Genomic DNA, 219,089 nt, shown 5'->3' on the forward strand with positions numbered 1-219,089 from the left:
AAACAGGACTTCACGACGCAGCCTGTCTTTCACATTTCACGTTTGCAGAAGTCAACATATTCCCTACATGTGAACATCACAGAACGGCCGTGAAAAAGTCAACACATGTTATTTTGACAGGGTGTAGAGGAGGCACACCAGCTGCACCAGACAAGTTGTAGAGTCCTTTCTTAGAAAAAAAGAAAATGCGTACAAAAGTCTGTTTAAAAAAGATGAAGTGTTTAATATCAAGTATCAAACATGTGTGGGATAAACACAAAGGAATCCTGTTTAGAAGGAATGGATCCACAGAAGCTTAGTAGAAATTGGGTGGCAACACCGGTAATTGAGAAGCAAAACCAGTGTTGGACAGACTTCTACGGTCTACTCCTTGATCGTGACTGATAGGGATGGGCTGGAGTGTAAAATTTAAGGGGTTTTGACGTTAGCTTCAGAATTTAGTACAAGAACAGTGTTGGGCAGACTTTTACGGTCTGAGAAAGGCAGGGACAAATCAAACTCGGGTATACATATAAAGTATCACATACCATGTAAAATGAGTTTATCTTGTTTGGCAGACTGGATGGACCATACAAGTCTTTATCTGCCATCATTTACTATGTTACTCTTTGGGGTTCTACATAGAATGTTGCTACTAATTGAGATTCCGGAATCTTGTAACTCTTTAGGATTCCAGAATCTTCAGAACTTTTAGTACAAGAACATTGCTGGGCAGACTTCTATGGTCTGTGCCCTGAGAAAGGCAAGGACAAATCAAACTCGGGTATAAAGTATCACATACCATGTAAATGAGTTTATCTTGTTGGGCAGACTGGATAGACTGTACAGGGCTTTATCTGCCATCATTTACTATGTTACTATGTTAAGTAAATGTCTAGTGTAACCCAATACATGACCTACGCATATGATATGACATTCACTGCAAATTTTTCCAATGCACCATTTCTCTCAAACCTGTATAAGCAGAGAACCTACAACATATAATGTACATAAGGCCAACCTTGTCATTGTTGAATAGGGTTATAAATAACTAAACAGGAGTTATTTTATTAAGTGGAAAGCAAGCTAGGTCAAAAGGACTCAATGTAAAGCTTAGGAACTTCCCATCAGAACTTCAAGGGGCAGGAGAACTAGGGCATCCAGTTCAACTTCTTATTGCCCAGACATTTCAGGTGAATTCAGGGTTATCTGTGGCAATGTGCACAAGTCCTTTATTCTAACCACTAACATATAAAAATGAATAAAACGTGCAAAAAAAAAAAAAAAAAGAGGAAAAGCCTTTAGCAACGTCTGTGGACTTACCTCAACCTACATTACCCCGATTGCAAAGGACTCAAGTACAAAACCTATTATGGATCCAACTTCTCATTCTTGGGCTGCCAGCTCTGGAATGCCCTCCCCAGACCTATCCGATCAATCAGTGACTATCTACCCTTCCGGAAATCACTAAAAACCTATCTGTTCAAGCAAGCTTACCCAAATGACCCAAACTAATCCTATGAACTCATCTACACAACACGCATCCAGGAGACGATAATAAATAAGACTACATCTTCCACCAAATCTCCTTATAATTATCCCGTGTCCCATCCCCCCTCCCACCTCCTCTACCCCTCCTCCAATGCTCACCTACCCCTTGCTCATACCTCTCCGCTTCCTTCACCCTTGTCCATCTCCACCTACCTATCTCTTTCATTATTCTGCCATACTTAACTTATATTTTCCCTATCTATACTCTGTATTCCCTATTACTATGTAAGCCGCATTGAACCTGCTTGAATGGGAAAGCGCGGGGTACAAATGTAATAATAACAATAAACATTGTATAATCGTCTCAACAGACTTTCAATCATTGGCCAAAAACCTCCAGCAGCTTTGTGCAAACTTACTTAGGCAAAATATAATAATTGTACAATGATTTTCTTTGAAACACATCTCCACTTTATCCAAAAATATAAATGATGTGTGCAATGACTGAATTAAAAAAAATCAATAAATGAAATGTTCAAAAGCACTACTTATCTTCACAACGTAAGTTGCTGAGGTCTTTGCCTCCTTTTTCGCACTCTTTAGTCATTCATTTTTAAAGGTTAGTGTGTTAATATCGATGTATTGAATGAAACCTTGAATCTGACTTCAGTTTAACCAACCATAAAATACACACTGGGGAGGAATAAGACTCCCCCTGAGCTTCCACCATCACTGTGCCTCGCCCCAATTTTGTGGGTTCAGAGACTTACACAATAAGGGCCCAGTTTACTAAGGCATGTTAGTGTTTTTAACATGCCTGCAGTTAGTATTGTAGGGGTATTGTACGCATCTACACAGTTAACGAGCATACCAGGGGCGTAGGCAGACCTGCCATTTTGGGTAGGCCCTTCCCACCCCCACCCCTACACCTGTACATACATACAATATAGTGGGTTTATCTAATGACCTGACATCTGCCCATTTCTCTCTGAACCCCCTCCCCCAGTCCTACCTCAGAGCCGTTGCCCATCACAATTCCTATAGGCAGCTTGCACCGGCCCTGCAGGTTTCTCTCTACCACATTCCCGCCAAAGAAACAAGAAGTGACATCATTCGTCAAACACAAGGTCTGGAGGTCCGGTGGACCTCCAGGCCCCCTATCCCCCAAACACTAAAAAGACCTAGCACTCTCTCCCTTCTCAAAATGGTAGCACCTTGCCCGGTGTATCCTGGGATGCACTGGGAAGGAGTCCGGGTGCCATTTTGAACAGGCGCTCGCAGGAAGGAGTGCTAGTCCCTCCCTCTTCCAACTTCAAGGTAGACTGCTGTGGGGGGGGGGGGGGGTGCCAGAGCAGGTGTGGAGGGCTAGCTGTTCCACCGGACCATCAGGGTCTTCTTAGTGTTCGGAGTGGGGGCTAGTGGTCCCACTGGACCACCAGGTCTTTTTAGTGTTTGTGGGATGGGGGGCGGGGACTAAGTTTGACAGGTCCGGGAAAAAATCCTGGACCTGTCAAATCTCTTCTGTGGGTCTCCCCCATTCCTCTCTTGCTGACAAACCCTAACGCCTGCTCCGAGCTGCTGTAGGGTTTGCAGCGGGAGCACTGCCCTTGTTTGGCCCACTGCCTATAAGGGAGGAATGCAGGAGACCCTCGTTTTCATGCAATTAGTGGTCAGAGCCGGTAAGCGTGTTGTTTTACGTGCTTGCTGATCAGAGCCAGCGAGTGCGTTGTTTTATGTGCTCACTGGCTCTGATCCTGGGCGCAGTCAAACACGGGTGTTAGTCCGGCACTAATGGCCTCCAGTGCCCACGTTTGCTTTTGGTCATCTGGACCTGATTGCATAACGTTTACACTGCATTTACTCTTTCAGTGAGGTTGGTGCAAACCTTATGAAAATTATCCCTGTAATGTCCATAGTATCTTAGTAAGACTAGTGGGGAGACTGTATGTGCCTGAGCCTTCTGCCTCCACGCTCCAAGTCTTTTAAGAGCTTGAGGGCTCTTAGCACAAGTAGCATGCAAATGCTTGCTAATCAGCGCTTAACACATTCATCCCCAATGATAAGCGACCAGCGCGCCAAAGATTGGGTCACTGGCCACAACAAACCCTAGGCCAGCTCTGAGCTGGCGTTAGGGTTTGCAGATCATTGGGAAGGAATGGTGAGCCCTGTCCAGCAGGCCCCCATTCCCCCCTACAGCAAACCTGCCAGCGAGGGCAGCTGAGGACGTTCAAAATTTGGACGATGGGGCAGTTGAGGACGTCCAAAATTGGATGTTTCTATGAGAAAGACGTCTTTCTCATAGAAACATCCAATTTTGGATGTCCTCAACTGCCCCGTCACTATACCTCTGACACCCCCTTGAAATTTGGCTGTCCCTGCAACAGGGCAGTTGAGGACGTCCATCTTCTGATTTCAAGATGGGCGTCCTTCTCTTTTCATTGGTCTCCAGCCCAGACCTGTCTAACAAGTGCAGGAGGATTGTGCTGAGCACATGCTCAGGCACAATTCTCCCGTACTTCTACCCCATGAGTGGAGATAATTGCACTGCTTAAATTTGCATGCATTATCTCTGATCATAGGTCTAATAGCGCCCCGCGCTGTTCCAGCGCTATTTTAGAGCATAGTTTGGAACAGCGCGGGGCTTTTGATCATCTGCCTGTGGTGGAGGATGGGAGTCCTAACAGTAAAATCTTAATTTCGCAAGATCTTGGTAGCTTGCGAACCAGGTGGGAAACAGCTAGTGGGGGAAATAAGTATTTCACTGATGTTCAGTTCTTTGGCAGGCTTGAAACATTTGAGGAACTGCAAAAAGTCTTTGAGGAACTGTCTTGTGCACCATGCCAGGAGGGTGTTGGGGACTGCACTACTCTTTTGAGTCAGACAAAGACTGGGAATGCTGAAAGCAAACCGCTTTGCTGGATCCCCTTTACATGTAAGTCACTGGGATATTTTGGGATTGATTCATGAATCATTCATTTCACTAGAAAGCTGAGATTTATTGCTTTGCAGTGCTGTGAAGTGTAAGATACCTACATCTGTGTGACCCATGAGCTGAGATCATGATGCAATCAGAAATCTGAGCTCATGAAACAAACAGCACGGAAACTTGCAGTCCTTTCCTTATGAAGTGCCAGCCCTCTGCGATAGCCAGTTCCTCCTGTGGAGGGCACTAGACTACCTCATCTTCAGATTTCACACACAAAAATATGTTTAACACTGTGAAAAATTACACTTGTAATTTTATTTTTGTTACATTTGTACCCCGCGCTTTCCCACTCATGGCAGGCTCAATGTGGCTTACATATTGTATACAGGTACTTATTTGTACCTGGGGCAATGGAGGTTTAAGTGACTTGCCCAGAGTCACAAGGAGCTGCCTGTGCCTGAAGTGGGAATCAAACTCAGTTCCTCAGTTCCCCAGGACCAAAGTCCACCACCCTAACCACTAGGCCACTCCTCCACTGTTGCTACTATTTGAGATTCTACATGGAATGTTGCTATTCCACTAGCAACATTCCATGTAGAAGTTGGCCCTTGCAGATCACCAATGTGGCCACGCAGGCTTCTGCTTCTGTGAGTCTGACGTCCTGTACGTACATGCAGGATGTCAGACTCACAGAAGCAGAAGCCTGCGCAGCCTTCTACATGGAATAGCAACATTCCATGTAGAATCTCCAATAGTATCTATTTTTTTTTGTTACATTTGTACCCTGCGCTTTCCCACTCATGGCAGGCTCAATGCGGCTTACATGGGGCAATGGAGGGTTAAGTGACTTGCCCAGAGTCACAAGGAGCTGCCTGTGCCTGAAGTGGGAATCGAACTCAATTCCTCAGGACCAGAGTCTACCACCCTAACCACTAGGCCACTCCTCCACTATGCCTATGCCTATGAAATTCCCTCCAACGCTCAAAAATGGTACCTATCAAATCTCCATGGACACCATCATATTTGACAAGCCAAAGATGGATTCAGCTACAGGAAAACTCTAAAACAAAGATTAGTGTTTAAAGCAAAAGGAACAATGGGCTCAGTATTTAAAATGATTTAACTGGTCGGCAACAGCCGCCGACCAATTGCACATAACCGGCTATCTGTGAATGTTCCGTGGGAGATAACCGGTTATCTCAGCTGAATATTGGCGGTTAGCGCAAAACCTGGAGCCGGCTATCTCAGGGGGTGGCTCACACTTAGGACTCGACATTCAGTGCTAACTGGGCAAGGTTAGCGCATAGATAGAACAGCATAAATAGCCAGTGCGTTTTTTTTTCTAGCGAAAAAGGTGCTGGGACTCAAATGCCAGGCCACCTTTCAGGGCTGGGGTGATCTCTGAGGGATCCACCTCACAATAGCCAGGCCCCCTGCAAGCAGTCACAGAATCTATGACAAGGCAGAATCGGTGTGTACAGTCTGAGCTCCTTCATTAAAACTTGGGGACCATGGGTTAATTTTAGCAGACAATGGAAAAGGTGCCGGTACTCAGTACCCCCTCAAAAAAAAGCCCTGTAAATAGCTGTCCTGTTTTGGGGGTCTTTTACAAAGGTGAGCTAATGATTAGTGTGAGCTAAATGCTAGAGACGCCCATAGGAATATATGGGCGTCTCTAGCGTTTAGCGAAAGCTAAAAATGCCAGCGTGCTTTAGAAAAAGGTCTCCTGCATGCAATAGCTCTGAAAATTGGCTTAATCGGTTATCGGCTGGAGCCCCAAAATAAAAAACGGATATTCAATGCTGGTCGCCGGAAATGGCCCGGAACTGGTTATCAGGGTTCAGCGCTGGCCGTGGGCTTTAAGCACGCTGCCTGCCACCAGCTGAAACTCAGGGGGAGTGTTTTTAGGACAAGAAGTCATGGTCTGACACTGAAATTGGGTAGACTCAGGAATAAAGTGGCAGCCAAATCCTCCCAATAGGGATAATGGAGACAAAGGCAGGAACAGAATTCAAAGAAAGCCTGGGTTAAGCAGGTATCTTGCTGCTTTAACTTTACAGCTATTACTTGGTTTTTGTTAATACGTCTTGTTAATCTGTCTTGACTAGACTGTACGCTCCAAGAAGCCCGGACTCTCTGTTATGTTACATCATGGCGTATCTGGACTTCGGCGGGAGGGGGGGCCAGAGGGCACATTTTAGCCCCCCCGGCGCTGCCGCCCCCCCCCACCATTGCCGCCCCCGCCACCAACCCTCTCCACCCCCTCCCGCCGCCAACCCTCCCCCGCCACCTACCTTTGCTGGTGGGGGACCCCAATCCCCGCCAGCCGAGGTCCTCTCTTCCGTTGCAGCAAAGCTTCCTTCAGTTTCAAATTCTGAGTCTGACGTCCTGCAAGTTGTACATGCAGGACGTCAGACTCAGAACAGGAAGCTTTGCTGCAACAGAAGAGAGGACCTCGGCTGACGGGGGTTGGGGTCCCCCACCAGCAAAGACAGGCGACGGCGACGGGTTGGCGGCATGAGGGGGGTGGAGAGGGTCGTCGGCAGGGGGGGTCCAGGGCCAAATCTACGGGGGCCCAGGCCCCCGTGGCCCCACGCAGATACGCCCCTGGTTACATGTGTTTGTAAAGCACTGTGTACTCCTGGCAGAGCAATAAAATGATAATAATAAGAACAACATAAGACTAGCCAAACTGGGTCAGACCAATGGTCCATCTAGCCCAGTATCCTGTTTCCAGCAGTGGCCAATCCAGGTCACAAGTACCTGGCAGAATCCCAACGAGTAGCAACATTCCATTTAGGACCCCACAGAGTAGCAAGATTCCATTCAGAATCCCAAATAGTAGCAACATTCCAGAATCTCAAAGATTAACAAGATTCCGCAATCCCAAAATAGCAGCAACATTCCATACTACCAATCCCAGGGCAAGTTGTGGCTTCCCTATGTCTGCCTCAATACCTGACTATGGACTTTCCTCCAGAAACTCATCCAAAACTTTTTAAAGCCCAGATATGTTAACCGCCGTACACTACATCCTCCAGAAATGAGTTCCAGAGCTTAACCATTCTTTGAGTGAAAAAATATTTCTTCCTATGTGTTTTAAAAGTATTTCCATGCTCCTGGTTGGAACCCCTACCTCCCCACCCCTTTTTTTCTTTTCTTTTTCCTGGAGGGTTGAAGGGGGGTTTGGGGGGGGGCTTGAATTGTTCATTTAAAAATTGATGACGGTTTTCAGTCGATAATAAATGTTGAAGTTTCTCAAATTGACTGGATGTAATCAGATGTTACGCTATTAAGCGTATGGTTTGTATTGAATGTGTCATCAATAAAAATTGTTGAATATTAAAAGTCCCTTGGACTTTGTACTTTTTTAAATGAGTGAAAAATCAATTCACCTCCACCCGTTCCACACCACTCAGGATTTTGTAGACCTCAATCATATCCCCCCCCCCCCCCCCCCAGCCATCTCCTTTCCTAGCTGAAGAGCTCTAACTTCTTTAGTCTTTCCTCATATGCGAGGAATTCCATCCCCTTTATCATTCTGATCGCTCTTCTTTGAACCTTTTCTCATTCTCCTATATCTATTTTTGAGAGTCACGGTAAAGCAGGGATAAAGCCAAAATTCAAAAGGAAAATGAGGCAAACAAGAGAGGGGTCTGAAGTATTTATCTCTAGTTATCATATATGCTCATGGCAGATATATACACAGTGTCTGAAAATGGGACTCCTTACGTAGCTGCAAATATTTTGCCCTTTGAAAATACATTAGCCCAAATTTTATTGCCTTTTGTCGCAAAAATGTAATCACAACTTTATCCTTTTCGCCAAATGCCATTTTGCTAAAACAAATCTTAATGTCGTCATTTTGAAAACAGGGATCATCCAGTTTTTACAGCATCTTGCAGTAACACCTTCCAAAAATAGTAATAATTTTTAAATAGTACATTTGTTTTGGGTTATTTGAAACATGTTGGGGGCCTTGTTTTTTTTTGGTTTTTTTTTTTGTGGAGATCATGTAGTAGAAATACAGAAAAGGGATGGGGACATCAACACCAGGATCCTTGAAACAGAAGTGGAACATAATTCTAACAGTGTTATTTTTAATAAAAGCGGCATTGTTTCTTTTTTAATAAAAACACAGCACACTGGTCCCTGACAGAGAGCTGTGACACCACCTCCCCCCTTCTCCCCCTTGGAGAGGAATTTAAACAGAAACAACTCCACTAAGTGTTTGAATGAGCGATGTAATGAAATCTCTGCTGTGCTGGCTGTCTCTAGATCGAGCTGTAATTACACCACAGAAGGGCGAAAAAGGTAGCTGAGTCTCAATTTGGATCACTCGTGTAAACTCAGTCTTCTAGGGTTGCACGCAGGCAAACCGCAGAAACCTTCTCCAGTGAGCAGAGCAGAGACAGTGTCAGATGGAAGTGCCCCGAGGATGCCTACGACTCGGGATGTATATATCCTCACAAACTGACAGGCAGATGATCAAAAGCCCCGCGCTGTTCCAAACAGCGCTCTAAAATAGCGCTGGAACAGCGCGGGGCGCTATTAGACCTATGATCAGAGATAATGCACGCTAATTTAAGCAGCGCAATTATCTCTGCTCATGGGGTAGAAGTGCGGGAGAATTGTGCCTGAGCATGCGTTCAGCACAATCCTCCCGCACTTGTTTGACAGGTCTGGGCTGCAGACCAGTGAAAAGAGAAGAAATCTGAAGATGGACGTCCTCAACTGCCCTGTTGCAGGGACGGCCAAATTTCAAGGGGGTGTCAGAGGTATAGCGACGGGGCAGTTGAGGACGTCCAAAATTTGGACGTTTCTGCGATCGGCAGTTAAGGACGTCCAAAATTGAATGTTTCTATGAGAAACACATCTTTCTCATAGAGACATCCAATTTTTAACGTCCTTAACTGCCCATTGCCGAAACGTCCAAAATTTGGACGTCCTCAACTGCCATCACTGGCAGGTTTGCTGTAGGGGGGAATGGGGGCCTGCCAGCATGCAAATGCATGGACAGAGCTCACCATTCCTCCCCAAGGATCTGCAAACCCTAACGCCAGCCTGGCGTAGGGTTTGTCGCGGCCAGCGACCCAATCTTTGGCGTGCTGGACGCTGATCATTGGAGATGAATGCGTTAAGCGCTGCTTAGCATGCATTTGCATGCTACTTGCACTAAGAGCCCTCGAGCGCGTTGTTTCACATGCTTGAGGGCTCTGATCATGGGGCGGTTGCAAACGCCGGCGCTAGTATGGCGCTAACAGCTTCTAGCGCCGGCATTTGCTTTTGATCATCTGCCTGTAAGGGCCTCTTTTACTAAACCGCGCTAGTGATTCCTGGCCCCGCAATGCCGGCAAAGCCCATTCGTCGGCATTGCCGCGCGGTTTGGCAAAAGAGCACCTAAAGTTAGAAACGTCTTGTGTTTGAGAGCTCTTGGGCCGTCACCCTGCTCCCCAGCAGGCGGAGGACATTCTGTCCCAAGTTTCAATTGGCGCAGAAACCCAGCAAAAAAAATGGGTAAAAGCACTGGATTTCAACATGGAAAACAACGTGCTTGCCCTGTTAGTCTGTTGCATATATAGAAAGAGAGGTCAACCAACAAGTTGCAGGTAAGGCTTTTTCAAAACGGGACTAAATCAATAAATCTCTATCGACTTTTTGAGAGTTATGCCCCCCCTTCACGGTCAAACCCAGCGTAACTCAGGGGTCGATAAGGCTGGAAGACTTGCCACAGATGTAAGACTTAATTTGTAGATAAGAAACAAAGGTACCTGTGTGAGGGGAAGAGCCGGCTGTGAGCTGTCTCGCGGTCTCTCTCACGCGCACTTTTGTAAGGCACACCAGGGTCGCTGCAAGGGTATAAGATGCCCTAGCTCAGTTCTTCTCAGTCCATCCTCGGGGCACACCCAGCCAGTCCGTCTTTCAAGATATCCACGATATGCATACGCCCGAGAGAGATTTGCATACCAAGGAGGAAGTATGCAAATCTCCGTCATGATTATTCATTGTGGATATCCTGAAAACCTACCTGACTGGTTGGATGTGCCTGAGCACTGACCTAAGTGAACTTTCATCTTTGTGCCAACCCCCCTCCTCCACCTTGGTTAACTTTAAGGCCCTTAGTAACTCTCCCATCCCCCACAATATTTTGATAATTTAATTCAACAACCATGATCACCTGACTACTACCTCTCCCACAGCAAACATTAATTATATATAAACTAGTAAAAAAAGGCTCATTTCTGTCAGAAATGAAACGGGCGCTAGCAAGGTTTTCCTCGGAGTGTGTATGTTTGAGAGAGTGTGTGTGAGAGTGACTGTGAGAGAGAGTGAATGTGAGAGTGTGTGTGTGTGACAGAGAGAGATTGAGACTGGCTGCGAGTGTGTGTGTGAGAATGCGAATGCGTGCCGGGGTACCCCCCTCCCTCCCTCCGAGTTTCAGGGTCTCCCTCCCCCTCCGAGTTTCAGTACCCCCCTCCCACCCTCCTCTCCCCCTGCCCCCCCCCTGCAGCCACCCATGTCCAGCGACCCTACTCTCCCCCTGCCCCCCCTCCAGCCACTGATGTCCAATGACCCTCCTGTCCCCCTTGCAGCCACCTATGTCCAACAACCCTGCTCTCTCACTTGCCCCTCCTTCATCCACCCAGGTTGTGTAACCAGTTCTTCGGGGCAGGCAGGAAAGATCCCCGGTCCTGCCTGCCTGCTGCTGGATTGCTGTTCAAAATGGCCGCCGAGACTTCCAATGGCAGCCTCCAAGACTTCAGCATAAGTCTTGCGAGTCCGCCCTTGTAAGTATCAGCGGCCATTTTGAATAACGATCTGGCAGCGGGGAAGCCTCTCAGCATCAGCAGCGGGCAGGCAGGACCGTGGATCTTTGCTGCCTGCCCCGAAGAACTGGTTACACAAACTGGGTGGATGAAGGAGGGGCAGGTGAGAGAGCAGGGTCGTTGGACATGGGTGGCTGGAGGGGAGGCAGGGGGAGGGTAGGGTCGCTGGACATGGGTGGCTGCATGGGGGCAGGGGGACAGGAGGGTCGCAGGACATGAGTTGCTGCAGGGGGGCAGGGAGAGGAGGGTCGTTGTTTGATGCGCTGCCGCCACTCCCTGCCACTTGCTCCGCCTGTTTCCCTACTCCTCCCCCTGCCTAGGAATCAGCTGTGAGTGACGTCAGCCTGGCTACGGAGCCTAGCTCAGCAACTCCGAAGGCGCCACGGACACAGGCAGGCACATTGGAACGTTGGTGGTGGGAATTATTATATAGGAAGTATCTAATGAAGGCTATTTTAAAGTGCCGGCTGATGCTTCTTTTGAGTTTGTGTTTTGCTTTGCTCTTTGCCACCCCCTGGTGGCTGCCTAGTCTTGCCTAATAGTTCAGCTGGCCCCTGATACACGCACACTGTGGGGGGTAATTTTACAGCAGACAGTTACACGTGGAACAACGGCTTCCCATAACTCACCGAATAACCTTGTTCACAAATCCTGTTATTCAGGTCCACCATTTTTCTCTCTCTTCAGCCAGGGGGTTGAGGTTACCAATACCTTCCATCGAGATACTATCTGTGATTTAAGTCTGTAGCGTCATTGGCCCCATTCTCTGGAATTTGTTACCTTCTCAACCAGGGGAATAGCCAGACTTCGGCGGGAGGGGGGTCCAGAGCCCGAGGTGAGGGGGCACATTTTAGCCCCCCCCCTCCCGGTGCCGCCGCCGCCCCTCCCCATCCGTTTCGACCCCCCACCCCGCCAACCCTGCCCCACCACCGCCGGGTACCTTTACTGGCAGGGGGTCCTCAACCCCCACCAGCCGAAGTTCCCTTCAGCGCCGGTCTCAGAGTCCGGCGTGTTCGCTGATCTGGATTCTGTTTCTGTGAGTCCTGACGTCCTGCACGTAGGAACGTGCAGGACGTCAGGACTCACAGAAACAGAATCCAGATCAGAACGCGCCGGAGACCAGAACTGAAGAGGACTTTGGCTGGCGGGGGTTAAGGACCCCCAACAGCAAAGGTATCAATTATAATTAAAACGTGAAAATAAATCAAATAAACATGTTCTCCAGTGGGCTCAGGTAGGGTTACCATATTTGGTCCCCCTAAAAAGAGGACACATGCCCCCCCCCCACACCCCTAAACGTGTCCTATCCCTTCCCCTCCCCTTACTCTACTGCCCTGGTGGTCTAGTGACCTCTTCGGGGCAGGAAAGAGCCCCCCTCTATCCTGCCCGGAGCACTGCTCTGCATTCTCTCTCTTCCCCTTGCAATGCTGATAGACGGTCCCGGCGCCGATTCAAAATGGCCGCCAAGAGTTGACGTGGCCTCTCTCGACGGCCATTTTGAATCGGTGCCGGAAGTCCGGGACATCATTATAAGGGGAAGAGATAGAATGCAGAGCAGTGCTCCGGGCAGGATAGAGGGGGCTCTTCCCTGCCCCGAAGAGGTTATTAGACCACCAGGGCAGTAGAGTAAGGTAAGGGGAGGGGATAGGACACCATTAAGCCCGCCTGCTAGTTTGTCTGGAAATCCGGACAAATGGGCAGGCTGGAAAAACCCACCTGGTTGCCCGGCCATGTCCTCAAAAAGAGGACATGTCCGGTATGGTAACCCTAGACTCAGGTGCACAGAAATACAAGGCCTATGTTTCGCTGATATACCCACATGAACACGGAAGTGCAGGGCAGGGGTGGGACAGGCACTTACAGCTGTCTTTCATACAGGTGCCTATTTTTTATGCCACATTTACACACACGATTATACCCGCCTTGGAGCAGGCATAAACACATGCACCTACCTTCCTTGGGCTAATTTTATAAAGATAAATAAGCGCATATATTGTCTTCCTAAAGCAGGCCCAATGTGTGCACCTTGTGTCTTGACAGCCTCCAGTCCCGATTTAAAATGACCCTGTGTTTGTGCAGGATTTCACATGTCTCACCATCGGACTTGTGAAATTCCTCACTATGACTGTGGGAATCCCCAGGAGCCTGTATCAGATTGAGGCAGTGGGGGCGGCCCGGCTGGCTCAATCCGTCCTCCTTTTCCTGGAGCCATATGGTAACCCTAGATGAAAAGGGCATCTCCTGGCATTGAAGGTGCAGGGCTCAGGGAGAGGCTGGAGCTAAGATCACGGAGATAAAGAAATAACTTGGCCCTTCAGGTCCCCCCCCCCCCCACCTTAACCCCCCTTAACTGATCTCTTCAGAACAGTAGTGAAAGCAGCGAGACCAGGGGCGTAGCCACGGGTGGGCCCGGGCCCACCCACTTTGGGCTCGGGCCCACCCAGCAACGGTGCAACTCAGCCAATGAAAAAGCGCGAGTTCAGCTCCCTCCTCTCAGCCACCCGCCAGCGCGCCGCGCAGGTTTTCTTCCCTCCCAGCCTGCTCCCTCCCCCTTCCACCCCGCCGGACGTTTGCAGCGGAGCCGCACGCTGCTGCTGCCGCCGCTACACAACTGCTTTCTTCGGCGTCGACACGTGGCGGGGTAACAGATCGGTAGATCGGAGGTGGGAGGTCTGCTTCTGCGCTGTGTTGCTGAGCCACTGCTGCTCCACCCCTCGCACATGCGCAGAGCCTGGCCAGGGTGTAAGTGTTCTTTCTGCCGGGAGGAGATCTTCTTCTGCTGGTGGGGCTTGCAGATCCCCCACCTGCTCTGGTATTTCTTTTAGTTTTATTGGGAAGAGGAGAGCAGGGAGAGCACCGGAGGAGGCGGAGGAAGGCAGGGGGAGCAGTGGAGGGGGGCTGAGAAGGGCGGGGAAGAGATGAGTTTTCAGGCCCACCTTCTTTGGGCTCAGGCCCACCCTAACTTTGCCAGCTGGCTACACTCCTGAGCGAGACAGACTGCGAGCTCTGCACACACTCTCACAAACCCATTTCCACATCTCTTTCACAAGCAGTGCCTGTGCTGAGCTCACATCTCGAAGGCCACTATGGTGTTGCTTATGCACCAGAACTGAGGAGGAAAGGGGGGGGGGGGGGGGGGGGGGACAGAGCAGAGTCTGCAGAGGTACATTTGGGGAAATATGGGAGTTTAAAAGTGCTCTCAGCTGCTGGCCTCCCTTAAGAGATAATCGCAGAACCGATACTACCGGCTCTGCTCCGCTTCCTTGCGGTGCCGGAAGGCTGTTCTGCTTAGGGTTACCATACGTCCGGATTTCCCCGGACATGCCCTCAAAAAGAGGACATGTCCGGGGCGTCCGGCGGATTTTGCCCGCGCCCACGTTTGTCCGGATTTCTGGACAAACGTGGGCGCGGGTGCGGGCAGGCGCGTGCGTGCGGTGGGCGCGCGATCGGCGCCGTGGGTCGTGACCTGGTCTCCCATCCCCTCCCCTTCCTTACCATGTTCCCTGGTGGTCTAGTGACGTCTTCGGGGCAGGAAAGAGCCCCCTCTTTCCTGCCCGGAGCGCTGCCTCCCCTGTCTATCATCCTTCTCGGTCTGGCTGGGGATTCAAAATGGCCGCCGAGATTTGAACTCTCGCGAGGCCGCTTCAACTCTCGGTGGCCATTTTGAATCCCCAGCCAGACCGAGGAGGATGCAGCAGGCAAGGGCAGGCAGCGCTCCGGGCAGGAAACAGGGGGCTCTTTCCTGCCCCGAAGAGAAGACGCTACTAGACCACCAGGGCTAGATAGTAAGTGAGGGGGGGAGGGGACTATGTGACGGGGGGGGGGCGTGGCGGAACCCGACCTGAAGGGGGCGTGGCATGAGGCGGGGCGGGGGTAGGGGGCGTGACATGTGTCCTCTTTTTCAGAGGACACAAAATGGTAACCCTAGTTCTGCTAGAAATTAAGCCCCGCACAGAGATATTAAATTAGTCCAGTAAAAAGGTCTTGCCACTTGTTTGTTGGCCTTTACTTCTACAAGACAGAAAACAAAACTCTCCTAACCACGACAGCATCCAAAGCCTATTTAGCCATGAAGGGCCTAATTTTCCAAACCTTTTGCTCCCGGCTTTGTTTCTGTAAGAAGCTGAAAAAGGCTTTGTGTATCAGGACCTTAGCAGTCACGCTGTGCAGACACACCCGGGCAGTCATTTCTCCATGTCTCCTGCTGGCACGTGTCAGAAGGACAGGATGGGAGAGATGGAGACCTAGGGCACATGATTTCTTCTCAATAAAAGCAGTGTGAGGAAACAGACCTGGACGCTTTCCCCTACTACACCTGATACATATATTTTTTTAAATGTTGTGCCCTTCATCTTGCTGGTGAAGTCTCAAGGCAGAGCGCTGGACAGCCCTGTGGATGGATCTCCCCCCCCCCCCCCCCCCCCTCAATGACTACTGCTGCAGCTCCCCTCCGTGCCCTCCACAGCAGGAAAACCACAGGCAACCATGCTGGCGCCATCCCGGGCTATGTCCAATCAATAAGGACTTATTTCCTGTCCATTTGTTCAGGTCACAGCAGTGAGACTCATTAATTATTTCTCCTGCTCCAGCCTCAAGTGTGTTTCTGGCATGACAAGGGAAAAGTGTTTGACCTTTTCAAACCTCCTCCCCCCCCCCCCCCCCCCCAAATTGTGTGTGTGCAGTCAATGCAAAGACTTTTGTTTTGTGGCTTCCCGTTTAGGCGTGCTAATGATGAGCAGTTTTGCGGTGGGTAGTGGAAGCTGGGCTCTCTTCAGATCTGCAGAGGAGCGGCATCAGGGAAACCTGGTCACAGCACGGACGATGTTCTCTAAGGCTGACCTGGCCTCCGAGGAAGAGAAGCACTGCAGGGCCTCCAGCGCCTTGTTTCCATGGTAACGGCACAGGTCTATCGCCGCGCTGACACCTTGGCCCGTCTTGATTGCTTCTTGCAGCTGTGAGGAAAAAGCACGACACAATCCACATTAAGGAGACTCTACATCTACTTACTGCAGAGAAAAAATATATATATAGATTAATTCTATGACCCATTTCCTGCCTGCGTGTTTTTACCTGCAGAAAATAAACAAGAGTGTATGTATTTAGATTCACACTGTGGACACGAGTGCTCCTTGGAGCGTTGATGGGATATAGCAAGGATGAAGTTGTGAGGCATGTTTGTATTTTATGAAATGCACAAGTACGTGTACCCACATTCACACCTTCCCTAGAACAGCTGTAAGAACGTGTGCACTACAGCGGGTCACTGGATCAGACTCAGTACCGTATCACGGGTGGGGCAGTGGGGGGCGGTCCACCCCGGGTGTAGGCTGCAAGAGGGTGCACGGAGCACTCATGTAGCTGTCGGCTCCGCCGGTTCCCTGCCCCCTCTAATGTTACTTCCTGTTCCGGGGCAGGGGACCTGCGGAGCCGACAGCTGCACGACAGCTCCGTGCCCCCCCCCCCCCCCCAGGTGGTGAGGATGATGCGCTTCGGGCAGGGGGAGGGGGCCTAGCGCCGACACGCCCTGGGTGGCAGCCAACCTAGGTATGCCACTAACCAGACTATTTTATGAAGGCACCTTTTTGGACTTTTCACAGAGGAATGGGTAGACGTGAATCGTTTTGTTTACTCTTTCCAAAAATACTAGTACTAGGGGGCATGTGATGAAGCTACAAAGTAGTAAATTTAATACGAATCGGAGAAAAGTTTTCTTCACTCAACGTGTAATTAAAATCTGGAATTCGTTGCCAGAGAATGTGGTAAAGGCGGTTAGCTTAGCGGGGTGTAAAAAGGGTCTAGACGGCTTCCTAAAGGAAAAGTCCATAGACCATTATTAAATTGACTTGGGGAAAATCCACTGCTTATTTCTGGGATAAGCAGCATAAAATGTATTGAACTATTTTGGGATCTTGCCAGGTATTTGTGACCTGGATTGGCCACTGTTGGAAACAGGATGCTTGGCTTGATGGACCTTTAGTCTGTCTCAGTGTGGCAATACTTATATGTACGTGTGTGTCCACGATGTATGTGTGTGTGTGCATACATACACGCATTTGGACTTTTATGGCACCGTTCCCTCAAACCTGGAATCCGACGGGCTTTGAAGAAGCAAGCGGCCATCTCTGGAGTGGAGGGGTAGAGTACAAACAGTCAGAGTACTAAGCAATTTCTGATGGGTAAACGAGCACACTGAGAGCTAAATTCACTTGCCCAAGGCCACAGAGGGAACACTAATAACTTGGTTAGAGCAGCAGGCAGAGAACTAGGGAAACTTGATTCACATCTCACTACAGCTCATCCTGATGTTGGGCAAGTCACACAACCCTCCGTTATTTCAGGTACAGACTGGTTATCAATAGAAATCAAACAAAATAAAACATGGAAAAGAAAATAAGATGATACCTTTTTTATTGGACATAACTTAATACATTTCTTGATTAGCTTTCGAAGGTTGCCCTTCTTCCTCAGATCTGACGAAGAAGGGCAACCTTCGAAAGCTAATCAAGAAATGTATTAAGTTATGTCCAATAAAAAAGGTATCATCTTATTTTCTTTTCCATGTTTTATTTGGTTTGATGTCTATAGATTCTACATGGAATGTTGCTATTCCACTAGCAACATTCCATGTAGAAGTTGGCTCTTGTAGATCACCAATGTGGCCGCGCAGGCTTCTGCTTCTGTGAGTCTGACGTCCTGCACGTACGTGCAGGACGTCAGACTCACAGAAACAGAAGCCTGCGCAGCCTTCTACATGGAATGTTGCTAGTGGAATAGCAACATTCCATGTAGAATCTCCAATAGTAGCAACATTCCATGTAGAATCTCCAATGGTATCTATTTTACTGTCATAGTAATGCTTGAATGTTTTCACTTATATACACTGTCAGCTAGCACATTTGCTTATTTCCGATCTGAGGAAGAAGGGCAACCTTCGAAAGCTAATCAAGAAATGTATTAAGTTATGTCCAATAAAAAAGGTATCATCTTATTTTCTTTTCCATGTTTTATTTTGTTTGATTTCTATAGATTCTACATAGAATGTTGCTATTCCACTAGCAACATTCCATGTAGAAGTCGGCCCTTGCGGATCACCAACGTGGCCGCGCAGGCTTCTGCTTCTGTGAGTCTGACGTCCTGCACGTACGTGCAGGACGTCAGACTCACAGAAACAGAAGCCTGCGCAGCCTTCTACATGGAATGTTGCTAGTGGAATAGCAACATTCCATGTAGAATCTCAAAGAGTAGCAACATTCCATGTAGAATCTCCAATAGTAGCAACATTCCATGTAGAATCTCCAATGGTATCTATTTTACTGTCATAGTAATGCTTGAATGTTTTCACTTATATACACTGTCAGCTAGCACATTTGCTTATTTCCGATCTGAGGAAGAAGGGCAACCTTCGAAAGCTAATCAAGAAATGTATTAAGTTATGTCCAATAAAAAAGGTGTCATCTTATTTTCTTTTCCATGTTTTATTTTGTTTGATTTCTATAGATTCTACATAGAATGTTGCTATTCCACTAGCAACATTCCATGTAGAAGTCGGCCCTTGCGGATCACCAACGTGGCCGCGCAGGCTTCTGCTTCTGTGAGTCTGACGTCCTGCACGTACGTGCAGGACGTCAGACTCACAGAAACAGAAGCCTGCGCAGCCTTCTACATGGAATGTTGCTAGTGGAATAGCAACATTCCATGTAGAATCTCCAATAGTAGCAACATTCCATGTAGAATCTCCAATAGTAGCAACATTCCATGTAGAATCTCCAATGGTATCTATTTTACTGTCATAGTAATGCTTGAATGTTTTCACTTATATACACTGTCAGCTAGCACATTTGCTTATTTCCGATCTGAGGAAGAAGGGCAACCTTCGAAAGCTAATCAAGAAATGTATTAAGTTATGTCCAATAAAAAAGGTATCATCTTATTTTCTTTTCCATGTTTTATTTTGTTTGATTTCTATAGATTCTACATAGAATGTTGCTATTCCACTAGCAACATTCCATGTAGAAGTCGGCCCTTGCGGATCACCAACGTGGCCGCGCAGGCTTCTGCTTCTGTGAGTCTGACGTCCTGCACGTACGTGCAGGACGTCAGACTCACAGAAACAGAAGCCTGCGCAGCCTTCTACATGGAATGTTGCTAGTGGAATAGCAACATTCCATGTAGAATCTCCAATAGTAGCAACATTCCATGTAGAATCTCCAATAGTAGCAACATTCCATGTAGAATCTCCAATGGTATCTATTTTACTGTCATAGTAATGCTTGAATGTTTTCACTTATATACACTGTCAGCTAGCACATTTGCTTATTTCCGATCTGAGGAAGAAGGGCAACCTTCGAAAGCTAATCAAGAAATGTATTAAGTTATGTCCAATAAAAAAGGTATCATCTTACTTTCTTTTCCATGTTTTATTTTGTTTGATTTCTATTGATAACCTTAAGAGTGGACTAACACGGCTACCACACTCCTCTACTTAAGGTACAGACTGTAAACCCTCTGGGGACAGGGAAATACCTAACTGTACCTGAATGGACAGAGCTTTCACAACATTTGGGCTTGCAGACGCTATATAAAGAAATAAGAATTTCTCCTGTATTTTATCAGCTTCGGCACTTCAGAAACAATGTCGCCGCCTCTGAGGTGGAGCACGCGACAGCACCACAATGAAGGATGCTGTTCAAATCTCCCCTCTTGACAAGAGGTGGTCGGTTGGGGAGGGTAGTAGAACCGTACTGTAAAGCAGTGCCCCCCCCCCCGTGGTCCTGTATTCCAATTGGCCAGAGCACCTCTCCGTGAAGGCCATTACCGGTCGTCATGGCAACCTGCTCATCAGGCAATACACAGAGCAGCCTCTCTAACCCCTGCCCAAATTCTTCTATTGTTCCGTAGCTGGGCTTTGCAGTCCAGCATTTGGCAGTTCAGAGCACAGGGGGCTACACTGAACAGGCTTTTACTGGATCCAGATGAAGGAGCGCAGGGCTCACACCACACGCTAGAAAAAAAAAATCTGGTTTAAGCACCAGAGCAGGGGCACAGTATGAAAGAAAAGCATAACAGCACCTTACAAACCACTGCATCGCTTCCCACTATGCGGCTATTTGATTTTATTAATTGTAGTGCACGCTGCAAGGCTCTGTGATAAGTCCTGAATTTAAATATCAGATTAAAATACAGGATTTTCATGTGGTGAGTGAGTACGGAGGGGGGGGGGGGGGGGGGGGGGGGGGGGAATTCCTTTTAAGTACGCAACTAAAGTTTGAATATTTATGAAAATGCAGCAATGGAGAGGAGCCAGGAATGGAACCCCAATGATCAGTGTTACTGATCACCGATTTCACTCTTGCGTTCGTTCATTTCCTTCTGTCTGTCCCCCTGTGCTCAGTTCATACTTGTACAATCAATGGTACTACGCCATGCAGACTACTGTAACGGAATCTATGCGGGATGCAAAGAACAAATCATAAAGAAACTTCAAACCGCCCAAAACACAGCAGCACGGCTTCTGAGGAATGGATCCTCAGAAGCTTAGCCGAAATTGGGTGGCGGAGCAGGTGGGGGGAAGGTTGGTGGTTGGGAGGATAGTGGAGGGCAGACTTATACGGTCTGTGCCAGAGCCGGTGGTGGGAGGAGGGGCTGGTGGTTGGGAGGAGGGGATAGTGCTGGGCAGACTTATACGGTCTGTGCCAGAGCCGGTGGTGGGAGGAGGGGCTGGTGGTTGGGAGGAGGGGCTGGTGGTTGGGAGACTTATACGGTCTGTGCCCTGAAAAGACAGGTACAAATCAAGGTAAGGTATACACATATGAATTTATCTTGTTGGGCAGACTGGATGGACCATGCAGGTCTTTTTCTGCCGTCATCTACTCTGTTACTATGTATATATGGAAAAACACGTTTTGACAGCGCCAAACCACTCCGAGAAAAACTGCACTGGCTTCCAATTAAGGAACGTATTGCATTCAAAATCTGTACAACAGTTCACAAAATCATCTACGGCGAGGCACCGGGATACATGACAGACCTCATCGACCTACCACCCAGAAACAGCATAAAATCAGCAAGATCATACCTAAACCTCCATTACCCAAGCAGCAAAGGACTCAAATACAAATCCACCTATGCATCCAGCTTTTCCTACCTGAGCGCACAATTGTGGAACGCATTGCCAAAAGCAGTAAAAACCACACTCAACCACATAAATACTAAATAACAACGCTATACACGATCTATACATAACCGATCTTTTACCTCATGACTGATTAACCTCTTTGATACTCATGATCAAGTATTACTTACCACTTCAACCTCATGTTGAATAGAGACTCTCTATAATCGATGACCTAATGTATGTTACAATCCAATTTATTCTCAGAAACTTTCATGCAATATCATAATTTATTTTTCTTTACCATGTATCTATGCACATGGTATATACATGTACCATGATCTGTTCCATATATGCCATGTTCCATGTATGTTACCCATGTATGCATGCACCTTAACGCAATACCATTTGTAATTCTGTTACCCGGAAATGGCAACCGCCATTACGGCAAATGTAAGTCATATTGAGCCTGCAAATTGGTGGGAAAATGTGGGATACAAATGCTACAAATAAAATAATAATAAAAATGAATTTCTGGAAAGCACTAAAAACAGAACTGTTCAGAAGGACAAACCCCACCGACCCAACATAAAAAACCTGGACATCTGCGACACAACTTAACCAAAGATCGTAACGGACATATCCTAACTCTTCCTTTCCCTCACTAAGTTCTCCCCAATTGTCTTTTACCATACATGTATCTCACTCTACCATACTATCACCTTGATACTACTCACACCTTGTATTTGTTCACACCGGAATCGGTTAACGTCGATTGCGGTACCATGTAAGCCACATTGAGCCTGCAAAAAGGTGGGAAAATGTGGGATTCAAATGCAACAAACAATAATACCTAAGAACATTCTGCAGTGTTAAAACACAAATAACCCCGATACCTGCACTTTGGAAAGCCCTGTGCCACTGTGGTAACTTTGCTCTGATACTATGTATTTCTCTGCATGAGGGTTCGTGGACCAGGAAAATACGAGTTGCTGTACTGGGTCATTCTAGTCCAGTATCCTGCTTCCAACAGTGATCAGTCCAGGTCACAATACTCGGTAGAGTCCCAAAAAGTAGTAAGATTTCATGCTACCCATCCCCCAGGGATAAGCAGTGACTTTCCCCAGCTCTACCTTAATATCAGTCTATGGACTTTTCCTCCAGAAATTTCTTCAAACCTCTGTTAAAACCAGCTGCATAAACTGACTTTATCACATCCTTTGGCAGCAAGTTCCAGAATTTAACTATATGGGGAATGAAAAATATTTTCTCTTATTTATTTTAAATGTGCTACTATGTAACTTCCCGGAGTACATAAGTACTAGAGAGCTGCACGGGGACGGGGTTTGCGGGAATCCTGCGGAATTCCCGCAGGGACGGAAGCAGTTCTGCGGGGTTCCCGTGGGGACGGAAGCAGTTCTGAGGGGTTCCTGTGGAATAACATATATAGAATGTTTGTACGTTTGGGAAGCTTGCCAGGTGCCCTTGGCCTGGATTGGCCGCTGTCGTGGACAGGATGCTGGGCTCGATGGACCCTTGGTCTTTTCCCAGTGTGGCATTACTTATGTACTTATGTACTTAAGTGTAAGCTGCACTGCATCAGACTCTCATGTACCGAGTACCTTGAGTGCTGTCTCCTGCTCCTCCTCTTCCTCCTTGCTTTAACAGCACAAATGTGGAAAGTCTTCCGTTAAGGAGGTGGTAGAGACACAAATGATGATGGAATTCAAAAAGGCGTAGGATGAACACAGAGGATCTCTAATTAGAAAATGGAAGTTATAAAAATCCTAACCTTAAATGGCTACATGTGTGTGGATGTGTCAAGTGACGCTTAGATGGCGACTCTGGCTGTGATTAATTAGGGCCGATGGGTGGGGATGGGTTAAATTCTGGTGGGGATGGGTTGTGATGGGTTAAATTTTTGCGGGGATGGGTGAGATTCTAGCAGGGACGGGCGGGGATGGGTAAGATTTCTGTCCCCGTGCAACTCTCTAATTTGTACATAGGCATTACCATACTGGGAAAAAACCAAAGGTTCATCAAGCCCAGCATTCTGTTTCCAACAGTGGCCAATCCAGGTCACAAGTACCTGGCAGAAACCCAAACAATAGCAACATTCCATGTAGAACCCCAAAGAACAGCAAGATTCTAGAATCCTAAAGAGTAACAAGATTCCATGGAGAGCTCCAAAGAGTAGCAACATTCCATTCAGAATCCCAAGTACGTAAGTACATAAGTATTGCCATACTGGGACAGACCAAAGGTCCATCTAGCCCAGCATCCTGTTGCCAACAGTGGCCAATCCAGGTCACAAATACCTGGCAAGACCCGAAAAAGTTCAATATATTTTATGCTGCTTATCTCAGAAAATAAGCAGTGGATTTTCCCTAAGTCATTTTAATAATGGTCTATGGACTTTTCCTTTAGGAAGCCGTCCAAACCTTTTTTAAACTCTGCTAAGCTAACCGCCTTTACCACATTCTCTGAAATCATAAACAATCATTTCTTGTTTACCTGTTCCACTCCATTATGGATTTTCTAGACCTCAATGGCAGCAGCCTGGCAGACCCTGGATTTTAACCTGAGCACCAAACGCCAGTGCAGTACACCTATCATCTAAGCCAGACATGTCAAATGTGTGGCCCACGTCATACTACTACTACTACTTATCATTTCTATAGTATCTAATGCGCATTTCTACATTGAACATCATCGTTCCTTCCTTTTCTCCATCACTTATGGTTGCTGCTTCCCTCTGTCAGGCTGTTGTCCCTCCTCTCTGGAAATGAGCTTATATTATCCCCAGGATTAAGGATCGGAAGGAGGATGTGTTGACATAAGACATAAGCATCGCCACACTGGGACAGACCAAAGGTCCATCTAGCCCAGCACCCTGTCTCCGGGTCACAATCACCCGACAAGATCCACGTTGCAAAGCATTTTGTACTGCTTGTCCCAGAAATAGTGGATTTTTCCCTACATTCCTTTAATAACATTCAATGGCCTTTTCCTTCAGGAAGCCGTCCAAACCTTTCTTAAACTCTGCTAAGCTAACCGCCTTAACCACATTCTCTAGCAACGAATTCCAGAGTTTAATTACACGTTGAGTGAAGAAACATTTTCTCTTATTTGTTTTAAACTTACTGCACTCCAGCTTCATCGCATGCCCCCTTGTCCTAGTATTGTTGGAAAGCGTGAACAGACGCTTCCTATCTACCCGTTCAACTCCACTCGTTATTTTATAGACCTCTATCATATCTCCCCTCAGCCGCCTTTTCTCCAAGCTGAAGAGCCCTAGCCGCTTTAGCCTTTCCTCATAGGGAAGTCGTCCCATCTCCTTAATCATCTTTGTCGCCCTTCTCTGCACCTTTTCCAATTCCACTATATCTTTTTTGAAGTGCGGCGACCAGAATTGAACACAATACTCTAGGCGCAGTTGCACCATGGACCGATACAGCGGCATTATAACATCCTCATTTTTGTTTTCCATCCCTTGCCTAATAATACCTAACATTCTATTTGCTTTCTTAGCCGCAGCAGCACATTGAGCAGAAGGTTTCATCGTATCATCAATGATGACTCCCAGGTCCCTTTCTCGTTCCGTGACTCCTAACGCTGAACCTATCGCCCAACAGCTCATTTGCCTTTTGTCTCAAAGATAACCAGATTGTGTGTCATCAGTTGGAGGATTATTGAGATCGTAGAGGAGTTACTTCACCCACATATAGACACTTTCAAGCTGGTATGAAATTACGCTCACCTTAGCAAAGTCCAGTAAACGTCCTTTCAGTTGTGTCTTGGGAGGGAAAAGAACAAAGATGTCAGAAAATAACTGAAAATACACCTTTAAAACTGCAAAACAGGATAGGCAGAGAGAAGGACGTGCTTTTTCACATCAAAGGCACTATCTATTCATCATAGAACAAGGGAAATTTTAAAACATTCACGGGGCAATAATCAACGTGATTTAAGGGGAAAGGGAAATGGAATAGCAACATTCCATGTAGAATCTCAAATAGGGAATGGGAAGTGGGACTTGACATATCGCCTTCCTGAGGTTTTTGCAACTACATTCAAAGTGGTTTACATATATTCAGGTACTTATTTTGTAGCAGGGGCAACAGAGGGTTAAGTGACTTGCCCAGAGTCACAAGGAGCTGCAGTGGGAATCGAACTCAGTTCCCCAGGATCAAAGTCCACTGCACTAACCACTAGGCTACTCCTCCACTAGCAACATTCCATGTAGAAGCCTGCCCTTGCAGATCAGCAATGCAGCCGCGCAGGATGTCAGACTCACAGAAACAGAAGCCTGCGCAGCCGCATTGCTGATCTGCAAGGGCAGGCTTCTACATGGAATGCTGCCAGTGGAGGAGTAGCCTAGTGATCAGTGCAGCAGACTCTGATTCTGGGGAACTGGGTTCAATTCCCACTGCAGCTCCTTATGACTCTGGGCAAGTCACTTAATCCTCCATTGCCCCTGGTACAAAATAAGTACTTGAATATATGTAAACCGCTTTGAATGTAGTTGCAAAATCCTCAGAAAGGCAGTATATCAAGTCCCCTTTCCCTATTTCCCTTATGACATCACAATATCAGAAGTGAGCCAAGTATTGGGCAATCAAGCCATTGTGACATCACTGATGAGGTTGGCTCTTATTGGTGGAATGAGTTGAGGAGTAGCCTAGTGGTTAGTGCAGTGGACTTTGATCCTGGGGAACTGAGTTCGATTCCCACTGCAGCTCCTTGTGACTCTAGGCAAGTCACTTAACCCTCCATTACCCCTGGTACAAAATAAGTACCTGAATATATGTAAACCGCTTTGAATGTAGTTGCAAAATACCACAGAAAGGCGGTATTTCGTTTTGTTTTTGTTACATTTGTACCCTGCGCTTTCCCACTCATGGCAGGCTCAATGCGGCTTACATGGGGCAATGGAGGGTTAAGTGACTTGCCCAGAGTCACAAGGAGCTGCCTGTGCCTGCAGTGGGAATCGAACCCAGTTCCCCAGGACCAAAGTCCACCACCCTAACCACTAGGCCACTCCTCCACTCAAGTCCCATTTCCCTTTAAAACAGTGTGCTTGAGGTACAGTGATTGGGAGGTACACTAACTCAGGTCTTACCTCTCTTATCTGTTGAATCCATGCCTCTCTTCCAAGGAATTCCTGATGTAGAACCACGGGAGCAGAATTGAGGCTGAAAGCTGAAGTGTTGCCGGCATTTTCCTTAACGAAAGGCTGGAGGTCAGAGTTCAGCTGCAAAGAGTTAAGCAATTCATTAAAAGGAAGAATTTAAACTACCCTAGACTGCTTGAAGTCCAGTTCAAACCTCACATGTTTGTCTGTCGTAATGAATTCAGGTCTGTTTGATGTCAAAAGTTGTATCCTGAAATTGATACAGGTTATGGATTCAGCGGTAGAAAAATCAACCAGCACTAGCCCTCAGCAGCTTAGTTTTCAGAGAAGAACAAAATTTGGACTAAAATAAAATATATATAGTTATTAATAGGAAAGTGTTTTCCATTAAGGGATAATTTTATAAGTGTTATTTGGAGGTAAGAGTACTTTACAATCAGAATAGACGCTTATAAAATTGTCTGGGGGTGGGGGGAGGGAGACAAAAACCACTAGGGAATTAAGGGATCAACCCCCCCCCATCCCTTCAGTGGAGTGCTGCTCAACAGCAGCTGTATACCAAATCCTACGCATGATTGGTAGTAGATGCAACTCCCGACATCGATATTTTGGGACCTAGACGCAAACTCTATGAACTTGCCACACCCATGTCCCACCCAATACATGCCTGGACCACACCCACTTGCTATTTGCATCCACTTGGGTTTGATACTTGCATAGCCCAGCTTTGTAAAATGGGGACTTAGACGTTTATGCAAGATAAACATTTAAGTACCGGTTTGTGCGTGTACCAAATGCTGAACAGGGTTTGTAAAATGAGGGTCACAGCATGCTTTTTTATGCAGTAAATGCAGAGGCCTTCCCAGGAGCAGACACTGGGGTGGATTTCTGAGATACCGGCATAGGTTACAAAAATACAGTTGTGCCTACCTTGGAATAGGTGTAACTACAATTTTATAAAGTACATAAATATTGCCATACTGGAAAAGACCAAAGGTCCATCAAGCCCAGCATCCTGTTTCCAAAAGTGGCCAATCTAGGTCACAAATACCTGGCAAGATCCCAAAAATGTACAAAACATTTTATACTGCTTGTCCCAGAAATAGTGGATTTTCCCCAAGTCCATTTAATAAAGGTCTATGGACTTTTCCTTTAGGAAGCCGTCCAAACCTTTTTTAAACTCCGCTAAGCTAACCGCCTTTACCACATTCTCTGGCAACGAATTCCAGAGTTTAATTACACGTTGAGTGAAGAAACATTTTCTCCAATTCGTTTTAAGTTTACTACATTGTAGCTTTATCGAATGCCCCCTAGTCCTAGTATTTTTGGAAAGTGTAAACAGACTCTACACATCTACTCGTTCAACTCCACTCATTATTTTATAGATCTCTATCATATCTCCCCTCAGCCGCCTTTTCTCCAAGCTGAAGAGCCCTAGCTGCTTTAGCCTTTCCTCATAGGGAAGTTGTCCCATCCTCTTTATCATTTTCGTCGCCCTTCTCTGCACCTTTTCTAATTCCACTATATCTTTTTTGAGATGTGGTGACCAGAATTGAACACAATATTCGAGGTGCGGTCACACCATGGAGCGATACAAAGGCATTTTAACATCCTCATTCTTGTTTTCCATTCCTTTCCTAATAATACCTAACATTCTATTTGCTTTCTTTGCCGCAGCAGCACACTGAGCAGAAGGTTTCAACGTATCATCAACGATGACACCTAGATCCCTTTCTTGGTCTGTGACTCCTAACGTGGAACCTTGCATGACATAGCTATATAATTCGGGTTCCTCTTTCCCACATGCATCACTTTGCACTTGCTCACATTAAACGTCATCTGCCATTTAGACACCCAGTCTCCCAGTCTCGTAAGGTCCTCTTGTAATTTTTCACAATCCTCTTGCGATTTAACAACTTTGAATACCTTTGTGTCATCAGCAAATTTAATTACCTCCCTAGTTACTCTCATCTCTAGATCATTTATAAATATGTTAAAAAGCAGTGGTCCCAGCACAGACCCCTGGGGAACCCCACAATCTACTCTTCTCCATTGAGAATACTGACCATTTAACCTTACTCTCTGTTTTCTATCGTTTAACCAGATTTTAATCCACAATTGAACACTACCTCCTATCCCATGACTCTCCAATTTCCTTTGGAGTCTTTCATGAGGTACTTTGTCAAAGCTTGATCTCAAGTACACGTATTGAATGCAGGAAAGACAAAGCTGATACATTAATTACTGCACCCTAGCTCATTTTGAGACAGAAATAAGGAAATTAGGTACCTTGTGGCTCATGGACATGTGTTTTCCATACTCAAATGCCATAGCTTGCATGTTGGTATCGTGCTGTGCCAATTCCATGGCAGCCTGGCAGCTCTTGGCTAGTAAAGCACCATGGGAAAGGAAAACCTGCTCCTTCCAACTCGCTATGCCGATGTCATCAGTAAGACTGCTTTCCTGAAAATAAAAGCAAAGCTGAAAAGACCAGGTTTTACTCATCAGAACCTTCCTACCTGACCCACCTTTCATTCCAGCTGTGGTAGAGGAGTGTGGTAGCCGTGTTAGTCCACTCTTAAGGTTATCAATAGAAATCAAACAAAATAAAACATGGAAAAGAAAATAAGATGATACCTTTTTTATTGGACATAACTTAATACATTTCTTGTGGTAGCTGACAGTGTATATAAGTGAAAACATCTCCAATGGTATCTATTTTACTGTCATAGTAATGCTTGAATGTTTTCACTTATATACACTGTCAGCTAGCACATTTGCTTATTTCCGATCTGAGGAAGAAGGGCAACCTTCGAAAGCTAATCAAGAAATGTATTAAGTTATGTCCAATAAAAAAGGTATCATCTTATTTTCTTTTCCATGTTTTATTTTGTTTGATTTCTATAGATTCTACATGGAATGTTGCTATTCCACTAGCAACATTCCATGTAGAAGTCGGCCCTTGTAGATCACCAATGTGGCCGCGCAGGCTTCTGCTTCTGTGAGTCTGACGTCCTGCACGTACGTGCAGGACGTCAGACTCACAGAAACAGAAGCCTGCGCAGCCTTCTACATGGAATGTTGCTAGTGGAATAGCAACATTCCATGTAGAATCTCCAATAGTAGCAACATTCCATGTAGAATCTCAAAGAGTAGCAACATTCCATGTAGAATCTCCAATGGTATCTATTTTACTGTCATAGTAATGCTTGAATGTTTTCACTTATATACACTGTCAGCTAGCACATTTGCTTATTTCCGATCTGAGGAAGAAGGGCAACCTTCGAAAGCTAATCAAGAAATGTATTAACTTATGTCCAATAAAAAAGGTATCATCTTATTTTCTTTTCCATGTTTTATTTTGTTTGATTTCTATAGATTCTACATGGAATGTTGCTATTCCACTAGCAACATTCCATGTAGAAGTCGGCCCTTGTAGATCACCAATGTGGCCGCGCAGGCTTCTGCTTCTGTGAGTCTGACGTCCTGCACGTACGTGCAGGACGTCAGACTCACAGAAACAGAAGCCTGCGCAGCCTTCTACATGGAATGTTGCTAGTGGAATAGCAACATTCCATGTAGAATCTCAAAGAGTAGCAACATTCCATGTAGAATCTCCAATGGTATCTATTTTACTGTCATAGTAATGCTTGAATGTTTTCACTTATATACACTGTCAGCTAGCACATTTGCTTATTTCCGATCTGAGGAAGAAGGGCAACCTTCGAAAGCTAATCAAGAAATGTATTAAGTTATGTCCAATAAAAAAGGTATCATCTTATTTTCTTTTCCATTCCAGCTGTGGGAAACCAACAGGAACACAATTATGCAAACTAACTGAGGAGAAGCTCTGACCTTTGAAGCTTTTATGTAATGCTGATATGCCGCCTGTTGACACTCTGGGCAAAGTCTATACGGTGATTAAACTCTGGAATTCGTTGGCAGAGAATGTGGTAAAAAGCAGTTAGCTTAGCAGGGTTTAAAAAAAGGTTTGGCTAATTTCCTCAAAGAAAAGTCCATAAGTCATTATTAAGATGGAACTGGGAAAATTTGCTGGTTATTTCTAGAATAAGCAGCATAAAATCTGGGATCTTGCCAGATACTTGTGACCTGGATTGGCCACTGTTGGAAACAGGATACTGGGCTTGATGGACCTTTGGTCTGTCCCAGTATGGCAACGCTTATGTTCTTAGGACTGATATAACTGCTCACGCCTAAATGATGGAGATACATGCGTAAGTGTAGGTTCCGTCCAAACTCCATCCATTCATGCATGAGAAATTAATTTCATTTTTATTTACACAACACAAAGTCTATTTTATTGAAATGTTTATAACTACTACTGCTGTAACAAGATGATGTATTGCACATCAGTTTTACAATATACTGTATTCCTAACTCTCTGAAAGTCAATGAAATCATGTTTCTAGCACTTAACAATTCCTCAGAGCAAGCTCAACAAAAGACATTTCATGTAGTCCTGCAGGAGACATCAGTCCGCTGATAAAATATATAAACAGAGAGAAAATAAATCCCAATGTATATCTTAGCAAAAAAGTCTCCCCTCTCCAGTCGGTTCAAAACTCTGCTGCCCATCTCGTCTTCCGCCAGGGTCGCTTTACTCATACTACCCCTCTCCTCAAGACCCTTCACTGGCTCCCTATCCGTTTTCGCATCCTGTTCAAACTCCTTCTACTAACCTATAAATGTACTCACTCTGCTGCTCCCCAGTATCTCTCCACACTTGTCCTTCCCTACACCCCTTCCCGTGCACTCCGCTCCATGGATAAATCCTTCTTATCTGTTCCCTTCTCCACTACTGCCAACTCCAGACTTCGCGCCTTCTGTCTCGCTGCACCCTACGCCTGGAATAAACTTCCTGAGCCCCTACGTCTTGCCCCATCCTTGGCCACCTTTAAATCTAGACTGAAAGCCCACCTCTTTAACATTGCTTTTGACTCGTAACCACTTGTAGCCACTGGTCTCCACCTACCCTCCTCTCCTCCTTCCTGTCCACATTAATTGATTTGATTTGCTTACTTTATTTTTTGTCTATTAGATTGTAAGCTCTTTGAGCAGGGACTGTCTTTCTTCTATGTTTGTGCAGCGCTGCGTATGCCTTGTAGTGCTATAGAAGTGATAAATAGTAGTAGTAGTAGTAGTAGTCTCTTGTAACCAGAGCTAATATTGTGATGTCATAATGCCTCAGGCCACCAATAAGAGCCAACCTCATCAGTGATGTCACAATGGCTTGATTGTCCTATACTTGGCTCACTTTTATTACATAGCTCTTTGAGCAGGGACTGTCTTTCTTCTATGTTTGTACAGCGCTGCGTACGCCTTGTAGCGCTATAGAAATGCTAAATAGTAGTAGTAGTAGTAGTAGATAAAGGTACACATAAAACATTAGTATTTCTATTCAAAATCCACTCCCCCACCTAGAAAAAAATCTGTCAGATCTCATCTCACTATTCTACAGATATGAAATGAAAGAAACAAGCAGACCTTGAATTGAAGGGTTAACCTAATTGGATTTCAATAATTATAGACCTATTTCGCTGCTGCCTGTGATTTCAAGTCTTCAGAGAGTTTAAATTAGTCATCAACTTAATAACTATTTCAATCAAAACAATCTATTTTATTCATTTCAGGCATAACTTTCTTCTTTCAGTTGTGTTAACATGGCAGGCACTCTGGGGGTGACATTTCAAAGCATGCAGAAAAGGAGGTGACAGATGTTATGGAACTGGATGGGTTTTATAAAACTCTTCAGTATAAATGGACAGAGAATTGTTATGAAATAGTTGGTGAGAGATTTTGTCCTCCCTTCCCTTTCAGCTCACCATGCAATGCTACATAGGGTTACCATATTTTGTCCCCCGAAAAGGAGGACACATGCCCCGCCCCCACCACACGCCCCGCCCCGTCACACCCTCACTCCGCCCCCTATCACATTTTCCCCTCCCCCCTGTCACATACCCCGTCGCCACCCTCCCCTTACCTTACTACTGCCCTGGTGGTCTAGTGACCTCTTCGGGGCAGGAAAGAGCCCCCTCTTTCCTGCCCGGAGCGCTGCCCTGCATGCGTCCTTTTTGTTGCTGATCCTCAGCGCAGAGTCAAAATGGCCGCTGAGAGTTGAAGTCTCACGAGGTCACTTCAACACTTGGTGGCCATTTTGAATCGGCTTCGAGGATCAGCAACAGGAAGGAAGCATGCAGGGCAGCGCTCCGGGCAGGAAAGAGGGGGCTCTTTCCTGTCCCGAAGGCGGAAGAGGTCACTAGACCACCAGGGCACTAGTAAGTAAGGGGAGGCTTGCAATCTGCCCGACTGTCCGGATTTCTGGACAAACGGGCAGGCTGGTGGGCGGGCCGTCCCCCACCAGCCTGCCTGTTTGTCCAGAAATCCGGACAAACGGGCAGATTGGCAAAACCCGTCCGGTTGCCCGGACATGCCCTCAAAAAGAGGACATGTCCGGGTAAATCCAGACATATGGTAACCCTAATGCTACAAGCTCCACAAAGTCCTTTGGTTCTCTGTCCATCACACCTCACAGTAACTGAAACAATCTGTGAAGTGCATTTAAAAAGTTTTGCAAATACAGTTTGCTGAGTAGGTGGGTGAAGCATGTATATCGGGAACTGGGGCTGGGGGGAGCCAGCAAGGCACAGAATCAAAAAGGAGAAGAAAGGCTAAATTACAGAACAGCTGGACTAGTATAGAAAGCAGTGCATAGTTAACAAAAGGTGTAGCAAATACTGGCAAACGATGCAGAAACTGGTTTGGCGAGGAAGTCAGCTCAGACACTGGTGGACATCTGGCCTAGCGGTTAGAGCACCGGTCTTGAAATCCAGAGGTGGCCGGTTCAAATCCTGCTGCTGCTCCTTGTGATCTTGGGCAAGTCACTTAACCCTCCATTGCCTCAGGTACAAACTTAGATTATGAGCCCTCCTGGGACAGAGAAATATCCAGTGTACCTGAATGTAACTCACCTTGAGCTACTACTGAAAAAGGTGTCAGCAAAATCTAAATAAATAAATATATGGAATGTTGCTACTAGTGAAGATTCTACATGGATTGTTGCCACTTTTTGAGATTCTGGAATGTTGCTACTATTTCAGATTCTAGATGGAATGTTGCTAATGGAGGAGTGGCCTAGTGGTTAGAGCACTGGTGACCAGTTGAAATCCCACTGCTGCTCCTTGTGATCTTGGGCAAGTCACTTAACCCTCCATTGCCTCAGGTACAAACTTAGATTGTGAGCCCTCTTGGGATAGAGAAATATCCAGAGTACCTGAATGTAACTCACCTTGAGCTACTAATGAAAAAGGTGTGAGCAAATCCAAATAAATAAATAAAGATTCTAGAATTCTAAAGAATAACAAGATTCCATGCAGAATTTCAAAGTGTAGCAACATTCCATTTAGAACCCCAAAGAGTAACAAGGTTCTTAGGGTTAGAGGAGTGGAGTGGCCTAGTCGTTAGAGCACCGGTCTTGCAATCCAGAGGTGGCCGCTTCAAATCCCCCTGCTGCTCCTTGTGATCTTGGGCAAGTCACTTAACCCTCTATTGCCTCAGGTACAAACTTAGATTGTGAGCCCTCCTGGGACAGAGAAATATCCAGAGTACCTGAATGTAACTCATCTTGAGCTACTACTGAAAAAGGTGTGAGCAAAATCTAAATAATAAATAAATATTAAAATACACAAGTAGGTTATTAACATTCTGAGATGCACTGAATGGGTGTTGGTCTACCAAATCAAGGAATATTCCCCTTATTTGGTAGTCTCCGCCCAGACTACCAAATTAGGGAAAATTGGCAGACTGACCCTGCTCGGTGCATCCCAGGATGCACTGTGCAGGGGTCAGGAGCTACCCTTTTCCAAAATGGCAGTGTAGAGGCAGGAGCAAGTGGCCATCAGTCACGTATCTTCAGAGTACATCCTGTTGAGGGGGGGGGGGGGGTTCCCACATCTGGGAAATTTTTTTGTCGGGGGGAGGAAGGGGTGCCACTAGACATCTGAGAAACTTTTTAAGTCAGGGGGAGGGTGCCCCTAGCCACCAGGAATTTCTCTTTGTCAGGGGCAAGGGATGTGGGAAGGGTCTGCTAGACTACCAGGGATGTTGGGGTCAATGCAGACCGCTGGCAACTTTAAAAAAAAATGCCCCTCTTCCTACAGGTATGTGAGACAATCAACACTCACAAATTGACAGGAAGAGTGACATTTTGTCATCAGCTATGGATTACTGCTGAGATTTTAACATGGCATTAATCTGCACGTTCAATGAATACTTAATAACATAGTAACATAGTAGATGACAGCAGAGAAAGACTTGCACGGTCCATCCAGTCTGCCCAACAAGATAAACTCATATGTGCTACTTTATGTGTATACCTGACCTTGATTTGTATCTGCCATTTTCAGGACACAGACCGTAGAAGTCTGCCCAGCACTAGCCCCGCCTCCCAACCACTAGCCCCGCCTCCCACCACCGGCTCTGCCACCCAATCTCGGCTAAGCTTCTGAGGATCCATTCCTTCCGAACAGGATTCCTTTATGTTTATCCCATGCTTGCTTTTTTTTTTTTCATCTCCACCACCTCCCGAGGGAGGGCATTCCAAGTATCCACAACTCTCTCTGTGAAAAAATACTTCCTGACATTTTTCTTGAGTCTGCCCCCCTTCAATCTCATTTCATGTCCTCTAGTTCTACCACCTTCCCATCTACGGAAAAGGTTCGTTTGTGGATTAATACCTTTCAAATATTTGAACATCTGTATCATATCGCCCCTGTTTCTCCTTTCCTCCAGGGTATACATGTTCAGGTCAGCAAGTCTCTCCTCATACGTCTTGTAATGCAAATCCCATACCATTCTCGTAGCTTTTCTTTGCACCGCTTCAATTCTTTTTACATACTTAGCAAGATACGGCCTCCTGAACTGAACACAATACTCCAGGTGGGGCCTCACCAACGACTTATACAGGGGCATTAAAACCTCTTTTCTTCTGCTGGTCACACCTCTCTCTATACAGCCTAGCAACCTTCTAGCTACGGCCACCGCTTTGTCACACTGTTTCGTCGCCTTCAGATCCTGGAAGTAATTTTCTGCGGCCGTTTCCTCAGCAATTAAGTTCTGTGTGTCCATGTGAGTGTGGAATTACATAGATAGCAAAATGGTGGGGAGGGGTCCTGCACAGGTATGTGTGACTAAACTACCAAATGGTCCCCAACACTCCTTTCCAGGCAAAACGTACAGACAACTAGACTGCATGGTGTGAGAAAAAATCCAAATAAAAAATAACTCAACGGTTGACTAAATGAAAGTAATTGGCTAGACCCATGTCAACCTGGCTTCAGACCTGGGTACAAGAGATAGTTTGTGTGTCCCTTCTCAACTATCTATACAGAAACCGTGACAGGGTATCTGCCTCGATATGAAAGCTGCTGGATTTCTCAGCAGCCTTCGACACTGTGGATCATATCATGTTTACAAAGCTGGCAGAAACAGGTATTAGTGGTATGGTATTTACATGGTTCAAACCTATTTGTCAGACAGACAACAATCAATTCTCTTCAAAAACCTCACATCATTACCTTGGGCACTGAACTGTGGGGAGCCACAGGGATATCCATACTGTCTCTCACTTTATTTAATATCTACGTCAAGCCTCTGGCTGAGCTGCTTTGGGTCGATGGACACAACATTCTGTATCTATGCTGATGATTTGCAATTGCTCATGCCCACTGAACCAGATCTATTCCCAGTTTTGAATAAACCTACCACCTGTCTAACTGCAGCTCAGGAATGGGCAAAAACCCAACAAACTCTGCCTGAACCCAAGAAAAACAGAGACTGTTTGTGTGCCTAACACAAGTGGACAGGTACCTGATTTCAAAATACCTTTTGGGAAGTATGAACTCCCCCTAAAATCACAGGTCAGGAATCTCAGGATACTGCTAGACCTCACCTTGATCCTGCAAATTGAAACAACCTTTAAAAATTGTCTCTATCAACGTTAAATCTCTCTCTACATGTTGCACCTCGATTCACAGGATCATTTATAGGGAAGTTCCCGAATACATTCTTGAACTGGTTGACTTACCACCCAGAAACAGATCCAGTCTCTCCCGATCTTATTTAAATTTACACTACCCAGATTGTAGTGGCCTTAAGTGCAAATCTACCTATGCCTCCAACTTCTCCTTCATAGGCACACAACTGTGGAATGTTCTACCCAAATCAGTAAAATCAACTCAAAACTACCTAAATTTTAGAAAATTATTGAAGTCCGTCCTGTTCAAGAAGGCTTATTCTCCAGGTTCAACATAATCTGATTAACTCCTGGTTTCAACAAGATTCATGGACACTAATCCTATATAATAAATCGCACCTCCAACATTCTGAAGCTGACTGCATGGCTGAGGCATTCCTGCTCTCTGTATCCATCTCCTGAATTGACATCACGTACTTCCGGGTTCGTCACAAGCAGAAGTGACCAACCACACGGAATCCCAAAGAGTAGCAAGATTCCGGAATCCCAAAGACTACTACTACTACTTATCATTTCTAAAGTGCTACTAGATGTACGCAGCGCTGTACACTTGAACATGAAGAGACAGTCCCTGCTCGACAGAGCTTACAATCTAATTAGGCCAGACAAACAGGACAAATAAGGGATAAGGACAAAGAGATTCAAGATTCTATGCAGAATCCCAAAGAGTAGCAAGATTCCGGAATCCCAAAGACTACTACTACTACTTATCATTTCTATAGTGCTACTAGACGTACGCAGCGCTGTACACTTGAACATGAAGAGACAGTCCCTGCTCGACAGAGCTTACAATCTAATTAGGACAGACAAACAGGACAAACAAGAGATAAGGACAAAGGGTATCAAGATTCCAGAATCCCAAAGAGTAGCAAGATTCTGGAATCCCAAAGACTACTACTACTTATCATTTCTATAGCGCTACTAGAAGTACGCAGCACTGTACACTTGAACGTGAAGAGACAGAATGCTGCATCCCAAATGATAGAAGGCTGCAAGCAGCTTGTCCGCATCACACCTTTCCTGCAAAAACTACACTGGCTACCAGTACTTTACAGGGAGAAATTTAAAACTCTGTGTTTGATTTTCAAGAAAACGGTAACGGAGTTCAAACATGCGTGGGATATGCATAGAGGAATCCTGTGCAGAAGGAATGGATCCTCAGAAGCTTAGCTGAAATTGGGTGGCGGAGCAGTTGGGGGGAAGAGGGGGTGGAGGTTGGGAGGCGAGGATAGGGGAGGGCAGACTTATACGGTCTGTACCAGAGCCGGTGATGGGAGGCGGGACTGGTGGTTGGGAGGCGGGAAATACTGCTGGGCAGACTTATATGGTCTGTGCCCTGAAAAGGACAGGTACAAATTCAAGGTAAGGTATACACATATGAGTTTGTCTTGGGCAGACTGGATGGACCATGCAGGTCTTTTTCTGCCGTCATCTACTATGTTACTATGTTACTATGTTACAAGGTCCTTAGGTCCTCAGACAAAATGGGCCAGAATACTCAAACAATGTTAGTGCTCTACACACCTCTGAGATCTCTCAAGGAGCATCGCTATCTGTACCCTCATGAAAAGAAATTGAATGATGTGATACCCGTCAGCAAGCTTTCTCAGGAGTAGCCCCCACACTCTGGAACTTACTCCCAGAGGGGCTACAGCTAACTTGAGACGACCTCTACTTCAGGAAGCAGGTGAAAGCCTGGCTCTTCTCCCAAGCCTTTAATACAAGCGGTGACTGACTATACACTCACTCCGTACCTGGACTATCTTGCTGCACACCCTTCGTATCTTGAGTTTAGCTACCCATCTACTTATCCCAATCTCCAAAGAAATTGCTTTTCTCCAGGACCAAGAGTGCTACTGTTTTAAACCCAATCCTTTAAAGATTTATTTTTATTAACTTATTATTTGTTTCTTTCTTTTACGTTTGGCGGGTCTGGGCCTCATGAATGTTGCGATACCACATGGTGGCACCAGGATGCTCACAGACTGTGTGAAACCAAACAAATGTATGTAAAACAGATGTACACATATTCTAAGAAAACGTTCACTTGACTCATGCTGGCAGTTTTTAGGCTGGCAGAATATTTTATACTTTGATGATAATATGATCTTAAAACCCTTACCTCTGGTAAATTAGAATTTTCATAGTATATACCCTGTACCAAGTCACCTATTGCACTCGACACCAGTTCTACAACCTGAAAAAAAGGAGAAAAACCATATTTCATAACTGGACTAGTGCATCAATAATAAATTATATTTAAAATAATGGTCTGACGCAAAGCATTTCAATGTGGAAGCATCACTAATTCAGAGGAACTTTAACTACTGTAAAAGACTTAAGCCTGATGGGCAAAGATGCCAGTATAAAAGGTTAACTGGAAAGCATCAAACAAGGTTTACATGAATTTCACAAGCAAGCATGGGCTAGGGTTACCATTTTGTGTCCTCTGAAAAAGAGGACACATGTCACGCCCCCCTACCCCGCCCCGCCTCATGCCCCGCCTCTGCCACGCCCCCTTCAGGTCCGGGTTCCGCCCCTATTCCCCCCCCCCCGTCACATGGTCCCCTCCCCCCCATCACATACCCCCCCCTCACTTACTGTCTAGCCCTGGTGGTCTAGTAGCGTCTTCTCTTCGGGGCAGGAAAGAGCCCCCTCTTTCCTGCCCGGAGCGCTGCCTGCCCTTGCCTGCTGCATCCTCCTCGGTATGGCTGGGGATTCAAAATGGCCACCGAGAGTTGAAGCGGCCTCGCGAGAGTTCAACTCTCGGCGGCCATTTTGAATCCCCAGCCAGACCGAGAAGGATGATAGACAGGGGAGGCAGCGCTCCGGGCAGGAAAGAGGGGGCTCTTTCCTGCCCCGAAGACGTCACTAGACCACCAGGGAACATGGTAAGGAAGGGGAGGGGACGGGAGACCACGCGCCGATCGCCCGCCCACACGCCCACCGCACGCACGCGCCTGCCCGCACCCGCGCCCACGTTTGTCCAGAAATCCGGACAAACGTGGGCGGGGGCAAAATCCGCCGGACGCCCCGGACATGCCCTCAAAAAGAGGACATGTCCGGGGAAATCCGGACGTATGGTAACCCTAGCATGGGCTACCAAGGGCTCACTGAAATCGCCACCATAAAGGCAAAATCAAACAGATCAGTATAAAGTTTTATCTTCCTGCTTAAGAATCTCCCTAGGACGAAGATAACATAGAGCGGCATAATCGAAATGGGGTGCCCAAGTTTTCCTGAGGACGTCCTGTTTCTATGTCACACATGCTTAGAAAATCCTCCTCAGTTTTTCTGAACTCTGAGGGTCCTGTTTACAAAGGCCTGCTAGCATTTTTAATGCACCTACAATTAGCGCACGTGCTGTGTAGGTGCCTATAGAGATATTGTAGCCAAATACAGCCACATACATCATCTTCAAAATCTGCACTTTAGTCCATAAAATTATATACGGCGTAGTCCCAGGATACATGACAGACCTTATAGATCTACCAACAAGAAACAGAGCCGGATCGTCAAGATCTTACCTAAACCTACACTACCCAAATTGCAAAGGATTGAAATACAAAACAACTCATTAATCCGCCTTCTCCTACATAAGCGCACAACTATGGAATGGCCCTGAAAACAATCCACGACCACCAGAACTTCAGGAAATCACTAAAAACCAACCGCTTCAAAAAGGCCTACCCCAACGACCCCACGTAAACCTCTTCACCCCGCAACATAGCATGACTAATGATCGCACTGTCAATTCTAATTCTTGCCTCAGTAGTGCCAGATTGTCCAACGATAACTATTGGCAATTCAAACGTTTGAATTGCCAATAGTTATCGTTGGACAATCTGGCACTACTGAGGCAAGAATTAGAATTGCTTGTGAAAATTGTGAGATATATATAAAAATTGCGTTAAGTGGTGGAGAAAAAATAATAATTGGGACTGACGAAGTTGATGTGAATTTAGACGAGTGGTCCCTAGCAAGTGATTTATATTTGTTACTGCCCATATATAATGATCGTACTGGACATCACGCAATCTTCATCCCTTCCGATCCTCCACATATACCTCATCCGATCACTATACAACCTGTATTTGTTATCAACCGACTGGGCAATCGCCTTTGATGGTACTATGTAAGCCACATTGAGCCTGCAAATAGGTGGGAAAATGAGGGGTACAAATGCAATAAATACATAAAATAAATAAATAATGCGTGTACATGGTTAACGTGTGTTAAAAATGCTAACACGCCTATAACACGGCCTAGTAAACAGGTTTCTGAATGCACTAAGTCCATCTTGGGCCCTCAGTAGATGTCACCCGCTCATGTGGCTGATTTCATTCTGCTGGTTGACGGAGAAAGAAACACTACAGATGGCAACTTTCCTCTAACGTACCATGACCAAACGCTAGACTTGGAGCACACGAACAGACACATGTATTTAGCTCCCGGCCTGTGGCTTCAGTTACACATTCCATCTGCATAACTGCTGCCTATGATATGAGACTGGGCTCAGTTACACTTATCAATTTGTAACTGTGATCTTCGTACTCTTCAGAGCTTTTTATTCCCTTAATGCAAGTGTGAACTGAACTTGATTCTGAACATAAACAGTTTTACTGGAACTACTGTACATTAGATTTGTGGGCAACAAATAATTTAATAAAGAAAAAAAAAAAGCCTTCCTGCGCTGCAGCTTTCTCAAATGAGCACACGTACCCTCGGGCTATGCCTCCAGCTGCTTATCACGTTTTTTTTTTTCTATATGTTTAATTTCTTTTGCATGCAGTTTGGAAAGCATCAGAGCTATGGTCTTCTTGGCTTCCTATAATTCTACCAAGTTCAGGCTGAATTAAAGGATTTGGTTTCAGTCCTTATGATTCTTTGTAATTGAAGACATTAAGCTGAAGGATCCAGTCTTAAATAACACGATCTTTCTCCATGTCCCCAGACATTCTTCTGCTGATAATACAGACAGCTTAACCCCTACTGATTCAAGCAGGCTTTTGACAGTAGACACTATATTTTATCAAGTATGAAATGAGTGTTAATTTTATTTATTTGTTGCATTGTATCCCACATTTTCCCACCTTTTTGCAGGCTCAATGTGGCTTACATGGTACCGTAATCGGCGTTAACCGATTTCGTTATGAACAAATACAAGGTGTGAGTAGTATCAAGGTGATAGTATGGTAGAGTGAGATACATGTATGGTAAAGACAATTGGGGAGAACTTAGTGAGGGAAAGGAAGAGTTAGGATATGTCTGTTACGATCTTTGGTTAAGTTGTGTCGCAGATGCCCAGGTTTTTTATGTTGGGTCGGTGGGGTTTGCCCTTCTGAACAGTTCTGTTTTTAGTGCGTTCCGGAAATTCATGTTGGTTGAGTGTGGTTTTTACTGCTTTTGGTAGTGCGTTCCACAATTGTGCGCTCAGGTAGGAAAAGCTGGAAGCATAGGTGGATTTGTATTTGAGTCCTTTGCTGCTTGGGTAGTGGAGGTTTAGGTATGATCTTGCTGATTTTATGGTGTTTCTGGGTGGTAGGTCGATGAAGTCTGTCATGTATCCCGGTGCCTCACCGTAGATGATTTTGGAAGCCAGTGCAGTTTTTCTCGGAGTGGTTTGGAGCTGTCAAAACATGTTTTTCCATATATAAGCCGTGGTGCTGTGTTTTGGGCAGTTTGAAGCAGGGGCGTAGCTACGTGGGGCCACGGGGGGCATAGGCCCCCACAGATTACGCCCTGGCCCCTTCTACATTTGACCCCCGCCGCCGCATCAGGTACCTTGTTTGCTGGCCGGGGTCCCCAAACCCCGCCAGCCGAAGAGTCTTTTTCAGCGCCGGTCAACTCCGGCGCCTTCGTTGTTCATCTGTTTCTGACGCCTTACGTCCTGCACCGTGCATGTAGCCCTGTGCAAGACGTAAGGCGTCAGAAACAGATGATCACACAACGAAGGCGCCAGAGTCGACTGGCGCTGAAGAAGGTACTTGATGCGGTGGCGGGGCAGGAGGTGGGTGGGCAGCGGTGGCGGGGATTGCGATGGTGGTGGCAGCGGGGGTGGGGGGGTCCAAAGTGGCGGGAGGCAGCTAAACAGTGCCCCCCCCCCCCACCTCGGGCTCTGGCCACGCCCTTGGTTTGAAGTTAACATGGTTCAAGCATAGAACCACTTCCCTTCCCATTTATGAAATTTCCATATTTTATATATTACCTCCATCTGAAAACCCACCTTTTCACTGCTGCTTTTGGCTCCTAGCCACAATTGCCCTCCCCTTGTCCCTTCCTCCCTTCTCACCCATTACTTCCCTCACCCGTAACTGTCTTGTCTGTCTGTATTATTTAGATTGTAAGCTCTTTTGAGCAGGGACTGTCTCTTTGTATCAGGTGTCCAGCGCTGCGTGCGTCTGGTAGCGCTATACAAATGCTAATAATAATACTAATACAGAGCTCTACAAGTAAAACCTCTTGAGTGCACATGAGTGTGTACGGACATGCACACATACTGCACAATTACAGAAAGATTGCAGATAAAACCACTTATTTCCTTGTACCTCACAAGGGTTAAGGTTTTAAGAACCACAGAACTCTTTTTTTTTTCTTTTTTTAATCACGTTACCCTCTAGGTAACCAGACACCCAAGCAATATCGTGGCAACAGGAACCAGATAGGAAGTAAAAGGACAATGCTCCTACAGTGTTACCAGATGTGTCGAGTTATTTAACTGGAGAACACAGAAAATGAGGGGGCTTTTGGTTTTTTTTTTTCTGGTAAGTATCAGATAAGTCCCATTCCCAAATCCAAGAGGATTGAGTATCGCCAACAGGTCTAAGACAGATGAAACCAAACACCGAGCACTGGATTGTATTACGGTTTATACAAGCAACATCCCAGGATTCCTCTGATGGCTCAGACACATAATACAGATCAATCACTCGCTAAAAAATGTTATGGTTTGTGAAACAGTCTGAGCCCAGAGACCAGCACCGGTAATATGAAGAGAAATTTACAAAGACACCGAGTCCTACTCTAAATGTCAAAGTGATAGTATGAACTTTTAACAATGCATCTGGCTGTGGATAACCACCCCTTTCCCCTCCCTCTGCCGAAACTCTAGACGGCACAGGACAGACTGAAGGATCCTGTTCCTTCTTTAAAGAACTCTCCACTTCAGAAAGGTTATTTGCCCGACTTTGGAAGGGGGTGGGGGGGAATAAAGCACTCCATTAAAATATCTTTATAAAAAAATAAAAGAAATCAAAGCAAAAGCACCCCACAAAGACAGCAATTTCTATAATTCATTTTTATGTAACCCCTTCCTGCCTGGATCAGTTTTAAGCAGGAGAGTTCACATTTGTTTTATTGGTGGGTCCAAATTGGGACTGGTAATCACTGGCAAACAATAACTCAGCCCAAGCCAGAACGGAGGTTCTTAATCAATGGGGATGCCCAGGTAAGGGGAAATTCCCCCACTCGACTCCCTGATAATAGGCAATTCAAGTATTTTAATAAATGGAAAGCATATAATTGTACAGATGTGATAAGAGAAGAATACTTGATTTGCCTCTGAAAAGGGTTCAGGAAAATCAGTTTGCTGTTCTACTAATGTACGGTGATGGTATACCCAAATGACCCAGACTAATCCTGTGTACCCATCTACCCAACACATATCCGGGAAACGACGACAATGACCTGGAGGAAAGGAGGAACAGGGGTGATATGATACAGACGTTCAAATATTTGAAAGGTATTAATCCGCAAACGAATCTTTTCCGGAGACGGGAAGGCGGTAGAACGAGAGGACATGAAATGAGATTGAAGGGGGGCAGACTCAAAAAAGATGTCAGGAAGTATTTTTTCACGGAAAGGGTGGTGGATGCTTGGAATGTCCTCCCGCGGGAGGTGGTGGCGATGAAAACAGTAACGGAATTCAAACATGCATGGGATGTGCATAAAGGAATCCTGTGCAGAAGGAATGGATCCTCAGAAGCTTAGCTACAATTGGGTGGCAGAGCAGGTGGGGGGAAGAGGGGTTGGTGGTTGGGAGGCGAGGATAGGGGAGGGCAGACTTTTATACGGTCTGTGCCAGAGCCGGTGATGGAAGGCGGGACAGGTGGTTGGGAGGCAGGAAAAACTGCTGGGCAGACTTATACGGTCTGTGCCCTGAGAAAGACAGGTACAAATCAAGGTAAGGTATACACATGAGTTTATCTTGGGCAGACTGGATGGACCGTGCAGGTCTTTTTCTGCCGTCATCTACTATGTTACTATGACCTAGACCACATCTCCCACCAAATTTCCATTTGCTTATCCCGTGTCCCATCCCCCTCCCGCCTCCTCTACCCCTCCTCCAATGCTCACCTACCCTTGCTCATACCTCTCCTACTCCCTTCACCCTTGCCCATCTCTAAATTATTAGACCTTTATGTTCCCTTGATACTGTTTCATCGCCCTCTCAACTCCCCACTGTTATATTCCATTGTTCTATTCCCAAATGATATCCTGACTTTACTCTACCTTTCCACAACTCCTCACAATGTAACCCATAAGCGTGTTGCAACAAATTGTATTTCCATCATTCACAATGTATTGTAAGCCACACTGAGCCCGCAAATAGGTGGGAAAATGTGGGATACAAATGCAAATCAAACATATAAACGGCAAGTGACCGACTCACCTGCAAATGCGCAGTACAGACTTCCCTCTCTGTCCCGCCCTCGCGTCATGACGTCAGAGGGCGGAACAGAGAGGGAAACGGAGTCGGACTGTCAGATGCCGCCTGGAAACGAACATTGCGCGAACCAACCTCCACCCTCCCCCCCCATCCCTGCCGCCGCTCCTGCCCCCCTCCATATCGGCCCCCCTGCACTGACCTGACAGCGCCTCTCACCTCCGTGTGGAAGCGCTGCAAGCAGCAGCAGAGCGATCTGTTGCTGCCTATAGCGCTTTCACACGGAGGTGAGAGGCGCTGTCAGTGCAGGGGGCCCGGCACGGAGGGGGGAGGGAGCGGCGGCGAGGAGGGTAGCTGGACATGGGGGGAGGGCAGGGGGGAGAGGGCATGATTGCTGGACATGGGGTGAGAGCAGGGCAGAGAGGAGGGTTGCTGGACATGGGGGGAGGAGGGGAGGCCAAGGGAAAGAGGAGGGTTGCTGGATATGGGGGGGAGGATCAGTGGACGGGGTGAGGCCAGGGGAGAGAGGAGGGCTGCAATACTCGCCCGTTTTTACGGGCTTAACGGCTAGTAAATAAATAAAATAAATAAATACCTATCACTTTTATTATTCTGCTATACTTACTTATACTTTCTCTATCAATACTTTGTAATCCCTATTACTATGTAAGCCGCATTGAACCTGCTTTAAGTGGGAAAGCGCGGGGTACAAATATAACAATAAATAAATAACATGTAGAGCTAGTGAGCCTAGATTTTAAGGGTAAGCACAGAACTCGAACTATTTAGGACACCACTCCACACTCTGCTGCAATAGCTGTCTCATGGTTTGCTAATCACCATCTGGCCTTTGGGAGGATCTCCACGATTATTTTGGCTGATACACCATGCACAGGAGACAATTTGTTTGCTGACAAGGTCAAAGATACAGTTACTCAGATACTCAGAAGTGGAGGAGTGGCCTAGTGGTTAGGGTGGTGGACTTTGGTCCTGGGGAACTGAGGAACTGAGTTCGATTCCCACTTCAGGCACAGGCAGCTCCTTGTGACTCTGGGCAAGTCACTTAACCCTCCATTGCCCCATGTAAGCCGCATTGAGCCTGCCATGAGTGGGAAAGCGCAGGGTACAAATGTAACAAAAATAAAATAGATACTATTGGAGATTCTAGATGGAATGTTGCTACTATTGGAGATTCTACATGGAATGTTGCTACTATTGAGATTCTACATGGAATGTTGCTACTATTGGAGATTCTACATGGAACATTGCTACTATTGGAGATTCTACATGGAATGTTGGTATTCCACTAGCAACATTCCATGTAGAAGGCTGCGCAGGCTTCTGTTTCTGTGAGTCTGACGTCCTGCACGTCAGACTCACAGAAGCAGAAGCCTGCGCAGCCACATTGGTGATCTGCAAGGGCCGAGTTCTACATGGAATGTTCCTAGTGGAATAGCAACATTCCATGTAGAATCTCAAATAGTAGCAACAGTGGAGGAGTGGCCTAGTGGTTAGGGTGGTGGACTTTGGTCCTGGGGAACTGAGTTTGATTCCCACTTCAGGCACAGGCAGTTCCTTGTGACTCTGGACAAGTCACTTAACCCTCCATTGCCCCATGTAAGCCGCATTGAGCCTGCTATGAGTGGGAAAGCGCAGGGTACAAATGTAACAAAAATAACAAAAAATAAATAAAAGACAACTTTGATTACAGAGTGATAGAGAGCTCTTTTGCTGTGGATAACACCCTCATATCACAGGTCATTTCCCAATCAGGATATCAAAAACAATATCCTCAACAACATTTTCAGCAATTCTATCAATGAAGGAGGTATCAACCATATAGTAGAATACCTCCTCAGTGTCAGACATCATTTATACCCGGAGACAAAGAAAGAGACAGAAAGCATCCCTCTAACCTAATCAGTCTGGTTAGGAGGCAGAATCCAGTTTTTGTGAAGCCTAGCAAACAATCACCATTGAGAGGTGGGTATATCACATCCTTGACCAGAACTGCAAGACATCATTTCTTCAGCTCCCCTATGGTTCAAGGTCACCCAATCCTTCCAAACTTCCAGACCATCAGGCATAAATTCTTGCTGCAGAATTGCATAGCTTTCTACAAATCAATGCTGTAAAGGAGGCCCCCCTGCACCAGATGTTAAGAGTTTTACTCAAACATTTTCCTCATCCCCAAAAAGAAGGGAGCTCTCAGACCAATCCTCACCTAAGAAGGCTAAATATGTTTGTAAAAACAGAAAATTTTAAGACAATCTCACTCCCCACGATTCTTCCCTTCCTACATCAAAACAACGGGTTAGCCTCCATAGATCTCAGATACATTCATATTCCCATTCACCTATAGAACTGGCAATTCCTTCACTTTGCCTTCCTTAGTCAGTGCTATCAATACCATTTGGCCTGTGCTTAGCCCTGAGGGTCTTCGCGAAGTGCTTGGTGGTAGCTGCAGCTTTCATCTTCCCTTCCATTGATAACCGGCTCATTTTAGATCCATCCAAGATCTCACCCCTTAATGAATACCATACACAGGTTGCAAAATCTAGGATTCTTACTCAACATGGAGAAGGCCATTCTAACTCCAAACCAATGCCTCACTTTACAGGCGCAGGATCCAACACCACAGAAGCCACAGCCTACCTTTCTCGGGACCAAGGCTTGAAACTCTCATTCCTTGCTCAAAGAGCCTCTTGACTTTGTTGCACAACCATTCATGTCTACAGCTCCTAGAGCATATGGCTACCTTGTTCATCTAGCTTTTCAGCAACATCTAAAATTTCATTGGAATCAATGCTTCCATCCACTCTCCAAATGAACCCCTCTTCCACAGAATATTTCACATTCCCTTCATTTGTGGTAGATGGACACAATTTAAATGAAAGGCTGTGCATTCCAAGTTCAACAACCTGAGGCCTCTCACACTACAGATGCATCACTACGGACATGGGCTGCACATTTAGAACATCTACAAACTCAAGGTTCACAGTCCTCACAAGAAGGGAAACTTCACATCAATCTTCTTGAGCTCAGAGCTATATTCAAGGTTCTTCGAGCATTTAGGAGGAAAGTCAGTCCTTGTTCGACTGGACAATCAGGTGACCATGTTCTACATGAACAAGTGAGAAGGTTGAAGTTCCTATCGTCTTTCACAGAATGCTTTTTCTACCTACAAAATTTAAGCTCTCGAGGTCGAAGGCTTGTCCTTAACCTGATCCAGTCCTAGTGGGAATTAGTAAATGTAATTCAGTTTTCTTAACTCATTGGGGGTGGGGGAGGGAGGGGAACTCAGGCCATTAGATAATTTGTTGGGGTTCTTGGGGTGGTATAAAGGGTGGAGGGTGGGGTTTGGAATGGGGGATGAGGGGGGAGATTGAACGTGTGATATGATTAGTGGGCAGGTATAGTTCTCTGGTCACCCAGCCAAAGAAAATCAATCAGATTTATTTGAGACAATTTTCCTTTGGTAAGTAGAATGGAATCTTGCTGCTTTTAGGAGCTCTGCATGGCAACTCGTATTTTCTTATGGGAGTGGAAGGGATAGTAGATGGCTTGAGCAGACTGGATAGGCCATAAAGAATTCATCTCTTGTCATTTTCTGTGTTTCTTTATAGCAGCATACTAAATTGTGGGGCATAAGCGGCTGCCCCATTATTTGAGAACCAAACTTTGCTAGCCAAGATGGATTTCTGCTTGTGTGGATCACTGTTGTGGTCTTGAGGGCCAAAGGCTGATGGAGACACTGTGCTCCTGTTTACCCCTTATCCTGGACTGGTTCAATAAATCTTGAGACTTGGTAACTTCAGACAGCCATTATCTGAGCAGAACTATCAACTAAACCAAAACATGAGATTCCAGGATGACGTTTGTTATGAGGGCATCAGATACACTGTCCCTTGATGACTCACGTGAGGAGGAGTTACTCTCGTTGGCTGTATCAACATTGACGCAATCACATGCCACCAATCACAGAGACTGTTTACGGAGGCCATGCAAACAGCCATGGGACTGAAAACATCATAATGGCTGGTCAGAGATGAAAGACACACATGCTCCCTCTTCTAGATACTTGTTTAAAAATGTTTGTCAAAAACTGTCTGGAGAAACTCAATCTTTTGCTTTCACCCTTTTAGCTCACCACTTCTGGTAGGCTTGAGCTGGAAGAACAACATCGACATATTAGGGATCGCACCTGCATCTGGAACAAGATTGCCTTTGGCAAAAGCTGCCTGATGCACAAGATTGTAATACACAAAAATATTTCCTCCCAAAATTATAGAATGATGGTCATAAAAAAATGTGCCACTGGGAAGTATCAGTTAAAAAACCAGTGCCATGCTGATTATACATGGTTCAAGGAGCTACACGTGCAGATTCACATTTTGGTGCTCGTTATCGTCATTAACGTTCCAGGGAACACTATGGTGCACCAGTGATTAATGTGCCCAAAATAATAAACAATGAAAACCTCCTCAGTTCATATACATAATCCAATATGCAATCCCCTATTCTTACAGTCAATAGTAAGGCAGAAAACTCAAACAGTATGCAGTTCAACGTAATGGTGAAATGTAATCAATGACCTATCTCTGCATGACAGGATCTTCAGTTTGTCAGAACACCCTGTTCGACTGGTACTTCAGGAACCACTATTTCCACAACAAAATATCTGTCTGTTGTTGTAGGAGGTGGAAGGCCTCCAAATATTTAATATACAGAATTAATTTTCTCATATTGGACAGAGAGGAATGAAGGCTTCTCTCCTTCCAAATCATGAGAAACAGAGCTTGCTGGAATAGCAATTACACTTTACCTCCCCCCTCTTGCCAAGCCAGGTGAATTGTAAAGCTGAATTGCCCCCAATCTCACCCATTAAGTGTGACTGGTCTCAGGGAAATTCAGGTGACAGAATTCTTTTCCCATGCCCCTTGGAAGTAAGGCTTCTTCAATCCAGGAGAGAATTACCTTCTTTTCAACTATGTGGAGACATAGCAGGTAAACACCTTGCAGAAGAGATCAAACACTGTGTCTCTCTCTGAGAAACAAACACTGTGGAACCAAGTGGTGGTGGTTTTATGACCGGGAGCAACATGACATAAACTGGCAAGAAAGAAATCTAACACCTACCTCTATAAGGAAGCAGTAGTTAGATCATAGGTTCTGAGAAATATATCCTTGTTTGAGAAAAGTTGTAAAGATGGACAAACAGACCACTTGTTTTCCTCAAAACAGATGCTATGTATTTCTTTATTGCCGGGAGATCCTGACTGATTGTGGGATACTAATTGAGTAGGTGAGGGAAGCCCCTCCCCTCTCTCTTGCTCTTTTGTACTGTAAGGGAAAGAAAGTTCTATATATTATATCTTTGCCAGATAAGAAGTTGGTCAGTGTCTAGTGCACTCTGCCCCATGCCAGGGGATGGAGAGCCTGACCTGATCATTTCCATTGTCCTTTCATGTTTTCTCTCCTCTTTTCTATACTAGACTATACTTGAATATTTTCTTATTTTTTTTATCCTAATCTCTGGATAATTAAATAAACCTGTGTTAACCCCAGGAAGCGCTTCCTTGGTCTCTTTTTGTCTTTGTTGCAGTCTAAATAGTGCTACCAGTTGTCTGGTTCTTTTAAAGGTACCGAGGTCGAGGGGATTGCATTTTGTGTAAGTAGTGCTGACCGTGATTAGAGGCTCTGCAGGCAGCACGAAAAAGCACAAACACTTCCCATCTGAACATGCAAAGCAGCTATGCTATATGGCGGACATCTTGGAACACCCAACACTGTTCCTCTTCAAAGTTACTTAGACAACAGCTGGAGTGCAGCAATGTCTATATGCTGCCTGTTACCTGCTCTGGAGGCTCTTGTGAGCCACAGTCTGAGAACCCTATAACATAGGCAGTCCACTTGCCCTGGCGACCGGAAGAGGTCGTCCCGGCCCTATTCACGGGCTTTTAAGCCCCTCCGTGGCTCCTCCTGTTGCCCAGCGGGGAGCCTTTGGCGGGGTCCTGCCCCTTCCCTCGCCTCGCTCGCTCCCCGCTGGCCTGGCGCGCATGCCCGTCGGGGCACGGTGCCATGTTATTTTTGGCTCCGTGCACCCGCCGGGGCACTGCGCCTTGCATTTTACCCTATTAATTCCCCGCTGTCTCTTTCCATTGTTCCATTGTTCTTTTCCTTGTCCTATTCCCTAACGATACCTTGACTCTGCCTTCGCTTAAATTCTCACAATGTAATCCATAACTGAATTGTAACAAATCGTATTTCCATTATTTATAATGTATTGTAAGCCACACTGAGCCCGCAAATAGGTGGGAAAATGTGGGATACAAATGCAATAAAATAAAATAAATAAATAAAATAAATTTTGCCCTACAGAAAAAGGCGCCATCAACTTAATTAAAACTTCACACTACGTTTCAAATGGACACTATCCAACCTGATTTAATAGGAAACCATTTGTGCAAAAAAGGATCATACTTTTTGGGTCACTGTAGCAATACCTTGAATTCTTTGGTTTCACATTTTACACTTTTCATTGTTTCTGGCATTCATTTGAAGCACAACAACGGGATAGACATTTGTTTATGGTGTTAGAGTATTCGTGGACCTCAGCTGCATCCATTTGCTGAAGCCACAATGCATGCAGTCAATGTACAGGGCTTTGAATTACACATTAAACAAACATTCCAGGGATGTGAGAAAACAGGGATTTGATGCCTCTTAGTTTTTGCTCTCTCTCTCCTGCTGTTTTTGAGATCCTAATGGGCTATGGTGCTATTATCTGTTTTTCCTTCTTTATCTCTCTCATAGCCTTAGGCCACACACTCAGACTCCTTCTAAAACCTGGTATGCACATGTAGGAGTCTTCTTGTTATGCAATGCTGTTGTGTAATGACCACGATCTGTCCCCCCCCCCCCCCCCCATTTAAAGCATCCATATTTCTGGCCAATCTGGGAAACAGACACCTAATTTGGGCATCAAACCCAGGTATTCTGCAGGATAGCACAATGCTGTCACTCAGTTACCGGTTTCTGATGTTTACTGTCCTCTGGGATGCAATTTGTATATCTTTGCAACAGGGTTTATGTCACGCTACTATAGGACTTCTAGGTAGTGAGCCCTTGGACCACTGCCGAGGAGCGGCAGCGGCAGGAGAATCACCCAAACACAGGACCGGCAGAACAGACTTCCCGGGACCCCGGGCCGGAACTCTCGAAGGCTGCCACCGAGGCAGCGCAGGCTGGCACCAACTGGACCAGAAATAGCCCAAACTTCACCTGCACCTAACCACCGTTCCTCAGGGGTTGAGCCCCAGAGTGCAGTCGGTCGGCAGGACTTACCCGACAGGGCAGGAAAGCAGAACTGCAGTGATCAGCAGGATAAAGCAACCAGGAACCCAGCTGGCACAGAGCAGGGCAGGCAGCTGGCAGCAGAGTAAGCCAGGAGACAAGCCGGGTCTGGGCAGGCAGCAGACAGCAGAGTAAGCCAGGAACCAAGCCGGGACGGGGCAGGCAGCAGATAGTAGAGTAAGTCAGTAAACAAGCAGGGTCAAAACCTAAACCAGGAAAAACTCAGCAGCACTGCAAACGACTTCCACCAAAGGAAACTCCTCTGAGGACCTCTGTTGCAAGGCAACTAGGGACCTTCCCAGGTGGTTAATAAAGGCAGCCCACAAGGGAGTTCACCAGATACGGGTACTGCTTAGTTCCAAAAAACTCCCAAAACAATCTGCAGGGCTGGAACATCCGGACCGGACCACCATATCTTCTGGAACATGGGAAACGGTAAACCATCAATTCGCAGCATTCCCCGGGTCTAATCCCCAGGGACCGGGGTGAGTGCAAGCCAGGAACCTGGACACAACTGTGACAGTTTATCCCAGTGCATGCTGAGCTTGTAGTCTTGCTTTTCTTAGGGAATGCAACTACAAGCCCCTACATGCAAAGGGGTAAACCCAGGACCGGATCAATCTGGATCCGACTGACAGCCCTTTCCATTTTGATTTCATTCTTTTAATGAATCTGCACTGGCTCCCAATCAAAGAACGCATTGCCTTCAAAATCTGTACCCTGGTCCACAAGATTATCTACGGTGAAGCCCCTGGATACATGACAGACTTGATCGACTTACCAACTAGAAACACATCAGAATCAACACGAACATATCTAAATCTGCACTACCCAAGCTGCAAAGGACTTAAATACAAATCAACTTACGCATCCAGCTTCTCCTCTGTAAGCACACAACAATGGAACGTACTGCCAAAAGCCTTGAAATCGACGTACAACCACCTAAACTTCCAGAAATCACTAAAAACTAACCTGTTCAAAAAGGTATACCCCACCGATCCAAGTTAAATGCCTGATCCCTGCAACGCAACAAAACTAAAGTATGTAATGGACATAACTCAACTCTTCCGCTTTACGATTCCCTAATGTAACTGTTCCACGTGAACTTTATCTTACCACAACATCACTTTGTATTTGTTCACACCGGAGTCTGCGAATGCCTCTCCGGTACTATGTAAGCCACATTGAGCCTACAAATAGGTGGGAAAATGTGGGATACAAATGTAACAAATAAATAAATAAATAAATAAATGTTAGGATATAAACAGTTGAATTATCAGGTTTTTAATGATCTTGATATAGTTTAACTTTCACTCATTGTGAACAGAATGAGAGGGTACAAGCAGTGGCGTTCCTAGGGAGGGGCAGTGGGGGCGGTCCATCCCAGGTGCACGCCGCTGGAGGGGTGCAGCGCGCCTGTCCTCCGTTCGTTCCATGCTTCTTCTCTGCCCTGGAACAGGTTACTTCCTGTTCCGGGGCAGAGAAGAAGCATGGAACAGAGGACAGGCGCGCGCGCGCGGCACCTCCCATCCCCCCCCCCAGCGGCGTGCACCCAGGGGGGGGCTTTCGTGGGGGGGGTGTCCTTTTGCCGGGGGGGGGGGGTGCTGCACCCGGGGGGGGGCGGGGCGCATCGGCGATCCGCCCCGGGTGTCAGCCCCCCTAGGAACGCCACTGGGTAGAAGTTCTAAAGCAAACAAAAAATAAAGGATCTGTAGGCATTTTCTTGAGTAGGGTATTTAAGAAAGAAAACCTCACTTCCAGAGAGCCTAACAGCTGTACCTCAGCAGACCACAGAATGTAGAAAGCCTCCAATTTTATTGTCATGTCATCTGTACAAGAGCAGTGGGAGAGTCACTGCAAAAAAACACTGCAGCAAAAGACCTGATGGGGGAAAATAAGAGAGCAGAATACCTTTAAGTGGATTTTGCCAATTTCCTGGGTATTAAATACAGCTGTCAACCCCTCCTCCCAGCAAACCAGTACAGCACAATCTATTTGCAGGTCTGGCACAGCAGGGTCTCTTGCTGTGGATCTCTCTGCCTGCTGACAGACATTGAGGAGGAGACAGCCATCAACTACTCCTGGCAAATCAGTCTTGAGACAGTTGCATTTCAAGGCTTATTTAGGCTAAGAAAAATGCTGAATTGAAAATTTCCTTTCTGCTCCCCAGGAAAAATGTAACCACAGTTACAAAACTTTGATCTTCTTAACCACAGGGAATTATTTCATTAAACTGCATTAAAAAAAACACACACACGCACACACACACACAAAATAAATAAATCACATCTGTTTAGGCAGATAAATGGACACCAATCGAAGAGTCTGGTCATACACTAACTTGCATGAAATTGATTTGTGGATGAAATCAATCAAGGCAGGCCCATGCTGAACTGACAGATGATTAGCTGCGAGTGGTGTTAACTATTCTGTATTGGCGGTTTATGCCTTCGTCAATAAGGATGATGCTGGAATGCTGTCATTTTATATCTGACAGATATAATTGACATCTGTTAATCCATCAAAAGCATTACCCTGCACCAATGTACCATAAGCAAAGCCATGGAATCCCCTCCTGCCATCCGAAACTGATGCTAAAATTTCAAAATTGAATAGTAACAACAACACAGTAGATGACAGCAGATATGGACCTGCTGGTCCATCCAGCCTGCCCAACAAGAAAAACTCGTAGCATATGATGAGATGCAACATAGGTATGCTTGATCTTGATTTCTCCTTGCCATTTGCATGGCACAGACCGTAGAAGTCTGCCCAGCACTGGACTCGATCCCCAACTACTGGAGTAGCCATCCAAGCCCCACACCAGCCTATCCAGAGCTGTCCAGCCATGATCAAGGCACTGACTGTAGAAGTCTGCCCAGCACTGGCTCTATTTCTCAATAACCGGAGTTGTCATACAAACAACACTAAATTTGTTTCCATCCATTCTTTCCATACAGGATTCTACTACTACTATTTAGCATTTCTATAGCGCTAGAAGGCGTACGCAGCGCAGCACAAACATAGAAGAAAGACAGTCCCTGCTCAAAGAGCTTACAATCTAATAGACAAAAAATAAAGTAATCAAATCAATTAATGTGTACAGGAAGGAGGAGAGGAGGGTAGGAGAGGAGTGGTTACGAGTCAAAAGCAATGTTAAAGAGGTGGGCTTTCAGTCTAGATTTAAAGGTGGCCAAGGATGGGGCAAGACGTAGGGGCTCAGGAAGTTTATTCCAGGCGTAGGGTGCAGCGAGACAGAAGGCGCGAAGTCTGGAGTTGGCAGTACTGGAGAAGGGAACAGATAAGAAGGATTCCTTTATTTATTTATAACATTTGTATCCCACATTTTCCCACCTATTTGCAGGCTCAATGTGGCTTACATAATTCCATAAGTGGTGATTACCAGTTCCGGATAGGAGAAATGCATAGTTGGGGCAAAGGGACAGATTAGGTTAGGTTACAAGAGGAAAGTTCGTCCTATGATAACAGCTAAAGGTAATAGGTTAAACTTCATTCATGACAAAAATATAGCTTGAACAATTAGGATCATTAAACTGGAAATCAAGATAATTAGCAAAACAGTTTATATGTTTATCCCACACATTTTTTAATGTCAGTGTACAGCTGCGTACATCTAGTAGCGCTTTAGAAATGATAAGTAGTAGTAGTATTACTGTTTTCAACTCCCCCCCCCCCCCCCACGGGAGTGCATTCCAGGTAATTACTATCCACTCCATGAAAAAGTATTTCTTGACGTTATTCCTGAGTCAGCCCCCCTGCAGCATCAATTCATGTTCCCTAGGTCTACCACCTTCCTGTCTTTGGAAAAGGTTTGTTTGTAGATTAATATCTTACAAATATTTGAATGACTGTATCATATCGACACTTCTTTCCTCTACTACTACTTATTTCTTTATCACTACTAGACGTAAGTAGCGCTGTACACGAAACATGTAAGAGACAGTCCCTGCTCGACAGAGCTTACAATGTAATCAAGACAGAAACAGGACAAATAAGGGATAAGGAAATTACTTAAGGTGGGCAAGATAAAACAGACATGGGTACGGAACAACTAAAAAGAGTAAGACCTTTCTTCCCAAGAACCGTCTTCCGTAACCTGGTACAATCAATGGTACTCAGCCATCTAGACTATTGCAACGAACTCTATGCTTGCTGCAAAGAGCAAATAATCAAGAAACTTCAGACAGCCCAGAACACTGCAGCTAGACTCATATGAAAGTGTCAAACCCCTACGAGAAAAGCGACACTGGCTCCCAGTTAAGGAACGCATCACGTTCAAAATATGTACCCTAGTTCATAAGATCATTCACTGAGATGCCCCTGCCTACATGTCAGACCTGATAGACTTACCACCCAGGAACGCTAATAAATCATCCCGCACATTCCTTAATCTTTTTTTTGTTACATTTGTACCCCGCGTTTTCCCCACTCATGGCAGGCTCAATGCGGCTTACATGGGGCAATGGAGGGTTAAGTGACTTGCCCAGAGTCACAAGGAGCTGCCTGTGCCTGAAGTGGGAATCAAACTCAGTTCCTCAGTTCCCCAGGGCCAAAGTCCACCACCCTAACCACTAGGCCACTCCTCCACTTCATTTCCCCAACTGTAAAGGTCTAAAATACAAACTAACCCATGCGTCAACCTTTTCCTACTTGAGCACACAATTCTGGAACGCACTGCCTCGCAACTTAAAAACGATCTATGAACTAACTAACTTCCGCAAACTACTGAAGACCCATCTCTTTAACAAGGCATACCACAAAGATCAACAAATGTGAACTCCTACACATATATCCAGAATTGCCTTACGATATTTGCTTGTTATACTACTATACTGCTTTATCACTATCATGTTAACCAAGATCCTTATGCAATACTAAATGTATATTTTCTTACATATTTCCACTATTCATAATGTAATGTAAGCCACATTGAGCCTGCAAAGAGGTGGGAAAATGTGGGATACAAATGCAATAAATAAATAAATAAACAAGTGAATAGGAGTTAAAAGCGCTGAAAAGGAAAGCAAAGAGGGACTTTGAAAAAAAGATTGTTTTGGAGACAAAAACAAATTGTAAAAAAGTTTTTTAGGTATATTAAAAGCAAGAAGCTGGTTTTTAAAATTTACCCCGGAAACTATTCCCCCGACAAATCGGATTTATTATATACCTAACGAGAGAACCTCAGAGAATTCTTTGGAAATGATTTGTCAAGAAAAGAAAGATTCATTAAATATATCTGAACTATTAGAAACATCATTATCAGAAGATTCAGAAAGGATGACTTTATTGGTTTCATTCGTATTAGAGCAAGATTTGGAAGCGGTGAAAAGGTTATCCCTCCGTAATCTGCAAACTTTGTTTTATGGCAAAAAAGTTTGGATATTTCCAGATGATACAAAGCAAACACAAGAAAGGAGGAAAGCGTTTCTGGCTTTAAGAATGGACACTTTGGCATTGGGGGCTTCTTTTTATCTTAATTATCCATGCAAATGTGTTGTTAAGTATCTATATATATAAAACTCACCCTCAACGTTCTATTGTCTGATGACGTCACTGAAGCCAAGGTTCGTAAGTTCGAAGCTCTGAAGCCAACAAAATCACAGTCTCGGGGCCCCGCCCTCGCGTCAAACATTATGACGTTGAGGGCGGAGGCAAAGCAATTCACTCACATCAACGACGGCCAGGGCGTCGCAATGGCCCAACCACTGACGACGAAGGTGCGTTGGGTGGGGGGGCCACAGTCACACATTGACGGCGGCCACGGTGGCGCAATGCCCTCACTAACAACCAAGGTGCGTTCGGTGGGAGGGGGGGGCCACGGGAAAGCCTTGCTAGCACCCGTTTCATTGGCTCCAGAAACGGGCCTTTTTTTTACTAGTACTGGGATAAAATATGCTTTTTTTCTTCCAGAACAATTATGTGCCTTTATACAGTTAAAAATGGCTCACACTAGTATTACCCACAGTTGAGAATAAATGAAAAGGGTGGGGTTATATCGGTTTTTTTTTGTGTGTGTGAAATGATTTCTTGAAGCTTATCTCCTGAGTTATATATTGTACAGGCCCCCTGGATTGTGGTCTAAAGAGGATTAACACATTTTCTTATTTACTGAATTTGATGTAAATTTTACTTTTCTGATTTTCTTATCAAGTATTATGACTTGTAAACTGATTATATACCAATAAAGTTAGTGGGGTTCCTCAGGGGTCCGTGCTAGGACCACTGCTTTTTATATTTAAATCTGTTTATTAATTTTACAAAGTGAACATAGAAGTGAACATTTTGCAATACATAAAGAATCAGCAGCAAACTCTTCAATGCAAATCAAAACAATACAGTGCAAGGGCACAGGGCCTTGTCTCTGATAGCCCCGTACCTATATCCCCGCCTTCTATAAAGGCCCACTATATGAGCACTCCATGCTGCTGATCTTTACTGCTACATTCAAGCGACTGGTGAAATAGCTGGATGCCATTCTTAAGAAGAGCTGTCATACAGAATTAGGTGCCTGTTAGCAGCTATAGCGCACCAGGCTACAATGCAGAGACTTAGAACCGATCGAGTTTACCGCGCTTTCTCAGAGCAGTGGAAACATTATCTATCACCCAGCTTACACTGCGGTTCTGCACTCCATGGGTTACAAACTTTGAGCTTAATATACCCCAAATCCCCCCCTCCCTCCCTCCCCTTCCCACCCCCCACCCTCTCCACCCATTCCTAGGGACCACTGCTTTTTAATATATTTACAAAACTGATTTAGAGATGGGAGTAACTAGCGAGGTAATTAAATTTGCTGATGACACAAAGTTATTCAAAGTCGTTAAATCGCGACAGGATTGTGAAAAATTACAAGAGGACCTTACGAGACTGGGAGACTGGGCATCTAAATGGCAGATGACGTTTAATGTGAGCAAGTGCAAGGTGATGCATGTGGGAAAAAAGAACCCGAATTATAGCTACGTCATGCAAGGTTCCACGTTAGGAGTTACGGACCAAGAAAGGGATCTGGGTGTCGTCGTCGATAACACACTGAAACCTTCTGCTCAGTGTGCTGCTGCGGCTAAGAAAGCGAATAGAATGTTGGGTATTATTAGGAAAGGTATGGAAAACAGGTGTGAGGATGTTATAATGCCGTTGTATCGCTCCATGGTGCGACCGCACCTTGAGTATTGTGTTCAATTCTGGTCGCCGCATCTCAAGAAAGATATAGTAGAATTGGAAAAGGTGCAGCGAAGGGTGACTAAAATGATAGCGGGGATGGGACGACTTCCCTATGAAGAAAGACTAAGGAGGCTAGGGCTATACAGCTTGGAGAAGAGACGGCTGAGGGGAGACATGATAGAGGTATATAAAATAATGAGTGGAGTGGAACAGGTGGATGTGAAGCGTCTGTTCACGCTTTCCAAAAATACTAGGACTAGGGGGCATGCGATGAAACTACAGTGTAGTAAATTTAAAACAAATCGGAGAAAATGTTTCTTCACCCAACGTGTAATTAAACTCTGGAATTCGTTGCCGGAGAACGTGGTAAAGGCGGTTAGCTTAGCAGAGTTTAAAAAGGGGTTAGACGGTTTCCTAAAGGACAAGTCCGTAAACCGCTACTGAATGGACTTGGGAAAAATCCACAATTCCGGGAATAACGTGTATAGAATGTTTGTACGTTTGGGAAGCTTGCCAGGTGCCCTTGGCCTGGATTGGCCGCTGTCGTGGACAGGATGCTGGGCTCGATGGACCCTTGGTCTTTTCCCAGTATGGCATTACTTATGTACTTATGTAAATAAAATAATTACAAAAAAAAAAAAGCAAAAAGCTGGCAAAAGAAACAGACCGCTAGAAGACCGAGGGGATAAAAGGGGCACTCAGGGAAGGCAAAGCCATAGCAGAGAGATTAAATGAATTCTTTGATTCGGTCTTCACTGAGGAAGATTTGGGAGAGATATCGGTACCAGAAATAGCATTCAAAGCTGACAAGTGAGAGAAACTGAATGAAATCTCTATAAACCTGGAAGATGTAATGGCGCAATCTGACAAACTGAAGAGAAGAAAATCTCCTGGATCAGATGGTATTCATCCCAGAGTACTGATAGAAGTGAAAAATTAAAGGTGTAAAAAGACTGGAAGCTGTGCAAAGAAAAGCTACAAAAATGGTATGGGATTTGCATTGGAAACCGTACGAGGAGAGACTTGCTGACCTGAACATGTATACCCTGGAGAAAAGGAGAAACAAGGGTGACATGATACAGACGTTCAAATATTTGAAAAGTATTAATCCGCAAACGAACCTTTTCTGGAGATGGGAAGATGGTAGAACGAGAGGACATGAATAGAGGTTGAAGGGGGACAGACTCAGGACTAATGTCAGGAAGTATTTTTTCACAGAGAGGGTGGTGGATATGTGGAATGCCCTCCCGTGGGAGATGGTGGAGATGAAAACAGTAATGGAATTCAAACATGCGTGGGATAAACACAAAGGAATCTTGTTTAAAAGGAATGGTTCCGTGGAATCTTAGCGGAGATTGGGTGGCAACGCAGGTAACTGGAAAAACGGGAGGTGGGCAGACTTCTATGGTCTACGCCCTGATCGTGACTGAATAGATATGGATGGGCTGGTGTGTAAATTTTAAGCGGCTTCCACGTTAGCTTCAGAACTTAGTACAAGAACAGTACTGGGCAGACTTCTACGGTTTGTGCCCTGAGAAAGGCAAGGACAAATCAAACTCGGGTATAAAGTATCACATACCATGTAAAATGAGTTTATCTTGTTGGGCAGACTGGATGGACCGTACAGGTCTTTATCTGCCGTCATTTACTATGTTACTATATGCTACTATCTTTAAAATCAAGAATGGTACGGGAAGAATGGAGAGTGGTTAATGTAACGCCGATTTCTTAAAACGTTCCAGAGGTGATCTGGGAAATTACAGACCGGTGAGCCTGACATCGGTGCCGGGCAAAATGGTAGAGACTATTATAAAGAACAAAATTACTGAGCATATTCAAAAGCATGGATTAATGAGACAAAAGCCAACATGGAGTTAGTGAAGGGAAATCTTGCCTCATTGATCTATTACATTTCTTTGAAAGGATGAACAAATATGTGAATAAAAGTGAGCTGGTCAATATTGTGTATCTGGATTTTCAAAAGGTGTTTGACAAAGTACCTCATGAAAGACTCCAGAGAAAATTGGAGAGTCATGGGAAAGGAGGTAGTGTCCTATTGTGGATTAAAAACTGGTTAAAAGACAGAAAACAGAGAGGAGGGTTAAATGGTGAGTATTCTCAATGGAGAAGGGTAGTTAGTGGGGTTCCCCAGGGGTCTGTGCTGGGACCGCTGCTTTTTAACATATTTATAAATGACCTAGAGATGGGAGTAACTAGTGAGGTAATTACATTTGTTGATGACACAAAGTTATTCAAATTTTTTAAATCACAAGAGGACTGTGAAAAATTACAAAGAGGACCTTATGAGACTGGGCATCCAAAGGGCAGATGACGTTTAATGTGAGAAACTGCAAAGTGATGCATGTGGGAAGGAGGAATCCAAACTATAGCTATGAAATGCAAGGTTCCATATTAAGAGTCACCAGTGCGTTTTTACTAGCAAAAAAGGTGCTGGTACTCAAATGCTAGGCCACCTGTCAGGGGTGAGGTGATCACTGAGAGACCCACCCCACAATAGCCAGGCCCCCTGCAAGCAGTCACAGAATCTATGACAAGGCAGAATTGGTGTGTAGAACCTGAGCTCTTTCATTAAAACTTGGGGTCCATGAGTCAATTTTAGCAGACAATGGAAAAGGTACCGGTACTCAGTACCCCCAAGTACCCCCTCAAAAAAAGCCCTGAGAGTCACTGACTAGGAAAGGGATCTAGGTGTCATCGCTGAATTAGGAAATGATTGGAAAACAAAAATGAGGACGTTATAATACCTTTGTATCGCTCCGTGGTGCGACCGCACCTTGAATATTGTGCAAAATTCTGGTCACCGCATCTCAAAAAAGATATAGTGGAATTAAAAGACACAGAGAAGTGTGACGAAAATGATAAAGGGGATGGGATGACCTCTCTATGAGGAAAGGCTAAAGTGGCTAGGGCTCTTTAGCTTGGAGAAAAGATGACGGAGGGGAGATATGATAGAGGTCTATAAAATAATGAGTGGAGTGTAACAGGTAGACGTGAATCACCTGTTGACTCTTTCAAAAAATACTAGGACTAGGGGGCATGCAATGAAACTACAAAGTAGTAAATTTAAAACGAATCAGAGAAAATAATCTTCACTTAACATGTAATTAAACTCTGGAATTCATTGCCAGAGAATGCAGTAAAAGCAGTTGGCTTATTGAGAGAGGAGTCAATGACAACCCCAAGATTACAAGCTGATGAGACAGAGAGGATGAGTGTGTAATTCACAGAGACAGAGAAAGGGGGAAGAAGAGAAGTGGGTTTAGGGGGAAAGAAGCTCAGTCTTTGCCATGTTCAGTTTTAGATGGTGGTGAGACATCCAGGCAGCAATGTAAGACAGGCAGGCTGAGACTTGGGCCTGGATTCCTGCTGAAAATTCTGGTGTGGAGAGGTAGATCTGGGAGTCATTAGAATAAAGGTGATACTGAAAACCATGAGATGAGATCAGAGCACCAAGGGAAGAAGTTTAGATGGAGAAAATTAGAGGTTCCAAGACACAGCCCTGAGGTACATCAACTGATAGTGAGATAGAAGTGGAGGAAGATCCACCAGAGCATACACTAAAAGTGTGATGGGAGAGAGAAGAAGAAAACCAACAAAGAACAGAGACCTGAAATCCAAGTGAAGACAGCGTATTAAGGAGTAGGTGGTGATCAACAGTATCAAAATCAGCAGATAGATCAAGAAGGATGAAGACAGAATAGAGACCTCTGCATCTGGCCAGGAACAGGTCATTGGAAACTTTAGCAAGGGCTGTTTCAGTTGAATGAAGAGGGCAAAAGCCAGACTGAAGTGGATCAAGAATAGCTTGAGATGAAAGAAAGCCAAGACAACAGCGGTGAACAGCACATTTAAGAAGCTTGGATAAGAAAGCTATATACCTGAAGATGTATACCCTCGGTATACACTTTCAGGTCCTTAAGTCTCTTCTCATACTTCCTGTGGGGCAAACCCCATACCATTTTAATCGTTTTTCTCTGAATTGGTTCAAGTCTTAGCATCCTTAGCGAGATATGGCCTCCACAAGTAACAAAATACAAGTGGAGCCTCAAAAACTTGTACAAGGGAATCAACACCTCCTTTCTTCTGTGGTTAAACCCCCTCTATGCAGCCTAGCATCTTTCTGGTCATGGCCACCGCCTTATCACATTGTTTTGCCACCTTGAGATCCTTAAACACCATCACCCCAGGGTCTAAAAACACAATAGGATCTGAGATCAAGTCAAGGATGGCGGGAAGAAATAACAAACAATCAGTATGAGAATTATTTGGCTCTGTGCTTGAAGAAAAAAAAGGATTATCATAGGTCGGGTTTTCATGCTGTTGCAGTACAGTTTCCAAGAAATGTAGGATAATTTGAAGGCTGATTTTTTTTGTCTCTTCCCTCTAAGCATATAAGGAGGAGTTCCGGGATCACAGCAGCAACCTCCTGGTCACAGCCTACCACAGAGGATCCTCCGAGGGTGGCAGCAATTCCCATAACATAGGCACCCTAGAATTTCCCTAAATTTCATCTAAAATCAGTTTACCATTTTTTAACTGGAGAAACCAAGTTTTAACAGAAATACCTTTTCCTTTTTTTTTAATCTTAAATCCATAGCAGTATGATCTGGTAAACACAGAAGACAGTATGATGTACATGTAAGTTGCACCCCCCCCCCCCACCCCTTTCTACTACACACCTTGCAACCTCTGGCAGGCTGCTTTTAGTTTAAGCATTTTTAAAAATTATTATTATTATGAAAATTCAGTAGATAGAAACTAAACCCTCAGATCCAGTTCTCCCTTCCGATTTAAAAGCTCATTCCCATCTTTAAAGGTCTTGAAAGAATGTTTCATCATTATCATAAGAATATAAGAATAGCCTTACTGGGTCAGACCAATGGTCCATCTAGCCCAGTATCCTGTTTCCAACAGTGGCCAATCCAGGTCAGAAGTACCTGGCAGAAACCCAAAGAGTAGCAACATTCCATGTAGAACCCCAAAGAATAGCAAGGTTCTGGAATCCTAAAGAGTGACAAGATTCCATTCAGAATCTCAGAATAGCAACATTCCATACTACATATCCCAGGGCAAGCAGTTGCTTCCCATGTCTGCCTCAATAGCAGAACATAAGAGTAGCCATACTGGGTCAGACCAATGGTCCATCTAGCCCAGTATCCTGTTTTCAACAGTGACCAATCCAGGTCACAAGTAGCTGACAGAAACCCAAATAGTAGCTACACTTCATACTACCAATCCCAGGGCAAGCAGTGCCTTGTCTGTCTCAGTAGCAGACTATGACTTTTTACACCAGGAACTTGTCCAATCCAGACCTTTGTTAAACCATCAAATCATTATCAAAATTGTTGTCTCAGATCTTAAGTATAAAACTACACGTTCTGATTCAGATGGACAGGGTTACACAACCTGTTTTAGGGGCCCTTTTACTAAGCTACGTAAGCGTCTAAGCACACCCAACCTATGCCAATTTGGAACTACTGTCCGGCTACCAAGTGGCCTGGGCGGGAATGTCATTTTGTATGCGCATCCAGTAGGCGCACGGCACTAACCAGACAGTAATTGGCATTGTTTGCGCGCTGATGATTACCACCCGGTTAATGCGTGAGACCTTACCGCTATGTCAATGGGTGGCGGTAAGGTCTGAGGCCCAAAATGGACGCGCGCCAATTTTCATTTTGCCGCACGTCCATTTTCAGCTAAAAAAAAAAAAGGCCTTTATTGCAGGTGCGATGAAAAATGAACCTGCGCCCGTCCAATACACCAGCACAGGCCACTTTTCGGATCACCTTAGTAAAAGGACCCTTTAGTTCTTATCAGACCCTTTATTTAACTTTTCCATGCTTAACAAATTAGAACGTTTAAGACTGGCATGTCCCGTTAACTTCATCCTCCCTTCCCAAGAATCTCTAGATCACGTCCAATCTGCCTCCACATACTCTATTTTTCTTCAGTACAGCCCAGAATGAACTAACTAACTTCCGCAAACTACTGAAGACCCATCTATTCAACAAAGCATACCACAAAGATCAATAAATGTGCACTCCTATACATATATCCAGAAATGTCTTACAACTTTTACTTGTTAAACTAATATTATGTTTTATTATCATGTTCCCACGATCCTTCTGTAACACTAAATGTATTTTCTCATGTTCTCACCATTCATGATATACTGTAAGCCACATTGAGCCTGCAAAGAGGTGGGGAAATGTGGGATACAAATGCAATAAATAAATAAATAAAAAAATATATCCGTCTAAAAGTTTTGCATCTTCCTCCATGTTTCTGTAAGCCTTTTTATTATCCTGCTGGCAGGTGTTACTGCTTCCACTACTGAAATCCATATCGTTTATTAAAATTTACTATACCACTTGTGAACAAATCAAAACAGTTTACAGATAAAATATTATTTAAAAAAAAACATAAAATTGAAAAGGAACGCCAATTAAGATAGGAAAGACCTAACTACTTAAGTCAGTCAGACAGAGCAAAGTCATACAGTATAGAAAAATTACAAACAAGCATATGCCAACAGATGGAGTCATTCTCTGCTTCCACCCCCTAGGTCTAGGAAATGCATATCATTTATTTTTGCCTGACGTACGCAAACTATTTTTGCAGGTCTTTTGTGGTATATATCATTCAGTGTAAAAAATGTAACGAAGGATGCTATATTGGAGAAACAGGCCAGATGCTTAAGACAAGATTCAATTTACATAGACATCACATGAACAATACTGGTGCCAGTAGGGTTCCCACGCCTGTTGGTCAACATTTTACAGGACCAGGACACTGTACCAGTGACTTCACAGTGAGAATCCTGAAAGGTAACTTAAAACCATACAAGAACGTAAGACCTTTGAAGTCAGAATGATTAAATATTTTAACACCCAACAGAAAGGACTTAACAAGGATCTGGGGTTCCTAACCCATTATAAACCATAAAAGCTGTATTTCTCTGTTGATCACCCTCCCATCACCTATCCACACCCATCCTGTTAGAATATCAATGATATGCTTTGATGTCCCCATGCATACTTCCTACCCCCCCCCCCCTCCTCCCACCCTGTCAGACTGTCATAGTAATGCTTGAATGTTTTCACTTATATACACTGTCAGCTAGCACATTTGCTTATTTCCGATCTGAGGAAGAAGGGCAACCTTCGAAAGCTAATCAAGAAATGTATTAAGTTATGTCCAATAAAAAAGGTATCATCTTATTTTCTTTTCCATGTTTTATTTTGTTTGATTTCTATTGATAACCTGCAGGTCTTTTAAAAGATGCCTTGAAGGCACTGCAGCCGGAGGAAAACTCAGTTGCAAAGGCTCTTATTTATTTATTGGGATTTATTAACCGCCTTTATAAGAGATTCACCGAAGGCAGTGTACACCAGGTACAGTTTAACATAAAACTTACAATTTTGTTAACATACCAATAATAAAATAACCAAGAATGAACATAAATACAATAAATGAGATAAACTTGAAAACAGTAAATCGAAACCTAATAATAGAACTGCCATAAAACAGTATCTAAAAAAATATACACATTCAACAGGCACTGGATTTCAAATACCAACTGGCAAGAATATACTACTTCTGCAATTCGACATGTCTAGCGCCTTTGACATGGTTGATCACGGCATACTACTATATATCCTCGAGTACTTCGGAATTGGAGGCAACGTTCTCAACTGGTTTAAGGGGTTCCTAACCACACGATCATACCAAGTGACATCTAATTCGACTACATCAGCCACATGGATACCTGAATGCCGAGTTCCACAGGGATCCCCCCTCTCACCGACCTTATTCAACATAATGATGATACCCTTGGCCACTACTATCAAATCAAAACCTCAACCCATACATATACGCAGACAACGTAACGATCTACATCCCATTTAAACAAGATTCAAAGGAAATTTCCAATGACATCAACCAAAGTCTACATTTCATGCACTCATGGGCAGATGCTTTCCAACTGAAACTCAATGCAGAAAAAACCCAATGCCTAATCCTCACCTCTCAACATAACACGAACAAATTTACCACCATCAACACACCAAAATTGAACCTTCCAATTTCGAATACCTTAAAAATTTTTGGAGTTACCATTGATCGACATCTAACTCTTGAGAGTCACGCGAAAAACACAACCAAGAAGATGTTCCACTCAATGTGGAAACTAAAAAGAATAAGACCTTTCTTCCCAAGGTCCGTCTTCTGCAACTTGGTACAATCAATGGTACTCAGTCATCTAGACTACTGCAATGCACTATACGCTGGATGCAAAGAACAAATAATCAAGAAACTTCAGACAGCCCAGAACACCGCAGCTAGACTCATATTCGGAAAAACAAAATATGAAAGTGCAAAACCCCTATGAGAAAAGCTACACTGGCTCCCACTTAAAGAACACATCGCGTTCAAAATATGTACCTTGGTTCACAAAATCATTCATGGAGATGCCCCAGCCTACATGTCAGACCTGATAGACCTACCACCCAGGAATGCTAAAAAATCATCCCACATATTCCTCAATCTTCACTTCCCCAACTGTAAAGGTCTAAAATACAAACTAACGCATGCATCAACCTTTTCCTATGTGAGCACACAATTCTGGAACGCACTGCCGTGCAGCCTGAAAACGATCTATGAATTAACTAAGTTCCGCAAACTACTGAAGACCCATCTTTTCGTATACCACAAAGATCAACAAATCTGAACTCTTACACATATATCCAGAACTGTCTTATAATTTTGCTTGCAACATTACTATCATGCTACCCAATATCCTTATGTAATACTAAATGTATATTCTCTTATATACATTCCACTTTTCATGATGTATTGTAAGCCACATTGAGCCTGCAAAGAGGTGGGAAAATATGGGATACAAATGCAATAAATAAATAAATAAGTAAATAAATACCAGAGCTATAATACTAATGATCCACCTAATAAGCAACATTAGAACATTCAACTAAAATAGATACAGTGGGGGAAATAAGTATTTGATCCCTTGCTGATTTTGTAAGTTTGCCCACTGACAAAGACATGAGCAGCCCATAATTGAAGGGTAGGTTATTGGTAACAGTGAGAGATAGCACATCACAAATTAAATCCGGAAAATCACATTGTGGAAAGTATATGAATTTATTTGCATTCTGCAGAGGGAAATAAGTATTTGATCCCCCACCAACCAGTAAGAGATCTGGCCCCTACAGACCAGGTAGATGCTCCAAATCAACTCGTTACCTGCATGACAGACAGCTGTCGGCAATGGTCACCTGTATGAAAGACACCTGTCCACAGACTCAGTGAATCAGTCAGACTCTAACCTCTACAAAATGGCCAAGAGCAAGGAGCTGTCTAAGGATGTCAGGGACAAGATCATACACCTGCACAAGGCTGGAATGGGCTACAAAACCATCAGTTAGACGCTGGGCGAGAAGGAGACAACTGTTGGTGCCATAGTAAGAAAATGGAAGAAGTACAAAATGACTGTCAATCGACAAAGATCTGGGGCTCCACGCAAAATCTCACCTCGTGGGGTATCCTTGATCATGAGGAAGGTTAGAAATCAGCCTACAACTTCAAGGGGGGAACTTGTCAATAATCTCAAGGCAGCTGGGACCACTGTCACCACGAAAACCATTGGTAACACATTATGACATAACGGATTGCAATCCTGCAGTGCCCGCAAGGTCCCCCTGCTCCGGAAGGCACATGTGACGGCCCGTCTGAAGTTTGCCAGTGAACACCTGGATGATGCCGAGAGTGATTGGGAGAAGGTGCTGTGGTCAGATGAGACAAAAATTGAGCTCTTTGGCATGAACTCAACTCGCCGTGTTTGGAGGAAGAGAAATGCTGCCTATGACCCAAAGAACATCGTCCCCACTGTCAAGCATGGAGGTGGAAATGTTATGTTTTGGGGGTGTTTCTCTGCTAAGGGCACAGGACTACTTCACCGCATCAATGGGAGAATGGATGGGGCCATGTACCGTACAATTCTGAGTGACAACCTCCTTCCCTCCGCCAGGGCCTTAAAAATGGGTCGTGGCTGGGTCTTCCAGCACGACAATGACCCAAACATACAGCCAAGGCAACAAAGGAGTGGCTCAGGAAGAAGCACATTAGGGTCATGGAGTGGCCTAGCCAGTCACCAGACCTTAATCCCATTGAAAACTTATGGAGGGAGCTGAAGCTGCGAGTTGCCAAGCGACAGCCCAGAACTCTTAATGATTTAGAGATGATCTGCAAAGAGGAGTGGACCAAAATTCCTCCTGACATGTGTGCAAACCTCATCATCAACTACAGAAGATGTCTGACCGCTGTGCTTGCCAACAAGGGTTTTGCCACCAAGTATTAGGTCTTGTTTGCCAGAGGGATTAAATACTTATTTCCCTCTGCAGAATGCAAATAATTCATATACTTTCCACAATGTGATTTTCCGGATTTAATTTGTGATGTGCTATCTCTCACTGTTACCAATAACCTACCCTTCAATTATGGGCTGCTCATGTCTTTGTCAGTGGGCAAACTTACAAAATCAGCAAGGGATCAAATACTTATTTCCCCCACTGTATGTTGCTAAAAATGCTCTACGATACGGCTTACCATATAGCTGAGGGACCAAGAGCAGATATATGATGGGAACAAGATGCATGGTATTAGGTATATCTTGATATAATGCCTGGTCTTACTGAGGTGCATTGGAAGGATTCCGTATAACTTATTCGTGTTGATTTCTAAAGCTCTTCATGAAATTGAAGGTGGTAGTATCTTTGCTTTGTTAAGAGTATATGAGTTATGCGATTATGTGTGGTAGAGTGTTTTCTGTAGTTCCGCTGTCTTTATGGAATTAACTTCCGGTGGAAAACTGGAGAAGTTACTGACCTTCCCACTTTTTGACAAAATAAAGTGATAATGTTTTTATTTTCCCACGCTTATGATCTGGTGCAGGCGTTGGATTTTGTTTCTTGCTTTATACTGTATATTAGAGGGTTTAAAAAAATGTTGTATCATATGTTTTTGTTGTTTTTCAATTTTGTTTTTATTTGATTGTTTTTGTTTTATGACGTATTTGAATTTGTTGCAACCTGCTGAGATTATTTTTTCTTTATTTACACATCTTTAACATATACAAAGAAAAATCTTTGCATAGAAAAATAGAGCGAAATATCATGCAAATTATAAAATATATGATATCGCTAACCCAATCTCCTGTACTACAGAAGAGATCCCAGAAATCTGTAAGGAGATGATGACAATAATACACAAATTTAGGGAAAAAAAACAGACCCAAAGAAAAAATGATGTAGGCAGAATTATTAATAATTACTAGCCGGGCATGTTCAAATTTAACTAAGGAGCTAAACATTGGATTGTCCTGGAAATTAAGCAAACTTTTTCTTCATATCTAGAAAAGATTTTAACTGTTTTGGGCCCCAAAACACATAAGTATCAAATTTATTCGAACATTTAACCGGAAATCACAAGAAGAATTGTCCATCAATGGAGAAAACTTCAGATCTCAAAGCAAGAAACTATTTGCGTTTAGCCCAAGTCTGCTTAGAGACAACAGAATAAATCTAAAGACACTGTCCCCAAAACTCCACCACTGACAAAAGTATTAACATAGAATCTTTATCTGATTCAAACACAAAAGTCACCCAGCAAAGTTGAATGATCATGAATATCCGGTGATATTTCTAAAAAAAAACCAAAACAGTCAAAATCTAGAGTACTGGAGGATTTGCCCTCCCAGGCCTCTCCTGCTCCCAGTTCTTTCTTCCTCAATGGAAGAAAAAAAAAAAAAACACTTCCTGGAACGGAGGAATAGTTTCCTCAGGTAGCCCAAGATTTTCCTCCAATGACTACTACTGCTACTACTTAACATTTCTAAAGCGCTACTAGGGTTACGCAACGCTGTACAATTTAACATGGAAGGACAGTCCCTGCTCAAGGAGCTTACAATCTAAAAACAAGTGTACAATCTAAAAGACAGGTGTAAATCTAGAGACAAGTATACAATCTAAAAGACAAGTGTAGAGTCGATCTGATAGGGCATACTATATTTCTCGAAAGGTTAGGTGCCGAAAGCAGCATTGAAGAGGTGAGTTCTAAGCAGAGATTTGAAGATGGGTAGGGAGGGGGCTTGGCGTAGGGGTTGAGGAAGATTGATCCAGGCATAGGGTGAGGCAAGGCAGAATGAGCGGAGCCTGGAGTTGGCAGTGGTGGAGAAGGGTACTGAAAGGAGGGATTTGTCCTCTCTTTGAAGAGTTCTTTTGGAGATACAGAAGGGATCCGAGGGAAATTCAAATTGTTGGTCCTGTTCTCCAAAGTCTTTAGTCTGTTTCTCCGAGATCTTCTATATATCTGTAATGATGGCCAGCTTGGACTGTTCCAATTGTTTTCTATGATTTCTCTGTTCTGCATTCCCCTCCAAGGTGTTAAAACAATCTTCCAAACACCCCCTTCATATTGCAAATTTTACCACTCATTGTTTTCTGAAGAGTCACCAGGGCAGTCCAGATAGCTTTCAAAGTGATGACCGCAGGTTTCACCAGCTCGCCTATGGGCTGGGCAGGAGCAGAACTAATAGGGCTAGAATGAAAAATACCAAGCCCTTCTCCTCCTGCCACCTGCCGAATGCTTGCTTCCTCCTCCCACTGATGCTGACCTGAAGGGAAAGTGGTAGCAGATCTGGGTTCACATGTCAATCCCCACCCTGACAGGCTTGCCTCTGGCCACTGACTAATCCCTGGCTGAGGAGGCGGCTCCCGGCGCTCAATGTTGTCTCAAGTCGGATCTCTTCTCCTTACGAGACCACTCAGCAAGAACCCCTCCCGATGATGGTGCCACCAGCACTTGCCCCACTAGCTGTGGAACTGTGGGCTGAGACATAGAAGAGAGGAGCTTAGGTACAACCTTTACCTTTCCTCTTCTCTTAACCATGTTGGTAATGCAGAAGAAACAGCAGGTCTTCCCCAACTCAAGTGCTTCAACAGCTCAATGCGGCAGCGCGTCTCACTCTGCCTGTGCCATCATGGATCTCCCCCGATTATTATGGATTCTGCAGGATTTACATGTTTTATATAAATACATACATAAATGAAATAAATGCCTTTTTTTTTTACCATTGTTAATAAGTTAGAAGAGAGGCAGGTAACACCAGGAAACAAATCCAACCAAAAAGAGAAGATAGCACCAGTATGGCAGAATGCTTTCTTAGAAGGATCATCTCACTGAGCAGGTCATGACGCTGATTCTGACATACAGGTGCTTTTTTCTATTTTTGGTATTGTAGACAATATGCTGAAATCTTCTGCCCAGTGTATGGCGGCGGTGGATGGGAAGGGAAAGGGAAATGGGACTTGATACACCGCTTTTCTGAGGTTTTTGCAACTACATTCGAAGCGGTTTACATATATTTATTTATTTATTACATTTGTACCCCGCGCTTTCCCACATACAGCAGGTCCAATGCGGCTTACATAGTAAATAGAATTACAGAGTTTTGTAAGTAGAAAATTTCAAATTGTAATAAACATAGCAATAGTAATGTTTAAGAATATGCGAAATTGAACATAGAAGGGTAAACAAAGATGGATGAGCAAAAGGAGATTGGGAGGGGTAAGGTGTGGGGAAGATGGAGAAGAAAAGACTGGGGGATGAGTAAAGGAGATTGGGAGATATGGTCTAAGGTAGAATCAGCAACAAAGCAGGAGTGTAGTGGGTGGGCTTATAAATTTAAGTTGGGCCATTAGGGTAAGCTTGCTTGAAGAGATGTGTCTAACACTTTTCTGAAGGGTAGAATGTCATTAATTGTTCAGAGAGATCTTGGTAGAGCATTCCAAAGCTGGCTGCCCAAAAAGGAGAAACTGGTAGCATAGGAGTTTTTTATTTAATTCCTTTGCAATTGGAAAGGTGTAAATTGAGGTAAGTGCGTGAGGACATTGATTTATTTCTGATTGGGAGGTCGATCAGGTCATTCATGTAGCTAGGGGATTCTCCGTATATGATCTTATGAATCATTGTAAGGACCTTGAAGTTTGATGGGGAGCCAATGAAGCTTCTCTCGAAGAGGTGATGCGCTTTCACATTTTGATTTGCCAAAAATAAGTCTGGCTGCCTTGTTCTGGGTAATCTGAAGTTTTTTCAGGATTTGGGTCTTACGTCCTAAGAAAACACTATTGCAGTAGTCTGAGTGGGTAATAACTGTGGATTGTACCAGGTTCCGGAAAGTGTCCAAGGGAAGATATGATTTCACTCGTTTCAATATCCACATCATATTGAACATTTTTTCGTGATGGACTTAGCGAGGGTATCGAAAGATAAATAATGGCTATCTATTGTTACTCCAAGGATTTTTAGGTTGTTGGATATGGAGAGTTTAATGTCTGGAGTGCTGAGAGTAGTCGGGAGGAGTGGAGAGTAATGAGATGAAAGGACAAGGCACTGTGTTTTTTCTTTGTTTAATTTCATCTTAGCCCAGGAGGTTAGGGTGGTCATACCAGTAGTTATTCTGTCGGAGATGTCTGATAAATTGGATTTAAAGGGGATAAATATGGTGACGTCGTAGGCATAGATGAAGGGATTAAGACCATTTTTGGTCAGTAACCTGGCCAAGGGAATCATCATAAGGTTGAAGAGTATAGGGGAAAGCGGAGACCCCTGTGGAACTCCACATTCTGATGACCATGGAGATGATATATTTGTGGTCCCTTTGACTTGGTAGGATCTAGTGGTAATGAAGTCTTTTATCCAGTTGATGATGTTACCGCCAATCCCAAGAATCACCATATTCAGGTACTTATTTTGTACCAGGGGCAATGGAGGGTTAAGTGACTTACCCAGAGTCACAAGGAGCTGCAGTGGGAATCGAACTCAGTTCCCCAGGATCAAAGTCCAGTGCACTAACCACTAGGCTACTCCTCAACTCATTCCACCAATAAGAGACAACCTCATCAGTGATGTCACAATGGCTTGATTGCCTGATACTTGGCTGACTTCTGATATTGTGATGTCATAAGGGAAAGGGAAATGGGACTTGATATACCGCCTTTCTGAGGTTTTTGCAACTACATTCAAAGCGGTTTACATATATTCAGGTACTTATTTTGTACCAGGGGCAATGGAGGGTTAAAGTGACTTGCCCAGAGTCACAAGGAGCTGCAGTGGGAAGCGAACTCAGTTCCCCAGGATCAAAGTCCACTGCACTAACCACTAGGCTACTCCTCCACTCATTCCACCAATAAGCGCCAACCTCATCAGTGATGTCACAATGGCTTGATTGCCCGATACTTGGCTCACTTCTGATATTGTGATGTCATAAGGGAAAGAGGGAAAGGGAAATGGGACTTGATATACTGCCTTTCTGAGGTATTTTGCAACTAGATTCAAAGCGGTTTACATATATTCAGGTACTTATTTTGTACCAGGGGCAATGGAGGGTTAAAGTGACTTGCCCAGAGTCACAAGGAGCTGCAGTGGGAAGCGAACTCAGTTCCCCAGGATCAAAGTCCACTGCACTAACCACTAGGCTACTCCTCCACTCATTCCACCAATAAGCGCCAACCTCATCAGTGATGTCACAATGGCTTGATTGCCCGATACTTGGCTCACTTCTGATATTGTGATGTCATAAGGGAAAGAGGGAAAGGGAAATGGGACTTGATATACTGCCTTTCTGAGGTATTTTGCAACTAGATTCAAAGCGGTTTACATATATTCAGGTACTTATTTTGTACCAGGGGCAATGGAGGGTTAAGTGACTTGCCCAGAGTCACAAGGAGCTGCAGTGGGAATCGAACTCAGTTCCCCAGGATCAAAGTCCACTGCACTAACCACTAGGCTACTCTTTCACTGGGCAAACAGGATGCTAGGAATTATTAGAAAAAGGGATGGGAAATAAGACCAAGAATATTATAATGCCTCTATATCGCTCCATGGTGCAACCTCACCTTCAGTTTTGAGATCAATTCTGGTCACTATATCTAAAAAGATATAGCAGAACCAGAAAAGGTTCAAAGAAGCGTGACCAAAACAATAAAAGGGATGGAACTCCTCTCATATGAGGAAAGGCTTAAGAGGTTAGGGCTCTTCAGCTTAGAAAAGAGGCAGCTGAGAGGGGATATGAATAAAGTCTACAAAATCCTGAGTGGTGTAGAACGGGTAAACGTGAACCAATTTTTTCACTCTTTCAAAAAGTACAAAGACCAGGGGACACTCAATGAAATTTCATGGAAATACTTTTATGTTTCAACTGTTTTACTGACACCACAAACTTTAGTACAACTCGTTAGATGCAATGTTACATATCATAAAACACCAACAGTTTCTGAACATCAAAGCACTGGAGCGATGCCAAACTTTTATTGATAGTCACCTCACTCAACCCCTCCAGCCCCCCTCCCAGCGCCTCCCTCCCCCAGACTTCTATGCATTTACGGAGGCGTGTTGGTGGTTCACATATCAGGCGGATTCATTTGTCCAGTCTCTTGCCTCTACGTCTGGAGTACCACCCTTCTCCACATCGTCCATTCTCCAGCAAATAGAATGGTCCCTTGAACTAAGGGTACCAAGATCTATGTAAAGCTTCATTGCAGCAATGATTTTGTACAGAATCCTATTTCTCACTATTACTCAATAACCTCCATTCCCTCCACCCGCCTCCCTAGTCCTACCCCCCTCCCCCTCTTCCCGCCTTCTCCCCTCTTCCTCATGGAAATACTTTTAAAACAAATAGGAGGAACTATTTTTTAACGCAAATAATAATTAAGCTCTGGAACTCGTTGCAAGAAGATGCGGTAACAGTGGTTAGCATATCTGAGTTTAACAGAGGTTCCTGGAGGAAAAGTCCATAGTCTGTTATTGAGATGGACAAAGGGGAAGCCACTGCTTGCCCTGGGATTGGTAGCGTGGAATGGTGCTACTATTTGGGTTTCTGCCAGGTACTCGTGACCTGGATTGGCCACTGTTGGAAGCAGGATACTGGGTTAGGTGGACCATTGGTATGGCTGTTCTTATGTACTTATGTTAATTGTTGTTAGCTCATTCTGCTTCTTGCTTTTGTTTATTTTTAATGCCTCCACCAGATGTTAACGGATATTCCCCGTAATGTAGGCTAGATTTCTAATCAAATATTGTTAACCTTTTTTGTGATTATTTCTTATTTTTCTTCATACATTTTTTTTTCTATGAATGTATCATAGTAACATAGTAGATGACGGTAGAAAAAGACCTGCACAGTCCATCCAGTCTGCACAACAAGATAAACTCATATGTGCTACTTCTTGTGTATACCTTACCTTGATTTGTATCTGCCATTTTCAGGGCACAGACCGTAGAAGTCTTGCCCAGCACTAGCCCCGCCTCCCAAACACCGGCTCCACTACTTATTCACACCTACTTATTCTTTCAATAATTTCTACATTTGGCTGCTATATGCTACAACAGTATGCTGCTACTACTACTACTACTATTTAGCATTTCTATAGTGCTAGAAGGCTTACGCAGCGCTGCACAAACATAGAAGAAAGACAGTCCCTGCTCAAAGAGCTTACAATCTAATAGACAAAAAATAAAGTAAGCAAATCAAATCAATTAATGTGTACAGGAAGGAGGAGAGGAGGGTAGGTGGAGGCGAGTGGTTACAAGTGGTTACGAGTCAAAAGCAATGTTAAAGAGGTGGGCTTTCAGTCTAGATTTAAAGGTGGCCAAGGATGGGGCAAGACGTAGGGGCTCATGTCCAGCGACCCTTCTCTCCCCCTGCCCTCCATCCACCATTGTCCAGCGACCCTTCTACTACTACTATTTAGCATTTCTATAGCGCTACAAGGCATACGCAGCGCTGCACAAACATAGAAGGAAGACAGTCCCTGCTCAAAGAGCTTACAATCTAATAGACAAAAAATAAATAAAGTAAGCAAATCAAATCAATTAATGTGTACAGGAAGGAGGAGAGGAGGGTAGGTGGAGGCGAGTGGTTACGAGTCAAAAGCAATGTTAAAGAGGTGGGCTTTCAGTCTAGATTTAAAGGTGGCCAAGGATGGGGCAAGACGTAGGGGCTCAGGAAGTTTATTCCAGGCGCGAAGTCTGGAGTTGGCAGTAGTGGAGAAGGGAACAGATAAGAAGGATTTATCCATGGAGCGGAGTGCACGGGAAGGGGTGTAGGGAAGGACGAGTGTGGAGAGATACTGGGGAGCAGCAGAGTGAGTACATTTATAGGTTAGTAGAAGAAGTTTGAACAGGATGCGAAAATGGATAGGGAGCCAGTGAAGCGACTTGAGGAGAGGGGTAGTATGAGTAAAGCAACCCTGGCGGAAGACGAGACGGGCAGCAGAGTTTTGAACCGATTGAAGAGGGGAGAGGTGACTAAATGGGAGGCCAGCAAGAAGCAGATTGCAGTAGTCTAAACGAGAGGTGACAAGGGTGTGGATGAGGGTTTTGGTAGAGTGCTCGGAAAGAAAGGGGCGGATTTTACGGATGTTGTAAAGAAAGAAACGACAGGTCTTGGCGATCTGCTGGGTATGAGCAGAGAAGGAGAGAGAAGAGTCAAAGATGATCCCAAGGTTTCGAGCTGAGGAGACAGGGAGAATGAGAGAGCCATCAACAGAAATAGAAAACGGGGGGAGTGGGGAGTCCTAAGGAGCTATGTATGAACTATGTTTTCCAAATGTATAGTCAGGCTGTATATTTTTAAATTGCAAATAATAAAAAAACAAGTAGTGCAATCTTACAGTACACCTACTAGACCCACACACAACACTATCTGTACGCAAGAAATGGACTACTTGCAAAAATATATTTTATAACTCTACCCCCCCTTTAGAAAATCTCTTTAGTGCTTTTGATCCTTAAGATCTACATCTCCTTAGATACTGGATTTTCAGTAGGATTCTTCCTCTGAGAACTGTCAGAGTTATGATGCTCTTTGCCTTAGAAAAGTGACCTGAAAGTTATTTTTAAGATTGGTCTTTACTAGAGAGCAGACGACAGGATAATATGCGACCTGTCACTCTACTGGGGGAGGCAGTGTCAAAAGCTTTTCACAAGGACTGACTCATCTGCACGAATAGCAACATTAATTATACATTTAGCACGTCTCTTTCCCCAGGGCAGGAACAGCCCTGAGGGGCTCCGGTCTCCAGACTTCTCTGGGGTCCAGGGCTACGTTGCAGCGTGCGTCTGCGTTCTTGGATGGATATCGGGGCCTGATGCAGAAAGCTTGCATTAGAGTCATGCGCTTTCACTTAACACGCAGCTTCCTAATGCAAGCCTAATACAAACTTTTAGCTCCCCAATGCACTGAGTACGCAGCGTGCACAACTGCGGTAACATGTAGCCGTTTGACGTACTAAACAATAATGCTGTGCGTGGATGTCTAACCCAAGATTTTGCACAGGGTTAGCTTGTGTGCAAAACTCCTTTTTGCGTCTCTGCATCCACAAAATTGTGTTAAGGCTGTGTTAACCCTACGCAAAGCCTAGTGCACTGATTGTACGGTCATTTAGCAACGTACCAGTAGCACAGCCGTAGGTGGACACCGGTATGCAGGGGTCCCCTCGCTTTGGGTTCGGACCCATCTAGCAGCAGTGCGCCCTTGTGGAAGCTGGCAGGAGATCCATAAACCCTGCTGGCTGAAGACCTCCACAGAAGATGCCTACAACGCCCTACTGCTAAACTTGGCGGTTGGTGGCGGCATTCCCGCACTGATGTCCCATACATGAGTGAAAAGTGAGATCTCTGTGGCATTAACGTACAAGAGGCGAGTCTGAAAGAAACTCCGGAATGAGAGGGCATAGGATAAAGTTAAAACGTTGTAGGGTAGGGTTAAATGATCATTTCCCTCAATGGAGGAGGGTGAACAGTGGAGCGCCGCAGGGATCTGTACTGGGACCGGTGCTATTTTAAATATTTATAAAAGATATGGAAATTGGAACGACGAGTGAGGTGATCAAATCTGTAGATGATACAAAACTATTCAAGGTTGTTAAAACACATGCGGAAACTGGAAAACTGGGCATCTAAATGGCAAATGAAATTTAATGTGGACAAATGCAAGGTGATGCACGCTGGAAAGAATAATCCAAACCATAGTTACCCGATGCTAGGGTCCACCTTGGGGGTCAGTACCCAAGAAAAAGATCTGGGTGTCGTTGTAGATAATATGCTGAAATTTTCTGCTCAATGTGCGATGGCGGCCAAAAAAGCAAACGGGATGCTAGGAATTATTAGGAAAGGGATGTTGAATAAGGCCAAAAATACTATAATGCCTTTGTATCGCTCCATGGTGAATCCGCACTTCGAGTATTGCGTTCAATTCTGGTCGCCATATCTCAAAAAAGATACAGCGGAATTAGAAAAGGTTCAAAGAAGAGCAACCAAAATGATAAAGGGGATGGAACTCCTCTTGTATGAGGAAAGGCTAAAGAAGTTAGGGCTCTTGCCCTGGGATTTGTAGTATGGAGTTTTGCCATGATTTGGGTTTCTGCCAGGGTTCTTGTGACCTGGCTTGGCTACTGTTTGGAAAACAGAATACTGGGCTAGATGGACCATTGGTCTCACCCAGCATGGCTACTCTTATGTTATGTAATCTAAGGAAATACTATTATACCCAAAGGGTGGTGGATATGTGGAATGGCCTCCCAGTGGAGGCGGTAGAGACAAAAACTGTATCTGAATTCAAGAAAGCCTGGGACACGTACATGGGATCTCTTATGGAGAGGAGGAGACAGTGGATGGGCCATTTGGCCTTTATCTGCTGTCATACTTCTATGTTGCAGGGCGTTATGGGCACCTTTAGAGGAGGTCTTCAGTTTGCAAGGCTTGGAGATCCCCGCCAGCTCAGGTATTGAGTTGGCTGGCACCCGGGGCGGGTCGCCGCCACGCACCCCCCCAGGTGCAGCACGGCGCCCCCCCCTCCGGCATGCCCCCTCCCCCCCCCGGAACTCATTGTAGCTTACTTTGGCAGCGAGGGGCGAGCGGGAGGGCCGATAGCCTACGTCGCTGGGAGCTGTGTCGGCTCCATTGGTTCCTTGCTCTCTCTGCCCCGGAACAGGAAGTAACCTGTTCCGGGGCAGAGGGAGCAAGGACCCAACGGAGACGACACCCCCCCAGCGGCGTGCACCCGGGGCGGACCGCCCCCCCCTTCCTACGCCACTGGTTGGCAGGATGTGTCCGGGAGGAGGGGGGCAGTGAGAATGCAGACAGTATTTTGTACCCACCTATTTTTCCCGTAGGCCTACCCTAAATTTGCTTTCTGGCTGTGTTGCTGCAACACAGAGAGCTGTTTTCCCATTCTATAAATGTTATACTCTACATACCCTGTAACTCTACATACCCTGTAACATTACTTTATGACCTATGCTGTAGATGAGCTATGCTCTGTTTAACACATTAAGTCATTAGTGAGTATTTTTATGGTTTGATTAGTCTATCTGCCACAGATTAATCTTTGATTTAGATAGCAAAGGCATTTTAGTCACTTTCCAATGGACTCCTTGAATGCGGTGACAGCATTTTCTGGGCAATGCAAAGGAAATGGATAAGTTCAGTGTGCATCAGTGCTACAGAGGTCCTACATGGTAACTTACCGTGTCTGGACGGACGACACCGACTGAGATATTATCTACATAGAGAAGGTAATGACGAAACACTGACCTATCTTGGAAGCTTCTTCTCAGTACTTTCTGCTGATTGAAGCTGGGTTATTAACCGACTCTCTTGGAATATGGGAGGTATCTACAGAAGATGTTTGCCCAACTTGTATGAATAAACTTATTGAAACAGCGTGGATTCATTCACTCAGCAAAGTGCAGCGATGTTGACATGTTTTTCCCCGAGGTTCAGATACTTCCTCTAAGGGGAGTTCTAGAGGACTTACTGAAGAACAGACAGGAAGTGATGTTATATTTGGAAAGAAGCCTGCTGGGATTTGTATTCTTGGGACATTCTGAGTGAAGAAACCAGCTGAGGACAACTAAGGACACTGCAGCTAAACTAGAAAAAAAACTAGACTGCCAGAGGTGACATTAAGGAGTGGGAACCTCAGGAAGTCAGTGCCTAGGAATGCAAAAGTTAAAGACACATCTATTTTAAGAAGTCATGAGGCAATCAGCGGCTGGGAAGCTGGTATTGGGCAGGATAGGTTCTTCAAGACACTGTGTGTGTTGGGGGGGGGGGGGGGGGATCAGAAGGAGGCCAGGTTAGCCTTTAAAATGGCATCTGTCTGTCTGTCTGAAATGCCCTGCTGATTTAAGCCACAGAACATGATTAGAGATGGCTCAGTTACAGAAGTAATAAAAATCTTTGGTATTGAAATTTTGATGCATGTTGCGTAAAATTGTTTCTTTTTTTATTAAACACGCTTTCCTGATATTTTGGGGTTAATTTTCAAGGCCATCTGCGAGCATATAACAGTGGCTTGTGTATATTGTTGATATTGTGTATCTGAATTTTCAATAGACATTTGACAAAGTACCTCATGAAAGACTCCAGAGGAAACTGGAGAGTCATGGGATAGGAGGTAGTGTTCTATTGTGGATTAAAAAGTGGTTAAAACATAGGAAACAGAGAGTAGGGTTAAATGGTCAGTATTCTCAATGGAGAAGGGTAGTTAGTGGGGTTCCCCAGGGATCTGTGCTGGGACCGCTGATTTTTAACATATTTATAAATGACCTAGACATGGGAGTAACTAGTGAAGTAATTAAATTTGCTGACGACACAAAGTTATTGAAAGTTGTTAAATCGCAAGAGAGAGGACTGTGAAAAATTACAAGAGGACCTTATGAGACTGGGAAACCGGGCATCTAAATAGCAGATGACGTTTAATGTAAGCAAGTGCAAAGTGATGCATGTGGGAAAGAGGAATCCGAATTATAGCTATGTCATGCAAGGTTCCATGTTAGGAGTCACGGACCAAGAAAGGGATCTAGGTGTCGTTGATGATACGTTGAAACCTTCTGCTCAGTGTGCTGCTGCGGCTAAGAAAGCAAATAGAATGTTAGGTATTATTAGGAAAGGAATGGAAAACAAAAATGAGGACGTTATAATGCCTTTGTATCGCTTCATGGTGTGACTGCACCTCGGATATTGTATTCAATTCTGGTCACCATATCTGAAAAAAGATATAGTGGAATTAGAAAAGGTGCAGAGAAGGGCTACGAAAATGATAAAGGGAATGGGACGACTATGAGGAAAGGCTATGCGGAAATGCTAAAGCGGCTAGGGCTCTTCAGCTTGGAGAAAAGCCAGCTGAGGGGAGATATGATAGAAGTCTATAAAATAATGAGTGGAGTGGAAAGGGTAGACGTGAAGCATCTGTTTACTCTTTCCAAAAATACCAGGTCTAGGGGGAATTCAATGAAGCTACAAAGTAGTAAATTTAAAACGAATTGGAGAAAATTTTTCTTCACTCAACGTGTAATTAAACTCTGGAATTCATTGCCAGAGAATGTGGTAAAGGCAGTGAGCTTAGCGGGGTTTAAAAAAGGTTTGGCCGGCTTCCTAAAGGAAAAGTCCATAGACCGTTAGTTAAAATGGACTTGGGAAAAATCCACTGCTTATTTCTGGGATAAGCAGCATAAAATGTATTTAACTTTTTTGGGATCTTGCCAGGTATTTGTGACCTGGATTGGCCACTGTTGCAAACAGGATGCTGGGCTTGATGGACCTTTGGTCTGTCCCAGTACGGCAATACTTATGTAACATATAGAAACAGCTTTTTTTTTTTTTGTTACATTTGTACCCCACGCTTTCCCACTCATGGCAGGCTCAATGCGGTGGGCAATGGAGGGTTAAGTGACTTGCCCAGAGTCACAAGGAGCTGCCTGTGCTGGGAATCGAACTCAGTTCCTCAGGTCCAAAGTCCACCACCCTAACCACTAGGCCACTCCTCCCCCATTTTTATAAAATTGCCTGAACTTTCTGCAGGTAGAAGCATGCACGTAGTCATTGCACATATACACTTACCCCCAGCGAGTAGAGGAATTCCTGCAAGTTGAACTGAGCTGAGGGTTTAGATTTTCAGAAGCATGCACATACATTGTTTCAAATGGTGCTGGGGAGGTTTTGCTGCCCATCTGAATATCCCTCACAGCATCCTCTAAGATGAGTCCTGTAGGGGTATTTCCCTGTGATCTAGCCTATGCTGGTCTTGGCCTATACAAGCCTATGACATCTTGGTATAATAAGATGGCTGCTGCAACCTCTCTGTGTCAGCAAGATCCAGCTTCAACTTGTGGAAAATCACTGACAGGCTTGCTAAAGCCAAGGACAGTCTGTGTTCTAAACACCCCCTTCTATCACCCTGAGAACGGAGTAGGGAGGCAGACATGGCTCCAGAAGTTACCATTCTCCAAGGTCACAAAACAAAGAACTCTTCTTGCCCATGTACTGAACTGGACATGATCATGATTGGTTCCTACCGTCACCTGACCGAGAGGGACGGGGAAAGCGGGAACAGAAGTGAGTCGGAGACCCTTGGAAGAGGGGCAACTGGTAAGAGGACCTGAGAGATCCAGCAAGGCTCGGGGGGGAGCCAGAGACTTTGTATGATACCAACATCGTGATCTGCATCCTGGTGCAAATACCTGTGGCAGAGATATTGGCTCTGATAACCAAAGGAGTGACGGGAACCTACGTGGGCTAATAAAGACCTGCACTACCTAAGACACCGACAGCTAAAATAGCATCTGGGGAGATTCTGCTCCGGTCTTATCTGAAGCCGTCATCACGACAGCGTGGTAAGATCACAGTGATATATTTCCTGGTCTGGGGTTAGGCAGTGGTTTTATCTAAGTACGACTGGTTTATGTCAGCTCTTGGTCAGGGAAAGCAGCTAATGTGTATTTTGCATAAGATGTGATAAGTTTCATAAGGATTATTAGGTTATCATTTGTACTGTTCTAATCATTACTGTACTTAGTCTCAGGATAATCAGAGTGTAGTTTAGACAATATATTTTCGGTAGTGCTCATATCAGTAAGGGATATTTTTATTGCATAAGCTAGCGCAGAGTATTTCTATTTTCTTATCCATAATAAAGCTAATATATATATCTATCAGCTGTGTCTTTCTTTTTCACTCTACACACCAAAACACCTGGAGAGGTGCCAGAAGCAAGATTCCTGTATCTCACCCTAGACAGAGCAAGTGAGTCTGTTAGGCAGACTTATGCATCAGGGAATCTTGGTATAAGTAATCTGTGGGTACTTGTTGCCCTAGGTATTATTTATCTCACCCTACAAATGGGGGCTCGTGGCGGGATCTCAAAGAGCTGAGGAAAGAATCCGTTTGTTTTTTTTCTGTAGAAAGAAAGAAATCCTAGCTGTATAGTTCTGAACTTTAAATTTCTCTCTCTGTGTGTGCACTGGAAAGTGTCTGTGAAGCGTGCTATAGACACTGGTAGTCGTAAATCTGCTGCTTCTGCCAGCTTTACGACCTAGCAGTGAGATAAGGTTTTTTTTTCAGTACTAGTTGTGTTACTTGCTAGCAGCTTTCAGTTCTTCAGTATGACGTCACCTAGCAATATGCTCTCCGCGCTAGAAGTCACTGTTTTTGAAGTTTTAATTAGTGCAAGACAGTCTAATAAGGCAGTACCGGAGTATTCTATAAACTCTCTGTTGAAATTGTTTAGGAAAAACTCGCCTGAAAGTCACAAGGCATATGATTTTATATTGCATGCAGTGTTGAAGGTTAAAAATAGATTGACTGTGGCAGCACTAGTGGAGCTCGGCTGTACCCTACTAGCTAAGAACGAAAGTGCAGCTTGTAGTACCTTTGACCTCCAAACTTAACTCCAACAACTGCGTGATGAAGTTAATGCTCTGAAAACAGAACGATTGGATTTACAATTGAGGTTAGAGAGCATTACTTCTCAGGCAACGGCTGGAGGAGGGGAGGGTGCTGCAGGTCCGCAGGGAAATGTTCCATGTTCCGCTTGTGCAGTGTTGAAAGAAAAGTGTGCAGCCCTAGAGAAAGATAAAGAGCATTGGGAACTGACTGCCCAGTCCTTGGAGAAGGATATGAGGCAGAAAAACGATTCCCTTGCTTCTAAATCTTATCAATTGGAGGAGATGATGCAGACTTTAAGTTTGCGAAAGAAAGAAGCTGATCATTTTCACTCCCGGCAAGAGCAAGTGAGAGAAACATATGAGGATAGGATTACGGCCTTGAGTAGGGAGTTGAAACAGGAAAAAGGGAGTGTCAGCTCTGCCCGGCAGGCTTGGCACAAGGCAGAAGAAGGACGGGTGGAGTTATGGGAGAAGAATAATATGCTTTCACTACAGTTGTCACAGGCTCAGCAGGACAGAGAGATGTGTGTAAAGGCATTAACTCAGTATAGGACAGAACTAGATACGGTCCAGCAGGAGGTATATGACTCTATGGAAGAGGCTACTGCTACACCCATGGAATCACAGAATAGGGCTGACTCTAGGTCGCCCAGTCCTATGCTAGAACAGTTCAAACTGCCTGAATGGTCCCCGAGAAATGAAGTAGAGCTGGAGCCTAACCCTTGTCAGTTGACAGCCCCACCCCGGTACAGTAGCCTAGTTCCTGAGACCTTAGACAGCATGCAGGAGCCTAGGCTCCGCCCAGTGAGGCCACAGAACACTGTGCAAATTGATGATGTTAACAGGACAGTTGCACCTAGGCCCCACCCAGGAAGGTCACAGCTTATTGTGACACCTGAGGAGGGCACCGGTACAATTGGGCCTATGCTCCGCCCAGGAAGGGCGCAGCTCACGGCACCTCTTGATGACATCAGCAGCACCACAGCACCACTGTTTCAGTCCCCTACTGGAGAGCAGCGGAACTCCACTCAGACACACAAAGTCATTCCTTTATCTAGGGACCAGTATTCACAAGTAATGAAAACACTTCGGGCGATGATTACACCTTTTAAAGAGTCTTCTGAGGTGACAATCTACGCACATCTGGATAGCGTGCATGACCTTTTCAATTTCTTACAGGTTCAGGCCGACTCAGATAAAAGAGCTTTGCTGCAGTGGACGTTTGCGACTGAGTGCCAAACGTATTTAAAGGCAATTTTGGCTGAGAGTAATGATTTCTCCACCGTGGAACAAGCGTTGAAAAAGCGGTATGGACTGTTTGCGGACCCCACCGAGGCCAAAAGGGCAGCATATAATATGCGCTGCGGGCCGAATGAGAGTCCACATGAATGGTCCTATCGCCTGAGGCGCACATTTTTCGATGGGGGGGGCGGACCCAGAGGCCAAAGAGCTTGAGTTTGGGGAATTTAGGAATCTTTTTGTGAAAGGTCTGCCCAATCAAGTGAAAATGTCTCTAGCAGGAAAGAAAAGTGAACCTTTTTCCCTTCTGCTAAAGCGGGCGGAGGAGCTTTTTGATATGTGTCGCGAGCAGCCTGATGCGGCGACCACCCAAGTAGTTCCTAAGAATCGCAGCAAAGTGGCTCCACCTAGTGTTTGTGCTGTTACATCCACGCTTTCTCTGGAAAACAAGATGTCAAGTCCTTCTACACCCGCCCGGGTTGGCAATACCCAATCTTACCAGCAAAAGGGCACCACGCCTCCGACTGCGCCGGAGGGCCAACAACAGGACCCGAAAAGGAAGCGTTTTAACAAGAGACAGTGGGCAGCGGAAAAGATCCGGACCCAACAAGCACAGATTGAGCAACTGATGGCGCAACTTCAACGAACAAATCCTGCAGCCGCACCCCACCCATCCTCGTCACCGAACAAAGGAGGCAACTTTCAGAAGCCCAAAGAGAAATCTTCCGGGCCAATTACAGGGCCTAGGCCGAGTGTCAAGTCCGTTGAATTACTGGAAGATCCAGTTTCTTGCGAGGAAGACCTGGCATGACTAGACTCGGACCCTCCTTCACCAACCATCATGTCCACAGTTCAGGTGAATGCTTTGTCGTCCAACAGTGAGGAGTCCTCCGTGACCGATGCTGATGCCCAGCCCTCTAACCCGAAAGGGCCTCTCTTACAGGACTCGAATGAGGAAAACAGGTATTTTCTTGGTAAACTTATTCCTAAAGGGTACAGATATACCTTAGCTCTGTTGATTCAACAGAAATTTTCCTGTCAGGGTCTACTGGATACCGCCTCAGAGGTGACGTTGATCACCCAGGGCATGTTTCAGAAACTTGAGGCTTTTCTGGGGGGAGGTGGGGAGGCGCTGCGTGTCACCCCGTGTGACTTGTCACTGGTGGCCTATGGCAATCAAAGCATCGGTACTGTGGGACGGGTTTGGCTTTCCTTGCAGTTCGGCGAGTTGTTTGTCAAACACCCTGCTATCATTACTACTGGTGCTGGTGAAGAATTCTTAATTGGGAACGATCTTCTGAAGAGATTGCAGACTGATCTGGATTATCGCCATGAAGTCATCTGGGCCCAAGTCGCAAGTCCCCTCCCATATGGGAAAGTAAAGCATATGAGCAGAGTCAGTGGTTCCAGCTCCGTGGGGCTTAGGGATTCCCCAATTCTAATGAATTTCCGGAAGTCAGAAGACCCTCACACCTGGGAGCTCCAGTTGTGTGGTGCACCAGGGGGGGATGAACAGCGTGGTGAAGTTATCCGCGTCCAAACGGACCGGATAGCTGACATTGTTCTCCAGGATGACAATTTGGAAATTGTTTTGACTGACTCGACTCATACCGGTGACTCCCCAGATGCTGCTGCCGAGATAGCCCACGAGGCCTCTGTTTCCACTTCCAGTCCAGACTCACCGCATCCTCGCAAGTTGATGGACATTCAACAGAAGGATGATGCTTACACCATTCCTGTCCAGATAGCTGACATCCAAACACTCCAGTCCACGTTGCTGTTGCCTAGTGACGTTTCCTTCATCAGTGACACTCTGTTTTATTGTCTTCGCAAGTCTGTGCAACTTCACTTCAGTAAGTGTTCGCCCACTTCTGTGCAGGTACCTGGACAAGGTGCCAAGACACTCGTGGGACTGTGTAGCCTTCCTTTGACTGTGGGACAGAAGTCGTTCACCCACCACTTCTCTGTTGTGAGAGGCCTACCACAGCCCTTATATCTGGGCTCCGATTGCCTTGTGCGACTGGGAGTTTATGTGGATCTGGTGAACCTGGTCTTGTGGAGTAGACTTGATGGCAGCCCAGTGGAATCTGAAGTAACGCCTGTTAGCTTGAAGTCTGGACAGACCATACCCCAGGTCTGTGAAGTAGTCTGTGATACAAATGTGACCATTCCAGCTAGAGTGAGGGACTTTTCCATCAAGCTCCGTCTTGCCGAGGGACAGCGTCTGTTGGACAAAGTGGTGTTCTTCAACCCTCATGCTCATTTTCGTGACCTAGGGCTGTCCACCGGTGTTCTGCCATGGTTAGAGGTAATTGGTGAGACTTTTCACCTGTTAGTCACCAATCCACAGTTTGATGAAGTGGAAGTGTCTGCAGGAGACCCTTTTGGATTTCTAGTGGGAGACTCTTTTCCTGATGTCGAGGTAAGTTGCCCATTGTTGGCAGGCTGCCTTCCTCTTGGAACACCTGCCAGGGGGGGGAGACACCTGAATGTCTGTTCACCTCTCCCAGAGGCCTCATCTCGCTGGAGTTTGTTTGGCCATATGATGCAACGGGTTCGCAAGTGCAGATGGAAGACGACTACTTGATTTTGTCCAGAAAGATGTCTTTACCCCAGAAGTCTAGAGTGGTGAATGCGGTTGAAACTTCATCTCTGCAGGAGGACATTGAAGAGCAGGTGGAAATTCCAACCAACCAGCCTTTCTCAGAGTTTGACGCGATGGTGAAAGACCAAGTGGAACAGGCTGATGCTTGTGCTACTGACACAGAGAAGATGCAGTTGACTGAGTTGCTGTACAAATACAAGGAACTTTTTGCTGTGGACTCATATGACTGTGGCCTTACAGACCTACACGTCACCAGAGTGCCTACGGAACCAAGTAGTAAGCCTGTTTTTGTGCGCCAGTATAAGATCCCATTAGCTTCCTATGAGTCCGTGCAAGAGATTCTCAATACCTTGGAGGCCAGGGGCATCATTAGGCAATGCAACAGCACATACAACTCCCCTCTGTGGCCCATCTTGAAAAAGAACAACAGCTGGAGAATTGCCCTGGACTACCGTCAGCTGAATAAGCGAGTACCGCTGTCCAGGTGGCCAATGGCTCCACTGGATCAGAGTCTTGCTACCATCAAAGGGGCTAAGTATTTCACCAGCCTAGACTTAGCATCAGGGTTTTGGACCGTACCGGTACATCCACATGACCAATATAAACTGGCCTTCACGTTTGGGAAGAAACAGTATACGTGGAACAGAACTCCCTTTGGTTTTCTCAACTCCCCGGCTGAATTCAACATCTTCCTACACAAAGCACTTCCAGATGCTGAAGCTCGAGGGACTGTGGTCTATGTGGATGATATTCTGATCAAAAGCCCTACTTTTCAAGATCACTTGGCAGAGATTGAGCATGTCTTCACACAGTTGACAGATGCTGGAGCTAAATTGACCCTAGCCAAAGGACAATGGTGCAAGAAATCTCTGAATTACCTAGGGTATGAAATTTCTGCTGATGGTCTGCGACCTCAGAAGAAGCGAGTTCAGGCCTTACAACAGCTGAAACATCCCACCAATCTCACAGAACTTCGTTCCTTTCTGGGAATATGCAATTATTCCAGACAGTTCATAGACGAGTATGCGGAGATCACCCGACCCTTGGTCAAGCTATTGAAGAAAGATACACCCTGGACGTGGGGTCCACAGCAGGAATCTGCTATGCAGGAGCTGAAGGATCAGCTTAGCCGCTTTCCATGCCTCGCGTACCCTGAGGGGGGTCGCGAATTCTACGTTGACCTGGGATACTCCAATCATTCCATGAGTGCTGTCCTGTATCAGAAATATGACTCTGATAAGCGGGTTGTGGCCTATGCTAGCAAAGGCCTATCGGATGTGGAAAAGAAGTATTCTGACTGTGAGAAATCCTTGTGGACCACGGTATGGGCTCTGCAACATTTCCGGAGTTACATCCAAGGGGAGAAGCTAATCGTAGAAACTTGTCATCAAATCGTTAGTTTCCTGGGTAGCGACCGAATCAAATCCGGTCGAGTGTCCAACAGTAGGATAGTCTCCTGGACATTGGCTCTTCAAGGATGGCCTTTAGAGGTAAGGTATGCCCAGAAACATCGTAATGTAGTAGCCCAAGGTATGGCTGAGCTGCATGACTGTGCAGGACATGATGCCCTTGCAGGTATTCCTGAAACAGAGGTTCCCGAGCAGGAGAAAGAACCTCATCGGCACCATCTGTATGATGAGAAGATCTGTGAAACCTTGCCTAAGGTCTATGTGGATGGATGCGCCTACCACCACGACACAGACCATGAGTTGGTCGCAGGTGTGGGAGTGGTATGGAACCCAAACCTTCCTGAAGAGACTTTGAAGCACAGCTTGGGTTCACAAACAAACCAGTATGCTGAGATAGTGGCAGCCGTGGTGGCGGTACAGTCTGCAGTTCAGAAAGGAATTAGGGAATTGGTCATATGCACTGACTCAGATTATGTGAGGCAGAATTTTGTCTCTCATCTACCCAACTGGAAACAGAACAACATGCTAAACTCGAAAGGAAAACCGGTACATCATGGAAATTTGATTCTGGCCCTGGATCAACTGGTACAGGACCATGACATGACCATCTATTGGAAGAAGGTAAAGGGTCATGCAAAGGTTGACAGTCCTGACAAGATAGGGAACGATCTGGCAGATCTACTCGCGAAGGAAGGTGCGCTCACAGGAGAACTATGGCGGTTCTCAGAACCTGATACCTTGGCAGTTCATGCTGTCACCCGACGGCAAACAAAACAGCTCTGTGAGACTCCAGTGTTACAGTGGAGCAGTGAAGTCCCATCCTTTGATCTTGTCACGGCTCAGAAATCAGATCCGGTGGTTGGAAGATTTTATGAGTACATCCAGAATCCCCAAGAACATCCATTGACAGAAGAGGAGTGTCAAGCTGAGGAACTGAGGGTACTCTACACCTCCAGAGAGAAGTTCCAGATCCGCCAGGACCTGCTTATTCGGACGAGTAAGCATGGCATTGAGCAATGGGTTGTGCCTCAGACGTATCGTGGCATCATGTTGCAACATGCTCATGATGAACCATGTGCAGGACATAGAGGAGAAGGCATCACCTATGAGACCTTGAAGCAAGTGGCTTATTGGCCCCATATGCGTCAGGATGTGAAGCTGTATACTCGAGGTTGTCTGACCTGTTGTCGTTTCCAGCCATCTTCACCATCCCATCGGGCACCCCTCAGGAAGAAGGGTATTGCTATGCCCTGGTCAGATATTCAGATTGATTGGGTTGGACCTGTGGTTCGATCCACCCGAGGCAACAAGTACATGCTTACTGTCACCTGCATGTTCACCAAGTGGGTGGAGTGCCTACCTGCACCCAATTGCACCGCCGAGACTACGGCTACCTTACTACTGAATCATGTGTTCAGCCGGTGGGGTTTGCCCATGCGAGTGGACTCAGACCAAGGATCTCAGTTTACCGCAGAGGTGATCCAACACATGTGGAAGATGCTAGGCGTGAAGAGTAAACTGCACATTGCCTACCGACCTCAGTCCTCAGGACAAGTGGAAAGAGCTAATCGGACCATCATCACCATTCTGAAGAAGTACGTGTCATCCTCAGGTAAGGATTGGGACATGAAGTTACCATTGGTCCTCATGGCCATACGTGCCACACCCCATCGGTCTACAGGAGTGTCGCCTTTTGAGATGATGACAGGTAGGGAAATGATGTTACCAATTCATTTGCTTTACAGGACTAATGATGTGAACTTGTCCAGTGCTACTTCCTCTCATGAGTATGTCACCCATTTGCGTCAACATTTGCAAAGTGCCTTTGCCTTTGCCCAGAAGAACTTGGAAAGTAGCGCTAGAGGTAGAAAAGCCTACTATGATCAAGGGACTACCTCCAAAGAGTACCAAATTGGCGACAAGGTATTCTATTTCAATTTTGCCAGAAACAAGGTTAAAGAAAAGAAGTTTCTACCCAGTTGGCATGGTCCTTTCCCTATAGTGGAAAAAGCTTCACCTGTGGCTTACCAAATTCGTCTCAGGAAAAATTCTCAAGGTGAAGATAACCTTAAGTGGGTCCACATCAATCAGTTGAGACCATGTCATCCCAGTCACTTGGTTCCAGATACATGCATTGTTGAAATGACACAAACTAACCATGAAGCAGAATAGCTTCGTCTTCTTTTGTTTTTCAGCTACAAAGAAAAAAAACAAAACCTTGAAGATCCGGTGCAGTTGCCTAACAGATTGATCCTGTTTCCGTTCCTGATGTCGTTCTTCACGATGTTCCTGACGCCCTGCTTCCTAATCCATTGGTGGTTTTCAACATCCCTTCCCCTTGTTCCTCATGATTTCCATTGTTTAGTCATGACTGTTGGAGTTTTTCTTTTCCCAAGAATCATTCTTCTTGTTGGGGGGGAATTTGTTTGGTTTTATTTTTATTTCAACCGATCCAGTGTTCCTGACAGTGAAGTTTTGGATGTGTGTTTGTTTGTTTTTGGGACATTTCATTGACTTTCTTTTTGAACTGTGTCCAATGCTTATGTTTGAAGACTTTCTTCATCATCACCATTACGTGGACCATTTTGTTCCTGTTTGATGTCTTCTTGATGTGAGAAGTTGTCCATTCACACCTCATCATTCATCACGGTCCACCCTATTGACTATGGTTTGGACATTATGTCGTTTTACAGTCTAAAGACTCTCATATCATTGACTTTGTTAGACTTTGTGGAGGTCACCCATGAGTAATTCTCCACGATGCAACAGTTTTAGTCTACTATCATATTAAGGACTGATTTGCTTATGCTTTGCCATGCATTTTATAATAGTATGATAATTGATTTTTGATTATGTTTTCATGTGGTAGGACATAACTGTTAACACCCTATGTTTGTTCTAGTATCAGTGATTTGCTATTTAGTTTTGCTATACTTTTGAACATTGCTATGATTTCATAAAGTATTTGAATTATTTGCTTCCAGTTATCATTACCAGAGTGTTAGTTTTGAGTTACTGACATTTACAGTTCTTAATTTTTGGTCCTGACCATGAGTCTTGATGTCAACCCGTCTAGCTGTATTATTAGTTAGGTTGGAGAAGGCTTTTACTCCTTTGTAGTAAATTCCATCTCCAAGGGGGGGAATCTGTAGGGGTATTTCCCTGTGATCTAGCCTATGCTGGTCTTGGCCTATACAAGCCTATGACATCTTGGTATAATAAGATGGCTGCTGCAACCTCTCTGTGTCAGCAAGATCCAGCTTCAACTTGTGGAAAATCACTGACAGGCTTGCTAAAGCCAAGGACAGTCTGTGTTCTAAACACCCCCTTCTATCACCCTGAGAACGGAGTAGGGAGGCAGACATGGCTCCAGAAGTTACCATTCTCCAAGGTCACAAAACAAAGAACTCTTCTTGCCCATGTACTGAACTGGACATGATCATGATTGGTTCCTACCGTCACCTGACCGAGAGGGACGGGGAAAGCGGGAACAGAAGTGAGTCGGAGACCCTTGGAAGAGGGGCAACTGGTAAGAGGACCTGAGAGATCCAGCAAGGCTCGGGGGGGAGCCAGAGACTTTGTATGATACCAACATCGTGATCTGCATCCTGGTGCAAATACCTGTGGCAGAGATATTGGCTCTGATAACCAAAGGAGTGACGGGAACCTACGTGGGCTAATAAAGACCTGCACTACCTAAGACACCGACAGCTAAAATAGCATCTGGGGAGATTCTGCTCCGGTCTTATCTGAAGCCGTCATCACGACAGCGTGGTAAGATCACAGTGATATATTTCCTGGTCTGGGGTTAGGCAGTGGTTTTATCTAAGTACGACTGGTTTATGTCAGCTCTTGGTCAGGGAAAGCAGCTAATGTGTATTTTGCATAAGATGTGATAAGTTTCATAAGGATTATTAGGTTATCATTTGTACTGTTCTAATCATTACTGTACTTAGTCTCAGGATAATCAGAGTGTAGTTTAGACAATATATTTTCGGTAGTGCTCATATCAGTAAGGGATATTTTTATTGCATAAGCTAGCGCAGAGTATTTCTATTTTCTTATCCATAATAAAGCTAATATATATATCTATCAGCTGTGTCTTTCTTTTTCACTCTACACACCAAAACACCTGGAGAGGTGCCAGAAGCAAGATTCCTGTATCTCACCCTAGACAGAGCTAGTGAGTCTGTTAGGCAGACTTATGCATCAGGGAATCTTGGTATAAGTAATCTGTGGGTACTTGTTGCCCTAGGTATTATTTATCTCACCCTACAGTCCCACGTCTGCCTTCAACCATTTGTGCCTCTGCTCTTGCACTCCTTCTGGTGCCTGCCCGTACACATCCTATTTTAATCTTCACAGCTTGTATTTTCCCTTCTCCTATTTCCAATGGATTTCACTAGACTTTTTGTCCCTGATGCTAACTCTTCCCAATCTTTTTCACCACCTCAAACCACCACATACCTCAAGACCCCACGGCCCCTTTTCTGTTTTCTTCTTTTATTCAGCAATTTCCATTCTGTCTGAGCATATCTCATCTTCATCACTGTCATCATGCTTCTCTCACTCCTCTGGTCACCACATCTCAAAAAATGATATAGTGGAATTAGAAAAGATACAGAAAAGGGCAATGATAATGATAAAGGGGATAGAATGACTTCCCTATGAGGAAAGGCTAAAGCGTCTAGGGCTGTTCAGCTTGGAGAAAAGACGGCTGAGGGGAGATATTACAGAGGTCTATAAAATAATGAGTGGAGTGGAACGGGTAGACATAAATCGTTTGTTTACTCTTTCCAAAAATACTAGGACTAGGGGGCATGCGATGAAGCTACAAAGTAGCAAATTTAATACGAATCAGAGAAAATGTTTCTTCACTCAACGTGTAATTAAACTCTAGAATTCGTTGCCAGAGATTGTGGTAAAGGCGGTTAGCTTAGCGGGGTTTAAAAAAGATTTGGATGGTTTCCTATGCAAGAAGCATTGGCCAGGATTGGAGACAAGCTGATGTGGTCCCTTCTCCACAAAAGTGGAGGCTGGTAAGCCTCATGTCGGTGGTAGGAAAAATAATGGAGTCGCTGCTGAAGGAGAGGACAGTTAACTTTCTAGAAGCCAACGAGTTACAGGATCCAAGGCAACATGGCTTTTACCAAAGGAAAATTCTGCCAGACGAATCTTTGACTTCTTTGACAGAGTGACCAAAGAACAGGATGAAGGATATGCGCTAGATGTAATCTACCTGGATTTCAGCAAAGCCTTTGATACGGTCCCTCACAGAAGACTCAAATAAGCTGAACTTAGAACCCAAAGTGGTGAATCGGATTGGAAACTGGTTGATCGACAGGCGGACAGAGAGTGATGGTAAATGGAATAAATAAATAAATCCTTAAGAGGTCCTGCCGGGACTTCTCTGAGCTCCCTCAGTATCCTGAGATGTATCCTATCCGGCTCCATAGCTTTGTCCACTTTCAGATTCTCAAGCTGTTTATAAACACTTACTTCTACGAACGGCGCAATATCCAATCCGTTTCCAGATATTCCCTCGGCAGCCGACTGCAGTCCTTCTCCAGGATCTTCGTCCGTGAACACCGAAGAAAATTATTTCTTTAGCACGTTCGATTTATCCTCATCACTCTCCACATAGCTACTCGGCATCCTTCAGTCTTACAATTCCATTCCTATCTTTTCTTCTTTCCCTAATATACATGAAAAAGATCTCATCACCTCTCTACATCTTTAGCAATTTTTTCTTCCACCTGTGCTTTCGCTAACCTCTTCGCTTCTTTGAGTTTAATTCAGTAATCTTTTCCGTGATCCTCTTGTTAAATGGGAGAGTGGCCTTCAAGACCTCTCTTTCCCTCAAGACACCTAAACAAGACAGTCATGGAGAGATCGCTTCCTACACCCATTATCTGTAGGTCGCTGGACTGCAACACACGCTATTGGGTTGACTTTTGTTAAAGCCATGGCCTGCGCTCTCCTCCCTTCCATCCATCCATCCATCCATCCATCCATCCATCCATACGTGGAATGCCCTCCCGCGCGAGGTGGTGGAGATGAAAATGGTAATGGAATTCAAACATGCGTGGGATAAACACAAAAGAATCCTGTTTAAAGGAACGGATCTACTGTTTAAAGGAACGGATAGACTTACCACCCAGGAATGCAAAAAAATCATCCCGTACATTCCTTAATCTTCACTTCCCCAACTCTAAAGGTCTAAAATACAAACTAGCGCATGTGTCTACCTTTTCCTACCTGAGCACACAATTCTGGAACGCGCTGCCACGCAACTTTAAAACGCTCTATGAACTAACTAACTTCTGCAAACTACTGAAGACCCATCTCTTTAACAAGGCATACCACAAAGATCAACAAATGTGAACCCCTACACATATATCCAGAATTGCCTTAAGATATTTGCTTGTTAAACTACTAATATGTCTTATCATTATCATGTTATCAAGATCCTTCTGTATGCTAAACATTTATTTTCTTAAATGTTTCCACTATTCATGATGTATTGTAAGCCACATTGAGCCTGCAAAGAGGTGGGAAAATGTGGGATACAAATGCAATAAATAAATAAATAAATAAATCTTAGCAGAGATTGGGTGGCAACACAGGTAATTGGGAAGCGAAACCAGTGCTGGGCAGACTTCTGCGGTCTGTGCCCTGAGAATGGCAAGGACAAATCAAACACGGGTATACATAGGAGTGGCCTAGTGGTTAGGGTGGTGGACTTTGGTCCTGGTGAACTGAGGAACTGAGTTGGATTCCCACTTCAGGCACAGGCAGCTCCTTGTGACTCTGGGCAAGTCACTTAACCCTCCATTGCCCCATGTAAGCCGCATTGAGCCTGCCATGAGTGGGAAATAAAATAGATACTATTGGAGATTCTACATGGAATGTTGCTACTATTGGAGATTCTACATGGAATGTTGCTACTCTTTGAGATTCTACATAGAATGTTGCTATTCCACTAGCAACATTCCATGTAGAAGGCTGCGCAGGCTTCTGTTTCTGTGAGGCTGACGTCCTGCACGTCAGACTCACAGAAGCAGAAGCCTACGCGGCCACATTGGTGATCTGCAAGGGCCGACTTCTACATGGAATGTTGCTAGTGGAATAGCAACATTCCATGTAGAACCTCAAATAGTAGCAATAGTGAAGGAGTGACCTAGTGGTTAGGGTGGTGGACTTTGGTCCTGGGGAACTGAGGAACTGAGTTGGATTCCCACTTCAGGCACAGGGAGCTCCTTGTGACTCTGGGCAAGTCACTTAACCCTCCATTGCCCCATGTAAGCCGCATTGAACCTGCCATGACTGGGAAAGCGCAGGGTACAAATGTAACAAAAAAAAAAAAGTATCACATACCATATAAAATGAGTTTATCTTGTTGTGCAGACTAGATGGACTGTTCAGGTCTTTATCTGCCGTCATTTACTATGTTACTATGTACATTTGTTACATTTAAAAGAATGGATTATTTGTTATATGTTAATAGTGGGGCAAATGCAATGGTGTATATGTGACTTGGTAGATCTTTAGACTATTATGAACTGACCTAGCACTGTGATGACCAGACAGGCTTTAGAATTGACACAATCAACCTACCAATAGTGATATATAATGCTGCCCACATTCTGCCCAAACTCTGCCCCTGGAAACACCTACCATCAAAGTACACACCATGTTCTGGCAGGCACTTTTACACCAGAACTATTTCCACCTGTAAATCAGTGATTTTCCTGCAACATGGTTTTTTAAATTACCCTCCAAATGACAGAATTGTATATTATTTGCCCTTAATGTGCGTTTTTGAGCCCCTAAGTCTTGCCCCATCCTTGGCCACCTTTAAATCTAGACTGAAAGCCCACCTCTTTAACATTGCTTTTGACTCGTAACCACTTGTAACCACTCGCCTCCACCTACCCTCCTCTCTTCCTTCCCGTTCACATTAATTGATTTGATTTGCTTACTTTATTTATTTTGTGTCTATTAGATTGTAAGCTCTTTGAGCAGGGACTGTCTTTCTTCTATGTTTGTGCAGCGCTGCTTACGCCTTGTAGCGCTATAGAAATGCTAAATAGTAGTAGTCTCTTGTAACCAGAGCTAATATTGTGATGTCATAATGCCTCAGGCCACCAATAAGAGCCAACCTCATCAGTGATGTCACAATGGCTTGATTGTCCTATACTTGGCTCACTTTTATTACATAGCTCTTTGAGCAGGGACTGTCTTTCTTCTATGTTTGTACAGCGCTGCGTACGCCTTGTAGCGCTATAGAAATGCTAAATAGTAGTAGTAGTAGTATATCCCTTTAGTATGTGCTGCATGTATTCTTAAATAACTTGAGTATGTCTATGCAACTTGTGAAAATGTAGGGAAATAATGCACTGTACAGCTGTTACAATTTGCCATGACTTTACAATTTCTTTAAGCCGCTGAGTCACATTATCTCTTGGCTCCACAGCTATCACCAAATGTGCTGAGAATAAAAATAAATAAAAAAAAAAAAGTTACAAGTGGAATTAATTGTAACAGTTCCTTTATTTAATGTCATTTAAAAATCAAAGTGTTACCTATGGCAATTATCTAGTAGGTCTTTCATATCTAGAGGGTAAAGCCAAAGAGGAAATAATTGACTTTGTTAATTTTACTCTTGGCAATTATAAAATCACTCTGTATTTCATTATGATTGCAGAATCCACATCTAATTGTCAGCCCCATGAGGAACAGGGAGATAAATGTATCATCCAGTAGCTCAGACAAAGAAGTCTGGTTCAATAAATTGCTTCCCAGGAATAGCCCAGGCTCTGCTACGGAACTGAAGGTTTATCTACAATTAGATGAGAGGTTTGAATTGCTGATTGACATTGGTTTCTAGGTACAGCCTGCTCTTCACTGCCGTCTCAACTATTTCGCGTGCAAGATTGTGCATTTGGGTTTCATTTCTTATCAGCTAGCAGAAGCCAGCCACATTTCCCTCATCCATTAGGCCTGCAACAACATAGGGAGCAGCGTTTTAGAAAGGGCATCCAAGTGAGTGGAGGAGTAGCCTAATGGTTAGTGCAGCAGACCTTGATCCTGGCGAACTGGGTTTGATTCCCACTGTAGCTCCTTGTGACTCTGGGCAAGTTACTACTACTACTTATCATTTCTATAGCGCTACTAGGCGTACGCAACGCTGTACACTTGGGTTACTTAACCCTTCATTGCCCTGGTACAAACACTGCTTTGAATGTAGTTGCAAAAACCACAGAAAGGCAGTAATTCAAGCCCCATTTCCCTACTGGAGATTCTACATGGAATATTGCAGTATATAAGGTGGTATATGAAGTCTCATTAACAAGACTCCATGCACAATCTCAAAGAGTAGTAACATTCCATGTAGAACCCCAAAGAATAACAAGATTCTGGAATCCCAAAGAGTAAGGAGTGGAGGAGTAGCCTTGGATCCTGGGGAACTGGGTTTGATTCCCACTGCAGCTCCTTGTGACTCTGGGCAAGTCACTTAACCCTCCATTGCCCCTGGTACAAAATAAGTACCTGAATATATGTAAACTGCTTTGAATGTAGTTGCAAAAACCTCAGAAAGGCGGTATATCAAGTCCCATTTCCCTTTCCCTTATGACATCACAATATCAGAAGTGAGGCAAGTGTCAGGCAATCAAGCCATTGTGACATCACTGATGAGGTTGGCTCTTATTGGTGGAATGAGTGGAGGAGTAGCCTAGTGGTTAGTGCAGTGAACTTTGATCCTGGGGAACTGAGTTCGATTCCCACTGCAGCTCTTTGTGACTCTGGGCAAATCACTTAACCCTCCATTGCCCCTGGTACAAAATAAGTACCTGAATATACTATGGAAACCCACAGAAAGGCAATATATCAAGTCTCATTTCCTTTTCCCTATTTGAGATTCTACATGATTTGATATTCTAGGAGTAGCCTAGTGGTTACTGCAGTGGACTTTGATTCCGGGGAAGTAGGTTTGATTCCCACTGCAGCTCCTTGTGATTCTGGGCAAGTAATTTAATCCTCCATTGCCTCTGTATATACCAAGTAAACTGCTTTAAATGTAGTTGCAATCAATAGAAATAAAACCAAATAAAACATGGAAAAGAGATTACGATGATACCATTTTTATTGGACATAACAATACATTTCTTGATTAGTTTTTGAAGGTTGCCCTTCTTCGTCAGATTGGAAATAAGCAAATGTAATGGGCTAGAAAACCCAGATCTTTGTTAAGTCCTGTCTGGTGGGTGTCAAAATATTTAATCATTCTGACTTCAAAGGTCTTACGTTCCGTATTGTTTTAAAGTTCCCTTTTAGGATTCTTACCATGAAGTCACTGGTACAGTGTTCTGGTTTTGTAAAGTGCTGCCCAGGGGTGTGCTGGTAAATTTTTAACAACAGGCTCTTTTGCTGGACGTAGCCAGCTCTGCAGTTTGAAGGGCCAGGGATGGCGGGGGGGGGGGGGGGGGGGGAAGCAACACTTGCCTCTCTCTCCTTGCTCCCTTCCTGCGGGCACGCTAGGCATACCTTTGCTGGCAGCCAATAAATGGACTGCCACCACTCCCGTCTTGCTCTGAGCAACATGCTCGAACTTCTCTCACATGCTCGAGAAGTCCCAGCCTGCTGCTCAGAGCTGGAAACCAGGAGTGGGGAGCAGCAGCAGTCTATTTACTTGGCTGGCAGGGCTCAGCATCCCCACCAGCAAAGTAAAAGATAATTCAGCAGGGGGCCCAAGCCCACATTTTGGGAGCCAAAGTAGCCATGGAGGGCCCTACTTTAACAACCGGCTCCCAAAATTCTTTAAAAATTAACAACCGGCTCTTGCGAGCCTGTGAGAGCCTGCTCCAGCACACCACTGGTGCTGCCCCACAGGTGTGACATCTTTATTGGTACTGGCATCTTTCATATGGTGTCTATGTAAATGAAATCTCTTCTTTAGCCTCCGACTGGTTTCTCCAATGTAGCAGCCCTCGTTGCATTTTTTACACTGAATGATATATACCACACTGGAAGATGAGCACGTGAAAGATTCCTTAATGTTGAATATTTTTTCTTTATGAATGACTGTGGGGTCCTGCGAAATGTTTTGGCATAGCTTGCAATTGGATATATTGCAAGTATGTGTGCCATTCTTTTCTTTTTGAGTCTGTGTTGGGAGCTTATATGGAGTTATTATTTATACTGTGTGGTATTATTACTTTTGAATGTAGGTATTGTGATTTGCCAATAGTTACTTGGCCCCCTGAGGAAGCTTAAATTTCATAGCGAAACGGAGAGCCCCGTTGGGCAAGATTAAAAGCTAAGTAACATTATTATTAATATTATTGTTGGAAGAACAAAATATCACGATTTAGTAATTCACATATATTTTATGATATATCAGTGGAGTTTTTTCTGAGACCAATGATTACAACAGAGTCCAAGGAATGCTGGCGTTTGAGCACACTGAGCACAGTATCGCCACGCAGAGACTGCTGAGGTCTTTTTCTCCACTTTGATTTGGAAATAAGAAAAAAGAAAAAAAGAACTGATACCATACTGCACGTTTATTAAGTTAGTGTGTTTTGTTCAGCTCATTATTGACGTTATTCGTTGTAAAAACAGGTCTTGCTCAAAACGTCTTAATTTTAGTCCTGGACATGTTTGTTTTGTTCCATTATAACTGAAAAACGCCCAGGTCTTAGGAACGCCCAATCCCACCCTTAACACGCCTCTGACATGCCCCTCTTGAGATTTGGATGTACTGCAGGCAAACAGCATAGAAAAATATATGAAAAATGGATTAAAAAAATATCAATTTGGACATTTTTGTAAGAAAACCAAAGTCCAAATGCTGCTTTGATGCCACTTCTTAGACGGTTTTTTTTTTTGTCTTTTGAAAATGAGCCCCTAAGTTAAATTTCTTAACTGTAAAAGTAGCCTTCCATAGATTCTCAGAGCACAAGTTTTGTCCAGGAACAAACCAGGACAACCAAGAGGCCGTGTAAGATGGTGCTAATTCATGAAGGATCTTGAAAACAATTAAAGAAATTTAAATGTTATTCTTGCTTGCACAGGCAACCAATGTAACACAATTAAGAATGGTATTCAGCTGTCCCACCTACAGCCACCAAGGATCATAATTAGCTGCCACATTTTGTGAGACCTGTAGTTGAAAATCAGGTAGTCCAAGGAGAATGCTATTACAGTAATCCAGAGTAGATGATCTTCACCAAGAAATTTAGATGGGCATTCATGGTCAAATGATTTCCAGTATCATCTCTATGCTGATGACACCCAGCTTTACCTCTCCACTCCCGACATCACAGTCGAAACCCAGGCCAAAGTTTCGGCCTGCCTTTCAGACATCGCTGCCTGGATGTCCAACCGGCATCTGAAACTGAACATGGCAAAGACTGAGCTCCTTGTCTTTCCACCCAAACCCTCTTCCCCCACTTTCCGTCTCTGTTGACAACGCCCTCATCCTCCCCGTCTCTTCAGCCCGCAATCTCGGAGTCATTTTCGACTCCTCCCTCTCCTTCTCTGCCCATATCCAGCAGACAGCTAAGACCTGTCGCTTCTTCCTCTATAATATTAGCAAAATTCGCCCCTTCCTCTCTGAACAGACCACCCGAACCCTCGTCTTGACTATTGCAACCTTCTCCTCACTGGCCTCCCGCTTAGCCACCTATCCCCCCTTCAATCTGTCCAAAATTCCGCCACACGTCTTATCTACCGCGTGAACTGATACTCTCATATCACCCCTCTCCTCAAGTCGCTTCACTGGCTCCCGATCCGCTACCGTATACAGTTCAAGCTTCTCCTATTGACCTTCAAGTGCACTCAATCTGCAGCCCCCCATTACCTCTCTACCCTCCTCTCCCCGTATGTTCCCACCCGTAACCTCCGCTCTCAGGACAAATCACTCCTATCTGTACCCTTCTCCACCACCGCTAACTCCGCCCCTTCTGCCTCGCCTCACCTTATGCCTGGAACAGACTTCCTGAGCCCATACGCCATGTGCCCTCCCTGCCCACTTTCAAGTCCTTACTCAAAGCCCATCTCTTCTCCCTTGCTTTTGGCGCCTAACCACCTTCCCCATTCATGATACCTACACTGACTACATAGTTTGTTTCCTTTAGATTGTAAGCTCTCTTGAGCAGGGACTGTCCTTCCCCATGTTTAAACTTGTACAGCGCTGCGTAACCCTGGCAGCGCTATAGAAATGCTGAGTAGTAGTAGTAGTAGTAATCTAAATAGACTCCTATCAACTTAATCTCCTCATACAAAGTAATTTGAACACCAGGAATAGTTGGTATAGTTTGATTTTGAGTTCCCATCCACAAAATTTTTGTTTTTCCCCAGATTTAACTTCAGACTTTTACTGCTCATCCATAAAGAGACCAGTTGGAAGACCTCATCCACCTCCCTATAAGAAGTCCTACAAGGAAAGAATACAATGTTGTCCGCGTAAGGATAATATGAGATTCTATAGCCTGGAAAAGTTTGACCTAACAATCGAAGACATACATTAAATGAGATTGGTGAAAGTGGGGAGCCTTGTGGCAACCCCACAAAATAGGTGCCGGGAGGATGATAAATCTCCACGCCATGTTCCTTCATCTCCCGATGCCGAGAAGACACAGCAAAAGAGAAACTGCTGCACCAATCCATCTGCTGGAGACAGAGAAATACTGGATTGCTTCTGGCTCTACCAGCTGTTATACTGATATTGTTGGAATCTTTAAGTTTCTGCCTCCATCTGCTGACAGGGAACATAATCTGTCATGTTAGACCTGGAACTGGGGTAAGGAAAGGCATATAAAAAAAATGCTCTCCTGCCAGGTTGCTGACCCCTTAAATGATGCTACCTTGTGCAGGTGCCTATACCTAGTGGCAAGGCCAGCTCTGTTTGGCCTCAATATAGCACTTGCATAGTAGCACTGTGAGTAATAACTGCTCATGGTCTTCTTCCTTAGAAACTATTTCCTTTAAGTAGATGATAGCGTCTCTGCATCAATATATACATTGTTTAGATTCATTTTGAGATGCTTTTTTTTTTGAGGGGGAGTGTAATAACAATAAATGAATCACATATTGCTGGCAATGCTTTTTTCCCTACAGAACTTGGCAGCTGTCGAAACCCCTATTGGGAGCCAGTTTTAGACAAATACAGATTCAATTCCTTCTTTATTTCATTGGGAGCAGAGGCAGAAGGTTACCTTGGTGTTCTGCAAGTGAGCCAGGCCCGTGCAAGCGTTGGCCAGAAGGAAGTCTCCACCCAGGATGGCCATCTTATTTCCAAACTGCATGTCCTTCATGGGGCCATCACAGGACTCGAGCTCTCCGATGTTCACGATGCCACGGTGTACCAGAAAAGCAGTGTGGATCAGCTCAGTGATTTCAGCAAGACTTCTCTGGCTGCAGGCAAAAAAAAATAAGAAGGGGGGGGGGATAGAGAGGTTACACCTGGCAGATTGGAACTGCACTAGAATAGATTCTGCTGCACTGCATCCTGCAATCCACGGAGCTGATCATAGTAACATAGTAGATGACGGCAGAAAAAGACCTGCATGGTCCATCCAGTCTGCCCAACGAAAAACCTATAAGTGTATACCTTACCTTGAATTTGTACCTGTCCTTTTCAGGGCACAGACCATATAAGTCTGCCCAGCAGTATTTCCCGCCTCCCAACCACCAGTCCCTCCTCCCATCACCGGCTCTGGTACAGACCGTATAAGTCTGCCCTCCCCTATCCTCGCCTCCCAACCACCACCCCCTCTTCCCCCCAACTGCTCCGCCACCCAATTTCAGCTAAGTTTCTGAGGATCCATTCCTTCTGCACAGGATTCCTCTATGCATATCCCACGCATGTTTGAACTCCGTTACCGTTTTCATCTCCACCACCTCCCGCAGGAGGGCATTCCAAGCGTCTACCACCCTCTCCATGAAAAAATACTTCCTGACATCTTTCCTGAGTCTGCCCCCCTTCAATCTCATTTCATGTCCTCTCGTTCTACCGCCTTCCCATCTCCGGAAAAGATTCGTTTGCGGATTAATACCTTTCAAATATTTGAACATCTGTATCATATCACCCCTGTTCCTCCTTTCCTCCAGGGTGTACATGTTCAGGTCAGCAAGCCTCTCTTCATACGTCTTGGAACGTAAATCCCATACCATCCTCGTAGCTTTTCTTTGCACCGCTTCCATTTTTTTAACATCCTTCGCAAGATACGGCCTCCAAAACTGAACACAATACTCCAGGTGGGGCCTCACCAACGTCTTATACAGGGGCATTAAAACCTCCTTTCTTCTGCTGGTCACTCCTCTCTCTATACAGCCTAGCAATCTTCTAGCTACTGCCACCGCCTTGTCGCACTGTTTCGTCGCCTTCAGGTCCTCAGATACTATCACCCCAAGATCCCTCTCCCCGTCCGTAACTATCAGACTCTCACCTCCTAACACATACATCTCCCATGGATTTCTATTCCCTAAATGCATCACTTTGCATTTCTTCGCATTGAATTTTAATTGCCAAACGTTAGACCATTCTTCTAGCTTCTTCAGATCTTTTTTCATGTTTTCCACACCCTCCGGGGTGTCCACTCTGTTGGAAATCTTGGTGTCATCGGCGGACTCTTTCAGTGTTTACTTCTGAAGACCCTTGCAACTGGAGCCCACATAGGACAACAAGCTGTCACGAATAAACTGAGGAAGAAGTGAGGACAATTTCTGTGTACAGCATCGTCAAAAGCAGGGTTTCCATCCAACTCAAGAGACAACTATGAGACAGTCCTAACACTTCATTTACTGTCTTTTCCGTATCCTGGGATCTTTCTCTCTCTCTCGTTTCTAGGCAATACATACTTAGCAAAAAGAGATTTGAAAATCCCAGGGCCAGTCAAGTTGGTAGCTCTGCTAGAACCCCTTGTCACAAACTGGCAAAATGAAAACCCCGCTCTCTCCTGCAACAGTGAATTTGGCCACCATTTTAAAAAACCCTAAGAACAGGGGAGGGGGGGGGGGGGGAGGCGGAATACTGAAGCCTCCAGACTACAACTTCTGGATTTCATTTGTGTAATAAGTTCTGTATACAAACAGCACAGATTGTGGGTTGTTTTTTTTTTTTTTTGCTTTATAAAGGGGCTTTAAACGCTGCGTTTTACAGCTAACTCTTAATGAGATACGGGCTGCCTCCTCGGCTTAGCGTTATTCCCAAGTTTGAAATCTTTCAAGCCATTCCGAGGGTGAATGAACGGCTGCTCACATCTTTTGAAAACTGTAATGGAAAACGTCTTGACAAGCTGCAGGTGGTCAGCTAGTCTATTAATTTGGTAAACACAAAAAGGTGCATTGTTAAGGATCGTGCCTGCATTCAGAAATATATCTCCCATGGAAAGGAGCAATTTGCTACCTAATTTGATCATTCTTAACCCTTCCAGGACTACCAAGACCCTTAATTGGTAAAATATCTAGAAAATGAAATGTTACTGCAGCCACCCAGGAGGTAATAAAACTTCGCTTACCAAGAACTGCGGTTTTATTAGATAACAGAAATGAAATGAAAACGGTAACGGAATTCAAACATGCGTGGGATAAGCATAAAGGAATCCTGTGCTGAAGGAATGGATCCTCAGGAGCTTAGTCAAGATCGGGAGGCGGGGATAGGGCTGGGCAAACTTGTACGGTCTGTGCCAGAGCCGGTGGTTGGGAGGCAGGGCTGGTGGTTGGGAGGCGGGGATAGTGCTGGACAGACTTGTACGGTCTGTGCCAGAGCCGGGGACGGGAGGCAGGGCTGGGGAGGTGAGGATAGTGCTGGGCAGACTTATACGGTCTGTGCCTGTGCCAGAGCCGGTGGTTGGGAGGTGGGGCTGGTGGTTGGGAGGCGGGGATAGTGCGGGGCAGACTTATACGGTCTGTGCCCTGAAGAGCACAGGTACAAATCAAAGTAGGGTATGCACAAAAAGCAGCAAATATGAGTTATCTTGTTGGGCAGACTGGATGGACCGTGCAGGTCTTTTTCTGCCGTCATCTACTATGTTACTATGTTACTATGTTACACGTGAAATTAGCAAGGGAAGTAGAAAATTCTTGGTTACTATAATTTTATTATATTGCTAAGAACAAACTAAAATGTTGCTCTAAAAATACTGATGACCTAAGGAACCCACACACCACCCTAAAGGCCCATTCAAGCAATTCCACATTTGTATCTACCAGACACTACAGGCTTGGATTCAGGAAATGGCGCCCAAAGTTAGGCGCTGAAAAGGTGCCTGCTAAACTAGTATTCTGTAAAGGGTGAGCATCCTTTGCAGAATACGCAATCAGCGCGGATCTCGCCGCTAATGGCTGTTGGATTTATGTCCTGCTGAAACCACTTATGATATTACTCTATAACACGACGTCTTAACTTCTGGGATCACTTCCGATCCGTCTACATTCCTCCCATGGCCACGCCCCTTTTCAGTAGAACGCTATGAAATTTAGGGGTCCTTTTACTAAGGTGCGCCGAAAAATGGCCTGCGGTAGTGTAGGCGCGTGTTTTGGACGCGTGCAGAATTGTTTTTTAGCGCACCTACAAAAAGTGCATTTTTTCGGGCAAAATGAAAATTGTTGCGCGTTCATTTTGGGTCCGAGACCTTACCGCAAGCCATTGACCTAGCAGTAAGGTCTCAGGTGGTAATGGTCTATGCACGTCAAAGTCTAACTGACGCGCGTAGCTGCTGCTTGTCAGAAAATAAAAAATATTTTTCCGACGCACGTAGCGGAAGTGCGCCAAAATTGAAATTACCGCAAGGGCCACGTGGTAACTGGGCAGTAACGGCGCTCATAGGCACCTACGCGGCATAGTGAAAGGGCCCCTAAGGACGTTACAGAATAGAGACTAGGGCAGATGTGCTCAAATATCCAAACTGTTGCCAACTAACTCCAACTACTGATTGTTGACGCCTCATTAACTAATTAATTTGTGTGCGAATCTGCCCTGGGCACCCAAGTTTGCGCGACCTATATAGAATCCAGGGGAATGTGTGCTGTTGTCCGCAGGACTATAGAAAAATGTCCAATAAATAGAACACCATCTGTAGACAAGATGCAGGAAGCCCAAGAAATCTCCAGTTAATAAGAGTAAAAAAAAAAAACCCACAAAACCACCAAGCAAGCAGTAGAAATAAAAGACAGAGACTAAGAAGCCAGCCCGGTACCCTAGCTGTCATTGTCAAGCAGCCCTGGGAGGAGGAGGAGGTCCGTATCTATTGAGTTCATCAGATGGACAAGCTGATTGACATTAGAGAGATTTGCTCTGGGCGAATTGAAGGCAACTAGCTGTCATGAATACAGATGAGAGTCATCTGCTTCCTACAGCTGAGCTCTGGCACCCGGCAGCTGCTCCTGGGACAGATGGGGATCCCGAAAGCCACAGCCATCTCAAGGAGACGGCTCATTTCCCCAGCTGAAGGCAGATATTAATATCCTTAGATCAGCTCCACCTCCCCGACCCCTGCGTATTCAGACAGAACCAAGATTCTCCTATTCCTCCATTTAACAAGGCTTTAATGAAGCAAACCTAAAACTCCATGTCTGCCTTCCGTATGCTGGCAGAAGAATAAAAGCTGGACACAGCACGTGATCACCTGGCTTTCGAGATGCATCCTGGCTGTGTGCTCCACATGAACTGAACTACATTCACCAAATATTTTTAAACGATGCCTATCTCCGGTAGCCTGATTTGAGTACGTCTTTCTTTTTTTTTCTTTATTTAAAGAAGTCTGCGAGCTGGTAGAATGCCTACACCTTCTGTTAAGAAGGAACAGGGGTGTAGCCAGGATTCAAATTTTGGGGATGCCCAAGGGTGGAGTGGGAGGGGGGGCAATGCATTTTATCTCTACAACCCCCTCCCGCCGCTGCATTACTACTACTACTACTTATCACTTCTATAGCGCTACAAGGCATACGCAGCGCTGTATACCATATATGAAAAAGACAGTCCCTGCTCAAAGAGCTTACAATCTAAATAAGATAGGCAGACAGACAGAACAATTAAGAGGTAAGGGAATTAAAGAGGTAGGGTACAGGGCAAGTGAGTAGTGGCTGGGAGTCAAAAGCAGTGTCAAAGAGGTGGGCTTTTAGCCTGGACTTAAAGGCGGCCAAAGACGGGGCTAGACGTACAGCCTCGGGAAGTCTATTCCAGGCGTGAGGTGCAGTGAGATAAAAGGAACGGAGTCTGGAATTAGCAGTAGAGGAGAAGGGGTCAGACAAGAGAGATCTATCTGCAGAGTAAGTTTAACTTTGCTTGCAGAGATATCCAATCCCCCCGCCAGCTGATGAGATCCGCTGCCCCAGCACCGCCGATACCTCTCACGCAAGCTCAGTTCGCACATGAACTAAGCGTTACGTGAGGAGTGTCAGCATTGGTGGTTGGAAAGGGAGGCTGAAGACTTCACTGCTGAGGAAGCCATGGGACAGTTCCAGGCAGCAGATCTCATCAGGGATTGAGCACCCCTGTCAGCCATTCAACAGGTACTTTGGGTTGTGGCGGGGGCAACAGCTCAAACTGGGAGGAGGGGGGGGGGGGGGTAACGCCACTGAGAAGGAATAAGGCTCCCTCATATCTACTCCAGACTACTGCTTTCCAGTGGCGTAGGAGGAGGGGGGGGCGGTGGGGCGGTCTGCCCCGGGTGCACGCCGCTGGGGGGGGGGGGGGGTTGGCTCCGCTGGTTCCCTGCCCTCTTCCCCGGAACAGGTTACTTCCTGTTCCGGGGCAGAGAGAGCAGGGAACCAGCAGAGCCGACGCAACTCCCAGCGACGTGCACGCGGGAGCAGGTCGGCCCTCTCGCCCGCCCCTCGCTTCCTAATTCAATGTAAGAATGCGCTCCGGGGGGGGGGGAGGGTGCGCTCCAGAGGGGGAGGCTGCGCGCCAAGGGGGGGGGGGCGCCGTGGTGCACCCGGAGGGGGGGTGCGCAGTGGTGACCCGCCCTGGGTGTCAGCCACCCTCGCTACGGCACTGCTGCTTTCATTCTTTGAAAGGGAGTTGCATCCGTCACAGCAAAGCAACAGCACTCAAAAGTAGAAATGCAGGGGATTGTTCTTTCATTGTTATTTTTACCACATGTGGGGATCCTGGGGCATTCATATTTCACGCTGCTGTTTAAGCTTGAAGCTGTTGGGGGTTGCAGCAGTTTACTCGGTTTGAGTTTGATTACTTCACTGTTTTGGGGGGGGGGGACTGAAAAATAAACTCAAGAAAATCAGTGCAGCCAGCTTCCTTTCTGCATTTTTTGACACGTTGCACTACAGATACGTTTAACAGGCTGGGTTCTATGGAGATTTACACTCCTGTCTCTACTTTTCACACACCTCTGAAAAATGATAAAGGGTATAAGAGGCCCAATCAGTACAGCAGTCATAGGGCAGCATGATGCAGGCAAATCTCAAAGGGGCCAACTTCAAATCCCCAGATTAAATTCCAGGCTCAGGCCTTTCGCCCCCATGGGCCATCAGGAAATGAATGTCCACCATCGCACAACGGCAACATCCAACAGTCGCATGGGTTCCATTAAGGAGCTGAACACTGTCACTGTAATGACTGGGATAGGTGAACTGGGAGGTCAAATTGCAGGTCTAGTTTCCTTTGAATTAAAAATGATTAACCCCCCCCCCCCCCCCCACCATTTCTTTCCAGACTCCGACTCTAGATCTGACTCCCACTGACATTAGGCTTTAAATTTTGTGTTCTGGGTCTAAAGTACTGGTAAATATCACTTATAACAAACATATAAAAATGATAAATTTACCATACATAACGCTGTAAGTTTTTATTTTGCAGCCGGAGCCGAGGTCGCTACATTTTTACCAACTCTGACTCCATACAAAATTACTTCACACTCTGACTCCACAACTCTGCCTTTGTGGACAATTTCAAGCCACTACACAGATAAAGGGTTTACTCCTCTGAGAGAATTTTGCACAACTGTGCAATGCAGAATTTGCACAGGATTCTGCACTTGCAGACATGGTGGCTCTCTTGGACCCCTTTCCCACCACTTATTGCTGGAGCCCCCATTGCATGGAAGAGAAAGAGGAGGAGGAGGCGGAAGCAAAAGGCTGCACACTGGGTTGTGTCCTCCTCTGCCATTCTAGGCCTGAATGCTCATTTGAGCTGTGGCTGAACAGAGACCCCCATGACTCAAAGAGAAGTCAAACCTGCCCTTTCTTTCTCTATAATATCACCAAAATTTGCCCTCATCCACACTCTTATCACCTCTCGCTTAGACTATTGCAACTTGCCTCTCACAGGTCTCCAACTTAGCCATCTCTCTCCTCTTCAATCTGTTCAAAATTCTGCTGCACGACTAATATTCCGCCAGTGTCGTTATGCTCATATTAGCCCTCTCCTCAAGTCACTTCACTGGCTCCCTATCCGTTTCCGCATACAGTTCAAACTCCTCTTATTGACCTATAAGTGCATTCACTCTGCAGCTCCTCAGTACCTCTCCACTCTCATCTCTCCCTACATTCCTCCCCGGGAACTCCGTTCACTGGGTAAATCTCTCTTATCTGCACCCTTCTCCTCTACCGCTAACTCCAGACTCCGTTCCTTTTATCTTGCTGCACCATATGCCTGGAATAGACTTCCTGAGCTGGTACGTCAAGCTCCATCTCTGGCCGTCTTCAAATGTAGGCTAAAAGCCCACCTTTTTGATGCTGCTTTTAACTCCTAACCCTTATTCACTTGTTCAGAACCCTTATTTTATCATCCTCACTTTAATATTCCCTTATCTCTTGTTTGTCCTGTTTGTCTGTCCTAATTAGTTTGTAAGCTCTGTCGAGCAGGGACTGTCTCTTCATGTTCAAGTGTACAGCGCTGCGTACATCTAGTAGCGCTATAGAATTGATAAGTAGTAGTAGTAGTGGTAGTCTTTGGGATTCCGGAATCTTGCTACTCTTTGGGATTCCGGAATCTTACTACCCTTTGTCCTTATCCCTTATTTGTCCTGTCTGTCCTAATTAGATTGTAAGCTCTGTCGAGCAGGGACTGTCTCTTCATGTTCAAGTGTACAGCGCTGCGTACATCTAGTAGCGCTATAGAATTGATAAGTAGTAGTAGTAGTGGTAGTCTTTGGGATTCCGGAATCTTGCTACTCTTTGGGATTCCGGAATCTGGCTACCCTTTGTCCTTATCCCTTATTTGTCCTGTTTCTCTGTCCTAATTAGATTGTAAGCTCTGTCGAGCAGGGACTGTCTCTTCATGTTCAAGTGTACAGCGCTGCGTACCTCTAGTAGCGCTATAGAAATGATAAGTAGTAGTAGTCTTTGGGATTCCGGAATCTTGCTACTCTTTGGGATTCTGCACGGAATCTTGCTTCCCTTTGTCCTTATCCCTTATTTATCCTGTTTGTCCTAATTAGATTGTAAGCTCTGTCAAGCAGGGACTGTCTCTTCATGTTCAAGTGTACAGCGCTGCGTACCTCTAGTAGCGCTATAGAAATGATAAGTAGTAGTAGTCTTTGGGATTCTGGAATCTTGCTACTCTTTGGGATTCTGCACGGAATCTTGCTTCTCTTTGTCCTTATCCTTTATTTGTCCTGTTTCTCTGTCCTAATTAGATTGTAAGCTCTGTCAAGCAGGGACTGTCTCTTCATGTTCAAGTGTACAGCGCTGCGTACCTCTAGTAGCGCTATAGAAATGATAAGTAGTAGTAGTCTTTGGGATTCCGGAATCTTGCTACTCTTTGGGATTCTGCACGGAATCTTGCTTCCCTTTGTCCTTATCCCTTATTTATCCTGTTTGTCCTAATTAGATTGTAAGCTCTGTCAAGCAGGGACTGTCTCTTCATGTTCAAGTGTACAGCGCTGCGTACGTCTAGTAGCGCTATAGAAATGATAAGCAGTAGTAGTAGTAGTAGGATGGCACAGCAGGAAGACATGGCCTGATGTGCAGCCATTCAATGCCATCTTCTCTTGCCATGCAATGGAAGGTTAGAGGGGAGCTAGGTAAGCTGATAGGGTACCTCTTCCCCAAATTTACCTCTTCTTTTCCTGTTTTTCAAAAAAGGAAGTGGCAGCAGTAATTCCCATAGGCTGCCCTGCAGCCGCTCCTAGCCCCTTCTCTTTACTGCGGGCGACCTCTGGCATAATTTCCTGTTTCCTCGGAGGCGGTCTGCAGTAGAGAGAAGGAGCTGGGATGGTAGCAAGGCAGCCTATGGGAATCATTACTGTCACCACTGCCTTTTAAAAAAACAAGGAAAGAAAAGGAGTAGCAGCCTAGTGGTTAGTGCAGCGGATTTCGACCCTGGGGTTCGATTCCCACTGCAGCTTCTTGTGACTCTGGGCAAGTCACTTAACCCTCCATTGCCCCTGGTACAAAATAAGTACCTGAATATATGTAAAACGCTTTGAATGTAGTTGCAAAAGCCTCAGAAAGGCGGTATATCAAGTCCCAGTTCTCCTTCCCTATTTCAGATTCTAGATGGAATGTTGCTACTATTGGAGATTCTACATGGAATGTTGCTATTCCACTAGCAACATTCCATGTAGAAGCCTGCCCTTGCAGATCAGCAATGCGGCCGCGCAGGCTTCTGTTTCTGTGAGTCTGACATCCTGCGCAGCCGCATTGCTGATCTGCAAGGGCAGGCTTATACATGGAATGTTGCTAGTGGAGGAGTAGCCTAGTGGTTAGTGCAGTGGACTTTGATCCTGGGGAACTGAGTTCGATTCCCACTGCAGCTCCTTGTGACTCTGGGCAAGTCACTTAACCCTCCGTTGCCCCTGGTACAAAATAAGTACCTGAATATATGTAAACCGTTTTGAATGTAGTTGCAAAAACCACAGAAAGGCTGTATATCAAGTCCCAATCCCTTTCCCTTTCCTGGGGAACACTGGGAAGGTGTGAAACAGGAAGGCAGGAGAAGAGGGGGTATATGCTTGGAGGGAACTGAGAAACAGAAAGAACTGGAGGTCTTGTTGCGAATTAGAGAGAGAATGAGGGTGGGTTGGGCAAAGGCAGTTGAGGGGTGTGGAGGGCAGACTAAACAGAATTTTTTAGGACTCAAATAATTGGTTTGGTTCATTAAAATCTCTCCAGGAACATTTCAGGTACTGGTACAGCTATTAATCTTTCCCAACTCAATTACTGCAATTCCCTTTATCTGGGTCTGCATTAAAATTGTTGAACAGATTGCAGTTGACTCAAAATACGGCCACTAGACTGATATTTAGAAAACAATTTGATTCCATGTTGCCCCTTTTACCTGAGCTCACTGCTGACCTGTAAGAGCTTGTGTATTACTTAAAATTTGCTGTTTAGTTTTTAAAAGTTTAGCGGGCTGTGTAAATGAAAGTTTACCGTTATCATCTTTTTTGGATTCTAACAACTCCAGCTGCAATGTGGATCGATTGATACTGACATTTCCATCTGTTAAGGGGTTCAAACAGAAAGCACTTTATGATAATTGTTTTGCTTATCAATGTTACGATTTGTAATTCTTTACTATCAGACATTCATCTTAGATCTAATTTTAAATTTTGGAAACAAAGGGCCCTGTTTACTATATAGTTTTTGTTTATTTATTTATTTCTTCCCAACTCGGAGGAATACTCCACGCACTCCAGTAGTTAGGGAGAAACAAAGTGCACACCACAAAGATATGAGAAAATACTAAGTTTTATTCACTTACCAAGTTAGAAAAACAGACAGCCAAAAACAGTAACGTCTACAAAGCTTTTCTCATGGGAGTGTACACAGGATGCATACAGGTGCAGCCTCTAAGCACATCTCCACAGAAGTAGGAAATACAATCACTTATATATGGTAAACTTAACACTGAGTCTATGGGAGACGTGTCACTAGGTCTGCCTTTTTTCATCTTCCTCGTTTCTTCTAAAGCTGATCAAGATTATTAGGGTAGTCCAGAGAAACATCATACCGATTAGAATGTTTACTTGCTTGCTTCACAGTCCATTTCACCAGCAACCTTTTATCTTATGCCTGCAGGTGCAGATAACGCCAGAAAGCCTCTATCCACATTCTGTCCTACGCCCCTGGCTGGAACATTTTTGCACTAGGTTCCTCTTTCTGCAAAGCTAGCTTGTCACTAAGTACAATCTCCAGGACCCCTCCCTACCCATCTTCAAATCATTGCTCAAAGCCCACCTCTTCAATGTCGCTTTCGGCACCTAATCACAGCACCTCTACTCAGGAAATCTAGACTACCCCAACTTGACATTTCGTCCTTTAGATTGTAAGCTCTTCTGAGCAGGGACCGTCCTTAGTTATTAATTTGTACAGCGCTGCGTAACCCTAGTAGCGCTCTAGAAATGTTAAGTAGTAGTAGGTCACACAGAAGCTAAGCTTTTAGATTGTTAGCTCCTTGAGCAGAGACCGTCCCTCTTTGTTTATTTGTACAGCGCTGCGTAACCCTAGTAGCGCTCTAGAAATGTAAGTAAGTAGTAGTAGTTTGAGCTGTTAGCTTCAGGCTTTCAGGACTTTGGTTCAGAGAAGGCCCAGACAGGTTCATTATTATCATTTTTAGCGAGTGCCATAGGAAATATATGGGTGTCTTTAGCGTTTAGCGCACGCTAAAAACACTAGTGCACCTTAGTAAACAGGGTCTAAGTATTATTTTGTTTAGGGAATTTTATTAGGATAAATAGATTTGCTGTTCTTTATTATGGATGTCCTGATTTCCTGCTATCAGAAGGAAGGGATCCTCAGGAGCTTAGCCTAGAATGGATGGCAGAGCTGGTGGTTGGGAGGCTGGGGCTAGTGCTGGGCAGACTATACGGTCTGTGCCGGGGGCTGGTGGTTGGGAGGCGGGGCTAGTGCTGGGCAGACTTATACGGTCTGTACCAGAGCCGGTGGTAGGAGGCAGGGATAGTGCTGGGCAGACTTATACGGTCTGTGCCAGAGCTGGTGGTGGGAGGCGGGACTAGTGCTGGGCAGACTTATACGGTCTGTACCAGAGCCGGTGGTGGGAGGCAGGGACTTATAGGGTCTGTGCACTGAAGAGGACAGTACAAATAAAAAAGTAGCACATATGAATTTATCTTCTTGGGCAGACTGGATGGACCGTGCAGGTCTTTTTCTGCCGTCATCTACTATGTTACTATGTTTTTGTTACCTTGCTCTGAACCTGCTTATAGGGATAAATCAGGCTACAAATATCAAAAATAACACAACATAACACTGGATGGTAGGGAGGCCGAGAACAGGGGAACCAAGAGAGGGGAGGGGGCAGGGGGAGAAACTGGGAGGTGTCCACCCTGGAGAAGGTTCGAATAAAAGTGTGGAAGACACCAAGACAAAATCCAAGATCATCTTTCTGTTCCTTAAAAGCAACGGAAATATTCTCAAAACGACCTTCACATGCAGTGTACAGGATGCACATGACCAAACGTCCCAACACAGGCTGTGTTTCAGCACGTATGCCTTCATCAGGGGACCTGTCAAAGTGATGCAATACCCGATACTGCAAACTGCTTTTGGCTGTGCTAAACGCATAACGGTATTTTGAGAGTTTGAGATGAGCACATGAGTGCTTGGATTTCGTATACACTGTCTGTGTTGGGACTTTTGGTCAAGTGCATCCTGTACACTGCATGTGAAGATTGTATTGAAAATACTCATTGTTTTCAAGAAATAAAAAGTTTTTTTCAATCTCAGACTCTGTCTTGGTGTCTTCCACTGAACCGCTGTTCGTCCGTGGAAGGGCTTTTTCCCCCTTCTTTCTTCACCCTGGAGAAGGGACAGACAAACTGGGGGAGGGGGGGGGGGGGAGCTTAGAAAGGGAAGGGAAGATGCTCAAGCTAAATTGGTGGAAGAGAGCTGGGGAGGATAGAATTGGGGAGGGAAAAGGCTGGGGGGGAGGGGGGGGGGAACAGGATTTCAGGCTTTATGAGGGAAATCTGTACCAAAAATTAAAAATAAATAACAGAATTTTGCCAATTTTTAAAAAAAGTGTGCGGAATTTAAACTTTTCTTCAGAATTCCTCCAGGAATAAGGGTTGTCTGAAAAGTGGCCCTTCTTTAGGTGGCTAAAGAGCATAGGTGTTATGGAACAATATGCACGTTTTCCTCTGCAGAGAGGGGAAGTGGCTTTTCTGGGGAAGGAAAATAACATACAGAGACTGATAATTAAATCTATGTACATTTTTTCCTATGGAAAAATTATGGGGGTCTTTTATTTATTTATTTGTTACATTTGTATCCCACATTTTCCCACCTATTTGCAGGCTCAATGTGGCTTACATAGTACCATAATGGCTTTCGCCAGTTCCGGTATGAACAAATACAAGGTACTAAGGTCCGCTCACGTTTTTAGCGCGCGCTAAAAGTTAGATATGTCAATGCATTTCTATGGGCCTCTCTAACGTTTAGCATGCGCTAAAAATGTGAGCGCGCCTTAGTAAAGACGCCCTAAGTGCAGAAAAGGCATCATTAAACCGCGGTCAGGTTCTTTTTTCCCTGGGCAGTTTTCAAAGGCACATACTTTCCCCCTTGAGAAATGGTACACTGAGTGGACTCTTTCAATGCGGGTAACATAGTAGATGACGGCAGAAAAAGACCTGCACGGTCCATCCAGTCTGCCCACAAGATAACTCATATTTGCTTCTTTTTGTGTATACCCTACTTTGATTTGTACCTGTGCTCTTCAGGGCACAGACCGTATAAGTCTGCCCAGCACTATCCCCGCCTCCCAACCACCAGCCCCTCCTCCCAACCACTGGCTCTGGCACAGACCGTATAAGTCTGCCCGCACTATCCCTGCCTCCCAACCACCGGCTCTGGTACAGACCGTACAAGTCTGTCCAGCACTATCCCTGCCTCCCAACCCCAGTCCCGCTGCCCACCACCAGCTCTGGCACAGACCGTATAAGTCTTCCCAGCACTATCCCCGTCTCCCTACCACCAGTCCCGCTTCCCACCACTGGCTCTGGCACAGACCGTATAAGTCTTCCCAGCACTATCCCCCCCTCCCAACCACCAGTCCCGCTTCCCACCACCGGCTCTGGCACAGACCGTATAAGTCTTCCCAGCACTATCCCCGCCTCCCAACCACCAGTAGTCTGAACACTGCCTCCTATGCTGGAACATCATAATAGTTAATGAGGCTCCCCGCTTCCTGTGGTGGCTTAGGGGTAGATTGTGCAGCAAGAGTTTAGAAATTCTGGAATGAGTGGGTGGTAAAGAAGAAATGTGTTTGAAGTTGTGGAGGGGGGGGGGGGGGGGGAGTGAAGGATGAGACTGATAGGGACAGGCTGGGGTCCTTAAATTGCTGGAGGTAGAAAGTTAATCCATATACCCTAAAAGGCTGGGAACACTTGAAGTTTACATGGCATTCAAGAATTAAATTGCTTTTTCATGCAGCTGTATGTGGTATCTTCCATCTTAAGTAGAGAGGTGTGGATCTGAGGAAGAAGGGCAACCTTCGAAAGCTAATCAAGAAATGTATTAAGTTATGTCCAATAAAAAAGGTATCATCTTATTTTCTTTTCCATGTTTTATTTTGTTTGATTTCTATTGATAACCTTTAAGAGTGGACTAACACGGCTACCACACCTCTCTACTTAAGAATTAAATTTAAATGAATTCAATGAAAATTAAAGGGGTAATACTGAACCTGCAGCCAATGTTTTGTTTTGTTTTTAATTACCAGTAATCTGTAGCTCATTACAAGTCTTGCCAGTCCTTGAGCGGTTATTGACTCAGGCACTGAGAAGAAGGCTGACATTTAAAAAAAACCAAAACAACCCCCCCCCACACACACATACAAGAATGCCATGGCATTTGTACTGCTCCCCTCCCAACCTAATACCTGCTCCCCCCCCCCCCCCCCCCCAAAAGAAATGGTGTCTAGAATATCCACAACATGACTAACTCCACTGCCCCGGGAAAATTTCCTGGTAGTCTAGTGTGCCCCCCCCCCCCTTCTTCCCTCCACCTCTCCACCCACTTAAAAAATCCCTGGTATTCTAGCAGTCCCCTCTTTCCACCCACCCAAAGAAATTCCCTTGTAGTCTAGTGGAACCCCCCCCCCCACCTTGTGATCCCTTGCCTAGGTCTCCCCCCTGCCCCCTACCTTAAAGGAAGTAGGTGCAATGCCCACTCACACCTGCTGCCATCTGCAAAATGGGGGCATGATGCAGCGGGAAGGATTACATTGTCATAGTAGGGAGACATTCTCTTATATAGCAATATGACCCTGCCCAATGCATTCCAGGATCCAACGTCTAGGGCAGGGTTCCACCATTTTGTAAATGACGGAACTGGAGGCAAGAGAGAGTGGGCATCACAGCTGCCTCCTTTAAGGGGGGCTAAGGCAAGGACTCGCGTGGTGGGTGAGGGACTCCACTAGACTACCAGAGAATTTTGGGTGGGAGAGGGCCACTAGATTACCAGGGCAATTTTTTTGTATTGGGAAAGGGGGGGATTCAGGTCAGGTTGGAGGGGGGGCTACTAGACTACTAGAGCAACGTTTTCATTTGTATCAAAAGGGGGGGAGCACTGGAGAAAGCAGTTCACGGCAGGGTGGTCGGGTTGGAGTGATAGAGGGGGTACCGCTAGACACCAGCTCCTCTCAACAAGCTTTCTACACTGCCCTTGACTGGCGCAAAAAAAACTTTTGTTTTCATGTATGGCTGCGGGATACTTAATGACACAGCCTGGTGCTGAGAGCTGAACTTTGATGTTCTTGGTGGGCAATTTGGAGGAGGGAGTCGCCAATTTGGGTCATCTTTCATGAAAAAAAATGTTGCCTTCCCCCATTGGTAGGCCATCCAGGACAGTCAATTATTTCAGCTATGCTCTCTTGGGACCAGTTAAAAGCTCATCCCTTGTTTGGAATGGAGAGCTGGCTGGTTCTTCTGGGGCCCGCTGATTCCAGGGGCGGGAGTGGGATCCCTGGGTCTGCTGGGAACGGCAGGCTGAAGGAGTACACCTACGTCTTTGAGAGTAGTAGAATCTCCTTTGGGCACCTTTGGGAACCTACAAGAAGTGGAAGCCGCAGAAGGAGTAGGTCAAGAGTGGGACTTCATGGCATCAGTTTCTTTTCTTGATACAGTGACCTTTTCCACTTTGTCCCCAAAAAAGACTGTCATCTTGGCAAGGGACATCCACCAGCTTTTCCTGAACCACCACTTCTAGATCTGAAACTCGCAACCATGCGAGTCTGCGCATACCAATGCCCAATGCAGAAACCAGGGTGCCACATAAAAGTATCATAGGCTGCCTATGCCCAGTGATTTCAACACTCCTGCTTGGCTACTAAAACATGGAATTTGACGCCTTACCTAGGGGCAAGGAGTCTACAAACTCCGCTGCACTGTGCACCACGTTCCACATATAGATGTTCATGTACAGATGACAGGATGGAATGCCAGACACAAGCATAGAACCCTGATAATCTTTCTCCCCAAAAGACTCCCATGTTCTAGCATCTCACCCTGGAGGTGCTGAGGTGGTATGGGTCCAAGAGCTTTGACAGCAGATTTGACCATAACAGAATGATGTGGCAGTTGTTGCTTATTGAAACCGAGAGGCCTTTTGGACTCTATACATAGAGTCTGCCTTCTTAGGTACCAGCTGCACAGAAAAGTGTTTCCCAATTCCTCAACTGTACTGCACAAAAGATGATGTACATGGGCACTGCCACATCTTCCTTAGGAGGGCACTTGTAGTCAAGGACATCTAACAAATCAGTCCTGGGCGCATCCTCAACTTCCAAATCAAATAGGATGGTCTTAGCCATCTCCCTCCAAAAAAAAAATGACAAAGGAAAATTCCTCTGGAGGAGACTTCTTCTTCGTTCTTGGGATGGAAGGAAACCTTCCTCTGAGATCTCCTCGGACTCAACGTCAGATATCCAGGAGTGGTCTGAGGTTTCCGACTCAATCTACTTGACTCACATCCAGACTCTAAGAGTGCCACAGGACAGGCCCTTCATGCCAATCAGGGAGTCTCTTCCGAGGCTGACACCAGCCACCCATCGAGGCTGAACTATGGTTGGCATCAATTACCTCGAGGTTTGGCATTGCATCAAGCCAAGATTTGCTCCAACTTCTCCTACTGCTCTTTGGGAGAGAGTATCAGCAAAGGTGGGGTCAGTGTGGGTAAGGAAACAGCATGCAAGATGATGGAGCCAAATCAGAAGGCTGGTCCTGGCATCGAGGAGACTAGGACATCAGCATTGACTCCAGGGATGGGGAGCAGTCCTCTCAGTGCCAATGCTTCTCGGGTACCAGCGGCACTGATGACCAGAGCTCCTGGCACCGTGCTTTGAGCAGGACGGACGTTGGTGCTCCTTCACCTGAGCTTGATGCACATCAGGATCCTTCATTGCCGATGAGGATGAAGTTGAATTCTGACGTGTTCTCGGTGTCAGGTCTGATGCTTGTTGGACCGACAGAGCCCTACCAGTACACCTGATGTCTAGGCAGGGAAGACCTCCTCGATACTGGTGCGCCCCTAGTGTCTACAGCAGCTCTGTCAGCCACAGGGGACTGATGCCAACGGACAGGAGTTAGAAGCTTCAAAAAGTTTCTCACGCTGGGCCTCTCGACTTTATGTCCTCTTCTGCATTTAGAACAGAGATGACAAAAATCCTTGGCAAAAATCCTATCAAACCATAACCTCAACCCACATAGATACGCCGATGATGTAACATATACATCCCTTTCAAACAGACATCAAGGAAATCTTCAACGAAATTAACCAAAGCCTATACATCATGAACACCTGGCAGACGCATTTCGTCTGAAACTGAATGCAGAAAAGACTCAATGCCTGATACTCACTCCCAATACAACACGAAGGAATTTACCGCTATAATACACCAAAACTAAACCTCCCAATCATGCAAACGTTAAAAATCCTTGGAGTTACTATCGATCGCCACCTAACGCTCGAAACCCACGCAAACAACACAACCAAAAAGATGTTCTATGGCATGTGGAAACTGAAAAGATTAAGATCATTCTTCCCAAGATCCGTTTTTCGCAGCCTAGTGCAATCCCTTGTACTCAGTCATCTGGATTACTGCAACTCGCTGTACGCAGGCTGCAAAGAGCAAATCCTGAGGAAACTTCAGACAGCCCAGAATACAGCAGCCAGACTCATCTTTGGAAAACCAAAATATGAAAGTGCAAACCCTTACGAGAGAGTTACACTGGCTCCCACTTAAGGAACGCATTACTTTTAAAGTATGCACATTAGTCCACAAAATTATCCACGGCGAAGCCCCAGCCTACATGACTGAGTTAATTGACTTACCACCCAGAAACGCCAAAAGATCATCACGAACCTTCCTCAACCTACACTTCCCTAACTGCAAGGGCCTGAAATACAAGACGCTACACGCGTCAACCTTTTCCTACATGAGCACGCAGTACTGGAACACACTTCCGCGCAACCTGAAAACGATTCACGAACAAACCAACTTCCGCAAATTACTGAAAACACATCTTTTTGATAAAATCTACGGAAAGAACCAAAACATATAAAATCCACACTCACTGCTCCGTTATACATCAACACATCCACCTAAGAATTCTCAATCCTGAAATCACACCACACTCATACCTCTAACCAAAGAAGATGTATACCATAGGCTATCCGTTGTTTATTGGCTATATATTGTCCTCAGAATCTCTAGTTTCTCGTTGTTTTCCTTTCAATGTTTTCTATGTTCTTTTCCATTGATATATTCCTTAACGATACTTTGATTTGATTTGTTTTGTATAACTCTTCACAATGTAATCCATACCCGAATTGGAACAAAATGTAATTTCCATTATTCATAATGTATTGTAAGCCACTTTGAGCCCGCAAAAGGTGGGAAAATGTGGGATACAAATGCATAAATAAATAAAATTACAGGTATTGTGGTCAGGCCCTAGGCATGGCAAGCACCAATTGTGAGAGACAGTCACAGAAATGACCTTGCCGCACCTAGAACACTTCTTAAAACCACTGGGAGTTTTAAGGGACATCAGGGCAAATGGCCCAATTAATATTTCATTATTTTAAACAAAAAATACCCAACCGGGTGCTTGGGCCTAAAAGGGCTGATGGAGCTGCAGAAAAATAAAGAAAACTTTAAAAGGCCGAAAAGCACTAAAAAAAAAACTAAAAAGTGGATAGAAAATAAAGAAAACGAATAAAAGGGTCTCACATACTGCAAGGGAAGGCATCAAATGAGATCACTCTCCAGCCCCCCCAGCCATATATCTTCCTCAGGTCTACCTTAAGCAGCCATGGTGGTTTAGTGGCTTTTTCAAGGGCAAGCACAAACCTCACTCAATTCCTGCCAGTGCCACTGCTCAGAGTCAAAATGTTTGCGGAGAGACAGTCTCGTGAGGCTGCCATAAGAAATCTTGGCAGCTATTTTGACTCCCAAGAGGCCACTAGACCAACAGGGCTTCTTAAGGTAGGCCTGGGGAGGGCTTACAGGTGGGTTGGGTGGCCTGGGTGTCCAGGTCTCTGCTGGGGGGGAGGAGGCAGTGGCACAGAGGGACTCGTCTTCTGCCAGGTGTCAGGAGGGGCAAGCACAATGGTTCAGTTCCAGCTGAAACCGAGCAGCAAATTTCAGCTGCGGATTCAGTTTTTGCTCAAAACCAAAACCTCTGGTTTCAGTCAGCCTCTACAGTAATTCATGTTAACACCCATTTTTAAACAGAGCCCTCTGTAAGCCACCCAAAGCTGAATCGTCGAAGTTTGTCTTCCTGATTGGAGCTGCTACATTCACCGCTGGAGTCTCAAGAAATGGGTGGTGAGAGGTAACAAAAAAGCATGGCTACCATGGGTGAGTGCCTGAAGGCCATGCAGGGTCTGATCACCTTCCATTACAGTGATGAAACAGGACTGTAACCCAATTAATTATATACTACAAAAAACAAACTCTCCTCCTGTTCACTGAATATAACTAAACATGCCTCCTTAGTCTGTAAAGACGTTTGGACAAAAAGGTCAGTGGACAACGTTTGGGATCTCTGGGATCTTTCTTAACATCAGACACATGGAGAAAGAGAAGCACCTAGTTGGTTCTAGCAGAGAATGTCAGGGTCAAACTCTTCAAGAGGTTCAACTGATCACATGGTCACAACACAAAAGGAGATAGTTGGTAAGGAAATGGATGTGTTTAATCTTTCACAGACAGAAGAAATGCTGTTGAGTAAAGGTCTGTCCTTTGTCCCCTACTCATTTGCATGATGCTTTTCAAGTTAGAGTGGACATCTAGAACTTTTTTCGTAAAGTACATCTAAAAACATCACTTTTCTACTCATAAGACTGTAGGGCTTGATAGATCTGAAGTAAGGGAAAATCAGACTGGGTTCCTCCAGGTGCAACTGATGCAGCACTACAGACCTAGAAGAAATTAGTGATACATGACACAGAACTTTGAAACAACATCCTTACTTTTTTGTGCCAAATTTGACTACAATGGAAATGAAGGCTCTGAAAGCCTTCGGATTTGACATCAGTGGTATTGACTTGGTGGTAATCGGAAGAGCCAATAAGGGGGATGCCATAGTCCTCCAGGACAGAGATGCCTACGTGAGACAGAGGTGTAGCGACAACTGTTTGATCCATCTACATATTTAGTATTACAGGAGGATCCTACATCAAAGTTATAGACAATGATTTTTGATATTACTCCTGAGGATGACAGAGAAGTTTGTTTTTTTTTTTACCCTATTGGAATTCCAATGTCTGAATCCACGGTGTTCCCAAGTTCCATTGTTCTATATTCTTACCAAACATTCAAAAAGACCCTAAAATGCATCAGGTTGACCAATAGTATTGTCTAGAGGCTGCTTGAACGGGCCAGTATTTTTGTTGACCAGTTTAATGACCTCTAGTCCCATTAGGTAGATCTTATTTGAAGGATACAACCCAAGTTTTGACTCTCTGTACACTACTATACCACAAAGAGAGGAAATGGAGGTAGCTTATGAGGCACTGGAAAGTCGCCCATGTCATAAAGTTTATCATCAACAAATCTCCGGAATCGTCAGAGGTGAGACATTTGCTCCGTCAAACTTTATGGAGAAATATGAGTGGAAATGGGTTTATACTTCAGGTTGGTTTCAGTATGTGCCATTGTGGGTCTACTATATTGATGACTAGTAGAAAAGGCCCGTTCGTAACAAAGGCAACGGGCGCTAACAAGGCTATAGAGAGAGTGAGAGTGTGGTATATGTATGTGTGTCTGTGACACAGAGAAAGTGTGTGTGTGTGTCTCTGTGTGAAAGAGAGTGTGCACAGGTAGGGTGAAAATGAAGAGACAGCAGTGAAATTTTACATAGGACAGCTGAACCATTTGAGGTGTGTTTGTGTGTCTGTGTGAGAGAGTGTGTATATGTGTGTGTGAGATAGAGACAGTGTAAGTGTGTGTGTGTGCGTCTGTGTGAAAGAGAGTGTGAAAGGGTAGGGTAGGGTCAAGAGACAGCATTATAATTGTGCATAGCACAGCACAAACATTTGAGGCAGTTATTGCCTTATCTCCCCTGCCGCCCCCTCCATACCCAACGATTCATTCCTTGTCTTCCATCCCCTCTGTGTCCCGTGTGTATGTGTGTGTGAGAGAGAGAGAGAGAGAGAGAGGTGCTAGTAGTCCCTGTGAAAGTGGCAGGTCAGTTGCTCATTATAGCCAGTTAAGAGTGAGAGAGTGTGTGTATGTGCTGGTTTTTTTCCTTCCCTCCTATGCCCTCCGTGTCCGTTGTTTGTGTGGAGAGCAAGAGATCTATAGGTCCTTTTAGCGTTGCTGTTGACATCGCATAGCAACTGTGTGCTGCTGGTTTTCATTGTTCCGCAATGTGTCTTATGTCACGTTCCGTCGCTTAGTAACGGGTTCGCGATGCGATTGGTTGAGTGTCATTGGTCCGCCCTCGACGTCATGACGTTTTACGTGGGGGGCGGGGCCAACACTCATGGGCGAATTCCTGGTTTCACTACCATGCATTTAGAACGTTGCGACTTGTGGAGGCTTCAGAACGTTGGAGGTGCGTTTTATATAGAGAGATATATTCTGCTTGTGTTTATTCTTGGTTATTTTACTATTTTAGGCTGTTAACAAAATTGTACGTTTTATATTAAACTGTACCTACTGTAGACCGTCTTGGGTGAATCTCTTCATAAAGGTGGTTAATAAATCCCAATAAATAAATCAATCAATAAATAAATGACTCTGTCTGACAAACACTAGACTATGTTGCAGTTCAAAAAAGGGTTATGGGTCAGTAAACCAGCAGAGCAAAAAGACAGGATGGGTCCTTACATCCTTATCATACTCTATTCTAGACACACAGAGAAGCACATCTTTATTGTACAAATACAGTAACTCAGGATAGCAGACACCAGATGGATATGGGGGAGGGGGTGCAGTGTGCACAGAAGAGAGGATAAGGCTTCGGAAAGAGAAGAGGGAATATCTGAGTATACAGAAGAGATTAAAGCTGACAAGTGGAAGTGAAGCTATGTATTTTTATAACTGAGCATGGTGCATAATAAGTGGAAGAGCACATCAACATGAAGCAATGGGGAAACATCTGTGGAAGGCAGAGGGTCATTGTAAGAAAAGGGCCGATGACAGTGAAAACGAGAAGCAGTGATTATTAAGAACAAACACTTTTCAAGACTGTGACAAAATCAGAGATTCTCTGTGCACGTAACAATCCTTTGTCTTGACCAAGTTCTTTGCTTGCCATGTATTATTTTATGTATATCAACAGATTTTGAGAAGACACTTCATGGCTCTTCTAGTGTTTTCAAGGGACAAACCCAAGTGCATATAACTACTGTATACTGATGAGTTTACAGGGGCGTAGCCAGACATCGGCGGGAGGGGGGCCAGAGCCCGAGGTGGGGGGGCACTGTTTAGCCACCTCCCGCGTCACCGACCCCCCCCCCCCCCACGCCACTTTGGACCCTTTTGAGAAAAAGCGGCTCACCAAGGGTAACCAATTAATCCGGGAGCCCTGTTAAAGTGATTCTTATTAAATTTCTCTGAGTCATCTGCCACATCCAGTGTTTTTGACAGGTATTTCTGGCCACATCTACAAATGGGAATTAGCTCAAACAAAGCTTCCCTTAAAACAGAAAAGTCAATTAACTTGTTCCATGCTGGATAGCTGCAAACCTCCCCCCCCCCCCACAACAACCCCCGGCGGCGCTGCCGCCGCCCTCTGCCGCATCAGGTACCTTTATTTGCTGGCGGGGGGGCCCCAACCCCCACCAGCCGAAGAGTCTTCTTCAGCGCCGGTTGACTCCGGCGCCTTCGTTGTGTGATCATCTGTTTCTGACACCTTACGTCCTGCACGCGGCCAGCAAGCAAGGTACCTGATGCGGCGGGGGGGCGGGTGGGGGGGGGGGGGGGTCTGCGGCTGGGGGGGGGGGTCAAATATAGAGGGGGCCAGGGCGTAATCTGTGGGGGCCCACGCCCCTGTGGCCCCACGTAGTTACGCCCCTGGATGAGTAATGTGAGTTAAGCCCTTTCTGCTCATGCACGTTACAGAAAATGCTCAAAAATATATCAAGCACGGGTATAAGAGCCAACTTTTCAAAATGATTAAGGGTGCTGAAGGCAACCTGATATCTCCATTGGTGCCACAACCACCAAATGTGAAACAAATTGATATAGTCTATCTGAATTTTCAAAAAGCATTTTATAAAGTATCTCATGAAAAACTCCTGAAGAAATTAAAAAAGCCATGGGATAGAAGGCAATGTCCTATTGTGGAATGAGAACTGGTTAAAAGCCAGAAAACAGAGTACAATTAAATGGCCAATGTCTCAGTGGAGGAAGGTAAATAGTGGAGTTCTCATGGGATCTGCCCTGGAATCGTTGCTTTTTAACATATTTATAAATGATCTGGAAATGGGATCAGTGAGGTCTTCAAATTTGCAGATGATACCAAATTATTCAAGGTTGTTAAACTACATGCAGACTGCGAGACACTGCATAAGGGGACCTGCAAGGGAAAAATAACCCAAATTAAAGATAAACAATGCTAGGTTTCGCATTAGGAATCACCACCCAGAAAAAGGATTTAGGTGTCAGAGCAGACAATACGTTGAAATCCTCTGCTCAGTGTGAGGCAGCAGCTAAAAACAGAATGTTAGGCATTATTAGGAAAGGAATAGAGAGTAAAATAAAGAATATTATAATGCCTCTGTGTCCCTCCACGATGCAGCCACACCTCAAGTGTGTGCAACTCTGGTCGTGCATCTCCATGAAGATATAGCAGAATTAGAAAAGACACAGAGAATGGTGGCAAAAATGATAAAGGGGATGAAACAATTCTCTCATAAGGAATTCAAAAGAGCTTGGGACAAGCACATAGGGAGTGATAGGGAGAGTAGATGGTATGGATGTGCAGATTGGAGAGGCCGTATGGTCTTTGCCTACATTTTTCCATGTTAAAAAGGTTAGGGCTCTTTAGCTTGAGGAGAAATGACAGCGGTATACAAAATCCTGAGTGAAGTGGAACATGTAAATGCAAATCTATTGTTTAATCCCTGAAAAACAGCAAAGACTAGCGAATAAGCAATTGTATTTTGCACAGTAGAGGAAGCAATGTGTTTCTCTTCGTAAGGACAGAAGCATCACCATACTGGGAGCCAGATGCACTAACTCCAAGGAAAGAGCCCTTCCCTTAACGAACCCTTAGCAAATTGGTAAAAAACGAGCATGCATTAAGGAAGGGGAACGGTGGTGGGAGGCGGGGCTAGTGCTGGGCAGACTTATACGGTCTGTGCCAAAGCTGGTGGTGGGAGGCGGGGCTGGTGGTTGGGAGGAGGGGCTAGTGCTGGGCAAGATTTCTACGGTCTGTGCCCTGAAAATGACAGATACAAATCAAGGTCAGGTATACACAAAAAGGTAGCACATATGAGTTTATCTTGTTGGGCAGACTGGATGGACCGTGCAGGTCTTTTTCTGCCATCACTTACTATGTTACTATCCAGCTTATAATCGAAAGTGATAGCCGGCCATCTTCCGACACAAATCGGGAGATGGCTGGCCATTTCTTAAAAGCGGCGAAATCAGTATAATCGAAAGCGGCATTTTTTACAGCATCGCCGCTTTCCCGTCGCGTCGCCGGCGAAAGTTCAAGGGGGGCGTGTCAGTAGATTAGCGAAGGCGGGACATGGGCGTGGCTACCAGATGGCCGGCTTTCGCCGATAATGGAAAAAAAAAAGCGGCTTTAAGCAGTATTTCGCCGGGTTTACTTGGTCCTTTTAATTTCACGACCAAGCCTCAAAAAGGTGCCCCAACTGACCAGATGACCACTGGAGGGAATGGGGGATGAACTCCCAATACTCCCCCAGTGGTCACCAACCCCCTTCCATACTAAAAATATAAAACTAAAAACCTTTTTTCCAGCCTGTATACCAGCCTCAAATGCCGTACCCACCTCCATGACAGCAGAATGTGTTGTATCCTCCGACAGCCTTTCCCTGGTTGCGATGTGGCTCTCGGGTGAGTGTGATACCTTTTCTGTTAGGTGCACTGCAGAGTCACATTAGCAATGCATTGTGGTGGGTGTAGGGTACTGGGCTCTACTCCCATGGTGCTGAGTGTGCCCTGTTTTGTTTCCTGTTGTAGTCCATGCGGTAGTGGCCATTTTTGTAAGCCAGTTTTAGTTCCCTTTCCTGTGTTACCCACGTTAGAGAACGTAGTTCTTACCTTGAATGGTGCTGAAAGAGGGCATTGTACACCATTGTGCCAGTTCTGACCTACTGCTAATCTTAGTACCAGGGGACTCTTTGCCAGTGGGGCACAACCTCTGATCTGCAGTTAACTGTGAGTAAACGTGGTTATTTCAAGAAAGGACTTTTCAGAGAGATTAGTCTTCAGGTGTGAACTGGTGTGCCAAAGTTATACAGCAGCAATAAGTCCTAGAGGCTGTATGCAGGTCCCTGGAGCAAATTTAGTGGGTGCAGTACATTTGTGGGTAGTGGGTTTGGAGGGGCTCAGCTCCCAAAGTAAGGGAGCTATGCACGTGGGAGCTTTTCTGAAGTCCACCGCAGTGACCCCTAGGGTGGCTGGTTGGTGTCCTGGCATGTCAGGGGGGCCAGTGCACTAAAAATGCTGGCTCCTCCCACAGCCAAATGCCTTGAATTTGGCCGGGGTTTGAGATGGCCGACATAACTTTCCATTATCACTGAAAAACAAGCCCGGCGAACTCCACGGCATTTGGCCGGGCTAAACCATATTCTCGACAAAAAAGATGGCCGGCCCAGCTGTAGTGCCGCCGCCAACATAGATTGTTGGCGATCTATTTGGCCGGCGACGTTCGATTATGCCCCTCCACGTTACTATATTACAAATCAGCTGCTCGCTGTTAGCTCATTTGCACGCAACTTCCTTCCTAAGGAGGGTAAGCCAGTCGGCCAGCTGAGCATGCACAGAGCAGCCAAACGTTATGCTGGCTGCTCTGCGCATGCCAAAGACGGCTTCATACACGCAGACAAGCTGCATGTATAATAGCCGTCAATAAATTGCCGGGCATTTTGTGCAGCAGAGGGAGAGAGAGGGATCCTAGAAAGAGAGAATCGGGGATCGGGACGTGTGAGGACGCCCAAATCAAAACTATTTGGACGTCCCTTATGAGCGGATGTGGTCCCTCTTCACAAAAGCGGAGACAGGGAAGAAGTGGGAAACTACAGATCGGTAAGTCTCACGTCAGTGGTAGGAAAAATAATGGAGTCGCTGCTGAAAGAAAGGATAGTTAACTTTCTAGAAGCCGACGGGTTACAGGACCCGGAGGCAACATGGCTTTACCAAAGGAAAATCCTGCCAAACGAATCTTATTGACTTTTTTGGCTGGGTGACCAAAGAACTGGATGAGGGACGTGCGCTAGATGTAATCTACTTGGACTTCAGCAAAGCCTTTGATACGGTCCCCCACATAAGCTGAAAGGGTTGAACTTAGGACCGAAAGTGGTGAACTGGATAAGAAACTGGTTGACTGACAGGTGGCAGAGGGTAGTGGTAAATGGAATCCGCTCGAAGGAAAGGAAAGTGAGCAGTGGAGTTCCTCAGGGGTCGGTGCTGGGGCCTATTCTGTTTAATATATGTGTGGGAGATATTGCTGAAGGATTGGAAGGTGTGCCTTTTTGTGGATGACATGAAAATAGCCAATAGAGTGGATACCCTGGAGGGAGTAGAAATGATGAGAAGGGATCTCCGAACATTAGAAGAACGGTCGCGGGTCTGCAGTTAACATTTAATCTCTTATAATAACCACTAAGAAACCTCCCATTAGGTTTTCCACGGTGCTAGGGTCGGAAAACGGCTGTGCATCTGCCTTGCATGCGCATTATAATACTAATTAGCTCATTATAATAACCTGTAGATCATTGCATTCCGTTTTCGTTAGCTGCTACCGTGACAGGAAAATGGCATTGGAGAATCCTTTTCTGAATGTCTTGTTTTACTACTTGCGAGACTGGCTAGAACTGGTTAAAAAACCACATTGCTGGCTCGTTAAGTTTAGTGCATCTGGTCCTGGGTCAGATCAAAGGTCCATCTAGCCCAGCACCCTGCTTCTAGCAGTGGCCAATGCAGGTCTCAAGTACCCCCAGATGGAGATCTGCTACACAAGTATATCTTATCCTATGGCAAGGGAATCTTGACATGCCTGATTAGACAACCCTATCCCTCCAATCTGGTCTCTCTTCTCTCTTCAAGGGTTCGGGGGAGAGAAGAAAGATTTTCTCCCTGAATTCAATAACCAGGGTCCATGTTGTGACCCATTATAACAAAGCACTTTCAAAATTTGTGGTCAGCATATCCTCAAGTCCTAACCTGGAGGTGCTGTGGCTTAATTTTTTTTTTTTTGTTACATTTGTACCCCCGCCTTTCCCACTCATGGCAGGCTCAATTCGGCTTACATGGGGCAATGGAGGGTTAAGTGACTTGCCCAGAGTCACAAGGAGCTGCAGTGGGAATCGAACCCAGTTCCCCAGGACCAGAGTCCACCACCCTAACCACTAGGCTACTCCTCCACTGTTGCTACTATTTGAGATTCTACATGGAATGTTGCTATTCCACTAGAAGTTGGCCCTTGCAGATCACCAGTGTGGCCGCGCAGGCTTCTGCTTCTGTGAGTCTGACGTCCTGCACGTATGTGCAGGACGTCAGACTCACAGAAACAGAAGCCTGCGCAGCCTTCTACATGGAATGTTGCTAGTGGAATAGCAACATTCCATGTAGAACCTCCAAAGCGAATGCTACATACCTGTAGAAGGTATTCTCCGAGGACAGCAGGCTGATTGTTCTCACTGATGGGTGACGTCCACGGCAGCCCCTCCAATCGGAATCTTCACTAGCAAAGTCCTTTGCTAGCCCTCGCGCGCCCGCGCGCACCGCGCATGCGCGGCCGTCTTCCCGCCCGAAACCGGCTCGAGCCGGCCAGTCCAGTATGTAGCAAGACAAAACTCTGAGGGAAGACACAACTCCAAAGGGGAGGCAGGCGGGTTTGTGAGAACAATCAGCCTGCTGTCCTCGGAGAATACCTTCTACAGTATGTAGCATTCGCTTTCTCCGAGACAAGCAGGCTGCTTGTTCCACTGATGGGGTATCCCTAGCCCCCAGGCTCACTCAAAACAAGAACCAAGGTCAATGGGCCTCGCAACGGCGAGGACATAACTGAGATTGACCTAAAAAATTTACCAACTAACTGAGAGTGCAGCCTGGAACAGAACAAACAGGGCCCTCGGGGGGTGGAGTTGGATCCTAAAGCCCAAAACAGGTTCTGAAGAACTGACTGCCCGAACCGACTGTCGCGTCGGGTATCCTGCTGCAGGCAGTAATGGGATGTGAATGTGTGGACAGAAGCCCACGTCGCAGCTTTGCAAATTTCTTCAATGGAGGCTGACTTCAAGTGGGCTACCGACGCAGCCATGGCTCTAACATTATGAGCCGTGACATGACCCTCAAGAGCCAGCCCCGCCTGGGCGTAAGTGAAGGAAATGCAATCTGCTAGCCAATTGGATATGGTGCGTTTCCCTACAGCCACTCCCCTCCTATTGGGGTCAAAAGAAACAAACAAATGGGCGGACTGTCTGTGGGGCTGTGTCCGCTCCAAGTAGAAGGCCAATGCTCTCTTGCAGTCCAAAGTGTGCAGCTGACGTTCAGCAGGGCAGGAATGAGGACGGGGAAAGAATGTTGGCAAGACAATTGACTGGTTCAGATGGAACTCCGACACGACCTTTGGCAGAAACTTAGGGTGAGTACGGAGGACTACTCTGTTGTGATGAAATTTGGTGTAAGGGGCCTGGGCTACCAGGGCCTGAAGCTCACTGACTCTACGAGCTGAAGTAACTGCCACCAAGAAAATGACCTTCCAGGTCAAGTACTTCAGATGGCAGGAATTCAGTGGCTCAAAAGGAGGTTCATCAGCTGGGTGAGAACGACATTGAGATCCATGACACTGTAGGAGGCTTGACAGGGGGCTTTGACAAAAGCAAACCTCTCATAAAGCGAACAACTAAAGGCTGTCCTGAGATCGGCTTACCTTCCACATGGTAATGGTATGCACTGATTGCACTAAGGTGAACTCTTACAGAGTTGGTCTTGAGACCAGACTCAGACAAGTGCAGAAGGTATTCAAGCAGGGTCTGTGTAGGACAAGAGCGAGGATCTAGGGCCTTGTTGTCACACCAGACGGCAAACCTCCTCCAATGAAAGAAGTAACTTCTCTTAGTGGAGTCTTTCCTGGAAGCAAGCAAGATGCGGGAGACACCCTCTGGCAGACCCAAAGAGGCAAAGTCTACGCCCTCAACATCCAGGCCGTGAGAGCCAGGGACCGGAGGTTGGGATGCAGAAGAGCCCCTTCGTCCTGCGTGATGAGGGTCGGAAAACACTCCAATCTCCACGGTTCTTCGGAGGATAACTCCAGAAGAAGAGGGAACCAGATCTGACGCGGCCAAAAAGGAGCATCAGGATCATGGTGCCTCGGTCTTGCTTGAGTTTCAACAAAGTCTTCCCACCAGAGGAATGGGAGGATAAGCATACAGCAGGCCCTCCCCCCAATCGAGGAGGAAGGCATCCGATGCCAGTCTGCCGGTGGCCTGAAGCCTGGAACAGAACTGAGGGACTTTGTGGTTTGCTCGAGATGCGAAGAGATCCACCAAGGGGGGTGCCCCACGCTTGGAAGATCTGGCGCACCACTCGGGAGTTGAAGCGACCACTCGTGAGGTTGCATAATTCCTGCTCAACCTGTCGGCCAGACTGTTGTTTACGCCTGCCAGATATGTGGCTTGGAGCACCATGCCGTTCCGGCGAGCCCAGGTCCACATGCTGACGGCTTCCTGACACAGGGGGCGAGATCCGGTGCCCCCCTGCTTGTTTACATAATACATGGCAACCTGGTTGTCTGTCTGAATTTGAATAATTTGGTGGGACAGCCGATCTCTGAAAGCCTTCAGAGCGTTCCAGATCGCTCGTAACTCCAGAAGATTGATCTGTAGATCGCGTTCCTGGAGGGACCAGCTTCCTTGAGTGTGGAGCCCATCGCATGAGCTCCCCATCCCAGGAGAGACGCATCCGTGGTCAGCACTTTTTGTGGCTGAGGAATTTGGAAGGGACGTCCCAGAGTCAAATTGGTCCAAATCGTCCACCAATACAGGGATTCGAGAAAACTCGTGGACAGGTGGATCACGTCCTCTAGACCCCCAGCGGCCTGATACCACTGGGAGGCTAGGGTCCATTGAGCAGATCTCATGTGAAGGCGGGCCATGGGAGTCACATGAACTGTGGAGGCCATGTGGCCCAGCAATCTCAACATCTGCCGAGCTGTGATCTGCTGGACGCTCGCACCCGGGAGACGAGGGACAACAAGTTGTGGCTCCGTCTCTGGGAGATAGGCGCGAGCCGTCCGAGAATCCAGCAGAGCTCCTATGAATTCGAGGTTCTGCACTGGAAGAAGATGGGACTTTGGGTAATTTATCACACACCCCAGTAGCTCCAGAAGGCGAATAGTCATCTGCATGGACTGCAGGGCTCCTGCCTCGGACGTGCTCTTTACCAGCCAATCGTCGAGATATGGGAACACGTGTACTCCCAGCCTGCGAAGTGCCGCTGCTACCACAGCTAGGCACTTTGTGAACACCCTGGGCGCAGAGGCGAGCCCAAAGGGTAGCACACAGTACTGGAAGTGGCGTGTGCCCAACTGAAATCGCAGATACTGTCTGTGAGCTGGCAGTATCGGGATATGTGTGTAGGCATCCTTCAAGTCCAGAGAGCATAGCCAATCGGTTTTGCTGAATCATGGGGAGAAGGGTGCCCAGGGAAAGCATCCTGAACTTTTCTTTTACGAGATATTTGTTCAGGGCCCTTAGGTCTAGGATGGGACGCATCCCCCCTGTTTTCTTTTCCACAAGGAAGTACCTGGAATAGAATCCCAGCCCTTTGCACGGGCTCGACCGCATTGGCGCTGAGAAAGGGCGGAGAGTTCCTCTGCAAGTACCTTCTTGTGTTGGAAGCTGTAAGACTGAGCTCCCGGTGGACAATTTGGAGGTTTTGATGTCAAATTGAGGGTGTATCCCTGCCGGACTATTTGCAGAACCCACTGATCGGAGGTTATGAGAGGCCACCTTTGGTGAAAAGCTTTCAACCTCCCTCCGACTGGCAGGTCGCCCGGCACGGACACTTGGATGTCGGCTATGCTCTGCTGGAGCCAGTCAAAAGCTCGCCCCTTGCTTTTGCTGGGGAGCCGCGGGGCCTTGCTGAGTCGCACGCTGCTGACGAGAGCGAGCGCGCTGGGGCTTAGCCTGGGCCGCAGGCTGTCGGGAAGGAGGATTGTACCTACGCTTGCCAGAAGAGTAGGGAACAGTCTTCCTTCCCCCGAAAAAATCGTCTACCTGTAGAGGTAGAAGCTGAAGGCTGCCGGCGGGCGAATTTGTCGAATGCGGTGTCCCGCTGGTGGAGAGGGACTCTACCACCTGTTCGACTTTTTCGCCCAAAAATGTTGTCCGCAACGGCAAGGCGAGTCCGCAATCCGCTGCTGGATTCTATTCTCCAGGTCGGCGGCACGCAGCCATGAGAGCCTGCGCATCACCAACCTTGAGCAGCGGCCCTGGACGCAACATCAAAAGTGTCATAAACTCCTCTGGCCAGGAATTTTCTGCACGCCTTCAGCTGCCTGACCACCTCCTGAAAAGGCTGGCTTGCTCAGGGGGAAGAGCATCAACCAAGCCCGCCAACTGCCGCACATTGTTCCGCATGTGTATGCTCGTGTAGAGCTGGTAAGACTGGATCTTGGACACGAGCATAGAGGAATGGTAGGCCTTCCTCCCAAAGGAGTCTAAGGTTCTAGCGTCCTTGCCCAGGGGCGCCGAAGCATGTTCCCTAGAACTCTTAGCCTTCTTTAGGGCCAAATCCACAACTCCAGAGTCGTGAGGCAACTGAGTGCACATCAGCTCTGGGTCCCCATGGATCCGGTACTGGGACTCGATCTTCTTGGGAATGTGGGGATTAGTTAAGGGTTTCGTCCAGTTCGCAAGCAATGTCTTTTTTAGGACATGGTGCAAGGGACGGTGGACGCTTCCTTAGGTGGAGAAGGATAGTCCCAGGAGCTCAAACATTTCAGCCCTGGGCTCGTCCTCCACAACCACCGGGAAGGGGATGGCCGTAGACATCTCCCGGACAAAGGAAGCAAAAGACAGACTCTCGGGAGGAGAAAGCTGTCTTTCAGGAGAGGGAGTGGGATCAGACGGAAGACCCTCAGACTCCTCGTCAGAGAAATATCTAGGATCTTCCTCTTCCTCCCACGAGGCCTCACCCTCGGTGTCAGACACAAGTTCACGAACCTGTGTCTGCAACCTCGCCCTGCTCGACTCAGTGGAGCCACGTCCACGATGGGGGCGTCGAGAGGTAGACTCCCTCGCCCGCATCGGCGAAGCTCCCTCCGCCGACGTAGTCGGGGAGCCTTCCTGGGAGGTGGCCGCTGCCGGCACCGCACGCGGTACCGACGTCGGGGACCTCAACCTGGCGATGGGCCAGCCGGCGCCACGCTCGACGGTACCGGAGGCGCAAGCACCGCCGGTACCGGAGGGGGAGGGCGCAACAGCTCTCCCAGAATCTCTGGGAGAACGGCCCGGAGGCTCTCGTTTAGAGCAGCTGCAGAGAAAGGCTGTGAGGTCGATGCAGGCGTCGACGTTAGGACCTGTTCCGGGCGAGGAGGCTGTTCCGGGCTGTCCAGAGTGGAGCGCATCGACACCTCTTGGACAGAGGGTGAGCGGTCCTCTCGGTGCCGATGCCTGCTGGGTGCCGAATCCCTCGGCGACCCAGAGCTCTCGGTGCCGACGCGGGGAGGAGACCGGTGTCGATGCTTCTTCGACTTCTTCCGAAGCATGGTCACCGGAGCTCCCCGGCACCGACGAGGAGGACGTAGAATCCATCCGTCGCTTCCTCGGGGCCGAGGCCGAAGAAGGTCGGTCTCGGGGGGGCTGTACCGCAGGAGCCCTCAGGGTGGGAGGAGACCCACCCGAAGGCTCACCGCCACCAGCAGGGGAATGGACAGCCCTCACCTGCACTCCTGACGATGCACCACCGTCTGACGACATCAGCAGACGAGGTCCCGGTACCACCGGCGTCGATGCAGCTATCCAGATGTCTCGGCGCCGATGCCTCGATGCACTCGATGCAAGGGCGGCCGAGGAAGATGGTCTGGACGCTGACGACGTCGATGCACTCGAAGATCCCGGTGCCGATGGCCGACGAAGAGCCCGAGAACAAAACGTTCCACTGGGCTAGTCTCGCTACCTGAGTCCGCCTTTGAAGCAGGGAACACAGACTACAGTTCTGAGGGCGGTGCTCGTGGCCCCCAGACACTGAAGACACGAAGAGGTCGATCAGTGAGCGAGATAACCCGGGCGCACTGGGTGCACTTCTTGAAGCCGCTGGAAGGCTTCGATGTCATGGCGGAAAAATCACGCCGGCGAAATCAAAGTCCGAAATGACGGAAAAAGAGCACCAAAAACTTTAGAGGGAGAAAATCTCGACCGAGGCCGAAAAGGAGGCCTACCCCGACGACGAAAGAAAACTTATCGGGGCCAAAAGCTGGAAATACGGGGAGGATTGAAACGGAACCCGGTGGAGGGGTTCCGGAGCACTTCCCGGTAGAAGAAAAGCTTTTCCGAAAAAAAACACGTTCAACAATATGGACGCGCGAGGTCGACTCTCCGGGGCTCGACACGGCGAAAAATACGGACCGTACCGAGTGCGGACAAAAGAAGACTGGCCGGCTCGAGCCGGTTTCGGGCGGGAAGACGGTCCGCGCATGCGCGGTGCGCGCGGGCGCGCGAGGGCTAGCAAAGGACTTTGCTAGTGAAGATCCGATTGGAGGGGCTGCCGTGGACGTCACCCATCAGTGAGAACAAGCAGCCTGCTTGTCCTCGGAGAATAGTAGCAACATTCCATGTAGAATCTCCAATAGTAGCAACATTCCATGTAGAACCTCCAATAGTAGCAATATTCCATGTAGAATCTCAAAGAGTAGCAACATTCCATGTAGAATCTCCAATAGTAGCAACATTCCATGTAGAATCTCCAATAGTAGCAACATTCCATGTAGAATCCCCAATAATAGCAAAATTCCATGTAGAATCTCAAAGAGTAGCAACATTCCATGTAGAATCTCCAATAGTAGCAACAGAACCTCAAATAGTAGCAACATTCCATGTAGAATCTCCAATAGTATCTATTTTATTTTTGTTACATTTGTACCCTGCGCTTTCCCACTCATGGCAGGCTCAATGCGGCTTACATGGGGCAATGGAGGGTTAAGTGACTTGCCCAGAGTCACAAGGAGCTGCCTGTACCTGAAGTGGGAATCGAACTAAGTTCCTCAGTTCCCCAGGACCAAAGTCCACCACCCTAACCACTAGGCCACTCCTCCATTGTGGCACTATGCTACCACTAAGAAAATTTGAGAGCCTGACGTCATGTCTGTTTTCAATGTCACTTGCCTGCACATGACCTTTCTTCTTTCTCCTGTAGCAAAAAGTACTCTCCAGCATGGAGCTGGTCACCGACCCAGGTCACCCTGCTTCCATCTATCCTCTTTTTGTCTCTTACCTTCCTCCACCCGTAGTCCCCAGGATCTCCCCCTCTCAGACAGTTGAGAGAAGAAAGCCAGCCATGCAGCTTTTTCCCAAACACGACTCGGTCTCTCTAGTTTTCTACTGCCCTGGGTGGAGGGTAATGAGAATCAGGGTTCAGCTAGCTTGAAGTTTGTGTTCACTTTCCCTCTTTTCTGTTCCTCACAAGCTGTAATGGTTGAGTATTAAGGGAACAAATATTTGAAAACAACCTTTTTGTTCTACTTAGCCATCTATCCCCCCTTCAATCCGTTCAGAACTCTGCTGCACGTCTCATATTCCGCCAGAACCGATATACTCATATCACCCCTCTCCTCAGGTCACTTCACTGGCTTCCGATCAGATACCGCATTCAATTCAAGCTTCTCCTTCTTACCTACAAATGCACTCAGTCTGCTGCCCCTAACTACCTTTCTACCCTCATCTCCTCTTACGTTCCCGCCCGTAACCTCCGTTCACAGGACAAATCCCTCCTCTCTGTACCCTTCTCCACCACCGCCAACTCTAGGCTCCGCTCATTCTGCCTCGCCTCACCCTATGCTTGGAACAACCTTCCTGAGCCCTTACGCCAAGCCCCCTCCCTGCCCGTCTTCAAGTCTTTGCTTAAAACCCACCTCTTCAATGCTGCATTCGGCACCTAACTCTTACCGTTCAGTAAATCCAGACTGCCCCAATTTGACCGCCCCTATCGGACTGTCCGTTCACTTGTCTCTTAGATTGTAAGCTCCTTGAGCAGGGACCGTCCCTCTATGTTAAATTGTACAGCGCTGCGTAACCCTAGTAGCGCTTTAGAAATGTTAAGTAGTAGTAGTAGTAGTTGCTCAAAAGAGCTTACAATCTAAATAATACAGACTACATGATGTCCGTTTTAGTGGCTCTTTACCAGGAGAAAACAAAAACATATCTCCATGAATATAACCCATGCCAGGGTGTCCCCTCCAAATGACACACTGATTTCTACTTATAACAAATTACTGCTCTACCTATGAAAAGTCCACGCTCTCATTACCTCTTGCCTGGACTACTGCAACTTACTCCTCACCGGTCTCCCACTTAGCCATCTATCCCCCCTTCAATCTGTTCAGAACTCTGCTGCACGTCTCATATTCTGCCAGAACCGATATATTCATATCACCCCTCTCCTCAGGTCACTTCACTGGCTTCCGATCAGATACCGCATTCAGTTCAAGCTTCTCCTTCTTACCTACAAATGCACTCGATCTGCAGCCCCTCATTACCCTCTCTACCCTCATCTCCCCTTACGTTCCCGCCCGAAACCTCCGTTCATAGGACAAATCCCTCCTCTCAGTACCCTTCTCCACCACCGCCAACTCCAGGCTCCGCTCGTTCTGCCTCGCCTCACCCTATGCTTGGAACAACCTTCCTGAGCCCTTACGCCAAGCCCCTCCCTGCCCGTCTTCAAGTCTTGCTTAAGCCCACCTCTTCAATGCTGCGTTCGGCACCTAACCCTTACCGTTCAGTGAATCCAGACTGCCCCAATTTGACTACTCCTATCGGACCAACCGTTCACTTGTCTATTAAATTGTAAGCTCTTTGAGCAGGGAATGTCTCTCTATGTTAAATTGTACAGCGCTGCGTAACCCTAGTAGCGCTTTAGAAATGTTAAGTAGTAGTAGTAGTAGTACTTTAAAATGTAAGTCTGGGAAGTTTGCTTCTAGAATCTTCTTTAAGTAAAACAGCACTTGGCAGGTTATATCAAACATTTATTAAGTTAACTACGTCCCAGGGTGCCGGACGCTTCACAGCAGAACTTAGTAATGATCAATATCCAGTTCATGTCTGGTTGTATGCCACGATTTTATTGAATGCTTGTTCAAATCAATTTTTTTTTTCCTTTTGTACACACAGATTTTCTCAAGTTGGTGATTTCCTCGTTTGCAGCAATATTTCTTTCAATTCACACCTGCCACATCTGGAAGAGATTTGTGGATTAGGTCTTGCTGAAACCAGAAGGATGTGTGTACCTACGTCAACTGCTTTCTTGTTAAGAAAATATATTCCTATACTGCATGAATTTATGCCATGGACATATATATACACTACATTCCTGACATATAAATATCTTCTTTAATTACCATTTTCCCACATAACCATTATCTGGCTCTACTCATGCAAGTCACATACATTAACAGCAGCATGTCAAATAGGAGGTGACAATTATAGGCTGTATCAATACACATTATGCCAGATGGTAATGAGCCATAAGCAAAGGGCCATCCATCCAAAATAATCAGGTCATTTTCCACAGCAGTGCTGAAGAGGTTATGGTTTATTACACCGTACTCATTAGGTATACAGCATCAGCATTAACGAGTCTCCCTTCATTTATTCCCCACTCAAAGGCCCCTGCGCTCACAAGCGCTGTCAAATCAGCACACAAGGTTAAAGCCATTACGGCCGAGAAGAAATTTAAGTTGCCTCTTGTTTTGTATTAATGATGGATGAAAGGAAGGTGGCATTTATTTCTTCCTTAACAGCAATGCACGACAGAGAGAGATGGGAGGGCAAACGGTGAAGACGAAGCACTCTACCATGTGCAGAACAAATGTATTTTTTAAAAAAGCAAGCTCGCGTACTGCTTCTGAAATTCAGAAATGGCAGCAGACTGATGCAGAACTGGATGCACACGTATATAACACAGACTAATATCGTGAGATCGATATTCAGAGCAATTTAACGGGCCAGAAATGGCTCCTGACCAGTTAATTCGCTTGTTCAGGGCTATCCACTGGCACTGAAACCAGTTAGAGGCACAGAATACCACCAAAGACCGGCCTTTCTGTGGACGGTCCAGGGGCAGAGCTGGCACTGATATTCAGCACTTAACCACCTACGTTTAGCGGTTAAATTGGACCACGTAAAAGTCTGTCCTATCTTGAATATCGCACTTAACCGCGTAAGCCAATAATAAATATCCGGAAGTAACTCCAGCAGTGGCTAGAAAAATCCTCGCGACCATCAGCTGAGTATCTACCCCTTAAGGTGTTATGAGGCATGAAGTGAAGCCAAAACAAAACTGGACATGGTATTTGACAATATCACACAAGCAAACTTAAAAGATGTCGGCAGACAGACTACTTGATCCCCCCTTCATACCCTTCACCCCTATTAAGGTCCTTTTGTGTCTGTTCCACCACGTCTGAATTCCGTAATTCTAAATCTTCTCTGCCAGAGGTTTGCTCCACATGTCTCAGTGAAAAAGTATTTTCTCGTCATATTCCTGTGGAATATCCCTTCCTTCTGCTTCAAAGGATGACCCCTTGAGCTTTTCAGACAATAGAACGTGGTTCCTTCTGAGATCTTATTAAAGCCTGCTAGACATTTCAACACGTTTCCTATCTCCCCTTTCCAGTCCTTCTTCCAGAGAGCTCATCTTTACATCTTTTGGCAATTTCACTTAAGGTTTATTGTGCAGGTCAGTCACCATTTTGATGGCTCTCCTTTGATACATCTGTTTTCCAGAACAACACACAATACTTCAGGTACAACGATATTGCTTTATCTTTTTCTTGGCGATTCTGCTCTTGGCGATTCTGCTCTTCACGCAGAAAACCATACAATTACTTTTCCTATCTTTGTCACCCTTATTTATTGTTCGCTTATATCCCACATTTTCCCACTCATGCAGGCACAATGTGGCTTACAAAACATGAAATAAAATTACAGAATAGGAAGCTTAGAAAAGTATACAAGGAGTAAGCAGGGGGAAAAGCATCTAACAGGGTGAACTAGCGGGGTAAGAGACAGGAGGGGTGTATCAGTCAGCGGTATAAAATGAGGGGTAGGTCTTGGCAAAGAAGTATGTCTTCAACAACTTCTTAAAGAGGGCGTGGTCCGCTTCAGTTTTAAGGTGTTGCGGAAGAGCATTCCAGTGCTTAGGGCTCCAGTAGCGGAAGGATGAGGCGAAGATCTTCTTATACTTGACACCCTTACAGTTTGGGAAGTGCAGATGAAGGTAAGAACAAGCAGCAGGATTGGCGTTCCTGGGTGGGAGGTCGATCAAGGGGTGCATATACTCCGGGGCAAGCCCATAGATGATTTTATGGGTCAAGGAGCAGAGCTTAAAGGCAATGCGCTCCTGTACAGGCAGCAAGTGTAATTTGAAACGCAAGGGTTATGACATTGATTCTAAGGTCTCGGTCATCTATGATATTATGACATTGATTCTTAGGTCTCTGTCCTAAATGCTACCTGGTAGTTCTTCCCCTCCAAACTCTATCTGGACATAGGGTTTCTACACCACAATGCTCAATTTTAGATATTTTTGATATTAAAGTGCAATACAGCTTCAGTACGAACTTAGCCCAGGTCACACTGCCAGAATGCACAGCAGAGTTGGTGCAGCAGCAGTGGGCAGCAGGTCAAACCTCACCACCTGAAGAGTTGAGCCAGAGGGAATGGCATCTTGTACCATGAGCAGTGCAATTTTTCTAGCAAAAAAGGTGCCGGTACTCAAATGCTAGGCCACCCTTCAGGGGTGAGGTGATCACTGAGGGACTCACTCCACAATAGCCAGGCCCCCTGCAACCAGTCACAGCATCTATGACAAGGCAGAATTGGTGTCTTGAGCCTGAGCTCTTTCATTAAAACTTGTGGTCCACGGGTCAATTTTAGCAGACACTGGAAAAGGTGCTGGTACTCAAATGCCAGGCCACCCTTCAGAGATGGGGGTGATCGCTGAGGGACCCACCCCACAATAGCCAGGCCCCCTGCAACCAGTCACAGCACCTATGACAAGGCAGAATTGGTGTCTTGAGCCTGAGCTCTTTCATTAAAACTTGTGGTCCACGGGTCAATTTTAGCAGACACTGGAAAAGGTGCTGGTACTCAAATGCCAGGCCACCCTTCAGAGATGGGGGGTGATCGCTGAGGGACCCACCCCACAATAGCCAGGCCCCCTGCAACCAGTCACAGCATCTATGACAAGGCAGAATTGGTGTCTTGAGCCTGAGCTCTTTCATTAAAACTTGTGGTCCACGGGTCAATTTTAGCAGACACTGGAAAAGGTGCTGGTACTCAAATGCCAGGCCACCCTTCAGAGATGGGGGTGATCGCTGAGGGACCCACCCCACAATAGCCAGGCCCCCTGCAACCAGTCACAGCACCTATGACAAGGCAGAATTGGTGTCTTGAGCCTGAGCTCTTTCATTAAAACTTGTGGTCCATGGGTCAATTTTAGCAGACACTGGAAAAGGTGCTGGTACTCAAATGCCAGGCCACCCTTCAGAGATGGGGGTGATCGCTGAGGGACCCACCCCACAATAGCCAGGCCCCCTGCAACCAGTCACAGCACCTATGACAAGGCAGAATTGGTGTCTTGAGCCTGAGCTCTTTCATTAAAACTTGTGGTCCACGGGTCAATTTTAGCAGACACTGGAAAAGGTGCTGGTACTCAAATGCCAGGCCACCCTTCAGAGATGGGGGTGATCGCTGAGGGACCCACCCCACAATAGCCAGGCCCCCTGCAACCAGTCACAGCACCTATGACAAGGCAGAATTGGTGTCTTGAGCCTGAGCTCTTTCATTAAAACTTGTGGTCCACGGGTCAATTTTAGCAGACACTGGAAAAGGTGCTGGTACTCAAATGCCAGGCCACCCTTCAGAGATGGGGGTGATCGCTGAGGGACCCACCCCACAATAGCCAGGCCCCCTGCAACCAGTCACAGCACCTATGACAAGGCAGAATTGGTGTCTTGAGCCTGAGCTCTTTCATTAAAACTTGTGGTCCACGGGTCAATTTTAGCAGACACTGGAAAAGGTGCCGGTACTCAAGTGCCAGGTCACCCTTCAGGTGTGGGGTGATCACTGAGGGACTCACTCCACAATAGCCAGGCCCCAGAATATATGACAAGGCAGAATTGGTGTGTTGAGCCTGAGCTCTTTCATTAAAACTTGGGGTCCACGGGTCAATTTTAGCAGACACTGGAAAAGGTGCCGGTACTCAGTACCCCCTCAAAAAAAGCCCTGATCATGAGAAGTGTTTGTTTTTGTTTTACACCTGTTGCCTGATCGTTTCAACATGCAACCCTAGTTTTTGTTTATTTATTTATTACATTTGTGTCCCACATTTTCCCACCTCTTTGCAGGCTCAATGTGGCTTACAAAAAATCGTGGCTAGTGGAAATGAACAGAGTTGACATCTAGTATTACAGAGTGTTTTGGGTTGAATGGTAATAGAAAACATGATGATGATGTAATGTATGGCGTTCTTAACATTGCTTGCTAGATATATGTGGGGATTTCATATGTTTTGGTCTTTGTGATATGTCTTATCGAAAAGATGGGTCTTCAGCAGTTTATGACGTGAATTTAATAAACCACCATTTCTGCCAACTGCTCACAGTGGGTTTTTTATTTATTGTAAACATTATTTTATTGTAAAAAAACATTGTTCGTAAAACTCCATTGAATATAGTAAGGACACACTAAAATAATAAACGACAAAAGACAACTTTAATAATAAAGTGAAGCATCTGCACACAGGCAAACCTGACCCTATATAGTAGGTAAATCAAAAGCTAGATTCAAAAAAATACATTTTCAGTAAATACCTTACATTTAGATAGAGAAAAGTTCTGAACGAATGTGGGATGGAAGATTATTCCAAAGCTTCAGTGCGAGAAAAAAAACAGGCAGAATTCCTGGTTGATTCATAAGGAACAAATTTGGGTGATGGAAGAAGAAGAAGGTGGGCAGATAAGGAACGAAGAGACTGGGAAGGTAACATAGTAGACGACGGCAGAAAAAGACTTGCATGGTCCATCCAGTCTGCCCAACAAGATTTTATTTATTTATAGCATTTATACCCCGCTCTTTCCCGCTCGATAGCAGGTTCAGTGCGGCTTACAATGTATGGGTACAAAGTATCATAAAGATAATACAATTGTATAGAGAAGGACAAGAGGAAGAAATGTGGGGGGAAGGATTGAGGCACAGTAGACGACGGCAGAGAAAGACCTGTACAGTCCATCCAGTCTGCCCAACAAGATAAACTCATATGTGCTACATTTTTGTGTATACCTGACCTTGATTTGTACCTGTCTTTTTCAGGGCACAGACCGTATAAGTCTGCCCAGCAGTATTTCCCGCCTCCCGGCTCTGGCACAGACCGTATAAGTCTGCCCAGCACTATCCCCTCCTCCCAACCACCAGTCCCGCCTCCCACCACCGGCTCTGGCACAGACCGTATAAGTCTGCCCAGCACTATCCCCGCCTCCCAACCACCAGCCCCGCCTCCCACCACCGGCTCTGGCACAGACCGTATAAGTCTGCCCAGCAGTATTTCCCGCCTCCCAACACCGGCTCTGGCACAGACCGTATAAGTCTGCCCAGCATTATCCCCGCCTCCCAACCACCAGTCCCGCCTCCCACCACCGGCTCTGGCACAGACCGTATAAGTCTGCCCAGCACTATCCCCGCCTCCCAACCACCAGCCCCGCCTCCCACCACCGGCTCTGGCACAGACCGTATAAGTCTGCCCAGCACTATCCCCGCCTCCCAACCACCAGCCCCGCCTCCCACCACCGGCTCTGCCACCCAATCTCCTCTAACCTTCTGAGGTTCCATTCCTTCTGAACAGGATTCCTCTATGTTTATCCCACGCATGTTTGGTGTATATGGAATCGTCACAGATGCCAAACAAGATGGAGTACCAGAGTACAGAATACAGTATTACACATCAACAAAGAATAGTTCCCCATTTACTTCCAACTGTGGCTTCCTCATACAGTTTTCTCTTCTTCTCTAAGGTAGCTGTCATCTGAAGCTTCCAGTATTTATCTATCTTCCTGGCACATCTGCATGCAGCTCCCTAAAGAACCAGCACCACAGATACTAACCAACCTCCACCTGGGCAAGGATGCAAAGCTTCGTCATCCATCGTGCAGCTGTAAGGCTCCTTCTGCGCCTTTCACGGCTCCAGTCCAACCCCGTAACAGACAGGCCAAACCAGCAATGGGACCCACTGAAGATCATTAACCTCTAGAGCTGGCAACAAGCATTAGTCTACTAGGAAGACGAACTGTAGATCAATTATTCAAACTATTAAGAACGCATCTTTAAACGAAAGATGGACAATACTCTGAGCATTTCCCTCTGTTGGTACTGCCTGATCAGGGTCAAAATCCTGTAAACGGACTTTACAGTTTAACCACAGGGTGCCACTGTCCTCAAAGCAACAAGTATTGGAAGGCACTACACACAGCAGCCATTGAGAAAGCTAGACTGTTCAGTGAATAGGCTTCACAGTAGAATTTACGACAAAGGAAATGAAATATGCATCTGAATTACTAAGAGGCAGTCCATTACGGATAGGAGTGTGGCATGGTAAGGAAAGAATGTGGAGCATCCTTATGGAAGTGTACACTTAACAGCGTGTGCACGCTCACGCGTGAAAGAGAGACCAGGAGAGGCATTTTGAAAGGAGCAATTCCCTAGCTATTACATTGAACTGTTTCAAAGTTTCTATGCTGCAGAAGCTGGAACTGTTTCTCCCATAGAAATGTTCTGGGCCTTTATTGAGGGGGGGGGAGCTTAATTATTTAGAATCCTCAGTCCAGCCCATTGTGTTTGTTCAATATCTTTTCCCAGGTTTGGTTCTAGTGGAGGAGTGGCCTTATGGTTAGAGCACCGGTCTTGCAATCCAGAGGTGGCCGGTTCAAATCCCACTGCTGCTCCTTGTGATCTTGGGTAAGTCACTTAACCCTTCATTGCCTCAGGTACAAACTTAGATTGTGAGCCCTCCTGGGACAGAGAAATATCCAGAGTACCTGAATGTAATTCACCTTGAGCTACTACTGAAAAAAGTTGTGAGCAAAATCCAAATAAATTATTTGAGATTCTGTTGCTACTGAGATTTTACATGGAATGTTGCTACTATTTGAGATTCTACATGGAATGTTGCTACTATTTGAGATTCTACATGGAATGTTGCTGTAGTGGAGGAGTGGCCTAGTGGTTAGAGCACAGGTCTTGCAATCCAGAGGTGGCCAGTTCAAATCCCACTGCTGCTCCTTGTGATCTTGGGCAAGTCACTTAACCCTCCATTGCCTCAGGTACAAACTTAGATTGTGAGCCCTCCTGGGACAGAGAAATATCCAGTGTACCTGAATGTAACTCACCTTGAGCTACTACTGAAAAAGGTGTGAGCAAAATCTAAATAAATAAATATTTGAGATTCTAGATGGAATGTTGGTACTATTTGAGATTCTACATGGAATGTTGCTACTATTTGAGATTCTACATGGAATGTTGCTATTCCACTAGCAACATTCCATGTAGAAGCCTGCCCTTGCAGATCACCAATGCGGCCGCACAGGCTTCTGTTTCTGTGAGTCTGACATCCTGCACGTAATTGCAGGACGTCAGACTCACAGAAACAGAAGCCTGCGCGGTCGCATTGCTGATCTGCAAGGGCAGGCTTCTACATGGAATGTTGCCAGTGGACGAGTGGCCTAGTGGTTAGAGCACCGGTCTTGCAATCCAGAGGTGGCCGATTCAAATCCCGCTGCTGCTCCTTGTGATCTTGGGCAAGTCGCTTAACCCTCCATTGCCTCAGGTACAAACTTAGATTGTGAGCCCTCCTGGGACAGAGAAATATCCAGTGTACCTGAATGAAACTCACCTTGAGCTACTACTGGAAAAGGTGTGAGCAAAATCTAAATAAATAAATATTCTGTTAAATTTTGCAGAGTTATCTTGTCCCTAGACAGACAAATTGAAAGAAATTATACCTAAGGGTAGAGAGAATGGAGTACAGAAGTGGCCTTGTCGTTAGAGCACTCTGGCTGATGACCAGGGAAGCCAGGTTCAAAATCCCACTGCTGCTCCTTGTGATCTTGAGCAAGTTGTGACTTCAGGTGCAAAACTTATATTGTAAGCCCTCTGTGGACAGGGAAATACCTAGTGTACCTGAATGTAACTCACCTTGAGCTACTACCGAATAGGTGTGAGCAACATCCATTTAAAAAAAATAAAAAAAAACTGGAACGAATAAAAAGAATTGCAATTAATTCTAAAAGTATAATGCTCAGAAAAGAATTTATAAGTGCAATAACATACTCCAGATTATTTGCTGAAGGACAGGTGGTAAATGTATCAGACATGTGGAGGCATATTTTCAAAGAAGTTAGACTTACAAAGTTACATTATGGAATTTTGTAAGTCTAAGGGCCTTGTTTACTAAGCTTCGCTGTAGGCGTGCTAACTTTTTAGGGCGCGCTGATAGACGCCCATTATATTCCTATGGGTGTCTCTAGCATTAGCGTGCGCTAATTTTTAGCATGCACTAAAAAGTTAGCGCACCTACAGCACGTCTTGGTAAAACAAGGCCCCTAGTGTTTTCAAAATGAGCCCCAAAATCAACTTTCTCTTTTCAGAACTGGGTTACAATTTATATAATCTGCAAACAGATCATTTGTAAATTTCATATCAATGCCATTTTTCTTCTACTTCAGCTGTAGTTAAGCATACAATCAATTAGAGTGGCGAAGGGAGTGTATAGTTACTCACTTTCGGTATACTCAACTTCACATAAAGTATCTCTTTGCATTTCTTGTTACCATAAAACGCGTTTTTTTTTAAGTATATATTTTTAATTTCTAAAAGGATCATCAGATATTTATTTATTGCATTTGTACCCCACATTATCCCGCCTTTATGCGTACCTATCTCTATAATGGCTGTGAGTTATTAAGAGCCAAGCATTTGTTTGAAAAGAGACGGTATCGCAATCCTCATCAATCCCAATTTTTTTACTTATTATTTCGTTAAAGCCTTCATCTGCATCCTTTATATCATTAATTTTCATTCTTACATAATTACTTATACTCTTTAGATTTCAAGTTAGTACTTAGTACTTAGCTTTTCAGCCGCAGTAGGTATTATGCGGTGGAGACCCAGAATAATGCCTACTGCGATTGAAAAGCTAAGTACTAAGTACTAACTTGAAATCTAAAGAGTATAAGTAATTATGTAAGAATGAAAATTAATGATATAAAGGATGCAGGTGAAGGTTTTAACGAAATAATAAGTAAAAAATTGGGATTGATGAGGATTGCGATACCGTCTCTTTTCAAACAAATGCTTGGCTCATAATAACTCACAGCCATTATAGAGATAGATACGCATATCTGATGATCCTTTTAAAAATTAAAAGTATATACTAAAAAAACGCGTTTTATGGTAAAAAGAAATGCAAAGAGATACTTTATGTGAAGTTGAGTATAATGAAAGTGATTTTTCTTCTATTAGCATTCTGACCATAAAGTAATGATTCTCAGGGAGATAATGAGTATCATAATGAATGATGATCACCGTGATATAACTGACAGCAAATCAAATACCACCGGGGGTGGGGGGGGGGGGGGAAGCAAATTTGATGGAAGGGTAAATTATGGTAAGCTACCAATATACCCAGTACATTGGAGAACAAGATCTTCAGGCACACCAATATAAGATAAAAGAGACTCAAAACTATGGAACTCCAACGAATTAGGGATGAACCAAATATCTATATTCGATTCAATTCGGCCGAGTAGTGACTTTAATTCAAATATGAATAATCTGAGCCTCTACTGTATATAAAATAATGAGTGGAGTGGAACAGGTGGATGTGAAGCGTCTGTTCACGCTTTACAAAAATACTAGGACTAGGGGGCATGCGATGAAACTACAGTGTAGTAAATTTAAAACAAATCGGAGAAACTTTTTCTTCACCCAACGCATAATTAAACTCTGGAATTCGTTACCAGAGAACGTGGTGAAGGCGGTTAGTTTAAAAAGGGGTTGGACAGTTTCCTAAAGGACAAGTTCATAGACCACTACTAAATGGAATTGGGAAAAATCCAGAATTTCGGGAATAACATGTATAAAATGTTTGTACGTTTGGGTAACTTGCCAGGTGCCCTTGACCTGGATTGGCCGCTGTCGGGGACAGGATGCTGGGCTCAATGGACCTTTGGTCTTTTCCCAGTATGGCATTACTTATGTACTTATAAATCCTACTGAAATAAACACTTGACCTCTGATTTAACCTTGCCTCTTTTATTATTTGACTAGTAAAAAAGGCCCGTTTCTGGAACTAATGAAACGGGCGCTAGCAAGGTTTTCCTGGGAGTGTGTATGTTTGAGAGAGAGAGCCAGAGCGAATGTGCGGGTGTGTGACAGAGTGAGACTGTCTGTGTGACAGTGTGTGTGTGTGAGAATGAGAGTGTGTGACAGGGCCCCCTCCCCTGTTCCTAATGCCCCTCACCCTGTTCCCTCCCCTCCTTTTCCTCCTCCTTCCCACACTTTGGGTTCCTTAAGGCTTTCAAAAGTCTATGTACCCCCGTGGCCCTAACGCCCAATATCCGGATACCCCACCGCTTTCCTCCTCACCCCTCCCCCAAGATGTAATACTTTCACGTACTTCATTTTTAAAAAAAAGTGTCCTATCTACCCTGTGTACAAATGCCCGGCATTCAGATTGTGTTCCTCTCCTAAATTTTCATTTATTTCATTCATTCATTCAGAACTCCCCCCCCCCCCCCCCCCCCACCCGAACACTTTTGGTTCCTTCAGTCTTTTAAAACTCTCCTATGAACCCTGTGTCCTAATGGCCAGCACTCAGATTGTTTTGCTTTGCCAAATTGTCTGTCACTGATGTCACTGAGGTCAGTGCGTGCCTGCCTAGCAGACCTCTTCTGGCAGGCACGGTCCCAGGCACGTCCTGTTGGAGGTGAGAATTATTATATAGGATATGTTACATCTCAATGCTCATTATTCGTGTTCAGTATTTGTATTCAGCTGAATAATATTTTCATTATTTGTATTTGGCCAAATAGTAAAATACAGCTTTACTACAAATATCATCATAATTAGAAACAACAGTTAAATAAAATAACCATCACATAAAAGGTAGTATAATTAAAAATACTTCACAAAATTGCAGGACACGAATTTAGTAAACCTAACAAAAACAGAATATATAAATTGATCAGAAATTTGAACAAAAATGAATGTAAAACCTTATAAACCTTATAAACAATGGAGCAGGACTCAGAGAACTCTCTCCAGGCACATTTGCATACCTATAGGGTCTCTGACTGGGGAACAGAGAAGGGGAACAGAGAGGGAAGAGGCAGTTTTAATGGAATGATACCTAAACATTCCATTGGTTTGGAAAGAATAACAAAATATCATGTGTGATAATTTATCTATTAGATCTCACTATCAGATTTCAATGGGGAAATATCAATAGAAATCAAACAAAATAAAACAAGGAAAAGAAAATAAGATGATACCTTTTTTATTGGACATAACATAATACATGGGGAAATGAAAGGGGAAGGGGATGGGACTTGATATACAGGTACTTATTTTGTACTTGGTGCAACGGAGGGTTAAGTGACTTGCCCAGAGTCACAAGGAGCTGCAGTGGGAATTGAACTCAGTTCCCCAGGATCAAAGGCCACTGCACTAACCACTAGGCTACTCCTCCACTAGCAACATTCCATATAGAATCTCAAAGAGTAACAAGATTCCAGAATCCCAAAGAGTAGCAACATTCCATTTAGAATCTCAAATCGTAGCAACAGAATCTCCCATAGTAGCAACATTCCAGAATCTCAAATAGTAGCAACAGAATCTCCAATAGTAGCAACATTCCATGTAGAACCTCCAATAGTAGCAACATTCCATGTAGAATCTCAAGTAATAGCAACATTCCAGAATCTCAAATAGTAACAACATTCCGTGTCCCACTGCACTAACTACTAGGCTACTCCTCCACTAGCAACATTCCATGTAGAAGCCTGCCCTTGCAGATCAGCAACGCGGCTGCACAGGCTTCTGTTTCTGTGAGTCTGACGTTCTGCAACTTCATGTGACCCTGGGCAAGTCACTTAACCCTCCACTGCCTCAGGTACAATAGCAGACCCAGTACCTGTAAAATGGAACTGTAAGAAAAAAGAGAAGAGTGGGGGAAGATAGGCTCTTTCCAATCAATAAGGGAGACGTATATTTGAAAAAGGTATAATGTTTATTATAACAGGTCGACTCAACACAGCCGTGTTTCGGCAACGTAGCGCCTTCTTCAGGAGTCTTTCAACAGTATATCGAGTACTTGAGTGATTAATACTCCAAGAAAAACAATTTTGAAGAACATCCAGTTCCTTCTCTTTCAGAGTAGTGACAGAAATGCATACAGCAAGCGAGGCCTCAAGGAAACAAGGTGTACGTGTCGTGAATAACCTCATGAACCCACTGATCTGAGGTAATCTGGACTCACCTCCAATAAAACTATGTTACGCGAGCTCCCACAGGAAACTGAGGCTGGGCCCCGAGACCTTCATTGGGAAGGACAACCTTGAGACTGAAAGGAAGATCCAACACCCCTGCCTCCACATGAAAGGACTGAACGTCTGAAGGAATCAGGACTTCTGAGCACCAGCAACTCTACCTGCTCTAAACCAACAAAAATCACATCCATGGCCTCAAATAGAAAGAAGACCACAACCTGCCAACCTAGAGCAATCCTCAGGAAGTCTAGGGACCTTAGCATCACCCAGACTTTTAACCAACTTGTCAACTCCTCACCAAATAAGAAGGTACTCCAATAGAGAAATTTACTAAAAGTTTGGATTTAGAGGCTGCATCAGCAAACTAACCACGAAGCCAAAGAGATCGACATGCAGCTACTCCTAACGCCATAGATTTTTGAGTACCTGCCAAGAAATCAGACCCCCACATCAATCTTAGCAACTTCTGCGTCTATCAAAGTCAAATTATCTGAAGCCTGATCCAAACCCCTTTCAGACTAGCGAAAACATGCTCTGACCACCAAAGAATCACATATGACCGCCTGAGCTGAAAACATCAAAACAGCTTCCATACGCTGGTCTTGAACAGTCTTAAGAGCTGCACTGTCATTTTTCTTGTAACAGCTGAAACCACAGCATCAACTACAGGTGGCTTAAGCAGAAATTAGTCCTGATCTGGCACAGGATGGAGTCGGATCATGGATCTACAAAGCCTAAATGGAGTATCAGGAATATCCCACTGAATCTGGATAATATCCCTGATGCATAAGGAAAGTCTTCCCAGATCTCCTAATTCCTTTAACCAAGGGGTCTACCTTATGTCCCTCAACAAACGTTGGTTCTGCCTCAAAATGCAAGGTAGAAGCTCCTGCAAATCCTCTTTTATGAAAGATTCTTACCACCGAGGGATCTTCACTAAGGAGCAGTATATCCTCAACTGAACCACCAATTAAAGTTTCCGCTAAAAGATCTGAATCTCCAACCTGCTCCTCACCGTCGTTAAGCAGCACATCCAGGTCTGATCCAAAATCTCCTCTTCCTCCAGATCCCAGGAGACTCTAGGCCATTTAACCGTAGCAAAAGGCCTGCCTGAGAGACTTGAAGCGCCTACTGTGGAGGGGCCCAATTTCTGCAAGAGAAAAGCTTGATACATTGCCAAAGCAAACTCTGAAGGGAATCCTCCCCCCCCCCCTCCCAGGGACCCCTCCTTGCTCAGCTGCTTGCATCGAAGCAGTCTCTGATGGCTGCACAGGGAAACGTGCAGGCCGCTCCAACAAAGCTGACTGCTGTTTCAAAACGGGAGCCACAAATTTACAAGACCCCTCTTGAAGCTGAATGGAAGCCGCTGCTGCCAAAGAAGACTCAGACTCAGTAGAAAAAGACAGCGTCGGATTTTCTGCTGTCGTACAAAACTTACAAACACCGGCTGCACTCAGGCCTCATTACTGACAGACTGTACAGCAACGGAGCTTTTCCATCATGGCTACACACCCTTTTTTTTTTTTTAATTAAAGCAAGCCTGCTGAAAAAACCAAGGAAAGACAGCCTCCAGCTGCATGAAGAGTAAAAACACCAAAGGTGCAGGAAAGCGAGAACCAGAACTGCTGTGTTCGTTTGCTGTGTCTTTTTTTTATTAAGATGAGTAACGTGGCTCTCTCTCCCAGGTCTTCCAGACACCCTTCCCACAAAGGGGTTGAGGTTAAGTTATCTTTGGGAGAACAGAACAGCAAAGACCTGTCTGAGAAACCATAACAGGAGGAGGATGGTGGAGAGACTCGGCCACCCGACTGTGAAACCCCTCTCTGTCTGCCAAGAAGAACGTCGGCACACGGATAAGTGAGAAACCAGCACAATATATATATTTTTTTTACAGAAGAAAAGGAAAAGGATAGAGAGAAAAAATGACATTGAAGGGCTCATCACCTTCCACCTGCTGGAGACTGAGAATACTTAATTTACCTCTAGCTGGCCAGGGCTCTTATGGGTTCTCACGAGAGTCAGAGTTCTCAGTCTCCACCTGCTGGAAGGCGTCCACAACCCATCAGTCATGTTCTGGGCCAGTCCAGACGGGACGCTAAGGAAGGAAAGGACTCGGAACTCAAACACTGTCTTCTCTGCCAAAGTGCTGGCAGCTGGTTCTATGCAGCATTCTAGAACCCTCTCCTGGGAGTTCACCTAGCTAGCATTATCGCAATGATGAATGTGGCAAGACTGATCTGCCTATGCTGAAGACCCACTGTATGCAAACTTATCTCATGCGCATTCATTGTGCTAATCCTGAAACCCAACCGGCTAGGTGCGATTCCAGGAGAAGGTTAAGAAGCAGTGCCCTAGAGCTCTCACTGCTACGAGCCAGATTTCAGTTCTGGAGCAATGTCTGTTTCAAAGGATCTGCAAAACCATGTCAAACCTCAGAATCAAATGGCTGAAGAAAAAAAAGGCTACAAAAATCTATTTGTGTAAAATTTAAAGAAGGATAACAAGTTGTGTCCACATGTCCAGCAGCATCTAAGCGCATTCCATTCCATATAAGTGTCATAAGGATACAATGGCTTACATTGTAATTCCATTTGCCTACAACATCTCAACACTGCTAGAGAGGGGATCAGAGGTTTAAAGTTTACCAACCAGCCAATTTCAATAAATTAATTTTAAGAGACAATTTAAATTCATATGGTCTATGAAGTACTTAATCAGAACTGGCTGCAATGAATTAGTAATGTTTTCAGGTTCATGGCTGCCTCTGACATTTCCGAGGGATAGATTATGATGGATGTAGACACGGTATTGCTGCTGCTTGTGCTTTTTCTATCTCCTGAGTCCTTTCCTCTCCCCCCTCCACTCCTATAAATGAGATAAACTGTCTCAGGGGAGTTCCTTCAGTAAAACCAGCATTACAATTAATATAAAATATTTGCACAATCGCAGGTGTCCTCTCTCAGTGCATCCCTTTCCTTGGGCTTTATTTCTTGGGATTTGTTAACCGCCTTTATGAACAGATTCACCCACTGTGGCTTTACCATTGTCGTGCACAGACTCTGCATTCTGCCCCTCAGAGTAAGCATAAGCATGCAGAGAGGTGGCAGGTTCTTAATCATTAATTTTTATGCTGTCAAACAGTGCATGAGATGCCCATAAACATAAATCTACAGGAAAAGAAAACAGGGCTCTTCACTGGACGTCCAGGAGAATTCGTTATTTGAGTAAGGAGACTCTACATAAGTACATAAGTATTGCCACACTGGGACAGACCAAAGGTCCATTAAGCCCAGCATCCTGTTTCCAACAGTGGCCAATCCAGGTCACAATTACCTGGCAAGATCCCAAAAAAGTTCAAAACATTTTATGCTGCTTATCCCAGAAATAGCAGTGGATTTTCCCCAGTGTCAATTTAATAACGGTCTATGGACTTTTCCTTTAGGAAGCCAGCCAGACCTTTTTAAAACCCTGCTAAGCTAACTGCCTTTACCACATTCTCTGGCAATGAATTCCAGAGTTTAATTACACGGTGAGTGAAGAAACATTTTCTCCGATTCGTATTAAAGTTACTACTTTGTAGCTTCATTGCATGCCCCCTAGTCCTAGTATTTTTTGAAAGAGTAAACAAACGATTCACACCATTCCACTCATTATTTTATAGACCATTATGTATGGACCCAATCCTCGGTGAATACCCAGTGGACAGACTGTGGACAAGCTTCGCTCCCCTCACCGCTGAAACAGTTAACCAAGCGATTAATAGGTTCTCCAAGACTCACTGTAAATTGGATACCTGCCCCAGTCACCTGTTAAAATACGCATCCCACCGCCTCATAATAGACCTCACATCCCACTTAAACTACATGCTTCAACATGGTCTCTTCCCTAAGGAAAACGGCAACATCCTACTCACCCCAATACCAAAAGATACCAAAAAAAAACCAGACAATATCACCAACTACCGACCAGTAGCACCAATCCCACTGGTAGTCAAACTGATGGAAAAGTATGGTAACCAAACAACTTAATGACTACATAAACAAATTCACAATATTACATGAATCACAATCAGGATTTTGCTCCAGCCACAGCACCGAAACAGTACTAATTACTCTCTTAGCCAAATTCAAACAAGAAATTTAAAAAGGCAAGGGTAAATTAGACCTTACCTGCTAATTTGCTTTCCTTTAGTCCCTCCGGACCGGCCCAGATTGTGACTGATGGGTTGTGCACCTGCTGGAAGGCGTGCACAACCCATCAGTCACATTCTGGGCCGGTCCGGAGGGACGCTAAGGAAAAGCGTACTTCTTCTACAATTCGACATGTCTAGTGCATTCGACATGGTAAACCACAATATACTGGTTGGGAGGCGGGGATAGTGCTGGGCAGACTTATACGGTCTCTGCCAGAGCTGGTGGTGGGAGGTGGGGTTAGTGCTGGGCAGACTTATACGGTCTGTGCCAGAGTCGGTGGGAGGAGGCGGGGCTGGTAGTTGGGAGGCGGGAATAGTGCTGGGCAGACTTATACGGTCTGTGCCAGAGCCAGTGGTGGGAGGCGGGGATAGTGCTGGGCAGACTTATACGGTCTGTGCCAGAGTCGGTGGGGGGAGGCGGGGCTGGTAGTTGGGAGGCGGGAATAGTGCTGGGCAGACTTATACGGTCTGTGCCAGAGCCGATGGTGGGAGGCGGGGATAGTGCCGGGCAGACTTATACGGTGTGTGCCCTGAAAAAGACAGGTACAAATCAAGGTAAGGTATACACAAAAAATGGCACATGTGAGTTTATCTTGTTGGGCAGACTGGGTGGACCGTGCAGGTCTTTTTCTGCCGTCTTCTACTATGTTACTATGTTACTAAACATACTAGAATACTTCAGTATTGGTGGTAGTGTACTTAGCTGGATCAAGGGTTTCCTAACTACCAGAACATATCAAGTGAAATCAAACTCAAACATATCATCACCATGGAAAGCAGACTGCGGAGTACCCCAAGGATCACCACTATCACCTCTCCTTTTCAACCTAATGATAACCCCACTAGCCAAGTCCTTATCCAATCAAGGCCTTAACCCTTTCATATATGCAGACAATGTCACAATATACATCCCTTACAACCATGATCTAACAGAAATCACCAAAGAAATCAAACTCAGCTTGAACATCATGAACTCATGGGCGAATACATTTCAACTAAAACTGAACACAGAAAAAACACACAGTCTCATCCTCTCATCCCAATATAACACAAATAAACCCACAAACATAACCACCCCAGATTTCTCCCTCCCTATATTAGGCAGCCGGAAAATTCTCGGAGTTACAATCGACCAAAACCTCACACTAGAGAGCCAAGCGAAAGCTACAACAAAGAAAATGTTCCACTCAACGTGGAAACTCAAACGAGTGAAACTTTTTTTTACAGAGGGAAATATTTCATAACTTGATACCAACCCCCTCCCACCCTCAAATAAAATTTTTTAAAAATATTTTTTGCCAGCCTCTATGCTAGCCTCAAATGTCATACTCAGGTCCATTGCAGCAGTATGCAGGTCCCTGGAGCAGTTTTAGTGGGTGCAGTGCACTTCAGACAGGTGGACCCAGGCCTATCCCCCCCCTACCTGTTACACTTATGGTGGTAAATGTGAGCCCTCCAAAACCCACCAGAAACCCACTGTACCCACATCTAGGTGCCCCCCTTCACCCATAAGGGCTATGGTAGTGGTGTACAGTTGTGGGGAGTGGGTTTTGGGGGGCTCAGCACACAAGGTAAGGGAGCTATGCACCTGGGAGCAATTTCTGAAGTCCACTACAGTGCCCCCTAGGGTGCCCAGTTGGTGTCCTGGCATGTGAGCGGGACCAGTGCACTACGAATGCTGGCTCCTCCCACGACCAAAGGGCTTGCATTTGGTCGTTTCTGAGATGGTCGTCCTTGGTTTCCATTATCGTCGAAAATCAGAAACGACCAAGTCTAAGGACGACCTAAATTTCCAGATTTGGGCGTCCCCAACCATATTTTAACGAAACGAAAGATGGATGTCCATCTTGTTTCGATAATACGGGTTTCCCCGCCCCTTCATGGGGACGTCCTCAGAAAAACTTGGGCGTCCCTTTCATTTATGCCCCTCATAGTGTATCTGGATTTTCAAAAGGCATCTGACAAAGTACCTCGTGAAAAACTCCAGAGGAAATTGGAGAGTCATGGGATAGGAGGTAGTGTCCTACTGTGGATTAAAAACTGGTTAAAAGTTAGAAAACAGAGAGTAGGTTTAAATGGTCAGTATTCTCAATGGAGAAGGGTAGATAGTGGGGTTCCCCAGGGGTCTGTACTGGGACCGCTGCTTTTTAACACATTTATAAATGACCTAGAGATGGGAGTAACTAGTATTTGTCAAAATACACAATTAAGCGGTTAAAATTGTTAAAGACCTTCCAGTGACAGTCTGAGGGGAAGCCATGAGAAGGGCTTACAGAAAAGAATCAAAACCAGAACTGAAAGCAGCCCCCTCCCCACCCACAAAGACATAGCGTATAGTAACAAAAGTACTATATCCATACCTTGAATAAATTCCGCTGACCATATCATGCTGGAGGGAAAGATCATCTGTCTTGCTGGGACCTGCTGCCTTCGAAATGAGCAATACGACCAATCCCCTCATCTGGAGGTTGTTCCGGCTATCGTAGATGAACCCCCTGCCAACAAAGAAAAGCTCATTGAGGCTTCTGCAGATCAGACAAGCTCTCCCCAATTCTTCCATTAATAAGTAGTTCCATCAAACTGCCCATCCTCAGGGAGGGGTGAAAGGAAGAGGAAATTAACTTTTCTGTCATTCATAGCTACAAAATAAGCAATGTAAAGAAAAGTTGTATGGGACTGAAACTTATTTAGAAAGCACCCTTGGCTTTGTAAAACGTTGTATTAATTAATTTAACACCTTACTTCTAAGTCATATTGGAGAGCACGGTATACTAACAACTGCTAGAATACTCTGAAGAGATGATTTTTATCTATTGCAATCTGGGTTCTGCCAAAGGCATGGAAAGAAGACAGTTTTAGTACCTTCAGGGGTCCTTTTACTAAGGTGTGCTGAAAAATGGCCTGCGGTAGTGTAGGTGCATGTGTTGGGTGCATGCAGAATCATTTTTCAACGCACCTGCAAAAAAATGCCCTTTTAAAATGTTTGCCGATGGAGATCACAGATGATCCAACAAATGAGATTGGACAGATGCAGGGTTAGAACCCTAGACAGTGTGCCGGGAACTAGATTTCGTGAACAATGGGAACCTTTGTGGTTAACCTTGCCCGCTAGAGGGAGAAGTCACATTTTGAACTTTTGAACAGCTCGCCTGGCAGGGGGGGGGGGGGGGGCAGCGGTTATAGAGGGCAGAGGGTGGGATTGGATTGACAGGACAATAACGAGGACTCAAAGGGCTTTCATTTAGACTTCTGTAATTATTTTATCCTAGTTCATCAAGATAATTGGTTATCAGATTGTACGTACAATTTGGAACCCCCATTGTGAGATTTGGGGAACAAGTCGATGGACAGTGTCAGAGATGAGTCTGCACATTTAGCTTGAAGTTGGTTGGGGGGTGGGGGGGTTGGGCATAAAGGGCACGGGTTTCTTTGAAGGTTATAAAGTATTATATTAACATTGCTTTCTAATTCATTAAGGTACTGTTTTTTTTTTTCTTCTGACACAGATGTTAAGTGTTGTTACCAATAAAAACGATTAAACGTAAACATAAAATGTTTGTCGAAAATGGACGTGCGGCAAAATGAAAATTGGCGCACTTCCATTTTGGGTCTGAGACCTTACCGCCAGCCACTGACCTAACGGTAAAGTCTCATGTGGTAACCGGGCGGTAATGACCTACACGTGTCAAGTGCCACTTGGCACGTGTCTGAAAAGAAAAATTATTTTTTCGGACGTGTGTATCGGATGCGTGCCAAAAATGAAATTACCGCAAGAGCCACGTGGTAGCCGGGCGGAAACTCCATTTTGGTGTGCGTTGGGCCCCTTAGTGAGTTAAGGTATAGATGGCTGCAGACAGGGGCAGAGAGAGATTCCTAGATGGTCTTCTAGGACCTGACAAAGTGGCTCATTAGCAACCTAATTGCCTGGCAGAGGTGGGACTCCAATATTTAGTTTGCGAGTGACCTGAATCGTTTTTGAAGGAAAGGTCACAGAAAGCAGTTTGGTAGAAGACTAAAGTGTTTTGAACAGCCATTAAGTTTTTTTTTTCCTTTTTTACTTCTAATGTTTTCATTGATGACAAAATATAAGAAAACTCATCCAACGCAGTTGCTACATAATGAAGTATAAAGCTTACACAAAAATAGTAATAGAAAATTCCTTCATCAATTATTTTTCAAATTCTATCCCTCTCCCTCCTACCTATAGATTTCCCCATCCTCATAGACCTGCCAACTAGAAACTCAATCAGATCAGATCATCACGTTCTTATTTAAATCTCCGCTACCCTAATTGCAAAGGTCTCAAGTACAAATCAATTCATGGATCCAGCTTCTCATTTATAGGCATGTACTCCCAAAAAACATGAGGACTACGAACAACCACCTCAACTTCCGGAAATTACTAAAGATCTACCTGTTTGGAAGAGCATATCCCACTGACCCAACTTAACGACCTAAATCCAGCAACACGGAGATATCCAAACTTGTATTGAACTTTATGATTGTTATATAACCTCCCTCTCTATGATTCCCTGATGTGTCTGTTCATATATATTTCATTGTAAATAACTTCACTCTGTATTTGTTTCTTCACCGTAGGTGGCTATCGCCTCACGGCACTATGTAAGCCACATTGAGCCTACAAATAGGTGGGAAAATGTGGGGTACAAATGTAACAAATAAATAAATCCTCTCTATATATATTGTACAGAAATATTTATTCAATATATGGATCACGTTGTTTTAACCCTTTCCAACAGCACTGCCCCATAAACCCTATAAAATACAAAAGAACTCTTTACCACAAGACATCTTACATCATAAAACACTCCCCCCCCACCCCCACAAACCTATTCAAAGCCATTTTAAAAAATAATAAGCCATTAAGGTAGGTGGACTTAATAGAAGGTAATAAAACCTTCATAAATTGCATGTTTTATGCTGTTTTTAGTTTGTCTAGGGCATTTGGACAAGGTATGTATTCAAACGAAGAATTACGATTTTTTTCTCCAATACTGTAATTTTAAGGATTATTTACCGCATGACTTTTCACAGGTAGTCCAAGACAAGGTACCATTCTCACAATCATTTTCTCCTCCTGTACCTCTGTCTAAGGTGAGCAAACGTAATGGGGATGTTTCCTGATGTGGACTGCGTGCTGAACAAAGCCCACCAACTGTCCCTTATTGCAAGCCATGGAAAGGCTCTTAGAAATCCATGCGCACCTGTGCTTGAATGAAAGCCGACGGGATCGTCACCAAACCACTGTTACACAAAAGCCTTTCAGATGCAACAATTATACTCGAGCGTGCAGCTGAGGACAGCTGCACAGAACAAACAAACGCCACTACTGTGACAAAATCACTTCTAGAGAAAACAGAGGTGGGGAAATGGAAGGGTCCCTTTTCTTTCAAGCACTGGCTAAGGACACAAACGAGTTCCACATAGGCGAAGGTCTGCTCTATATAGGCACCATATAGACTATTTTCACAGGCATCTATCTGGTGATATTGAGGGGGGGGGGGGTAGGTGGAATCAAACAGCCAGTGAACTATTGTGTAGCCCAGTGGTTACTGAACCCTTCCATTAGGATCCATTTTCATTCCAATTCAACACTTAACTTAAACATTTACCATATTTTTCGGACTATAAGACGCACCAGACCATAAGACGCACCTAGGTTTTAGAGGAGGAAAATAGGAAAAAAAATTTTGAAACAAAAAGTGTGGCGGAGATCTGCTGGAGGACCACAGATTGTGCAACACTCTTGTATGGGGACAGCAGTTTTGCACAACCTGTGTGGCTCTGCAGTGGAATTTGTCCTCTCCTGCCATCCATGTCCAACGATTCTCCTCTCTCCCCTGCCCTCCATGTCCAGCAATTCTCCTCCCCTCCCATGTCCAGCGATTCATTCAAACCCCCGCCCGCCTGTCCGCCCTTAGCTCTCCGACTTTCTGTTCGTGCAACCGTGCTCCCTGCCTCAAAGTCGCGGCGAACCAGCAGTAAGTAAAAGCAGCAGGCAGGCAGGCTCGCCTCTTCGTCGCTTCCCTTCCCTCTCAGCGCGTCCCGCCCTCGCAGAAAGGAAGTTACATCAGAGGAAGGCGGGACGCGCTGAGAGGGAAGGGAAGCGACGAGAAGGCGAGCCTGCCTGCTGCTTTTACTGCTGGTCTGCTACGACTTCGGGTAAATCAAAGATTTCAAAACAGGGAGCACGGGTGCATGAATGGAAGGGAGCGGGCAGGTGAGCCGGACCTGACAAAAAAAAAAGCACTGGGCGGAGTTGAGGCGCCGCATGGGGCCCCTTTGAGCGCGAGGCCCTCTGCGGTCGCAATGCTCGCCTTGGCCTAAGACCGGCCCTGGCCGCTCCCCTCCCCCCACAGCGAGCAGGTACGCTACGTTCGGACTATAAGACGCACCCACATTTTCCTCTCAAATTTGAGGGGGGGAAAAAGTGCATCTTGTAGTCCAAAAAATACGGCATATGCTTAAAGTCTAGGAAACTCACAACATTCATTTATAATACATTAGACTAAAGAAATGGTATAAAATAGAATAAAACCCTTTCACAGACCGGTAAACAAAATAAACATACAGTAATCTTTTTTTTTCTCCTATCCTTGAGACTATGTCCTTCCAGCTTCTTCTAGGACCATTCGCAGTTCAGAGAAACAGAGAATCTGGCAACTAAGGCCTTCCAATCTTAACCAACTTACTTTCTATGCAAACCCATAGACCATCTCTGGTTTTCCCTTCACTGTTTTACAACCAACGACCCTCTGTGCTTATCTCATGGCCTTCTTAAATTTTGATACTGTTCTGGCCTTCAACTCCTCCAACTAGTGGCTATTCATATATCCACCATACTTCAGATGATGAAACAGTCTACACCCTCTGAACATCATACCACGCCTTTTTGTTCTAGAACCACCTTGGAATCAAAACAAAAAACTTAGCGTTGCTTAGATGGCAGTCCAGTATTTGGGAAGGACAGTGCCAGGCAGACTTCTACGGACTGTGCTCCGAAAGTGGCAAAAGACAGATCAAGATCAAATTTGCATATGTTTATATTGCATATCATATTGTAAACATCAAGTTTATCTTCTTCAGCAGACATGATGGACTGTAATCTACTATGTTTGCTCTGAGAGGTTTGCTCATTGTACATTATTTAAGGTGTTTGGATGTCTCTATGTATTTATTTATTTATCTATCTAAAATTTATAGCCCACATTATCTAAATATTCTAAACAGGTTCCAAATAAATGTACATAAAATTAAGAACTAAAATCATAAATGAACAAAATTCCACACAGAATACAATTTACAAATATCAGTTAGGATGCATCCATTAGACCACCATAAGAACAGCCATACTGGATCAGACCAATGTATTTATTTATTAGGATTTATCTACCGCCTTTTTGAAGGAATTCGTTCAAGGCAGTGTACAATAAGAATAAATCAAACATGAGCAATAGACAATTACAGCAGTAAAAATATTCAAATAACAATACAAAGTATGGCATAGTTACTACTTACAAAGTCAACACAGTACAAAATAGAACATTTTAATAGACAGTGAAGGGTATAAGCAAAGATGGAACATAAAGATAGGTAAGAAAGTAAGAGGAGTTAGAAAGTAAGGAGACTAATTGAAAGAAAGTTCACATGAGGTCAGAGAGATGGTTAAATATTATCTCAACTAGGGTAGGAGTGGATTAAATGTGTCCTGCTGCAGTATGTGCAGCCCGTGTCACTCCTTGTGTGTGTGAGTGAGAGTAAAGTTAGTGTTAAAGGCCTGGTTGAAGAGCCAAGCTTTCACCTGCTTCCTGAAGATTTCATTGTATTGTCTAGAATGACACCAAGGTCTTCTTCTTGGATGCTGACTCCTAGGGTGGACCCTTGCATCAGATAACTATGATTCGGATTATTCTTCCCCACGTGCATCACTTTGCATTTGTCACATTAAATTTCATCTGCCATTTGGATGCCCAGTCTTCCAGCTTCCTAAGATCTTCCTGTAATTTTTAACAGTCTGCATGTGTTTTGACAACTTTGAATAGTTTTGTGTCATCTGCAAATTTAATCACCTCACATGTTCAGATTTCCAGATTATTTATAAATATGTGAAATAGCACTGGTCCCAGTACAGATCCCTGCGGAACTCTACTATTCACCTTCCTCTATTGAGAAAAATGGCCATTTAACCCTACCCTTGCAAAAATAAGTCTTCAATAATTTTCTGAATGAGAGTAAATATGCCATTTGTCTCAATTCTAATACAGGATTTATTTATTTATATTACATTTGTACTCCGCACTTTCCCACTCATGGCAGGCTCAATGCGGCGGGCAATGGAGGGTTAAGTGACTTGCCCAGAGTCACAAGGAGCTGCCTGTGCCTGAAGTGGGAATCGAACTCAGTTCCTCAGTTCCCCAGGACCAAAGTCCGCCACCCTAACCACTAGGCCACTCCTCCAGGGTTGCTACTATTTGAGATTCTACATGGAATGTTGCTATTCCACTAGCAACATTCCATGTAGAAGTCGGCCCTTGAAGATCTCTTGTTTGTCTTGTATGTCTGTCCTAATTAGATTGTAAGCTCTGTCGAGCAGGGACTGTCTCTTCATGTTCAAGTGTACAGCGCTGCGTACATCTAGTAGCGCTTTAGAAATGATAAGTAGTAGTAGTAGTAGACTCACAGAAACAGAAGCCTGCGCAGCCTTCTACATGGAATGTTGCTAGTGGAATAGCTATATAACAAAATAGAGGGAACGAAGTACAAACTAAAGTCCAAACAAAAAAAACAGCACCACGGGCCTTTAAAAATGGAATACAGTTCTTTAATGAATGAGCCTTGACAAAAAGACCCGACACGGGCCGTGTTTCGGTGACTAGCACCTGCGTCAGGGGTCCCCACGTCTCATATAGTAAAAGCTACAAAGCACCAAGGCACTTTCACTTTCCGTCTCCAATAAGGATCATTTCATAGGGTCAGTCCTGATATTAATAATAGACAAGTTCGATCTTCTTGCAGGCAAACCCTGTGGACGTCTAACAAACATCTGCCCTGAGATCTCAATGTTCACATCGGCTGATAAATCTTGAAACAAGAAGCAATAGGTAATGGAGCATTATTTCTTAATGCTTTAACTAATGATACCAGAATCTTAACTGGATACTGCAGAATAGTGGAAACCAATAAAGTTCTTGTAATAAAGGAGTTAGTTATATGACAAAATCGAGAAACACCCATAATTATCCGAGCCACATTTTGAGCCATCACATCTCACCTGCTTTCTTACTTATGCAACCACTCACGAAAGACCCTGATGCTACTGAAGACTTTCTGATGACAGACCAATGTTTCGAGATAGGACATATCACCACCAGTCCAGCCCGGAACATGATGGGAGGAGGGGGTACCTTAAATCAAACAGTCTGAAAACCAAGGAAGAAGAATTTACACAGGATAACCATAGAGGAACAGCTGCAGACAGAAGACATCGGGTGTTTTAAAAGAAATCCCATGAAATTTGATCAGTCAATATTCAGCCCAAGCAGCTGCAGGTAAAATTGGACTCAAGATATTCAGTGCCAGGCCATATCCAGGTACTAGCACTGAACATTTGGGTCTTCGGTGGCTCCTGAAGTTATCTGGGTACTGCTCATATTTAGTGTCGGTCCCTGGATACCTCACTGGAGTAGTAATTTAGAGGAATTCAAATCCCACTGCTGCTGCTTGTGATCTTGGACAAGTCATAAGTACATAAGTGTTGCCATACTGGGTCAGAACGAAGGTCCATCAAGCCCAGGATCCTGTTTCCAAAAATGGCCAATCCAGGTCACAAGTAACTGGCAAGATCCCAAAACAGTACATTTTATGTGGTTTATCCCAGAAATAAGCAGTGGGTTTTCCAAAGTGCATTTTAATAATGGTTTATGGACTTTTCTTTTAGGAAGCTATCCAAACCTTTTTTAAACCCCAGTAAGCTAACTGCTTTTACCACATTCTCTGGCAACAAATTCCAGTGTTTAATTACACGTTAAGTGAAGAAATATTTTCACTGATTCATTTTAAATGTACTAATTTGTAGCTTCATTGCGTGCTCCCTAGTCACTTAACCCTCCATTGCCTCAGGTACAAACTTAGATTGTGAACCCTCCAGGGACAGACAAATACCCAGTGTACCTGAGTGTAACTCACCTTGAGCTACTACTGAAAAAGGTATGCACAAAATCCAAATTAATAATTTTAAAAAACGTGCACTTATTAAAACACTTCTTTGGTATAGACAAAAGCCAGTAGCCTCTCCTGACATTTTAGTGATAAGGAGAAAATGTATTAACATGAAATCTATGAGATCTTTATATTAAAAGCACATAAAAGGCTTCAAGATAAAACTGAATTTAGTGCAGAAGCACCAAAGAGCCAAGATCTCTGAAAGATAGCCATCAATACTGCATGACAGCACCTACACACATCATAATACCAGCAACGAGGCGGTGTGCCAGCCACCACTGCCACCCATCTGTAACTGAGAAGGGTCACACAGCCTACATGAACCTTCATACCTCCATTTCTCCCCATTTTCCTCCAACAATCTTAAGTACTACTGCTACTTATCATTTCTATAGTACTACCAGACGTACGCAGCGCTGTACACTTGAGCATGAAGAGACAGTCCCTGCTCGACAGCGCTTACAATCTAATTAGGACAAACAGGACAAATAAGGGATAAGGACAAAGGGTAGCAAGATTCCGGAATCCCAAAGAGTAGCAAGGTTCTGGAATCCCCAAGAGTAGCAAGATTCCGGAACCCAAATAATAGCAGGATTCCGGAATCCCAAAGACTACTACTACTACTTATCATTTCTATAGTACTACTAGACGTACGCAGCGCTGTACACTTGAACATGTAAGAGACAGTCCCTGCTCGACAGAGCTTACAATCTAATTAGGACAAACAGGACAAATAAGGGATAAGGACAAAGTAGCAAGATTCCGGAATCCCAAAGACTACTATTACTTATTTCTATAGCGCTACTAGACGTACGCAGCGCTGTACACTTGAACATGTAAGAGACAGTCCCTGCTCAACAGAGCTTACAATCTAATTAGGACAAACAGGACAAATAAGGGATAAGGACAAAGTAGCAAGATTCCGGAATCCCAAAGACTACTATTACTTATTTCTATAGCGCTACTAGACGTACGCAGCGCTGTACACTTGAACATGTAAGAGACAGTCCCTGCTCGACAGAGCTTACAATCTAATTAGGACAAACAGGACAAATAAGGGATAAGGACAAAGTAGCAAGATTCCGGAATCCCAAAGAGTAGCAAGATTCCGGAATCCCAAAGACTACTACTACTTATCATTTCTATAGCGCTACTAGACAGACACAACACTGTACACTTGAACATGAAGAGACAGTCCCTGCTCGACAGAGCTTACAATCTAATTAGACAGACAAACAAGAGATAAGGGAATATTAAAGTGAGGATGATAAACTAAGGGTTCTGAACAAGTGAATAAGGGTTAGGAGTTAAAAGCAGCATCAAAAACGTGGGCTTTTAGACGGCCAGAGATGGAGCTTGACGTAATGGCTCAGGAAGTCTATTCCAGACATACGGTGCAGCAAGATAAAAGGAATGGAGTCTGGAGTTAGCGGTGGAGGAGAAGGGTGCAGATAAGAGAGATTTACCCAGTCAACGGAGTTCCTGGGGAGGAATGTAGGGAGAGATGAGAGTGGAGAGGTACTGAGGAGCTGCAGAGTGAATGCACTTATAGGTCAATAAGAGGAGTTTGAACTGTATGCGGAAACGGATAGGAAGCCAGTGAAGTGACTTGAGGAGAGGGCTAATATGAGCATAATGACCCTGGCGGAATATTAGTCGTGCAGCAGAATTTTGAACAGATTGAAGAGGAGAGAGATGGCTAAGTGGGAGACCTGTGAGAAGCAAGTTGCAATAGTCTAAGCGAGAGGTGAAAAGAGCGTGGATGAGGGTTCTGGTAGTGTGCTCAGAAAGGAAAGGGCGAATTTTGGTGATATTATAGAGAAAGAAACGACAGGTTTTAGCAGTCTGCTGAATAAGAGAATCATGCCATATTCCATGCTGCTTCCAAAACTAAACTGTCATTACTACTACTGATTGAACACAACGGGTGACCAGCCTTGCTATGTAAGGGCAATGCTGATGTTACAGTCCAGCCCTTCGTGAAGGCTGCCCGATGGGCTGACATGGCAAAATTCTGAATGCTTACACAAAGAGTGCAAATAGTAATCCCAAGATTATTTGCTTGCCTTGGATGACTCTTCCGCATGCTGAGTCAGGCAAACTTAATTCCTAAAATAATGCAGCTAGCTTACCCAACTTCCTGCTTCTTTCATTACTTTCACTGTTGGGGGCCTCATGCACAACTACTACTTTTGTTTTTGCCAGGGGCTAGAGAAGACCCTCAGCGCCCACTCTCCAAGCTAGCTTAATGACAATGTACCTAGCCCGGAATAAATTGTTTAACAGCAGCTCAAGAATAGGCTAAAATGAACAAACTTTACCTCCTGTGGTTCCCCAATACAATTAGGGGCAGATGCACTAAAGCTAAATGAGCCTTTAATGACTCTCCAACGAGGAAAATTTGATCCGTTGCATGCATCAAAGGGCTTTTACCGAGGAAGCCAGCAGCTAACGAAAACGGAATGGAGATGAGCAATTAGTGTGAAAACCCCATTGAAACGACATGCACTAACCTTTTCCGATTGCCTTTACGCAGGAAAAAGGCAGGAAAACTAACGACAGGTCTGGACCACTCGTTAGGACAGCTCTGTGCCAGGAAAAATCATTAAGAGAAAAAATAAACAAACTTTGAGCCAATCCCAGCGCATTAGCAGAGCTAAAAGCGCTGTGATTGGTCCAAAGGACGTCAGAAAAACATAAATAAATAAAAATTAAAAAAAGGGTTGGGAGGGGGCAAGGGCGCTCATCAGGAGCGTCCTGTACGGACGGCCTTGCCCCCCCCCCCCCGCTGCTCCCCACTTTCCGCCGCTCCCCCACCCCGAAAAAGCAAAATTCGAGCAGCCCCTGCCCCCCGCCCTTCCTCACTACTCTCTCACCTCAGCTCCGCCTCCCGACATCCTCCGTCCTGTGCCCCGCCCCCTTTTGGGGTCGTCGCCGCCATTCCCCTCCTCCATCGGGCCCCCCTCCCTCTTACCGGGCCCGTGCAGCGCCTCTCTCCTCTGTCCGAAGGCGCTGCACGGGCAAGAAGAAAGCCTGATGCCTGCCTTCGCCCAGCTTCGATGGCGCGTCTTCTCCTGCTGGGCCCCTGCAGGGGCGGGCCCAGCAGGAGAAAGACGCGCCATCGAAGCTGGGCGAAGGCAGGCATCAGGCTTTCTTCTTGCCCGTGCAGCGCCTTCGGACAGAGGAGAGAGGCGCTGCACGGGCCCGGTAAGAGGGAGGGGGGCCCGATGGAGGAGGGGAATGGCGGCGACGACCCCAAAAGGGGCGGGGCACAGGACGGAGGATGTCGGGAGGCGGAGCTGAGGTGAGAGAGTAGTGAGGAAGGGCGGGGGGCAGGGGCTGCTCGAATTTTGCTTTTTCGGGGTGGGGGGAGCGGCGGAAAGTGGGGAGCAGGGCTGCTTGAATTTTGCTTTTTCGGGGTGGGGGGGGAGCGGCGGAAAGTGGGGAGCAGGGCTGCTTGAATTTTGCTTTTTCGGGGTGGGGGGAGCGGCGGAAAGTGGGGGGCAGCGGGGGGGGGGGGGGGGGGCAAGGCCGTCCGTACAGGACGCTCCTGATGAGCGCCCTTGCCCCCTCCCGACCCTTTTTTTTTCTTTTTGTTTTGATTTGGGAGCCATGTGCTTGTGATTTGACTGTGTTTTGACTGTTTGTGGCATGCGCAGAGCAGCTAACATAACGCTTGGCTGCTCTGCGCATGATTTGGGGGCCGATTAACGATGTGTATTGTGATTCTTTGATACATTGTACGTTTCTATACCGATCTGAGCATGTGTGACTTTTTTTTTTGGTGCATTCTTCGTTTTTTAAAAATCGTTAGGGCCTTTAACGATTTTGATTTTTTTACGTTTGCTTGATGCATCTACCCCTTAGTCCTATACCTGACATCAAAACCAGGACTATGGAGTCGGTACACCAAACCTCTGACTCTGCGCCTCTGTTTTCATACTGTTGGACTCTAAATTTTTTGTTCTGGCTCTAAACACATATACACAAGGCGAGGCAAAATAAAAAGTAACCCCCAAAGTGTTTTTGCAGTTCTCGGCAACCGCTTTGAATTTCAACAAAAGGTTTTACATACTTAAGTCATTTATTTTATTTTGCAATTTGTTTATTGAGTTTCAATATAAACATAGTAGTGTTAATACGTTTACCCCTAGACATCTTGATCCTATCAGGGGACCCATCTACCGCTACCAAAAACACAGAGCTAACTAACTATTAAAGGAAGCTATATCTTGAACTTCTATTGTCCATTCTTCCATGCCTTGCAATAAATACTCTCCCCATGGCCGTATTGTATCCTTCCTACTAATCTAACAGGCCCCCCCCCCCCCCCCTCTCCCCTTCCCCCCTCCCCCCCTACTCCCACCCCTACCCACCCATTCCCAGGGAAAGTCTCTCATAGAAATTCACTGTCCATGTCCAATTTACATGTTCAAAATGCGCCCTCTGCCTCCTTACTTAAGTCATTTATGTTATTGATATTTTAGCTTATTACCTAGCGATTTTTGCATGTTGCTGCACAGGAAAATGAAGATCATATGCCCTATCCAGTCTGCCCATCCATACCATCTACTCTCCCTTTCACTCCCTTAGAGATGTACTTGTCTCAAGCTTTCTTCAATTCAGATAGTCTTCGTCTGAACTCGGTGAAAGGAAGAGACTTCCAATAAGTATGTACCTTAAGATCTCTGTAACCTCATTGGTCGATAAATCTTCAGACTTAAAGGAACAGCTAATGAAGCCTTGTTAAAGCCTTAAACACTAAAACCAGAATCTTACATTGGATGTGACAAATGATCGGCAGCTAGTGGACTGCTTGCAAAATTGGAGGTTATGAGGCTGAATCAGGAGGCTCCTGAAATTCAGAGCAGCAGCAGTTTGGCCTACTTGAAGAGCCTGAACTGATACCTGTGGTAACCCACAATACAAAGCATTACATTAATCTAATTTGACAACCTCCTTCAGCACTTCCCCCATCCCCAATTTCACTAGAAAGATTTCAAAGCAGGAGGTTGTTCATACTTCTTCAGAGTGGTCAATTGCATTGCCTCATCCTACATCCAAATGTCAATGAGATGCCCACGAGATAAACTGGATGATTCATCCAACTCAAGGAATGCCTGATGAGTCTAAGAATTGAGTGACCTGAGAGAGACCCACAGAAAAAGACAGAAGTGAAGATATTAAGTTGGGTTGCGTTCTACAAGTCAATCATTATGAAAGAATAAATTGCTTGGTACTAGGAACCATTGAATAATTTGCTCATGTAATGACAAAAACAATTTAACACCTTTAGCACATTGTGTCAGACCTGTGAGTTCTTGTACCAAGTAGAGCGCTGCCAAGCCCGGTACTCGGACCAGGTTCTGCTTGGCGGCCGGACAACCCCGGGTTTCACCTGTGCTGACTGCCGTTCCCCAGAGGTTGAGCCTCTAGGTGCGGGTGGCCTGCAGGGCTTACGCAATAGAGCAGGAAGCAGGGTGATGAACCTGATGGCCAGACGGGCAGCAGGCAAGAGAGTGATCCAGGTACAGGCAAGGTCAGTAGGCAGGCAGCAGACACAAGAGTAATCCAGGTACAGGCAGAGTCAGTAGGCAGGCAGCAGACACAAGAGTAATCCATGTACAGGCTAGGTCAGTAGGCAGGCAGCAGACACGAGAGTAATCCAGGTACAGGCAGAGTTAGCAAAGCAGAAAAAAGTAGAGGAGAAGCACACTATTGAGCAAGTAACACCTACCTAAGTAGAAGCCGAAGCAAGGAGTCTAGGGAGAGCTCAGCTGATAAACTGCTGGCATCTGACATTAGCAGGGAGAAGGGGCACAGCCATAAGACAACAGCAGGGGAAGGAGGAACCGGAAGACTAATAGGAGAGAAGCAAGGGAAGCCAGACAGAGGAAGAGCAGACCCAGGTGGGTGGAAGCTAAGCAATCAAGGAGCCTGGAGCCAGAGAAGAACCACACACATATGGCTCAGGGCTGTGCCAGTCAACTGTGCGTGTCAACGGGACCCTGCGCAGCCCGAAGACGCTGCTTGCGTTGACGTAGGGGACATGACACATTGTTCTTCTTGCATGAGAAAGAACTATCCCAAGACATATTAGGTGTACTAGCACCAGGTTCCTTTAGTATTCTGGGTGCCACAGTTCTGATATAGAATAGGCTCCCACTGTGTCTCCTCAGGGTGCCTAACTGGAGGATGCATCCCTTTGTAAAACTGTCCCCATATTGACCAGATGTGGCCCACTTGCCTTCTAAGAACTCAGTGGACTACAGTTTGTTGATATGAATGAACATTAATATAGTGACCTGGATTCAGAGTTAGATTTGATTACATGCCTGTCCAAATCCAGGCTCAGGAGACAAAGATCAATTGGTCCATCCAGGCTGTCCGGTTGTCAGAGCCAACACAGCCTGACCATTGTAGGATATCCCTTCTGCAGACTAACATAGTGCAGTTTTATCGACTTCTGAAGTACTGTAGTTTGGCAGCTTGTGGACCGCTTTCCATATGAAATACAATAGAGGAAATTCCAATAGTTGTTATCCAAACACAGACGGTGTCTACAAACAGCTGTCAGTGAAGATCTACTGAAAGACACGACTGCTTCCGTGGTCGTCTTCCTTCTGTTTAGCGTGTTTAAAAATGTTTTGAGCTAAAACACAATAAAATAAGGTCATTGAAATGAAACTTAATGTGTCAGAATTTTGGACTGACTCTGACAAATTTTCTTCACAGTGCCGAGCTTCCAGTTCTTCAGATGATACACGGCCACTATAGCCTTTGCTTTGAAACCGTGTCTGGATTCTCATTTTGTCTGCTACTGACACCTTGCCCATGATTGCCATTCTAATCTGAAATACTTTAAAAAAGAAATCATCTGTAAATGATCATATTATTAAATAGAAATTATTAAAATTGTTTCCAAAAATCTATGCCACTGTGACATCATTAACAGTAAACTGTACCTTGTTTTTTTCCCCAATAATGGTAGTTTTACAGTGGAAACATTTTCGAACATGCGAAAACTGCTGGGTGATCACACTAAAAAGTCTAACTTCACCATGTTAAAAGATGACGCAGCCACCCATGTCCAGCGAACCTCCTCTCTTCCCTGCCCCCCCTCCAGCCATCCATGTCCAGCGACCCTCCTCTCTCCCCTGCCCCCCCTCCAGCCACCCATGTCCAGCGAACCTCCTCTGGACATGGATCAGCTGTGAGGCATGTTTTTTTTTCCCCCGGGTTCTGAAGTTGACATCATAATGGCTATAGTGATGTCAGCCTGATCTACGGAGCCTAGCAGACCAACTCGGAATGAGCCACTGTCCCAGGCAGCAAGTCAGAACGTTGGAGGTGAAAATTATTATATAGGATATATATATTGAGAGGGAGAGAGAAAGAGAAAACTTTACCATATATTATAACGTTGTAATTTTTTATTTTGAAGCTAGAGTCAGAGTCAGTAAACTTATTTTATTTTATTTTTATTACATTTGTACCCCGCGCTTTCCCACTCATGGCAGGCTCTATGCGGCAGGCAATGGAGGGTTAAGTGACTTGCCCAGAGTCACAAGGAGCTGCCTGTGCCGGGAATCGAACTCAGTTCCTCAGTTCCCCAGGACCAAAGTCCACCACCCTAACCACTAGGCCTCCAAATCAGACTCCACAGCCCTAATCTAAACCCTTTTTGGAAGCTACAAAACTCCCCCTTAAATCACATATCACTACTGATAGAAGGTTGTAAGAGATGTAATCAGCTCACAACATTCCTGCAAAAACTTCATTAGCTATCAGTACAATACAGGGCTAATTTAAAACTCTATGTCCAATTTTCAAAGCCCTTAACGGAGGTGGGCCTCAGTATATGAAGAACCGGATCTCTCCCTACGCACATCTATGGTCACTAAGATCCACCAAGGAATAACTCTAACCAGACCCTCTCCAAAGGAAACCACATGATGTGACACCCTCCAACAAAGCCTTCTCCAGAGTAGCCCCCACACTCTGCAATGCACTCCTCGAAAGCACTGTGTACAGCGCTGTGTACGTCTAGTAGCGCTTTAGAAATGATAAGTAGTAGTAGTAGTAACACCTGGGGCGTAGCTAGGTGGAGCCACGGGGGCATGGGCCCCGCAGATTTAGCCCTGGCCCCCTGCTTTCACCCCCCCACACCACCACCGACCCTCCCCCGCCACATTCAACTCCCCTCTCACCGCCACCGTCAGATACCTTTGCTGGCGGGGGTCCCCAACCCCTGCCAGCTGAAGTCCTCTTCAGCGCCGGTCTCCAGCACGTTGCTGATCTGGATTCTGATTCTGTGAGTCCTGACGTAGGAACGTACAGGACGTCAGGACTCACAGAAACAGAATCCAGATCAGCGAACGCGCCGGACTTAGAGACCAGCAAAGGTACTGCAGGGTTGGCGGCAGCGGGGATCGAAAGGGACGGGGAGGGGCGGCGGCACCGGGGAGGGGGGTCAAAAGTGGCGGGGGGTCGGTGGCGCCGGGGGGGGGGTAAAATGTGCCCCCTCACCTCAGGCTCTAGACCCCCCCCTCCCACCGAACTCTGGCTACGCCCCTGGTTAACACAAGGTCATCTCTACTTCAGGAAGAAGGCAAAGCTTGACTCTTCTTCCAGGCCTTAATGGAAGAAGCAGCTAGCTAGCTGGCTAGTTACACACTCAAGGATGAACACTGGCTGCACATATTGTAGCAAGACTTGGTTTCCCCAATTCTGCTCTAGCTGAGATCATTTTCATGAACCTTTTTTGACTTCACCTGCAATTTTCTATCTAATATTACTCTATCTTATATATGTTCTACCTCCTATGCTCTCTACTAAAATGTTTTTAATGTGTATTTTGTTGACATAACAAGTAGAAAACTAAGCCATAATGTTTACTGTTATTTGAATACATTTACTGCTGTAATTGCCTATTGTCTACAGCTGGCTTATTCTTGTCGTACACCGCCTTGGGTGAATTTCCTCAAAAAAGCAGTAAATAACAAAAAAGTGTACAAGATATTTGCATACATTGGAGACTGTACATGCAAATTTTTCTTCTAATAATAATAAAAACAAATCCCTGAAAAACAGAAGGTACTAGTTTCAAATAGAGTTAAGAGATCAGAATCTAGTACAAAAAACATTATATACTGTATCTTTCTTTAAGCTTATATATGTGTTTAAAGCCACAAAACTAAAACTTAAATCTTAATTTGATAGTTTAAAACCCAGTGTTGTAAAATGACTAAGTAAATGTACTTAAGTAACAGTTTTGTCACTTTTACTTGTAAAGAAGTACAATACATTTTTGTTACTTTTACTGAAGTAATAATTTCACCAACTTTTATGCAGTTACATTTGATGCCTGCAGTTAATAATAATAATGATGATGATGATAATAATACATAACACTTATAGCCCACACGTACCATCTTAAGCTCAGTGTGGTTCACAAAAAGAGTTAAACTGGACCAACTCCAGGAATTTTACAGATCAATAAAGCAACAAATTAAAATTAAAAGTTTTCAATAGCTTTCGAAAAGCTATATAATTAGATTACATTCTGATATCAGTTAGTAATTCGCTGCACTGACTGGCTGCTAAATATGCAAATGTATCAATCAAAACATTCTACACCACCTTTTTTGGGTCTGGGTATTGTAAAATTAGAAAACACCTAGATCTAGGAGTCATATTCCTAAGCAAAAATCAAATTAAACATGTATGCAAGTGCTTCACCAAGCGCAATTAGAAAGACAAGGCAGCAAAGCTAAAAGGCAACTAGCATTTGCATTGACAACCAATGCAACTACACCAGTAACGAAGAAGCTCTACCAAATTTGGATGCCCTAAATATTAATCGCACAGTTGTGTTTAATAAGGTTTGAAGTTTTTTTATTACCCCGTCTTTACAGCCTATATAAATGATGTTACAATAGATGACATGCGACACCACCATCGCTTGCGCAATCAGTCTAAATACTTATGGCTTAAAATTTGACCTAGACGACGTAGCTTCCACAATACTCTAAACATCTTAAGGGCTACTGTCTACACTTGCTCTCTGCAAGTAAAAGCGGACGTGAAACGTAAATGATGATTCCTCAATAAACCAAATGAATCATCAAAACCGGAACAGGGTTTTGTTCCGGTTTTTGATGATTCGTTGGTTTACCGAGGAATGGTTAGTGCAGTGACCTGAGAACCTGGGGGAAATGGGTTCGATTCCCACTGCGGCTCCTTGTTACTTTGGGCAATTCACTTAACCTTCCACTGAGCTACAAAATTAAGTACCTATTTAATATTTAAACTGCTTTGATTGTAACCACTAAAAGTCCCATCCCCCTTTCCTTTCCCTGCTACTGCAAACCTCATCATGCAAACAGTGGATCACCTCACCTTAAGTTTTGCTGTTCAGTGAATATAGTTTACGAGAACAGAGGAGTTGCTTGTGTTTGTTGAACTGGTTACTGGTCTCTAGCCAAAGCAGAACAAGTGATGAGCAGGGTCACTTTGAAATGGAGATGAAGCTGAAGCTGGTTGCAATTCTTGGTGAACAGTCATAGGTCTCTACTACAACAGATTGCTGGCCATCCCATGGACACTTTACATTGGAAGTCTGTTTATCCGGCCTTAAGACTGAAGGGTTCCCACATATTTGACATCCTTGCATCAGTACTTGAAGATATTCAAACAGTTTGCCAACAGACAAAATTATTAGAGCACCACTACAATGATTCCAACTTTGTGAAAGCCTTCTCTGTGACTGGACAGCATGACAGTAATGACATTCAATGTGGAAACTTAAAAGAGTAAAACCTTTCTTCCCAAGGGCCATTTTTCGCAACCTGGTACAGTCAATGGTACTGAGTCACCTAGATTACTGCAATGCACTCTATGTCGGCTGTAAAGAACAAATCATCAAGAAACTTCAAACAGCCCAGAACACTGCAGCCAGACTCATATTTGGAAAAACAAAATACGAAAGTGCTAAACCACTAAGAGAAAAGCTACATTGGCTTCCACTTAAAGAACGGTATCATGTTCAAGATCTGCACTCTAGTTCATAAAATCATTCACGGAGATGCCCCGGCCTACATGTTAGACCTTGTTGACTTGCCACCCAGGAATGCTAAAAGATCAGCCTGAACATTCCTTAATCTACACTTCCCCAGCTGCAAAGGACTAAAATACAGACTAACACATGCGTCCAGCTTTTCCTACATGAGCACGCAGTTGTGGAATGCATTGCCACGTAACTTAAAAACAATTTGATGGAACGGAGAGTAGAGAGTAGATTGGGGGATCCAAGATGGCTGCCTGAACTGGTCGCGAGTCTCCACGCTCTAATCTAGTGCCTGATATGCCTAAACGACGAGGCAAATCGGCAGCCGCGGCTCCCTTAGTCCGACGTACCTCGTCGCTAGCAGGTTCGATAGACCCTTTTTTGCGGAGACTCGGAGATGTGCCTGGAGGGTTGGCGAGTGGCGGATTGGCGGCGTCGACGGCGGGTGGAGGGTCGGAAACGCTGCCCCTGCTTGAAGTGACTCTTAGCCCCGACCAACGAGCTCCTCCCCCGCAGCCCCAGAGTATTATAGCCCTCAAACTAACCTGGAGAATGTTACCCAAACTGCGGGAGGGTTGATGACGGCGACTGAAAGTTCGAAAATGGAGGTTACACAGACCGCAGGATTACAAAAACGAGGTACTGTTTCTTATCCTTTTTTGGAAGAAAAACCAACAGAATTACCCTAGAAAGTCTTTGGGCTTTAGTAGCTAATTTGGGGAAAGTTTTGTGTCCCCAATACAAGAACTAGAGACTCGGGTTAAAAAACTGGAGCAAAGTGTCGATGCAGTGGAGTCTAATAGGAAAGAGACATTGGTAAAAATAAAATCCTTGACAGTTCAGGAAGAAAAAACACATGAACTACAGATGATAACAATGAAAGATGTTTCTATTATAAAAAGGAAGATTGAAAACTTGGAGAACGTCCAAAGATCCAATAATTTGAGATTTTTGAATTTTCCCAGGGTGATTACTGTTACTCCAAGAGAGATGATAAATAGATATATGAAAGAAATTTTAGGATTCACCGACGAAATATTACCTCCCTTGACTCAAATCTATTATTTACCTAAAATGAAGGTTGATGAACCAAGGGAACAATCCTTGGATGTTTCCGCAATTTTAGAAACTCCTACAGAAGACTTAACGACACCGGCAACATTGCTAATAACTTTAGCTCTATCAATGGATAAAACAATAATCATGAAGAAATCCTTCAAAAATAGAGAAAAAGAATTCCTGGGACTTAAAGTTCGCATATTTCCTGACGTATCTAAAGATACTCAAAAAAAACGAAGACAATTTCTTCTGTTAAACCAGGGGTGCTTCAGTTGGGAGCAACTTTTTATTTACGATATCCCTGTAAATGTATAATATACTATCAGGCGGTAAATATGTTTTCTTTGATTCTATACAACTTTCTGAATTTATAACAGCCAAGAACCCTTTAGAGGTGAAAGCTCTAAAAAGAAAATAGACACAGACAAATGACCAGTTTAATTTCTTTGAAATTTAATTTAATGTTATAAATCTCCAAATTGTTAATCTTGGATCTATACTGTGGACTTGAGTGTACTTAATCAAACATTTACGTTTCTTTCTTACTTATTTTCCAAAAATCTGTATTGATGAATGTACCTTTTCTTTTCAAATATGTTTGTTTTAATATTTGAAATTAATAAATATATTTAAAAAAAAAAAACAATTTACGAACTGATTAACTTTCGTAAATCCCTGAAGACCTATCTGTTCAACAAGACATACCACAACGATCAATAATTGTAATTGTAACGCACCACCACTTACCTTACATTCTGACTGGTTCTTTCTATGCCTGTTTGCTTAATTCTATTACCTCATCCTATTCTCTATGAAACACCAACCATATCTTTTACTTTGGAATAGCGAATGCCTTAACGGAACATTGTAAGCCATATTGAGCCTGCAAAATAGGTGGAAAGATGTGGGATACAAATGCAACAAATAAATAAATAAGATGCAAGTAATGAATTAGACAGCACTACTAATGCACATGACGAAGAAAGTATCTTGCTATATGGACATCAAGTGTTTCAGACAGATTCCCTTGATTATACCTGCAGACCCAGTCAGAAGACATCAGTAATATTGCAGCCTGGCCTGATTTGAAGGAACCTTTATCATCAATCCACTTTCTGCCATTACCGTGTTGAACATTTTTAGCTGTGCTGGATTAATGACTCACAAGCACACTCACATAAGGGACAGCCATTTTCAAAATGTACTTTTACTAAAAGCAAAGTGGAACATTAACAATAGCTGCATTCATTGTAGTTGTGGTACTCAAAAAGTACTATATTAAGTAATTTCTTTTTTTACTTTCACTTAACTAAATGTTTTAATGTGTTCCTCACTTTTACTTAAGCATTAAAATATACATTTTTTTTTTTACTTTAACTGAAGTACTTTGACTAACACTTTTAATAGCAGCACTTGGGGCAGCAGCTGATGAAATGGTCCACGTTCCACAGAATATCTTTGGTCTGCTCCTGAATACGCGACCAACCTAATCAATCTACCACTTCACAACGCTGTCAATGGAGCACGTAACTACCTTGTCTTCTACTTCTCTACCTGTCTAGAATTAAGACACAAATCGGTAAACTCATCCGGCTTCACCTTCTTAACACAAAAAAACTGGAACTCACTACCAAAGAAATAGGATCTATGAGTGATTATATTTATTTTGTATTTATTTCTATATTTATGCCCCACATGTTCCAATCTAGTTGTCGGTTCAATGTGGCTTACAGATGGATTTGAATAGTCCAGTTACAAGGTAGTTTGGTCTAGACGCAAAGATCTGAAAGCCTTCTTTTTCAGGAAAACCTCTGACATAGAAAGCAAATAATACCTACCTCTTTCAACGTACAAATCTTGAGCTAATGATCAGAACCATAGTTACCATACGTTCCAATATCCTCTCTGTAATCTCTCACTTTGCACTTTGTTATTGTCGTGATCGATTATAGTTCTTTTATGCTCCAGTCTTTCTACTTTAATTGCCAGTATTTCTCCTCTGATTTTATTGTGAGATACATTGAAAACAAACATGTTGGGAAAATGCAGGATACGAATGTCAAAATGAATAAATAAAGCTCTCTTAATAAAATCCCTCTTATGATCTTCAGAGTTTGAAAACAACGTGTTATACACCAATACTAGGAAAACGCCAATTTTCTTTCAATTATCAGCACTTTCTACATCAGCAGGCAAAACACAGACCGTTGTTTGCCCTGAGACAGCTGCTTCAGGGAAGATATATCAAATGAAAATCTATAAAAGTTTCCAAAGTGAATCCATAAACTTGAAGTTCTATAACATCAACTGTACAGTGGCAGAGCTGTCAAGTTACCCATTCCAGGAGGGAGACTTTTTACATAAGAACATAAGAGTAGCCATACTGGGTCAGACCAATGGTCCATCTAGCCCAGCATCGTGTTTTCCAAACAGTGGCCAAGCCAGGTCACAAGTATCTGGCAGAAACCCAAATCATGGCAACACTCCATACTACAAGTCCCAGGGCAAGCTGTTCCTTCCCATGTCTGTCTCAATAGCAGACTATGGACTTTTCCTCCAGGAACTTCTCCAAACCTTTTTTAAACCCAGATATACTAACCGCTGTTACCACCTCCTCCGGCAAAGAGTTCCGGAGCTTAACTACTCGTTGAGTGAAAAAATATTTCCTCCTATTTGTCTGGTCCTGGTCTTAAACTTACATCCCAAAGGAGTGTAGTATTTGAAATCGGTACTGCAGGTCCTATAATGCACCATAATCTAACTTGGCAGCTCTGCAATGGCTTGGTTTGACTGGGTTTTTTAGGGTTATAGAACTTCACATGTATGGAGATGGGAAGAGGGCAACCCTGCTGCTTATAGTGCTTCACTGTTTGTCCATTTGAGAATCTTATTGTCTCAAGCCGTACAATACCTTCCCATATATTCTCAAGGGCTAGCTGCTTGAACTTGAACAACCTGGGAATATCACAGGAAGGAAGACTTAGGACTTCAATAAGGAAATACTGCCACCTGACCTGCTGTGGCTCTAGAAGCCATATCAGCTGTCACCAGCTGTTCAACTGCATCCTCGGCCTCTAGGCTCTCCCCAGGAGCTCCATGCTGTACGTGATTAGCTGTTTAAACTTTGATTGCAGATGCCTCACCAGAGTTCCAGGATTGCCTTTATACAGCGTCAGTGGTGGGGTGGGGGGCTGCCGCCCAAACTAAAAAAAAACAACCTCTTTTCACTTCAGGGAACTAGTAGCAGTTCGCCTCCCACGGCTAGCCATGCAGTCAGGAGCAGATGGCTATCCACTAGACCCTCAATGGAAAGGAAGCAGAAGAGACCCAGGCTTTGATAATCTCACAGCCCTAAAACTTTCAATCTTTTTTTTTCCTCCTTTTGAGCTGACATTTTCCTCCTATTCCCAAGGAATGATTATCACCCCACTACCAAGATGTGGAGGAGTGGCCTAGTGGTTAGAGCACTGGGCTTTCAATTCAGAGGTGGCCGGTTCAAATCCCACTGCTGCTCCTTGTGATCTTGGGCAAGTCACTTAACCCTCCACTGCCTCAGGTACACACTTAGATTGTGAGTCCTGCAGGGACAGAGAAATATGCAGTGTACCTGAATGTAAGTCACCTTGACCTACCACTGAAAAAGGTGTGAGCAAAATCTAAATAAATAAATATATGGAATGTTGCTACTATTGAAGATTCTACATGGAATGTTGCCACTTTTTGAGATTCTGGAATGTTGATTCTAGATGGAATGTTGCTAATGGAGGAGTGGCCTAGTGGTTAGAGCACCAGTCTTGCAATCCAGAGGTGGCTGGTTCAAATCCCGCTGCTGCTCCTTGTGATCTTGGGCAAGTCACTTAACCCTCCATTGCCTCAGGTACAAACTTAGATTGTGCGCCCTCCTGGGACAGAGAAATATCCAGAGTACCTGAATGTAACTCACCTTGAGCTACTACTGAAAAAGGTGGGAGCAAAATCCAAATAAAATAAAGATTCTAGAATTCTAAAGAATAACAAGATTCCATGTAGAATTTCAAAGTGTAGCAACATTCCATGTAGAACTCCAAGGAGTAACAAGATTCTTCGGGGTGGAGGAGTGGCCTAGTGGTTAGAGCACCAGTTTTGCAATCCAGGGGTGGCCGGTTCAAATCCCACTGCTGCTCCTTGTGATCTTGGGCAAGTCACTTAACCCTCCATTGCCTCAGGTACAAACATAGATTGTGAGCCCTCCTGGGACAGAGAAATATCCAGTGTACCTGAATGTAACTCACCTTGACCTACTACTGAAAAAGGTGGGAGCAAAATCTAAATAAATAATATAAATTTATTGTTAAACTCCCATAAAGATATGAATACCAGTATGTTTAACGTCTACATCTGATTACAACACATTAATGTGGGGGTTTTAAATACTTAAAACCCCAGCAAACACTCTTCCCCAGCACCTGTTGGGCTACTCATTGCTTCCTGTGCCTTTGGGTTTACTTCTGGGGTTGACTCTAGTGCAGCAGTTCCCAAATTATGTACTGCAGCACTCCGGGGGGCAACAGCAAACTCTCAGGGGCACCGTGGCATATTTTCCCCACCTCCCTTCTGCCACCACTCCTGAGGAGCAGCAGCAGCGGTGGCAAAAACAAGCTGCAGCCACCACGGGGCCGGACCGTCCATACACGCAGCTAGTGGACCTGCCCCGTCAGATGTCACTTCCTGTTCCAGGGCACAGCCGGCAGCCACATGAATGAAGAGTCCTGCCTGAGGTTGGCTGTGACTTGCTTTGCCACGGCTGCCGGTCTAGAGAAGCAGTAGCAGCAGGGATGGGCGTGTGGGGAGGGGGGAAGGGTGAACAGAGAGGAGGTTGATGCTTTATTGGGGGGGAGAAACAGAGAGGGGGCTTAGGCTGGATGGAAGGGGAGAGAGGGGAGAAGCTAGGTGGAAGGGGTAGAGAAGCAGAGGCTGGATGGAAAGGGGATAGGAGGACATTTGCTTGTTATACTAATATCATACTCTTCATTATCATGTTACCCAAGATCCTTCCATAATACTAATTGTTTATCTAATTATATATTTCCACTATTCATGATGTATTGTAAGCCACATTGAGCCTGCAAAGAGGTGGGAAAATGTGGGATAAAAATGCTGACGTCGGTGGCTGAAGCATGTCACCGATTTGCTCACTGTGCAAGCAGCATGGCGCTCTGGCCTTGGACAGTGGGACATCTTTGGTTGGCGGGGGGGGGGGGGGGGGCTTAGGCGTTCCCGCCAGAAAAGGTAGGACTCAAAACTAATGGGGCTGAGCGGAGACCCGTCTCATCTTCCGCCAGGGTCGCTTTACTCATACTACCCCTCTCCTCAAGACCCTTCACTGGCTCCCTATCCGTTTTCGCATCCTGTTCAAACTTCTTCTACTAACCTATAAATGTACTCACTCTGCTGCTCCCCAGTATCTCTCCACACTCGTCCTTCCCTACACCCCTTCCCGTGCACTCCGCTCCATGGATAAATCCTTCTTACTGTTCCCTTCTCCACTACTGCCAACTCCAGACTTCGCGCCTTCTGTCTCGCTGCACCCTACGCCTGGAATAAACTTCCTGAGCCCCTACGTCTTGCCCCATCCTTGGCCACCTTTAAATCTAGACTGAAAGCCCACCTCTTTAACATTGCTTTTGACTCGTAACCACTCGCCTCCACCTACCCTCCTCTCTTCCTTCCCAATCACATTAATTGATTTGATTTGCTTACTTTATTTATTTTTTTGTCTATTAGATTGTAAGCTCTTTGAGCAGGGACTGTCTTTCTTCTATGTTTGTGCAGCGCTGCATATGCCTTGTAGCGCTATAGAAATGCTAAATAGTAGTAGTAGTAGTAAATATGTAGCCTAGGGGCACTGTGACCCGAGAACATTTGACAACCACTGCTCTAGTGGGTAATGGAGGCCTCAAGACACCAGAAAGCCAACAAAACTGACACCATCTTTTCTCAGATGCCATGCCAGCTGATGACATCACTTTTAGCAGCAGTAAAAGATATCATCTGTTTTATGCATAGGACCCAGGCTGGCCCATATTTAGATATATCTGACAGAGCCAGCCCAGACCCTTGGGCCCTAGACATGTGCCTAGTTTGCTAACATTTTCATCCTGGCCACCTACTCCACTGAGTTTCCTTTTCAATCAGAGCCAGGGCTGGATCTAGTGCGATACATCTTTATTTCAAATTTATCCAAGGATTTCTCCCTTATTTTATATCGCACTGTCAACAACCAAATGTATGTAATACTTAATACAGAGGAAGATTTTTTTTTTAATTTATAAATGCTGTACTTGTTGATAAAATTAGCACATTAGATGGGCTGAAATAATGAGTTACATTTTATAAAACAACGCAGAGAGACCTTAGTGGGGTTAAGTGGAGGAGTAGCCTAGTGGTTAGTGCAGCGAACTCTGATTCTGGGGAACTGAAAGACGTCAGACTCACAGAAACAGAAGCCTGGGCGGCCGCATTGCTGATCTGCTAGGGCAGAAACAGAAGCCTGCGTGGCTGCATTGCTGATCTGCAAGGGCAGGCTTCTACTTGGAATGTTGCTAGTGGAGGAGTAGCCTAGTGGTTAGTGCAGCAGACTTTGATCCTGGTGAACTGGGTTTGACTCCCACTGCAGGTCCTTGTGACTCTGGGCAAGTCACTTAACCCTCCACTGCTCCATGTACAAAATAAATACCTGTATATAATATGTAAACCGCTTTGGTTGTAAGCACAGAAAGGAGGTATAGCAAGTCCCATCCCCCTTCTATATCTATCTATGGAAAGAGCAGGAAAAATGCTTTAAAAACAAGCAACAGAAAGATTTTAGGACAGAGGAAAAATGGGGGGGGGGGGGGGGACACACCCCCTTAATACACACTTTATTTTTCTGCATTTTTCATTTGTCTCTCAAAAAAAATTTTAACATTCACTTTTTTTCTCTTCCCTCCCCCTCCCTCTCTATATCGCATCCTTTCACTAATTCTTGCTCGCCCTTCCGTGGCCCAGTGAGAAAGGGCTAGAGAACGGACCGTGGCACCTCCTCCATACAGGTGCCAAATTTTAGGTACCACAGCGATCTGGCACCTGAAATTTTCCCAGCACTGTCTGCATCTATATTTCTACAGATCTAACACTTTTTCTTCGTTCAAATGCTAATAATCATCTCAGACGAGACACTTCTCTCTCTTCCCCTCCTTGTACTCCCCCTACGCAAATACCCATTAACATCTGCTGATTGCTGATGGCTGTCCTCCATAACATATGGTGAATATTAATAACATGCAAAATGTGCTTCTTTGTGCATAAAATCCATCTCCTCTGTCAGAACTGCAGAAACATCTGGAGAGGAGACCTGAGACCCCAAAAGCTAAGGTATAACAACATCTCTCTGGAATTTTTGCTTTTGTTCATCTATTTTAACTAGCAGCATTATGTCAACAAGTAGTTGAATCCCTAAACAAACACTTTCTTAAGAGAGTTAAAATATTAACCCATGTCAAGAGTCTGAGTGTTAGTCATCCCCCTTTTGGCCACCCACCCTACTATTCCTTTTTTTATTATTTATAATTTCACATTTACATAACATAAATGATGGAAATTAAATGAAAAAGGTACAATGAATAGAATTTAAATCAATACTGGATATTAACCTCTTAAATATGTCCACAAAAATAGGCAAGATACAAAGAAATTATAATACATAAAACATAGTAACATAGTAAATGACGGCAGAAAAAGACCTGCATGGTCCACCCAGTCTGCCCAACAAAATAAACTCGTATGTGCTACTTTTTGTGTATACCCTACTTTGATTTGTACCTGTCCTCTTCAGAGCACAGACTGTATAAGTCTGCCCAGCACTATCCCCGCCTCCCAACCACCAGCCCCGCCCCCACCACCGGCTCTGGCACAGACCGTATAAGTCTGCCCCGCACTATCCCCACCTCCCAACTACCAGTCCCACCTCCCACCACCAGCTGTGGCACAGACCATATAAGTCTGCTCAGCAGTATCCCTGCCTCCCACCACTGGCTCTGGCATAGACCGTATAAGTCTGCCCAGCACTATCCCTGCCTCCCAACTACCAGTCCCGCCTCCCGCCACCGGCTCTGCCACCCAATCTCCGCTAAGCTCCTTAGGATCCATTCCTTCTGAACAGGATTCCTTTATGAAAGGGAGTATGTTACATGTCCGCTAGCGATTTCCAGCATTTAAACTGTGGGTCTATCCCGTCTGGATGCATCTTCTTGTTCATGGACTAGAATAAATTCTTGCATTTTCCTTGGTTCAAAGAAAACATAGTTGACAGCATTTAGGGAAATTAAATTCTCCTAGTAGTTTCGCTAGAGGCTTCGGGAGTTCTCTGTACACGTCTCCTCACGTAGACGCCATCTTGCCCCAGAAATTTCCCCTTCCACCCACCCTACTATTCCAAATCATTTCTCCTCTCTTTGCTCGTACTTTAAGTTGCCCCTTCTAGGCTGGTATGTCCCTTACTTTCTAAGCTCCTCCTTTCAGGAATAAATGTTTGGTCCACTACTAACATAGTATATAGTAAACAGATAGCTGACCACAGAATAAGACTAATTAGGATCTACCCAATTAGCCCTGTCTACCTGAAGTTTAACTCCTAAGAGACATCACTGCTTTGTCAGTCACCTTTGGTTTGCTTGCTCAAGCTCTCCATAGTGCCGGATAATCACACAAGATCCCAACCCTAACCCACTGTGCCTTACTACCACGCTTCACAAGAATCTAGAAAGCTATTCATCTAAACAACCTGCAGCTTCCACCCAATTTATTTATTTACTAGCCGTTAAGCCCGTAAAAACGGGCGAGTATTGCAGCCCTCCTCTCTCCCCTGGCCTCACCCCGTCCACCGATCCTCCCCCCATATCCAATGACCCTCCCCTTGGCTTCCCCCCCCCCCCCCCCCCATGTCCAGCAAACCCTCCTCTGTGCCCTGCTCTCACCCTAAGTCCAGAAACCATGGCCTCTCCCTCCTGCCCTCCCCCCATGTCCAGCTACCCTCATCACCGCCGCTCCTTCCCCCCTCCGTGCCGGGCCCCCTGCACTGACCTGACAGCGCCTCTCACCTCCATCTGAAAGCGCCACAGGCAGCAGCAGATCGCTCTGCTGCTGCCTGCAGCGCTTCCACACAGAGTTGAGAGGCGCTGTCAGGTCAGTGCAGGGAGCCCGATACGGAGGGGAGGGGGGGCGGGAACGGCGGCGACGTCGGGGATGGGAGGTGGAGGTTGGTGCGCTGGCGATGTTGCTTCGTCTCCAGGCTCCAGCGTCAGCGTCCGTTTCCCTCTCCGTTCCGCCCTCTGACGTCATCACGTCTTGACGCTGAGGGCGGGACAGAGAGGGAAGTCTCTACTGCGCATCTGCGGGCGAGTCGCTCACTTGCCATTTATATGTTTGATATGTGAAGGTGGTATATCAAATCCATGACCCTTTACCCTGTAGTGTTAAGAGGGAAACTTTGTGCACCCTGATGTAATAAGCTATGCTATACTTTAGAGTACTGATTCTCGATACAGTCCTTGACGACTTGGTTTTCAAGATGTCCACAAAGAATATGCCTGAGACAGATTTGCATAGCAAAGATGCTTCACCTAGCACTGACATGCTGGTCACTTTCCCTTCCCCAGAGTACAATCCCAAAGATTGTCACTCTGTGCTCAACCAATTTCTCTTTTGAAAGAGCACGTGCTATTTACAATATTGCTTCAGAAACTGAAAAAAAAAAATGAAACAAAAATCCCCACAAAAAAACACAGAAACAAAACAGATCTAGTCTTTCAATCTGCATTTCACTGAAACTCTATTAAAATGTAATTCTCTTGTTCCTAGTAGGAGGATTAGCCTAGTGGGTTAGTGCAGTGGACTTTGATCCTAGGGAACTGAGTTCAATTCCAACTGCAGCTCCTTGTGACTCTGGGCAAGTCACTTAACCCTCCATTGCCCCAGGTGCAAATAATACCTGTATATACTATGGAAACCCAAAGAAACGCAATATATCAAGTCCCATTTCCTTTTCCCTATCTGAGTTTCTACATGGAATGTTGCTACTATTGAGATTCTGTTGCTACTATTGGAGATTCTACATGGAATGGGAAAATTAGGTTCTTACCTTGGTAATTTTCTTTCCTTTAGTCATAGCAGATGAATCCATTACGAGTGGGTTGTGTCCATCAACCAGCAGGGGGAGATAGAGAGCACTGAAAAACCATAGTGCCTCATGGCCAGCTAGCTCCATCTGCCTCTTCAGTATTTGAAGCTTCCAAAGCAGTGTTACACCGCAAAGCATAATAACATGAACTTTCCTCACAGTGGATGAACGCCCCAAAACTGGAGCTATAATTCAAAGGAGGGAATGAACTCATCCTCCTGGAGGGAATGAACTTATCCTCCTGTAACTGAACAGAAATCCTGTTTTCCAACTTCTCCCAATGAGGGAACATATCTACAGGAAAAACTGAACATAAAAGTAACATAAATCACATAATGAACCACTGAGGGAGGGCTCATGGATTCATCTGCTATGACTAAAGGAAAGAAAATTACCAAGGTAAGAACCTAATTTTCCCTTCCTTGTCATCAAGCAGATGAATCCATTACGAGTGGGATATATCAAAGCAATCCCTAGATAGGGTGGGAACAAGCCACACCACGCGCCAGCACTTGTGCACCAAAATGCACAGCTCTCCTGGCAGCCACATCCAGCCTGTAATGTCGGGCAAACGAGAGCTTAGAAGCCCAAGTAGCTGCACTACATATCTCTTGAAGAGAGAGTGCTCCAGTTTCAGCCCAAGAAGAGGAAATCGCTCTTGTGGAATGTGCCTTAAAGGCTTCAGGCGGAGGCCGGACAGATAGTAGATATGCTGAAAAGATAGCTTCTTTGAGCCAACAGGCTATAGTGGCCTTAGACGCTGGAGACCCTCTGCGCGGACCTGACAAAAGAACAAAAAGATGGTCAGAGGTCCTGAAGGCATTTGACATGCGCAGATATTGCAACAGAGCCCTTCGCACATCCAGAAGGTACAACTGTCCATAGGCTTCTGGAAACTCCTTCGTCCCAAACGCGGGCCCTCCCCGGAGGAGCTACAAGATGTTCTTACCTCACCAGACCGAGTCTCCGAGCTCCGGTCACGCTGCACAATCAGAAGAAAACCTCTTTTCTGGGATCGCAGCGCCAAAGCGCAACGCAACTTTTTTTTTTTTTTTAAACGCTGTGAGGAAAGTGAGGCAACAGCGAAAGAGACAAATTTCCAACTCCGGAGGATCAGTAGCGTGGGAAAGGCAGGGAAAGGGCGAACCTATGTGCCTGCATCCACAGCGTGAGCAAAGACAGGGACAGGGCTAGCCTATTTGTCTACTTCCACATCAGGGGCCGGGTAAGGCAGGGAAAGAGCTAGCCTATTTGCCTTTAACGTGGGCACCATCAGCCACAACACCCCTGCTACAACTGACAAAAGCACAGGAGCCACCCCAGGCAGATTTTCTGAAGGAGCTTGAACAAGCTGCAACCACCCTGCTGGGGAGATAGAGAATACTGGAGAGGCAGATGGAGCTAGCTGGCCATGAGGCACTATGGTTTTTCAGTGCTCTCTATCTCCCCCTGCTGGTTGATGGACACAACCCACTCATAATGGATTCATCTGCTTGATGACAAGGAAGTATTCCACTAGCAACATTCCATGTAGAAGCCTGCCCTTGTAGATCAGCAACGCAGCCACGCAGGCTTCTGTTTCTGTGAGTCTGAATTTTGGCTGCACACCCCTAATGTATTAAGGCAATGGCAAAACCCAGAAGGAATGGCCAGCAGGAAAAGGAGGTGATAATGATTTTGTATTGATCTCTGGAATATTTCAATTCTAAAGATTGCACATTGTAATATGAACAGGAATGGAGCTAGACTGGAAGACAATTACTAAAATGATCAACAGTCCTCACCACAAAACATGTCGGGACAGATTTAAAACTCTGAACATATACACCCTGAGGAAAGGCAAGATGCAATAGAAACATTTAAATACCTGTAAAGTGTAAATGTATAGAAGACGGGCTTCTTTTGATGGAAGCTTTATAATGAGAGTAATATAAAGAAATCTTTCTTATAGGGGAGGTGGTGGAGAAAAGGACAATATCTGAATTCAAGAAACCATGGGCATAGCCACTGAGAGGGGGAGGGGTAGGGGGGGACAAAATTCCCCGGGCCTCCAAGGGCGGCCCGGCGCCGCAGTCCCACCCGCCCTCCGTCATCAACCGTCTGCCCCCTGCATTGAAATCGCAGTCTCATCTCCATGAAAGCAGCGCTGCAGGCAGCAGAACGCCTCCCTTCTGCCCTCCTTCCCTCCCCCGTGTCCCGCCCTCGCCTGATGTAACTTCCACGAGGGCGGGACACAAGGAGGGAAGGAGGGCTGAAGGGAGGTGTTCTGCTGCCTGCAGTGCTGCTTTCATGGAGGTGAGACTGCAATTTCAATGCAGGGGGCCCGGCCCGGTGGCGGACGGAGGGGGGGGAGCGGCGGCGACCTTGTGGGGGGTGGAGGGGGGAGCGGCAGCAGCGACCTCAGGGGGTGGGGCAGCGAGGGTGGCGGGGCGGCCTTGCCCCGGGCCCGGCCCAGTCTCTCGGCGGCCCTGAACGTGGGACAACCAAAGAAGATCTGAGGGAGAGGAAGGGATTGTGGAGATTATGCTTATTAAAGCACTTGATAATACCGTCATGTTTAGCTTACAGGTCATAGCAGTTAATAATAAGTACATAAGTACATAAGTAGTGCCATACTGGGAAAGACCAAAGGTCCATCTAGCCCAGCATCCTGTCACCGACAGTGGCCAATCCAGGTCAAGGGCACCTGGCACGCTCCCCAAACGTAAAAACATTCCAGACAAGTTATACCTAAAAATGCGGAATTTTTCCAAGTCCATTTAATAGCGGTCTATGGACTTGTCCTTTAGGAATCTATCTAACCTCTTTTTAAACTCCGTCAAACTAACCGCCCGTACCACGTTCTCCGGCAACGAATTCCAGAGTCTAATTACACGTTGGGTGAAGAAAAATTTTCTCCGATTTGTTTTAAATTTACCACACTGTAGCTTCAACTCATGCCCTCTAGTCCTAGTATTTTTGGATAGCGTGAACAGTCGCTTCACATCCACCCGATCCATTCCACTCATTATTTTATACACTTCTATCATATCTCCCCTCAGCCGTCTCTTCTCCAAGCTGAAAAGCCCTAGCCTTCTCAGCCTCTCTTCATAGGAAAGTCGTCCCATCTCCACTATCATTTTCGTCGCCCTTCGCTGTACCTTTTCCAATTCTACTAGAAGGAAAAGGAAAAAGACCATTAACAATAGGAAAAAGAGCTCATTCACACCACAGAGCTTACAAATTATAAACATAATAAAATCTAAGATCTTACATATACGATCAATATAAATATCTTTCAGCTCATCACCTCAGGCAGGAGCCAAAAGCAACACAGTAAATGAAAGTTGAAAAGGTGGGTCTTAACAAGAGTTTTAAATTTGATAAAAGCCAGTTCGAACCATATGGATGGGGGAAGGTAGTTCTGTAATTTTGGGGAGAGAAAAAAAAAGGACAGATTTTGTGGTTGTCTGAAAATGAGCAAGAGATGTGGATAAGCAGAATGGATAGAACCTTTCAACGTAAGAAATCCACATCTCGCAACCTCACCCCAGCTGTACATTTAAAGAACGTGGTATGAATCACTGGCTCATACTTTTTATGCATTTATCATATGTGCACTAGCCTAATGGTTAATGTAGCACACTTTGATCAAGGCAACCAGGGTTCAATTCACACTGCAACAGCTTTTGACCTTGGGCAAGTCACTTAACCCTCCACTGCCCCTGGTACAAAAAGCTTAGATTGTGAGCCCTCTAAGGCCAGAGACAGAACCTGCTCATAACAGTAAAATAATAACACAGTAGATGACAGCAGATAAAAACCTTTACTGTTCATCCAGTCTGCCCAAGAAACTTATTAAGTACATAAGCATTGCCATACTGGGACAAAACAAAGGTCCATCAAGCCCAGCATCCTATTTCCAACACTGGCCAATCCAGGTCACAAAAGGTATGATGCGATACTTCAGATCAGGGGCATAGACAGACTTCGGCGGGAGGGGGGGTCCAGAGCCCGAGGTGAGGGGGCACATTTTAGCCCCCCCCCCCCCGCCCACCACCACCAACTTTGACGACCCCTGCCGACAACCTTCTCTACCCCCACTCCTGCCACCATGGGCTACCTTTGCCGGTGGGGGACCCCAATCCTCGCCAGCCGAGGTCCTCTTCTTCCCGCAAAGGCTTTGTTCTGTTTCTGAGGTCCTGCATGTTATACGTGCAGGACGTCAGACTCACAGAAACAACGTACAACATGCAGGATGTCAGAAACAGAACAAAGCCTTCGCGGGAAGAAGAGGACCTCAGCTGGCGGGGATTGGGATTCCCCGCCAGCAAAGGTAGCCCACAGCGAAGACGGCGACGGGAGAGGGTCGTCGGTGGGAGGGGGGGAGTCGAGAGGGTCGTCGGTAGGAGGGGGGGTCGAGAGGGTCGGCGGCGGGAGGGGGGGTCGAGAGGGTTGTCGACAGGGGGGTCCAGGGCCAAATCTACGGGGGCCCAGGCCCCCGTGGCCCCACGTAGCTATGCCACTGCTTCAGATTTATACCTGATCTTGATTTGTCCTTGACATTTTCAGGGCATAGACTGAAGAAGTCTGCCCAGCACTGTCCTTGTTCTAAAACTTCTGAAGTGGTCATTGAATCCCCATCCAAATCTAATCAGCCACAATCAGGGCACAGACCGTAGGAGTCTTGCCCAGCACTGGCTTTGCTTCTCAATTACCGATGTCATCTAATCTCCACTAACCCCATTGGATCCATTCCTTCCTTTGTGTTTATCCCATGCATTTTTGAATTCCATTACCATTTTCATCTCCAACACCTCCCGCGGGAGGGCATTCCACAAATCCACCATCCTCTCCGCGAAAAAATACTTCCTGACATTATTCTTGATTGTGTACAGCGCTGCGTACGTCTAGTAGCGCTGTAGTAGTAGTAAAAATGCTTATAACATTACTTATAACATGTTTCTATGACTGACAATGATTTACTAACCAATACGAAGAGTGTGGAGGCGACGCAGGAATCTGATCAACAAATGTCCTTTAATAGATTTCTTTGAACAATTCAGTACAGGGACTCTAAAATGGCTGTGTTTTGGCTGAAAAGCCTGCCTCAGGAGTCTGCAAAGGTGTATACACATATAGCGCAGTAGCGAAATGAACAAACAGCAATAATGTATGCAGAAACAAATCCTCCAATAAAAAACTTACACTCACAGTCAATCCAAGGTGAGCGGATACGTGCAGTGTGTGCTCACAGTAATAGTATCTTCATGCTGAGTATGCACATAAGTACATAAGTGTAGCCATATTGGGATAGACCAAAGGTATAGTTACATAGTAGATGACGGCAGAAAAAGACCTGCATGGTCCATCCAGTCTGCCCAAGACAAACTCATATGTGTATACCTTACCTTGAATTTGTACCTGTCCTTTTCAGGGCACAGACCATATAAGTCTGCCCAGCAGTATTTCCCGCCTCCCAACCACCAGTCCCTCCTCCCATCACCGGCTCTGGTACAGACCGTATAAGTCTGCCCTCCCCTATCCTCGCCTCCCAACCACCACCCCCTCTTCCCCCCAACTGCTCCGCCACCCAATTTCAGCTAAGCTTCTGAGGATCCATTCCTTCTGCACAGGATTCCTCTATGCATATCCCACGCATGTTTGAACTCCGTTACCGTTTTCATCTCCACCACCTCCCGCGGGAGGGCATTCCAAGCGTCTACCACCCTCTCCATGAAAAAATACTTCCTGACATCTTTCCTGAGTCTGCCCCCCTTCAATCTCATTTCATGTCCTCTCGTTCTACCGCCTTCCCATCTCCGGAAAAGATTCATTTGCGGATTAATACCTTTCAAATATTTGAACATCTGTATCATATCACCCCTGTTCCTCCTTTCCTCCAGGGTGTACATGTTCAGGTCAGCAAGCCTCTCTTCATACGTCTTGGAACATAAATCCCATACCATCCTCGTAGCTTTTCTTTGCACCGCTTCCATTTTTTTAACATCCTTCACAAGATACGGCCTCCAAAACTGAACACAATACTCCAGGTGGGGCCTCACCAACGTCTTATACAGGGGCATTAAAACCTCCTTTCTTCTGCTGGTCACTCCTCTCTCTATACAGCCTAGCAATCTTCTAGCTACTGCCACCGCCTTGTCGCACTGTTTCGTCGCCTTCAGGTCCTCAGATACTATCACCCCAAGATCCCTCTCCCCGTCCGTGCCTATCAGACTCTCCCCGCCTAACACATACGTCTCCCTTGGATTTCTACTCCCTAAGTGCATCACTTTGCATGTCTTCACATTGAATTTTAATTGCCAAACGTTAGACCATTCTTCTAGCTTCTTCAGATCTTTTTTCATGTTTTCCACGCCCTCCGGGGTGTCCACTCTGTTGGAAATCTTGGTGTCATCCGCAAAAAGGCAAACTTTACCTTGTAACCCTTCGGCAATGTCACTCACAAATATATTGAACAGAATCGGCCCCAGCACCGATCCCTGAGGCACTCCACTACTCACCTTTCCTTCCTCCGAGCGAACTCCATTCACCACCACCCTCTGGCGTCTGTCCGTCAACCAGTTCCTAATCCAGTTCACCACTTCGGGTCCTATCTTCAGCTATAATGGTGCGGCACACCTGTGGGTAAACCTCCCAAGGCACATCAAGTCCAGCATCCTGTCTCCAACAGTGGCCAGTCCAGGCCACAGTACAATAGATTTTATGCTGCTTATCCTAGAAATAATCAGTGGATTTTACCCAAGTTCATCTTAATAATAGCTTATGGACTTTTCTTTTAGGAAGCTATCCGAACCTTTTTTAAACTCTGCTAACTGCTTTTACTACATTTTCTGGCAAAGAATTCCAGAGTTTAATTACACATTAAGTGAAGAAATATTTTCTCTTATTTGTTTTAAATTTACTACCTTGTAGCTTCATTGCGTGCCCCCTACTCCTAGTATTTTGAGAAAGAGTAAGCAAGCGATTCACGCCTACCTGTTCCACTCCATTCATTATTTTATAGATCTCTACCATATCTCCCCTCAGCCGAATTTTCTCCAAGCTGCAAAAGTCCTAGCCACTTTAGCCTTTCCTCATAGGGAAGCCATCCTATCCCCTTTCTCATTTTTGTCACCTTTCTCTATACCTTTTCTAATTCCACCATGTCTTTTTTGAGATGCGATGACCAGAACTGCCCACAGTGTTCAAGGTGTGCTCGCATTGAGTGATACAAAAGCATTATAACATCCTCATTTTTGTTTTCCATTTCCCTCCTAATAACATTTTACATTCTATTTGCTTTCTTAGCCGCCACCACACACCGAGCTAAGGGTTTCAACGTATCATCAACGATGACACCTAGATCTCTTTTCTGGTCAGTGACTCCTAATGTGGAACCTTGCATCACGTAACTATAGTTCAAGTTCCTCTTTCCCACATACATCACTTTGTACTTGCTCAAATTAAATGTCATCTGTCATTTGGATGCCCAGTCTCCCAGTCTTGTTAGGTCCTCTTGAAATTTTTCACAATCCTCTTGTGATTTAACAAGTTTGAATAACATTCTGTCATCAACAAATTTAATTACCTCACTAGTTACTCCCATCTCTAGATCATTTATAAATATGTTAAAAAGCAGTGATCAAGCACAAACCCCTTCGGAACACCACTATCCACCTTTCTCCACTGAGAATACTGACCATTTAACCCTACTCTCTGTTTTCTATCTTTTAACCAGTTTTTAATCCACAATAGAACACTACCTCTTATCCCATGACTCTCATCCAATTTCTCCTGGAGTCTTTCACGAGGTACTTTGTCAAACGCCTTCTGAAAATCTAGATACACAATATCAACTGGCTCACCTTCATCCATATGTTTGTTCACTCCTTCAAAGAAATGTAATAGATTGAAGAGGCAAGATTTCCCTTCACTAAATCCATGTTGGCTTTGTCTCATTAAGCCATGTTTTTGAACATGTTCTGTTATACCCTCTACCATTTTGCCCGGCACCGACGTCAGGCTTACCGGTCTATAATTTCCTGGATCACATCTGGAAACTTTTTTCAACTATCGGCGTTACATTGGCCACCCTCCAATCTTCCAGTACCATGCTTGATTTTAAAGACTGTAGGCCTTCCCCCAGTTTCTAGTTTAAAAGCTGCTCTATCTCCTTTTTAAATGCCGATGGCAAAAGTTTGGTCCCACCCTGGTTAAGATGGGGCCCATCATGCCGGAATAGGCTTCTCCTTCCCCGAATGCTGCCCAGCTCCTTACAAATCTAAATCCCTCCTCCCTGCACCATCACTTCATCCACGCATTGAGACTCCGAAGCTCTGCCTGTTTCTTGGGCCCTGCGCGTAGAATGGTGAGCACATCTGAAAATGCTACCCTAAAGGTTCTGAATTTGAGCTTTCTACCTAAGAGTCCAAATTTGGCTTCCAGAACCTCCCTCCCACATTCTCCTATGTCATTGGTACCCATATGTGCCAAGACAGCCTGTTCCTCCCCAGCACTATCTAAAATCCTATCTAGGTGATGCCAGGCAGACAAGTGAGCAGATGATCCTCATGTCCATCAGCCACCCAGCTATCTATATGCCCAATGTTCGAATCACCAACTAGAACAGCCATCCTAACCCTTCCCTCTTGAGCAGAAGCTCCTGCAGACACATCCTGTGAGAGGACACTGCATCTCCTGGTGGGTTGGTCCAGACTACAGGATTACTTCCAGCTGTGCCAGGGTGATATGTTCCTTTTAGAAAACCTCCTTCCTCCAAGACACCACAGGGGCTGCCAGACTGGAGGTGGGACTTCTCTACAATGTCCCTGTAGGCCTCCTCTACGTACCTCTTTGTCTCACTCAGTCCTCCAAGTCTGCTACTCTAGCCTCAAGAGAATGGACACGTTCTCTAAGAGCTAGGAGCTCTTTGCATCAAGCACACACATATAACCGCTCACCAACTGGGAGATAATCATATATATGACACTCAATGCAAAAGACTGGATAGCACCCTTCTTGCTGCTGGACTGCTGTCTGCATCTTAGAATTGTATAATTAAAACTTCTTAAGGTACTATGCATATCAGATTAATTTAAAGAGCCTTAAGATTATATGGTATAATATGGAATTTATTTAGTGTTTGCTTCTCAGCTCAACACAGATTGGCTGCGAGTGCAACTTTTACCAGAGGATTTGTTCCTGTATATTGAAAATGTTTTTTGCTGTTTGTACATTTTGCTACCATGCTATCCCCCAGATTCTATATAGCGGGCCTAGAGATCTGTGACAAAATCCAGGTGTATTCTATAATAGTGCGTGTAACTTAATTGGCTTAAAAAGCTAATCAGCATTGATAACAGAACTTAGCAAGCAATAATTGGTGATAATTAGAAATTACATGCACAACACGCTAAGCATATTTCTATAATGAACTGTGCCTAAATTCTAATGAATGCAGTTCAAAAGGGGCGTGGCTATGGGCATTTCGTGGGCGTTGCAAAATTTACACACATCCTATATAATAATTCTCACCTCCAACGTTCTGACTTGCTGCCTGGGACCGTGGCTCATTCCGAGTTGGTTTGCTAGGCTCCGTAGATCAGGCTGACATCACTGTAGCCATTATGATGTCAACTTCAGAACCCGGGGGGGGGGGGGGGGGACATGCCTCACAGCTGATCCATGTCCAGAGGAAGGTCGCTGGACATGGGTGGCTGGGGGGGCAGGGGAGAGAGGAGGGTCGCTGGACATGGGTGGCTGCAGGGGAGGCAGGGGGTCGCTGGACATGGGTGGCAGGAGAGGGGGCAGGGGAGAGAGGAGGTTCGCTGGACATGAGTGGCTGCAGTGGGCGCAGGGGGAGAGGAAGGTCGCTGGACATGGGTGGCTGCAGGGGGAGAGGAGGGTCGCTGGACATGGGTGGCTGCAGGGGAGCCGAGGAAAACCTTGCTAGCACCCGTTTCATTTGTGTCAGAAACGGGCCTTTTTTACTAGTAGTTATAGAATATGGCCCAGGGCACATAAATCTACGTGCAGGGATTTACGGCACATTTTCACTGGAGCTGGGATATCGACTAAGCGTATTCTATATACTGTGCCTAAATCTAGGCACTGCTTATAGAACACGCTCAGGCGGAAATGTTTACCGCGCAGATTTTTTGTAGGTGTCTTATATAGAATCTGGCCCTATATGTGTATACATCTTTGCAGACTCCTGAGCCAGGCTTTTCAACCGAAAAATAGCCTGCGCAGATTCCCTGCACTACTGGATTGTTCAAAGAAATCTATTAAAGGACATTTGTTGTTCAGATTCCTGCGTCACCTCCACTCCTTTTGTACTGCTTTGTGGCGTGTGGGGTTTTGTTCTTCTGTTTCCTTGGTCTGATAATGATTTACTACCATTTCAATGCTCCTTTTTGTGACCCTAGATAGGATTTCCTAGCTTTTACATCTCTTACCCTGGGTATAGTAACATAGTAAATGACGACGGATAAAGACCTTACGGTCCATCCAGTCTGCCCAACAAGATAAACTCATTTTACATGGTATGTGATACTTTATATGTATATCTGAGTTTGATTTGTCCTTGCCTTTCTCAGGGCACAGACCGTAGAAGTCTACCCAGCAATCTTCTTGTACTAAGTTCTGAAGCTAACGTCAAAGCCCCTTAAAATTTACACTCCAGCCCATCCCTATCTATTCAGTCACGATCAGGGTGTAGACCATAGAAGTCTGCCCAGCTCCCGTTTTGTTTCCCAATTACCGGCGTCGCCACCCAATCTCCGTACCTTCTTTAAATACTCATTTTCTTAAAGGTTTCCTGAATTTTAAGGTCTTTATTCAAAGCGAGTTTCTGATCCAGGGGTCCATCAAACCACATTGACCCTAGATTGTCTCCTACTGAAACCATTTTTCTTTTTCCTTAAACATCATTGCCTCTACTATTAAACCCTAATATCCTTAACTTCTAGATCCCTTGTGTCTCTGGCTTTGAATCTGTTCTAATTCTTGTTAATAACCTGATTACTGCATGTTTCAACTACAATAGTGACCTAACATGTCTCCTATGGCAGCCACCATCTGCAACTCATTCTGAACAGAGCTGCCAGATTTCTTTTCAACTCTGCAAAACTCCTTCACATTACGCTCACCCTTTCCTGTTTTCATTGGCTGCCCACTAATCTGTGCACCTAGTTTAAATTGCCACACTTTGTCTTTACTTGCAAACAGAGGGCTGCCGAAAAGAACAGTTTGCAAGGCATCTGGCATCTGAAAAGAGGTTTTGCTTCCTAGAAAGTAAGTGAATTAGAAAACATTTTAAATCTCATTTCTTGGATCTTTTATCTGAGTGAATATTCAACTTAGTTCTGTTTTCCGAGCGCTGCTATATTTTGTACATGGAATGAACAATAGGAAGAACTGTCATAGTAACATAGTAACATAGTAGATGACGGCAGAAAAAGACCTGCACGGTCCATCTAGTCTGCCCACGATAAACTCATATGTGTATACTTTACCTTGATTTGTACCTGTCTTTCTCAGGGCACAGACCGTACAAGTCTGCCCAGCAGTATTTCCCGCCTCCCAGCCACCAGTCCCGCCTCCCATCACCGGCTCCGGCACAGACCCCGTATAAGTCTGCCCTCCCCCATCCTAAGTACATAAGTAATGCCATACTGGGAAAAGACCAAGGGTCCATCGAGCCCAGCATCCTGTCCACGACAGCGGCCAATCCAGGCCAAGGGCACCTGGCAAGCTTCCCAAACGTACAAACATTCTATACAATCAAGCCATTGTGACATCACTAATGAGGTTGGCTCTTATTGGTGGAATGAGCCACTATGACATCACAATAGGTTAAATCACTGCTCTATGTAATAAAAGTGAGCCAAGTAGAGGACATAAGTACATAAGTAATGCCACACTGGGAAAAGACCCAAGGGTCCATCGAGCCCAGCATCCTGTCCACGACAGCGGCCAATCCAGGCCAATCCTAGCTTCTCAACCACCAACCCCTCTTCACCCCGCCACCCCGCCACCTGTCCTTTATTAAGTAGGGCAGGGTGGCCTAACCCAAAAGACAATAAAAGTAAGCTCTTCAGCTAGGGATACCCCCACATGTGAGAATTATAGGTCTGCTTGTCCTCAGAAAAAGCGAAGAGGCTTACCTGTAGCAGGTATTCTCAGAGGAGGCCATTTACTCTCAAATGTGGGAAACGTGTTGCCCGGTTTGGAGCTTGCGACAAGTTTTTCAGAGCTTTTTGAGCGTGTTGCGCTCCCACTGTGCATGCACGAGTGCCTTCCCGAACGCCATAGGAACGCAGGACCAACAGTACAATACTACAGAATACTAGAAAAAGGAGAAAACTCCAAGGAGAGGTGGGAAAGGTATGTGAGAATATTTGGCCTGCTGTCCTTGGAGAACACCTGCTACAGGTAAGTGCCTTCGCTTTCTCTGAGGACAAGCAGGCCTAAAGCTCTCACATGTCGGAATCTCTAGCTACCAGGCTCACTAAAAACAACAACCAATCGTCAACTGAACCTCGCGAGGCTAAAACACAGATTAGCCTAAATCTATAATCAACTGTGTGAGTGTGAAACCTGGAACAGAACAAAATGGAACGTTTTGCCTCTAGAGGCTGCGTCAGGGGTTAACAACTGTGTGGTGAAACATATAAAACATAGATTTATTTAAAATCAATAACGACTAAACCATAAAATGAAATACTTTCTCAAAATTAAATCGAACACACATACTAAAGAAATGATTATCAATTTTCAATGGAGACATGCTAATAGCTAATATCATTCAAAGATGTCAGTACATATATAAACAATGTTAATATTAAAAAGCACAAACTCCCATAATGTTAGCAGAAGACAGAGGCCTAATCAAATACCTCCAAATTGGAGAGTGTACAGATTGCGGGAGTACTTGGTTGGTATTTGCTTCCCATACTTCTTTGAGTGAATAACTGTGCTTATACTGGTGGGAAAGCAGAATCTTATATATAGACTAGTAAAAAAGGCCCATTTCTGACACAAATGAAACGGGCGCTAGCAAGGTTTTCCTCGGAGTGTGTATGTTTGGGAGAGTGTATGTGAGAGTGACTGTTTGAGAGTCAGAGTGAAAGTGTGAGTGTGTGAGAGAGAGAGTGAGTCTGGGTGTGAGTGTGTTTGTGAGAGAGTGTGTGTGTGAGAATGAGAGTGTGTGCAAGTGTGTATGTGAGACACAGTGTGAGAGAGAGTGTGTGTGTGTGGGCGAGAGAGAGAGTGTGTGTGAGACACAGATTCTCTGTGAGAGTGAGTGTATGAGACCAAGCGAGTGTGTGAGTGACTGTGTGGCACATAGAGAGTGAATGTGATACAGTGTGAGACAGAGTGTGTGAGAGTGAGAGTCAGAAAGACATTTTATATGAGAGAGAGAGTGTGAGCCCTGCCCTCCCAATCCATGCCCATCTGTCCCCTGCCCCCTCCATTCATCCTTTTCCAGCAATTCCCCTCTCTCCCTGAGCCCTGCCCTCCCAATCCATGCCCATCCATGCTCCTCTGTCACCTGTCCCCTCCATTCATCCCTATCCAACAATTCCCCTCTCTCCCTGAGCCCTGCCCTGCAATCCATATCCATCCATGCCCATCTGTCCCCTCCATTCATCCCTATCCAGCAATTCCCCTCTCCCTGAGCCCTGCCCTCCCAATCCATGCCCATCCATGCTCCTCTGTCACCTGCCCCCTCCATTCATCCCTATCCAGCAATTCCCCTCTCTCCCTGAGACCTGCCATCCATATCCATCCATGCCCATCTGTCCCCTCCATTCATCCCTATCCAGCAATTCCCCTCTCTCCCTGAGCCCTGCCCTGCCCTCCCAATCCATGCCCATCCATGCTCCTCTGTCCCCTGCCCCCTCCATTCATCCCTTTCCAGCAATTCCCCTCTCTCCCTGAGCCCTGCCCTCCCAATCCATGCCCATCCATGCTCCTCTGTCACCTGCCCCCTCCATTCATCCCTATCCAGCAATTCCCCTCTCTCCCTGAGCCCTGCCCTGCAATCCATATCCATCTATGCCCATCTGTCCCCTCCATTCATCCCTTTCCAGCAATTCCCCTCTCCCTGAGCCCTGCCCTCCCAATCCATGCCCATCCATGCTCCTCTGTCACCTGCCCCCTCCATTCATCCCTATCCAGCAATTCCCCTCTCTCCCTGAGCCCTGCCCTGCAATCCATATCCATCCATGCCCATCTGTCCCCTCCATTCATCCCTATCCAGCAATTCCCCTCTCTCCCTGAGCCCTGCCCTCCCAATCCATGCTCCTCTGTCCCCTGCCCCCTCCATTCATCTCTTTCCAGCAATTCCCCTCTCTCCCTGAGCCCTGCCCTCCCAATCCATGCCCATCCATGCTCCTCTGTCCCCTGCCGCCTCCATTCAACCTTTTCCAGCAAGTCCCCTCTCTCCCTTCCATGACCCCCCTCGCATCCATGCTCCTCTCTTTCCCATGTCCCAGCCTGGCCCACCTTCTTCTCCTCCCCCTTCTCATCCATGCCCCCCCCCCTTCGCATCCATGCTGTCGTTTCTCCCCTGCCCTCCCACTCCCATTGTTCAACTTTACTGGCCACCCTCTTCTCTCCCCCCAACTTCCTTTTTTTTTCTTCTTCTTCTTTTTAAATTTACCTCCGTGGTGGTTCCGGCAGCGAAGCGTCAGGGAAGGAGGCGGCGCTCCCGACGTCTAGCCTTCCCTTCGCTGTGTTCCGCCTTCTTCTGACGTCATCCTTGACGTCAGAAGAAGGCGGAACACAGCGAAGGGAAGGCTAGAGATGTCGGGAGCACCGCCTCCTTCCCTGACGCTGCGCTGTTGGAATTGTTTGGAGTTTTTTCCGCCCTCGACGTCATGACGTTTGACGCGAGGGCGGGGCAGAGATGGCTGGCTGGCTTGAAGGCTTCACACCACGAATCCACGAACCCTTCAGCCTGGGAGTGACGTCAGATGGCTTCAGAACGTTGTCCTCAGAACGTTGAGGGTGCGTTTTATTATATTAGATGAGGCCATATGACCATTATTAATCAAGGATGCTGCAGTTTGATAGATAGAGGGTTCATGAGAACCAGTAGAATTTAGTACATTTGTAGACTTAACACAATGTGTCAGTTGCAACCATTGAATCTCTTGGAATGTTAGTAGATCATTCTGACCCTCTTTACATAAGTCTTCGATAGTCCAAACTCCACAACAAGCCCAAGACTTCCAGAAGAATGTTTTTTTTATGCAATCAATGTTATGTCTGTGCTATCTTGTTCAGGATCCATCACTAAGTTCGTATCTCCTACTACCAAGATTGGTAAATCCATGAAAAGTTCTAAGTTGCCAAGCAGTTCTGGGTAAAAGGACTTTGTAAAGGGTGTGGGTCCATATATCCCCAAGAGGTAAAGTTCTCTGCTCTGTACCCATAGCTTTAAAAGGATGTATCGATCTGTATTATCGGCAAACATTACCTTGGACGTACATGCCAGTGATTTCCTAATTAAGATCGCAATGCCCACTTTATGGGTCCCCGATGAGGAATAATGCACTTCCCCTAACCACTGTCTATTAAGTTTTTGGTGTTCAGCATGATATATATATATATATATATATATATATATATATACACACACATACACACACACATAGAAATACATAAATTGTTCTATGTAATCAGAACACCTTGTCAGTTCAACTTTTGTTATATTGTGAGCCACATTGAACTTGAATATTTTATTTGAGTTAATGTGAGATATAAATATCATAAATAAATAATAAATTATGACGTCTGTTATTTGGGAATGTTCTTCCCTGCTGTCTATTACGGTATTGTTTATACTGTACTGACATTTATCCTATTTCTGTTATATGATTGTTCTGTAGTGCTGTTAAATTTGTATATTTTTGATACTGTTTCATGGTAGTCCTGTTATTAGGCTTAAACGTAAGACAGTGAAGAAGGGTGTCCTAATCCAGCAAAAGTGGTGAAAGTCATATAAAACTACTCAAACATTTTACAAAAATATTTTATTACAAAGAGAATTTTTTTTTAAGTAAATCCAGCTTTGAGGCATCATAAGACAAGTGTCTCAGCTATGCGATCACCTGTAGCCCAAAGCTATTTAAGATCTGCAGCACTATGTATACGCTAATCATCTGCCTCTCAAACGGTAATATATTTTTTATTTTTTAATATGAACCATCTTTGAAACACATTACAAGAAAAATCAGCAACCTCAATACTTAACTGACACCAAACCGGCACAGCACTGAAAGTAAGCAAAGCTCCCGACACCCACTACAAAAGGAGAATGGTGTTTCAGTTCCATAGAACCTGCTTTTGGGGTAACTGCAAACAAGGTCGCTGAGTGATATTCAAGCCGCAACGCTCAGGCGGCAGCTTGCCATTTGCAAGTTTACCTACTACTACTACTTCTTATCATTTCTATACGCTACAAGACGTACGCAGCGCTGTATACCGGACATAAAGAGACAGTCCCTGCTCGACAGAGCTTACAATCTAATTAGGGCAGACAAACAGGACAAATAAGGGACAAGGACAAAGGGTAGCAAGATTCCGGAATCCCAAAGAGTAGCAAGATTCCAGAATCCCAAAGACTACTACTACTTATCATTTCTATAGCGCTACTAGACGTACGCAGCGCTGTACACTTGAACATGAAGAGACAATCCCTGCTTGACAGAGCTTACAATCTAATTAGGACAAACAGGACAAATAAGGGATAAGGACAAAGGGTAGCAAGATTCCGGAATCCCAAAGAGTAGCAAGATTCCGGAATCCCAAAGACTACTACTACTACTTATCATTTCTATAGCGCTACTAGACGTAAGCAGCGCTGTACACTTGAACATGAAGAGACAGTCCCTGCTCGACAGAGCTTACCATCTAATTAGGGCAGACAAACAGGACAAATAAGAGATAAGGGAATTACTAATGTGTGAATGAAAATTATGGGTACTGAACAACTGATTATATTTATATTTGGTCATTTTACTATCGTTATGCTGTTAACAAAATTGTAAATTTTATGTTAAACTGTACCTGCTGTACACCGATAAATAAATAAACAGCATTTCTCACCAAACAAGAAAGGTTTTGGGCTCCATATATCATTTTAAAACCTCAGCTGGATGTTGCACACATTTTCTTCAAAAGACACTCCCAAGTATGACTGTGGTCATTCAGACAACGAGTACATCACAGATCACAGGTTACACATCTCTTGCTAATAATTTCTCATAAATGCCAACAGTACTGTATCAAATATGTTAGGTTTATGTAACTGGTATTGATATCTTCCAGTTCTTCCATGGTCTCTCGATTAGAAATTCACCACAAAGTTGAATAAAACTGCATGTGTGAGGAGGGGGAGGGGGGGGAAACGAGACTGGGAAGCATGCATCCTAGTATTATTCCTCTTCTTACTCTGTGTTCATCGTGTTTCCTGCTGTTTTGGTGAATGTAGCAGTTGGACGCTAATATAAATTAGTAATTAGCCTAATTTAGTGTTTTGGTATATCAGCTCAACATACTTCTTCTGCCAATTCACTATGTCTTACTCTTGTCAAAAGTTTTTGGCACAGTCTACAAAACAAAGAAATAGATCTTTCTTCTTTTGGATCACGTCATGTATCTAACCCCGTAGCCCAGCTGCAATCCTGGCGCTTGAGGTTCCGCCTCCCCCCGGAGTTGACAATGACATTGCTACCATGTATCTCTAGGCCTCCTCTGTGGCACACGCCTAAGGAGCATGCATGTGGAGCAGAACGTGATCCTTTGTGCTCGCATGAAGGCACACTTTATACGGCGTCTTGGCCTCCTCCTTCTCTTGGCCCTCCACACCTTCACACTCCCTCCTCTGCCCCCCCCCCCCCCCCCCCCGTAGATCTCCCTTCAGCGGTTACCTCCTTCCTTGCAATGCCGCCCCTTGAAACTATTCTGGTGCACCGGGGTCGCAGACCTACCGTGTGCCCTCCACGTCTCACGCCTCCCTTTCAGCTGGAGTGGCAATTTCTCCTAATTCCGTTCTCCACAGCTGTCTCCATACAAGACTCACGTCCACCTGTCCTGGACCCTCTCCTTGTAGGCCTTCGTAATGTCTGCTTGATTAGAGGCAAACGGTTTTCAATCCGGAATCTCTTACTAGACCTTAAGATTAAAGTTCTCCGACTAACAGACACCTGGTTGACGGATTCTGAGCTCTCTTATTTGCATCAGTCTCTCTCCTCAGGATGTTTATTTTTTTATGCCAACCATGCGCAGAGGAGAGGAGGTGGCTTGACAGTTCTACTCACTTCCTCTCCCTCTCTCTTCACCCCACCTATAGAAGTCCTGGCCTTCCTCTCTAGTCCTCTTTACCTTTTTCTCCTCTATCAGCCCCCTTCTGTTCTATTATAGCACTCTCTTATGATCTCCTCCTCTCACTTATTGCCCAATAGTAAAAAAAAGCCCCGTTTCTGATGCAAATGAAACGGGGGCTAGCAAGGTTTTCTTCTGTGTGCATGTGGGAGTGTGTGTGTCCCTGCCCTCTGCCCTCTCTCCCTTCCCCTGTGCTGTCTGTCCCCTCCCCCCTCGGAGTCAAGTCCTTCAGTGTTAAGTTTCCTGCTGTGCTGTGTTTGTGTTACAGAGATAGTGAGGGCTTCTGCCCTCTCTCCCCTCCCCCCTCTGAGTCCTTCACTGTTACAGAGAGAGCGATTTGATTTCGTGCTTTGCTTTGTTTTCCTTCACTGTTTGTGTTACAGAGAGAGAAAGGGCGGGGCAGATACTCATGGGGAAACCGGATATCTCTCCCCCTTCACACTTCCGGCTGGAGGCTTCATTTAGAACGTTGGTGGTGCCTTTTATAGAGAGAGATATTCACACTCTCTCTCCCAATCCTATTATCTTTGGTGACCTTAATCTGTGCTTTGGTTCTCAGGGAACCTCCTTCACCTCTCACCTCACTGATCTTCAGGATCTCTCTTTTATTCAGCACGTCTCTCTTCCCACATATCAATCCAGCCATATTCTAGATACAGTTATTTCCTCCTCTCCTCTTTCTTTGAACTTGACTATCCTTTCCATGGTTGCCTATCCCTAGACAGACCACTCTCTTGTCCATTTCTATCTGACTCTTCTCAGTCTCGGAAGTCCCCGGATCCTGCTAACCAGGTAACCTGCGACCTCAGCAGCTTTACAGTCTGCTCTCCTTGAACACTTAACTCTTACTACTAATAATTTTAACTAGCACTCTCTCCAGGACCAATCTCTCCTCTGGAATACTGACCCGTTTCTTTTGCTCTAAGAGGCAGAGGGACCCTTGGTACTCCGATGCCCATATCCCTCATGAAACGACAGCTATGACACTGCAAGAGGATGGATGTTGGTCCAGAATGCAGCTACAAAATTGGTCAGTGGTTTCTGTCATAAAACATATGGGGACAGCTTCATAAACCTCAACATGAATACGCTGGAAGAGAGGCGGGAGAGAGGGGATATGATAGAGATGCTTAAATACCTCAGTGGCGTTAATGTACAGGAGGTGAGCCTTTTTCAAATGAAGGAAACCTCTAGAAAGAGAGAGCATAAGATGAAGTTAAGAGGAAATAGGCTTAGGAGGAATCTGAGAAATTATTCTTTCACAGAAAGGATGGTCAGTCGGTGCATGAAATGGCCTCCCAGTGGAGGTCGTGGAGACGAGGACTTTGTCAGAATTTAAGAAAGCGTGAGACAGACACGTGGGATCTCTTAGGAAAAGGAGGAGTTAGTGGTTACTGACGATGGGCAGACTGGACGGGCCATCTGGACCTTATCTGCCATCATGTTTCTATTTTGCAATTTACTGGAACAGATATTGTGAACCATTTTGTTGGCTCAGTCAAAGAGACGGTATATCAAATGTCATAAAATAAAATAAATAAATAAAGTGAATTGATACAAACCCTCAGTACCGGATCTTGACGTAAACCTCTAGCACTAGCTGATGGGTTCTCTTTACCACACCACATGCTGACTTCACTTAGTATACCTTACTAAAGTTTATTTTCTGAAATTAGTTCTGTACTCCTTAATTCTAAAGGTTTACCAGACATATGAAGCGCTTTACATGTCCACGTAAGAAATATAAATCAGAACATTAAAATACTAATTCCTCATAATGCCTGTGGAAATACATGGAAAGTTTCATTTATTGTTTGCCATGCTGAGAACTGCTACTCACTACATCCAACCCAAGTACGCACGTAATTTGGCTAAAGAATAACACTAAGAGTCTTTGTGCCTTTTAACAATTTCTCTTATAGAAGTGAGTTACGGGTTCCTCAGCCAACCCTCCCCTCTCAGATTGTGATTTCATGGTCCTGAAGTAGCTTTCCTCTGAAAAGGGTTTGCTGCTTGTGCCAGTGGTGTAACTAGGGGGGGGGGAGGGGGGTAACGGGAGCCTGGGCTCCCCCAAATTGGCTCTGGGGCCCCCAGTTTGGCTGGTGGGGGTCCCCAACCCCCGCCAGCTAAAGCGTTTGTCCCGATCTGGTATCACGTTGCCTGGCGCCATGTCCTGTTTTCAGTCGCTGTGCATGCTCGTTTTAATGCTCGCGCATGCTCAGTTTCATTAAAAGAGCGTGCACAGCGACTGAAAACAGAACAGGGTGCCAGGCAACGTGAAACCAGCGCGAGACAAACGCTTTAGCTGGAGGGGATTGCGGACCCCTGCTAGTGGCGGCGGGGAGGGGGGAGCGGCAGCAGGGGAGAGTAGTGGTGGGGGAGAACGGCAGCAGGGGAGAGTAGTGAGGGGGAGAGCGGCGGGGGGGAGCGGCAGCAGGGGAGAGTCGTGGCGGGGGAGCGCGGGGGAGCGGCAGCAGGGGAGAGTCGTGGCGGGGGAGAGTGGCAGCAGGAGAGAGTAGTGGCGGGGAGAGCGGCGGCGGAGGGAGCGGCAGCTGGGGAGAGTAGTGGCGGGGGGCGGAAGCAGTGGTGGGGGCGGAAGCAGCGGCGGGGAGACAGTAGCGGCCGTCAGAGCGCGGTAGTGGGCAGGCAGGCCAAAATGTGCCTTCCCCACCTTGAGCTCTGGGCCCCCCCCTTCCGTCGAGGTCTGGCTACGCCCCTGACTTGTGCATGTATACATTTTGGTGTATATCAATGTGTCTTATACCCCCCCCCTCCACCCTTCCCTTTCTTCTACAGGGTATATCTTTAGGGTCTAAAGTCTCATCTCATAGGATCTACATATGGGCTAGGCCCTTAGGCACTGTGATGATATTTCTTTCCAATCTTTCTGTCTGTCCCTTCAGATGTTCAGATTACACTAATGGTTTGTACAGAGGCATTATACCTTCCTTACGCACTCGACATTCTTCTGACTTCTGCCACTGCCTAGTAGCATTTTTGGCAACTTTAAGATCAGGTGTGACCGTGCTAAAATACCTCCTGTTTGGTGCACATCAACTCCTCCATCACACACTGCTCCGTTGGAGTTTTGACCCCCGAATACAAGACTGCTGCCTCATCTATTTGCTGCCATGTACCCACAAGACTCTGACTTGTCTCATTAAGTTGTGTGAAGTCCTTTATCAAGGCACTATGGACTGCATAACAAATATCAGATAGATTTAATGAGACCTCGTTGTCTTTGATGGTGGCAATATTTCCACTATGTTCTCCAAACAGATGCAGCAAAAATTGAAGCAAAGTGGTCAGAGTGATCTCTATGCAAAAAACCCACAAAGGTGCCTGTATTTCCCTTGATCATGTCCAAGGCTTGTGGTTTCCCAGTTCTGGTACTAGACACACAGTACATCATAACAAAGAAACAGAGGCGGATAACTCTCAAGAGTGGCACATTCAGCAGATCCTAATCCCCATCCATTTTACAGAACATAAAATAAGACATTCTCTTATCCAGCACATATCTGCATTCGTAAAAAACTACATTTAAAAAAGTGACTGACGCTGGTAGAATTAAAATATAGGTAAACCAAATCAAGGGGTAGCAGCCTAGTGATTCCAGCAATGGCATAAGAGCTAGGGAAGATGGGGTTTAAATCCCAGCATGGCTCCTTATGATCTTGGGCTCCAGTGCCTCAGGTACAAACTTAGGGTAAAGGGGTCATGGGTTTGATGAACATAAGTACAGCCATACTGGGTCAGACCCAATGGTCCATATAGCCCAGTATCCTGCTTCTAGCAGTGACCAATCCAGCTCACAAGTACCTAGGAGAAACCCAAACAGAAGTAACATTCCATGCTATCAATCCCAGGTCAAGAAGTGGCTTCTCCCCCATGTCCATCTGAATAACAGAGTATGCACACTTTACTCCAGGAACTTGTCCAAACCTTTTTTTAAACCCAGATACGCCAACCGCTGTTACCACATTCTCCAGCAGCGAGTTCCAGAGAACTGTTTTACGAGTGAAAAAACATTTCCTCCTATTTGTTTTACAAGTATTTCCATGTAATTTCAATCCGTGTCCCCTCGTCTTTGTATGTTTTGAAAGAGTGAAAAATTGATTGACCCGTTCTACACCACTCAGAATTTTATAGATCTCAATCACAGACCCCCCCCCCCCCACCAGTCGTCTCTCCTAGCTGAAGTACCCTAATCTCTTTAGCCCAGCATCATATGACAGGAGTTCCATCCCTTATGAGGAAAGGCTTTCTGTGATATAACTAAAGCGGCTTACATGGGGCAATGGAGGGTTAAGTGACTTGCCCAGAGTCACAAGGAGCTGCCTCTGCCTGAATTGGGAATCGAACTTTCCAATCTAAGCTTTGTGCGTAGGGCAACGGAGGGTTAGGTGACTTGCCCAGAACAGAAAGTCTATACGGAAACTAAATTTTCAAATCTACATTATTATTACCATAACGACCAGAATTAACCTTATAAGCCTACCCGCACGACTCCTGTTTTTGACGATGATTAATCTTAGACCATATCTCCCAACCTCCTTCATGCTCATCCCCTAGTCTTCTTTTCTTCATCTTCCCTACTACTACTACTTATCATTTCTAAAGCGCTACTAGACGTACGCAGCACTGTACACTTGAACATGAAGAGACAGTCCCTGCTCCACAGAGCTTACAATCTAATCAGGACAGAGAAACAGGACAAATAAGGGATAAGGACAAAGGGTAGCAAGATTCCGGAATCCCAAAGAGTAGCAAGATTCTGTGCAGAATCCCAAAGAGTAGCAAGATTCCGGAATCCCAGAACTACTACTACTACTTATCATTTCTATAGCGCTACTAGACGTATGCAGCGCTGTACACTTGAACATGAAGAGACAGTCCCTGCTCCACAGAGCTTCCAATCTAATTAGGACAGACAAACAGGACAACTACACCATACCTCCTCCCAGTCTCTTTTCCTTTTGCCCATCCTATCTTTGTCCACCTTTCCATGTTAAATTCACATGTTCTTAAGACCTTATTATTACTATGTTTACTACAGTTTGTAATATTTCTCCTTACAAGACTTTATTATTCTATTTACTATGTAAGCCGCATTGAACCTGCTGTGTGTGTGGGAAAGCGCCGGGTACAAATGTCATAAATAAATAAATATTATTCATGAAAACAACACCGGCCGAAAACGCAGATGAACACATCTAATATAATAATTTGCTCCGTGAACGTTCGAAAGTGTCTACCTGGGATCGTAACCATCTCCTGACGTCAGTGGCCCCCCCTGCTGCTTGCCTGACGTCAGGAAATGTTACTGCTGCAAGCAGGGAGGCAGGAAGCACAAGACCGGCAAAACAGAAGAGCAGGCAGAGACGTTGCTCAGCACAGACGTTGCTCACGAGGAGCTGATTCGCGATTCCGAGGTTCTACGCAACTGACAGCTGTACGAACGGCACCGGCAAACAAGAACAGCGGGAGCCGATTCAGCGATAAGACGACACTGACAGCTGAAGGCAAGCGTTCAACAGGAAGACCGGCAGCCGCTTCCCACTGAACACGACACTGATAGCTGAACTACTACTACTACTACTACTACTTAACATTTCTAAAGCGCTACTAGGGTTACGCAGCGCTGTACAATTTAACATAGAAGGACAGTCCCTGCTCAAAGAGCTTACAATCTAAAGGACACGTGAACAGTCGGTCCGATAGGGGCAGTCAAATTGGGGCAGTCTGGATTTCCTGAAAGAGTTAGGTGCCGAACGCAGCATTGAAGAGGTGGGCTTTAAGCAGGGACTTGAAGATGGGCAGGGAGGGGGCTTGGCGTAAGGGCTCGGGAAGGTTGTTCCAAGCATAGGGTGAGGCGAGGCAGAATGAGCGGAGCCTGGAGTTGGCGGTGGTGGAGAAGGGTACTGAGAGGAGGGATTTATCCTGTGAACCGAGGTTACGGGCGGGAACGTAAGGGGAGATGAGGGTAGAAAGATAGGGGCAGCAGACTGAGTGCATTTATAGGTAAGAAGGAGAAGCTTGAATTGAATGCGGTATCTGATTGGAAGCCAGTGAAGTGACCTGAGGAGAGTGGTGATATGAGTATATCGGTTCTGGCAGAATATGAGACGTGCAGCAGAGTTCTGAACAGACTGAAGGGGGGATAGATGGCTAAGTGGGAGGCCGGTGAGGAGTAAGTTGCAGTAGTCCAGGCGAGAGGTAATGAGAGCGTGGACGAGAGTTCGGGTGGTGTGTTCAGAGAGGAAAGGGTGAATTTTGCTGATGTTAAAGAGGAAGAAGCGACAGGTCTTGGCTATCGCTGGATATGCGCAGAGAAGGAGAGAGAGGAGTCAAAGATGACTCCGAGGTTGCGGGCAGATGAGACGGGGAGGATGAGGGTGTTATCAACTGAGATAGAAAGTGGAGGAAGAGGAAAAGTGGGTTTTGGTGGAAAGACGATGAGCTCGGTCTTGGACATGTTCAGTTTCAGGTGGCGGTTGGACATCCAGGCAGCAATGTCGGTAAGGCAGCGGTAAAAACGAAGACCCACAGCTGATTGCCAATGAGAGCAGAACAGCAGCGGCGAAAAAAGGTAACCCAGCAAAAAGAAAAACACACACATACACACTGAGGAGGAGGAACCGGATGGGAAAAGGGGGAATTGACGTGGAAGGGAGTGCGCACACACTCTCTATGGATGCTGGGATGGGGACAGAGGAAGAGAACAATGGAAAATACACATTTATATACAAAAAAACATTACTCATTGCACACCCTGATTTAGGGTAATGGCTCTGTTAAAACCATAATTGCAAGTATATCATCATTATTCTAGCGCCCGTTTCATTCCTGTAAGAAACGGGCCTTTTTTTTACTAGTTTACATATAAATTTCAAAGCAAAGCAAAAGTTCTCACTTTTACTAAGGCCCCACGCTTTAAGCCCACGTTAGGTTTACTGCAGGATGCGCTAAAGCATCTTATGGTAATTTTCCTTTTTGATGGAAGTACTAACCAGCTGGTGCATTCACATTAGTGCGAGCAAACTGGTTAACGTGAGAGTCCTTAGCGCCTCCTAATTATCTGCAGTTCCCGCAGGCTAATGACGACATTAGCGAATGACCTGCAAATCAAAAAAATTGAAAATGCCCTATATATTTTTTTGCTTTGGTAAAAAATGGCTTCGTATGCGTGGAAGTCCCTCATTAGGACGTGCTAAGCCTACTGTTTACCACGGCTTAGTAAAAGTATCCCTCAGTGAAGTAAAATTTATGCATGGATTTTGCCCCACGACACAGTGTGAAAATGATCCCTTTTTTCTCAGACTACCTAAAGGGGGGGAATTCAGAAAAGATAGACGCTGGGACGATTTACGCTAAGTGTGAATTCTAACACGGTCATTCCGCATGGAACTCTCTTTATAGAATAGAAGCATGACAGCAGATAAGGGCCATATGGCCCATCCAGTCTGCCCATCCTCAATAACCACTAACTCCTTTTCTTAAGAGATCCCATGTGCTGAAGCCACAGAAACAGCCCATTATGCACATAAAATTAATATGCTGGCTCCGTGGGGCAATTTGATAACAGGACACTTATAAAAGAAGTCCAAAAAGGGGCCTATATTAAACCCATTTAAAACAACAGCATACCAATGTCCACTCTGACACCTGCTTCAACAGAGGTGTAAGTAACATAGTAGATGACGGCAGAAAAAGACCTGCACGGTCCATCCAGTCTGCCCAACAAGATAACTCATATGTGCTACTTTTTGTGTATACCTTACCTTGATTTGTATCTGTCATTTTCAGGGCACAGACCGTAGAAGTCTGCCCAGCACTAGCCCCTCCTCCCAACCACTAGCCCCGCCTCCCACCACCGGCTCCGCCACCCAATCTCGGCTAAGCTTCTGAGGATCCATTCCTTCTGAACAGGATTCCTTTATGTTTATCCCACGCATGTTTGAATTCCGTTACCGTTTTCATCTCCACCACCACCCGCGGGAGAGCATTCCAAGCATCCACCACTCTCTCCGTGAAAAAATACTTCCTGACATTTTTCTTGAGTCTGCCCCCCCTTCAATCTCATTTCATGTCCTCTCGTTCTACCGCCTTCGCATCTCCGAAAAAGGATCGTTTGCGGATTAATACCTTTAAAATATTTGAACATCTGTATCATATCGCCCCTGTTTCTCCTTTCCCCAGAGTATACATGTTTAGGTCAGCAAGTCTCTACTCATACATCTTGTAACGCAAATCCCATACCATTCTCGTAGCTTTTCTTTGCACCGCTTCAATTCTTTTTACATCCTTAGCAAGATACGGCCTCCAAAACTGAACACAAAACTCCAGGTGGGGCCTCATCAACGACTTATACAGGGGCATTAAAACCTCTTTTCTTCTGCTGGTCTAATTACTGCCAATTAGAAGCACTAATTGGCATTAATTAGAATTTATGTGCCAAACTTGTAAAGTGCATTCTATAATGTGGTACGTGTTGTCAAAAGGGGGCATGGCCATGAGCGTAGAACAGATGGGTCATGGGCGGTCTAACAATTTACGCGTAGGGTTATAGAATATACCTGGTGTGAACCTAATTTAGGCGTCAGGATTTACACCAGGTTCTACTTGGCATAACTGGTCGCGACTAAATATAGTCGCACAGAGGGCCATCGATGTATTCTATAAACCACGTTGAAATTTTGTAGAATACGCTTAGGCGAAAATGATTTCCGCGCAAATTTTCCAGGCACCATATACCGAATCTAGCCCTAAGCCCATTTCTAGCATGCCAACACGGCAATTTCCAGTATTTCATGCGGCTTCCATGGGGCAATGGAGGATTAAGTGACTTGCCCAGAGTCACAAGGAGCTGCCTGTGGCTGAAGTGGGAATCGAACTCAGTTCCTCAGTTCCCCAGGGCCAAAGTCCACCACCCTAACCACTAGGCCACTCCTCCACTGTTGCTACTATTTGAGATACTAATCCACTAGCAACATTCCATGCAGAAGTCGGCCCTTGCAGATCACCAATGTGGCCGCGCAGGCTTCTGCTTCTGTGAGTCTGACGTCCTGCACTCACAGAAGCAGAAGCCTGCGCGGCCACATTGGTGATGTGCAAGGGCCGACTTCTACATGGAATGTTGCTACTATTGGAGATTCTACATGGAATGTTGCTATTCCACTACCAACATTCCATGTAGAAGGCTGCGCAGGCTTCTGTTTCTGTGAGTCTGACGTCCTGCACGTACGTGCAGGACGTCAGACTCACAGAAGCAGAAGCCTGCGCGGTGGCCACATTGGTGATCTGCAAGGGCCGACTTCTACATGGAATGTTGCTAGTGGAGGAATAGCCTCGTGGTTAGTGCAGTGGACTTTGGTCCTGGGGAACTGGGTTCAATTCCCACTGCAGCTTCTTGTGTCTCTGGGCAAGTCACTTAACCCTCCATTGCCCCAGATACAAATAAGTACCTGTATACAATATGTAAGCCGCACTGAGCCTGCCATGAGTGGGAAAGCGTGGGGTACAAATGTAATTAAAAAAAAAAAAAAAGATAGTAACGTGGTCCAGCAGGGGAGAGGGGAAACCCAATAAACTGAGATCAGTGTACATCTCTATCATACAAACACTATTTAGGGAGAAATTCTACATGGTGATGAAGATTTTTCAGTCACCTGAAGTTCCAGAATATGCTACCCCAACAAGATAATGGAGTCCCATACATGCTTAAGATTACGGAAACAATATTAATAAGCACAA

The 219,089-nt window shown here is 45.3% G+C and overlaps 1 protein-coding gene across 1 annotated transcript; it reads right to left on the reverse strand.

Moving 5' to 3' along the window:
* Positions 1-15,156: 15,156 nt before the first annotated feature.
* PDSS2 (decaprenyl diphosphate synthase subunit 2) lies at positions 15,157-175,469 on the reverse strand. Its single transcript, XM_030195191.1, has 8 exons — positions 175,348-175,469; positions 160,752-160,886; positions 105,024-105,222; positions 38,642-38,716; positions 28,758-28,931; positions 26,457-26,588; positions 25,095-25,130; positions 15,157-16,175 (listed from the first exon to the last, which is right to left on the reverse strand). The coding sequence occupies exons 1-8, from the start codon at positions 175,467-175,469 to the stop codon at positions 16,017-16,019; spliced, it is 1,032 nt and encodes a 343-aa protein (XP_030051051.1). The 3' UTR covers positions 15,157-16,016.
* Between the last annotated feature and the right edge of the window lie 43,620 nt (positions 175,470-219,089).

Source organism: Microcaecilia unicolor, chromosome 3 (genome assembly GCF_901765095.1).
Source record: "Microcaecilia unicolor chromosome 3, aMicUni1.1, whole genome shotgun sequence".
Classification (NCBI taxonomy): Eukaryota; Metazoa; Chordata; class Amphibia; order Gymnophiona; family Siphonopidae; genus Microcaecilia; species Microcaecilia unicolor.

What these genes read in the sequence shown, in the direction of transcription:
- PDSS2 (XM_030195191.1), bottom strand. Translation starts at nt 175,469, where the DNA reads ATGGGCAAGGTGTCAGTAGCAGACAAAATGAGAATCCAGACACGGTTT. An exon ending in GTCAGCGGAATTTATTCAAG is followed by an intron (nt 105,223 to 160,751) that starts GTATGGATATAG and finishes TTTTGCCTGCAG; the next exon opens with CCAGAGAAGTCTTGCTGAAA. An exon ending in GTTTACTGGACTTTGCTAAG is followed by an intron (nt 16,176 to 25,094) that starts GTGAGCGTAATT and finishes TTTTCCTCACAG; the next exon opens with CTGCAAGAAGCAATCAAGAC.